This window comes from Necator americanus, chromosome III (assembly GCF_031761385.1).
Source record: "Necator americanus strain Aroian chromosome III, whole genome shotgun sequence".
In the NCBI taxonomy this organism is placed as follows: domain Eukaryota; kingdom Metazoa; phylum Nematoda; class Chromadorea; order Rhabditida; family Ancylostomatidae; genus Necator; species Necator americanus.
In genome coordinates this window covers 24076373-24310878 of record NC_087373.1, presented here as the reverse complement: position 1 = coordinate 24310878, position 234506 = coordinate 24076373, and the positions used below count along the sequence as shown (strand labels likewise).

General features: G+C 41.7%; 30 protein-coding genes across 42 annotated transcripts; 15 read left to right on the top strand and 15 right to left on the bottom strand.

Moving 5' to 3' along the window:
- Window positions 1-4877: 4877 nt before the first annotated feature.
- RB195_010750 (uncharacterized protein) lies at window positions 4878-13938 on the top strand (the record flags this gene model as incomplete). Of its 2 annotated transcripts, XM_064191885.1 has the most annotated exons (12): window positions 4878-4922; window positions 9115-9207; window positions 10279-10402; window positions 10462-10519; window positions 10579-10655; window positions 10716-10799; window positions 10869-11022; window positions 11720-11786; window positions 11848-12004; window positions 12139-12296; window positions 12355-12458; window positions 13803-13938. In XM_064191885.1, 12 exons carry the CDS (start codon window positions 4878-4880, stop codon window positions 13936-13938), a joined length of 1257 nt encoding a protein of 418 aa, XP_064049467.1. The 2 variants fall into 2 exon arrangements, with proteins under 2 accessions (XP_064049467.1, XP_064049468.1); XM_064191884.1 differs by lacking the exon at window positions 4878-4922 and having other exon boundaries at window positions 9121-9207.
- A 6653-nt stretch (window positions 13939-20591) lies between these two features.
- RB195_010749 (uncharacterized protein) lies at window positions 20592-24208 on the top strand (the record flags this gene model as incomplete). Of its 2 annotated transcripts, XM_064191882.1 has the most annotated exons (3): window positions 20592-20785; window positions 20839-21008; window positions 24066-24208. In XM_064191882.1, the coding sequence occupies 3 exons, from the start codon at window positions 20592-20594 to the stop codon at window positions 24206-24208; spliced, it is 507 nt and encodes a 168-aa protein (XP_064049465.1). The 2 variants fall into 2 exon arrangements, with proteins under 2 accessions (XP_064049465.1, XP_064049466.1); XM_064191883.1 differs by lacking the exon at window positions 24066-24208 and having other exon boundaries at window positions 20839-21064.
- A 1084-nt stretch (window positions 24209-25292) lies between these two features.
- Window positions 25293-33748, bottom strand: RB195_010748 (uncharacterized protein; the record flags this gene model as incomplete). Its single annotated transcript, XM_064191881.1, has 16 exons — window positions 25293-25439; window positions 25499-25540; window positions 25789-25923; window positions 26047-26172; window positions 26258-26724; window positions 26860-27328; window positions 27411-27618; window positions 28468-28593; window positions 28661-28785; window positions 28861-28944; window positions 29005-29164; window positions 29247-29362; window positions 29853-29994; window positions 31427-31512; window positions 31564-31705; window positions 33603-33748. The coding sequence occupies 16 exons, from the start codon at window positions 33746-33748 to the stop codon at window positions 25293-25295; spliced, it is 2721 nt and encodes a 906-aa protein (XP_064049464.1).
- A 4095-nt stretch (window positions 33749-37843) lies between these two features.
- On the bottom strand, window positions 37844-40568 carry RB195_010747 (uncharacterized protein; the record flags this gene model as incomplete). The annotated part of the gene is made up of 2 exons (XM_013441135.1): window positions 37844-38000; window positions 40492-40568. 2 exons carry the CDS (start codon window positions 40566-40568, stop codon window positions 37844-37846), a joined length of 234 nt encoding a protein of 77 aa, XP_013296589.1.
- A 1023-nt stretch (window positions 40569-41591) lies between these two features.
- Window positions 41592-51188, top strand: RB195_010746 (uncharacterized protein; the record flags this gene model as incomplete). The annotated part of the gene is made up of 30 exons (XM_064191880.1): window positions 41592-41702; window positions 41759-41870; window positions 41937-42109; window positions 42825-42926; window positions 43022-43188; window positions 43245-43357; window positions 43948-44046; window positions 44169-44256; window positions 45222-45309; window positions 45463-45533; window positions 45599-45695; window positions 45770-45855; window positions 45916-45994; window positions 46057-46133; window positions 47179-47311; window positions 47380-47474; window positions 47565-47721; window positions 47787-47885; window positions 47957-48139; window positions 48199-48357; window positions 48408-48511; window positions 48568-48697; window positions 48815-48913; window positions 49364-49456; window positions 49530-49667; window positions 49746-49874; window positions 50587-50708; window positions 50778-50919; window positions 50971-51048; window positions 51105-51188. 30 exons carry the CDS (start codon window positions 41592-41594, stop codon window positions 51186-51188), a joined length of 3408 nt encoding a protein of 1135 aa, XP_064049463.1.
- Window positions 51189-51489: 301 nt separating this feature from the next.
- On the top strand, window positions 51490-77845 carry RB195_010744 (uncharacterized protein; the record flags this gene model as incomplete). 4 transcript variants are annotated; one of them, XM_064191877.1, is made up of 41 exons in its annotated part: window positions 51490-51558; window positions 51968-52088; window positions 52147-52232; window positions 52866-53016; window positions 53489-53585; window positions 53657-53717; window positions 53792-53821; window positions 54630-54772; window positions 54829-54901; window positions 55354-55531; window positions 55601-55690; window positions 55815-55937; window positions 64313-64428; window positions 64489-64645; window positions 64712-64854; window positions 64908-65009; window positions 65223-65297; window positions 65352-65487; window positions 65752-65890; window positions 65952-66056; window positions 68749-68865; window positions 69619-69707; window positions 69771-69885; window positions 70526-70631; window positions 70816-70944; window positions 71007-71042; window positions 71121-71199; window positions 71351-71445; window positions 71498-71595; window positions 71651-71826; window positions 71902-72065; window positions 72120-72295; window positions 72379-72457; window positions 72827-72985; window positions 73330-73482; window positions 73549-73723; window positions 73980-74075; window positions 74201-74374; window positions 74433-74501; window positions 74563-74706; window positions 77670-77845. In XM_064191877.1, the coding sequence occupies 41 exons, from the start codon at window positions 51490-51492 to the stop codon at window positions 77843-77845; spliced, it is 4800 nt and encodes a 1599-aa protein (XP_064049458.1). The 4 variants fall into 4 exon arrangements, with proteins under 4 accessions (XP_064049458.1, XP_064049462.1, XP_064049461.1 ...); XM_064191875.1 differs by lacking the exons at window positions 51490-51558; window positions 51968-52088; window positions 52147-52232; ... (7 more) ...; window positions 55601-55690; window positions 55815-55937 and adding an exon at window positions 64031-64061; XM_064191878.1 differs by lacking the exons at window positions 64313-64428; window positions 64489-64645; window positions 64712-64854; ... (24 more) ...; window positions 74563-74706; window positions 77670-77845 and having other exon boundaries at window positions 55815-55948.
- On the bottom strand, window positions 56620-60881 carry RB195_010745 (uncharacterized protein; the record flags this gene model as incomplete). Of its 2 annotated transcripts, none has more annotated exons than XM_064191879.1 (8): window positions 56620-56721; window positions 56781-56926; window positions 59229-59339; window positions 59414-59486; window positions 60072-60195; window positions 60364-60493; window positions 60556-60640; window positions 60696-60881. In XM_064191879.1, 8 exons carry the CDS (start codon window positions 60879-60881, stop codon window positions 56620-56622), a joined length of 957 nt encoding a protein of 318 aa, XP_064049460.1. The 2 variants fall into 2 exon arrangements, with proteins under 2 accessions (XP_064049460.1, XP_013296594.2); XM_013441140.2 differs by having other exon boundaries at window positions 60364-60478.
- A 1034-nt stretch (window positions 77846-78879) lies between the features above and the next one.
- RB195_010743 (uncharacterized protein) lies at window positions 78880-99698 on the top strand (the record flags this gene model as incomplete). Its single annotated transcript, XM_064191874.1, has 35 exons — window positions 78880-79018; window positions 79244-79445; window positions 81015-81089; window positions 82331-82412; window positions 82475-82562; window positions 82647-82689; window positions 83127-83227; window positions 83280-83375; window positions 83869-83994; window positions 84780-85021; window positions 85123-85199; window positions 85257-85377; window positions 85441-85495; window positions 85551-85651; window positions 86349-86447; window positions 86504-86580; window positions 86635-86822; window positions 86949-87060; window positions 88460-88567; window positions 88626-88746; window positions 88807-88910; window positions 89131-89215; window positions 89340-89399; window positions 90092-90166; window positions 90251-90364; window positions 93772-93825; window positions 93891-93998; window positions 94057-94186; window positions 94315-94409; window positions 95759-95896; window positions 95953-96128; window positions 96187-96328; window positions 98372-98484; window positions 98557-98755; window positions 99612-99698. 35 exons carry the CDS (start codon window positions 78880-78882, stop codon window positions 99696-99698), a joined length of 3933 nt encoding a protein of 1310 aa, XP_064049457.1.
- Window positions 99699-99819: 121 nt separating this feature from the next.
- RB195_010742 (uncharacterized protein) lies at window positions 99820-110765 on the bottom strand (the record flags this gene model as incomplete). The annotated part of the gene is made up of 17 exons (XM_064191873.1): window positions 99820-99969; window positions 100087-100225; window positions 100279-100344; window positions 100410-100578; window positions 101628-101697; window positions 101828-101950; window positions 102177-102237; window positions 103568-103721; window positions 103778-103904; window positions 104052-104141; window positions 104864-104981; window positions 105125-105233; window positions 105323-105511; window positions 106197-106266; window positions 106466-106561; window positions 106620-106781; window positions 110577-110765. 17 exons carry the CDS (start codon window positions 110763-110765, stop codon window positions 99820-99822), a joined length of 2082 nt encoding a protein of 693 aa, XP_064049456.1.
- A 2477-nt stretch (window positions 110766-113242) lies between these two features.
- Window positions 113243-121302, top strand: RB195_010740 (uncharacterized protein; the record flags this gene model as incomplete). Of its 2 annotated transcripts, XM_064191870.1 has the most annotated exons (8): window positions 113243-113391; window positions 114056-114168; window positions 115548-115682; window positions 115730-115834; window positions 115895-116008; window positions 116063-116179; window positions 116231-116338; window positions 121163-121302. In XM_064191870.1, 8 exons carry the CDS (start codon window positions 113243-113245, stop codon window positions 121300-121302), a joined length of 981 nt encoding a protein of 326 aa, XP_064049453.1. The 2 variants fall into 2 exon arrangements, with proteins under 2 accessions (XP_064049453.1, XP_064049455.1); XM_064191871.1 differs by lacking the exons at window positions 114056-114168; window positions 121163-121302 and adding an exon at window positions 114382-114446 and having other exon boundaries at window positions 116231-116367.
- On the bottom strand, window positions 120430-121234 carry RB195_010741 (uncharacterized protein; the record flags this gene model as incomplete). Its single annotated transcript, XM_064191872.1, has 3 exons — window positions 120430-120478; window positions 120553-120698; window positions 121139-121234. The coding sequence occupies 3 exons, from the start codon at window positions 121232-121234 to the stop codon at window positions 120430-120432; spliced, it is 291 nt and encodes a 96-aa protein (XP_064049454.1).
- Window positions 121303-124286: 2984 nt separating the features above from the next.
- Window positions 124287-127757, bottom strand: RB195_010739 (uncharacterized protein; the record flags this gene model as incomplete). Its single annotated transcript, XM_064191869.1, has 3 exons — window positions 124287-124398; window positions 124465-124551; window positions 127753-127757. 3 exons carry the CDS (start codon window positions 127755-127757, stop codon window positions 124287-124289), a joined length of 204 nt encoding a protein of 67 aa, XP_064049452.1.
- Window positions 127758-134006: 6249 nt separating this feature from the next.
- RB195_010738 (uncharacterized protein) lies at window positions 134007-137253 on the top strand (the record flags this gene model as incomplete). Of its 2 annotated transcripts, none has more annotated exons than XM_064191867.1 (9): window positions 134007-134060; window positions 134204-134386; window positions 134482-134643; window positions 135624-135793; window positions 135846-135958; window positions 136014-136114; window positions 136188-136301; window positions 136355-136429; window positions 137116-137253. In XM_064191867.1, the coding sequence occupies 9 exons, from the start codon at window positions 134007-134009 to the stop codon at window positions 137251-137253; spliced, it is 1110 nt and encodes a 369-aa protein (XP_064049450.1). The 2 variants fall into 2 exon arrangements, with proteins under 2 accessions (XP_064049450.1, XP_064049451.1); XM_064191868.1 differs by lacking the exon at window positions 134007-134060 and adding an exon at window positions 134090-134149.
- A 1188-nt stretch (window positions 137254-138441) lies between these two features.
- Window positions 138442-138876, top strand: RB195_010737 (uncharacterized protein; the record flags this gene model as incomplete). Its single annotated transcript, XM_064191866.1, has 2 exons — window positions 138442-138621; window positions 138697-138876. 2 exons carry the CDS (start codon window positions 138442-138444, stop codon window positions 138874-138876), a joined length of 360 nt encoding a protein of 119 aa, XP_064049449.1.
- Window positions 138877-141336: 2460 nt separating this feature from the next.
- Window positions 141337-142739, bottom strand: RB195_010736 (uncharacterized protein; the record flags this gene model as incomplete). The annotated part of the gene is made up of 4 exons (XM_013441147.1): window positions 141337-141450; window positions 142366-142443; window positions 142498-142598; window positions 142664-142739. The coding sequence occupies 4 exons, from the start codon at window positions 142737-142739 to the stop codon at window positions 141337-141339; spliced, it is 369 nt and encodes a 122-aa protein (XP_013296601.1).
- An 82-nt stretch (window positions 142740-142821) lies between these two features.
- On the bottom strand, window positions 142822-148068 carry RB195_010735 (uncharacterized protein; the record flags this gene model as incomplete). Its single annotated transcript, XM_064191865.1, has 4 exons — window positions 142822-142825; window positions 142885-142978; window positions 143079-143172; window positions 148024-148068. The coding sequence occupies 4 exons, from the start codon at window positions 148066-148068 to the stop codon at window positions 142822-142824; spliced, it is 237 nt and encodes a 78-aa protein (XP_064049448.1).
- Window positions 148069-149856: 1788 nt separating this feature from the next.
- Window positions 149857-153694, top strand: RB195_010734 (uncharacterized protein; the record flags this gene model as incomplete). The annotated part of the gene is made up of 8 exons (XM_064191864.1): window positions 149857-149979; window positions 150072-150194; window positions 150426-150525; window positions 150598-150676; window positions 151772-151906; window positions 152325-152429; window positions 152511-152679; window positions 153590-153694. The coding sequence occupies 8 exons, from the start codon at window positions 149857-149859 to the stop codon at window positions 153692-153694; spliced, it is 939 nt and encodes a 312-aa protein (XP_064049447.1).
- Window positions 153695-156681: 2987 nt separating this feature from the next.
- RB195_010733 (uncharacterized protein) lies at window positions 156682-162289 on the top strand (the record flags this gene model as incomplete). 2 transcript variants are annotated; one of them, XM_064191862.1, is made up of 7 exons in its annotated part: window positions 156682-156754; window positions 157854-157990; window positions 159802-159921; window positions 159990-160067; window positions 160130-160225; window positions 160284-160367; window positions 162020-162289. In XM_064191862.1, 7 exons carry the CDS (start codon window positions 156682-156684, stop codon window positions 162287-162289), a joined length of 858 nt encoding a protein of 285 aa, XP_064049445.1. The 2 variants fall into 2 exon arrangements, with proteins under 2 accessions (XP_064049445.1, XP_064049446.1); XM_064191863.1 differs by having other exon boundaries at window positions 156682-156844.
- A 1590-nt stretch (window positions 162290-163879) lies between these two features.
- RB195_010732 (uncharacterized protein) lies at window positions 163880-178669 on the bottom strand (the record flags this gene model as incomplete). 3 transcript variants are annotated; one of them, XM_064191859.1, is made up of 19 exons in its annotated part: window positions 163880-163941; window positions 164010-164110; window positions 164176-164270; window positions 164905-164985; window positions 165039-165167; window positions 165594-165666; window positions 166068-166150; window positions 168017-168130; window positions 168195-168349; window positions 168404-168489; window positions 170550-170701; window positions 170765-170917; window positions 175380-175499; window positions 175616-175740; window positions 175794-175934; window positions 177228-177356; window positions 178293-178413; window positions 178472-178554; window positions 178621-178669. In XM_064191859.1, the coding sequence occupies 19 exons, from the start codon at window positions 178667-178669 to the stop codon at window positions 163880-163882; spliced, it is 2052 nt and encodes a 683-aa protein (XP_064049442.1). The 3 variants fall into 3 exon arrangements, with proteins under 3 accessions (XP_064049442.1, XP_064049444.1, XP_064049443.1); XM_064191861.1 differs by lacking the exons at window positions 175380-175499; window positions 175616-175740; window positions 175794-175934; ... (2 more) ...; window positions 178472-178554; window positions 178621-178669 and adding an exon at window positions 171189-171293; XM_064191860.1 differs by lacking the exons at window positions 163880-163941; window positions 164010-164110; window positions 164176-164270; ... (7 more) ...; window positions 170550-170701; window positions 170765-170917 and having other exon boundaries at window positions 175365-175499.
- A 939-nt stretch (window positions 178670-179608) lies between these two features.
- RB195_010731 (uncharacterized protein) lies at window positions 179609-184629 on the top strand (the record flags this gene model as incomplete). The annotated part of the gene is made up of 3 exons (XM_064191858.1): window positions 181225-181322; window positions 183622-183716; window positions 184550-184629. 3 exons carry the CDS (start codon window positions 181225-181227, stop codon window positions 184627-184629), a joined length of 273 nt encoding a protein of 90 aa, XP_064049441.1.
- Window positions 184630-185138: 509 nt separating this feature from the next.
- Window positions 185139-186096, bottom strand: RB195_010730 (uncharacterized protein; the record flags this gene model as incomplete). The annotated part of the gene is made up of 4 exons (XM_064191857.1): window positions 185139-185210; window positions 185263-185347; window positions 185397-185487; window positions 185967-186096. The coding sequence occupies 4 exons, from the start codon at window positions 186094-186096 to the stop codon at window positions 185139-185141; spliced, it is 378 nt and encodes a 125-aa protein (XP_064049440.1).
- Window positions 186097-190883: 4787 nt separating this feature from the next.
- On the bottom strand, window positions 190884-191951 carry RB195_010729 (uncharacterized protein; the record flags this gene model as incomplete). The annotated part of the gene is made up of 5 exons (XM_064191856.1): window positions 190884-191004; window positions 191062-191201; window positions 191363-191387; window positions 191771-191805; window positions 191928-191951. 5 exons carry the CDS (start codon window positions 191949-191951, stop codon window positions 190884-190886), a joined length of 345 nt encoding a protein of 114 aa, XP_064049439.1.
- Window positions 191952-192624: 673 nt separating this feature from the next.
- Window positions 192625-196382, bottom strand: RB195_010728 (uncharacterized protein; the record flags this gene model as incomplete). The annotated part of the gene is made up of 9 exons (XM_013441151.2): window positions 192625-192693; window positions 192763-192894; window positions 192966-193073; window positions 193153-193295; window positions 195414-195561; window positions 195623-195772; window positions 195976-196086; window positions 196159-196269; window positions 196338-196382. 9 exons carry the CDS (start codon window positions 196380-196382, stop codon window positions 192625-192627), a joined length of 1017 nt encoding a protein of 338 aa, XP_013296605.1.
- Window positions 196383-198431: 2049 nt separating this feature from the next.
- Window positions 198432-199019, top strand: RB195_010727 (uncharacterized protein; the record flags this gene model as incomplete). Its single annotated transcript, XM_064191855.1, has 1 exon — window positions 198432-199019. The coding sequence occupies one exon, from the start codon at window positions 198432-198434 to the stop codon at window positions 199017-199019; it is 588 nt and encodes a 195-aa protein (XP_064049438.1).
- A 254-nt stretch (window positions 199020-199273) lies between these two features.
- RB195_010726 (uncharacterized protein) lies at window positions 199274-200743 on the top strand (the record flags this gene model as incomplete). The annotated part of the gene is made up of 1 exon (XM_064191854.1): window positions 199274-200743. One exon carries the CDS (start codon window positions 199274-199276, stop codon window positions 200741-200743), a length of 1470 nt encoding a protein of 489 aa, XP_064049437.1.
- Window positions 200744-200770: 27 nt separating this feature from the next.
- RB195_010725 (uncharacterized protein) lies at window positions 200771-201376 on the top strand (the record flags this gene model as incomplete). The annotated part of the gene is made up of 1 exon (XM_064191853.1): window positions 200771-201376. The coding sequence occupies one exon, from the start codon at window positions 200771-200773 to the stop codon at window positions 201374-201376; it is 606 nt and encodes a 201-aa protein (XP_064049436.1).
- Window positions 201377-204534: 3158 nt separating this feature from the next.
- On the bottom strand, window positions 204535-207758 carry RB195_010724 (uncharacterized protein; the record flags this gene model as incomplete). Of its 2 annotated transcripts, XM_064191852.1 has the most annotated exons (9): window positions 204535-204548; window positions 204659-204683; window positions 204760-204865; window positions 204950-205085; window positions 205139-205236; window positions 206676-206802; window positions 206877-207034; window positions 207502-207617; window positions 207696-207758. In XM_064191852.1, 9 exons carry the CDS (start codon window positions 207756-207758, stop codon window positions 204535-204537), a joined length of 843 nt encoding a protein of 280 aa, XP_064049434.1. The 2 variants fall into 2 exon arrangements, with proteins under 2 accessions (XP_064049434.1, XP_064049435.1); XM_064191851.1 differs by lacking the exons at window positions 204535-204548; window positions 207502-207617; window positions 207696-207758 and having other exon boundaries at window positions 204561-204683; window positions 206877-207030.
- A 19-nt stretch (window positions 207759-207777) lies between these two features.
- On the bottom strand, window positions 207778-223593 carry RB195_010723 (uncharacterized protein; the record flags this gene model as incomplete). Its single annotated transcript, XM_013441152.2, has 25 exons — window positions 207778-207825; window positions 207914-208018; window positions 208559-208620; window positions 209038-209135; window positions 209200-209299; window positions 209385-209466; window positions 209528-209690; window positions 209903-210021; window positions 210100-210245; window positions 210789-210944; window positions 211011-211094; window positions 213768-213864; window positions 213921-214064; window positions 214118-214192; window positions 214261-214403; window positions 214617-214801; window positions 214965-215134; window positions 215193-215282; window positions 215366-215550; window positions 215651-215786; window positions 219631-219751; window positions 220128-220192; window positions 223009-223078; window positions 223406-223497; window positions 223564-223593. The coding sequence occupies 25 exons, from the start codon at window positions 223591-223593 to the stop codon at window positions 207778-207780; spliced, it is 2766 nt and encodes a 921-aa protein (XP_013296606.2).
- A 76-nt stretch (window positions 223594-223669) lies between these two features.
- RB195_010722 (uncharacterized protein) lies at window positions 223670-223974 on the bottom strand (the record flags this gene model as incomplete). The annotated part of the gene is made up of 2 exons (XM_064191850.1): window positions 223670-223737; window positions 223794-223974. The coding sequence occupies 2 exons, from the start codon at window positions 223972-223974 to the stop codon at window positions 223670-223672; spliced, it is 249 nt and encodes an 82-aa protein (XP_064049433.1).
- A 4790-nt stretch (window positions 223975-228764) lies between these two features.
- Window positions 228765-233008, top strand: RB195_010721 (uncharacterized protein; the record flags this gene model as incomplete). The annotated part of the gene is made up of 6 exons (XM_064191849.1): window positions 228765-228815; window positions 230995-231113; window positions 231184-231269; window positions 231322-231422; window positions 232802-232904; window positions 232962-233008. 6 exons carry the CDS (start codon window positions 228765-228767, stop codon window positions 233006-233008), a joined length of 507 nt encoding a protein of 168 aa, XP_064049432.1.
- Between the last annotated feature and the right edge of the window lie 1498 nt (window positions 233009-234506).

Genomic DNA, 234506 nt, shown 5'->3' with positions numbered 1-234506 from the left:
GTGAAGCCCTTCGTTTTTTAAATTGCGTTTGAGAATTAAAAAAAGTGGTTTACAAGCCTCCTTCTTATCTGGCATGATCATTTTTCCGCAGTACATTTTTTTTCGTTCAGTTTTCGTAGAGAATTGCCTCAGTTTCCTACCGTCGGAGATAAAGACTGTTATGGAACAGTTACCAGTTACCGTATCACTCATAAAAATCCCAATCAATCCCAGAAAAAACCTTAATAGGTTAACAAGTCTTTCGTAGGACAGTTATAAACAGGTAGAGGAGAAGTTCTCGCCTGGTTGCCTTAAACCAGATGCCAATAAATGTGCCCAGCACCAACATAGCACAGTTGTGTCTACTTTCGTTTCTTAGGTGCGTCTCCATGCAGCGTTTCATTTCAATTTCTGCACTTTGGCGTATTTCTATAGCTGCTCCGTTACGGAATTTCTTCTAGAAGAACTGCAGACTCGATTCATCCCGGTTGTTCTCTGCATAGAAAATCCACAGCGATTTCCCGCAGCGCAGAATGTCAGTCGTATGTGTTGCTGTAGAGTTCCTTTACGAGACGTCGGGGTGTTCCTCAAGGTCATGCCAAGCACTTTCTCCACCGATTTCGGATTTCGGTTTTGTGATGCGATCGGTCGGAAGCACCTCGTTGCTTGGATTCAAACGTTCTTTCGCTGCTTCCATCAACTTAGCGGAGGGTCCCAGATCTTTTGCAGCGACTTACTGCAGCTTTTTGTTTATATTATCCGGTTACTCGTGGCAGTTCTTGACCCGTTTATGTCACAAGCAGCGCACGAAGATGCTGTAGCGGTGGCCTCATCCTGCGATAGGAACGAGCCCTTGATGTAAGTTGTCGGCTTTGAGGTGTTCTCACGCTACGTTGCGAGATGCTTCTGGTAAGTTGCTGTCCGCTCGAATTCCACTGTCGTCCTCTGCCCGCTGCAGGCGCTAAGCATTTGTGTTTATCGTTTTTCTTTCCCTCGATATCGTCAAGTCTGATCATTAATCCTAAGCCTCGCTTCCAGTTTTTCTGGGCGTATGCGATCCTCTTGTTGAGATGCCAATCAGCATACTAGTCATAAAGTGTTCTTTTATTTCTTAGCATTCTCGTTCAGGTTTCATTTGTGTTTCAAGGAATTCATCTGATCCGCGCAGCGTTTACACAGACCTATCATCACAGTTCCTTTGCAGTAGGTGCGGTGGTTTGCTGAACGCTATAATCTCTTTTCAGTTTCTTATGCCACTTAGAAGACTCCTTTCTTTAACAGAAACTCTCGTTCAGCCTCCACAAACCTTAATTCCTACTTCCTTCATCCTTGCGCTTTTATCACTTCCATAATCTTCTTATCACTGAGATAGCTGTAGCGAAGCTGAGCAGAGACGACTGCGTCGCTTCAGGTGACCTTATTTAATGCGTATTGTACGAAGAGAAACTCAGTGCGAAGGAATGCGGGTTTTTTTCTGCAGGTATTAAGGCGGTACATACGTACCTAAACGCAAGGACATTCTTACATTACTGTACTCCACTGAGCTTGTTTTCGTGACTCTGTTTTATCGTTGTCGGCCGAAATGTCTGCTACCACCTGCTCTAATTTCTGTTCATCGACTTATTTAAATTCTTAGCAATTAGGATTCGCTTTGTCGCGCTTCGTAAATTAAATTACACGCACGAAAGGTCTATCGAAAATATGTTCATAGTTCGCCCACTTTGAAAGAACAAGGCTAAGTAGTCTTTAGGTTAGAAACCCAAAAAACAACATGTCTTAAAGAGTTCAAGTACTATTCACTCGTTTTATTCCCAAATTCCATACCTTTGGAAGTGAAAGGATCTGCGCAGACGGACTGAGGGCACTAAACTCCCACAGAAAGGCTGAGATTAACTTTTTGAAACTGTTAAAGGAACGTCAGTGTTAAAGCCAGAGCGGGTGGTAGAAATCCCATGATCTCATGATCTGCCAATCGATCAATTTGCGACGACTGTGGTCTGCTGGAAGTTCATCGGCACCATAAAAGCGTAATTCCGTATAAAAATATGAATTAGATGGGTTTTTTTTTGTAATTTTCTACATTTTGGCCAGCGTTAACCTGGACGGTCAGCCACACTTAGCTTGAGTCAGCACTGAGAACTGCATATGTTTTGAACATCCATTCCACTGATGCGGAGGTTGTTTTCGAACTCGAAGAATTGTGCAGAGCATTAGACTTTCAGGAACTAATGCAGTGTTGATTTGTTGTTTTTATTTGGTGTGTCTGTCCGTGTGTGTGTGTCGTGTCGACATTCCTTCGATGACCTCCTGCTTTGCTACGCTAACCAGTTCATTTGCCCACCACACACATTGATACAGAGCCGACGGTTCACTTTCTACAGTGGCCACACTCACAAATTACCACTGAAAACGTGTTGTGGGCGCAGTTTATGGACGGTTTCTGTCCCGTGGATACCGGCTTTCGTCTATCGTCATCGATGTGTTTTTCCGAACGGACAGGACACAGTAAGACCTCCAGATAACCCTTTGCTGACCGCAAATGGCATGCAGAGATGATTCGATCGTTACACACACGCAGACACCGGGTTCAGCGATTCTTTCTCTTCTGATTCGCGAAACCACTCCATTGTCACTTGCTATGCTGTAAGCGGCGATTTACACGTGTCCGCCACGGTTGCCGTTAACTTCTGCGACGCTCTTTAAACCGGGGTTGAGCAAATTGCTTGTCCCGATCAAAAATCGCCATCATCCGCACATTGGGAGCTGAGAGTTCGGCGGTTTTCTCTGTAGGGTCGAACGACCTGCCCCAATTTATGGAAAAAAAAATGCCATACAGAAATATATGAATAAGTAAACTAATAAATAAATATGCGAATAAGTATGCATCAATCTCCTATTGTAATGTAAATTGTAATCATCTTGTACACGTTTAATTCTCCGTTTGCGTGTGAGTCACAGATTTCCTTTTCGAAGCCGAATTCACCTCGCGGTAGCACTTTGATGAAGTTAAGTTATGAGCCGTTATGTGCCCGAGATTCGCTCCAGTCCTACTGCTTCGCCGGTGACGGCAGTGACACAACACTCCGCTCCACTTTTGTAAAGTGCTGTCCTTCCGCCATACTTGATTTTGAAAAATCTAGTTTTTCTATCTCAGAGTTTCTTTTTTTTTTGTAATTTTGTAAGATTCATGGTTGAGAAAATCTATTCGATCTGCTCTTTGTTATGCTATACTGGTACCTCATAACTAGTTGTTTGATGAAACTTGCTGGACGCAGGAAGCAAGAAGAAGTTACCTGGAGTCAGTTAGACGTGAATGCGTCTTTAGTCGTTCGTGCTCACCACTTACTGAATTGCTTCCTTCGCAACGTCCATTTTTTGCACGCATCATTTCGTATCTGTGCAATTTGCAGTCGACTTAAACGAACTGTTTCAAACGCCCTTATCTGGATTGAATTGAAGACATTTTTTGGCTAGGATTCGTTTCGAATTACCATGGGATATGTCAAAGTTGTGTATTCAAACCTGCCTTAATTGAGAGGTCTAGGAACGTTTCCGGTACTTGTCTGGAAATTTCTCAAGTTCCATGTACTGCAATACCTTTGGACGGGCCTTTGCCAACACTTGGAACTAGCATTCAGTGTTATGTTAATAAGATTTGCTTGATTGTAAGCAGCAGAAATCCTCGTCGAACTCCTCCCTTTCGGACTTTTTTGTTAAGGAAATTCCGTCATCCTCTTCTTAAGAATACTCACATCCATCTGGGGTCTATTTTTCTAGAAACTTTTTGTGTCCTGGCTTCAGAATGCCTCAACACCCACCAGCAGCAAATCGTTAACGACACGTTTTTCGGTTCGAATGTGCGGATTCAACAGATAAGATATCGCCTAAAACCTGCTCTATGGACGTACATACCAGAGGTCAGAATAACAGTGTAATATCTGCAAGCGTCAGGAAAGCGAATCTGCATTTCGATGAGTCGGGCGCTCATCAACCGAATCTGTCCTCAAGGTCTTTTGGCGCTACATGCTTGTTCCTATTTTAGCTGCCTTTCTCCTGAACACCGCGACCAAATCCACGCAACGTCGCCATTTATCGAAAATTTCTTTGATGCTTCGGATGCGGTCGATAAACAGCTTTCTACTGCATAATATGGCATGGTCACACAGGCGGTTTCGTGTTTCTTCCAGAGGGCTGGACGAACGAAGACCAGTCGAACACATAGCTAAACATACTCTATCCAGCGATTAGCGCCAACACCTGATTCGATCACCATGCAACGTTATGGTAGCTTCTTCCACAGCAAGAAACTTAGCTTTTCTCCTTCCCTTCCTTGACACAACACTCCTCGACATGAAATGATCGTGACTCATTTGCTTGTGACCTCGTCGACAAACAAAATAAACTTCGATATCAGTTCACACGACCCTTTAAAGTTCCACCGATGTCCTGGAAAAATGAGTGTTTGACTGGACGTCTCTTTCCTTTATCAACTTCATTTCAAGCCAGTGAGTGAAGACCTCAACTGTTGGTTGAGTCAATGCACCAGCAGAGGACTGTTTTTTCAATACAGTATCGTCTTCTGTCACATCGAATATGTCAGATTTGACTTTCCTTGCTTCGCGGCGAGGCATGCCGTTCTACATTTCTCTATATCCTTTTTTCCGCAACTTCTAGGACGGTTTTTTCCCCTTCTGAAACCATCCTCTTCTTGAATTTTCATTGAAATTTGTATTGCACCTAGGCACTCAGCATTTAAGAATTGACGCTTGTACTCGTCCAAGGACACTAAAAGGCGAAATTTTTGCATTTCTGAAAATGCGCTAGTTTTTTTTCAATTTTAGCTGTAGTCCGGTCGAAACAAGACTGCTCCTCTTCTACAAGAAAACGCAAGAACAGAAATGAGAAGAGGCGTGATTCCTCTCCCACATTTTTATGTGCTGGAAGTTAGTCAGAATTTTCTTTCATTCTCGCTATTTGATCTCTTCTTGAGTTTCTTGCCCTCACAAATTTGTTGAAGAAGATAAATATGTTCAAAAGAAAGTGCTGTTCTTATTCCAGCACGTTAGAACAGAAACAAGGCGAGCGGTGTAAAGGAAATGCGTGGGGTCAACATCGATTGTAAATTTGGAGATTTTGATTCGATTAATTTCATCTTAGAAAATTGTGAGACGACATTCTTTTTCTTTGAACCACCGTTGCAGAATATCTCATCGAAGTTTTTTTTTTTTTTGAAAAACTGTTGCGATAGGATAAAGTTAGTCTTTTTTCGAACAATTTACGAGAAATTGTTTCTGGACTACTTTTCTCGATCATTTAAAGTTAACTTCTTTGAACTTGAACAAAATTTTAAAAAATGTTCAATTTTTTACAGAAATTTGACACGGAGGAACCTTGGAAAATTATAATGTAGCTACCTGTTTACGATCGCTATTAGTCAAAAATTTTGTGTTTTGGTTGAGAGATCGTAAAATCGCCATGGATATTGCTGGTAAATGGAGTTTTTATGGCCCTTTTAAGGCACTGATACGGACTTGACCAGTTCTCTATTAGATGTGGACAGCACTGTAACAATTTTCTCGCTACTTGGAGGGTATCGGGCTGCAATCTTCAAAATCCAGATTTTTCGTTTCCAAATTTACAACCAACATATTCCTTTCTTTCGTACATTCGAAAAATAATCATGAAATTTAGACGAAATTTTGAAATCATTTACGTTGAGAAGATATTAAATGAGTTGAGAATGACATTTTATATAAAACACGATTATTAGAATGTATATAAATAAGAACTATTACTGTTATAATTTTTCGGATGCAAATGATTTTTTAGCGTTGACATGCAACCGATATTTTGTAGGGATTGGTATTCACAAAATTTGAGGCTGTTCCTTTATCCCAAAATAACTATAAGACATTGTGGCTCCTAATTTAGTTACCGTTTCTTTTCGTCACAGAAAGAAAAGAACAACGGTCGCAACCGAGCTGTCGTTAGAGATTTTACTCTTGCCCTCAGTTCCACTTTCACACGTTCTCGTCAGTTCTTGGGTTGTTTTCACCGATTGCGGAAGTATTGCAGAAATTTTTGTAGTTCCCGATCTCCCGAAATGTTTGCTTTTGTCATGTGATGTCGATTATGTTGTCTAACATCTCGTAACATATGTTTTCTTCAAGTCCAAATCCAATGTTGCCAAGAAAGAGGAGTGGAGGGCCCCGAGTTATGCCGCGATCAGAAGTGAACACTGAACTCAAAGCTCATAGACCCTGAAGGCGAAACAAGCGCCTACTGCTGCTGGGTAGCATTCCTTCGCCGTGTAATAAGCGTGGGGACCGTCCTTGGGTTCGTCGCTTCGTTATCTAGATGAAACTTGTGTTTGCCGTCAAACATTCCGATCGCGGTCATGAAATCTAAGAACATTACCTTGGCTCACTTCCTCACTTCACTCTGCCACCCGGCAGGTTTCGATTCTGCAACCCAGACTACTACGTCCTGCAATAACAATAATGTTGACTGGGAGTATCCTTCACAATTCGAGCACCCAGATGCGTGCCAGGATTCTGTTTGCTATCATCATCTGTTTTCGAAATTGCAGCCGGTACGAAACGGTGTTGTCGGCAAAGTCGCGAAGTGGTCCGCGCTGCCAGCACAAGCCGATCTGTTTTCTGATCTTCTCCTCCCCTTACTTTCCCGACCATACAGCGACATTTTTTGAACACAAGCTCAGTAAAACAGTAATCTCCACATTTGGTTGAGAGTCATGACCTTGTCCTTTCTGAACAGACTTCTAGAAAATTTAAGAATGTTTTATTCAGTTTAATGTTCAGTTTAATGCAAAATTCTACGATCTATTTGAATCAGTGAGGAATGAGTACTAGGTACTAATGTAATGGCTTATTCATTTCTAACTGCTAATGACTTTTGTCCTGCTTTCTTCTGCAGACGACTAAACGTCGCCCACGTAAATGGGGAGTATCCAAGAAAATCTTCAACCAAGTTTGTTCGCATCATTAGTGTTGATATCGCTGTGATTTTCCATATTGTTTTCTTTCTTCTCCCTTTTTATTCTGCTATGCTTTTTTCGGAGAGAAAATGAAAGGATAATATTGGCGTTTGTGTTTCTTTGCCAGCAATGAGATTTGAATATTTTTGCTGCATCTGAAAAGCACACCAGGAGCTGCTATTGTTTTTCTCGAAACGTGCGACAGAATCGAACTTTAATTTAATTGGACTTTTCTTGATTTAATCTTTTTTCTTCGCCATATTTTCGTGTTCGATGAAGAGTGAGTAAATAGATTCAGCATCCGAATAGAAAGTGCAAGCATAAATGGATATTCTCGTCATAAACTTTCTCGGCCAACCTTTGTGCTTCTTTGATGACTTTAATGCACTGTGCGGGGGCGCGGAAAGCACGAACGTGACGCTAGATGTTATCGCACGGCGCCGTTTCTGATCTATCGCTTCAGTAAAATGCTCATCTGTTTCTCAAAGTTTTCAGTTCTCCAGACAACGTGTTTATTTATTTGTTTATTTCTTATGTACCTCTGGTCTGCATTAGAAAACAATAAAATATACTTATGAAGGATGTAGGCGCAGGTGAGGTGTAGCGCTTAGAGGTTCCGCTGCCTGCACGATCCATCGGAGGTTCGAATCCGCCCCAGCACTCGCCAAGGCTTTTATACGAGAATTGATTAACGCCAGAAACTTTATCCTTTATCGTTTAATTTTGCGATAACTTAACTTTCGTAGAGATGAAGGGAAAAGGCAACTATCTGATGTCAAAGAGCATTGGTCAGCCAACGCTACAAATGTAGAATGACTCCAGATAACAATGTAAATAGCGAATCACAAAAAATCCATCTCTGCAACAAAGACCTTCAAGAAGAAGCAGTTATGTATAGGTTAAAACAGAGAAAGATACTGGAAAAACAGGAATGGAAAGCTAACCAGTTTCTGCAGTTATACTTGACTTCTTCGCATTTTCAGTACTCGTATTAAGTGATTTCAAGTGCTGTTATTTCCTCGGTCTTTTTTTTTGCGAAGCTTGAGCTTTTCAGATGGATTTCAGCTACTATATAATTAGAACGATACATGCCAATGGCAGGATTGAAAGTAATTAACGCAGCTTGGCGAAACTTTATCTGCTCTCAGGCCACGCCTTTGGCAGAACTAAATTCTGGAAGTACATTCGTAATCAGTTTCCCATTTTTTTTCGAATGACATTTTCTAGATTTAATTTTGCTCACTCCCAAGGATAGCGACGGTTTCCAATGGATTAATCCATCGAAAACCGATCCGTTTTTGGAACACAAGTTAGTAAGTAGTGTTGTACATCTGAGCATCCGAACACCGCATTACAGTAACTTTTCCCGGCTATGAGAAGGGATCATAGTTGTATGCGGCCAGTTGTTTGGATGGGATGTTTAGTGAATTAAACAAGAGTTGTGTTGACAATGTGATCCTTGACTCATGCTAGCAATTGAAAACAAGTGGACCGGAAAAATCGCTTCACAATTAGAAACAAAATTAGGAGTGCTAATGATTTGTGTGTGGCGAATTTCGAACTCTACGAATGAATTTTGGTTACTGTTCCTCCTCAGATTGGCCTCGACTTTCCCGTTTATCCGGAGAGAACGGCCACTTCTTACATGCTCTGCGTTACTCTTTGACCGTTGGGTAAAATGGCCAGCTCAGTACTCTTTGCACCACCATACACCGCCGCTCTACAGGAAGAAACACAACCGCGAGTTGATCTTTCACTTCTTTCCCACGCAATCGCAAACGACAGTACAAAACGTGTGTTTACCTATCATTCTTTGACGCAACTTCTCTGCCATTTCTCTCCTCTCTGAATCGTTCGCTCTCTCCGTCTTCCTATATAAATGTTCAGCCGATGAAGGCGTTAATCACTTCTATGAAACGTCTCTCTAAGTAGGTCTGTGACGTGGCCTAAGCGCCAGTTTTTCATTTCGGCATTATTACGAACATTCTTTGACTGTTTCCCCTTGCTCCGATAATAATATTTCGCTTCCTGTCGCGAAATGGAGTTAATGAATTTTCGCAGCGCCTCCTTATTCGCACGTTCACGTTCCTCAATGGTGTCCCCTACTCCACGTTGACTAGCTTCACCTATTATTTCAGGCACAAATGTGGAACAGCTGGTTTGGAGGCTTCGCCGAGCCGTCCGACTATGCCAACGCTGAGATGCCTGAATTCAATATCCGGGCCGTAGTTGTGAGTTTGAAGACGTATTCACCTCTCTATCTGTCCTTTTATTGACATATATCAAAGTGTAGCGCAGAGAAACGGAAACAAAAGCGTATCGAAGTAAGGTGAGATTTCGGTACCTTCTAGCAAAGGAGAGAGATGACGTAGTCCCCCTAGTGGTGCTAAAATCAAGTATTTGTCTGTAGAACAAGACCAAGATCCTTTTGTGTGAGTCTAGTCCTGAAATCCAGAACGCAAAATGAAAATTCTCGCTTGCTCATATGAACGTCGTCACTTTTTTGTTTCTTTATGCAATACTTTCGCTAAAACTTAAACATTCGATTTCACGCTGATCTTGGACGATGTGAAGTTACGCCTCCTAGAACGAGTTCTTAAGCAAAGCACTAGAAATAAACAACATAACTTTCGCCAAATAATAAGATAAAAGATACAATAAGACATAAGTAACTTGCGTTATCTAAGAGATTGCCAAAAACCACTAAATCCCCAAAAAAGCAGAGATCACCAACAACCACTGCGCAGACATCCAAAACCACCAAGTTTATGTTTGACGTACCTAGAGCGAAGTTATGAGCACATCTTTGAATCTTCAGCCTAATTTCTATCACTCAAACCTTTAAGAATTCATAGTAAAGTTTGAAAGAATGAATATAAATAGAACGTACAATTTTTGTCTTGCCATGTATTGAAAGCTATTTTTGTAATTTTCTACAAAACCCAATGCATCGCTGGAGTTTCACATCTTAATAGAATCAGTCAACTAGTTGCATCTTCCGTGTTTGTTTTGCTTCCGTTTTCTTCTGTTTATGCTTCATTTGCGGGCAAAAATTGTTCCTCTCCATTCAAATTGCGCAGCACTCGGAATAATAAAATCTTCAATGAAATTATTACTTGTTTCTTTTTCTTTAAAAAGTCGTTTCTTTAAAAATCGTTAGATGTTTAAAGAATATTTCTTTCGCTTCAGACAAAACTTTACATATAGATTTACTTTAAACAAGACTGTTATTCATTGACGAAGTAAAGATCCATGTTTTGTTCTAATACTGTTCCAACAATATGTCTAATATCTTGATTTAGATTTCAAGCATCTTCGTCGTCCCTTACTTGGCGTTCCTCATTATTTTGCCCGGCGTGCGAGAGAAACGATTGATTACTTTAGTTATATTTACGATTACTGCACTTGTAGGAGCTATTTTGGCAGGTAGAAAATCTATGGAGAATTTTGACTTCGGAAATCAATTAAAAATCTGACAATTGCAGCCTCCATGTATCTGCCTGGGTGGACGGGAGGATCGGCAAAAATCGTCGCTCAGTTGAGGTAGGCCCTAGCACTTCTCCGCTGAACGCTCATAAAATCCACATTCTCACCAATTGTAGGTCACACGTAAACGAACGAATGCGTGCCCGAGTGGGAGTGAATGTTGGATTGACCACCATCAACATCACCCTCAGATGTAAGCGAAATGCTGATTTCGTGGATTTAGAGCTTTTCATCGTACAGGAGATGTTTACAGATGAACAAATGGTGAGAGACGATCCCCTTTCTCGAATCGACATGAGCCACCTTTACTACAATGAGAAATTCGATATTTCCGGAGGTAGTACGGTCCCGGCTATTTTTGGAGGCGAAAAATGCATGTCGCGTTAGTCGCCGTCCTCTTTTTCAGTGTCGTCAATGGCCGAGGAATTACGCTCCGCCTACCAGCGAGGACTACCGTACCCAATTCTAAGCATCCTTGAGTATTTTTCATTGAATCAAGACGCGTTCGACTGGGGGAGGCATTACCGTACTGCTGGTCATTATACTTCGGCTGCGGTCAGGTGCGAATTGTTTTAGGATTGGAGTCTTTGTCTTATTTCTACTCGTGTCAGAAGAGTGCTGTAGTTGACAGCACTATAATTTTGGAAAACAATAATTCCCAGTAGAGTGACAATTCTCTCAATAATCTTGGTATTAAAGGCATCACTCCACGAATCTGAGTTGGTACGGATTTCAGGTGGAGTATACGGGATCGTAGAGAAGGGGGTGAGTTCCGTCTATTTCTTCGTAATTGCCGTAAAAAAAAACGGCCCGGAAGATACGGCTTCGGGCGTTCTGGCGCACTACTTCCTACAAGGAGTTCGACTGGAGCGCGCCAGCCTTATGCACGCGCCGCATCTTACGGGCCGTTTTTTACGGCACTTAGGAAGAGATGGACGGAATCACTACCCCTCCATAATCTACAAACCCGTATACGGACACTCCATCTGAAACCCGTACCACCCCAGATTCGTGGTATGCTGCGTTTAAATGGGGATGAGGCTTTTAATAGTGAAGTGTGTTCTGAAAGCAGGACGAACATAGCACTGAAGGATGAAAGAGATGTTGAAAACGAATGAAAACTCACTTAACGAACACGAAAAAAACTGAAGACACAGGCAAAGAATACAGCATCGCTGCTGTTACGTTGACCAATGAATTTCAAACTCTGTTTTTTCTTTTTAGGAAGCTTGCAGTGATTTTCGTTTCATTTTTCAGTCTTGCGCTCGCCTGTTGGTCATTAGCAGTCGTCTTCTTGCTGTTTGTGCCACATTTTTACGGCAGAGTGAGTTTGAATCTCGCTATGTGTGATTCTCTTTCTTCCTCTTTATCGGTGCTCTGTTAAGGCGATGCTAGCCACTGGCGTATCCGCGTTGCTCTCATGCCTGGTGTACCTTGTCATGGCGCCATGCCAGCTTGAAATCGGATTCATCGGGAATGAAGGCAAAAGAATTGTGATGAAAATGAGCTTCCAGTGGTCGTTTTACTGCGTGTTTGCCGTTGGTGAGTCGACGTGATCTAATCTTGTAACTAACTTCTTCTTTTGAGAGGAAGAATACAATTTAATAAACATATTACTGAAGAGATCACTATAAAAATATCGCAATAGAATCCAAGAAAAAGTTTGAAAATTTCAGGACTTCTCGCTGTGATCGTTGGTATCTTCCTGATTCTTCTTCAACACTACCATGTATACACACTTTCTACTTTCCTGGAAGCTCATCTAGACGAAACCGTTGCGAAAAACAAACAAAACCAATGCGAAGCAGTTTCAGATGTAACGAGCAGCATAGAAGTAAAAACCGTTCTTAATGTGTTGTAAACTCGAGTTTCAATTCTTGGTTCAACTGCAGGTGCTCCGTCGCAACAAAGCCTTGGTATTAGGCTCTTCCTCAGCAGACAAGAAGGCTGCCTCCAGTGGATTCCAGTCGAGAACCAGCTATTCAGGATCCGTCAGGTTAGATACGGTTACGTCATTAGTATTAGGTTGAGTCGAAAGTTCTCGGACAATGTAGGAGTGATGACTTCTAGAGATAATCACTCAGCAAAGAGCTGACAAAAATGGATGTGTTAGCTAACTTTTGATAGAGTATAAAATTCTCTTCAAAGTGTAGGTTAACAATTACACTGAGCTAGTTCCTTTACTGCCTTCATGTCGCGCAATTTCAAGCTGTCGTCACTCCACCTCCGCAGCGTCATAATCTTTCTCCATGTATCTGGCCAAGAACCCGCGGATATCGATAGACGTCTGTAGGAAGTCTACGAGGACCACGCCCCCGCCAGAAGTACAGTCTACAAGTGGCACTCGAAGTTCGCGTCGGGCGACTATTGCATCAAAGATGAAGACCATTCGGGATGCCCGATGGTGTTGGATTTGGACTTGCTGCGAAAGAGCCGACCGAAAGAGCCGTATCAAACCACTCCCGAACTGACAGTCGCTCTTGGGGTGAGTCAAATCACAGTTGTTCGCGGACTGAAGTCAATCGGCAAGCGCGAAAACTAGGTCGATGGGTACCACATGCTCTGACGCAGTAGGAGATGGGCCGCCGCGCTGATACGGCACTTTCTCTCCTCACGCTCAAGCGCACCCACACTTGGCTTGAGCACCTTGTCACCGGGGATGAGAAGTGGATTTCCTATTATAACATTCACCGGCGTGCCCAATGGGTCGACAAAGGTATGGATGCAGAAGACGTCCCTAAACTCAACGTACACGCCAAAATGCTCTGCATCTGGTGGAGCACACACGACGTCGAATACTGGGAACTGCTCTCTGATGAATGTACAGTGATCGTAGACGCCTACGTTGAGCAACTGAGGAATTTGAAGACAAATCTCGAAAATATACGCCCGCAGCAGCGCGAAGTCTACTTCCAGCACGACAGCACTCACTCACACATTGGAAAAACGACCAATGCTGAACTGAAGAAGTTCTTCTGGACCATTTCACCACACCCGCCGTATTCCCCAGATCTGGCTCCCTCGGAATACCACCTTTTTTCCTACCTCCAACGTCATCTACATGGTCAAGACTTCCAAACGCGCGACGACATCAAAAAGGCACTCGAGCAGTTCTTCAGGGAATTGTCTCCTGCGTTCTGGAGCAAAGGTATCTACGATCTGCCTAGACGTTGGCAGAAGACCATCGATGCCAATGGGGCATATTTCAAATGATTTACAGTTATCGTTTGAAAATTGCAAAGTGAATAAAAATATTGTCAATTTGTCCGAGGACTTTCGACTCAACCTAATAATTCAAACTTTTTAGGAGATAGTTCGAGATTCATACTTCTTTTTTAAGAAGTCAATCGTCCATTGAAACTGTGCACGGTGACCTGCGGATACAGCGATCCCCATCGAACTTCACAATTGACGATGATAACCATCCTCGAAGCTCTAGAGACGCGAAAGTCTCCGTGGTGGTTGAGAGACTGTAGCCGCTCGCAGCTTCAGGCAGCAACTTTGTACTATACCTCGATATCTATTGTTCTAGTCAACTTGTCATCTCCGGTGAACATTTCCTTAACGTGTTCCTTGCTAGCCATAAAAAGCAGCTCTCGCCATTTCTTTCCTCACTTTCCGGCTAACACTCTTTCGCGAACATATGGTTTCAATGAGCTTTGTTTTTTCTTTGAATCATGATTTACGTTCCGGGTTTGACTGTATATATCATTTCATGTTGCTCATTTTAGAGTGCGAAGAAGTTAGTACTGGAACCTTAGTATGCATTACGTTTTTTCTTCTGCTCGGAGCATTTGTATGTAATTCATAACCTAGGTTTTCGCCTTGCGGTCTCTCTTTTGCGCCGAAGAGTGTACGACGTTTGTTGAGTGTATGTTGATGTTTCGATACATTCTTTTGCTCACTTATGAATCCCTCGCTTCTTAGATTCATTTGATGTCTAACGGGTCATTATGTGTTGAATGTGCTGAACATTTGGGATTAAAACTGTCTCAACTGGTTTTCCCAACGTTTAGGGTGATTCGCCATTCAACACTGCCATTTTCACGCAATATTCTTCTTTGTTTGTTCTTTTTTTGTGTTTTTCAACAAGCTTGATGGAGAAAGATAGTAGCATAATAAAATATGTGGAAAGCAAGTTGTTTCCTTATTACTCGAAACTTGGAAAGTTGAAAGCTATACTTCTTATGAGGAAGAAAAACGGATTTGAGTGCAGAGAATGAAAAAAAAGTGCAAAGAATAATTGCATCTGCTGCAAATCGGGGAGCTAACGGTACTTTACACTCATTTGCATGTAAAATACATTGAAAATGTGCAAATTACAAGCAGTATAAGTGGAGGGTGATTGTAGCAAACATATCATCGAGAATAAATAAGATTGAATGTGGAGAGAAATGATCTCTGCAGAGAACTTCAATTGACAACAATACAACTGCTGGAACATATTCCAGATAAAGTGAACTATGAAAATATGAGTTGAAAAAACTAAAGTTTCTACCAGTAGCAGTATGTCCATGCAGGATCACTCCACAGGGGATTCGTTGTTGCGTAAATCCGATAGAAGAAACAGGATCTTCTGCATAGCACCGTTTACAATGACCAAAATAACTAAGGCGTGATTAAGCTATAAGCTACGTCAGAATGACGTGAAGAAAAGGAGTACACCAGCAGAGATGTGAATTAGCTGTGGCGGATCTTCTCACTACCAATGATTACGATTGATTATGATGATTTCAGTACCAATGATGAACAATGGTTGAATGGTTGCGGTACCAATGGCCCCTAGTACCACTGATGCTAATATTAGGTTGCTGCGTAATTAATTTCTGAAACGGACCGCATACTTCAAATTGCTATAACTCAGTTTAAAGACAACTTTATTAAGCTCAGCTTAAACACAGCTTTATTAATCGAAATAAAAACCATCAGAATCTACACAGTCTTTTCCAAGGAATTGGTAATGAATTCAAGCCTTTAGCATAGAAATTGAGATTACAGGAATCAACAAAATTATGAAAAGCACTTTCAACAGCGTCTAAATTAGTGAAATGCAAATGTAAATCACGAGCTGTGATAGTCTGCTGGGGAAAGGTCTAGGGAATACTGTGGGTGAGGGAGAACTTCTATACGCAAATGGGTTAATTTTTGCAGGATGATTTGTGCGGTATGTGGCGTTCGTTGTCTTGCAGAATCGGCCCTCTTCTATTCCCCACTGCCGGCCACAATTTTTGTAACTTTTCATAGATATGCTCCATATCACAGCAGACTCCTTCTGCTGTGATATGGAGCATATGCATGAAATTTTGCACTGCATGAAACTGTAGTGGATTAAACCCTTACAGCACCACAAAACTGTAAGCATGACTTTTTTTTGGGGTGAAGATCGGGTTTAGGAAAAGTGTTTGGAGAGGCGTCCTTATCTACCCACACAATTCCAGGTTCCCTATTATCGTAAAGAACCCACTTTTCATCTTCAGTTATAACACGACAAAGAAAGGGCTCATTTTTTAAACCGAATCAAAAGGTTCGAACACATGCCGATACGTGCCAGAAACTGCTCTTCGGTCACCTCGTGAGGCACCCACTTTGACATCTTCTTCACCTTGCCAATTTCCGCCAAATGTCTAGCTACTGTAGTATAACGTACGTACGCCCAGGTCTTCTGCTAACTTTTGTGTGTTAGTCTTCGGATTTGCTTCCACGGCTCTCATCAGATTTTCATTATCAAGCGACGACTTGCGACCCCGACCCGGCCTTTCTTTGAGATCAAAATCGCCAGAACCGGATTTTTTAAACCAGAGCTCCACTGCTCGTTCGCAAGGACAGCCTGACTCGATAGTCGCGTCGGTTCATGATTTTTCAGAGTCCTGGAAAAGCTGAAAAAAATAGAGCGACAGTTATTTATTGTGTTTAAAAGAGCAGAAAAAACCTGCAAAACATTATGTGTTGTTTGCCTTGAGACAAAATAATTTAGGGTAAAAAATTGTTTTATTTACACACACCTCGAGACCCAAACTAATTTTGCACCAACCCAATAAGTGCGGTGGCATACGACGGTTCGGCAAAAAAAAAAGGTCCAAGATTGAATACAAGGCAGGCTAGTAGTGACAAAATCGCTTATTAACAGCAGAGCAACATCAAATAGATGAATCCTATGGCTTTACTGAACCAACCAATTTTAATGGGATTTTATATCGCAGTGGTAATTAGCCGCAGTAGAAAATAACAGGACGGCCACGAACACATTAGGACTTTTTGAAATGTAACAAAACCGCGGTTCTAGCTGTGAAGCGATGTACCAAAATAAGTGACATGACTAACTAGGAACACGTTTCACTTTAAAAGTTTCAGCCAACACTAGGAAAAATTGTACATTATAAAATATATTAATCAATAGATTCCCGTGTGGGAGCTCAATCAATTGAATATAATTAGAGCTCTTAAAACCGACCGCTAAAATACTTTTTCAACAAATTTGCTGTGGCTACGCATTATCAAGACTGTCTAAGTTAAATGGAGCCCAGGTATATATGACATGGGACGTACATATGTAAATAAATGTATTGTTTGGAAAGTTAAATGACATTTACATATTCGTGATGAACATACTATTTCGAACACTCTGGTATCTCTAACAGCTATCATTCCGTGGCGGTGAAGATTCTGAAAATCTGACTGAAGTAGCATGTTTTAGTTCCATAAACGAGTGACTTTAATAGCTTGAATTTTTTTCTTACAGAATCAGCAAGAGAAGTACTCATTTTGGGAAGCCCTCTTCTCTCGACTTTCTAGCACGGTAGAACTTTCTGTTTTTTGCAGCTAAAATTACAACTTCAGTATTCGCATTACCTACTGTGATTTTTGGAAGTTCATAAACCGTTAACAATCGAGGTGTCATCACGTCACTTAAGAGATTGGCTCTCGTAATATGAACTGTTTCAATTTTCTCCATAATATGTCCTAGTTCTAAACCTGTAAATAAGAACTTTTCGTGTGCTTTTACAAATTTTTTTTTCTGCGGTTTTTTTCTATGTCTATATTTTTCATGTATCGTTTGGATATGTTTCTTAAGGAGGAAAAGATCTCTCGAATTGTGTTTATTTTAAAACATTCTCCATCATTCAATTTTTCATCACAGTCTCCGTCAACCTCTATAAAAAGTTATTATCATCTAGGCACGCCGACCCCCAAAACCCCCAAACCTTAGGCCAAAGATCGAGCTACGGCTGTCTTACCGCATTGATTACCGCATTCAAAAAGAATAGAATAACTACAGAGAGGAATGCTACGCCTACAGAGCGATACCATTCGGAATTGGTTGTTTTATTTCCTTCTTTTTTATTCCCTCATTTTTATTTCTACCTGGATTCTTCGGTCTTCAGAATTTAAATAAAATCACCAAGTCAGAGAAATAATGATAATTAAACGAATTTTTCTATGATCTCTGTAATGCAGCAAATAAATGTGAAGTGAGGAACCACTGGAATACAAGCAGCAGAACTACCATAGTGTAGTTCCAGAATAACGTCAGAGATCAGCAGCTTAATAGTAAGGCAAAGTCTCACTTTCATTATGAGAATCTTCAATCTTAAGGAATTTCGAAAACTTCCAAGTGAGAATAAAACGGACATTTCTGGATAATATCGATCTGCAAGCACAATATTCTTCTCTGTAGTTATTCTATTCTTCTCAAATCCAGTAATCGGTAACACAGCCGTAGTTCGATTTGCTCCCTAATGCATCTGGTTGGCCGGCGTACCTAGATAATAACCTTTTTAAGAGGTTGACGTAGACTGTGATCCTCGAATGTGGTTTTTCAACCATCGATAGAATATAAAATATTACCCTTAAAGCTGCAAATGGTTATACCTTGAACGCAAAGTATGTTATACTGCAGTTATGCAAGGCTTGCAGTGAAAAACAATGGCTGATTCCGTTTGGTTTGCGTTTCTTGGACCTTCTAGAGAACCATTATTTTCCTTGTGTACTTCGGTTTTACATGTCCAAAAATGTGAAAATTATCCATCGTTTTATCTCTCCTCTGTCGAGTTTTACGCGAGTCGCCTATTTGTCTCCGTTTTAGGTGGTGTAATGTTGTCAAAACAAGAAATTTTCTTTGACTGTTGAAGCTTGGGCGCTACGCAGCACATGGTTGTTTCCCTTCAACAAGGCATTCCCTCTCAGATTCTTAAAATCATACATCTCCAATATACTACTAAACGCCAACACATTCAGTCGGTCACTTTTATTATTACAGAGGTGGCTGGTCACTCACGCGGTGAAGTCCTGCAGCACTACATATATGGGTGGTATCACATTGTCCTATCTTAGTTATGTGCAGCCTAGCGCTCAGTTCACAGTACGCCGATAATACTCAGCATCTCAACGTCACTGAAAAGGATCAGTATCCATAGATAATTATGAGACATTTTTAAGTACGCTGGGTAGTTCTCACCCTCTACACTGGGACAATTACCGTTGTTTTCTTCATCTTGTTCTCCCTTAATAGCTTATATACAACTTTTCGACTACGCGGATTCACTAGCGCTACTGCTACTGCTTTACCATAATGCTGTCCTGTATTCTTATCAAAGACGAGAAAACCGTCATTTGCATTATCTCTTTCAGGTTGAACTAACAATCATAAGACGTGTGAAGTATGCTACAGTATATAACTGTACGATCGCATCATATTCATTATGATAGAAAGGGACCTGGATCTGCCCACGTAGTTTAATTAGCTAATAGTTTAATCAAAGTAGTTTAATTTGCTGAAATTCCACTTCCTGTATACAGAATTCACTTCGTGCAGACCCAAAGTCCACGAACAATTTCTATCTGGTCGTCTTATCGGAAGGGGCGACTCTATAATTTATTCCACATTCAAGAAGAATCATTAACGTCATCAGGATACGCCCCAAAGATCAACCCCCTTCAACGCCTGAAAAGCAGCGCAAAACCCAAGCTCAAGCGACTACTCCCTGACGAACGATTCTCAGTCACCCATTAGAAAGTCTAGTCCTGCTTGACACTTCGCATTCAACGCTATTTATCTCCTCAACGAGCTAGTTGAACACTGATTCATTCCCCCTTGACTGGTTTGGACGCGGGTCAAGGCATTGCGGAACTTGGCCAATTGGAATTTGTTCGTGGGATTACGAAGTATATGTGAAAGGTATGCGAAACTTATGTGTGACCCTAAACACATATCACGTAGGTGTTACGAAACCCATGAGGCAGCATCAACGTACATAGCCCCGCACTCGCTTCGTCATTCCATGGAAGGAGCCCGCGTGTACAAGATTCTGCTCCATGATATTCTCTATTGCCCTGCTATTACTCGTTTTGTGAGCCTTATCCATTATTACCTTGGTATTGCTAGTGTTATTTGCGTGTTCATTGTTCATGCTCATTATTTGTAGCTTCCTTTTTCTCGCGCCGTTTTCCTCTCTTATCCACTGACTTTTTGTACGCATCATAGTTACTCTATTTTATGGCTTCTATTGCATAATTCACATGACACTTTAGTTTAGTTTCGTCCTTTTTAATGTTGATGATGCACATGTGTCTCTACGAATTCCTTCTATGTTACCAGTGCGCATGAGAGACACCGCGGCCTTTTGATTCAGGTGGACCTCCGCATGACCTCACCGAAACTTGTGTGAACCTCACCCTACTGGCTATCTCAAACTCCGCTTTAATCCGACATTACCTCTGACAGTCCTCCTAATCGAACTCGAACACTTTGATGCTTTTCCGCAACGTTCGTTCCGCGTTATTCAGGTGTTCGACTCGACAGGAAATTCACGGCAGGGCAGGGTCCTTTAAGAATTACCTTCGTTACCTAGAGCTACCCATCTTTATCGTAACAAGTTCGGCCTTCTCAGCGATAAGTACAGTGAATGACAACCGACAGACGCTCACATTTACCGCAACTATCCCTAGTTTCCTGATATTCCCGTTGCGCGTCCACTTCGTCTTCACGCACGTGGCGACCGCTGAAATGGGCAATGAGCCGACCATTGGCTATGTGAATTGTAGGTCCTAGTTCCCTGACAAGACCTACAGTACGGAGGGCCGACCTGGAGTCGTGGACAAAGAACCTGCACGTATTCGTAGATTTCAGCGCATGGTACAGTCGGGCAGTGCAGCGCTTCGCTTGCGAACGCAGTCGCCCTATCGACGAGGGCTTCCTTGTGAACATCGCGGTCCGTTTGACGATGGCGTCATCGTCAGCGAATCCTTTCGAGGAGCATATTTTGAGAATGCGACTAATCTACAATTTCGCGCGAGGATAAGCAGCCTTCACCATTATGGAAAGGAGTAATGGTGGGGATGTACGTGATGTAAATGAAATGCTTTGCGTGCAAATTAAGCGATACCGTGGTATTCGATGAGGCCACTCCTAGAGCACAGAGAGAGGACCCTACCCACTGGCCACCGCCCGAGCAAGGATACAGAGGACAACTCCTCAAAACCAAGGACAATAACGCGAAGCGCGAGATCCGCGTGGATACGCTCGATTGGAGCGACGACTGGATAAAAGGTAAGAGTCGTCTCTCCTGTGAGGATAGAGAGCTGCTTTCACTGCGCGACACTTAGACACACACTGAGAACCACTGATCAGTTTCATGAGTGTTGCCGGGAAGGTCCCACCCCTCCTCTAGATGGAGTTCGTTGGCATCCTTCCCATCGTGAGAGCGGGAGAGGTCCCATTTATTCGACCATGAGAGCACGAGATCATAGTTCCCGCTAGTGAAATTTCAGCGATATCTCTATTCTTTCAAGATGTTATTGTGTTTTTATAATACTTCAATTTCTCTAGTTTGCTACTAATTGTTTAATCTTAAAGACTTCTAATTTCTTGCAAGTTCTCAAGTGTATCTCTTCTGTTGTGGCTTGCTAGAATCAATTGTATTTCAGCATTCGGCTATTTGTTCCGAGACTGTGAATTTCACGAGTTTCAAACGAGACTGTTTGTTGAGGGCGGCGCTTAGTATGTAGTTGAAACGTGGTGGGAGTTTTCGATTCTACTTCATCCGGTCCACTCGTTTCGATATGTAAAATCCTTTGTTAAAACAAATGGGTAGGAAAAAAATCGAGTAGAATCTTCTCTGGAAGCTGATGTAGACATCGCTAAGTTCAATTAGATACAGAATCATTGCAGTGGCAATACTATTTTTCACAACAAATACTAAGTGGAGAAAGCAAGGCGTGCTTGGGAAACATCAAACAATCAACTCACACAAGGAAACTACAGAGTATTGAAACATTCGAAGCGTTTGAAAGTATTTGGACATATGCAAAAGTTTGGTCAACACATTTAGAACTTCAACTGGCAACTTCCTACGATTTGCACGGCAAAAACAAGGCAATACTAGTAAACCGACGTATATACTCAAAAAACCCTTCCGCAGTCGGATTGTCGTCGCAATTCAGAAACTGCTTTTGGTAAATTTGTAGGGGAACAGTGACAAATCGTCGTCGTATATCGATCGTCGCTGGAGGACATCGCCTATGCGGTAATTCGTGACCAGAATCGTAGAGTATTTCCAAAAGCCATGTTCTATCTAATTAATATGTCATGAAAGGATAGCTCGATCATGTTCTCAAGCAACGCTTCACGTCCTCATTACCACTTTTAGAAATCCAGAGACATTTATTGGAATTTTCTGGTATCATTCTTCACCTAAACATATAAAGTCATTCATATTTTTTCCCTTAATTTTTTTTTGAAAATGGAGTCGTATTGTAAAACACTGTTCTGAGTTAAAGACGCATGCTAAAGAAATGTTTTGCAATTACGGTAAATTCGGTTTCATTTCTGGATCTCGGAAATGTTTCTTGTTTCCAACGAAAAATTTTACATAGGTAATTTGAAGCTATCGGTTTCAATTCACCTTAAATTAGAGAATTTACTTACGGTTACGAATTCGAGGTCCCTTAAGTCTTATATCCTTCTCCTCATAAGCAACGAAGATGAGGTTCATCGATGTTTTTTTTAAGGTTGTAGATGTCCCAAAGTGACATTGACGAATAATGTTTTAAATTAGGGAATAAATATGAGACGTAGGAAAGAGATGAATAGCTTTTGCACCGTAGGACCAAAACCACGGTTATTATTATACAATAATTCTGGAAAAAAAATCAGGGGTTATGAGCTATCTGATTGAGGATTGAGCAATTTCGAAAATCCTCACAGTGCGGTTTCTTTTCATACTTTCTTGCCGCTGCGTCTATACAGTTGGGTAACTTCTAAAGTGGTTGTCTATGTTTATGTAGACAAGAGAATTAGAGTGAATACGTCAGCGTCTACTCGGGCATATCCAATGTCTCGGATCCATTAGAGGAAAATAACAGGAGCTTCTTTACCGTTTCTTTTGCGGATTTGATTTTAGACAGACTATGAACATCTGCACAAGATGTGGAGAGCCACGAAGCAGAAGATTTAAAGGCACCCCACAAATCTGGGGTGGTGCGGGTTCCAGATAGGTCATGCCTATACGGAGACGTGGGAAGAAGGGCGATTCCACCCATTTCATTCTAATTGCAGTAAAAAAACGGCGCGGAATACGCGGCTTCAAGAGTTTCGGGTCGCTACTTTCAAAAACAGAATCACCTTCTTTTCCAAAATCTTCGACCTCGTATAGGCATTACACACCTGAAACCTGCACCACTTCAGATTCATAGGGTGATGCCTTTAGGGAGTCGCTAGCTAGCGAAAAAGAAAGAAAGAAAGAAACGTAGATATAGAAGAAGAGAGAGATGTAATTAGAAGTTTCTTTGATTCTGACCGCTATGAAAAATCAAAGTGGTCGGTGTCACCCAAAAGAAGCTAGTGAGCCACCGCGTTACAAGATTTTCACCCCATTCAAATGGGATCTATATACTGTGCGGAATCCTCAACTTCCTGTATCTAGGCAAGCTGTTAAGGGTCTTCATGTAGGACAATTCTATGGCTAGGAGAAAGTCAATAGTGGAATAAAGTGGTTTCTAATCGAAGGACACTCATTTTTCCTCTAAACAGAGTTAAACAAATGACCGTGGCGGGACCCTTTCTGTTCAACTTTGCCGTAGATAACATAATGCGAAGAACAGTTGAGTAGTGATCCTGAGTACGCCGATGATGTAATAATATTCGCTTCTAGCAGCGCGAAGTTACAACATTTGTTAACTTTGTATCGAAATTAGCTGCAGCCTACGGACTGCGACTCCGCCCTGATAGATGCAAGCAGAAGTGAGTCTCCTCGAGACCCTCAACGAGAATCAAAGTTGACGAATTTTGTTATTTGGGCTGTATGCTGACTAACCATGGCAGCTACGAGAGAGATATTTAGCAAAGATGCGCTAAAGCTAACTCCGCATTCAGCCTATTGATGAAGTGCCTGTGGTCGACCCTCATCGCCAACGAAGTCAAGGTGCGAGTCTCTCCTATCCGCAATTCGCTCTATCATGACGTACGGATCGGAGACTTGGGCAATGCCGGTGACGGTGATAGAAAAGCTTGGGAGAGAGCTAGAGAGCTGCATGGAGAGAAAGCTGTTTAGACGACTGCTAGGTTACTTTTGGCCGTTAGTATGACATAACTAAGAACTTTATTCAGAAGTGGACATGGTGTACCGGAGGATGACACGTGGAAAACGTCAACATCTTGCCCGTCCTTCTGAAGTAGTCATTGAAAACCGTCTTCGCTTTTTTGGTCTCGTTATGAGGAGATCGTCTGATGGTCTTGTCTTGTCCGAGTAGTCCTGAAGAAACTTCCAGATCCTAATTGGAAAAGGCATCCTGGTCATAAAAGAAAGTTCTGGATGGAGGTGGTGAAGGAGGATCTAGATTAATTAAAATTAGAGAAATTTTTGAAAAAGGGGAGGGGGAGATTTAAAAAAAAAAAAGACAACACCCCGGCGAAGATGCGGATAGCCGCGTTAGGCCATAACACCCGCCCCCCGATTAAGTCAAGTAAGTTATTTCGTTCCCGTCATGTATTTAATTTTTGTACTTCGCCGCAATAATGTCATGAAACTTCCACGTCTTCTAGCGTCAAGTGTTCTTCGATACCTTAGCTGACCATCATTGCAATTTCTCCTACAAATAGCCTTACACGCCATACACTAAATCTGGTAAATTACACCAATCTTAACGCAGTCTCTGATCCTACGATATACTCATTCGGCAGAATTGTAGGTGCACAACAGGAGGTCAAAACGGCATGAACCACGGTGCAACTGCGTAAGCGGCTAGGGCTGCGTAAGTGGCGCGGTGGAGAAAGTGGTTAGAATCTAGGTGGGACTATCGCGTACTACAGCTAAGAATTGTGGTAGCAACGGTCCTCCCTCGATTCTAACCGCAACGCTAAGAGCGCAGCAGCCTACGCAACTGCAGCGAGCTTCATGTGGTTTTAACTTGACTATTTGCTCCAACTTATTGCTCATTTGCTCCAACATTTCTAAATCCATCACACTGGAAATTAGAGACTAGAACATAATGAGCTAGGAGAGTAGCTGCTGAGCACAACGCCGAACTCTTGAGTTCAGGAAATGGTCAAATGTGTACATGTCGACGAATGACCAGCAGTCTTTGTGTGGTCCATTTATACCCGTTTCAATGCATAAAACTAAGTGAACAATTATTTCTCTATAGCCTTGAAAATCCATCTTTTCTTAGTTTTCTTCATTTAATGGTTTCAGCCCATCCAACGTTTCAACGAATAGGAGGCTCTCGGAAAGTGACTGAGGAAGACCAAGACATGAAATAACCAGAAATTGAAAATTTATTATTAAAGCTGGAACATGCACACAAAGAAGTACTCGTTTTGCGTGAAGAAAACAATTTAGAAAATTTGGATACGGTGGTTCTCGCGATCACTTGCGACAACTCCTCCATCAGAGACACACAAAGCTTCGACCCCTTTCAGCTGTCCTGCACCACCGCCCCATGTTCCAAATGTGCAGATAAATTCCCCGTCAGATGTGAAGACCTGCAAATTTCGATATTACCGCGTCACTTTGGCTTCAGTTTATCGGCAACGTGACTCACCTGGATACGGTTGTTCCCAGAGTCAGCAACCAGAACGTTGCCCTGAACACAGTACACATAAGTGTTGGCGCTAAGATGAAGGTACCGGACTTAAGCTGAGCTTTCTCCAAAATATACGATGGTTCTGGACGGCCACATCAATTCTACTACGTGCTTTAGAGAAATAAAATGAAGGAGGGAATTTTCATTTTCCAAAACGTGTCCACAAAACAAAATTTCTCCTCGGTCTTTTCGTGACGTGTTTAATATCCCAGAAATTTGCATTTAAATTCCAAATTATAAGTACGAACCTGGGAATCAACAGCCACACCACGTGGAAATTTGAACTGTCCACCGTGGAAACCCTCACTTCCGAACGAGAAGAGGAAAGTTCCTTGTACATCAAACACGGAAATTCGGTGATTCGAAGAGTCCGACACGTAAACCTATGGTGCAGTGATTATGTTGTGCAACCTGTGCACACTCCCTCCCACGTTAACTGTACTATTCTACGCTATGATACACGTACCGTGCCAAAAAGAATACTCTTCCCAAGACTATCACCTCACCTGGTGATTGCCTTTGTTAACAGCTATGAACAATGGATTCTGCAATTGTCCAGGCCCATGCCCACTGTTGCCGAACTTCCCCACAAACAAGCCATTCTTATCGAACATCTGTACCCGGTGGTTGTCCTTAACGAGAAGCGCACAATGAGTGAGCGTGCGCGAAGCAACTATCAGAGCTGATCAGTGCAAAGCTCGCAAGAACATTCCTCACCTTATCTGCAACATATATAGTGCCTAGCTCGTCCACAGCCACTCCCCAAGGGTTGTTGAATTTGCCGTTGGACTGTCCGTGACCGCCGAAGGAGTTCAAGTAGTTGCCGTCCATGTCGAAGATACAAACACGGTGGTTGTATCTATCCGATACGATCAGCTTCTGCTTGAACGTCGCAATTCCGGCAGCCGAATCGAGCTGGCCACGACCGGTACCGTAGCCGCCGAATTGGCGCAAAAACTTGCCTTCTCGATCAAACACACACACACGATGGTTGCTCGAATCACACACAGCAACGGCCCCACCTCCGATGGCGCAAACCCCCCGGGGCCAATTCAATTCGCCCTCTTTAGCCCCTTTACGACCGAAAATTGTGCGAGGACATCCACGCGCACGCCACTCATTGGCTTCCCTTGACGCGCTGCGACGACGGATGCGTCGCTCCTCCTCCGTGCTCGTGGAGCTATCTAAACGGGAACTTCTCTCTTGAAGCAACTGCTGCACACGTTGTGAGCAGAACTGAGTAGCAAGATCGGGGTTAGTGCGGGATCTTTGAAAGCGTTGACGTCTTCTGGCGAGCCATGCAGGGACCTCGTGCTCACCTGCGAAATGCGTTACTGGAATCGGCACCGCAGTGGGAGGGGCCGATGAAGGCGTCGAATCCTCCTCTCGAGTGATGCTTGCAGCGCGGCATACAATACGGATTCGAGGACGAGGACGAGATGTCTCTTCTCCCTCAGATTCGTCGCTTGACTGCGCCCGTGAAGCAGCTTGGCGCTCTGCATGTGCTCTTCTGATCACGTCCACCTTCTCATTCAGGGACTCGTCATTACTGGAAGCTTGCCTTGGTAGTGGTGGCTTCCTTGAGACAACACGAGTCTCCTCAGCCTCTTCTTTCACCGGTTCTGCGTTTCTTATCAGTGGAGAGGGACTAAGTGGTGGTTTAGGTGATCTGGGAGCAGGGCTGACGTCTAGCTTCGGCTGAGGCGTGGCACGTTCGGGACGAGGAAGATTTAGTGGCACGGGCTTTGACGCTTCTTTGCGTTCCTCATGTCGAACAGGAGCCGCTTGCTAAAACAGTAATTATTACACAAAGAAACTCGCCGCTTCAAAAACCATTGCCAGTAATTCATGCTGTAGATTAGTATAGTACCTCTTTTTTCGTGTTTTCCGGTGCAGGCGTTGCGTTGAGCGAGGAGGCCTCAGGCGGTTTTGACCACGGACTTCGGCCTACCTGAGATCGCTCCGGTTCAGATGATGCAGCGCTTCTGTCAAGAGGTCCACGGAGACGGTTCCATGCCTCTTCTTCTAATTGCTGGCGACGACGATATCGGATAGAGCCTTCGTCAAGATCACGGACTCTAAAAGGCAAAGGCCTAATACATAATTTTGAAGAAGAATGATGAAATGAAGAAACACACCGAGAGAAACCGTTTTTACTTTCAGAGATATTCTCCCGCAAGCTAGTTCAGTGATTTTCTATTTCTTTTTAACTCATAACTGATCCTACTAACCCTATTTAATTTCGACAAATCCCTGCTGTAGAGCCACGTTTTCGAGCTTTGGAAAAGAAAAATGGCGAAATTCAAAGAAAAGAAGGAAATTTGTCAAAATCTGGAGACTAATTTGAACGGATAGTCAAATCCACGTTTAATTCGTCCAATTTTCAGAAGACGACATGGACGACTTGTTTTAGCAGAATAGCATTTTTTGCCTTTTTACAACTAGTGAATGTTAAGTCATGATTGGAATTCTGACTGCGAAAATTTGAGAATTGGAACCTCTCATGTGTCATATCATCTAGTAAGTTTGTCAGGTGGTCTGCTCACATCGGTAGCAAGACGTGATGTCGGTCCCCTCACTTGCACTACCCGACCCGCGACAAATCTCCGCCGGAACAGCTCTCATCGTTCGTTAGGAGCGCTTTCAAATGAAAATACAACACCATAAAAGCCTTCCCAGTTTCCTACAAAATTTTTCACCTCTTTACTGGATGACTTGGCAACATATACAAGTTTTTAAACACATTTTCATTTGTAGTTAAGAAAGTCGAAAAAATTGCAGTTTTTTATTGCATCTTCGCTCTCCGTTTCGGAGTTCATTTCTTTGCAGTAGGAACTATTGAAACTCAATCAGTGAAAATTCTCCAAAGTATATTCGGTTTAGGATCAATAGCGGCGCCTTTGGAAACTGAGAAAAAAAGCACTCACGTAAGCCGCGACGACGGTCGATCCCGGTCGTTCGCTCGGGCATCCTCGTGACGAGCTCGATGTTGATCGCTCTCAAGAGGCAGACGAAATGGACGTGGTAGGTAGGACTGTTCCAACGGCAGGTACCTGAATCTCCTCTGCTTTTAGCGCGTGCTCACTTCAGCTCTTCCTAAGAAATTCCAACCACGCTAACCTTCCTGCAAATTGCGGCATGAGCACGCACAACTCGCCACAAGTAGCGATAGATTGAGGCAATCTGGCCGCATCTTCGCCAGCAGAAAATCTCACTTTGCGATTAAAGAGTTCGTCAGCGTCGGGCTGAAAGATGACTAATTTATGTCTTAAAATTAAGAAACACATTACTTTCTACTTTCGGATGCGCGAAATTCGTACCTGGAAATTCCGAAGGTATTCAAGTCCTTCCGCAAACGTGTTCTTTAAGCGGACAAGCTCGGCGTCTTCGAGGTTACACTCGCCCTGAATCCAGAAGATTCGAAAATTTTTCAAAGAATTTTATACTCTAATAAAGTATGGCACCTTGATAGCAGCATCAAGTCTAGCGACAGCCTCGCTCATATTTGATGACTCGATCTCGAGAACATCGCGTAAATTGCTCATCAGTCTACTTTCTGTCGCATGGAACGAGTCTATTTCGTTCAGGAATGCATCTTCCCGTTTCTTTAAGTCCCGCTGGTGCCTAAAAATTGTCCAGTTGTGAATATTTTTTGATATTTAGAAAAGAGAGGACGACCATTAAACATTTCGATTGAAATTGATACCTATGAAAGTACTCCTTGACTTCGTCCTTCGTTGTCTCACAATTAAGCGAGAGGAGTTCGAGTCCTTTGGAGAGACCATCCGACGCTTCTATGATTCGATTGGACAGCCGGCGTACCTAGGATGAAGTTTTCTTCTTCTGCTAACTTTCTTACATACGAAGCTCCATGCTTTTTTCACGAAGACCGTAAATCCAAAGAGCCAGAAATCCTTGGAAATTTCTTTTCTTTTCGATCTGAAGAACTTTCTGTGCAATAATAACCTATCGGAAAAGTTGTATACGCTGAATCAAAATGTAAGCACTTTTCATAGCCTAGTAATTTGGTTTAATTTCTTGAATAACGTAACTTTTTTCTTGAATACTTGGGGTTTTTCGAGTCAATAATGACGGATCCCGCAGATTTTTGTGTACTTTTCTTAGGCTGGAGTTGTTTGGAAGACTGACTTTTATAGCTCAGTGGCGCTCCGAAGGCACCATAAACTTCACTGTTTTCGTCAATCACAACAATGTTTTCCAATAAAACCGAGCTATAACCGCGAAGCATCTTGAAATCTTCAGGACTTTCGGATTGATGACCCTAGATTCGAGTCGTAACCCTGGTGAGTACCTGGTTCAGCAGCCTTGCCAAATCCCTCTTCAACATGTCCATGTGCGTTTGTCGACATTCCTTGCAAGCTTTTCGATCGCAGTGCGCGCATACTTCGCAGTCCGCTTTCTCGTCACAGATTTTACAGCGCTCGAGATTGTACCTTAAACGAATTCTTTTTTAGGGATGGAGAGGGTTTTGAGCAATAACAGTAGGTCTGTCAACACGGCTGTTGGTGAGCACGAGACCCTTGAAATGGGCTCAATGTGCACCCGGAAAAACAACAGATCAGGTGGCTACTGTCGGTCGGGTCAGCGATCGAAGACCGATTTCCCTCTTAATATCCACGCTCAAAATATGCTCGAATGGCAACCACAAATGACCTGCTTGATTCCTATCTGTAGAAGCAGCTTAAAGCGAATAAATTTCAAGAAAGTAAGTATTAAGAAAGTTTTCGGGGCGTGCGCAGCATTTGTATGAGACTCCGAATGATGTGAGTTTGACGACAGGATCCATCTTATTAAACTGATTCCAACTTGAAATGTTTACTGAGCGAAGCAAAATGGCATTTATGCGTTTCGCTGCGAATATTTTTTGTTTATTTCTTGTTCTGAGCATGGCTAGTCTCGTTTCTCACTGAAAACATATCTTCTAATCACATACACGATAACTAGGGAGTAAATAACAACATGTTTGTGAGTCGTTGAAGCAGTAAAGCGAGTGTTCGCCAACTAGGTTACGCCATGAAAATCACAAGTCCATTTTGGTCCAATGAAAGTGCTGGTTACTCAATACTCCTAATGTAATTAATGCAACATAATTACCGAGGTCTTCAAAGGCGTTTATGAGCATGTATGCGGAGATCAAAAGATCAAAATCAGTGATAAAATATTAACAGGGGAGTAGGTGATTATTAAACAGATCGAATCAGTATCATCCTGAGCGTCAGAAACTAACTGAATCCTTTTTTGTTACAAAAGCTTCGGGAAATACCATCAAACCATTTATTTAAAAAAATCTCGTAGTAACCTTGGACTCATCTAGTGAGTATATTTTAAAGAGTAAAAATTCAATAACTGTGAATGTTTTCCTGTGAATGTTCGATTAAATCGAACTCTGAAGCCAATATATAGGATGTAATGCAGTGTTTAACATGGCGGAGAGATGTGTTTGACCGAAGTGAGTGGCCAGGAGCACCAGACACGCTCAACAACCCTCTCTGACGGTTGAATTTGATGGCAAATCGCGATCGCTTCTAGATCCGCGCGCTTTGTCAACAGCGTTCAACGCCCTCGCAGACGAGAAAACGTCACCAGTCAGTGGCGCAAAGAACACGCAAGCGCACAACTTCAGGCGGCACAACCATGCTGCAAACTATCCGAGAGATATGCGATTACGATCAGCTGGCGTTCCTCACGAAGCCGGGACGCGCTAACGTCACCGGGAGCAGCTGCTTCGCCTGCATGTGGTTTTTAACTAGGATCACATTAAGAAATCTACTGGACGGCTTCGCTCCGTGACTCATAGCCTATTCTTTAAACCATAAAGCATTGACATGTTTCTAAAAATAGGACTGTTGTAAGCAAATCGACCACCTGTGGATGTATTCCTCGATTTCGGCCGCAGAATCCGGTGTCGCTTGCAAATGTATTTCAAGAAATCCGGTTAATGTGTAGTTCGTCTGAAATCACTTCTTGGGAAATGGGGATTCTATGGCGAAAATGTGGCGTACCTGGAACGCTTTCACTCCGTCGTATGGGATGGAGTGTTCAGCACGACATTCCGGGCATTTCAGAGTTCGATGCAATGAATCCGCGCATGACTCGAGACATGGATAGCAGAATGTATGTTGGCACGGTAGAAGTTTTGGCTGTCTGCAACAGATAGCATTAAATTGCAAATATCAACCAGTGATCGGTTTTGGTGAAAGGCAGGGATTAGGTATGTTTTTTTAGCTCTGAAGCAAAAGTTCTTCGCGAGAGCTGAGGTTAATTTCTTCTTCGGTTCTCTGAGCTCGAATTACATGACACAATGAGGCCAGGACAAGCCCTTAGCATTCGCCAGCCTCTCGTATGTTCATATCAGAAGATTATAAAAAGAGATTTAATCGCATTTCAGCTACATTATAGGCGGTAGGCAAATCAAGTACAAGGGATAGCTTATTGCTACAGTACGACATCAGGAGATGCCCTGTCTCTGCTTTGAAAAAGCACTACATGTAACACTAAAGGTTGACAATGATCTATGATGACAAATAATTCTAATTGGTCCTATTTTTGAATTTCACTTTGTTTTTGGGGAAATAATGCGACTACTGAAGATTGAGCTTTGTTTGCCTGTCCCTTACATCTCAATTACGAGATTTGCTCGACTTAGCAATCACTTAATGCGTTCCACTTGCGATTGAATCGTTGCAGGCCCAGTGACGTCAATCGACTCCAGACTCAAGTTCTACACAAATCCAAGAGAATACACAGATCCTATGAAAAAATTGCACTTGTCAAACTTGTTGATTCATATTTTTCGAGAACTACGTAAGAAGAGCTCTGGCAGCAAGTTGCAGTGTGCTGAGGCTGATTTTATTTATTTCTTTGATCGTGCCATAGAGTATGCTACACGTAGAGAAAGAGAGAGAAGATGTAGAACCACCAGCAGTTCGCATATGATTTTGCAGCAAGGACGGCCTCTCTTTCAAGCATGTCTGTGCTAAGTTGTGAGTCATTCTCCTGTTAAAAGAAAATTAAAGACCCCCACGAGATCCTTCTTTCAGTTCTTTTTTTAATTCAAGTAGGACGATTACTTCTTTCGGAAGGTTCGCGTGACCGCCGTAAGTCTAAACCAGCGAATTTGTTAGGGAACGTGGACGAGCAAAGGAAGGAATCTCGAGAGAAGAGGTTCATCAAAGTATCAGAGTTTTGCAAAAGTTATGCCCCATCCGCGACCGTATTTCGAGTAAGGTTGATAATCAGACTACACAGCAACTCAGGAACAGAAAAGGGAAAGGACTATCTCACCCACCTTCTTCTAGTGAGAAACTGCGAACGACAAATCAAATTTTGTTGAACCGCGCATACTATCTTCTAATTTAGAATTGGTAAATTTACTTCCTGGTGATAATATCTACATCTGCAACAGGCAAAAGTGATCAAATAAGAGGTTTAGTTCCTTTTTTGAGTTCGATAGCACACGATCTTCTAAAAAAAAGGTTGTCCTTAAGGTTGAAAGAAGGTCGAATAGCTCAATCAATGATAAACTCTATTCGATTGTATCATGTGGCTAGACATGTGTTCCTGACGGCCGGCTCGGCTGAGAAATACACTCGAACGTGTGAGTTCGAAAATCACATGGGCTCACTCTGATTGCGTAAGCTGTCGGGAAACTGATGATAAACATCCAGTAATATAATGCTGAGTAATACTTTTCGACCCTACGTACCCAAAAACGGGAGAAATCTTAAAGACAGACTTTACTTCCTAATATCCACATCAGAGTAAATGGAAATCCTGAGAGACCATAGAGTCATCAAAATTTCACGACCGATTTCAATTTAAAAAGCGATAGTGCCAGTGACTGCAGGAGCTGGTGTAATGGAATACGCGCGAGCGGGTGTAAAGCAAAGAAATCAGCCAACCAACCGCCTAGGACGGCCGAAGCAAAGCAATGAAGTGACACGCTGTTATGTCCCAACTCTTCCAGAAGCAGTACGAGAAAGCAAGGAAAACTCAGCGAAGAAAAAATGAGTTCTTGGAAGCGATAATCCACAGAACTTACTTGTAGCGATCGAGGCAAATTGGACAGGTGAGCAGCTGCTCGATCTTCTCCAATGGATTCACGAATTCTGGCGGACGAGCTGTTGGCGCCTGTGAGATGAGATGGCGTACCTTGGCGCGAGCCTCCGCTTCTTCACTAGCATCCATGCCGACTGGGCCGCCGCTTGCCTCCCTCCTCCGTCAAGATTTTAGACTGTGTCCCCTCTCCCGCCCCTTTGCACTATCTCGCGAGCACACGACGTCCTCCGCAAACTCCTGTTTGCTTCACACCATCAGTTTACCATGAAGTCTTGTAGAGGCCCTCGTAGAAGAGGTCCGAACACTGGTACGTGAAGACAGACTGGAGTAATGTCCAGTACTTCTCCTTCTCGCAGCTAGGTACAAGGTAGGTTTTTCAATTGCTTATTTGTCAGAAGACGAGCGACAACAAGTAATTAATTGCGGGAACCATTCGAGTCCCTGGTTGCAAATTTGTTTTTGCTTTCTTTCAGCACAAAAAAGAAACGTATTTGAAAACAAACTTCTAGGTTTCCTTTTTTAAAATCACAGATGACCATTGAGTGTAACATTGCGTTGGAATATTTTTGTTCAGTGAATAGTGGTGCTACTAACTCAAAGCATTGCTAATATCTCTTATTTGCAATGCAAGCAACAACAGTAGCGGAAACCCAACGATTTCGAGATAAATAGGTTATTTATTTATCTATTTATTTACATATTTATTCATGCTCTCAACCTGCTCCAGTACATTAGATACGGGAACTGTCCCAAGAGACTCGAAACAAAATAAACGTGAATGAAATGTTTGTTTTGTTCAATTAGTCAGTTTAGTGGTTTTTGACATTAATTTTACATTAATACATTTTACCTTAACGCTAACATTACTGAGACATGAGTGACACACTACTGGCGAGAATTGAACGTTCAGAATTCTGGAGAATTCCAGGCGATTCGATTCATATCAATGTGTTTCAGTTCTTGCAGAAATTTTCTGCCAAGCTTCAGTGGAATTTCATTGATATGCTGTAATCCGCCGTCATCGTTAGTGGTGATTTCAGCACAATGTGGGAAGAATCACTCATTTCCTCCCTTTACTAGAGGACATCCACTAAAATGCAACACATTCACCTGCAAAATCTCCTCTATTTCTTGATGCTTTCGGTGAAACCTAGTTTCTACCACAGTAAAAGCCGCAATCGTAGACCTATCAAAATTAAAGGTCACAAAAATATTTATCGAGGGAGGATCGGATCGAGTGCATTAATTTTGAGTGGAAAGAACGAGTTTCACTTCTAGTCATTTCACCACCTGTACATGTAAACACACAGCCAGTGGCTCACTTTAACTGAATGTGTCATAGTTGTTATGATGTTATACGAAGGATATCCAGCACATTCCCACATGGAACGATAACATTTCGGGCGGAGGATTCTATCGGGTGTTTAATTTTATGTTCATCATATTATGTATTCATATGTATTATATTAATACCGTTATATGCTACATATCATACTATACATTATAAACAAAAGAAATTGTACTAAATTTGGAAACAATTATCACAAATATAGCGAGGCCCAAAAAATGCAGATTCTAGAAATTTCCTACTATAGAGAAAACAAAAGCCTTATTCAATCACAATAGAAATAATTCATTACAACCATCTATTACAAATACTATCAAAATAAAATGATCTAGAAGATACAGTAAATAATAAAGGGTTTCACATAACTCTTGCGCAACAGCATATTTATGCACTTTTCTACTCGGCCCTCCACCTTTGTAAATTCGAAGCAGACGTGAGAGTCGGATCAAAACATTATGATCTCCGAGCGATTGGAATCGAGGAGCACTATCACAAAATGCAGCAGATGGTGTTAGCAAAGTTCCTACCACGATCGTACACTCCACCGTACCACTTCGAGCGCAGCCGCTTATGCGACAGCACCGAGATCCATGTCGTTTCGACCAAATTATGTCGGCTAACGCACACCAGGAAGATGACTCCTACATGTAACCGTAACTCCTCTATCCTTCTAACAGGAATGAACTCTTTCTACCTTCCATTGAAAATAGTAAGAAATACAAGTTTTTAGATGGTTTACATAGGGTATCCCATAGCAGGTCCTGTCGATCAGCAGTGCCGAAGTGAAATTAAGAACCTCAAGCATATGGTGCAATTGCGTCCGCAAATGCACTCGTGACGAAACCCCCACTGGCTTCAAATCTTTGCAGAGCTGAGCAAGAGTCTGGGCGCGCAATTTCGAATGTGGCCGTAATGCACCACAGTTTTTCTTTGATTTTGACCCCAACCGGATGCTGCAAAAATCACTAGAAACACTGCCAGCTTTTTTTTTTAACGAAAAGAGCTTCAGTGAAAGCAATTGTGTCCAGGGTACATACTATGGTGCATGTTTTCCACGCAGAAATGTGTGATTAATTCTATACTATTTCCTAAGGGTTATTATTGCCAGTTGAGAACTGTTCCTAATGCAGCAAGTAGAACTTGATGTGTACCCAACTCTGCTCGACTCTTCGCTTTCAAACAGTGGACTTTTCAAGCTTTACCTGGACCTTCGGACAATACAAGCTCCATTTTTTGAACAAACTGAGTGTTTGAGTGAGCCAGTTTTGAGCGTTTTGAAGAACTCGAACATTCGAATCACTTGCATACTCGTTAGAGTAGAGTGCAGATACATTATTGAACATTATTGAACGGGTAAGAAGAATAAATCATTCAGATATGTGCTTATGTATGAATGTGTCAGTTTTCATTGCTATCTTATGACTATTTTCCATACTTTTCCTGTCTGTGGATATGACATATTGTGTTGTGTTTGGTCGAGAGCAATTAGAGTTCTGTGGCCTTATATTACGTTGTAGCAGCCTACAACGACTCACAGAGAATAAATTGGCGTGGCAAGAGCGGCAACTGTCGTGTAGCCAGCGAACGCGAACGAATCGGAGCCATTTCGTATGAGTGCTTAGCATGACGGCTAACTTCAGTGGTCGTTGTGAACGAACATTCCCTCGTAGGATTTCACTACACAATGAAACGTAAGAGGATGGAAAACCATCCCTGGGAATTGCAGGTAGCTCCAAAAGATAGTCTGCACTTCTAAGAAAAAAATCTAAGACTAATCAGCCAAGTGCAGTCCTCACCAAAAGTACGGTTTAAGCCAGATAAAACCAATCATAGTCGGGTCAAAACGACATGAATCATGAGTGTAGTTGCATTGCATTTGCGTACGCGCTCGCAACGGCGCGGTGAGGCAGCAGTTGGGGCGGGAGGGGGAACCGTCACAAACTGCACTGATGTACGGTGCCAGCAAAGGGTTCACCACGCTCCTAGCCGCTACGCTCTGCCGAAGCGCCTCGAGAGAAGCTGCGTACGCAAATACGTACATGCCTCACGTCGTTTTGACCCTACTATACGCTAACGTGCCTTGCTGCTGTTGTATAATCCCAATAATTTATTTTTTTCCCATTTTTCGCATTCCTTACAATAAGCGTAGAGAATTGCTGATTGATGGAACAGAAATACTTCCTGAATTGTTGTTTATCTAATCAAATCACTACTACTTGTGACTCAGTGCTAAGTCACAATTGCTAATCAACGAAAGATCCTGGCCGACTCAGTTGCTGCACAAATGTGATTTGACTGTGTGTCTTTTCTTAAAGATCTGCTTTCTGATTGGTTGGCCTTACTCCAGCTACCTCTCATTAGTACGGAAAAAATAGAATTAAAAAACAGCTGACCGCTCACATTGTGGCGAGACGCAGCAGATGCATGACACCATTGAATTTATCCTCAGACACTGTAGGAAGCTGCTTTTCGTTAAAAATATTACCAGCTGCTAGCTATCCTCTTTTTTGTTAGGTTTTTGATCAAATTCTGCTATCATCTATCCAAAATTCAATTTTATCCTTCATCATTCGAATAAACTATTACAGTTCTTGAAGTTATTACCGACAACACTAGCAGCTAAAAAAAATCCCCTAAATCGTTTTACAAATTACTCGACATTCCCACCCTCATGCAACAACTGAATTTGCAATCTGTCGCTGAATATAAAATCTGATGTGATATTTTTTAGTACGTCAGAGGAACAGATGGCGAAAAGAAACAGGCAGATGTAGCAAATAACAGCTAGACAACCAAGATATACATCAACAACATACCCGACAGGAAGGTAAACAAGGATACAGATTAGAGTTGTAGATCTCAGGCAATCCCTTTACCTAACTATGAGAAACCATTGCCCGCATGAGAGAGGCCGACAACTTTTCTAATCTCTTTACATCCTGCAGTTGATTTGTACTGAACTGAACGCAAACAACATCATCAGTCATCTTCATCGTGAGCTTGCCGTCTCGATGGTTGTATTTTGTGACAAACCTAAAATACGATTAAACGATTGAAGATAACATAAATAAGCACTACTCATGCATATATGTTTCATAAGTGTAAAGGTTAAAGTCGATAAGTCTTAGGGATGCGTCGTTTCATTTCACATTACAGAAAAACTGCAACTATCCTAATATACACTGCTATTATGGAAACAGCCTCATCCATTCATCATCAAAGCGAACTAACGTTGGAGCTTGCAGCCGACATTTCCGAAGCTGGATTCTCTTCAACACCTGATAGATTTTGCGACGTAGTTTGCACACAGAAATTCGAATCACTAGCTACTCATCCAAACTCCGATTAGCACCAGAATGGACCAGGCACACCAAAATGACCACTTTACCCGGAACTACAACTTTTTGCTCTAAGGTTAATAACAGAAAAATTATTTTGACATTAAAATATAAATAAATAAATAAATATCTCTGAAATTTTTCTCGGAAATTTGAATGTAACTGGGAACTGATGCAGCCTCCCCCGTTTTCAGAATGATCGAAACCTCGAAAATATGACATGCTGACACGCAAAAACGGAACGCCGCAGAAGCATCACGAATACTTGTACTGAGTGTGCACTTCTTTACAGCTACAAAGTTCATAGTTATCGCGTCTCGAAATATATTACTTAGGATCATTTTCGGTATTGCCTATGGAATGGAATGATATTTACTGGCACGATCAAAACCGACTGATCCTCATCTGCATATATTGTGCACAGTGTAAAATAGCCGACACGCAGGTACTGGATTTTCGCATCGGCAAATCAAAAACAAACAAAATCAATCTTGCGGGAGTACGTGTTTTTCTCAAATTTGTACTGGCAATGTCATTTACACTGATTCGAGTTCAGTACGAACGCGATCAGTCTCTTTGAGAAGACATGCATCTCGTTAGCAGATAGTCATTGTACCTTTCTATCCATGACTTGGAGGCAAGTTTGGAGTCACAAGAAGTGGTCCTCATTCGTTGCTATGTTAAAGGCATCACCCTACGAATCTGATGCAGCATGGATTTCCGATGGACAAACTCTATAAGGGGTCGTAGATTGCGGGATCAGGGGTGCTCTCTCCCAAATCGTGGTGCGCACATCTCTCCCAAATCGTGGTTAAAGGCTGCGTTTTTCAAGACGATTTCAGTTGCAACCCTCCACTTGTACACGCGCCGCATCCAGCTGCGCAGCAATCAAAAGCCAGTGAATTCTCTTCGACCGTCTATTCAAGTCAAACCAATGAACAGGTTGCTGAAGAACCATAAGGTGTAGAGGAGCGTTCTAACCTACCTCGTAGGAGTTAAAGCGGTTAAGCTACGCTGTTTTTCTATGACGATTAGGGAGAGGTGGGTGGAACTACTCCTGCTTCCCCAATCTACAACTCCATCGCTAGCTTATGCCGTGAATTCATTCACCACGTCAGATTTGTGGTATGCTGCCTTTAAAAGCATCACCCCACGAATCTGGAGTGGTAAGGATTTCCAGTGGAGTATTCGTAAACGGAATCGTAGATCATTGAGAGGAGGGTGATTCCGTTCATTTCTTCCTAATTGCCGTAGAACTTCGAGCTTCGAGCGTTCCGACGCACTATTTTCTACAAGGAGTTCGATTGAAGCGCGCCAGCCTTGTGCACGAACCGCATGTTCCGGGCCGTTTTTTACGGGAATTAGGAAGAAATGGACGGAATCACACCCCTCTCCATAATCTACTATCCTGTATACGAATAATCCACCTAAAATCCGTACCACTTCAGATTCGTAGGGTGATGCCTTTAAGCAGTCGTGTCCCTGTGTAATATTGAATCTCACTATGTGGAAAAAGGCATGGAGAAAGCAGTGACGCAAATTATATGAAGAAAAAAAACATATACAGAGGTTCACCCATGCGCAAGCAGATACTGTTACGAAAAAAAACACCAGAAATAAACTGTGAAAACACCAGAAATAAACTGAGAGCTGAGCGAAAAATATAGATAACCTCAACGAATGACTAAACTATATCAAATGATGAAATGGTGACAGAAATGTACAGCGGCACCAAAAAGAATAAACTGAGAAGCTGGCCGACCTAAGACTTCACGTTCAACTTCATTTCACGTTATATGTGTGATGTGAAAGATGGTAATGGTACAGGAGACTTCTAGAGTTTAGATTAGATTCTTCGCTTGAATTGGCTTGAAGAACCTTCCAAAGGAAGTTTACGTAAACTAGTTCAGTTTATGGTTAGTCAGTAATAGTGACCCGCAGGTTAAAATTCCTAACTGCAGTAGAGGTACAGACTCCAAACGAAGCAAAAGAACCATTCGGTATAGCTGCTTATTGAATGCTAATCGACAAAAAACCTACAAAATTTCAAAAAAAAATCAAAAGCATCTTAATAGGAGCACTCGTTGAAAGAAACCTAAGGATATCCAACGTGACATTCGGAACAAAAAAAAAGAAATATCTATTTCAAAAAAAAAAAGGAAAAACGAGAAACACCTCCTACCCACCTACATTTCTCTGGATTTACCGCATGAAGTTTCTCCACTGCCTTTGCGAACTCTTCCCAGCTGGTGAAGTAGGTCATCTGCAAAGGAAAACCTGAACTGATAAACAAACCCCACGAATTGAAAAGGCAACACAACGTGTTCTAGTGGATGTTTTCGCGCTCCATGTGGAACTTCATTAAAGGTCAGAAGATTCCGTGTAGGACCTATCACCTGGAACCGCGGCAGTGTTGAAAGTTTCAAACGATGTGTTCTTTATGGAAACATCTCAGAACTTGAGAAGGATATGGATTTTGTGAGGACGTGAATTCCCACAAACATTATTTCCTCATTTTTCTTGTCGTTCTTGAGGATTTCGCCCTTCGTTTCCCCTCACTCCGAATGACATCGGCCAGCTTTTTTGTCTTGTGTTGCTTCTTACTTCAATACTGGAAGGAGTACATCCTAGTCGAGGTATATTCCTTTTTCTAGACTCCGATTCGGAAGGGAGTTTGATCTAATTCTCTTGTTTCGATCCGTTTCGTTCCTAATGCAACCTTGCTTGATGTCCTCATTTTTCTTCTCTTCTAGCTTTCCGCATAATTCAGTGCTCCAGATTTTTCTTCGCACCTCTCAGACTACGCTAGACTTCTCCGAATTTGAGATTATCTGAGGATCTGAATCTGCTATTCTACTTAATCTACATCCTAGGCGAATTGTCACAGGGCTCGCTTCACTTTTTTTTTTCGTCCAATGCTGCCAGCTGGTATTTCTGTCTCGCCCACTCTCCACCTCTTTCGCTGCAAATGAATTCAAATAGACTCAAATATGCTCTGGTCCATCGAAATAAATCCTGAGTGTGTTCTTGTGAGATCTGCAGACGTGTTCTTCTTATTTTATTCAAGATATCATCTACTTTTGTTTACACAATAATACCATGCTCGTCGCACTTGTGAAAAGGAGGAACTGGAGTCTGGATCAGAATGATAAGGATGAAAATTTGTGACTCTTCCGCTTATAACCCTGCGCACTTGCCGCTAACCTTTTCGCATTTCTACCCCTAGCATGGTTTGTCACTTGCAGCCCACTTCTCTGCGATTTCCCCACTAGTTACTCGCACTGATATGGCAGATGATATACCTGTCAAAGTTTACATACGTTCTCGGCCCTTTAGCGACAAGGAGAAGCTTGAAAATGCACGAGAGTGCCTTCAGTTTTTCGTAGAAGCTAACCAGGTTTGTTTTGCAGTAGAATTCTTAGGTGTGACAGTTCCTGTTGAAACACTTTTTAGATATCGTGCAACGGTAGGAATTTCACCTTCGATGGTGTTCTCGACCCAACGACACCGCAGGACACGGTATACGATATCACTGCGTCTTCTCTACTTGAGCAGTTTTTTAAAGGTTTGAGTTTGCATACTCCCTAGTGTTATAGTCAGTCGCAATTTTGTTCTATCATGCGTAAAATAGGGTTTAATTGTACGATCCTGGCGTATGGGCAGACTGGAAGTGGCAAAACGTATACGATGGGTACAGAAGAAACAACGAACAGCATGAAGAGTGAAAAAAGAGGGATAATTCCTCGCTTGGTCGAGGCAATTTTCCGTCAGATCACGGAATCCGGTGCAGAAATGAAATACCAGGTCGGTTTTTGCTTTTGATAGCTACGATATGGTGAGAAAGAAACCCATAAAAATGGATAGACGTAGAAGTTAGTTTGAAATCCGAGTACGATTAAGATCAACTTCACTTATTCAACTTCAAATTACAGACAAAAACAAATTTGTTTGCCTTAGGTGTATCTTCAAACACCACGAAATCGTTTGTTCCTAGGGGATTGAGATCTCTCCAGTCTAGAGGTAGGCCGACGACGTAAGTCGTTGAAGATCTCAGTCTGTTATTTTTCAGCAGGTTCAGAAAAGCTTGTTTCTATCATTTTGAGACATCCTTTGCATAATTATGAGGATGTTCAAGAACTATACAAGCTTGGAAAGGACTTTTAGCCTGTTCCATGAACAATCAATCATGAAGATTTACTCCAAACCAATTGAGAGAGAAAAAGGAAGATAGGACCTCAAAAAATAAGAGCGCGGTTGAGTGCCCTCCTCTCGCCTTCCCCAACTGCGTTTTACCTAGTTGCGCTTTCGTTTCTTCAGCTGAAACCTTTTGGGATTATTTTTGAGTTACATGATTGGAGATCATTACAAAAAGACTGATCATAGTGAATTTTAACAGGAGCTCTGATAGAAAATGTAGGCGATCCATTCTATTGGTATTGGTTTGTCATTGTAACAGTACCGATTAGGGAAACAATATGGAGGAAATTTGGCAGCGAGGTTATCTTTTTCACTCTTCCAGGTATTTGTTTCTATGCTGGAAATCTACGATGAAAAAGTTCACGACTTGTTGTCACCGTCACGAGAACCCCTTCAAGTTCGAGAACAAGGAGGAGTTGTGTTTGTGAGTTTCTGTTTGGTGCATCTCATTTCCACTCTTGAATATCTTTCCTGTTATTGAGGAATTCAAGTTTTTTTTTCTCCAATTTCCAATTGCAGGTGCAAGGACTATCAAAGTCCCGAGTACAGGACTTAGAGCAAACAATGGCTCAACTTGAGAAAGGTGGCCTGTTACGAAGTAAAGGAGAAACAGCCATGAACGCTCAGAGCAGTAGATCACATGCGATATTCACGATTTCATTGGAGAAAGTTGAGGCCGGTGATGAGTGAGTAAAAAAACGAAAGAACAATTTGTTTCTTATGTTTCATTTCTGCTTTCTAGAGAGAGTGGGTTCACAGCAAAATTACACTTAGTCGACTTAGCTGGATCAGAGAGGCTGAAAAAGACTCACGCAGAAGGAGCACGCAAGATGGAAGGAATTCGGATAAATGAAGGTTTGTTCCCACCGTTGTCGACCGGTTAGACTATTGCTCGAAAAAAGTTTCATTTGCTTAATTCACAAATAAGTTATAGTTTCAAGAACGTCGAGCAAATTCACAACTAACATTCAATGATAAACAATCAGTGGTTCAACTTGAGCAATTTGGGCTGAGAGTCACTATTAGATTTTTTCATGTAACCGTAACTCGCAACAGTAAATAACACTCTCGCCAATGAACTCTTCTTCCTTAGATGTTTAAGTCCGGTAGAACTTCTGGATTTCAATGCCTGAATTTCTATTCCACAAAATTTCTATTTGGAAGTACCTTAGAGCCAACGGCAGAAAATCTTTGTTTTTTTTCTCCTTTTCTTTTTGTTTTGTGTTTTTTATGCTCTGCATCCTTTAAATGTGTCTTTGGGTGCAATCGCCTGAATTTGAGAGTCATAAGTACAGCGGTCAAAAACTTGCAAGAATACGATGCCTTCTACAGAATAATTGATTGGGATAAAGCGGTAGCTCCCTCGCAGTTGTAGTGATTATATTTCTTTTTTTCAAAAATTTCTTTATGCGACTTGACGTTAACACTCATTATTTCTTTTCTAGGTCTTCTTGCACTAGGGAATGTTATATCGGCCTTATCAGAACCGGGAGGAAACAGGCATATACCTTACAGAGACTCGAAAATTACTCGTCTTTTACAAGGTAATTTTAACTTCCATGTTTTGTTAAACAATTATACCTTCCAATTCCTTGGTTTTGTCTGTTCCCGGTAATATCTGCTTGATCGGTTTGGATTTGATAAGGTTAGCAATTGCCATTACCAGATTCGCTGGGTGGGAACTCATACACACTCATGATCGCCTGTGTTTCTCCGGCTGACTCGAATGCAGAAGAAACTCTAAGCACTCTTCGGTTAGAACCTGAATTTCTTTTCTTTTCGCCTTAGAATTGCTAAATTTGCGCTTCTCTTGTAAAAAAGAGACGCTTTCATGTGGACATGTACATATGCGTAAGTTTGTTCGTGTTGTCATTATGTTTCCTTCTTTCTTTGGAAAGAGATAAAATTTCTCCTTTCACTTCTAGTGGAAGAAAAAGTCGTCGATTTTGAAAACGTTCTGAACACAAAGCAGGACGCGACACCAGGCTTAGCTTATAGAAATTAGATTGAGAGATGCCCGACGAACACCTAAACAAGATTCTCTATCACGCTGAAGGTCCAACGTTATTGAAGTCAGTAAATTATTAGTAATAATTGAAATTGTTGGAATTTGGGGGTTATAGTGTAGCTGGTGTTTTGTCTGTAGTCACACGCTTCTGATGATGTTAATAATAGGTTTTGAATCCAGCAACATTTCTATCCCTGACTGCTTGATCTTTTTTTCTTGGATCAATGGAATCTACAGATTGACCAATCTTTGCATTTCTTCACATAATTCATAGGCATTTCCATAAATTCATTTATTTGCTCCAGTTAGATGTGTGCACATCTCCATTAAATCCATCCTGATTTTTTTCTTTTCATGAGAATTCAACTTTCTACCAGCCGCACAGTCCTATCCTGCGTTTGCATAAATTTTGAAATAAGGAAAATTTGCTCTCCTGACTGTGATGTTGATGTTTCGTTTCCTAGAAAAAGATTCCATCTAAGGATTTCGTACGCCGTTTTTGTCACTTCTCTAGAAACTCTAATATCATTCATCACCAAAGTCTAAATTTTTGCAATGTCACCATTTTGCATATTTCTTTGAAGAATCCCTCGCTCGTTTTAAAATAATTTCATCCCATTCAAAGTTGTATCCAAGGAACTTCCTACCTTAATGTTGTGAGGTGATGTTTAAGTATCATGGATGATGGTTAACGTGATCTAATGTATTCAGGTATGCAGACCGAGCCAAAAAAATTAAAAACAAGCCCATGGTCAACATTGATCCCGGCCAGCAGAAGATTCGAGAACTTAGGGAAAAGGTTTGAATTTCCAAATAACTTTAGGCCGCTTCCGTATGGAATGGCCGTTGCATGAAAAAATAGCCTCCTAAGTATTTTCGCATTTGAGTGTCGTTTTTAGTGCTGCCAGTGTGACATAAAATATTCTCATCGACACATTCCGTACACTTACAGGTTGCAGCATTGGAAAGAGAACTGGCGGCTACACGGATGGGAATTGCGCCTTGTCTGACAGATAATCTGAGGTGAATGTAATGGTTTTTGCCTATTCTTCGCATCGGTTGCCCAACTTCATTCGTGTCTTCTTTAGCACTATTGAAATTTGCGAAATGAAAGCTGCTCTGGCTGAAAAAGAAAGGTTACTAAATGAAGCCCATGGAAAAACTGCTGAAGTCATTTGTCAGAAAGTATATGCTTGAGTTTTTATTCAAGTGAAAGTTAAAGGAGTTTTAATTATAATTTTTGTCGAGACTTGTTTCAGGTCAATCTATTAAGCCAACTCCAACAAACTGAATTGCAACGCGAACGTTACAAAACTGAAATCGCGCAAACGCTTGATATTATAAGGTTTCTTTATGTCCTAAAAGCAAATATTGTCGATATTTCTGTCAATTCATTTTTCAACAGGAGTAGCGGCGAATCAGAAGGGTTGGATATCGTGCATCGAATTCTTGAAGTCATTACGGAGAACGCAGCTGACGAAGAGGTTTGTTTTCAAAATTTCGTGTAAGTTCAGGTTGTCTTCAACGAGACATGTTTTGTGATTAGGAAAGAGATCCATCTATGGGAAAAGTTCTGCATGCCGATGGGGATGACGAATTGATGGATGAGACGTTCAACATCAAGTTAGTTGTATTTCAACTCAACCAAGCCTGATTTCACTTAGTGCTATTTAAAGGCATCACCCCACGAATCTGAGGTGGTGCAGATTTCAGGTGGAGTATTCGTTTACGAGATGGGAGACAAGGAGGGGGTTAAAAACGGCCCGGAAGATACGGCTTCATTCGTTTTGGCGCACCATTTTGTACGAGGTTCGATTGGAGCGCGCCAGTCTTGTTTCGGCCGTGCCGCATTTCGGGTTTTTTACGGCAATTAGCAAGAAATGGTGGCAGAATCGCCTCCGTTGCCTTAACTTAGATTGGAACATAGACCCTTGTGGTAAATCTTATTTTGGAGGAACGTAGTGGTGGCAGAATTCTGCAACTTTTCTTTTCACGGGGTTATGGTTGTGTAAGAAGTGCAGAAAGTAGCAGTACTCTGATAAACGAATGACCCGACAATAGCAGTGAGGTGGCCATTGAACACGTCCAAAAGAAATGACTAGAGATGTTCTCCTTTCGATTTCTTTCGACGCTTATCTGCTATCGTCAAATTTCCATAGCTTGGGCAGTAATTAAGCATTTAGCTCTACAGTCCGCATATTCGCTATCCTTTAAAAATGCAGGTTCTTACGAGTTTGGATTTTTGTCAAACACGAATATGCACATACTTCTGCGAAGCAACCGTGTAGAAGTCAGCTATCAGCGAACTTGTTGGAAAGGTTTTCCTTTTGAGTAATGAGATCCAAGAACAAAGAATATCACTAATTGCACCTAATTATATCATATCACCTACCTCATCATTTGCACTTCACAGCGTAACGCTGCGCTACTTTTATCCTACCCTGAAATTCTTCAGTATTCAGTGCTGAAGTATGCGGGACCCTAAATTATCCTATGTCACCACCTCGCATATTCTTAGCAATGTTTACTGCTTGCTTGCTGCGCTGCATTTTCTGCTTGGTAGCATATCTTAAGGTCTAAGAGCTGATTAACACCCAGCTTGAGACAACCAGTCAGTGCTGCGCTCAGTTTCATTTTGGTAATATACTAAAAGTTTGTTCATTTGCAGATTTGTCGATCAACAGGCTTTCTTGAACAAAGAGTTGGAAGAAGTTATGCGACAGATCAAAGACAAAGAGGATATGCTTACGAAGACGGTCGAAAATCAGAAGAATGTTGACGAACTCATGAAGAAACATCAGGTAAGCTGACGTTGATATTATGGTGACGCTTCATTTCTTGCATTTTTTAATCTGGGAACATTCTTTAGCAAGAAATGAGTGATCTCCAGCAGCGAATAGATGCTTTACTCGCTGAAAAGTCGAGATTGGAGGCAGACCTAAAGAAGATATCTGTCAACAACAGGTAAACTGAACTACACCTTCTGTTCCATGAAGTTCCTAGTTGATGGAATGAAGTAGCAAGACTATTAGGTCATGTATTGCGTTCTTTAAGGTTAGCAGAGGAAAGGAGGAGAAAGTTACAAGAGATGGAGAAACAGTTAGCTCAGTTCCGCAAACAAATGAATGAGATGAAAAAGTTGGAAAAGCAGAGGCAACAAAGTGAGGAGACGCAGAAGCGCATGCAAGCAGAAATTGTCGAACTAAAGAAGGTAACTTTTATTATACATGGTCTACAATATAAAATAGTTTGCTTCAATGAAGTTCTGTATCATAGGCAAAAATTAGAATGGTAAAACAGCAGAGGGAGGAGGCTGAGAAGTATCGTCAGTGGAAAACGAAGCACGATCGGGAACTACACCAGCTCAAGCAGAAGGTAAAACGGTGTTTGTGCAGCGATTCCGGAAATTTTGGAATTGACCAGAAATCTCATTTTGTTGATTCTAGGAGCGCAAGAGGGACGTCGAGGCCGCTAGAGAAAAGCGAGTTCATGATCAACAGATGTTAGTGTACAGGCAGAAACTTGAGGATGCTAGCAAAGTGAACAAGCGCCTAATCGCTCAAATGGAGAGAGCAGCAGCATTCTCTCGTGAAAAGCCAGAAAGCGAGAAGTCGCTTAGCCACGCTAAGGTCAGTTCTTATTTTGGCTGAAAATTGGAACAGTGCTTGTTACGGATCTTTTTTTGTAGCAATTTATCGAAACAGAGCTTGCCCTCGTCGGGAGCTCATACGAAGCGGAACTAATGTGCCAATCGCTGAAGGATCAAAGACGTCATCTTGGAAGGAAAAAAACCTCTCTACAACGACAAAAGGAACGCTATCTATGTCCAGATGAACCGCTATCTAAAGTAAGTGCGAGTGCCTTTGGTTTTATGTTACTAACTGAAACTTATTAAAGCGTCGTTCAACTGAACAAGGCCCTGCTTTGACCACAGAAGATGAGGAAACATTGAACAAAATTGATGAGGAACTCAATAACATAGAACAGCAACAAATCCTTTGGTATGTTTTTTGTAGTTCCATCAGTTATTGTTAGATTTACATTTCACTTATTCCAGCAGCGACGAACTTAATAAGCTGCAGCGAGGGTGTGGTACTATCGACGTTGACAGCAGAAGTGAAACACGCTGGAAGGAACTTTATACTGTTGCCGCTGCTCGAATTTACCTAAAAGTCTTGTTCGAACAGGTTCGAATGTTTTGGCGTTGTTTTGGTGGCTTTTTCTCCTTTTTCATCTCTTCTTGAGTAGTTTGTAATGTGATAAAAGGTTTGTTCCGGAGGGATCTGCTTTTTGTTTATTTTCAGGCTGCAAATGAACGTAGGGCAGTCATCGATATGGAGAAAGAACAGAAACAAATGAAGCGCAAGATCAAAGAATTAGAGAATGACATCCGCGATGTGAAGGTAATTTCATACTGTGAATGTTACAAAAATCGGATCGGAATTGCCCTAAGAAATTCAGTTTGATTTTTCTTAAACTCAAAGTGGTCATTCTACTGTAGTGAAAACATAGGTAGGTCTTATGGATTTAGGCTTGGGACAATTCGTAATTACATGAGCACTCCCATTCATGCTGTACTATAACTTTAAAAACTGTCAGAAACAAGAATAAGAGAATCAATCCAAAAATGTCACTATTGGAGATAGTACGAAGCACGGATAGTCACATGGAAGAGATCAGAAGTAACGTTATAGCTCCATATCCATGTTTTAGTTCCATATCCCAGGACGATTCAAAAAGCCTACGGTTTTAGTGTGTTGATGAACGATGCGTGCATTCCATACGTTGGCTGCATTTAACAAATGAATTATCATAAACGTTCCGTATCAATTATATACTATTCGCACATTCAGAGAAGTTATGAGGGTCAGATCAACGAAATCCACGAGAAAAATCGAAGTCTTGCATTCGAGTTTGACAAACAGAAGTCTGATGCAGAGATGCATGTAAGATTTGTTAATTCTTCCATAATCCACGTCAGACTTCTACAAGTTGTATTTTGGAGTTTTTTTTTTATAGTATCTCAACTTAATGGCTCGACTGAATGCATGCAAGATGGTTGATACCGATGTATTGAACGAATTCAAACGTATCTCTGAAGATATGCAACATGCAATTCAACTAAGCCATCAGATGAAAAATACGAAGACATTCAAAGTTTATTTTAGTCTTCATATGTGGCAATCTTTTATAGCAAACTCGAAATGTTCGCTGTTCCTTAAAAGTGGTTTTTAGCGGCGCTCCTCTAGAGCAAAACCACTTATGCGCTCCCAGTCTTCATCCTCTGTTGATCCAGCACTAATAACGACTGAAGAAGAACGTCGAACACGTTCTTCTCGTGCGCGTATCCATCGTTATGGTGATGTAAGTTTAGCTCTATTTTGAAGGGTTTTTGTTCTTTTGCATCGTGTAAGGAAAGAAATAGAGCGTTTGATCAACTGCATATTGATGGAAAGGGTAGTAGACAAAATAGCCCAGCGCATGCATGTTTAATGGTTGCTGCAGTCCAAATTCTTTCTTTTTAGACCTGACCGTTTTTGACCTGAAGACAGCTATGAATTATGGTGAGCTCAAGTTGTTTTGAACAACAAGTTTTGCGCAAGAAGAGGCTTGATTAAGCAGTTATGGACGCAAACATTTGTAGAGAACTAAACATGGCAGTGGCGAGGAACGTGCTGGAACTTGATTGACTTGAGTCATTTGTATCTAGGAATTTTGTTTGCGTTCTTGCGCGTTAATTTCTCACAGTTAGCGGTAGTGCTTGTCACACTTGTTGATGCGGCCACCATGTGCGCTCGATTGTCATGAAAAAGGGTATCCGTAAGAAAGTTCCATACGCGCAGCAGTCACCCGGGTGCAAGATAAGTCTAATCGAATATATTTGGACATGGTCCCTTCTATTTTAGTGAGTTTCTGCAACATTCTCAAAATCATGGAGATGTCTCTTTTGGCTGTTAGCTGTACATTTAGTCTTGTTCTTAACCGAATTAGTCGAACTTTCCTTAATTTACCCGTCTATGAGGTTGACTTCCTACTTTTACTTTCTGGCATAAAAATTAGAGTTGCCTTTTTCAAGGTGAGGAATCCAATCCAACTGGTTGAGCCTGCTTCGGATGAAGATGAGAGTGTTGTGGACACTTCATACCATCCTGATGAGCGCCACCATCACGAGAGGAGGAAGAAACCCCTAACTATTGTGTGCGCAAGAAATCTTTTTTTTTTCTTTAGTCAGGCAACTTTGGCTGCGTAATCGTGGTGTCCTTTCAGCACTGATTTATCTCCCATTCCTGATCTCACCCAATTACATCACGATAGCACTAGTGACAATACCATGTCACCTCGTAGTCGCCGACAGTCAATGCAATTACACAGGCCACCTTTAAGTTTCGAAGATGGTCAGGCGAAAGAGGTATATTTTGGTGTGGACGCAATATTGTGGAGTAACAGTACCTCATTTCAGAATTTATGTAACGAAACATTTGTTTTGCATCAGGGCTCTTCGAATTCACCGCAATGCCGCGACATAAAAGATGAAAAAGTGGTTTTTTTTCTAGAAATTCCTACTTTGGTTCAGTAAGATCTGACTGTTTTCAGCCTGACGATGTGAACCCGCTAGGAAACGCTACATTGGTTTCTGGATTGGTGCCTAATTTGAATCCTACTCTCGGTCCTTTGTAGACAGAAAAAGAAAGTTGCATTTTGCAGCCGCCATTGATCACTGTTTATTGGTTCTGAGTGGTCAAGCTTTGATCCTATCGATCTCTTCTCGTAGTAAAACAATCCATAGTAGTCCCATTTTAATACGGTTATTTGCTCTCGAATGGGAAGATGTGCAGTTTCATCGCGTGATAATAATATTAAAAACATTTCTACATCCTAATCTTAACCTTGTCAGTGCTCTCACATTATATTTCTGTGTGTAAATGTCGCTGGAAACTTCTGTATATAAAGTCTTTTTCCTAGAAGAGTCTCACTTGTGATGAGTGGTTCAGGACATCCATTTCCGATATGGACCCCTCCTGAAATTATCTCGACTTACTCGGAGAAGGTGGGTCTGAGGGCCGACGCTCCTTTCTTTTTATAAGCGAGGTGTTTGAAAGGATTTTCAGTGTCATGTTCTTTCTAGTAGTAGTTACTTTTTTGCTTCGTATTTTTGCACAGCAAAAATACGAAGCAGCATCTATAGAATATGGAGGAAGACCATCAAACTTATCAATAAAATGCTTGATGCAACTGTTTGCAGCTATATGAGCGATGAGATCCATTTTCTCATCACTTGTACAGATGCAAAGACTCGCTTTTTGCTGATCAGTATGGATTTTTGATTGTTTTTTTTTCTGCGTTTTCCCTTCGTTCACCACTGGAGGTGAACCAACATCGGAAATTTTCCCAATGATGTCTTTATTACACTTCACTCCTCGAATTCTGCTGCTGTTCTTTTCATGTAATCATCTTAGGGCATAAACTGTTTGTTCGATTGGCAAACCGAAGTCTTAGATTGGGCCGAAGAAAGCGATGACAATATTGTGTACTGTGCTCCAACTAGTGCTGGCAAAAGTCTTGTCGCAGAACTTATTGGTACATCCTACCCATTTCTCTACCAACCTCTTGATCTATCTAAGTCGTATCTTTGTAGCTCTGCGGGTGGCGCTCACAGGCAAAAGGGTGTTGTTTCTGTTACCGTATATTTCAGTTGCGAAGGAAAAGTTGCGATTTCTTCAGGTACATACTTTGTACTGTTGTGAGTATATTCTTGCTTTTGAAGATATTTTATCAAATACCCACCACTAATTCAAATCAACAAAATATTATCTTACCTGATGCTCCGGAGACATAAAGTTTAAAATTTCGAGGGCTTAAAATTTTAATTTTCATTTTTAAAGTGGTTTTTCTTACCAGTTCTTGTAATGATTTCCCCTCTTTTCCAAATGAATCCTCAGGGCGCAGCTAGTGGAAGATGGCGTTTCTTCGATGATTCTGGTATGTTGGTGTAGCTTGACTCGTCCTTAGTTGTTTAAGTTTTCGGTGTTTGCTCCTCGCTTGTTTGTGTTAACTGTTGCTGTTCCATTGCTAACCAGCCTACTCTCTCTATCTTTACTTTCAGTTCTCTTTCTTTCTTTCTTTTTCTTTACATTTTCATTGCAATTTCCCAGACTTACAGTTACTCGTGTTTTTTTTTCTCACAGTGAAACTATCTCGGATGATCAGTTGAATTCGAAAGTGAGGAAGGACTTTTTGCCGTCTTACAAATGAAACTTTAACACGATTGAAAAATTCTAATTCTCTGCGATCGATGATGATGATCGAAATTTCTGTTCATATCTGCCAGGTAACGATAATGACAGCCTTCTGCAGCGTGCATGGCGACGCGTCGACATACAGATGGCAGCTTTTGTTGGTCCTCAATCCGCCCCGTCAAGGGAGTGGACTGCTGCCATATGTACCACGGAAAAAGCGAACAGTCTCCTGAATCATGCAATACTTGATGGTCTAATAAATGAAATTGGTAAATTTTTCTTTAGCCTTTTCTAAAGTACACGCTATATATAATACGGTCAGAAGGAAACGAAGCACGGTGCAGATGTGTAAGTGGCTGCGCTCGAAACGGCGCGGTGACGCGTAGCGGTTAGGATCGCGGTGAAACCATTGTTAGCTGCACTATCGCTGCAACTCGCGATGGTCCCAACTCGACTTCAACCGCTGTCTCCGTCGCGCCGCTTTGAGCGCGCCTGCTTACACAACTGCACAGTGCTATGTAATTGTCATTTGCCGCTGCGAGAAAACAAATAAACGAAAAAAGACTTTTTTCAACATTTTCGAAAGTCATTTCCAAATTTGGTGATGAGAGAATGTAGTTGAAATGGCTTTGAATATTTGAAACTGTAGTAAAGGTATTTCGATGGAAAATATGCGGTCGGTGAACTGTCTAAGGGTAAACTTCAGTGCTGTAAGGCTCGTAGTAATCTGACCATTTTCAGGTCTCATCGTGGTTGATGAACTTCACATGATCTTTGACTCTTCCCGTGGTATTGTGCTGGAATCTCTTTGCAGTAAGATAAATTTGTGGAATTCGCGGTTTGTGTGGCCTTCTACTTACTATCATTATCAGTTCTTTCTACCAAGTATATTTACACTTACGTGTTTAGCAATTCTTCAAGTAAGATTCGAGTGATAGGAATGAGTGCGACGCTAGAAAATTTGATTCAAGTCGGCGATTGGCTGAAAGCCAAGATATGTTTTATAATTCTTTGACTCTTTATGAAAGCCTCAGATTTTTTCAGATCCCAACTACAGCATCTTCGGATTACGTAGTATTGTAACTACAAGTGAGATCAGTGAAGCTGAAAGAGGGTGACTCTCTCTCTCCTCTCTCTCTCTGTCTCTCTCTCTCTCTCTCTCTCTCTCTCTCTCTCTCTTTGACTGGGATAGTAACGCGGGCATCCGTCACTTCCAAACAGGAATGGAAGCGAAAAGCGGCACTCTACTTTTTTTTTAAATTTTAGAGCTTGTGATATAGTCGGATCGGGCGGGTGTGGTGTAGCGGTTAGAGTTCCCGCTTCCTGCACGGCCGATCGGAGGTTCGAATCCGCTCTAGTGCTCACCAAGCTTTTCATCCCTTCGGGTTGGATAAATTGGTACCAGACTTGTCTGGGAGGATAAAAACACTGACTTGACACATCGACTAGCCCCCGCAAGTCATTGTATAAGCCACTTACCCGTCCGTAAACCTCAAACGATTCTGAATTGAAGTGAACGTGGCGGCGCATCTCAAGCGGATTGATCAACGCCAGACATTTTATCTTTTTTATAGTCGGATCAGAAGGAGCTGATGCCCGGTACAATGCGTGAGCGGCTGTGCTCAAAGTAGCCCAGTAGAAGTAGCGGAAAGATCGGGATGGGGCCATCGCGAACTTCAGCCATGAGTGGTGCTAGCAAAAATCCCGTTCGATCCTAACTGCTACCCTCCATTGCACCGCTTCAAGCGCAACCGATTGTGCGACCGCATCTAGTTCCAGACTATATCTATGCAATAGTAGCGTAGTCCTTTCAGTCGCACGAAGCATTCACTTTTTATCTGTGAAGTGTTCATCTCTAATCACCTATGTTTGCCGTTTCTAGGTATTCGAAACACAATTTCGTCCTGTACAGCTGCATGAGCGTATTTGTTGTGAGGGCCACATCAGCGACCTGAGTAGTGGCCACATCATCAGGGATGTGCCAAGGCGGTTTCGGACATTAGAAGATCCGGAATGTGTTCTTGGGTGGGTTATATGATTCTCCCCGAAAACTTTTTTGTTTTTTCTCTACCCATTTTCAGTTTGGCAGCCGAAGGAATTTTTCTAAGGAAGCTTGTTCTGGTGTTTAGCTCATCTAAGGCTGATGTAGAAAAGGTTTGAACTTTTCTGTTGACCGTCTTCGTTTTGTTACAAATTTGTGTTTTGTGTTCATTTTTTATTTTTTTTAAACGTAATATGAGCTGAATGTGTTCAACTGGGTGAGGGCAATGCGATTTCAACTGGCGTAGGGCACAGTGAGGAGGGAATGTATGGTTGTCAAGCAGAGAAAGAGAGCAGACTTATCGCTGTCATCTGGCTGAACACGTTTGGAGCCGAATATCTGTTGCCCGCTGTTTGTGCGGTTATGGCTTATCTAACCAGGATGAGCACAGGATTACTATTGTGTCTTCCGCTGCTTTCTCATTCTAATGTGTTTGTGCATTTTTTTACCTTTGGCTGTCTGACACCGTCATTGCGATAAGTGGTTTGTTAAGCACAAGCACTACGGTTCTGAGGAACTTTAGATTTTGGTTCAATAAAATCTTTATTCGAAAATTTCTGTTCAGATAGCTCTTGATTTGGCGAAAATTTTGGACGGGATCTATCGATCAAACCATGTCATTGCTTCTCGGGTGGACCGCTCAGCTCTTTCTGCCATTCAATCAAACATACAAAAAGCGACTGGTACCGTTGATGCTGTACTTTTAAAAACGCTTCCAAGAGGAGTTGCATTCCATCATGCAGGTTAAAAAACTGTTGAACTACTTTTGGGTAAAACGTTGGCTGAGTACAATATCAATTGGTCTTTTTAAGGCTTAACCTCCGAGGAAAGAGAGTGCATAGAGCAAGGATTTCGCGATGGCACCATTATGGTTCTCGTGGCCACAAGCACTCTTTCATCAGGTTGGCACTCCAACATCCGCGTTACTTTTTATTTGTTTGCGATAGAAATTTTCCCGACTAGGGCTAACATTGCGGAATTACGCACCGACTTATATATGTTGTCGACCAGTAACTTAAATTCTAGGCGTTAACCTGCCTGCTGGTAGGGTCGTCATCAAAAGTCAAGTCCGTGGTCCTGCTGCGATCAATGCTACTACGTACAAGCAGATGAGTGGACGAGCCGGACGTCTAGGACAAGTGGAAATAGGTTTCCAATGAATTACTAATTGGAACTAAATATGTACATGCAATCCTAATGCGAAAATACGTATCTGTTTTTTCAGTTGAAACAGTGTGCACAAACTTCTTAGCTGCAGTTAGAATTTCTGCAGTTCTTCAACAATATTTTTGGGGTGCAGTTCTTGCTTGTAGAATTGGATATATATTTCTTGAAAGTTAAATCAAATTCATGTAATGGGTTTGATTTAAAACGAAATGTTGCCTTGCGGCATAGCCCATCAAGAGGGCTACACCTGTCGGGCCCTGGACTTGTTTTTGGGTTCGATCTACTATTGGCATTTGGTCGTGTCCGGTTGTGATCTTCTGCCAACGAAAATAGTTCCCACATTTATTTGCCTATATCATTTATTTATGTCATCTTTATTATCTTATCTTGTTTTTGGCTCTGGTGCAATACAATGAGCTGGCTGAAATGGTTTCGCTTTATTATCGACGGCTGCTTTAGTAGATTCTCGGTCAGTAGCCGGCTTCGTTTGTCCGCACAATTAAGATGCGTTTTTGGTGCCGTCTTGACACCCTCATAGCATCACTTGAGATAATTGCAGCTACCGTACTCGTTTGTATACAAGGCCTTCATGCATTACAGTCATACCGTTTATAGACATAACTACACTCTTAGTATAGTGTGGTATAGTATCGAAGAATGAGTATCATTGCTCGTAAAGCTTCGCGTGGTTGGGCAGGACGAAAACTCCATGGTTATGCATATAATGGTCCATTAGCGGTCGTTGGTGGCCGAGTTGGACGGTGAGCTGCAGTGGTGACGTGAGATCAGTGAACGCTTAGGCTTGCGTACATTATAGACACTTACCTTCTCCTCGTGGTACTGAGGCCTCACATTCGCGTTGATTGAACTTCGACTCGATGGACCATCCTCGCTGTCGCTCTCACTAATGTCACTGGACTTCTCCACTTGCTCAAGATGAGCGGCTGCCTCCATGCTCTTCTTGTGCATACCTTAATTATAACACCGAAATACCAATTAAGTGAATAGGAGAAGAAGATGTATAGCATGATTCGCATGTATTTAGTTGTAATTTAGGGACGTTTAACAATTGACATGATCGTAATTATCGAGACGGTTGTTAGGACAATACCTAATTTTGCTCTTAGACTCCTCGAAGGTCATTACTGTTATATCGCCGATTACAGAACTGCGCTGTTGTGTTGTGGTTCTGAGCCAAATTTATCATCACTAGCATATGAATTAAGTGAATAATCAAACATCCCTTTTTGAGCCCATTTGGTAAGCATTCGAGTTGCATTTATGTTAATGAATATGTCATTTCTTATCAGATTTTGAGAAATTCTGCAAAAAGGGAAGAATATGCACAATATGTAATGTACAGGAAAAGACAAAAGCAAACTCAACTAGTGATTCTCTAAGCGTTTATCAGTAAAACCGTTTACGCCCTCACTGAACCTCAGCTGTCCCTTTTATGGCTCGTTGCTTTTCAAAGTGATATTCTAAGAAAAAGAATATTTTATTTCAATTCACATGCTCATTCGATACATGTACTTCCTCATGGTACATGGATCAAGTATGTGAACTGAAATGTTCAATTGGTTTATGTGAAATCCTCAAAAATACTTTTATTTTTTGTGCAAATGTGTACTTATTCACACTATTCGGGGTTCTACAAGTATTTATCGGTATCCTATATACTCTGCAGTATAATTACAGGTAAGAATCTAATTCGTTTCTCTTCTAGATTTCTAAGATTTCCCAGACTTGAGACTATTTTCTTGTGATGCTGACGAACATTTGCTTTTGAAAGTTCTCGAGGTCCCAAATTTGCAATGATCTTTTCTTCTATTCAATGGGGCGGATAGAAGAGTTCTAATGGAGTGTACGGAAGTTCTGTGATTAGTGCATCTTCACTAAAGATAAGCGTTATAATAGGCAGGATTAGCAGTATATAGCTGTCAGTCTCCGAAGATTGCTGGATTCATCTAATGTTTACGAAGCTCCACCCAAGGTCAGAATTTTCATATTGCTCACACATACGCAAGTACAGTATTTGCGTTGTGGAAGATGGCTGTCCGGGCCTTCTAACCTATTGCTGCTTGTAATTAGATAAGTGCGATGCTGCTATGAGCGATGGCGTAAACGGGTCGAAATCAGCCAGCGCGTCACAGCAAACACCAGGCGCTCGCCTCCCGGTTCTCCCTCTTGCCCTTAATTGCTGGTAATTGGAAACACATTCGAGAATCATGGGAACTGCCCCGATCGCTGAAGAATTACGGTAGCTTGGCTTTCATTGTTTTTGAGGCACTAAGGGAGCGCATCTGTAAATTCCATGGGATCTGGTTCTATTTGTGCTTTAAAATGAAAGTTGTTTGTAAGTAGTGCTTAGCAGGTGGAGCATTGTATTCCTAGGGAATATATTTTATTCTATCATGGAAGACTTCATACAAATGTCTGTTAAAGTAGAAAAGAGACGTAGGTGCAGTGAATTCGACTGATACAGTAGTGCGAAGGATTATTCTTTGCAAGAGCGTGTTCTGATGTAATCGGGTCACCTAGATCTAGGATAGAATTCATTAAAACATAAGTTTGCGGATGGTTACTTAAAATAAGTCTTAATGCTGTAAGCGTAGATGATTTATGTTTCTCGGCTGGGAAACTTTGATTGCGACTGTTCGCCTGCAGCTTACAGCATAATATACCAGGTGCATCGAGGCTACTTAAGAGAATACCCAGGTTACCCAGAATACTTCAATGCCGTTCTACATCTACTTTGTACTAATAAAGTTCCTAATCTACCAGTTCACTGTCCCCTAAGCGATCCCAGAGGAAGCGAAAAAATTCATAGATTTCTTTCCTGTAGCTAATTCGAGAAAAATCTTTCAATGCTTCTTAACTGCGTTTCACTGCTGAACGTTTAGTAATTTCAGTAAGAGTGAATGATTTACGCGAGAACAACCTTGTGTTCTCTGTGTAAAATGTTGTTGTTTTCCCTCTCTCAAAAGAGGGATTGACTCCAGTGCGTCGCGAAAAGAGCATCTCCCTAATTTAGCAAATGTCGGGAAATTTGAGACCAGCCAGAGCCATTGCTTTGCGAACTATTCCTAACAGATGCTTATGACGACTTTTTTTTATGCTCTACACCACTATTCTGTTTAGATTTTAAAGGATTTCTCTCGAAGACCTTACGAAACGTAACAAGAAGAACAAAACGAGACGGAAACTTCTTTTCTTGTTGAGAACTGCCGATAAAAAGTACAGTATCTGAGGGTGATAGTATCCGTAACTGACCGAGTAACCAAGGGGCAGCGCTTTGTTGAGGATCAGCGGCTTCAGCAGTTTTTGTGATCGTTTCAGGAAGTGGCAGCGAATGTCGCACCATAGCGCCATAAAGGCCGTATTCTGGAACCATGAATCATTTCTCAAATTAAACAACGCACATTCTGCATCCTACTCTTAACCGTATTCTCGCTCACCTGCCATTATAGTGCTCTTTCCCCATGTCTTTTCAGTTTTCCTCCATTTTGCTCTTCTATTCTGGAACCACACCTAAAATTAGTCGATTTTCTGCAGAAGCAGTTAATGTTCATGTCTGACTAGCTGTTCCTTCCAGTGTTTTCCTTGACATTTCTCCACTCTCCAGGGACATTGGGCTAATTTGGCTACCACTTAACCACTTTTGTGCAGCAATTTTCTACGAAGCCCTCTCTTGAAGTGAAATTAGCTTTTAAGCTAATTATCCCATGTTCATCAACGTATGAACATTTGAGTTGGCGCTTCAGCACAACCGTACGCAGCTATTTCGCCTGATAACGGGCGCCAAATTGGTTTAGCAGCTAAAGAGAATGTCGGTGCGAATGTATTGGCCGGCTATTGCCCACTGATTGGCCATTGTGCCGTCGTTTAGGAAATGAAATCAGGAAGTTCGAGTGTGAAAAGCGACACTAGTGGAGGAGGAATCAAGCAGCACGGATGATATTATCAATCATTCAAAGCTTCGTGTCTAGGATTTTATTTTACACAAGTGAGAGCTACATAATTAGATGGTTAAAGCGCGAAGTGCGAAGATGAACAAGCGAGATGTATTCTGCAGACGATGTCAAACAGTCAACGACATCACAGACTTGAACCAACCTGTATTCGATCTTCGGGTAGTTCCGTTTTCACTGCCAGGACTTCTCGAGCGTATACGTCTGGATAGTGCGCCTCTTGGAATGCTTTCTCTAATTCGTCGATTTGATATTGCGTAAAGATCGTCCTATAAACTTCATAGCGTCTTTGCAATACAATTTATTCGTTAGAAATTTCTATTAATTTATAGAATTTTAAAAGAATAAATCATGCATCATATCCATATATTCTTTTCTTTCTGTTGCAACTCTACTTAACTTCTTCACTGATATCTTGGAGATATCAATGTGCTCACCTATGTCTTCGTTTTTTGCGTTTACTTTTCCCGCCACTACTCTGTTGATTGTTACCTTCATCCATGGGTACTGACTGTGAAGCTGAGACCGGCATATTGTAATTCATTGGATTTCCTGGAAGCTGTTGCGCTTCATTTAAAAGATCAATGTACCTGCTGCATCCATTCTCCTGAAAACTTTCTCAGTTTTACCTGAATGTGTACCCGCAACAAGTTGTTCTGATCCGCAAAGCGGTCTTTCGAAAGACGCGCATGAACCAATGTCCATAGTAAAACTCTGGAAAAAAAGACACTAGATTTAAAGACATGGACATGGTCAAAGTGATGCTCACCTGCTGAGGAAAAAATCCTTGCGGACAGTATCCATGCGACAAGTAGGCATTCCCTTGTAATCCGAGGATCTCATGGATAGCAAAGCTCATTCGTTGAGGTCCAAGACCCATAGCAGGTCCTTGCATGGCCCCCATGGGCCCTGCAGCCATGACTCCGTTGGAGAGCTGCATCTCTTCGACTGCCATAATTAAGTGCCTGTAGAAGGAGTGAGAAGACGTGCGTGCTACTGTAGTAACAGGGACAGGGGAGGGCGGGGCAACAAGGCCATTGGCTAATTTTCAGTCGGGTGGCGCTGCTGAAGAACGGGCGCGGAGGGAGTGTGCAGAGGGGCGGGCGGACGGGCGAGCACCAGCAGATCGCATTTGCGGGAACGAGAGCGACGTTTGACTCGGATAGCAATTCGCGTAAATTAACAAGCGCGCTTCCGGTCAAGTTCAATCTTATACAAATTGCCCGTTTATGGCAAACGATGTGTTGAAATGCCGATAAAAGCGCGCGTGAAGTGGATGTGTGGTATTCTGATCGAGGCATCCACGCTCAGCAGAGGAATCGTTAGTTTATGAAGTTTATGAACGTATGGATATCGAATGTAGTGTTGTTATTGACCTATCGATGAGTTGGGTGAACTAACAGCTAAAGAATAAGTTCTTTAACTTCTCGAAGAGTGTTATTTCTTTTGTTATAATATAACGAGGTTGTCGAGCGTCGAAATGAGTGAACGTTCAGGAATTCACTGTCAAGGAAAGTGTCATTCTAATAATTACACAAATGAGCAGCCTATTCTTTAACTATTCAGCGTCTACCAACCAAAAAAAAAAACACTGTTCAGCTCTATTTTGCTGCCGTTGTGCAAAAATGATCTTTTATAAGACCATTGTAGAGACCTCTAAAACAAAAGATTAAGGAAAAATCTGAAGGTTAACTTTTTTGATTGGGTTAAATTTGGTTGTTTGTTTGTTGAAGTGTTTAACTGTATGTAATGAGTACAGGTTTAAATCGCTTATTGGACACCTATTCATCCCCAACATACAAATTTCTATTGAAAGAAAATGCACATGCTATCCTACCGTCCTAGAAAACTAGAAAAAACGGCTCATTTCTTGTCTCTTGATCTTATATTAATATGTTTGTGAATATTTGCACGCGTTGAATATCAGAAGATCAAAGTCGAAAAGGATTAATTCACATCTTTGCGTCTTTTGAAAGTAACTGTTGGTTTTTTTTCCTTTTGTCAGGAAACGTGTCAGCTAGTCGTTTTGAAGAAACTAACTAATAAAGAAACTCTGAAACTGACACTGAGGGGCGCAGATCGATCGCTAAGTGGTCGTTCTGTTTAACTTCACTGACCTCAGGTGTAACTGACGATGCATAACTTTTTCGGAATTAAATGAATTAGGGAAGGTTATAAAGTAGTCTAGAGGGTTTTCTCCTAACATACATGTCCGAGAGATCGAATATGTTGTTATTGTTAATTGTTGATAATTGTTCGACCACATTGGTACGTTTTTACCTCTCGGTATTTCCGAGAATTGAAGTCAACTTGAAGGATGCGCTTGGCTACTGCTCGTCCTCTGATTTCAATGGAGGCTTAAAAACAGCGGAACAAACTCGAGATGCAGCTTATGCTAAATATATTATCGATACTACGTGAAAAACTGAAAATTTTATAAGCAAAAAATTTCCAAAGGAAAACTTTTTAGAAAAGGTAAAGTTTGGCATAGTTGATAATTGATATTAAACCATACCTCTACCATTCTTATTTTTGCGTACTTTTTTAAATTACTCTCTTAATTCTCGCAGAACAAGAATCAACAAAGGAAAATCTTCAAATTTCTCAAATCCTCTCTACACCTTTATCACATTTATACATGTATTTATTTAACAAAACGTGACGAATAAACATACACTGCCACTTTCTAATGACATGATTGGTTCTGTTCTAGAAACTATAGTTTAAATGAAAATCACGGAGAACACGTACATATAACAGTTATTTCTAAACTTTAAGCTGATAACGACGAAACGACTGAATTTTGGTGGAGCCCCATACATTTCCTTTTCGATTTGTTTCCAGAGCTCTCAAATTTTTCTGGAAATTGAACGTCAGCAGTGGACTCTGTTTTGCTAACTTAGGAATAAACAGATGCATCCAGTGCCGTAAAAGTGCGCTTAAGTTTTTCTGCATTCTCTTTGAGTCGAGCACCGATGCTGTCACTGTTACGCGTTCATTGTTCAATGCGAGTGCGAGTAAGCAAGCACTAGGGAAAAGTGTTAGATAGTATCCAAACAATTATCCCAGGTTAAACTTGTGGAGTGCGACAAATTGGGGAAAAGACAAGCTTGCGTAGTTTGCAGAGAGTATTCGTTGTGAGCAGCAGTAGGTCAGTAAGCTAATTTTTCTCTATCTTTCACTTTCATAAAACTTTTTTTACTCTGCATTTTCTATCATTTCACCAATACTGTAAAGAAATTCGTAACTATTTAAGAAGTTTTTTTTTTCAATGTTCCTTCTTAAGTGACAACAATTCTTACGAAGAAACGTTCTGTAAATATCTGGTCAATTTTATACCTGCTGAAGAAGAAATCCAGTTTTTTTTCTGTCCACTGCGACTTCTTGGCAGTGGGAATGTTGAGAGAGTGAAGGAGATAGGACAAGGACGGAAATAAAATATGGTAGACGTGAGAAAATCTCTTTTTTTTTACGAAAGGATGGAAAAATGGGGAGAAGTTCAATGAATAAAACAATGGGATTTTGTAAGAAATGAAATTGATAGAAGTGATTTCTCTGGGAAGACTAAGAAGGGGACGAAGATAGCGATGTAGACCCAGATAGGAGAGGTTGCGAAGATGAAGAAAAGGGAAGCGAGGAAAAGTAAACAGATAAAAAAGTAATTTGGGCTAAAAGAAGAGCTAACAATTATCACAAAAACAAGGCTGTGCATACAACATATGAAGCGGAGGAGAGAAAGAGAATTGCTTGGAAGAAAGATGGAGAGAAACATCTATAGGGAGAAAGAAACTTGTCTGAGGATTTGAAGTAAAAATCCAGTGATCACTGGATCTGTTAGAAGATTGCCAATAAGTTCTCTACGAAATTGTGGTTATTTTTTTCCTTTTTTTTAAAGTAAATAATAATACGAATGAGATAGTAAATTGCATATGTATATTACAAAACTCAGTATTGTTATATATGTATAAATATACTGGTATAATTTCGTTGTCCTCTTTTTAGTTGTTAGACTATATGTTTGTTCCCATTGTTTGTTATTACACGACAAACTAGAAAGAGAAAGAAAGAAAAAAAAGAGAAAAAAGCAAAGCAGGAGTGGAACTCATGGGAGCGTTTGCCGCAGACCTAAAAATATGTATGCAATTATGTTTGATTAGGATTTGTTCTCGTTGGACATTGCTTTAATTACCTGCCATGATTATCTGAAAACGATTATAAACGAGAAATTCACAGAAATAAAGGAGACAAAATGTTGACAGAACAGCATAGTATAAAATGTATACTAGTTATTAAAGTTATATATAGTAGTTATTAAGTTATCTTATTGTAATTATTGCAATTTTATATCCACTTCTTGGTTTCTTTTCATTTTCTCGTTCATTTTAGGCGAAAGTATACTTGCTGTGAAGAAGAGCGATTTTCAAGAAGCGCTCCGTCTCATTCGATTCACGCCGAGCAGTTCTTCGCAGATAACCAGAGATCACACAAGGCTGACGCTTGAGGCATGCCCGATGTACATAGCTGAAGTTACCTGGCAGTGAACGCGCATCAGTACTGTTTAGTGCATTTGTGATGGATTGGTAACGAACACGCTAGAAGTGGAGGAAATTTCTCGCGTTACGCTATTCAAACCTCTTAGGAGTGCGGAAGACGTTCTATGTGATTTGGTTAAGAATCGTTTCTTAATTGTAGACGAAGAGAAAACTGAAGATCAAAGCTGTGAGCTGCCTGTTAGCTATTTTTCTCTTATCATTGTCCAATATTTGCCCTTTTCTAAAATTTCAGCTCCTTCTTTGTTGCCAACACAACTGGGACGCGCAACTCTAGTTTCTGCCCTCCCTCCCGATGCAGCTCTGTTTGTGTTCAGTGATCTTCTACAGGCTACAAAAGCAATTGTTTTGGACACAGAGCTGCATATGCTGTATCTCGTAAGTCATGTTCTCGGATTATTGTTCATAAAAGTGCGAGATATTTTCACCAGGTTACACCAGCGAATAGTTCTGTTTGGCAAGGATGCGACTGGAACCATCTGCTCACAATCTTCTCGAAATTGAAAAGCGAAGAAAAGAGAGTAGCGAAATTGGTTAGAAGTTTTTCTAAGTCCATTCACCTCGAGGTCTGAAATTACAAACTTTACTTGGCTAGAATTCATATGTCCAGATAAATCTATTTCTATCTTTCTCGATGGGTAGCAGTTTAGCTCATTTTTCGAGGCAGTGAGAAACCACCTTTTTTCTCGAAACTCGGAATAGACTAATTCCTCGTTTTACACCCCAATTTCATCTCCTTATTTCAGGTGGGAGCAAATGATGGATTTCTTCTATCACGTCTCCGAGGTGCAAGCGTTGCCAACTATGACCGTAACTATCAGGTGAGATGAGTTTGCCGACTCCTTACAATCATAAATTTATTCAAATTGGTTCAGCTTCACCTCCGATTCTTCTCAGCGCTCGCCCTTTTCGATGTCATCAACGAAAAGCCGATCGACCAGGTTGCAGCCCGCTTCCGAATCAGCAGAGGAACGCTCCAAACGTTGCAGCAACAAAGCGCCACCTATGCTGGTAGGCCGCCTCAGTATTTTCGGCCTATTAGTCATGAACGAGTTCGTGACATCGTTTGCAGCTCGCTGTGGCTGATAATTGGCCTGTGTCCCCAGTGCCTTCGAATTGCCTCTGTTAGATGGTTGATTGGCCCCCTTAGGCAAGAGTAGGGCGATGTGCACCATAAGATGGTCAAGTAAATGCATAGTGAATGGAGTTCGCACACATACATGCTAACTATTGAAGGGATATCCCGAGAAGTCATTGAGGAATCACTGTTTCCAGCTATGGTCGTTGCATTTTGCTCTCGACTGGGATGGACGTATTTGCACGATCTCCTCAGAAGCTTCGCTGCTCGGCTGGCATTTGGTGTACGTAGAGAGCTGACTGAATTAGTCTCCATCGATGGCCTCGATGCCACTCGGTTGTAGTTTCTCAGATAACGCTTCTGTGCTTGCTTCTGAAATGAGGAAAGGTTGTTTTAGAGCCAGGATTTTCCACGATCACGGCATCACTTCGTTTGCTCAGTTATCTAACTGTACCACGAAAAAGATAGCAGAGATCCTTTCATTGGCTGTACCATTTAATAGGTATCTTTTTTCCTGCTTTGCCTTTTGAATAACCGATTTCTGCTAAAGTTTGTTGTCTTGATGCGTCCCGCATGATTACGCTTCACATAGAGAACGATACTCTTATTTTTGTCATGTTTTCTTCTACATCCTCGTTTGGCTACTGTAGATGACGAGCGGTCGTGATTGGCTCAATTGAGGCTGTGAATCGTGTGAGTATGCGTGCCTAATTGTACATGAACGAGACATTCGAATTTAGGCCGAGAACTCGATCAAAACGGCTTTGTGGTGGTCGCCACAACTCGCAACGAACCTAAATTTTAAGTTGTCATTGGAGATGGATTAGAAAAACTTTTGAAAAGGTTACCAACAGCCGTGCATTAATTTATTTATGGGTCATTATTCGTTTCATAGATGTTTGGTCAAATTTCTTCCTAATTATTATTATTCCCAAGGTTAGCTATGTTTTAGTTCCGGAAGGTCAGTTTAGTGAAGACCGGTTTTTTAAATAAGGAAAAATAGGATATTTTCATTTCGTTCCATTTCGCTCCAAAATTCACCCCGAGTATGCACTTAATTTAATGTATTATTTAAATAAGTACTCAAATATTTTGTATGTCTGCTATAAAGCTAATAAATGGGAAGTGGAAACAACAGCTCTCGCGTTATGTATAATAGCACGGCGATGGCGATACTTTCTACTTGCGAGTGTTGGTAAGGATTCGCTAGTTATTCTACTAAGCTCTCTGGAAGTCTACTACTTTACATAGTAATGAAGTCCCAAAATCATTTGAAATAATTAGATCTAGTGGTACTAAATGAATTCTTACAATTCTTGAAATTTATGTGCTGCTAAGCTCGCCACCAAAAGAGAGCACGATTAGCTGAACACATTGAAAAACTGATCTTGTAAAGAAAAAGATGTTTCTCAAACTCATTTTCGTGAACATTATGAAGACTTTACATAGTTCTAGTTCTAGAAAGACAAATTGCGCTAATTGTTCTTCCTATCTTTCTCAGTATTGCATTAAACTCTATCGAGAGTGAACGGAAAAATAGGTAGAGTCATGCCAGGGTCCTCATGTTCCTTTTGAGCAGTTCTTAAAAATTGATGTTAGACGTTGCGGAAGCTTAACTGAGTAGGCCGCTCACTATCTTTTTTCACTTTCTTTCTTCAAGGGGACTGAAATGTAAAAGTCTACCATATTGTCTCAAAAATGTTTTGACCGCAGGGAAAATTAGTCAACATTGAAACAATTCGTAAGCACAATTTATCTGCAGTTTTCTGGAATTTGTTTTTTGAAGTTTGAAATTTTCACCCGAGAAAAATTGAGATAATCCAGAAGATCACCAATTCTCTAGCGTTAATCGATGTCTTCACTCTTTTTTCATGGATTGAGCTCTTCATGAAATTGGTTGTTTCATGGAACTGTTATACTTAGGTGTTTCCGAGGGCTTGTACTTCTTCTGATGAATTTTGTGTTTTACTGTGATGTTCGTATTTATCTCCGTAAGGCATTTTATGCTGAATATTGGACAGTTAAGTGTGAAAAGTTGAAGACGTAATCCGCTCTCCTCTCTGCAAAACACGTGTCAAGCTGACTGGACTGTGTTATCCATGATTCAAAATACATAATCTATATAAAAATCATAATCCTATAGACTGCTTTTCCCCCTTTTCTTTTCCTTCGTTCCCTTTCGCATATTCTTTTCTTTTTGTGATCGAATACATTTAATGAAGATAAAACTGTGGTTGTAAGTATGGAACTATGGTTCTTTCTGTTCCTGTTGCTTACCATTCGCTATTTTCACTCGTGCTTTCAAATGCTCTGTACTACGCGAAGTAAATTCCGTAAAACTCCAATTCTTTAATTTTTTTCTTAAACTGTTCGCTCTTTTTCTTAAAAGGACTGAGTTCCTCCTATTTCCCTCAAAATATCCGAAGAAATCTGGTTTTTCCTCTCTTCAAGATTTGCACTCGCGTTTGTATCTGATTCGACTGTTTTGAACTACAAATTCAAATCATTCGAATGGTTGCTAAGTCGATATGTACCAGAGTAAAGAAGTAACTTATTCTCAATTTTTATCTAATTACGAAGGAAACTGAGAGCTCCAATATATCAACCCAATAAACGTGTTTATTCGAACCTCACAATACATACCTCAGCGTTTCCATGATTCACCACTTATCCTTGACCGCACACGGCAGAGTCACTAGTTTTTCTGAAAAATAGCCAACATGGAGCTAACAAACTACACGAAGAGTGTGGGTGGAACGGCTGAATGAAATGAAGAAGAAAAAAGGATCCATTCTATCTCCTGCTGAGGGTTTAATAACCGATGTTTACATGAAGTCTCCTCGCACAGCATCCATCAAGTGTGATCATGTATCAACTACGACTCGGATGTTATTCGTAGTGACAGATGATATTCAGTGTTACCTTAATGTTTTGTTCGTTGTTTGCTGCAATATGGAGGCATTGTTGCGCGTGTCAATTACAGTATCTGAATGGTGTTCAGTGCCCGTCCGTAATTGCTATAGATACTGTAATTGGCTATAAGGTCACATACGATGATGGTGTTGTAGAAGAGTTGCGTAACTGTGAACAAGGGAACAGCTTGCTCTTCCTGAAATGACAATTAATAGGTTGCATAATGATTATGGAATAACAAGGTGGCATTAAACTGATTTGAATAATTTTCTTTTCCTCAGTGACAATTCTGCCGACGGATTGAATGAATGGCTCTTTGGTGAGGCACGTATGCGACTGGAGGAGGCCGCTGAGTTAGTGAAGGAACGTGCATCGAACTCGGTCAAAGAACATCTCCGGTAAGTTCTTAACCCACTGACGACTGCGCGCTTTTTTCGTTTACCTGGGTCCAATCAACTCCTACGAGCTATATTTGGACAAACAAATAATGGCAATAAATGATACTAAACTAGTTGAGTGCAAAAAAAAAAACTTTGAAACAAAATTGAAAAGTATGCTGATCAGCATTGTCTCACGTGACCAAGAAATGCTCATTTTACCGTTGAGCCTCGCTGTCGTTAGAGAGTCAAAGACAGTGCTTGTGAAATTTTCCGATGTTGGATTCCATCCTGTAATGGAATGGGTTCGGAACATAGTTTGCAGATATGGTCGCAAAGAGGAAAAGCTTCTACAAATCAAGGAATCGAAAACAACACAAGGTTCAGTTCATTCGACAAAGCAACCCTCAACGCTCGTACGAGAAATAGTGACAGGGCCACAGAACTGATCAATTCATGTGACGAAACAACTCTTTGTGCGTGTGCTAGTGCTGGTATCCACTGTATGCGCTCTAATTCATGTTAATACTTTCACTTCTCATACGGGTGTAGAGGGTTGTTTTGTCGAACTGTTGTGGATTGAACTTTGTGTTGTTCCTGACGCCACTCGTTCCTGGATTTCCAGAGAGTGGTTCACATTTTCGTTCTGATGCGTGCATTCTAAGCTCCACACTCAAACAGCGACCGTAAACCACCAAACAGCGAACATTTCTCCTGATTTTGTTCCTAATGTGCGCAGTTTCTTTTCGAATATGTTCACCTGTTCCATTTCAGCTCCCTCGGACTCAATGTGGACTGTGTGAACCAGCTGTCACAAAGCGTGCGTACTCTTTCCAGTCCACAAGAGGATGACTCTAGTATAGGCAACTATTTTAAGCTCTACATTTGTTTTTTTTCATGGGCGCATAACTTTTATAATTGTCCAGAAAGGCGATCCGCTGTTTCTTTGGTGGATGAGAGTGAAAAACTTACTGCTTCTAACGTTCCGGAAGACCCAACTAACAAAGCTTTATCTCCTGTGGTTTCGGAGATAACTTGGAGGTAAGCCTACTTTAAATTTCTCTAATTGTATTATCGCTCGCAGTGAGTGGACTAAGTATGGGGTTGTCCTTTCTTAAAATGATGATTGTGTCGAGTTTCTACAGGAGAAAGCCAGTTTTTAAGAAACAAAGGTTCAATTGAACCTAAACTCAACATCTTCCCTTATTATGTCCAACTTTTTGCATAATCAAACAGATTTACTCGATTCCATCGGAGTTGTAGAATTTCATTTTGGATTAGTTAGTTAGATCAGTTAGGACTAATCTCAGGGTTTAAACTGTGCTCTTACACTTTTTTCGCGTCTAACGATATCGAAATCAGCTTTTCAGTTACACTCAAAATGTAAGTTAAAACTGATCAATTTATTGAAATATTATGTAGCTTCAAGGGGTTGATTATCCAGGATCAGTACTGACTTTCTTGTACACCTTATCTGAGCACTCTGGTTTTTAATCGATGAAATATTTGACCACCTCCACTTCTTTTCATTTAATTCAATTTTACGTTAGGAAATTGAAAGAAAAATTATCATTATGTTGATTATTATACTATCTCACAATCCCGAAAAGCCCTTTTTTCCGTACCTTTAGAAAATCGAATTTTAATGATTTGCCAATAAGCTAAATGGAGTACTCTGCAGATCGGTTGCACAAGAGACTGAGAACAGCATTTCTGACAAAGCTGAACTCACTGATAGCATTCTGGAGGAGAATAGCGTTGATCTGTTCAGTGAAAGCATGGAAGAGGTATGAGGGTTTCTTATCTTGATTACAAAAAGATTTTTTTTCCTTTCAAAGGTCTTTTTCATATTTGTTTTAGTAAGTAATCTTATGTTAACTGCAATAAAGCGGGTGGTTGTCTTTGGTTTCTATAGCTTAAGAGTATAGTATGTGGTGGAGTTTTTCCACACAGATTTTTTTTTTCATTCAGCTTACAATTGACGACAACTTGTCATCTCGTAGACTATCAGCAGCGAACAAAGAGGAACAGTTCGAAGAAGTCGATGATTTAGAAAGCAGTCTTCTGAAAGTTTCTATGATCTGCGACAAAGAAAATCAGGTTTGTTGAAAACGAGAAGGTTGCATTTTTTCCCGCGCATAGTTCAAATATGATTTTTCCAGGAACCAAATTCTGCCTATGATCTTCCGGATTCATTTGTGAGATTTTTTTGTGCTTTCAACCTTTTCAGTCAATATTAAGCAGTACTTATTCGTTTAATAATAGTTCACTTCAAGCCAGCTACGTGCTTGGACGGATACGTACGTACTTCTGCCGATTCTGGCTACAGATCCATGGCAGGGTGTTCTCCTTTGAGTACGTTTTTGTGGATATCAAAATCACTCTTTTTTCCTTTGGCCTTTTTAATGTCCAGTATCTCCGCTTGCTTCTTTATTTGTTACTTTATCCTGCTCTATGATTATTTTAAACAGCTTTCAAGGAAATGAATGAAGAGATTTTTTTTTAGCAAACCGTGGAATATTGGGTGAACGAAAGAACACACCTTCTTCGTATTCTTTCGAACAACATCCTTCTAGTAAGAGAACCAGAGAGACCGCAGTTGTACGTCTTTTTTTGTTCTTCTTCCTTTAAAACTCCGTGAATTCTGTTGCAGGCTAATTCTCCCTCTTGTGCCAGTCCTTTAGGAAAAGCGTCGCGCCTTGATAGAGTTTCCACTGCAGCCACGGAATTGGAGATAAATGATGTTTGCAGGTGAATGAAGTTTGAATGCAACTCGCAAGAGGAAAAACATTACTGCTTCTTGTAGAAGTGAATCTGCTTGGAACTACTTCATCCAACGCAGCTCGTTGTGGACCAAAGTCGGCGTGGCTTTAGCCACAAAGCGTCATGATTCTGCTGAACAGAACGTTGTGCATGGGATCTCTTTCTGCACATCTGAGGGTGCACCTCATTATATCCCTCTTAGCGAAGAGTATTTCCCAGGTGATTTTATTTTACTATTTGTCTTTTTTTTATTATTTGTGTTTTACCGTCTAATAGTATATTCCATTTTTAAAGGTAACGAAACGGAAGAAGCATTGTGCCCATCATTTACTCCTTCACAGTCAATCGCATTGGAGGAACGGATTTCCTGTGTCGCGTCCATATTGAAATCCTGCGAAGTATCGTTGATCGATGCACTAAGAGACTGCTGTCTAGTATGGAATGCTCTGAAACTGAAGGTTTTCTGTTTCTCTCGGCTTAACGAATGGAGTCTGATTGATGAAGAACTTCAGATTTCGCAGCCGCTCTGCGTTTGTTACACGGCGTTCCTCTCACATTTGCGAGCTGGTGAGCGACCGCTGGCAATCCGTGAAATTGTCGCTAAATTTAGATGGGATTTTGATGTGGGGCGACTGCTTCGAATGAATCCTCGGATATCTGCTGCTGTACAGTCTTACCTAGCTCCAAGGTCGTTCGTTAATATCGGCTATGATTTCATTTCATCCTATTCAGCCTTCTTTGTATCACTTGATGCTCATTGCATTACTGTAGGTTAATAGAGCATCTTTCACCTCTTGTGGTTAACCGTTCTTCTGCTGAGAGTTTATGGCTGGAATCGCGTTCTATGCAGGTGTAGTTTCAGTTGAACTCTCCTCTTTTTTCTCTTCCTTTCTCCCGAAAATTTGTTTTAGTAGCCTTTTTGAAGCTTGCTAAGCTGAAAACTAATCGTAGTATCTCCACGTTCTTTTTTATTATTGTTATTAGAATGTAGTCAAGTTTCCGTCAACAGTGGCTTGAAGCGTTGAAGCGACACAAAGAATGGCCTTGAGAGGCTCAGTCGTTTCACGTTGGTTCTAGTATATGCACGGGATAATTTTGATTACTTACAGTTGATTAGCGTTATCCGCATGTATACATTGCCGTGCTTCACTTTATTTCCTCTTTTCTTCGCGACGTTTTTCTTGTTTTCGTTTTATTTCAAGTTTTTTTTTTGTTCTAGATTGTCAACAACATATGTCTCGGTGGTTTTTTCTTCGATGTTGGTCTGTGCTCGTCGTTGGTACAGAAATTGAAGAAAAAGACGGAGCATCTCGAACGGGAGTGTTTCGAGTTGGCTGGTCGTAGCTTTAATCTTGATAGTCCTTCTCAAGTTGCCGAGGTAAACATGCAATGTGCAAAAAAAACCACAGTACACAATTACGATAGTCATTGTTTTTGGCCTATAACTGTTCAATGGTATAGATTTGCCGACAACGTTCAAAAGTTTGCAAACATGCAGCATAGCCGCCGGCTACTCTAGTTTCTGATTTTTGGAGGAGAGATCTATTACCACTGCTGAACGTGACAAAATAGGACGACTGATGATTTTTCGAAATTCTTCCAGCAGAATAAATTAATTCAGAGCAATTTTCTTGGGGAGACGTAGCCAAGAAAAATTCTTCCCGCTACCACAGCTCTCTCTTACTTTTCTTTTCATTCTTATACCTTTAAAATATTTTTAAGGTGCTTTTCTCTCGTCTGAACTTGTCGTATCCTGGTGGAAAGACGTCCAAAAAGCATATGTCTACAGGCAAATCTGTATTAGAACAGATGAGGATGCAACATCCGATTGTTGACAACATCCTCCTATACCGACGTCTCAGACATGCAATAGGAGTAGGCAAATTGCATCTTTTAAATGTGTTTCCTACTCATTGTAACAGTTAGAACACCTATTAATAGCAATGCATTGTACCTCTTCAACGGTGCGTCTGTGGCGATGGATTTGTGCGGTCGCGATGTGATATGTACACCTCCACTGGGCGAATACTGTGTATGGAACCGAACTTGCAGACTACACCGAAGGACACGTTGATAGACGGGATTGGTCTGCGACATCTCTTCAGAGCACAAGAAGGTGGGACCAGTAATTCGAAATCTATGAAGAATTATCTTATCAGAATTAAAGGCCCCTGGTCTCATGAGCTATTCCAATTTCGGACTCACTTGAGTGGTTCGAAGCTGTCTTCACTCGAAGTACAGTTCCAGAAAACTCAGATGAGCTTCTTGCAAGTTATAGTCAGAGAATGGCTGTGCTTTAATTTTGATAAACATCATAATCTCGACGACATTTGCATGATTTGATGTGAAATTAAAGGAAATGTTCATTCCAGGTTGTGTTTTGGTGAACGCAGACTATAGCCAACTTGAACTGCGTGTTCTTGCTCAGCTCAGTGGAGATTCTTCTCTAATCACACATCTTAGCAGTGGTGAGCCTTAGTTAATGGTTATGTCAGCATTAGAGCTGATGACTGAAACTCTGAATTGGTTTATCCACTTTCCTTTGCTTATTTTTCCGCTTTCGTTCTTTCTCCCCTTAAATGATTCAGATCAGGTCGCGATATTTTTGCGGAATTATCAACGAAATGGCAAGTTTCACGCGATACGGTGAAGAAACTCTGTTATGGAATCATCTATGGAATGGGCTGCAAAACACTCTCTGAAAGTATTAAGAAAACTGTGGAAGAGGGGAACGAACTGATGCAAAGTTTCTTCAAGTCATTTCCTAGTCAGTCATTCGCTTTTTCTTTTTTCTACACCTCACATATCAAAATCTTATTCTCTAGAAGTGCGCACTTACATCAACAGCACGAAGGAAAAAGCTGTCACTACTGGATTTGTCTCAACTTTCTTAGGTGTAGATTTTCTCATAATTCGATGGGTTTGTTATCCGCAAAGGATGCTCACGTTTTATAGGTCGGCGACGGGTGGCCTGCAGTGCTCGAGGCCGGCAAGAGGATGTGGCTAGAGACGATCGTCAAAGCATCAATTATACGATACAGGGAACGGCTAGTGAGATTTTCAAGAAAGCACTAGTAAGGCTTGACGAAACAAAACAAGGTGGGGACGACTGCATTGAACTATCTCGAAAATCCTGATGACATGTCTGTCTCATTTACGCAATTTCACATATTGGGGCCAAGTATTCTTTGAGGAAATTGAAGTAGCAAATCATGATTACTCGCGAAAAGCAAGTCGAAGATTGCTTGTAGCACTTAATCACAGTCAAACAGCCTTCGGTAACGAAACGTCTAAGATTTGGGGTTTACTTGATATTTACTCATAAATGGTGGCAAGTGTCGCGTGGTGATAGGAGGTCCTCCAACGTTTGTACAATTCTGCAGTTCGAAAGCGCCCAAGTCTTCCATCCCTCCGAGGTCAATAAAATGACAGCAAATTAGTATAAGAAGGTAAGGACGCTGATTGACAAATACTCGCTTAGTAATCGCAGTTCAGAGCGCATACGCGTTCGTAAACGTCTACGATTCCGAATTTGAGTCGAACGCATTCGACCTTCCCAGAAGGATCGATCAACGCTAAGCACTTGGCTCCTATGAGGGTGAATCAGTGACTTACTCACGAAGTAACAATGCGTTGTAGATGCGACCTCTTGTTTTCGAAAACAAACAAAAGGTATCACTGTTGTCATCACCAAGACGCAGGGATCTATGGTTATTGATGTTACTGTTGCGTTATATATTGAGCCGCAAGTCATTTCTACTGGAGATTTTTGCAAAAATGTGACTACAAATAAGATATACGTTAAAATTCGCGAAAATATCGAAAACATCGTTTTGCAAGAAGTCAAAAGGAAAAGAAAGGTGTACCTTCTCAACAATACGTTATGACGACATATGGCTTTCTAACATCTCCGTTTTCGATAGATCGACAGGTGACTGTACCGCCTGAAGAGGAACTCTTACCAGCTTTTGTAACACTACATCTATGTGTTTGACGTGGCGTGTTTCAGATATGCAAGGATATCAGATACTGTAGTCAGTGGAAGTGTGAATTTGAAAGGTCGCAGATTACAATTTTTCTTTGATCCTTTGACAACAGCGCTACTCGCGTCTTTTTGGTAGTCGCGCTTTTTTGGTCGGGTGGGCAGGGTCAAGCGTGTAGTTGGGAAAAAACAATTCTGGTAACGATATTCTGATATTCTTTTGACAGTGATTACAAACGATTGAGAGTTCAATCCTCGCCGGAATTTTTCCATTTTTGCAAATTAGAGGAAACAACTAATACGGAAGCAGATCACATTCTAAAAGCATTTCCTCTCCTTCCTACAGACAATTCCCCTCACTGACAGTGATTACAGACACTGAGTAGTTCGATCTCTGCCAGAATCTTGATTTTTTCAAAACGAAAAAAAAATACTCAGACGAACATTTCACCGGCAGTTTTTCTTAGATCGTATTTAGAGCACTGTACCTCACATACAGGTGTTATTTAGAGACTTTTTTAGCGATTAGAATCAGGGTCTGATTGGAAATTACTGCTGGACTGGTCGGATTTTAGTAGGTTGAAATAAATACGAATAACGGATTAGAGAAGAGACGGAGGAATACATAGGTGGCCGCTTTCCGTGAAGGAAGATTTGCGCTATAAAAGGGATAAAATATCTTTCGCAGGGATCCTTCGGGTTTTTTTTTGAAAGCTAGTCGAGAAAAAGCAGAGAAATTTAGCATTTTCCTCAACTTTTCTCAACTAGCTTTTGAGAGAAGAAAACTAACTGGAAAAAAAACTAAAATGAATTATGATAACATAAATCCTGCGCATAACTTGTTCATAACTCTGTGCGTCAGCGTATAAGACGCATATAAGACATATGAGACGAAGATTAAGCCAGCGACCTATATCTACGTATCTCGCTAAAAGGAGAAAGATTAATAATAAAGTGCTAGGCGTTATCAATCCTTTTGGAATACGTCAGGGCGCTCAGATTCAATTCAGAATCAGTACGGCTTAGGTAAAACCTCATGGGACCAGCTAGCGTATGAAGTCAATGTTTTTGTCCTTTCAGATAAATTTGCTAGATAGATTAAATGCAGCGTATCACGTACCTGACGTGGTCGGGAAAAAGAAAAAGGTAGAGTTGGGGTTTTGAAACACGGATATGAGGATGGCGCACTCTCAATTCACTCTAATCGTCCTAAAAAAAACAGCGTGAGAACCACCTTTGTTCCTACGAGGTACCTTAGAACGCGGTCAGGGAAGGGTGATCGGAGTCAAACCTGTTCGCGCAATCTACAACCCGAACTCACCGTTTTTCCCGAGGTTTCAGTCTTTGGAAGCTTGATTGGCTGGGGATGGTTTTCACTATCGACAGAGAATTTGTAATGGGAACCTACCAGATAACCGTCTGCGAAACAATGCTTGAGGTTCATAGCTAGGGAGTGTATAAAGAAGGCAACTCTTTACATCATGACGACTAGGAAAAATTTAAAAAAAAGAAAAAAGAATTGCTGTCATCTAGTAATATTTCGAGGATTGAGAAGATATTCACATTTAGTTTTCTATGTCTCTCTGTATCGTTTTCTTTCAAAGGCAGCGTATCACGATTTCAACGTCATGAGGAACCCACTGCGCAAGCGTAGAGTAGTAGTAGATTGCGGAACCCAGCCTGGTTCCGCTTATTTTTTCCTAATCGTCGTAAAAACAGAAAACGTCGTTTTTAACGACGACTTCAGTTGCAGCACGCCACTTTTGCACGCGTGTTGCAACTGAAGTCTTTTCTAACGCGTCTACGAGCGAACGATGGAGGATTAATAAGGCCTGCTCACAAGCCTATTCAAGTGAAACCAATGAATAGGCGGCAGAGGAGACTGGAACGTGTACGTAGAGACTAGAAACCAGAGCGGTTCCCACGCCGTTTTTTTAACGCTTTCGTTGTAGATTCCACACCATTTCAAAACCGTGATACGCTGCCTTTAAGCAAGTTCTACAATCAACGAATTTTATAGTCGTGCGCTCACGCTGAATCTCAATCCCTTATCGCCCATCGTACAGTACTACTCTTGCAGGAGCTACACGGATAGTGCTTACGATCCACGATGAAATCATCGTTGAATGTGCGGCAGAAGAAGAGCAAAACGTGAAACGTTGGCTGCGCAACTGTCTGGAGAACGTGTTTCCTGAGTTCAAAGTTCCCTTGCCTGTGAAGATTCGCTCGGGACCAAACTGGGGATCACTGTCTTAGAAACCTCTTTACATCTTTCATGGTTACGAAACGGGTGTTAATTGTTCAATGTGTATACTTTCAGTAACGAATCTATCTGTGATGAATAAATTATTTATGATTGTTTACCGTCTTGTTTCAAAAACTTGGTTGTGCTGGCACAACATTTATTTAACTTCTTTTTCTCCTGCGCGGTGATTTTTTGCCATCGTCCTTTTAGTAGATGTTTTGTATGAGGGTTCATCAATTTGTCTTCATGTTTGTTCATTGGATAACTCATTCACTTTTGGTGGATACGATCTCATTCGTCTCTTCGGTTTTTTCTATCTTTTTTCTTTTTTTTTTCTCGTGAGCTGTTCTATTCAGTAATAGGTAATCTGTGCAAATGGGTTTGTGAAGGCTAGACTTTCTTCAAAAAAAAAAAAAAAAACTTTGCTTTCTGTCAAATTGAACACAAAATATGGAGTTTTTTGGGTGCGTAAAAGCTGACAAAGCCATTTATTTCATTGAAATGTTTAACGAAAATAGACTCCTGGTCTGCAAAGACTAGGTGTTTTGGGTAAAGACTGGGTCGTTTGGGAGAGGGGAAGGCGAACACTTAACACTAGTTTTTTCGAAGATTTAAAGTTTACCAATTTGGTGCACAATTCGAGAGTCCTTTCCAAAATTACGGAAATAAGCGCTACTGTACTTGCAAAAATTGGTAGCAAACTAGACTAGACCACTATCAACTATAAAATGGTTGGCGTATTAAAATCACACAATTGCCCCGTCGTTCCAGCAGAAAGCACCTTATTAGTTACTGGTTTTTAGAAATAGTTTCTCATGAAATTGCTCATGATATCCATTCATCTATATCCTCACGTTATTTATTCCTCTTACATTTTTTTCACAACAGTTAACAGTTTAACAGCTTTCAACAAATTCTATGTGGGTAATTCTAATCGATTAAACAATCAATTTTTCTCTGGATTTATCAGTAGTTGCCTTTCTGTTGACAGACTGCACCTACACGATGTATTTCAGATCTTCATGATGCAGATCTACACGTTACAATGGTAGATGCATCATTTAAGCTTCGTAATGTACTCTGTGAGTACAGCCTCGCTCTGCCTTCTGCTGTCAACCGGTCACTCTATCCAGACCTTAGGCTTCAAGTTCCCACCTTTCATATTTTCGGAATAACACCAGAAGGTGATTAACATATTACTGTCTAGTTAAAGGAATTACATTAATGGAGATCACTTGGATGATTTTGCAATGTAGTTCATGTTCCCCCGCACAGGTAATTATTATTCCCGAAAACTGGACGCGAAATTGAAGAACTCCCTGATATTCCAAGCGGAGACCATTGCGAAAGTAGGCATGGCATAACCTGCGAAATTTACCAGCGATGGTTACTGATGAAAGATGATTCAGGGAAGAAAGCTTGCGTGCACGTGCATGGTTTCCTACCCTACATGCTACTTCGTGTTGGAGGCAATTTCACTCCAACTCTGGAGCAACGAATGCGGGAAAAGATTAATCGGATGATTCAACGTGAATTTATCACGAACCCTGAACAGCTGGAGAAACAAACTACTGACAACTATGTGTATAGGATTGTACCGATGATGGCAAAGTTGGTGATGTTTTATCATTTTCACCTAAAAAAAGCTATTGTTCCCGAGAAGAACGGTGCCATCTAGTTCCTTTTCAACTAAATGTGCTCGTGAGATACTTCTTGTCGGGCAAAAGCCTCAAGTAAGTTATGTGTCGTTAATTAATCTAAATACGTAAGTTCACATCGTATTCAGAACTTTTTATTCATGAAGACAGATGGTTGCTGTTCAAGCCGGTATATGGCAGTCTGAAGGAGTTAATCATAAGAACTACTTAATTCCGTTTTCTTTTCCGCACTCCAAAATTTCTGTTTTCTGTAGTTATGTTATTTTTGCATTTAGCTACTCCGAACGTCATTTGCACCGTCTTTTTAATAACTTTGTTAGCATTCAATACCGAAAATAAATAGGGGCAAAGACGAGAAGAATCTAGAAAGAAGTGCCGTGCTCGTAGGGTTTACGGTGTTTTGCTTATTACAAACGAAAATTGTACGAAAAATATGGAAATTAAAGAAAACGGGGAAACATCGAAAGCTTTGTCAAGAATTAGGCGGTGTAATTGTGGTTAGTTCGCAAAACCACGTATTCGAAGTCACTTCAAAAATTGGACTCCATGGTGGACTCTATTCCGTCCTGCTCCCGACAGACGCAGCGAATGTCTGCTCAAGAGACCCTTTATTAACCTCGCCACCAGGGCTGAGAACTAGGAACCTTCCCACCACAATATTACAGTGATTGAAAACCGCGCCGCCTTGTAGGCAGGTGCTCACGTCCGATCGGGCCGTATTAATGTACACCCTAGACATCATCAAAGGTACAGTTTAACGATCCGCATCCCTCCTCCAAAAGGTAGGGATACGGTTCACAAATATCAGTTTGAAGAGGCACACCTACCTCACAAATCCAGGAATTTGAAACACGAAGACTAAGAAGCTGCCGGCTGCGCGAAAACAAGTTCGGCAGAGCGGATAGCGCAATATCTCAAAATGAGGAAAATTTCTGCGAATTCTGTCGTTGAGCGAGTTACCAAAAGGTTAAGGAAACACTTCACTAGCGCTGCTTCACTGCTCTAGCACGATACCTATCTTCAATTTGCGTTGTGCGCGTTTTAGCAGATTTCTTGCAGAATGATCCGTTTGGGTGCTCCTGATCCTTGTATTTTTGATCCTTGTATTCCTTAGAATCCTTGTATTTCTGGAGAAAGTTGCGCTTTTCATCGTGATGTACGTAAACTACGTTCTGACCACTGCCTGCTGCTGTTGGGAGACCCCGACCTCGAGAATGTGCCTTAAAGCTGCATTTAATTCTTTCAAGCCTAGTGAGGCGTAAATCTACGAGAATTTTTGTATGTCTCACTAGACAAACGAAAATTCTCGTAGTCAAAATACCTCTGTAAACTAACAAACGAATTTGTCGCATCGCTTTTTGAGACTCGCTGATTACGACTGCATGGATGTCCTCATTCTACTTTATCATGGGTTTTGATTTTCTCACTTGAAGAGCTGGATTTTTGAAGCATAAAACTGATAAATAGTTCATTTAGTGAAAGAACTGAACGTTTACTTTTGTAACTGCGTTCATCTTTTAAGGTCAATATACGGTTATCATGAAGAAATGGAGCAATTTGTCAAAATAGTCTTTCTGAATCCAATGCATAGAGCAAGGTAAGTGCTACGTCAGTAAAAATCTCCATTTTTCAAACCACATTTCAATCCGGTGTGTTTCTTTTGCAGAATATTTAACTATTCGCTTAAGCCCCGGTTTATATGTACATTTGTAAGTGGTTCATTTGTTTTCAGAAGTCTCGTGATCTCTTTGAAATAAGTGAGTATCGCAGAACTTTTTTCTCAATGCCAGCACGGATGAGATAGGCTTTGCCGTTGAGAACCACAAAACTAGAGCTAATCATAAATTGAAGTCCTCGAAGATGATTATTTGAAATACTGAGAAACTAAGATTTAAGACTAGAGTGTAGATATAGTTTACGAAGGTTTTTGAAAAATGTTCTAGTTTTTGAAAAATATTTCCGAGAAATATTGAAAACGAAGAAATAAAAATAAAAATAAATAAAAATATTAAAAACCAAAAAAAAAATAAAGGTGAAAAATTCCAAAATTTTGAGGAAAGTTGAGAAATAAAGTTTTCCGTTCCTTTCAGTTTTTAAAATTGTTACAGTCTTTTCCATTGTAAATCGAAAGTTCTCTTGGTTGCTTTCAATAGCCTTCTGCGTCGTTGCACGCAGTCAATGTTGTGGCCAGTGACTGAGAGAATTCCACGCTACTGTTCTCATTTCGCATCTTGGTGTTGGAAATAGGGATCGCTTGTGTGCCTGCTGAGCCTAGCCAGCGCCAAATATTTCACCAGTGTTGACGCCATGCACCTCAGACTGTACAGATCAATTTGAAAAGAGATTATGAAGTTGTTTTTATATACCTTGCGAAGGATACTTTGTCAGAAGCCTGGAAAACGAAAACATGCAGATCGGTGCAGTTGTGTAAGCGGCTGTGCTCGAAGCGATGCGGTGGAGCGTTGCGGTCAGGTTCGTGGTGGGACTCTTGCTGGCAACCACTCATCTTTGCAGTTTGCGAAGGTCCCACTTCGATCTCAGCCACCAGCTAAAAAACATCGTTTTGAGCGCAGTCGCTTACACAACTGCACCGAGCTTCACGTCGTCTTCACCCAATTTCATCCAGATGCAAACGATGCTTGTGCAAAGACGCTTATGCAAAGTGCTAGATAACTTTGAACGTCAGCTTAATCACGTGCACTTTTGTGATTTTTTTCGGTGACCATCTGAAAATTGATGCGAATAATCATGACCTTGAGATCTGTGTTACTTAGACACAAAAGAAGGTGTGAAGAAAATAGGGAGAGAGGTTGTTTAGACTCTAGAGAGGTTGTTTAGACTGTTCACAGCTTTGGCCAAGGAAGTTGATGAGTTCCCAGTGATGCAACCGTTCGAGGCGCATACACCATTCACCTTGCAGGTTAATCTTTCTCACTGTGATCAATTGTAGCACTGGTTCGTGTTTCACACTTTTACTTCTAGTTTTTTATCGACAATTCTATCTTTGGAATGGACGAAATAGTTTTCAATCGAGTTCAATACCGCATAGGTCATCAATGTGACTCACAAGGTAATATTTTTTCAGGTTGTAAATACTTCCATTTGTATGTTTTTATGTTGTGAGCAGATACATTCGAATTAATCGAGTTTACAGAGATCGTATTCGGAAATTTCACAGTTGCGGATATTATGAACGAGTGGGTTTTCTTCAATTTTCAAAGAAAGCGTTCGCAGAAATTTTTGCATTTTGGTTTTGTTTTTACGGCTGCGGAAGAATTATTCGCAGCAGAAAAGCGGGACATGCTTACAAATCTAGTGTGTAGATGGTTCAGGAGCATTACACTGATTAGTTTGCCCAATAAAACAACACTTTACAAGTGATGGTGGAACGAAAGCTCGCAAATGTTCGCAATTCTTCTTTCGCGTTTTCGCAAAGAGTCGCTTTGCTTAAAAGACTGGTCAGCTACTGCTTCTGATCCATATGATTTCTATTTTTATAAGGGTGTTTCGTGTTTTCTTTCTTTTTTTCGCTGTGATACTTCAAATGACGTACTGCGTAAGAAGACAACTCAGCGAAGTTTACACGAGGTAAAATTCTTGAGGTTCTCACTACATACACTTGCTCATCTTTCAGTGTTTCGCTGCTTTCACCAGCACCTCCTATCACTTCCTGTGCCGTTGAATGCGATGCGCTCGCTTCGAATATCATGAACAAACAGCTACATTCATCAAACGGTATTTCTGATGCTTCTCATCATGTCTAAGGTTCTCGTATCGTGTTGTTTAGTTCATTCCTGCAATCCTGGCTTGGAATATATTTGGCGGGAGGAAGCGACGAGATGTTCTGCGCAAGGTCGAAAACTTGAGGACACCTTTAATAATTGTAGGTGATCACTGCTAAGCAATAACACGGAAGTATTTTTGTATTGGAAGCCTGCAGTTGTCAGCATCCGCTTTTTTTCAGATTGTATCTCATATAAATCATTCTCCATGCGAGCAGTTTAATTTTCAGTTCTGATTTGTTCTTTGACTTCATAGCTTCTCACAATTTGGTGTTCAGTAAAAACCAAGCATATTTCGCTACCAAGTAACTTAGTCTACCGCTCTGCCACGAATTGGTTCGCTTTTTCGTACGAGAATATTTCTGGAGCTGGAAAGAAACACATAAATGTTTCGAAAAAAAAAACTGATGAAATGAAGCTATCAGACCATTGTACGCTCCGTAACACTTTGATTTCCCCTCCAATTAACTTCCCGGTAATGGGCGAAGATCAAGCTATCCTTCAGTTTAATTCGGATTAAACGCGGTGGTTGCCTCCCAGCACAATGTAGATGTGAACTTTGATTCTATGCTTGAGCCGAACACAGCTTTTCAGACACGCCCAGGCCGTACTGGAGAAACAAAGCGGAGACGGATCTGTTGAGTCAGCTCGAGGAAGTCTCTCGAATCATCAGGGCAAACGGAGCAGCAACTCAAAAAGACTATACGCAGCCATCTGAAGGTACAGGTGCTTTCGAATATTTTTGGGTTTTTCTTCAGTTCACGCAATAAAATTTCGCCTCAAGCGAACCCCTGAACAACTACTATATGGGGCTACAAAAAACTGTAGAAATTCTCAGGAAGTGTTGCGAAAAAGCATTTATGCAGATCTTACTATTTCATTCATGTCCCAGATATATTTCGATAGATTGGAATTTTTGGGAGAACGAAAGTATTTAGTACCAGAAAACAGCATTAGCTGTCCTTGGATCTTATCTAACGTTATAAATTGTTCAATCTTTATTTCATCCTATAGACCTTCCACCTTCTACCCTCCACTTTCCTAAAATTACCCTCCATCCTGTTTTTATGGTATGTTCTATAGAATCTAAATTCTTCCTTCTTATCTCAAGATTGTAAATGGAATTGTGGTAACAACTTTTTTAGCGCCTATTTGAGGTAGTTTTTGTGTCGGTTAACATTATCGCCTTCTTCAAGTTCTTTGAAAAAACCAGGATATTTTCAACCTGTTTCCGAAACCAGGATATTTTTAACCTGTATTCGAGAGGTTTCTAATACACACTTATTTTTAACGAAAGTTCGAAAACTGTCCAACCTTGATCTTGTAATGTTAGTTGGTTACTGTAGTATGTGCCAGAAATGGAGTTTAGTTAGAAGGAGCTGAGTATTTGCGTTAAAGATTGCAAGTTGGAGACATTAATGAGAAGCCAGAAATGAATCGCCTGGTTCGATTTGTTTTAATCCTTCCTTTCCCACTTTATCTGTTGATTTCCCTATTATTTACAGACCCTGTAGTCCCTGAGCATCTTCTGATTGATAACGAGGAAGAGCTAGACTCAACCATAGCATGGACTCAGGATCTGACCGCGATTTCATCTGAAAACAGCAAAGCAGAAGAGGAGCCGAAGGGAGAAGAAGAGCAAGAGGGCAGTGACGAGGAGGATATTGAGGATAATATTGCTGCTGAAGAAGAAATTATGAAGACACAGATAATGGATAATATGAACAAAGGCCAGGATTATAAAGAGGTTATCGTTATCCTAATCGGAAACTGAACTCGAACTTGTTTGTGGCAAATTCTTGGTCTTTTGACTAACGAAGCTTAGATCTTGATTTCCGTACATTACAGGATCAAGCCGATGCGATAGAGGATTTGTTCGGTGAAGACGGCTCTCCAACAAAGCCTTGCAAACGTTTTGTTGATTCGTATGTTTCCTAAAAATTGGCAACCTATCAAATCTTGCCCCAGCGGCGGAGTTCCAGAAGATGGGTTACGCTTGATATGGATCTTCCTCTTCAGCTGCGAGGGAGCGCTGCTGGAAAAACCTCAGCATCTTGTGCGTCCGACGTCACAATCGCTTTTCAGGACGCAAGCTTCCGACCGGTTCGTTTGAAATGTTATTTCTCTTCTGAAGCGAAATGAGAAACAGGTTTTGTTTCGTTGTAGATGCCGATGAACGCTTCACCTGATGGCACAGCCGTGTTCAGTTCATCAACGAACGGTATGTGGAGTGCTTTATGGAAATCATAAGAAATTTTCTTATTTTCTCGTTCAAGCCGAAGAAACAGAAGAAGTCGACTTGCCGGAAATCGCACATCTCAGTGCAGCAAGCTTGGAACTCCTCGTCCTTACACAGACTACTATGCCGGATCCGCAGGTTATTATCAGCTTTAAACAGAGACCTTGTAAAGTCTTGTACTTATTGCATATACACATGATTCTTAAATATATATCCACATGAAATTACTTCTATTATCTACTAGAGAATTTCAATCTTTTTTTATCTCGTTTGTCCTAAAGTGTTCATATTCATCGCCGCAGCTCCGGCTTTCACTATCCATAAGATTCGCTCGATCATCAATACATGTAGTTGAAGATCCTCTGCTGCGCTGGTCAGCGACGCCCTCTCATGTTTCAGAAGTTTTTCATTTACCTTTTGATGCCGTTCACATCCGCCCGGTTCTACTCGGGTTCGCTTTAGGATCACCGAAGTTCACAATTTAAGCTTAGCCTATCAGGCCGAGTGCAAACATTGCATTTTGCTGGATAAACCCCATTATTTTTCTCGTCAGTTGGTCGTTGTGGACACGTGTACGCCAGCCTGTGCGTACTTACTACAAGCTGAAACTTTTCTTTACAAATTTTCTGCAATTTCTGTCTTTCCTTTAATTTTCAATTTACTTAGATAAACATATGAAATCTGTACAACTCTTTATTAAACCCATAAATGATGCCGTAAAGTCTTACTTTCCTTTTTAAAATCGCTTATGAATATTCGCGAGGCTATCTACTTTGATTTCAGAGTGATGTACTTCAAAAAAACGGACAGCTCCACTACAAATACTAGATTTCAGCTCGATCCTCTTCTTGGATTTTCATTCTGCCTTACTTCGGATGTCTGTCGCACGTTGTCATCTTCGCTTCACGTTTTTGTCACCACTTTGCCAGTTCAGGTTTCCGATTTAGTTTTCATCTGTTTTTGGAATTCTCTAGGATTGATTCCTTCAAGAAGGTATGCAATGAACATCTGATGATGGTGCCTGACGAGCGGTCTCTGTTTGAAAAACTTGTAGAGCTTGTGAAGAAGTGAGCCGACGTTGAGTCCGCTGTTGATCAGTTGGACACTGTTTGATAATTTAGATCGGATCCAGATATCTTTTTCGGCTACGACACGGTGCGCCTCTCATGGGGATACATTCTCAAAAGAGCTCCTGTGATTGGCTTTTTGGACTTCCATTTAAGCCTTGGACGCTATCCGAGAGTTATGTGGTTAAATTCGCTTTTTTCCGTTTTACTTGGGTTTACGAATAGTCTGAGCAAATACTCTGGTGCTTCGAGCGCGCTGAACTCTTCAAGTTAACTTGTGTAGTGTTTACAGCTGTTTTCTTCGCTTTTTATTTGCGCTGCGTAAAGAATTCGTAAATGGAGCCTTAAACCTGCTACCTACTTTTTAGGCCACAAAACACCACTGGACCGCCATTATGATCTTCCTGAAGAAATAGAACCTCCTTGTGGTCGACTATTGAGAGCGATTTGGAGGATATTACGATCCGAATTACAACTCAGGTGGATCATTTGGTGTCATTTGGTTGGAGTAATATGACGAAATGCTTTTCATACTGTCACTTAAAATTGCATGCAATGTTTCGCAGCGTAGGTGTAGCGAATCGGAAAGAGGTATAAACGGTTGACAGTTTTACACCGCCCCTGACCAACCAAGCTTTTCATCCCTCAGGATTAATGTTAATGTTACTGTTAATTGTTAGCAGCCGACTGTTCTGGAAAGATGAAGATTTGACACAGAAAACCTCTGCGGTTCTGAATTAAAGTCGAACATGGGCAAAATTCCTTCCAGTAAATTCATTTAAAGGCGTGTGAAGCAATTGTGGTCCCGTCTCCCTTACGATGCAACACATTACGCGATGGAGCGCGGGCAGCTCCATCGTCGGTCGACGTTCGCGATCCACGATCCAACCAGTAAGACTCAAATAGGTAGCAGAAGTTGTCCCAACGCTATAACCGCAGACGTGCTGCGGTTCGCTCGCGTTTCAATACCCATAGTGTGTTGCATCGTTGGGAAGAAGAGACCGTATAATACTGTTTCACACGCTTTTCTTCCATCACGAAACCATAAAGCTATGATTTGCTGCGGATTTTCGTCACATGTGGATTCCACTGAAATACGATAATAATACGATATTACGACGCATTTTTCTTCTAGACAAATTCGTTGACTTTTTCCGGCGTTGACCTAACCTTCAAAAAATATTGCTTGTGGGTGGTGGGCAAGTTCATGTTCCAAAGTGTCAGCATAAAACGGTATAAAACAGAAATTTTAAGGCAGGATGTCACAATTTTGACTTGGTACGGAATCCACAGCGAAAGCATAGACTTCGGGTAGTAGATTTTGAGACCCAGCGTGGTTCCGCTCACGCACCGCATGCAAGTGCGAGCGATTGGAGATCAATTATGTCTCCTCACCAGCCTGTTCAAGTGAAACCAATGAATAGGCTGTTAAGGAGACCGTAACGTGTGCATAGAAGTGCGTTTAAAGGTATTTTGTAGGAAAAGCCGTTCCCGCTCCGTTTTTTACGACGATTAGGGAACGATGAGTAGAACCATGTTGGGTTCCCCAAGCTACTACACGAAGTCTACGCTTTCGCTGTGGGTTCCGTACCAGGTCAAAATCGTGAGATGCTGCCCACAAGCTGGTATTGGTTCCATGAGGTGTTTTTGTTGTTTTTCGCCAAAACTCGGAAACTCCGAAGTTGAGGAGAAAAGGGGTTCCTTTCGCTGCACTCGACGCTTTCTCGAAGGTCTCGGACTATTTGTGGCAACATTATTTTGACGGTTAGAGAAATTAGCATGATACATCAAGACGGAAAGCAATGTTTCAATTGATGTTTCTTTTTTGCTAGGGAATGTATTCCAATTTGTGTCACCACTGGTAAACAGTCATTTCTAGGGCTTACGACAGAGGAACAGCCGCTCTGCGTGTTTTGAAGAGGAAGCTTCCCATACTTGATGACCGTGCGCTCTGTGCTGAAATACTAGACACAGAAAAACCCAGATAGTGCGTTTACTTGACACTGACGCTGTATCGGCAATTCATTCATTTCTTTTCGATGAAGCTCTGCGGTGGCTGAGTACGTCAACAAGCTCTCACTCCTCAATATTTCCCTGCTCAGTGAGATAAACTGGTTTCTGAAAACAGCAGAAATGGCTCGTGTCTATGGAATTCAGTTCCACGAGGTGACAGACATATTTCTCGTTGTATTCTGTATCCCTTACTCCTGATTGGGTCCCGTTCAGGTGTGGAGCCGAGGTTCACAACTGCGAGTTGAATCGATGATGTTCAGACTGGCGCACACTCAAGGCTACGTGCTGCCATCAGTCACTGTATCGCAGAGAACAAAGTAGGAGACAACCGTTACTTCTTTTCGGTAAATATGTGAAGCTTCTGGCTTTAACATATCAGATCTTATGATATCCCTGACTGAAACAACAAATAATTCACTTGGTTTTTTTTTCTTGCTAAAAAACATGGACTTCCACTAGTCGTGGAAAGAGATCACCGGCCGCGTAGCCTTTTCGGGTGAACCGCAGTGCTTCCCCACCTAGAAAGTATATTTTTAGCATGGAAGCTCCGGAACAGTTGCAACTTATTATGGAGCCATTCTCCAAAGTATACTTCGATCCGGTCATCGTTTTGGACTTCCAGGCATTTCTTTTACTTTTATCATTTTTACATGCAAATTTCGTAATGACCAACGAACCGGAAAATGACCGCCGTGAGATAGAAATCTCTCGTTTCCTTTCCTTTTGATAATATTTTTTTCTTTCAGTCGTTATACCCATCTATGGTCATCGCTTACAACTACTGTTTCTCAACAGTGCTCGGCAAGGTATGTTCGGTCGATACAAACATTGACTACTAACTCTAGTCTCCAGTAAGTCCAGAGGAATGCGTGTCGATTGCATCTTACTGTAAAGTAGTAGCACTAGCAATCGAGTTTTTCACTTCACCACATGCCATGGTTGGCCCTCAAATTCGCTACATCACAAGCTCCACATTTTTCGGGCCAGCCTGTCCCCAATTTGTAATCGATGTCCAAGCTTTCTTGACAGTCCGAGCCAGTTTTATCCCTAGAGGACTCTGTCAAGAAGCTGTTAGATGTAGGGACGAGTACCTGCGTGCGATATGCAGTGCATTTATCAACGAATTTGCGAACTGTGTTTGTGTCAAGAACAGTCGTTCTGAGCGGTGCTCAAAGCACATCTGAAAATTGGTTGGAGCAACTTTTTCTTCATGGGGTTTGCCTTCATTTTCTTCTAACACGCTGGTGCTACATTGTGTTCTTTGTGCGCTGAAGATTCCAGCGTGATGTATCATAAAAAAGACACGCAACATCTGCGTTCTAAAGTACTGTGCTGCACGCAAATGAAATGGTAAATTCGTCAAACGAAATGCAATGCAATGGATAAGTTCTGCAAAACTAGTATTTCGTGCTGCACTATGTAGAATGAATTTCAGAAAAAAAGAGATATCACAAGTACTTCCACGTAACTGTTCTAAGTAAACCATGTGCTTGTTAAGGTGTGCGAATTGGAAAGGATGGCTCGCGAAAAGGACACTTCTATAAAACTCGGTGCAATCAAATACACAGTGTCGGTGAGCATTTGAGTTTTTGTTCCAGAAAAAAGGAACACTGCGCTCTCGATAGTGTGTTTGCTTTACTGGCCAGGACATCTTCAGAAAATGCAGCTAGTAGAATGTATCTTGAAGAAGAAACTTCACTGTTCTCCTCTGGCCTCCGCATTCGTTACTCAATCACATCGCAGCGGAATTTTGCCAACGTTGTTGAAAGAGGTTGAGTTTTGTACACACACTAGCCTCGGTAGTTCCTCGACAGAAAACGAAAAGAACGCAGATTCGTTTTTCTTCTGCAACTTGATTCAGTTGCCTAAATGTCATCACAAATGGATGTCCAGGAAAAAGGAAAATCAAGAGGATTCATGGGGGCTAGCAATCGATCAATCTAACCTCTGAAAATTTCCTTGATAGCAATTATTTCTTAAGTTACAAGCGGTTACAAATTTGTTCACAATAGGTGGCACCAAATGCAAACAAAATAGAAGAGAACTGAAGTGATACTTGCATTTTCGTGAAGTAGACGTAATCACGACCATTTTGATGCCACAACCATCTTTGTATTTTAGAGTGCTTAGAGTCTCAGAAATTGAAAAAGTGGCTTATTCCAAGTTGGCTAAAACATGTATGTTCCCGGCTGGAGAATTCTTAGCGCGGAATTCCTTCAGAGAACCTTTTATTGTCGACAGTGGACGCATGTTCTAATATAGGTATTTTTTGAAGAGAGGAAAAATCATACTCTTAAGTCGAAATCTTTTTTCGTAAGATTTTGAAGGATTTCATGGTTGTTCTTATAACAAGCCATTCTGTGAATGGGACGTCTCTCTTAATCTGTTTTCAAGTGCAGCGATATCAGTGAGAGAAGGATAACAAGAGTCGCCTAAACGGGGCGTGAGATGCCCGGCGGAGCCTTCCGAGGCCGCGACAATTGCTTGTCGGAGGGGCCGGAGTGCAGAGGCGAAATAACTTCGTAAATTGAACTCAGCTCAATGTTATTCTCCAGATCATTTCTCCGATCAGAACTGTCCACTTCACAAATAAAAATATTCTATGTTTGACTACTAGCCACGAAAATTGGATTTTTGTATAAGGTTAGATCTTTCGTTAGTTAGAGGTTACGTACTTAGGGGTCATTTGTCAAAAAAGTGAAAAGTGATATTTAACAGCGTAGTTACAATTCTAGCATAACTAGTCAAGGTTTTATTGTATCTCATATATATGCTTTTTGTTGTCAACATCTATAGTTTCACCGCAATTTGTCAGAAAAAGTTCCTCACCCGTTGTTTTCTAATTCATCTCCACATTTTGAAACGCTTTTGTGATAGCTTGGCCTTCTCTCGTCAGCTGCACTCCTCTACCTTTCTGTCGTTGTTTGCTATCCTTTTCGTGCATGAATGTATTCGCCAGATGTGCGAGCAGACAATTTTGCATGTTGCATTGTTTACGTTAAACGGTACAGTTACTGCAATACACGAAATCTTGTTTTCATCCTGCTACCGAGAAAAAAGTTGAACTTTGGTGGCTTTCCATTTTCTCGCTTTTCATCAATTCAGCATATCCACTCCGGCATTTCCCTTACTTTTCCTCATTATTTTTCTTATTTCGACTGATTTCGATAACCCAAACCAAGCGGTCGTTATGCCCTGGTAGTTTATGAAATACTTCGGCCATGAATATTTTACATAGATTCATTGCTGAGACACATAACTTAATGATCATTCTCATTGGAATGTAAAGAGTAGATGGGGCGGTCCTATAGATCCTCCGAAAGGACTGTTCTAGGTAGTGCATACAGGAGGAGGCGAAACACGAAACTCATCATTATTACCATCGTCTATAGGCGATGGTACCGGTTTTATATAGATTGTTGGCAATACGCTATTGAACTGTTTTGAAAATTGAAAATTAAATGCGATGTAATGAGATTCTTAAAAAGTGGCAAGGCAGAAACGTGGTAATCCTTAGTGGTCATTACCTTTGTCGCCACAACATCGTTGTTCCTCTGGGCAGTTTGATGAGCGAAACATCGTAGAGTGTTTTCGAGTCAGCACTGGAAGAGTACTGATCAGTGCTAAGTTTTGAATAAAAGTGATACGAGTTCGCTAGGTCTTATTTTCACCTTTTTCCAATACCAATAATGATTCATTCCGTGAAGAGGAGTATGAAATCCTGTTTATTTCTTCTTCAAAGTAATGAACGATCATTTCGCATACTGACAATATGCATATGCAAAACTTAGCACAATGAGCACAATAACAACAGCGTATTGCCAACAATCTATATAAAACCGGTACCATCGCCTATAGACGATGGTAATAATGATGAGTTTCGTGTTTCGCCTCCTCCTGTATGCACTACCTAGAACAGTCCTTTCGGAGGATCTATAGGACCGCCCCATCTACTCTTTACATTCCAATGAGAATGATCATTAAGTTATGTGTCTCAGCAATGAATCTATGTAAAATATTCATGGCCGAAGTATTTCATAAACTACCAGGGGCATAACGACCGCTTGGTTTGGGTTATCGAAATCAGTCGAAATAAGAAAAATAATGAGGAAAAGTAAGGGAAATGCCGGAGTGGATATGCTGAATTGATGAAAAGCGAGAAAATGGAAAGCCACCAAAGTTCAACTTTTTTCTCGGTAGCAGGATGAAAACAAGATTTCGTGTATTGCAGTAACTGTACCGTTTAACGTAAACAATGCAACATGCAAAATTGTCTGCTCGCACATCTGGCGAATACATTCATGCACGAAAAGGATAGCAAACAACGACAGAAAGGTAGAGGAGTGCAGCTGACGAGAGAAGGCCAAGCTATCACAAAAGCGTTTCAAAATGTGGAGATGAATTAGAAAACAACGGGTGAGGAACTTTTTCTGACAAATTGCGGTGAAACTATAGATGTTGACAACAAAAAGCATAGATATGAGATACAATAAAACCTTGACTAGTTATGCTAGAATTGTAACTACGCGTTAAATATCATTTTAGGTTCACGGAAAGGGACCCTTGCTATCCTTCTCTTATTGATATCGCTGTATTTGAAAACAGATTAAAGGCATCACCCCACGAATCTGAGGTGGTACGGATTTCAGGTGGAGAATTCATATACGGGATCGTAGATTATTGAGAGGTGGGTGATTCCATCCATTTCCTCCTAATTGCCGTAAAAAAACGGCCCAGAAGATGTGGCGTGTGCACACAGCTGGCGCGCCCTATCAAACTCATTGTAGAAAATAGCGCGCCAGAACGCTCGAAGCCGTATCTTCCGGGCCGTTTTTTATGGCAATTAGGAAGAAATGGACGGAATCACGGAATCGTGGGGTGATGCCTTTAAGAGTGGCGTCACATTCACAGATTAGCTAATCATTGGAGTTACAGTGAAGTTTAAAAGTTCGATTTAAAAGAAGGATTTCTAAGGATAAAAGTGAAATTAAGACAGCACGAAAGCGAAAATAAATATAATATACAATATATAATATATAATATAAAAATAATAAGATTGGGAATAAAGATGAGATCGAAATACGGGTCTGCGTTCTTTTTCTTCGTTTCTTTTTTCGAAGAGTTAGCTGTATTTAGTCGTATAACACTAATTAGCACGAGTAAATTTGCCGTCTGTAGGTTCTTGGTGCTCGCATTATGGTTAAAGCGTCAGTGAAACATGCTCGTGGCAAGGTCAGCTGTTTTTGACTCCGCTGCTTATTAGTCTGCTAATTGATCTGTGTTTCTGTGAATTTCAGCGTCTTCGAAGAATTCTGGAGGCACGTCAACTGGCTTTGAAACTTGTGGCAAATGTCACCTACGGCTATACAAGTGCTAACTTCAGCGGAAGAATGCCATGTGTCGAGGTATGTTGAGTGATTTTCGTTGAGATGGAGGCAGTTCAGCGCTGGTGTTGAATTTGAGGTCGCCGATGCCATTCTTGGAAAGGGAAGAGAAACTCTCGAACGGGCGATAACTCGTGTGAATGAGGGGAATTACGGTGGTGCGAAGGTGATCTATGGTGACACCGACAGTATGTTCGTGCTGGTTCCAGGTGAGTGTACGAGAGAACAGCTTTCTAGAGCACATATTCGAAATCGAAATTGGTCCTCCGAGATTTCTTTGGTATGTGCTATTATTATTTGTAGATATCATTTCTTCATTAGTGAAATGCATTTTCAGGAGCAACCAAATCCGAGGCATTCGCCATTGGCCGCCGTATTGCCGATGACGTCACTAAGGACAACCCCACTCCTGTTGTGCTCAAATTAGAAAAGGTACTTCTCTTTTTTCTACAGTTCAGTTTTTTACAGTACATTTGCGCTATCAATTTCTTCTCGACTGTCACACTTTTATTTTTGTTACCGAGTTCTGAAGTACGTAAACGAATGAATTGGATCCCTCGTAGCGAAATTGTTTAATCTCGCTCAGAAGAGCCCTCAGTTGGAAGTTGCTAAGGGATTAGGATTATGTTAATACAACTGTTATTGATAGTTGGTGCGATTTGAAAGATTTGGATACGATGTTCTTCACGATCATTCGAGAGGCACACAAACCTTCGACTCCTTTCAACTGTCTTGCACCACCGCTCCATGTTGCAAACGTGCACATTAATTCCCCGTCAGATGTGAAAGTTTGCAAATTCTGATCTTACGTATGCAAATTCTAAGTGATTATGGTCTCAGATGAAGGCAGCGTATCACAAAACTTGATATTGGGGTCTCTGTGGGTAAATGTAGAGTTCGGGATGTAGATTACGAGTATGAGTATGGCTACGCCCAATTCCTCCCTATCGTCCTGAAAGAGAGTGTAGGAAACAGCCTTTTTGCGCGGGTTTTCCAACGAGGCATTTACTTGCATCATCCTCGTGCATTTCTTGCAGCAGCCCACGTATGGGTTTTCCTTGAATAGGTCGCCGAGGAAATCTTGCTACTGTCGTCCGCTCGCTAGCGAAAACGAAAACGTGGGGCTTTGTAATGTGCCTCATAGGAACAAAGCGCGCAAAGAGGCCGTTTCCCACACCGCTTTTCGGGACAATCGCCGGAATCAGGGTGGTCATGCTCACACTCGTGATCTACACCCCTAGCTACATTTTGTCTGGAGATCTTCCAAGATCGTTAATTTCGTGGTATGCTGCTTTTACTTGCGTTGTGACATTGTGCAGAGGCAAATGCTTTGCAACTGGCGTCGTCTTTTTCGTTTCGAAGGCTTTCATACCTGAGAGTCACTTTTTTATTTTGGTAGTAGTTGAATGAGTACTTCAAGAAAGGAACTGCTACGAAAACAGGGCACCTCTCAGGAAGTGGGCGAGATACTCTTCACGATTTACTTATTTTCATCGAGGATGCAAGATGCGTATAAAATATGCGTTTCTTGTTTCTTCATTATTTCGCTCCGTAGAAAAACTGCCCTCTGAAAACTTACTTTTTTTGTTTTGTGAAAGATTAGATTTTGCTAGAATGATTGGTTTTGGCCGCAGTTGTAGGCATCGTACAATGAGAAAATTGAGAATGGGGAAAGAATAACTTGCATCTTTAGTCCCCTTCCATCTTTGCAGATTTCCAAGGCCTCATTTGAATTAAGGCGCTTTTTGGAAACGTAGCTGTGCAAATGTGCTCATTTTCAGGTCTACATGGGTTGTGTGCTGGAGACGAAGAAGCGCTATGCGGGGTGGATGTACGAGAACGAAGACGACAAGGAAGGAGTGCTGGATTCAAAGGGACTTGAAACCATCCGCAGAGATACCTGTCCTGTAGTGGCGAAGGTGCTTTTTTCCAGGGAATTTTTACCTGAAATTTTTTATTATGACGCCACATTCAGATTCTAGAGAAGAGCTTGCATCTGATATTCACACGAAATTGGCGTGGTCTGAGCGTCTACCTTAACACCAAACTTTCTCGGCTTCGTGACTTACCGTACACTGATTTCGTTTTTTCGAAGGAGTTTCGAGGCGAATATACTGACAACGCTCCGGTTCCTCAGCTGAAAGTCGCACTGTGAGGAAACAGATTCTCCAATCCTATAAATCTATGAAAGGATCGCTTTTTTATTTAGATCACTGGCGGCGGGAAGCTCTGCCCACATTGCCCTTCGTGGGGAACGAATTCCGTATATTGTTACTGATGGACCACCAGACGCTTCAGTGATATCTTGTGTTCGTTCACTGCCCGAGTTCATTGCAGATAGGAATTTACAGGTGGTTAAAACCAATAAAAGGCAGAATTACCACGAATCTGACGTGGTTAGGGAATCCGCGGGAAAAGCTGGAGATGAGATGGGGTTGTAGATTGCGGGATCCGTCTTTAGCTCCTTTAGTTAGAACACCCCTAGTTCACGTTCCTGTACCCTCAACAACCTATTCGTCGGTTTTGCAAGTGCAAAAATTAGGAAATCATGAGAAATAACCCTTGAAAAATGTGCCTTTCACTCCGAACGGCGTTTGTAAAATAAAGCTGTAGCTGCTAGAGTCAAGCGTAGTGGTGGGACAGGACCCTCTCGATTACGACCCCGGCTCCCCCTCGCAACGTTGCTGCGACGGTTCTCCGTCGCTCCATCGCTGCCCATTCTATATACTGAAGATTTCGTATATTTCGAAAAAGCGAAGTTGAAAACTAGCCGAACAAATGGCAATTGTATTTGGTAGCTGAAAAAGGAAGAAACACCAATTATTAGAAGAATCAAATTTGTTAAAATATTGTTGAAATATCGGTATTGAAATATTTCTATTCTTATTCTATTCTTTTTTTATTCTAATATCTTTGAAATATCTTTGAACACTGATCAAAGTACATAATACAAGAGAAAAGAGAAGAGTCAGGTGCATAAACCGAATTGCGGAGCGACGACAAAAAAAAACAAAACATTTTGTCTACATTTTTTTGATGATGCGACGATGGGACCACGCATGTTCAACACTCCGCTAAGTCAAATTTCACAAAAGAGTTAGAAACTTGAAACTGCTGCTAAAAAATGAAGAATTCATTCATATGTAGTTTTCAGCAGTTTAAAAGTGGATTTAATAGAATTTAACCAGAAAAAAAACTAAAACTTTGTTCAAATTAATTAATTTAAAACATTTTTACGTCTAGAAGATGGGGAATAACTTGGTGCTAAGAGGACCAAAGGAAATATTTCAGGTAGCTTTTGAGAGAAGGTTTGTGCTACAAAATGGTCGTACCGCTGTTTTTTGGAACTCGTAGTTTTTTTTTTTGGAATTTAGATGGCAAAAGCGGCAAAATTCTGGGAATCCCTTGATGAAGCATCTGATAGAGAAAACTCTCGGCTACACGAAACTGAAAGGTGATTTGCTTCGCTCTAAGTTATTCCGAGTTGTTAGACTGTGTTCAGGACACTTCTCGAATACACTTCTCGAAACTTGAGCAAAAATCGGGTTTTTGGCAACTTTTCCCATTCCAGAGAAACGGGAAGCCATTTACAGAAATCACTCACATACTCGGATAGAGGGATTAGGGGAGGTATCTGGTGCAGAATTTCTCCTATCCCGCCCATCTGGTTGTCACAAACCTTCTATGAGAAAAATCCAAAAAAAAGTCGGAAAATTCCAACTTTTTTCCCCGTCTAAGTTCCAAAAAAGAACTAGGAGATCGCAGAACACAGCAGCAGGACTGAATCTTTCTTTATGAAAAGAAACCCAAAATATTTCTCTCATCACGAAGTTTTTTATGATCTTCCTTACCTGGCACTGTGCATAGAATCTGAACTTTTTGGTAATTAATTTCTATTAAACCGTTTTTAGACTGCTGAAAACTGCGTACTCTTCATTTTCAGGATTAGTTTCAGGCACCTGTCTCTTTTGCAAAAATGTGGCTCAGCGGGATGTCGAACCAGGGTCTGTGCATTGTCAAAACAAAATGTTCATGTTACTGTTCTGTGTTTGAAACATAGTATAATATTTTGTAATGTATGCAATGACTTAATGTTATTTGCCGTAATATTTTGTAATTTATGCAATTATTTTATACTGCATAATATGTCGTCCTGGTTATCATTTTTTCCCGACGGAAAATCCCATCACACGCTTGACACTGGGCGGGTGATGGGTTTGGTCCAATTGCCCACTTTTCCATCATATCATTTGCAGTTGAGCCTAAAACATGTTTGAAACGAATATGAACGGAACATCCAAAATCAAGGAATTCATTGCTAAATGATGTCGCAGAATGCTCGAAAGTACTCCACTGTGAAACTGCGAATCCATCCTCTAGAAAAGAAGTTCCAGACTCACATAACCTATTATGCCTACGCGCACATTCTTCCTGCTTTACGCCGAGTCACTGATCTCCTCCAGCTTTCTATTCGATGGAACGCTGAAGCTACTTCACCTTGTTTTACGTGAGTTCAGTTCCTCTCTCCCTCAAGGGATCAAACGCCGTTGTCGATTTAGTGATAACACCTTCCATTTAGCCCTGGTTGCTTAACGGCCAACAGTGATCCATGGTGCTCGTTTTGTGTGGAGCTGACGTCAGCCTTTCAGTTTGCAGTGATGTCGTTGAGCCGTGAAGAACGGCTACAGGCATTAGCTCGTATTGCTTGCGGTCACTGCCAAAAACATCCATTCTGTGATATGCATTCTTGTCAAAATCACACATGCGCTGTTAAAAAAGTGAGTCCGTTGTTAGGTATCAGTAAATAAGGTGCTAGGATTTAAATGTTGACGAATGTAAAACAGCGTCTTTCTGCAATGAAAGGCATCACCCAGCGAATCTGAGATGGTACGGATTTCAGGTGGAGTATTCGTATACGGGATTGTAGATGAAGGAGGGGGGCTTCGAGCGTTACGGCGCGCTATTCAACGAGTCCGATTGCCAGCCGTGTGCACTCGTCGCACCTTCCGGACCGTTTTTTACGGCAGTTAGGAAGAAATGGACGGAATCACCCCCCTCTCCATAATCTAACGTGCCGTATACGAATACTCCACCTGAAATCCGTACCACCTCAGATTTTCGGGTTGATGCCTTTAAGGTGCATATCTATCTTTCTACTCATTGATTTGATCATTATAAGGATTTTTTTCTGACACTCCCTTAAATTTGGTGTCTTCCTTATATCTTCCACGATTTGAAAAAAAAGAAACTTTGGATATCGTTGGTCGTGAATAGACCGTATGTTCTAGATCAAATAAAGTGTTTATGTATAGTCGGGTCAAAACGACAGGAACTACGAGTGTAGTTGCGGTGCATTTGCGTAAAGGCAGCGGTGGGGGCAGCAGATGGAACCGAGTTGGGAACGTCGCAACCTGCAGCGATGGGTGGTGCCAGGAAGGGTTTCACCACGCTCCACCGAAGCGCCTCGAGAGAAGCCGCGTACGCAATTGCGTACGTGCTCCATGTCGTTTTGACCCTTCTATGGCCTCTCGATTATGCGCTTCTGAGTTGACACATTCGGTGGAAATTTGAACATCTTGTAGTTCGAGTACTCGATTTCTATTCAGCAGTGATTTTGATGGAAATTATTTTCAGATTTGGAACTGCTCGATACGAAGTCGAGCACCAAGCGCCGTACGTAAGCATCGACTTTTTGCGCACTGCAGTATCTCAGAAGATTGATGCCCATTTCCGTTTTAATCTCGCGATGTTCTGTTTTATAATAATATTAATTTATTCAATGTAAATGCGTGAAAATTCAACAGTTCTGTAACATTTCAAACTGTCAGTCAAATCATTATCGTTATCGTGTTATAACGATATTGTCGTAAGGCTTATTCCTAGGACTGCTTCCTTTTGAGACGACCGCATAAATGACGATGCCCCAAATGACGATCGCCAACACGGCAACGAGCAGCCATAGAGCCCACCACGCTCGACGATATGCGCTTAGCTGAAATTTAGTTCCATTTCTGGAAAAAGAATCTTTTTCGGCTGTTATGAAGTGAACTGAGTGCGGATAAACTGGAAACACCCTGCATACATGTTGTAAAAAGCATTTGTTGCATACCTGCACTCGTTCCTCATTGCTGAGGTCCGCATCTGGATCCACAACCGTGTCCCCAATGGCGGACACATGTCGGCTTATCAACTCCGCTTCCACATTCCAAAATTTCGGATTAGGCCAATGCAGTTCGCCCTGGATCACTCTGAACTAAGTACTTTCACTATTAATTCACAGCGATTTCTGGAAACAACTCACTTCGGCGGAAGATCTATTGATATGTGCTCGGTAGTGTTGTTACCGCTAAACTGTGGCCACGTGAATCTAAACCCTAAAGATCATTTTTTTCGTTCACAATAATTCCACAGTTAGCCATCAAAAATACGAACCGCTTTGTGGAAGGATCGCCACTTTTCGCGAAGTTTGTCACCATATTCGTCAGTATTTTAGCCATGCTCTCGTCCCTCTTGGTGAACGGTCGAATCTCGAAGTTACTGCTGTATCCTCGTGAGAAAATGAACGCGTGGTCCAAACCGTGAAATGCTTCAATCTTGCGATCTGAAGCAAATATAAAGCACAAGTAAAGGAGCAAAGTGTCTGGAGCTAATCGATCCGCTTCGGATGCGCCACCACCTTCTCTTCAAAATCTTTTGAGGTTTACGAACTTGTAACTGGCCTAGAACGACTTGCGGGGTCTAACCGATGTGTCAAGTCAGTGCTTTTATCCTCCCAGAAGTAAAACAGAGGGGTAGGTGTAGCGCAGTAAGCAAGATGTTCCGCTGTCTGCACGATCGACCGGAGGTTCGAATTCGCCACGGTGCTCACCAACCCTTTCTTCCCTTCGGGGTCGATAGAGTACAAATATAAGTGTAAGTTATATTGATTACATAAATTATATATGGTTATATTGATATTAATATTGAATATTACTATTACGACAAGAAGCGTTTTTCATATGACCCTCGCATTCACAGAGTAGCAGGAAGTACTGGCTTTGTATAAAAATTCTCTATGAAGTCCTTCTATTCGAACATTTGGAGGGTCGAATATTCGCAGTGATGCAGAGAATTACTCGCCTATATTTTGCTCCGAATGTTCAATAGCAACGGGGTTCGAATACGCCCAGATAGAGGATGGATAGAGTGCAGGGCGTTGATCAATTCCTCTGGGGATGCGCCTACAACTCCGACTTCAATTCAGAATCGTTTATGAATGCGTGTGCAGCCCATACAATGCCTTGCAGGGTTGGCCGATGCATCAGGTGAGTGCTTTATCCTCACAAACGAGCCAACCACCAATTACATCGACCACGAAGAGATATACGGTTTGGTTGGAGCTAGAGCAGTTTTGAACTATCGATCGAGCAGACGCAACAAAATCTCCTACCGACTGCGCTACACCGCCCCCATGTCCACATATTCGAACCCACTACTGGGGTTGGTGCGCAAGTTTATTGCAATATGTGTTCGTAATTTTCAAATTTCAAATGTTTGAGTTTGAACACCTCAGAAACATAAAAATTCGACTTTATGAATACCAAGTGCTAGGATCGTTTTCTTTACATAATACAAAAATAACGAGCGAAATAGCTCGGGGACCATTCTCACCTTTCAGCGTTTGATCTTTCCTCACAATCGTCACGGGGTCCTTGCCAAATAAATCGAAAACTTTCTTTTCCTGAAAGTACGTATTATATGTGACCGAACTAAAAAGCAGTAGAAAAAATGCGCTTGCTCGGATCCTCATCAAAGCTATTATGCTTATGCCTTGGTTTGATCGATTACAACTAGCAGTCAGTACTGTTTACCTCCTCAAAAATTGGGCTTTCTGGAATGTAATCAAATGAGTAGGCATATACAGTCAAATTGTTCTGGACATATGCATCGATTTCTCTCTGACAAGGAGCGACGAACTCGATGTCGGCCTCCATCTGAAAGTAGCAAGAATGGGTTATTTATGTAGTGGGGCCAACTGTGTTCAACTTCATTTGTGTGGGCGATGCGCCTATTGTGTTCGTCAAGAACAGCGCACGCACGCACGACAGGCGCATCGCGCCCACTCGGTGGAACACGTTTGGGCGGCAACTGTAGAGTGTCCACCAGCTGTTCTTAGAATTAGTTGGATATTTCGCTTGGCTTTTGAACCCTGTAGCTTACCATTTGTAAGGCAGATACCACTCGGCTCGTCTCAAATGTATTTGTTGGATCATCGATGTATCTGAAACACTCGTATTCATTAGCATTTTTTAATGCAGGTTGAGTGCTCGGCATGAATCACATCCTTCAACAAAATTCCGAACTTATTGCGAAAGTATCTAATGCTGGCGCTAATGGTTAAAACCGACGAAGAATGCAAGAAATTAAGAAATAGAGATTTGTAAACTCCAATTATGCTTCAAATCCACAATGGAACCTTCAAAGAAGAGGCGAGTCAGAGTTCAAAGAGAGTGTTAAATCACAGCCCGACGTGAGAAGTCAGGGACGTGAGAAGGAGTCAAAACATCATCTAGAATCGACTTAAGATCATCGAAAACTGCAGCGACGAATGCTGGTAGTAAGGGTCCCCCGCTACGAGCGCGGTCGCTTACGCAACTGCACCGAGCTTCACGTCGTTTTGACCCGTCTGTAACTCGAGGTGTTCATTTCGCCGCGCGTGGCTCAGTACTTTCTTGCCACCTTACTGAAGGTTTCACTTATACAACATAAATTGGTCAGTTTTAGCCCACTTACTTGCGGCTCCTCAACTCTTCATGTGGCAAGCAAACGCTTGAAGATGAGTTATCGTTGTTCGCGACATAATGTAATGTGAATGAAGTCTTCTTCTTGTAAGCTGATGCAAAATCGCCCAGCAACGAATGTAGCTGCTGTCCATGCGGTACGAACTGATGAGATCAGCTCGCGCACAAAAAACAGCATATCTTCTTCGTCCTTTGCCAGAGAGATCACACTTGCTCTGCCATGTCCTTCCTGTCCTTCATCGTATCGGTTCCCCATATCTTTCAGCTGAGCAAGGAGAAAGTGACTTTTACTAATGCTTCAAAAACCTGGGCACTTCGCAAGCAGGAAGAAAATGCGGTGAGTGTAATTGAACGCTTGATCGAAAGGGTGATGCTAGTAGTATTCCGCTTCTCAAAAGTGAGGTACGGGATTCGATGTTCTTTCCAACGTCAGCGATCGATGATTGGAGACGCCGATTATTTTACTTTCCTTGGCAAACTTCCTTGTTTGCCAAGGAAAGTAAAATAGGGTGGACCGGACACGACATGCGCTTCAACGACAACCGTTAGACCAGAGCCGTGAGCGACTCGATTCCACGCGATATTAAGCGCACTAGGGAAGACCGTCGACCCGATGGTGAGGCTTTTCCACAGAGTCCTTCAAAGAAAAACTCGATGCTTTTTGTGTTCCACACACAATGAGAAACCACTGGATTTTGCCTGATTCCAACAGTTACTTATAACATTTCGAGGCCTGCTGTCTGTAAACTCAGGCATATTGCAGTGTTGAAGTGCTATAATATTAGTAAAGATCAACGCTATCAGTCCTACCTCACAAAGGAAGCATTGGCCACCAGATACAGCGTTGAGTTGCTGAGCTTTGTAGCCGATGTGTCGTGAAATGAACCTTCTACGATGCGAAATACGCTCTCGGCGGATTCCTCTGCCGTTAGCGTCGACTTTCGATGAAGGTTATAAAACTGTGCTTGAAAATAAAGTGATCGCTTCAAAATCATCGCCTTTACCTTCTTATTTACTCACGCTTTTTATGCGCCCATTCTTTTCGCGCAACTCCGGTCATGATGGGGATTCGAGCATAATTTCGAACTAGATCTACGCCGGACGTTGGTATGAGATCCCCGTCAACAACCATCTTCGACACGCCGAGCTGTAAAGATAAAAAGAAATTGGAAGCCCCCAGAGAATCGCTTACAGGAATTAGATAGACAGGAAATTTAAAAATCAGATTTATCCGGAAAATATCAATCAAATTTCTCATTCCGTTTTTACAAACAGCTTATATAAAATAACTCACTTCGACTGCAAGTGTCTTCCGGAAAAGTAGTGAAGTGAAGTTAATTTCCTTCCGAAGACAATCCATCTGCTCTTCAGGCTTCTGATCGTCCTAAATTCGTTTTCGGATGTAAAATGGGAAATGTTCAGCCAAAGCGTCAACCTAAATTTTCGAGGTTGGAAGCTATCTACCGGTAGCTGTGCACCAGTTCAGTATCAGGACGAAAACGCGCAGTTCCCTCTCACAAATCCAGAAAAAAGAGATCTTCGGCGATCAGAGTAATTAGCCCGGACGACCAAAAGTTCGTGTGAAACACAATAACGTCGGATATGAGAAAAACCCCTTTTGAAACAAGAGGAGGACATGACAGGATCGGGGAAAAGCGACGAAATCGTCTACTGACCTGTTGGTAACTTCCTTGAAGCAGAGTTAGCGGAACTTTTTCTCATTTGGGGGTTACCCTAAGTTACTCTGTTGGAGGACATTTTTGGCCATATTCGGACTGATCAGCCTGAGAACTACTGATCACTTCTTTTTCAGGATTCCTTAGGGCAGCTGTGGGATTTTAAGGTGACACTCGCGGGTAAGCTACTAGTAGAGAGATCACATCTCCAAAAGTTCTCCTGCACACTATCTTCAATAACATCTCCAATACCAACAAATCCGGAGTTTTCCTCGGGATTTTCCATTTATCACAGTAACCTTTCCCCAGTATATGAACGAAGTAAAACAACATTTGCGACTAAAGGTGGAATTGTTTGTAACTTCAGTTTTAGTGTGGTGGTGCTCGGCGAATACCGAGAATATTGACGAAATGTACAATTTCGACTCACGTTTAAGCACGAAACGAGTTCTGTTTGGTAGTTGCACTTCATCGCCTTCAAAAGCTCTGGTGTGTATTCGTCACCGATCACTTCCCGTGTGTAGTCGCTGCTCATTGTTTTCTCGCACCTTAATTTTCGTCATCTATTAGAGCATCTCATAAAACCCTTCTCTTCCATTTTGAGCATTGCTGATCATGTCGTTTACAAACCAGTGACAATGGGAATAAGCCTAATTAGCAGTCTGGATGTTAATAATCGCCAAGAAACTACCTTAGGTAGCTGACAAAATTCTCCACACTCCATGCAGGCGTTCCGTGTCGATGGATAGCCCAACCAGCTGTGGCCGAGCCACTCATTATAATCGCTTGCTGCGCTAACCCTGCAAAATTAGCTACAGCTTGCTCTTCTGCGATAAACAAGTGGCATAAACATTTGACAGAAATAAATGTAATGCGAACGAGAACCTACCTTGAGTTCTTGGACTCACTGCAAGTAGACTACACGCAGCGCCTCCTGCTGACTCGCCCATCAACGTGACCCTAGTTGGGTCACCTCCAAATTGTTTGATATTGGCTTGGATCCATTTAAGAGCCATCACCTGATCCCAGATCCCAAAATTGCCCTCGACTTTGTCACCACTTCGCATGTTCAGAAAACCTGCAAATGACATTGTGGCAGGTTTTTGAATGATACTGTTCAGAAATTAAAAAGAAAAGGTGAAAAGGCGGTGAGGGAAGAAATTGGTCAGTTTCTTCGCGCTCATTTAAAACTAGAAAATATAAAAATAGAGAGAGGAAAGTAGAAAAAAATGAATGAATGCGTTGAATGCGCACTCTAACATCGAACAGATGAGATAAAAGGAAATCTTACAGATTCCTGTTTCAAAAAGATTCTACTGATTTTGCTGTTGGACTGCAAAAAACTGTGATTTGTTTTGAATATGTTTAACTGGGCGAGCACTATGCAAGCACGAGAAGGAGCGCGGTCACAACAGGAGAAAGTGCGTCATGCGGCGGATGCGCCGCGTCCATCCGGCTGAACACATCCGATGGCTTGTGAATGTGCGCGAATGGACGCAAATTTTATTTCTGTGCTTTTATCATGTCGTTTCAAATAAATAAATACCTGTACATATATGAACTAGACTTTCCATCGCTCTGTTTCCAAGTTTTTCTTTTTCATTATCATTTATACTTTATGCTATGTCATCTTCAAGCTTTTTCAGCTTATGCTGAAAATTTTTCCGCCACTTCCAAGACCATCCATGGTCTATTTACTCACAAGTTTGCATTTGCTTATATTGCATTTGTATGAGCCTTACACATTGTTGTAACTCACGTACCAAGAGGTCCCAATCGATAGTTAATGGTGACGAACGTGATTCCCTTGAATATTATATTCCTAGCGACTGTCTAAAAACATCCTCTGTTAGGCGTTACACAGTGCTTCTGGTGATCTCAATGATACAAATAATGATAATAATAATAATAATAATAATAATAATAATAATAATAATAATAATAATAATAATAATAATAATAATAATAATAGTAATAATAATAATAGTAACAGTAATAATAATAATAATAAACAGTAATATAAATAGCTTACCTCCATGTCGATACCCGTATCAGCAGATCCAGCAAGAAACGAACCGCCATGTATCCATACGATAATCGGAAACGTTTTTGACTCGTCCTCATGATCCTGGATTGAGCACTAGGCGTAGACGCAGTTTGAGAACAACGAAATGTAAATCACCAACATAAGGACTAAAAACATTCAGATAGAGACAGTCTTCGCTCTGTCGCTCCATGTTTTCTGCCGAGTACTTGTCGTATCGATGGAAATCCATAAACTGTATACAAGGAGGACCGTACTCGACCGCGGACAGCTCCTGATGCCATCGAGATTTTTTCACGGGTTTCTGGAATGTGACCTGAGCTTTTCTGATGAACTAAGAATTGACTGATGCACAGAAGGTGAGAGGAGAAATACTGAATGTATAGAGAACATTGTTTACACACAGTGTTTCCTATAAGTACTTCCTTAATTGCAGGTTATGGGTCTGCTTCGAGGTCAAGAATTGAGGTGCTTTGAGGCCTGAGGCTCGCGTCATTATGATTGTATGGTTCACAGTCTTGACCGCCATACTCAGCTGGACGAGAGCGACGCGCTTGGCGCAGCGCTCTGTTCCCTGTGCTCATCCAGATGAACACGTTCGGTGAGGGATGTTCCTAACTTTCAAAGGTCCAGAATTTTGAAGTGCAAGTAAATATCGCGCCGGCAAATGCAAGAGTTAGATTGTTTGTTGACTTGTAATAGTAATGTTTTTCTTGAAAATCGACTATGCCTCTGCGCAACACTCCGTGGCTTATATTAAGATTAACAAATTACCTTAAATGGCTGACATTTTGTTTGTTCACTTTGGTTCATCCTATACTTTCACTTCTAAAAAAATGCGGAAGCCACCATGTTAAAATATTCCATCCACTACGCATTCCATACGATTACGAATGGGTCCCAAATTTCTACATTTTTGACATTAAATGAAAAGTGTCCGTGTTTTGAGAAGGTATGCAGAAAATGGCAAAAGTTGGGCGTGGGTTGGCAGCATGCACCGACAAGAAGATCTGAGATTTAGGGAAAAAAGACGATGCTGTGCGTATGATAGGATATGAGCATAAATTGCATTACAACGCTCTGCTGCATGTCGCAAGAACGTCCGTGCAGAAAATCGCCGAATGGGACTGGAATCCTCTTCCAGAATGTTATTATTTGATGCAAATGGTACAACAATATCAGCAACTCAAAAATTATGACACACTAATTTCGAACTTTGTAATGTGCAAGTAAATTTTCCTCAGGTCATACGTTCACCCCTCTCGCTGCGCTGTGACGACATGAAGAAAATTGTTGGAGCGTTGTAAAGGCATTACAAGTGCTTATCAGAAGACCGCCAGACAAAAAAGAAGAATTAGGACAAAAACAATTGCATTAAAATAAGCCAAGCGCAATTTGTACCTCAGTTTCCAAGAAATGTCTAGCTATTTTTCGGAAAACAGAAGAACCCTCTACTTCCCTCTCTTCGTTCCACGCATCGGCATTGATAGAGGTAATTGAATTAATAATTAGTTAATGAAAGTAGGTAATTGAACTATTTTAGTTAGCTCTGTTAGAGTAAAAAAAAACAGCGAAAGATTGAAGCATCTCGGAGAAAACTAAAATTCTGAGGGGTTCGCATTGTACAACCTTAACCTGAATTTGTGTCATCCTGACCGCGTAAGTACTTACCGCCGGCAGTTTGAAGTACACCCCTTAATGCTTGAAGATACCTATAGATTTCTCTTTTCCTTAGCTTACAGGTTCTCCTCTTCTATTCTTTTTTCTGATTCATTCGCATGTAGGAACCTCTGCTAGAGAAGCAGCGCTGTGTAATTCATTTCATTAGACCACAAACAAAAAACAAACATCGAACGAACCAGCAACAAATAATAGTCCCAGTGACTTTTAAACTTGTTACACAATATAAATCGCCGGGCACGTTTTTGTGTGAAATGGTGCAATGAAGAGAGGAATAAGTAGTTGTGAAAAAACTTCGAAAAGGACGAGAAACAGATGAGCAGGTCGACGCGATTCGTAATCATTTTCTAACAGGAGGTAAAAATCGCATTTCGAGTGGAAGACAGTTGCAAAGCCATTAGTTTTCTTCCCGTTTCACAGACAAATTGCCCACAAGCGTCACTCCCGAGCGATTGTGTGGGCGAAATCAACAGATCGAATGGAGAGCCTACACGTAACTTTGCACGGTAAACGAACAAACAACTTCACCTCAACGAGCAATAAATAGCCGCTTCTGAAGAGAATGAGAACTACCCGACGCCTTTGAGATCAGTTTCATTCAAACATACCTATTTTTTGTTGCTAGACGGTACACAAACACTAACAGTTGTTGTAAATGGTTACTGGACCACTGTTTGTTTGGCTTCAAATGGCGCTACTGCGGCGATTTCGTTAGATTAGCATTTTAACTAAGTAAAGTGTAAGAAAGATATCACCAGCAAATACTAAGGAGGCACTTATTAAATAACTGCTGCCTCTAGTTAATTGAAAATAATGTACTGTAAAGAAATGGACATGGGAGCAATACGGTATTACTGGGTGTAGTATTATTAGTTTAATAGGTGTCTTGCTTAGAGTCTTGCACTTGTTTTATGAGCGCTGCAAATTTTTGCACTCGATGCTGCTGATAAGCGTACGAAAATTCCATAAAAACAAAGATTTTTTCTGAGCTTACGGGAATGCATCGAAAATAAATAATTTTCTACCCTCACAAAGCTACTTTTTTATTGTCTAATTTTATAATGTGCATAGCGTAATTTGCGGAGTTGATGGTTGCTGTTTCACGGATACAGCACTCGAATGAAGTTTTCCCCTTTCCAACTGTAGAGCGATGTTAAGGTTCACAGATCAACTGATGACACAAATTTGAATCTTGAAATCCTCTGTTGTAGAAGCAGCATTTCGATTTGATGGATGAACATCTGCAGGGAGGGCAAACAACTGTAGGCTCGTACTCTCCGGCCTCACCTTTGTTCAACTGACTGTGCTCACGAGGTTACATGCCTTCCAAATATATTCCTTAGGATTTAGGAACCGTAACGAAGTCTTCTGGAACATTAGGATAATACCGTTCAAAGTGTTCTTATTTGTGGAATCTTTCAGCAAAAACTTCTGTACTTGTGAGAAAATTTCTCTTCTGAAATATTCCCCGTTAAAAAGGTGAAATATGAGCAAGTCGAGATAAACATGGCGAATCGCATGATCAGTGGCTCAGCCGGTGGCTAAGCAGCTTGTGATAAAAATTTGTTCTATGCTTTGAATGACTAACTTGCAACTTCAAACCCAAATTTTTAAAGATTAAATTGGAACGAGACTTCAGTTTAAACTAATTCCCACCTAAAACGGTTAAGCAAACAGGAGTTTCCAGATACGGTACAGGGTAGCTCTTCATCGGACCGATATTCGCGATGATTTGGGTGAAGCACGGTTCTAACGCGGCGTTCGTAAATGCCTAGTACAAAGATATACTCGCCATCCTTAGCGAAAGAGCTCTGAGGTGGAACTTTTGATGGTTCACTACAATATTAAGTATGTGAATGTTCGGCAGTGCAGGATTAGCAGAGTTTCTCTGAGAAGACAGGAGAACACTAAATTACGTCTATTTTTTTTGGAATTTTTTAAGAATTCACATGACAAAATGCGACTCAGCACCCTGTTCAAACCTTACAATAGGACCATATAAGAATTCTACCACTTCTCTCTTTTGATGTGTCGCTTTTTCCTTCCTCTGGCGTTCTCTTTCGAAGCGCTCAACAAAGAGTCATGGATAGCTGCATTCGAGAAGAGCGAGATCTGACGCTTTTCCCCTCGATCATAAGTGCTTTATACGATGCGGTGGTGTTCGAGTTTTGAGACAAAGTCCGCTTTACAACGACAAGCTAACACGAAGTTAACAACTCTCTTCCGTCTATAAAACTCTTCTCATATGGTTTTATTTTGAGCGTCGAACGTCATGACGGATAGCATTTTGTTGTGCAGTTTTGAAATCGCCCATAAAACATGGACGAACGCAAACATGTGGTATCCAGAAAAACCTCAGAGCCAGCATCAGCGCAAACGGAAAGGAATAGTGAAAAAGAAACTATGTTTGTATTCTTACCTGAAATCGTAGACTGCCGATAGGCGGCTCTGCATAGGGAATACCGCGAAATATTTGGATATGACGCCCGTCGATATTGTAGATTTTCCCCCGAACAAGCCCCTGTTCGACCCATACTGAACGAGATTTCTCCAGCATTTGGCCTAATGAGTCAATCACGAACAGCACCAGGAACACCAGAAGCTGCATCCCGAACGGATGGGGTCACGTTGATGGCCAGTTATGTAGGGCGCTGCCACGAGCGATGGCGATGTTGATGAGGGGACCAAGCGACAACTGACGGCACCCGCTTACACACACGTCGCTGTGGCGCTGTAATGAAGTGCGACGCCAGCGCAGAAGTGGGTGCGACGATCCGAAGATCCGCAAGGTAGTTCATGGCACAAAACGGCCGCCATTAGTGACAAGTCTGTTACTATCAATTTATACTCGTATTTTGAAAATTATACGTGTCTAAAAATCAGAGAGGGCTTCCCTACGCAATGGAAGTTAACTGAAAGTGTTGGGTTCAAATTCAGCTAAATGTCACTTGTCGTGGTTTTTTTTCTGAAGATAAATAACAGCAGGAAATGTTGCTGCTCTTTGGTGCTCGGCAAAGTCAACGTATCTCAATTTCTTTTCAATAAATCACCCTTCTTTTTGTCCTCCGGGTATCTCTAGCAGCCGCAAAAAGAAGGATCAGCCTGCAACTCGCTCGAATTTATTATTTCTTTGCATTTTGTTTACCTCTTTAAGGAAAGAAGTTTCTTGAGAAATTAGCAAAGTACTAGCGTCTTAGAAAATATCTTGTATTATATTTTTGACTAATCTGGTCACAAAAAATATCCTGCAAGGCATTTCTTTCTATCCTATGGCAAGAGTTGCAGCATAAAGCAGAAATAAGTTTATTATTTGTATTTTCAGCTGAAAGGTATGTACCTCAACCATATTAGATGCTAAAAATTAGATCGCTTCACTGTGGTCAAACTTGCGAAAATTTCTGCGCACCCTGGAAGCAACATTCAGCAGTACAAGCTTTTATTTTTACCTATGGTGCCTTCTATTAAGTTTTTTCTTGGATTTTTTTCTCGAAATGTCCCTGAGAAATCGACTGCACTTGATAATGAGAGCAAAACTGCAGAGAGTTCTCGGATTATTATCTTTTTTCACTGAACAACGCTATCCAAAAAAAAGCATTTGTGCAATGCCAGTCCCCGAAACAAAGAAAGAATAGCAACTGCGTTCACAGGCGAAATTTTTCAAAACGTTCTGAAAACCTTATTTAAAAAAAGAAAACCAGTTGTTGTATGTAGTATTTATGAAAACTTAAGAACATTATTTATGGAGGGCTTCAGGAGCTTCTTTAATTTTTTTTCTCTTGAGGAGAATTAGTGGGTATTTCTTTCTATTCTATGGCAAGAGTTCCAGCATGGAACGGAAACGAGTTTATTATTTGTTGTTTCAGCTACTGAGGTCGTACGGATTTTAGGTAGAGTATTCGTATACGAGATCGCAGATTATGGAGAGAAGGGTGATTGTGTCCATTTTTTCCTGATTGCGGAGAAAAACGGCCCGGAAGATACGGCTTCGGGCGTTCTGGCGCACTATTTTCTACAAGGAGTTCGACTGGAGCGCGCCAGCCCTATGCACCCACAGCATCTTCCGGGTCGTTTTTTACGGCGAATAGGAAGAAATGGACGAAATCACCCCCCTCATCCCGTATACGAATACTCCACTAGAGCTGTGAAAATTGGCAGGAGGTTCCTTAGGAACAGACACACTTCAGACGGTACATAACTTGCAGTCATGACAGAAAAACACTTCAAAAGTCCAGGAATCGAATGAACTAGGAGCAATTCAGGTGATAAATTGATTCCGCATCATCTAGCGGTAAAGGGAATGGTAATACTCTAAAAGAAAGCCTTTCCCTACAATACCAGCTTTGGAAAAAATTTTTCCAACGCTGAGATTGATAATTTCTTCAAAAAAAAAACGCATCAGAAAACCTCGCTGCGAGTGGATGTCCCTCGATTTTTTTCGCAGACTCTCTTTCTACGCAGCTGTCGACAACCACAAAAAAGCAAAAATAAAAAAAGATGAAAATGAGTCCATTGCACACAAAGTTCTCAGCAATACAACCCTGATCTAAGTAGTAGTCATTGAACGACTCACCATAGCATATTTCTCAAAATTTTAACGGCACACTGCTCACGAAAATTTCACGCTCTCACACTTCACCCTTTCCTTGACGACAACCGACAACAACAAGCAATTTTGTGCTTTGCTAGAGCGACACCCTCGCCCTTGGATCTTAATTTTTGGAAGTCATATGGCCGTTTTCATGGTAACATCGATGTCCTTATTCGGTGATGTGACTGCCTTCAGATTCAAAATCATGGTTTCTGTAACTCGTAAATAAGAAATAACAAATGAACCAACATAATATATTCAGATTTCGCATTTTGAACTCTTGGGACTAGTGAGATACGTTCATAAAGACAATCCTTAAAGAAGAGGGTCATTAAATATCTATCAATCACAGTAAAGGCTTTAAGGGTGCACAGTATTTTACATTAAGCCTCATGAAGGTGAGGTCGGCACTTCTAAGAATAGGCTTACTGGATTTTCTCTTATTGTGCATATGTACGTGTTTGTGTGTGTATTGTGAATAGTTGGGTCGAAACGACATGAAGGACGGTCCAGTTGAGCAAGTGGTTGCGCTCGAAGCGGCGCAGTGGAGCGTAGCTGTTGGAATCGAAATGGGACCATCGCGAACTGCAGCGATGGGTGCTGCTAGCAGGACCTCCCATTTGTTACTGGAGATCGCAACGAAGGGGTGACTATGGAACTTGGCTGAGGTTGAGGGAAAATCACCCAAGGGACCTACGAAAATGCCGCTAATGATAGAACGAAGGCAATCCGTAACGCGTGTGCAACCGTGATTCTGGGGCGGCCCTTGCTGCGTATCTGAGTTATATCTGCCGCGTATGCACGTACGTTCTATCGCGTAGGAAGTTGCTTCCTCGGGGGATGGGGTGATGCTGGACTGCCCCCAAGCCTTTTTCTAGATTATTAGGAGAAACTGAGCGTGGTCGCCCCGTACTTATAAACCACACTCTTGCCTCTTCTATATACCAATGAGAAGGTCCCAACATTGTCCGCACATTGCCTTTAAGTCGGTAGATGCGAAAATTACAACCACAAAACCCAGAATTGTGAGAGATCCTTTGAACATGGGAGGATTTTAAAGCAATGAAAACTAAGAATTATTCTCCAACAAAACTCACGAGTATTCCGCTGTTCGCTCCAGCAGAATCCTCAGGTTGGCGCTTATTTGGGTCGTTGAGATTTTAAAATGTTCACGAGTTTTGGCACATTGTGGGTGCGACTTGGGAATTTTTGTGTTAGTAGGAGATTGCGTTGGCGGAGCAATTCTGCCATTGTTTGTGCTCGCTGCCTTCTTTATGCCCAGCAACAATGTCTCTAAAAACGCGATTCAGGCCGCCTGCTTTGTTCCTCATCGACGACAAAACCATGCCTTACATAAGAGATCCTTCGAGAGAGTGTCTGTCGAATCTTAGTCATCTTCCAGAAGGAAAGAAATCATCTAAAGGTAAGCGGGTCCAGGTTTCTTTCTTCCATCAGGTGTGGGCAGCCTAAACAAACCCCTTTTTTAAGAGAACACCATCGCTGCACCTGACCGATTGCGGAGTCTTCGTGGATTCTACAAAGTCAAATTTTCGCAAAGTTAAGCTTACACTTTTCCGTTATTCTCTTCGAGAAAATGTTCTCTCGGCAACGAAACTTTGTGTGTTGACCTTTGCAGGCTGCTGTTCGTCTATTTATTATCATTTTATCCCGCTGCACAATCTGAGGCCGTTAATTTTAGAGGTCTGTTCTGTTGAGAAATAAATGATTGTGATAACATCTCGCAAAGTCTCACGACGATTCACAATGATTGTTGGATGCGTTGCAAATTATAGTATGAGTCTGCTGACAGTAATCTCAACCTTAAACGCGTGCGCATTGTTCTTGTTGTTGTTGTTGTGTGTTCAAAACCATAGATGCGCTCTTACAACAGCGCGCAAAGCACAGTATGAGTCGGCTGAGCACGAAACTTCTTAAAGTTTCTTATAGAGTCTTCTTCGTTGTTCTCCTTTCTTTTTCCATTCTTCTTCTGCTTTCCTTTCCTGGTTTTGACTTTATGGTTTGTCTTGTTCCTCGCTATTTCTAGAATGTTTATTCCTCTCTTTTACTGAATATAATCCTCTGTAATCCTTTGTAAAGGCTACATACCAAAAAATTAAGGATGTTAGGATCCCTTCACAGATAGATAAGGAGTTTTAGTTCACGAGAAAAATCAAATCTCTGTTAATGTCATTTAAGAAACTTTGTGGGTAATGGCCTTTTTGCCCCGAATCTCCCTACGAGGCACCTAATAACATCCCATGCCTTGAATGGCAGGCATACCTGCCACGTCTGCCAGCAAATGGAAGAAACAGCGTCAACGACCCATCGATTGTTTGCTCGCATGCAAACGCAGTGCTTATTTCTCAGATGTGACTCGTTATGGGGAGCTTCGTTAGGAGATTCGGTGCGGCAGGGCCTTTCCGCACGCCATTTTTCAGGACAATTACGGGAATCAAGGGTTATCACGCTCATACTCTTTAATTACACCCCTGACCCTATTTATTCGTGGAGAAATCCTAACACTGTCAGGCTCGTGGTATGCTCCCTTTAATTAAGTTTTTTCTCTTGTAACTTTCAGACTGTACTGTCGGCGGATCGCAAAAGTTTGGTAAATTATTCAAAAGGCACAAACCTTATAAAAAGTCGCCTATGAGCTTTTCAAAATAATGGTGCTCTTTTTGTGTTTGGTTGTTTGGATCTCGCTCTTAAACCACCGCTGGCATTAATCTGTTGCTCCCACAACTCACACATGGCTACTAGACTCGCCTTGGTCCCGTATTTACCGTAGAGAGCCTTGTTCAGACTACTCAGGTCGAATTGGTCACCGCTGCCCTCCGTACCAATTTGACTGTGATCCCAACCGACCGCTTCCGCTCTGCGTTCCCTTGATCGCACTAAGGAACTGTCGTGTGGACTGCCCCAATATGTCCGATGAATGTGAGTCATCTACGTCCCTCAATGGAACTTTGCAAGTGCTGGCTCAGGGTGTGGATTTGGAAAAGTGCTCTGCGACACGAAACTTAGTGGATTGCCCTGCGGACGATGCGTTCGATTTGAAGAGATGGAAACACGATGTCGTGACCACAGATGTAGGGTTCTTCCGCAGCATCGTCATATTCTGCAGCATTTTGATCCGAGCTAGATTCTAGGGAAGGCGTTGTGCAACGTATCAGGAAGTATCAAATGCAGCTCTACAGCCAACTGCGTTTTACCACAGTGGCTTCTAGACGGAAAGGATGATTGCGGAGATGGCAGTGACGAGGGTAAGTATCGTATTTGCTCGCGCACATTCGTGAAGTGTTTCCATGGAATTTCAGAGCCATGTCGCTTAATAGAATGTTCCACGACCACCATTGCCTCAGCAACGAGTACAACGGCGGCAACTTCTGTACCGCCTGAAAATTCAACACCTGTCGGAGTTTCAAGCGCCCCAGGTGTGGTTGTTCTTGTTTTGAAATGCTTCCCCTACTCTATTTTTACTTCAGGAATACGAATATGTGAAACTGGCGAATTTCGTTGTTTGAGCGGAGAGTGCGTGGAGGAGGGACGAGTTCTCGACGGAGTTAAGGATTGTTGGGATAGCAGCGATGAAAGTAAGTTGATACTGATGAATGACTATTAAGAATGCATGAGTGAGAATGAGAGCTGTGATGCCGTGACGAACGAACCCTTCTCACAATGGTTCAGTTTTCTGAGCTGATAGGCTCTGCGAGGCATAAGCCCTCGTCATTCCTGTCGGCGGTGACCGTGTGCAGATAGATTCGAGTACGGCCGACGCACTGCTCAATGCAAATTTGTGACAAGTGCTGTAACGCACGTTTTCAAAAAAGCCTGGAATTTTTGTTGAACTGGTACGAATTCCAGCTGCTGGAGGTCAATTGATATGTTTTCATCAGAGCGTACGAGAGAGGGCAAAGTGAGTCACAGTTGAGTCTGGTCCCAGACGAGAGAGGGAATGTGCTTATTTACTGGTACTCATCCATAACCTACTGAGTCTACGGCGTTCCGCCAGAAAACCTGTAGAGGTAAAATAACGATAGATGAGGCTATTTTTGAGGCACACAAAGGGAGAGCTTCGTTGAGATGACGAGGAGTGACTACAAGTTCACCATCCTTAAATAAATTAATAAAAAAGGTAAAATATCACCAACAGTTAATCCCTTTTTTTGAGTTGACAAGCTCACGAATTTTCCAAATTCCTAAGCGCTGTTCTGGCGTGATTAGGTGACACTGTCTCCGTCTGTAGTAATGTAGAATTCTGTACAGTTCTTCCGCAAAAAAAAAATATAAAAGGAAGAATAAATATTTACAATGGCAATAGGTTCTTATTACCTGAAGAAGTACATGGGAAAAGTATAGGTAGAAGCGCTTTAAGCTGCTGTTTGGGAGTTTCAGTGGTAACTTTTTTTTTACTTATTCATCTTTTTTTACATCAAAATTTCGATTGTTCGCTTCTCTTACATTTCCTCATATCTCCTCCTGACATTACTCAGAAACTAAGTGATACCTAGACACCGATTAAAACATACACATTGAGTAGAAGTAATGACTAGACGAAAACTTTGAATATTTGTCCCTTTCTTGAATTCCACTCCATCGCATCTCGTGCGGATTTCAACGACTGCTAGATCGGCCTTCAAATCCAAATAAACTTCCTTCTCAAAAGCAGATGTAATTAAATTCTTGTGGCACCTTTTTGCCTCGTTATTATCTCCGATTTCTTTAGTGCATAAAATCATGTCGCGATTCTAAAAAGAAGCCTTTCTTAGTAGATTTTTTGAGAGAACATGGTAAAATTAATAGAAAGATGTCTATACCGGTTATGGAAGGCGGAGGAAGTGTAATTAGTACATTGTCGTAGGCAAGTTGTTCCGACTCGCGCATTTCTACTCGCAATGAATCCTCTTTGGATTGTACGTCACACTCAGAAGCTTGTGCAAGCATTCTGCTCTGAAGGGCATCCACCTTTGAAGCCACCTCAATTCGAAATCGTCCCATAGTCGAAATCTACTGTTCTCTGATAAATCACTGGATGACAAACATCAAAGGTAAGGATAGAAAATGAATCTGAAGTGAGTCCACTTATGTGCGCTCATTTTCCATCTCAAATCATTCGGAGCCGACCTTCTTACTCTGATAGACGAACCACTTTGCTATTGGCTGAAATTAAATTTATTGTCGATGATATTGCCGGATGTGGTTATATCATCGACTTTTCATTCTTCGAATTGTGATGTGTGATGTCCCGAGAGTACATGAGAAATTCACTACGAACCAATAAACGGAATATGTGAAAATTACAAGAATTTTTGTTAACATCGATTTTCCTGGATTTCATGTTGAAGTAAGGAAAATAGAAGAAAAGCGATAAACTAAATTTTATTGCGTCAAGGAGTAGCAAAAAAGACAAATGTTATAATGTCAAGACGAAAAAGAATGCGAATGTTTCACTTCTGCCGAATAAAATCGGTCCTTCCAGCGAGCGTTGACTGAGGAGCTTACCTTGAATCCATCGTTCAAATACCGTGCGTTTCAAGAGTATGTATCCACCCTGAGTTTAACGACTTCACGTTTCTCGCTCATTCCTGCTAAACTGAAATAGTCTCATTAGATTTCTCGTGGTCTAAAATAGTTCGCTACTTGTTTTTGGAAAAGTTTTCATCTCAAACGAGAAAGGGACTTTTTTTGAAGAAAAAAATTGTGTGTTTCCTACGTCAGCGGTCTTGAATTGAAGAGAGAAAACGAATAGAAAGAATTTTGCGGCGGTTAGAAATAAGTTAAAGAAGTTGGTGCAAATTCTAGCACTGGCTGCAATAGATTTGTGATAGAGAAAGGCCTCCTTGCGGCAACTTGAGAGTTGACTGACAAAGGCTCTTCGCTGACAATGGCTTCGTTATCGTGAGATCAATACAACCTGGTTTGAAGCCTTTCTGGTCGCTGTCACCACGCGATCTACTTAGCAAACTGCTGTACTTTCTCTGGAAGGCAGTTTTGGCAATACATCGGATTCTTCACGGTCAAAATCGACTCTGTATTCTCGTTCAAAGGCGTTCCTCCAAAAATTGTTGACATGATCCTTCCATCGACAAACATTTCTTGATATTGACCAACAGTTGATCTTTTTTGATAGTAGGCATGTTGAAAGTGATTTGGATGTGCTTTTTCTTCCGTTCAGAGCACAGAACGCGGAGTTGATTTTCTCCTATGTAGGTTGGCACCACACGTTGAGTGAGACAGCGATGTAGAAAATGTGTGGATCAAATAAATAGTTCCATTTTGTGCCTTGCCTAATATAGTCTCCCGTACAAGACGGTCAAACGTCTTATCTGCTTCACAAAGAAAATATTACCTCTTCTATTGGATCTCATAACTGTATGTGAAAATGCAAAATGAAAAACTTTGGACTGTAAGAACTCTCTCCCGCTGCTGAACACATGGGGTGACCAGTGCAATCAAATAACAGTCTTGAACAGGGAACAACTCTCCGCGTAATAGAAAAGCACTGAGATTAATTTTTCGGATCTTGGTTTGGATCCAAAACGCTTCCAGAGCCTCTCATTCCCAGTACACAAGGTTCATGCGGTAATGTCGTGATCCTAACTTCAAAATCTTCTCCGTAGTGCGGCTGCTGCCGTGACCACGTAATACCGTGGAGTTGAGTGAGTTTCTCTTGCTGTCCAGGTGTTTTTTACTGGAACACATAAGTGTCTAGCCGTTTCTCCTACGTAATCATCACCGCACTGTATACAGGAAATCGGATAAGGAACACATGAATCCACCCAATCCTTCCTTGCAATCGGGACATATCTTACAATCCGGCATAGTGCAAACATGGTCATATGGGCGATTGCGAATGAAATTAAGATTGCTGGGGAGAAGGAGGCTCTACAATCGATAGAGATCATAGATTAATATTGTCAGTTTTGAAATCACTTTCCTTTTGGTTCCGTTTTTCCTTTTTCCCTTCTATGATGCTGCTTCCGCCCCACTCTGAGAACTCTACGTCTTTTAATGTCAGCTGTATTTTTCATACCTCTCTCGTTAGACTTTCCCAATATTTGGGAACGGAACCCTTCAATTTGCGTACTATACGAATACTACGACGTCTAAGTAAAGCAAAGTGAATGTGATACAATAAACTCATGGAATTGATGTTTCCTTTTTATAAATAAAGGACTTAACAGCGCACATTATTCAAGAGAGGAGGACAAAATCAATTAGAGTAAATAAGATAGATAATAACAGATGAACAAATATTAAATTTACTTGATAAAAGCATTACCCCACACTAATTCAATAGGCTTAAATCTGGAAAGTCAACTGACCAGCCTGAAGCTACACATTCTATCCTCGACAGTTTTGGCAAGTGTAGATCAGAGGAGAGGCCAAAAAAAGCTGACTATTCTCTCCCTGACTTTTTTCGGTAACTTCAATTTCTGTCTGGTTACTTCACAACTGAATATAATAGTCCTCCTGAATGGAGCAGAAAAACTGTATTGGCGGTTGTCTTGTGCGGAATAAAGATGTGACAGTTTATCGGGTATAAATTAAAGACATTTACTCGAAATAACCAGGAAGTGTTTTGTAGGAAAGTCATAGTCATACAAAAGGTCAATAAATTTTCGTTGTTCATTTGATATTGCGATTGAGGGTACAGGAATTTTCTGCATATGCGGGTGTGTGCTCATGCGTCACATGTTTGACGTATGCCATGTGGCTGTAAAAACCGTTGCCTGTAAAAACCGTGGTGACGAATAAATCGGAGAAACAGCTATATGGACTGCTGGATGTTCGTATCAAGTAACACCTGCTGTATCTCACAGGGAAATTGCATGGCTTCACCGCAGTAGGCAGGCCCCACCAGTTCAATCCTGAGCCAAAAGGTGCGGCTGAACCGATTTCGGAGTATGGGCTGCGATCTTGACCTATGAATGTTGATTGCAGCTCGCGAATCTATGAAGACGTTTTGAATCTAGGTAGAAAATCCAAAAATAAATTGCAACTATTAATGCCATACAAACAAACGAAAACCACCGAAACCGAGAACATCTTAGTATGCAGGACTGTTTAATCGCGCTGGTTACTTCAGAATAACTAAGCTTCAACGACGGTAAACCCCTTAAATCAATTCTAACTGTGAAATCCAGGGAATTGAATCCGCTTTTTCATCGTTGAGCATCGTTTGAGCAGGGAGAATGCATTTTAATCTATAAAATCATCGAGTTTCTCTTCAGACTCCGAAGTTTGCGCACTCGCCAAACGTTGACCTATGTAAGATCTTAACAACCTCACGTGCAGTTCAAGTTTTAAACAAAATGTTTTCTAGAAAGGTTATCTTAGAAGGTAGATAGTGCAATAAAATCTCATGTTCACAAATAAAACCCTCTGGACACCTCATTAACTTCTTCCATATTCAGAATACTGCGAATTAGTTTCGGAGGAGTGTTCATCGGAATCGCCATGCGCCTACCAACCGGACATCGCAGCATTCGGATGTGGTTGTGCGAAAGGGAGCGTTCCAGACGAGAAGGGGATCTGCCAGCCAACGAAGACATGAAATCAAGCAAGTGCATCTCATATGGATGTTATAAAAGGATTCAAGAAAGAAGTGGAGACGAGAAGATCCTTTGCACTCCTTAAATGTACGATCTATCAGTCGCGTATTGATCACTGCCACCTCATCAATAAATGTTATCAACCAGAGTGACGGATGCAAATAAAGCTGCTTCAAATGGGCGATTCTAGTCGCGTTTGTAACTTTTTTTTTCAACAAATTAGAGCCTTATTTTGACCTTATTCTATTTTTACTCCTCATTGTTATTTAGGTTCCCGTCATTAATATGTTTTTACCGTTATTGGGTTCAAGTAGTAGTATATATAGTTTGTTTGGGTTTCTTGGAATCGCTCTCCAATCGAGGGATAATTGCCGCTCTAATAATCCTTGCGCTGTTTCCAATCAAGCGTTAACGTCCACATAGAAAGTGGAAGTGAAGTCCACATAGGAAAGAAAGGCTCCACTTATCTGTAGTTTAGAAACACGCTTAAACTCACGAGATCTTTCTTTCTAAATTTACGAGAGCATTTCATACACTCGTCGTTTTTCTTTCATTCCTAATGGTTATCTCCGCTGAGCTTCTGGAGAGTCGCAGTAGTTGTTGTTGTTCCAATAAAAATAATAATAAGGTTGTTTCTCGGCCGACATCCATCCGCCACTTATAGTCCACCTTGCACTCATATTTTTCTTTGCGTTCGCATTTTAAAAAAATTGAATGTATTTATATGAGTCGGTAATACCAATAGGATTTCCCATATCCATCTTATTTTACTTTGTCACAGCCTCTTCCGCACTCTATTTGTTCAATCCTCGCCCTTTCCGTAAATTTCTCCACGTCCGTTATCGAATCTGCGTTCCTTTATTTTTTCACATTATCTCAAATACATGTCTTCCTCATTCTACTCAACTACGACACAGCTCCATGCAAACCTGGGGAAGGGTCTCTCAACTGGTGAAAATCCTATGAACGCACCCTAGGGTCGTTCCGGCATTTGTTGTCAACACTGAAGCCGGTGCCCTCACAAAAACAACGATGGAATAACGCTATTCAACCTCCCTCAAGAAGCAGCTACTGCCAGAGTGCTCACAGTCGCTCAGCTCGAACCTCGTGGTGACCTCTGATCTAGTCGCTCACTGTCAAATGTCTTTCCTCTCATCGACCTCATGCCTTCCTCTTTAAAGTGCCCGGCTTCACAAATTCTGTCGCGACTACTTTATCCTGCCTCCTCTCTCTTTTTTTGACGTTCCTGACTTTTCATGGCGACTATCGGATAAGCGCAACAACCACAATCTCTTGTGGATCTCAGTCGTTTTTTAATTTCATTGTATCAAATTTAGTAGAAACAGAATTTTGCGCAGTGTAGCTGCCGAAAGTGTGTAGTCGGCAGAGGAACTTGAGCGGAGTCCATCCAGTGGGACCAGTGGGACAATACAGATGGAAGAGAGAACACGTGTCAAGCAGAGAAAGAGAGAATACTGCGCGTCGCGCTCACCCGGTTGAATGCATCCGCCAACGACTATAAATAGGTGACTAAGTGTAAAGGCATACCATACTTCAAGTCAAAACCCTAAATAATGAATTTCTATCTTTTCTCTATAGGTAATGACGTAATATGTATAGTAGAATATATAACAATGGTAATGATAATAAAATAACATATGTAATACGTAACAGCCACGTAATAAGCACAATCGTCACTACTTTCTTCTGGATTGGTCTAGAAGCTCTAAATCAAAAAAATCAACTACTGATTCCAGTTCTTCCCCTCCATTTAGACGTAAAGGCATCACTCCACGAATCTGACGTGATGTGGATTTCCGATGGTCAAAGACTATACGGGATCGTAGATGCAGAAATGGGTGGAATCCCGCTCATTTCTTTCTAATCGCCGTAAAAAACGGCCTGGAAGATGCGGCATCTAGCGTTCAGGGGCGCTATTTTCTACGACGAGTTTGATTGGAGCGCGCCAGCCTTGTGCATCTCATCTTCCTGGCCGTTTTTTACGGCAATTAGGAAGAAATGGACGGAATCACCCTCTTCCTCACAGTCTACGACCCCGCATAGGCGTAATCCACCTTGACTCCGCACCACCTCAGATTCGTGGGGCGATGCGTTTAACTTTTTCCCTCATACCAACCAAGATGCTCCCCCTTAACTATCATACCTGGTAGTTGAGGGACAAAGAAAGAGGATGACTGCATGATGGAATGAGTGTATTGAACAAAGATAGATGGCGCTCTCCATTATGGGCTTCAAGACTGGATGAATTTTCACTAATAAGTAGACGGACTCTTCTCACTGGGCCCCTTGGCATTGTAGAGAAATTTCATTCTCGCTTAGAATTGACTTAATTTTTTTGAAGAAAGTAGCGGTCACCTTCTTGAAAACCTAGAGAGGTTCTAGTTAAGCTCAGGAGGCCAAGCGAAACCATAATCTAACTCTAACTCTCTTCCAACTCCAAATTTTCGTGTACACATATTCTCTCTACAGGATCTCTTTCTCGATGTCGTGCTACTGAGTTCACTTGTAGAAAGAGGTTGAAGCTGTCCCGGTACTGTTACGGACCTCACAGTGGTAGTCGCTATGCTATTTTTCTGTTGTTGTTTTTTTTTGTTCTTTGTTGCTTGACCAGGCCAGCGTTCATTCCACACTCCTTCACTACTGATGGTATATTGGAAACGTTTTTTCTTTTTTGTTTAGCAAAGAGGAATCAATGTTCTACATTTCAAAGAGTAATGGACGGAATCTGTAAACTGTATCATAGATCGGAGGTGCCATTCAATGAAAAAAAAATCACTTGCGAATACTGCAAGCTTTTATTGTATGGATGTATGTATGCAAGCTTTCATTGTATGGATAATAATAATGCTATACAGGACAACAACAGATTTAGTACCAAGTAACTGATTATTCCTTTTCCTGATCCTTTGATCATTCCTCCATCTTTTTCAGTATCCTTCAAAGACTTCTCTTTTTCTTATTCGTCTCACCAGTCTGCCCTAGGTTCTACTTTTGAGAAGTCACATCTAATTCGCCTACTGCCATTTAGTGAGACGTTGTTTTTCTTTCGTTCCAGCGATCTCCAGAAACTGCGGCAGCTGCATCAATATCGTTTTGAAGTAAGCGCTTCTGTTGTCACAAATGCCATTCTAATTCCACTCTACCTGAGCACACTGCGCTGCCGCGTGAGTTTAAGCGACATAAAGTACCAGCGGAATCCTCGTATGACTCTGATGACTTTTGTTACTTCTCTGAATATTTTTGAGGGAGTTTGAACAAATAAATGAACAGTAAAATAATAAAATAAAACCACCCTTTGCTCTGGTGCGGAAGTTTGTTGAAATAATAATTCGTTGGAGTTTGCAGGGAAAGAAATCAACCTCTTCTTTACTGGATCACCTTCTGTAGCTTCCGAAGTCCCAGTGCTCGAATTGGGCCAATGCATATCATACGATCTTCATCGTGCTTCCCCGCTTCAACTACCGCCATTCCCACGAACAGCGCTAACAACCCGCGGTCCGTGATTGTTTTGCGGAAGTAATGAAAACACGCCGTCAACGTTAGCCGGAGCGTTTGAAATGGCTGCATATCGATTCCGTCACAATCCGCTGCAACAGGACGACTTGATAACCGTTACAAATCTCCTTCACCGCGTCATTGTCGGACCCAGTCAAAGCCTCTGCGATGAGCGTCACCATGAACGTGAGTCAGCCGCTTCGTTCTAATAGCGCCGTGCGCATGCGTGACGCATCCGTCCGCCTCCGGACGTCGGCACCGAGCTCTTATCGAGCCATCGTTTTCGTCTTCTTTGCTCTGTCATTTCGCAAACCGCCCTTATCAGCCTCTACATTCCTCCTATATGTACATAGCATTCATTGAGAATTTTTGAACTTCTCTGGTTTTTGTACTAACTTTTTGTTCTGAAAAGAACTTGCAGCGCTCTTTCTTGGCTACTCTTCGAAGTTTTTGAAAACTTCTCTCCGTAAAAAAGAAGAAATAAATAAATAGAAAGAAAAATTGCCTGTATTTGTGTATCTTCCTGAAACTTCCACTCCTCAAGTGCATACTTTGTTTTGTTTTGCTGGCACCACGTTTGCAATTGTCATGAACGGTAAACCCAATGTGCTTCTTTCTTGGTTGTCCTTTTTTGTATCCTTCTTCGATATTTTATTGGCACTTTTTAATCTCCAGCGGTGGAAAATGATAATCTTAGGAAAACCAAAATTCAACGTCTTTGTCTCTTATCTGCGACTGCGTTGCCGGCAACTTTCTGGAGTGATCTCTGATCGAACAGCGAACAAGTCGTTAGTTGTTAGATTGAGTGACTCGAAATGACACTTTGAGGAGATGTGCATTCTTCTTCCTGCTGAGGATGCCACTTTTCAGGTTTAAAAACCAGAATATGACCTGCAGCTCGCTTTTAGGTCCCGGTTTCGATGCAGCGAATCAGTTAGTTTGCGACATCTTTGTCAGAAGGCAGGCCACGGTCGTTCGACAACAAAACCGAGTAGTGCGCAAACGCTGCGGCCAACGTATCAAGAAATTCAGTTCGTATCAAGAAAAGAAATTGAAAGAATCCCCCAGGCGGTTTTTCGATTTCGCGGTCGACATGCACGCAACACACGTCAACCCGCTCTTGTTATGGCTTCACGCGTATGGGGACACCTCTACGGCGATCAATCGCGGCCACACCAACTGATTAGAATGGTTTATCTGAGAACTAAATTCCTTACCTTTGGTCGCGCTGCTTTTTTAAGGAAAAAAAACTGGTAGGCGACAGAACTTTTCTCTATTTCTTTTCCTTACTCCTCATCTAGTAGCGTGTGTTATAAAACTAGCAACTGGAGGAATGGAAATCTTAGGGAATTATCACCTGTACAATTTAAGAATGACTAAACTTATCTTTTGAAAATATCCCCTGACTTTTCTGGATTGCATCCTGCTCGTTATAATAGGAGGATATTTGTGTTTTTCAGTTGGTTCCATTTAAATCAACTTAGGAAGCAGCTCACTCAAGAAAAGGTGCGCTGCTTATGCGGTGGGTCAAAATCCGAACATAAATAATTGTGGACAATGTCTTCTTGGAATTTACTCGAAGGAGGAGTAGTCTCACTTTTTCGTCAAAAGCTAGAGATGAAAAACGAGCCCACTGGAGAACATGAAGGGAGTATGAGAAATATAGACAGGAAAGAAAGCATCGATCCACTTTTTCGATCCTCATATTATGATTTTTGCTACGAAATTTGCTCTAGAATGACAAACACTCAGCATAACATGCGGACTTGAAAAATGCTCAATGAAAATCTACGGACGGCTGACATAGAACAACATTTCTATGTAGCATTCCTAATTCCTGTAAATTTCACAAGTTGTGACCTATGGTGAAGTATGTGTAGTCGGGTCAAAACGACAAGAAGCACGCACGCAGTTGCGTACGCGGCTTCTCTCAGGGCGCTTCGGTGGACCGTAGCGGCTACGAGGCTAGGGGCGTGCTGGAACTCTTGCTGGCACCACCCATCGCTGCAGTTTGCGACGGTCTCACCTCGGTTCCAACCGCTGCCTCCACCGCGCTGTTTCGAACGCGTGTGCAAATGCACCGCAACTACGCTCGATTCATGTCGTCTTGACCCGACTATAGTATGTGGTCTGTCATACAAACAACAGTGAATTGAAGCACAATCCAAACGAGTTCTACATGCTCTGTGAATGAACCTGCACCAAAATTATTTATTACTAAGATTACTCACTTCGTTCATTCTGTACCACGGAAGAGAGTTGGGTCAAAACGACATGAAGCACGAACTGTTGCGTAAGCGGCTGCGCTCGAAGCGGTGCGGCTGGAATCGAGGTGGGACGATGACGAACTGCAGAGGGGGTGGTGGTAGCGAGGATGCTTACACGGTCCCTCACGGTCCGTGCTTCAACGTCGTTACAGTAATACCACAAACTACCCCACTTATTCAGCAATATCAGAGCCTCATCCTTAGTTAATTTCGACGAAGACAATTAAGAGATTCTTTCTTATAATAACAAAATTGCAAAATCATTAGAATCGAGAAGTAAAGTCCCTCGAGTACAATACGAACACATCCTGTCCCCAAAAAGTGCCGCATTGTTACGTGGTTTGTAGAACAACAGCGATGGATGATGCAAAAATCCCTACACCCCCTCTTCCCTGTTGAGATCTCCCCCAGGGTGATGATAGTAATTAAGAAGTTTTTTTACCCAAGTATACTGATGATGTTGGGGTCTCTCTAGGCAAATCTAGAGTTCAGTATGTAGATTGGGGGTATGAATGCGGCCCCGCTTAATTCTGCCTAGTCGTTCTAAAAAACGGTGGGGGAACAGCGTTTGTTCCTACGAGGCACGTGAAAACGCGCCACCAATGCGCACGCGTCAGTATCCTTAGCAGCATGTTCATTTGTTTCAGTAGAAAATACTGGCGAAGAGACCTCATTGATCTTCGACCGCTCGCTCCGCCCCACCAAACATTACTTTCGCGTGACGCGTTACACCGTCATCGGCAGAGGCACATAACCACATCCACCAATCGATGAAATAGTGATCGACGGAGCGATGACCGCAATGCTTCACTTTGACCTCTGCAACAATTATGAAATAGTCTTGATAACACATAACTAAACGGAAACGAAATGAGAAAAAAAGGGGGAAAACAAGAAGATGCATCCTCGGAGGGTATTTCGGCAGCGGCGCGCGCAACTGATTATCGTTTCATAGATCTGCGGTGGCAGGTTTATCTGCTAAGGACACACGAATTTTGAGGATATTAGTGTTTTGTTTTGGCGTGAATGTAATGTAAAGAAAAGAAACAAAACCTTGCAGCAAGGGATATTCCAGACTCTTTCAAATTGCGTGCGTAGGCGTGCGCAATCAACTATAAACGCAGCAGTTCGTGTTAGAACGTGTTTGAAATGAAAAAAAACAAGAAGAAACAGCAACTGCTTTCTTCTTCTTTGCTCCTTTTTTCACATAGAATTCTTCTTGAACCTTCCTTATTTTTGTTCTCTGTTTTCTTTTTTTTTAATGAAGCTTCTTCAAGACACATTCATCAAAGGAGCCTTGCGTTCCAGTGCAACTGACTTTGTTCTGACCTGAGACGTAGGCCAGACTTGTTCGTAAGACTTTGTTGGGCTACCTTAACTTTCTTTCTTATGTTTTCTTGTTCTCCCAACGAGGTTTAAGTGGAACCTTATTCAAGGCGTGAAGTTTCGTTATGCTATGCGTGTCCCATCAAACTCCTCTTCTCTCGTTGCCAAACCTCGATATCGTTTTAGATACACCCCGAAAGAACTCCAAACAGAAAAACAGACTGGCCGGCTAGCAGAGATGATGAAGTCCGCCTTCTTACAGATTGTCACTCAAAGGCATCACCCCACGAATCTGAGGTGATACGGATTTCAGGTGGAGTATTCTTATAAGGGATAGTAGATTATGGCGAGGAAGGTGATTCCGTCCATTTCTTCCTAATTGCTTCGAAGATACAGCTTCGGGCATTCTGGCGCACTTTTTTCAACAAGGAGCTCGACTAGGGCGCGCCAGCGTTGTGTGCATCTTCCGGGCCGTTTTTTACGGCAATTAGGAAGAAATTGACGGAATCACACTCCTCGCCATAATCTCCTATCCCTTATAAGAATACTCCACCTGAAATCTGCACCACCTCAGATTCGTGGGGTGATGCCTTCAAGGCGAATAAGATCCACAGATTGTGAAGTATCCTTAACTAGTGGTGTGTGGATAGTGGCATCTGGATAGTGTTATTGAACTACGTGCACGACGGTCTTCCAGCTCACCGAATGTTATGCACGGCTTAATGTCACTAGTAATTGATTAGCACTCATTTTCGTTATTTGTGGATGTACTCCTGACGGTAATCCAGAATGCTTTTGAATCCTTCCTAGCAGACATTCCTTCCTCATGGGATGACATCGCACACTATTTCAAACTCATTTCCATTATGTTTCTCATACTTCTGCCGCCCTAATGGTATCATCTATACTCGCACTCCTTCTATCAGCCAAATCTTCTTTGATACGCAAGCTCAACATTGTTCCAGTTCCAAGGTAAGCGGTATTGCACGCTAGGCACTCTATCTGGAAGATGACTTCGGTCTGCATTCCCCACTCTTACCGAATGGACACCCAACGCAACACTCCGATGCACACTGCCTCTCGTGGAGTCTGTTGCGAACCACATGTCGCTTGATGTTGTCGTTCGGAATGTCCGCAGATATGTATCTTCTTGCAATATCTTCTTGCAGCTGTGCTCGAAAAAGACCCCTTTGTATCGCAGCAGTTAATGAGTCAGAGATGAGGGGCTCAGGGGATTCCATTTCCACTTAGTGTCGTCACTGCTTTATTCGCAGCTCGAGGTTGAGTGTCGCTCGAGGTTGAGTGTTCGATCTCGAGTAACCGTTCGAATTAGCTATGCTTATGGCTAGTTTCTGCAATTCTCTAACTCCTGTGCACACTGCTAAAGCTATTTTGACCATATTGCAAACAATTCCCTTTTTCTCGCTAATAGGATGAGTGTTTTTGTTGTTTTTGTATCAGTGTGTTGTTTATCACTTTTATTCTTTTTGTTAAAAAAATTTCTTTCCATTTTTATTTTGCTCATGGTACTTTTCTATTCTTCCTTTTCTTCCTCTTCGCAACAAACCTAACATTTATAATCAAGCCTACCTGAGCAGTTTTCCTTTCTTGAGGACTATCTAGTGTTCCAAATTCATAGGTTTATCTAGGAATCATACGAGGGGAGCTTATGCATCAGGTTGAGGAATAAGTCGTGAGTGAAGTTTTTCAGAATGTAGATAACAATAAAAATCATTTCCAAAATGTTATATAAAATCCTAAGGAGAATTTCTCACTCTATATGATATTTCCATTCCGAGGTCTTATTTTTATTCATTATTTTTTTTAGATTAGATTAGATTTTTTTAGGTTCTTGTTTTTTTTAGATCATTTATGTGGACTGTCAAGTGAACAAATTGGAGCATTTTCGACACCATTTGCTTTTTTAATCTTCAATCGAGACGATAAGGCCGCTGATGCTGAGTGGGTGCTGGATAGAGGGGAGGGAAAATGCTCGAAACTAAGTCACCGTGTGCGTTTCCGCTTCAGAATTGTAGAAATTTGATCTCGAAAACAAGGATGATCAATCCAACTGCCGGTCATTTTCTTAAATTTTTTATCCTTCGTTCGATGCTCTCCATGCGCATCAAGCAGCTTCAGCGGCTTCACAATCTTATTAAACTACTTAAACTCGAAAACGCATCTCTAAAATACTCCTTCTTGTCATTGTGATACTCGATTTTAATCGTCTGAAAAGACCAGAATCGATAGAACTAAAGAAATTGAGCAGGACCAGCCTGTAGAGTGGAAGATCCTCTGTCAAAAAATGTATGAAGTTTTGGAAATACTTTTTATTTCTACGTGCGTTTCTCATTTTGAAAGAAAAAACGCTCAGAAACTGTTCCTCAACCTGAAATATAGATGCTTACAAGCATGGTTGCTTATTATTTCTTGAAATTTCTACCACATAAACAAGTGATTTTGGTTTTTTTGTTTGAAAATCAATAACACCAGTGCAAAACTTGTCTAAATCTACGACTCTTTCAATTTCAAATTATCTACATCCAATATACATGTATGTATGTATGTGACCTATTTCAAATATACATACGTATATATACATGGCAACTGCATGTAAATACAATAAGAAACGATAAGAAAGGAAAAGTTTCGTGATCCCCTTGATATCCCTTCAGGATACGGATTCTCAGTTTCTTCTATGGATGTATTCTATGTATGAGCTGTCGAGAGCGGTTCAGCATTTTCTTTAGCTTTAGTGAAGTATTCAGTCACGACCACTGTCGTCATCTGGGAGTAGAGGGCAGAGTTCTTCTGCAGACGTACCCTTCAAGAATGAGTACCAATCGATAAAGAGAGAATAATCAGTTAATTATCCCGTCATATTGTGGAACAGGTCTCTGTAAATGCAATCGATCTAACTGATACAAATCTGTCACAGAATTGCGGTTTGAACCAGTCCACTATTGCTGTTCATCCCTATTGTCCTTCTTCTTTTTAAAAAAAAAATTGGCACTGCGTTTTCACTTGCTATGAATGTGAAGAGGGATCTCTCTCATTGATATTTATTGTGTGTTTTCGGAGAAGGTGTAAAACTGTTACCTTCTTTTTTTTTCTTCTATCTAATGCTCTTTGCACGATTTTTCTGCGTTATCCTATCGTTTTGTAAAGAACGCAACTGTTGACCCGTAACCAGTCGTCACATTATTTCAAACGAAATGGAACGCATATTGTTTTATTAATTTTTGGCATTGTTGATAATTCTGCACAGAAATATTAAAATTAGAACCGCCGCCTGAATTTACCAATGCCCATAGTCCTTCCTTCTGTCACATCAGCAACCGCAAAAGAAGATAGTACCCTGCAACCCATTAAAGACATCTTGAAATTTCCTATTCAGTGCTCTCTTGCGAAATTGCTCAAAACAGATGAAAGAAGGTTTATTAGCGTGCAACGACCACACAAACTAGGTCTATTGCGGACACTTCGTTTTAGCATGAACCTCCTTCTTGTCGAAGTTCTTCTGGCATTCCGTGTATTATTTCCCCTCGTTTTGAACAGAACATCTTGTAGTTTGCTACATGTCCTCCAAGCTAGTCTATCGAATGGTGGAAAATTATCCCATCGTCCTTCCTTCTCTTACGGGCCGCCCACATTCGTACTTAAATTAAAGACAGCACATCAAAGACGAAAGTGACGGTGCAGAGACCATCCGGTGTAGTTCACGACTATGAGCGTGATCACGCTAAATTCTTGCGTTAGTCCAGAAAAAAGACGTGAGAAACAGCCTCGGTTGTAGCGGTCTTTCCTACGATGCAACTTGTTACGCGATAGAATGCAGGCAATTCCGCAGTAATCCATCGTCCGAAACCCGGCCAATATTACTCAAATAAGCAGCAGAAGCTTCCCAGCCTGCGTAATCGTAATCGCAGGCGCATTGCGCGCTGCTAGCCGTCATAATGTCGCATCGTTGGGGACACCGATGGAAACAAGGCTGATTAACCCATTTTTTCCAGGATTGCTAGAGAGAATTGTTGATAGGGTTTTGATATAGGGTTCTTTCCATGGATGGATAGAGTTTTTCTCATGAAAGACTCTATAAGAAGCTAAACATCTTTCACAGGTTCGAAAACAAATATCAGAGTCATCACAAGGGTTCAATCTGCCCAACGACTGTTTAGACCGTTTCCCTTGTTGTCCAAGCTAGCAGTTTCTCTACAATATCCTTACAGAAAGTTTCCATATTTCTTTCTACTGTTGGGGTTTTTTTCCAATTTGTGAGACATCTTGAATTCGCAAATAAACACGCAAAAAAATGGATAAACTCTTTATCTTTAGGGACAGCTCTAGTGAACGTACACATTCGTCGTAGGTCGTTACGATGGCATATTTCTCCAATAAAATCCTTTTATTTGTTTGCTTTGATTCGAATAATCTGATGCATTGTCTGAAATTGAGAGAAAATTAGCATTCTCGACTCAGCTCCAAAACTAAGACGCGGCTAAAATTCAAAGAAAAGAATAAAGAAAAGGAAATAAAATAAATATAATACAAGAACACATCGATAAATATGCATAATATAATAATAAGTATAAAACATAAATAAAAAATGAGTAGAATTAACAACTAAATAAAGCGCTATCTTGCAATAAAATGGGTTCAAACAATTTGGAAGCCTAAAAAACGTAGGTCCTCGGAGTGTTGATTAGTCAACACTTGAAATATGTACGAATAAAAAGGTGCCGCCGGTAAAGGTGTTCCATCACTTTTGGATTCGTTTTGGGTTCACCACAACCAAGCTTTGTTCCCCAGGCATCTCTTAATATCTGGCACTTATCTTGCAAACCAGTCTAACACATACATTTTATTTATTTTATTTTATTTCATTTTATTTTATTTCCTATTTTATTTCTCCCAACTGTTTGTACCTCTAAAGCAATCTTTTTTCTTTGTTTTCTCACCACTCACCATTTCCTTTGAAACATGAGAGGAGAGTGCCGGACAAAGGAAAAAACGAAATCTACTGTGGTCTATCTACGGTATAAAGCACTGACTCTGAAGTCTCTGGCCCCAAAGGACTTTGCGATCGTTATCTCGTAATGAAAGTCAGGTGCTTGTCTAGTTTTGGATGTCCACTAGAAACTCGGATAGGTGATATGTTCTTTTGGATCCTGGGTAGGAAGTCCGCTACAAATCCAGAGTTACACATGATTTTCTAACGAAAAGCATTACTCTACTTCAGTCTTATATTGCCTCGTACTCCTTAATCTCAACCGTGTTTTTTTCCTTTAATTTAATCTCCATTGCTATCGAACACAGTCTGCACATATCTGCCATATTAGCCAAATTCGAAAGCAGCTTTCCATTCCTTCGATGCTAGTTCCTCCAATTGAATTCAGTATCAGATTGAATCTAATAATAGACACGGTCTCATCCTCTCAGCGATGGAATTTTTTGTTAAAGCGAATGCTCGTATCCAGAGACTCTCTAGCCTCCACAGCATTTCCACACTCTTTCCTATCCTTTTTTCGCAAATCGATGAGAAACCATCATTGGCCAGGCAGAAATTTCCCCTCTAGCTCCATTCTCATTTCCAGAGAATGTTCAGGGACAGTAGTCGCTATCGCTCTCGTTATCGAGCTCAGTTTCATCAGGTGAGCTCATTCGTCCCACTTACTTTCGCATGTGCGGTTGTCCTTATGATCGAGTGTCCACTGACGCATGCCTACTAGAAATCACACCAGTTACAATGCAGTACTACTCACTGTGCGGTCTGAAACCACTATCACTTTTTCAGCTGAGCTCTCCATCAGATCCTCAACCATTTGAGGAGGTCTCGATCCCCCTGGATGTTCTCCGATCTCGTCTTCGTAAGCATCGCGCGTCTATCAAGCTGCGAGACGATCAAATAGAAGCGTTACTAAGGCAAGCCGACAAGAACGGTGACAGGCGCATCACCGTGGAGGAATTCGAGGAATTTGTGAGCTCCGTCCTTTAATTAAATTTCTCCCTTTCTTTTGGAGGCGCAAAGTGCATAAAAATCCTTTCATGGAGCGCCACGCAGCCACTTTTCAGATGGCATCGAAGGAAGCGCAATCGTCACAAGTGAAAAGAGCTCTGTATCTGATCGCCGACCAAGTGATAACACCATCGCAAAGAGTTGAAGTTCATTCGTACATCGATGAGTACTCGTGCTGCCCTCCACCACTTTTTATTGTGCTTGCATCTATTATTGAGGTGAGATCGTCAGCATTCTCTTTTCTCCGTTATCCTCTTCCATATGTTTTTAAAATAATGCAACCACATGGGATTATGGAGCTAAACATCCCAATACGAACGAAATCAGATTGTCAACCGTCATTGGGATCCGCAATCTTTTTTAGGGACAGAGAGTTCTAGAGTTTCCGTGCAACCTAACCATCGTAGGGAAGTATGGATACCATGGAAAATTGTTTCTGCCATTCAACTAATTATGGATAACATACTGGACAACACATTAGGGAGTATAGTGAATACGTTAAATCATACAGGACCTTGAGAATTTACCTTGCTAATATATTCAGAAATTTTCAATTTCACAAATTCGTTCGGCTCTGCTCAGGCAGGCTAACGTAACGTACCCGCAGCAGTTGCGCTGCGCTCCTTGGTTTTTCCTAGTCCCTGCCTTTACCGCTGAAGCTTCACGTCAATCAGATTTTCGACGCCCCGTTTATTTGTGCGACACTACTCGAATACTCTCGAATTCTCCTTGAAATTAGTGACTCTATTCACATGCATGTTTTAAAATCGTACGATTTTTAGAATGTAGCAAAACGTAAAATGGTTCAGGTGCGTTGGGTCTCGTCCCTAAAGATCCTTTTTACGTTCGAAGAGGCCCTCTTGAGAAAAACTCATCCTGGAAATTCGAACCTTCCCTTCTGTAAGAAGAGGGATTATTCGAGGAATTTTTCAATGCTATCAAACCTAAGTAGATTAGTTTGCTTACAAGTAAGACACCCAGCTGCAAGATTCGGGGAATCCACTGCAATTATTGCGCTCTTATGGACAAACAGCTTGTAGATATTTTATATCCGATAGATATATCCGACATCCGATATTCCTATGCAAGTTGGACATAATTTTCTTTTGATTTTCTCCATTTTTCGTAAAAGAAAAAGAAAGCGCACTAAGCAGTTTGAGAGGTTTTTTCGAGAGAAAATCATGCATGAAAACTTTAGACGTTTGTATTTTTCTACTACTACTGGACAGAACCGCTGAGGCCCGATGAGGATATTCTAACGTACTGTGCCGGTTGCATTGTGAATCATCATATCGGCCCGCTAATGTTTGCCCCTAAACTAAGGGCACAACTGTGGCGGTTCGTCAGTTACGCACTGCTCCATGTTGGGTAGGTCGCCTTGCTATTCGTTTTTCCTCAAATCTTAGCTTCTTGTGTCCAGCCTGATTCATTTACTTGGCAATTTGGTGGTACAAATTCTCATCGGAGTTCCTCTTGAGGTGGTTCACAAACCATGGCGAATCGGTCCACTTTACATGATGGCAGTTCTTTCCGGTACGACCATTCCGTCCCTTTGAAAAGCTTTTGTGAAAACTCCAGCACTTTATAGGATCTCTCCTACAATACACCCTTGATCCAGATGTTTACGTTGTGGGTGCATCCGCAGGAGTTTACGCGCTCCTTACCGCTCACCTTGCAAATGTCGTCATCGTAGGTCTAGAACCAAGCTTATAGATTTTGCGCCCATCTCTTCAGACGTGAGCAAAATATTCCTTCTATTCAGAACTGGGCTGAAATGCCGTTCCGCTGGGTTCGTCTAGCGTTGATAGCGGTATTTCTCACATTCGACATAGCAACCGCATTAATTCGCCGCTTTTGCTCGGATGAATGCGATACAGTACGTTCTGTTGAAACAGCTTCCCGAGAGGGTAATTTACTGCAATGTTTAAGGTGTCGCATTCAGCTCACATTGCCGGTGGAATCACTGGATTTTGCTTCGGTGTCGTAATCCTCTATAATGTCGTGGTACGTTCTTTTTACACCGAGCACCTTACTGGGAGCAGATATCCTCCATTCTGATTAAAGGGCAGCATACAACGAAAATGATGGTATTATGATCTCTCTATGAAAATGTTAGTGGCGCAGATTACGAGCATGAGCGTGTTCACGTCGCATTACTCCTTTATCGTCCTAAAAACGGAGTGGAAATCCATCACCCTGCGCGAATTTTCTTGCTAGGCACCTTGTAATGCCAACTTCGTCTACTCTCCGGTTTTTTCAGTGAGCAATTCATTAGTTTTTACTTGAATAGACCGATGGGGAAAACTCATCGATGATCGTTTGACGCGGCGTATGTACAAGAGTGAGCGGTGTAAGGTCCACCGTACGGAAGTTCGTACTGGAAGGTCAATTCCCTCGCTGTTTTTTTCAGGACAACTAGGGGCAACCCGGTATGGACACACTCATAGTCATAGTCTACACCACTAACCCGATCTTCTGGAGAGATCCCAACATCGTCAGTTATGCTGTCTCTGGTTCAGAGTTGTAACACCTGTCAGCTAGTTTAGCATACTAAATTAATTATTTTTAATCAAAATAACAGCATAAAATAAGCCAACTCCTTTTTCCTCACTTTAACTTCGTGTGTGGAGAAATTGGAGAACTCTTAGACTGGATCCTTTCCAGGAAAACTAATTGTTTTGAATATTCAGGAACGACCGTGGGAGAAAACCATCAAGTACATTTGTATCGCCTTATACGTGGCGTTTCTCGGATTCACCGTCGCGCTAACAATCTTCCAAGATCCGGATTCTCCTCCGCTTTGGGACTCAAGCAAATGCACTGATTAGAACCCTACTCGTCTCGCTGACTCTCATTTTCTTGGTTGTGCCCCCTACTCGAACTCGAAGATTTCATTCCAAAAACTGCCTCGCTCCTAAGTTACTAATCAGCTAACCTGTGATCTTTGTTTCCATATTGCTCTGTGATTTTCACTGCGACCCTTCGTGATCTCTGAGCCTGCTAGCCTTTCTACGTTGCAAGCTGTTAACGAAGTATTTGCTGGGCCATCTCTTGATATGTTACACTTTTAAATTTTTAAATAAAAGTGGAACTTTCAACCGTAACTTTCGACCGTAACTATTTAACTATTTAAATATGGTTGACTCTGAATGTTTACTTCAACGGGGTAAGCAGTGTGCCTTGAGACACGGAGATGAAAAGAAGTGTGACGTGGAGCAGAGTAAGAATGTGCGATGCGGCAGACGCGTCACGGCCACTCGGGTGAACAGATTCGGCACCGACCATGCCTCAAAACGCATCACAAATCTCGTAACCACAACGCGAAGACACAAAGCGTCTAAGAGATTCATAACTGGCCTGATGTTGCCCTAGTATTAGATCGTTCGGAACGTTTTGCACCAAATTTCACCTCTTTTTTCAAACTGTTATAACTTTATTGTTTATAGACATCAACCAATACATTAGTGACCATAATGACCCATTACGTATGTTCAACGCTCCAACAGACTCTCAACGCCAGATGTCCAGAACTCTACCCGCTTCGAAACGAGAAGCGCAAAATGTCATTTTCAGCTCTTTCTAATCATCGAATTTTCTCCCGTAAATGCAGCTTCAGTACCCGAAACAAGTAGTAGTCAGACGGAACCAAGTCAAGAGAATAAGCAGGATGCAGTAGAACTTCCCAACCAACCTCGGGGATTTTCTGGTGAGTAAGTTTTGACACGTGATATCCGGCATTTTCATGAGGTAAAGAAACAAAGCCAATTTTCTCGTGCTTCACGCGAGTTGCATCTCCCAACTTCTATAGTCGAGAACAACAGACTTGAGTGCTCACGCTGTACCTAGATGGGAGCAGTTCATAGTACAACACTCCCTTGGGATCCCACCAACAACAGCACAAAATCTTCTTTTCGTGTGATCCTCCTCTGGACTCCGTTGGAGGTGGTTTGTCACGCTGGAGCCGACTTTCCTACCGTGCATGATTAACATACGGTACAGAACTCTTATCTCATGTAATGATTTCGAGGATAAATTGTAATTTTCCTGTTTGTGAGGGCGCAGAAGCACAGAGCGACACACACTCGCTCTTGTCGCCGCCTGCGAGGCACTCAATTCGTGGAGGACCCAAGTCGACGTCACTGTTCTGCAGTCCAAAGCTTGAGGACGTCAGGCGATTAATGTGCGCTCGCACCCAGGTGTCGTCGACTGTTCACTTGTAGTGGCATTCGACTTATCTATTGAGAACGTCATGGAAATCTTCATAATTCCAGTCGGGCGACCAGTGCGAGGTCGATCTTCAAGCGAAATATCTGCGGACTCAAACTGGAGCAAACGGAGACGCTCCAGCGGAATACTACATCTCTCTTGAACACAGCACAGATATGAGCGGTGAGGTCGCACGCAATGCAGGAATTTGCGGAAAATCATGGTTCGAATTTGATTCTGGTTAGTTGAAGTAATGATTGAATACCAGTAAAGTGCATGATTCAATTGCCAAAGAAAATTGAATTCAAGAACTCTAAAATTCTGGATTGAAAAATAGATTTTGGTACAAGACCTTCGGAACAACCTATGAAATAAACTAAACCTTTCGTAACTATTCAAAATTTTTAGGCTTTTCCGAATTAGAGATATTGGGAAGGGCGGAATTCCAATTCACCACTTCTATACACCTCATATATGAAAGAGACTCAGCTCGAAGGAAAACCTTAAATTCTATAAAATGCAGTCACAACCCAACCGACTGCAGGACTAAAGCGACCTTTTTTCTTCGCGAAAGCATATAATGCGACAACTCTCTTTTCTTCCTGGAGATCTACATAGTTTATTTATACCTTAATTTTTTTATTTGTGTTGTTTTATTTGCGTTACACAGATAATTTTACATTAATTTTACATACGCATTAATTTTACGATGCATATACTGCATACAAAACATCCATTTTTTGATTGGAAAACTATTAGGTCTACCGGAATGTTCTGTCCGTTTTTGGAATGAAACAGAAACAGACAAACATACAGATTTTTCTTGCAGTCAATAAACTTTATTGAGTACTTTATTATTGCCATTATCATTAATGACCTGTTGCCAGCGTGAGAGCAACTTGTATATCTCATTTTTGAAAAATGTCTCATCTTTTAATGCGAAGAATTGAACCAGTGGTTGTTTGACACCTTCTTCATTTTTTGGCATTCAAAAAACTTTGTAAGCACAAAAGCGAGTGACAGTCGGAGGACTTAAAGCTTAGGGAATATAGTGGATGCGGCTGAATTTGCCAGCCCAGTCCTGCAATTGTTGACGAGTCCCCAAAGCAGCATCTGCCTTGGCATTATCAAGATGCAGTATGATGTCCTTTCTACTGAACACCGCCTCTTTTCTTAGACTCTTAGAATTCTCCAGTTGCGGACAGTACATACTTCTCCGAAATGACTTTTTCGTTCGGTTTTAAAAACTCATAATGTATTGGTCGTCGAACAACCACCATATACACAACATTTTTTCATTCGGAGTCAAATTTGCTCTAGAGGTGGAAGGGCTATCAGAAAGCTATCTTATCAGAAACTCTACCTTCGCCAAACACTTTCAATAAATTTCTACATGCTTTTGTATCGGGTCTTGTTGAAATTCGTATAGAATACAGTGCCGTAGATGAACTTTATCAGTCCCCAAGAACACTATCGCTTCATACTTAAGACTAACGTGTATCAACTGTGTTTTATTTAATTTGCTACGTCAGTATGCATAAATCAAGCGATCAAGATAGACACCCAAACATGCGACAAATAAACAAATGCTTAGGTGTCGAAACTTGTTGTAACAGACGCGGACAGAACTTTACGGTAGACCTAATCTGTAAAGGCCTTGTCAGGACTACTGAGAAAGTCATTGGAATCTCATTCCACTTGTGATCTCTGCGACCAACCTGTAAGACAATAGGGCTTTCGAAGAAGTCGAAGATATCTGAATTTGTTGCCACTAAATTAACGATTTCCTAGCATACGTCTCATCACTAATCCGTGCCATCGTGACTAGATTATTGCGGAAGATCTGAACTGTCAAGGTTCCATAAGCCTTCGAAGGCCTTCAGTGGGAATGAGCATGAGAATCACATTACGATCTGCTGCCCCAGCTTAAAAGAGAAGGGCACTTTTTAATTCTAAAAAAATGGGAAAGTCAGTACTATTTCACATTTTCCACACCTTTTGCATCTTTTAAAAACATGTCGGGTTCTTTTTTTTCGCGAGACAACAAGTTGCCCGAAAAAATGGGTGGAACCAGGCGATTGAAATATTTAAATGGAACCAAGGTCACTCAGAAGTTTGCGTTAGAATCGAACCAAAGGATTTCACCCAAGAAATTTGAAATCTCATCAAAGCTTATCCGCCAGCTTACGTTATCTAAAGAACAACGCCGAACAATCACCTTATTTTTGTTTTTGATTTTTTTTTTCATTTTTTTTTTACTTCACTAATCGTCGAGTACTGATTATCAGTTACCGATAGAACCTTGCGTCTAAGTGCTTCGAGATTTATTCATTTTGATTCAAAGAATAATTTGCAATTTTTCTGAGTTCACTTAGATTTATAAGAAATGGTAGATACTGTACATTGAAACTCTGTTTACAAAAACATGCTACAATGGACTTTAAAAATAAACTAATTAAATAAACAGAACAAATAAATAAAGATACTAAAACAGCCGCGTTGCCGACAGATGTGAATGAAAGAAACGGAGCACAAAATGCTAGGGAAAGATCATTATGCAAATATTACACTCTGTTTTGGAAGAAAAAATCGCATTGAAATGGTGGAATGCTTTCAAGACACTTTCACAAAGGAATAAGGATAAAACTTGAGATATGTCCTGGATTTGAATGTCCTCCAATCCACACAGAGACGAGGGCGCGCTGTCAGTGCAGGGCTGGCAGCTCGGCACGGGCGACAAGCATATCCAACACTGCGTACTTCTTAATGTACTTCACAGCCCGTTCATGAGTTAAAAGAGTGAAGTCGTGACTGTTCACCTCAAAATGGCTCATAATTCAATAACAGTGACATAACGAAGTCCAGTTAGAAACATTATACTGAAAGCTCCAAATTTTATGTCCTTTCTTTTTGTTTTCTTTTTTTTTTGTCAAGAGTTAATTTAAGGATGGATTAATTCTATGCTAGCTCTAGCTGAACATCAAACGGAACAGGCTCGGATATGTTTAAAGGCAGCATACCACGAATCTGACGGGAAAACCCGCTGGAAAAGGTAGAGATGGGATTGTAAATTGCACAAACTGGGGTGGTTCTGGTCACCTCCACCTACTTTTCCTGCAAATTTCCTCACCACGTCAGATTCGTAGTATGCTGCCTTTAAGGACTGCACAGCTGCCCATCCTTCATCACAAAGGGCGATGGCAGCTCAGAAAACTACGAAAACTCGTCGGTGCAGGAGATCCCTCACTCTCCCAAGCACCCAAAATTTCGGTCCTTTCAAACCCTTGAAAGTAATGCTTACGTAATGTGCATATCATATCCTTATCAACGCTGTTAACACGGGATTCTGGCAAAGAAGAAGCTTTCGCGATTTGGATACAAAAGTAGACGGAACCAAGCCATTGTGGTAGGAACCACCCGCTCCGCCCTGTTTTATAGCTTTCTGGTGCCGCACGCACCAATGCGACAAAGTGGGACCCTTCTCACTTTCCTTTTTAGTACCTTTCTGGAATTTCGCCACTGACACACACGTGACAGAATAAGACCGTTATTATATAGCATGATGTTTTATTACTACTTACTATATTATTATTTATATCTATCAATTGCATCCTATATTATTATTTGCACCTAACATTTTATATTTTTTTATTTATAACTTATATTGAAATTCTATTTGAACTACATAAGTTCATTTCAATGAGCAAACACTAGCTAGGAGGAAAAACAGGAACCTGAAGGATTTTGTCGTGTTTTCTGAGACCTGCCCTAGCAGCCGGTGAGTCCTCATCTATATGTGTGATATATATTCCCTGAAGGAAATGATCAAAGTGGTCACGAAGTCAGTGATCGACGAATCGAAGTACCTGATCAGGGTACTTGAATGGAGCACACGATGGATCCTGATCGATGCCTCCTCCAATCTTGAAGCCTACTCTGTACGCCACATTCCCGTATTGATCTACTGCTGAATCGATGGCAGATCAGCGGAGGAGTTGAAAAGAACTACTAGAGCAGCAAGAGTACACCTACTTTCTTCTTTTTTCAGTTGTATGGCTATGCTGAGACATTCTATGGACTCCCCTGCCCAGTGCCCATACGCAGTCATCTACCGGCACAGAATTTGTTGATTTCTGCAACCACAGCACTCTGAAATTCCTCCTGATTTCCTTCCAGAATTTTTCGGGCTCTTATCTTCGAAATACAATACATAGATGCCACAAAGGAACAGTGAACATGGCAACAGACTCAACGAGAAAACCAACGCAGAATCGCACACGGAACTGCTTCTCTTCTTTTTGTTCTTTTTGTAACGCCGTTGAGTAGCAAATAAATGAGTATTGCCCCCTGCAGTTCACAAAGTTGTGTTCTCAAATATTCAGCTCAGGCGAGCGAAAAACATTCAAAATTGTGACTGTGAGCAACTATAAAATACCACCACACATACCGTTACAATTTCCTGAGAAAATTATAGGAGAAGAAAGTAGATAACCAGAACTAGATCGAAATCTGGCTCTTCCCGTTTGGAGCCACCAGTAACCCTAGATTCAAAGAGAATTTGTTAAGTTAGGGTCCATTCCCAAATAAGATTATATAAAATTCAGGGCGTACATTGGAAGAAGAACAGAGAGGACACAAAAAATCCACAAAAATCCAGAAATCAGAAAATATCAAGAGCTGAGTAGCACCTGTTCACACTACGAAGCAGCTCTTTACACGAGTAAGGTGAAGACACGAAAGAGCCAAATGACAGCGCAGAATTAAAACAGGAACTGTTTGCGATAGAATAAAGATGTTTTGCACTGCCGTGAGACGTTTTTATTTCATTCACTTGAGGTGAGGACAAATCGGACAAAGTCAGCTGCCTCAGAGTCACTTTGGTTCTCTTTGTTTGTTTTTGAAACGGGACGCCCACGGTGTGTTCGGGTCAAGGAGCGTCTAGATGGACTCGCAAAATCTAAACTCTCCACCCCGCTCGGAGCACACCGTAGAATAAGCCATCAGAACTCCGAAATAAATGTTCTCCAAATTTAAAGTCAGAACCCTAGAAAATGTTGAATTATTCGCACCCACTACCTGCTCAGGAACTCTGCCACTCTGCCAGTGAGCTGCGAGATTAAGTGCCAACAAGGAGTAATTCTGAGTTTAAAATGCGATAATGTTCTAGAGCAATGTTTCTCGTTAGAAACATTATTATACGGACGAACTGTTACGTATGAATGTACAACGCTGCGCGCAGATGTTACTGCCTCTCATCCTCGTTTTTTTCTTTCTCACCATCGCTAAACAGTGAGTATATGAGAAGAAAACACCGGCAAATAGCTATCAGAGAGCAGTTCCCTGAAATGTGCTTTAAGCTGAATTCAAATTTTAAAATACGCTATTTAGCAGCGGAAAAGGATCTTTATAGTGTAGTCATCCTTCACAGCACTGCTCTACTAACTCGCGACCGTCTTCGACGAACTAATCCGTCGCAAAGTGTCGGAGTCCTTCAGAATGGGCAAAATTGAACTTTTACGATACCATTCGAAAGTAAATGAGCCGCAGATTTCAAACATAACCCTAGAATTAAGTTTGAACAAGTATGTGGTAGTTGTGTAGTTGTTTCAAAAGTTGTCGAAAAAACATAAAACTGACGTTTTATATTTTTTCGACAACTTTAAAAAAAATCCTGGGGTTACGGCAGAAATTTTCTTCTGTTAATTACGGAGAACAGATGTGTCCTGAGGACGTAAATAGGGCAGATTCCACATAATGGTCATTTCTCGCTGCTGAATAGCTTTCTTTGACCTTTCTTTGAGGACGAAAATTAATTTGAAGCGTATTTTTGGAAATAACTGTGTGAAGACTATTTACTTGTACTTCTCACCTCTAAAGTACCCACCGATTAAGAAATTCAAAGATCAGCGCTAAGAGACGTTGACATCTGCAGTTCCATTTTTACCAAGTCCGTGCCCAGTGTTGCACTCAGTCCAGAACGATATTTTTATATTTCCTTTATTAAAAAGGTAGTTGCTTTCTTTCTGAAATTGCGTCCGAATCATGTCCTTCAGTTAGCTCTAAGATATAGTTTTCCTATATTCAGCCTATGTTTGTTCGTCTGGTAATTGAAGGTTTGTTGAATTTAGGCCTTTTTTTTACCTAAATGAGGATCACTGTTTTGAAGTCCCAATGAAGACTTGATAGGAATCCTGCTGTTGAGTGAAATGAAGTGAAGTGGGAAAACATAACTCCCAGACAGAACTACAAAACCAGAAACCACGACTAAACTCCTACAGAAAAGGCGTGCCGTTGCTATTTTTACTGCTTAATTGCTGTTTGGATTGAACGATTTCGGCAGAGAATCATGAATGTCTAAATAGCATTTGCATGTACTAAATCCAAGCAACATTCTCTTCCACACTTCTGTATATGGGTCTGAGTGGTCGGAACTAATTTAATCAGATCATCTTCCCAACAAATTTCCGCACGAGCAACTTCGAATTTTTTCATTTATGCTTCGCTGATAACGCCACAGATTTCTTACTGACTGAAGGAAAGCGTCTTCTACTGATCACAATGAGATTAAGAACCACAAAAGTGAAAGGGAACTATGAAGAAGAGGACCAGGCAGTCATGCGTAGGAAGAAGCAATACCAGCATTTGGTCACCACGGTAAGTATATGAGAAGAGACAAGTTCCAGTCCATAAGTACCAGTATCATGAAGATATTTCTAAAAAAAATGCCCTCAAGCTGAACTTCGCTCCCAAAAAAGCCATTGAACAGTAAAAAATTATCCTTGTGTGCAGTCGGTCCTATTTGTGTCCTCAGCGCCAATGGAGGAATGAATGAAACAATATCAGTTTAAAAGTTCAAGAACATAATGACTGATGAGAATATTCAAAGGACCATGAGCAGACGAAAGGGTAATGCCGCCTAATCAAATCTCAATTTGCTCAGGCTCAAACTCAACTCAGGGACGATGTTCGTGAGGAAGAAAATGTACTACTTCAACGTCGGCGGCTCATGCCACAAGAAGGCTTAAAGGATCACCTTAGGGGGAATTTTATGTAAGAATATGTGTCCTTTCCAAAATGATCGAATTTACAAATGGTAGAGTTTCAGAAATATACGTTTCTTCAGATATTCACATTTTCATGCAAGCTCGATACTCCACTTTAAAAAAAAGGAATCTTCTTTCAAAAAATTTAATTGTTAATTGTTGTCCCACACTTCAATATTTTTTCTCAAAATGCTTACCCGAGCATTTCTACGTCTTTTCTGTAGAAAATGACACTTCTTGACACGGGATGTGTGGATTCCATACTCGGAATTTCACAGCCATGATGGACGAAAAAGAAGTGTCTCCAGAGAAAAATAGACGAGAAGTGTAATGAATAATGAACGTTAAATGTTAAATATAGATAAACAGCTTTTAAAGTGGTTTTTGTACGTTTACTAAAGTTCCAGCGCTTGCCGTGAACTGCGATAATGCTGAAGCATCGAATCGAAAATTCCCCACAATGAACTTCCCATTAAATTCTTAAATTTATTTCCTTTTCCTTTGCTCAAATATTTAGATGTTACTAACCCTTTTCCAGTTGATTCTCAGAATTTTACGCGAATAGATCACTTCACAACAATGACAGGTAGAATTATGAATTGAAAAAGAAATAGAAATACATGGTGTACAGAAAAGAAATAGAGAACTTTTTACAATAAACCGGACTAAGGACTGCACCAGAACGCTGCCCACATGGAAATGTTCCATTCCTCCCGTTTCCAATCAAATAAGAATTGGGATCAGCAGCAGAAAGATAGCAGAATGCCTAATATTCGAATATTCGAGAAGAAATCAACCAGGACGATTAAGATACTTGAGGATGAGATCTTCCCAATGGCAGAATGTCCAGAAAAATCGAAAAAAAAGCCCTGAACATGGAATAAGAAGGTAAAGGAAGGTAAGATGGAATGACGTGAAATGGAGAAATTACTATGATTTATTTCGAAACGGATTCTTCCATACTACGTATGTGTGAGAAATTCTCTGACCGCACACGACTAATTCGAGCAAGATGATCACTTCTTCTTCTTCGAAAAAAACACGATGTGGAGGAGAGGTTGCTGGTATTTCAACGCCTTCCTAACTCAATTTGTTGTTTAAGGTTGCAGAGTTCTAACAGATTCAAGGCAATCAGTTCACTAGTGCTCACAGACTGCGTAGACGCACGTTACTGAAGATCTAATAGGAATTACTGGGATCTCTCAGAGAAATTTCTCCGGGATTTCTTCTGTGTTTGAATTATTTAAAGTCTCCCGGAAAGAGTTTGATGACTTACAGACGCAATGATAACCGCTACTCATGAAGTTATACAAGTTTCGAAGTTAGACTGAAAACTACAGGACATGGTTGAATACGAAAAAAACCTAAAAGCACTTCCCACAACTATTTCACAAAATCTTGAGAACGAACATGCTCGTTTTAGGTTAGACAAATATTTGGACAAGAGTGGGTCCTGTAGGGAATATCCCAGGAGCTAAGTGGAACGAAGTCAACGGACTGAAGTAGGTGGGCGGTGAATTCATGGCAAAGATGACGCATCGGTGAGATGGGGACCTTGGCTGACTCGCTGACACAGTGCTGGCTGGCCGATCAATGTCCGTATAAGTTACGACGCGCAACGATCAATAGATACGTGAGCTCACAGCCGGAAGAAAAACAGGAGAGGACGAGCACCGCAATCTCTTGATGCTCAGCTGCTCCCTTGTTACCGCGGATGTAGAGAAGTCATCGGAAAACCCGTCAGCGATCATTGCGACCAGTAATAGGATCGGTGCACACAGCGGATATCAAATGTATGCGTCGAAGCTTGGGTTTATTCTACTTTCCACCTCTGGCCTGACATCCAGAGTCTCAGCAGGCTTCCATTCCAACATCCGTTCACAATAAAGCGAACCTAACCTTGAAATGACGTTAACCATAGCTAGCATCGAAACAGATGGATACATCCCTCTCATGTTTAGGAAGAGTGAAATCGATCCATCACATAAATTGCTAAAACAGAACCTCTTAGAGATCTAGACCAACTGTTAGCCCCCATTTCCATTTGTCTGGATTCAAATTCGAATTCCATCCAAAAGAGTGTAAAGCATAATAACAAATAAAGGATAAAGTGCTCTGCGCCGATCAAACGGTAAGGACATTCGCCTACGCGTCCGACTTCGGTATTTTTTGATGTCTGTGAATGCATATGCAGCCTCTCAATGACTTGCAGGGGCGAACCGAGATGTCAAGCCAGTTTTTTTTTTATCCTCCCATACAAGTTTGGTGGCAACTTATTGGATGGATGAATGGCTTCGTTCGCAATGGAGCAGAACCAGCTGGTCGTGTAACCACAAACAGACCTCTTACCGACTGCGCTACATTAATTTTGGAAGTCAGTGATGCATGATGCATCTACACAATCAGACCGATGAATACGATGGCCAACAACTTCCTCGGCATCGATTGAAAACTAAACCACCTCGTGCTTTACTAAAGCAATAATATGCAAACAATTTCCTAATCATTTAAACCAACTATTCCGCCACAAGTACAGACCAGGTCAATATAACATCTTTTGAACTCGACACCCAAAACAGTACGGTGACCGCCGAGACCAAACGACTGGTCAGCTGACGAGGCGCTTAGGTTTCTCAGGAGGAGGCGTTGTTTTAATTGTGACGCCCGTGATTGCGTCTACGTCTGGTGTTTGGCTTTGTGGTGACCTTTCGTCACTGAAATATACATTTCACAAAGGCTAGTTACTTGGTCTTAGTGCTTTTGTATTAATTTTCTCCTGAATTGTGGAGTATCAAGTGGCCACGTTGCTCTGTGCAGTTATATACACGATATCTTATCTCTTCTTGTTATTTATGAAGTCTATTAAGACAATTCCACAAGAATTTCGGAGTTTGGTCCTTATACGTTTGTTTCCCTAGCGTCCTCACTATTTCTTTTTCTTCTCCGGTGTTTCTATCAGAGTATTAGATTACTTAAAGGCATCATCCCACGGATCTGGAGTGATGTAGATTTCAGGTGGAAGTTCCTATACGGGGTTGTAGATTATGGAGAGGAGGGTGATTCCGTCCATTCTTCCTGATTGCTGCAAAACACGGCCCGGAAGACGCGGCGCGTGCAGAAGGCTGGCGTGCTCTAATCGAAATCTTTGTAGAAAATAGCGCGCCGGAACGCCCGAAGCCATATCTTCCGGGCCGTTTTTTTACGGCAATTAGGAAGAAATGGACAGAATCACCCTTCTCGCCATAATCTACGACTCCGTATAGGCATAACCCACCTGAAACCCGCACCACCCCAGTTCCGAGTGGGGGGGGGGGGGGGGTGATGCCTTTAACGAGATATTGCTGTAAAGACTACAAATCTCGACAATCCAAGGGTTCAAAGGATGCTTTGCGCAGATTTTCTCTGAGGACCGAGGTTATAGGTATGGTGATCATGAGGCATCCATTTTGCCTCATGATCACCATATCCTTTCGTGCGTCCCTTCTAATTCTATATTGTACAGTGTGTCAGCTGTACCGTATGGAGATCCTATGCTTACGGTTGGTGGCTAGAAAATCACAAGTAACACTGCAAAATGCAAGGGGAATTATTTTAGTATATTCTGGTATGCGCAGCCGTGGATTGCTCAACGAACCCCCAAGACTTTCCACTAATTGGATTACAGTAAACAGAGACTTACGCATAAAGAAGAGAAAGCAGTGGATAAAAACCGTTATACTAATACTGCAACGATTAAGATGGTTTTAGCTCTATTTTTCTTTTCATGAATAACCATTTTCTTTTCCTTCTTCTGTTTTCTCTTTGGTACGATAGGTGGGGAATACATTATGTTGACATAAATAATTGCCCATTATCCTCCTGTTGTAGCTAGAGGAACGATATGATTTTTAAAAGAGGTTTGGAAGCACCGTGAATGGAGAAAAATGTAGTTGAGTGTGGGAACACTCAGTGGCGCCCTTATTTCCTGACGCTCTAGCTTACTTTTTCTCTTAGTAACTTTAGTTTACATGTCATAGACCTTCTAAGGCTAATGTTTACGACTCAGGGCCGCGACTGATTTGATTATTTGCTTCGAGAAATAAGGGCGCCACTGATTGTCCCCCAACTACATTTTATCCCCCGTGACTTTGATTTGGAATCTTCCTTGTTCAGCATGTTCCGTTCAAAGCAGATTTTCCAGACATGGCGGAGCCAAAGTCAGACACTTCTGATCTCCAACGTTTCGATGAAATGTGGCTCCATCTAACACCACGCGGTGCAACAGTTCCGTACAACGTGTGCCACGATTCAGAGGGAAACGTCTGGGTAATCTTTGATTTATTGTAGCTTGCCGCTCATATTTATTTCCCTTCTGAAGTGGAAGTAAAATTGCGGCTTTCTTTCAAGTCGTGTTTTAGGTCGCAACGAAAGGAGGCTTGTTTAAATTTGATGGAAATCGGAGAACTACTATCTGGGAACGGAAGAATATGTTCCCAAAAAAGATGGCTCCATTCCCACAAGTTGCTTTTCATGACGGAAAGGTGGGATTTTTCATTTTCAGCGAATGAGCTGAGCTCTCAGTTTTTCTGCCACATTCTTAATTTATTATCTAACGGCTTCTCCCAGTCTTTGAGTAATCTACCTATGGTGTTTAACTGAACTTTTTTTTTAAATGAGTTGTGCTTCCGTGTCGCTTGAAGGGAAAGTGAGGAATCATCTATGCTGCAGAAGAGCATGTTCCCTTCCGAAATTCACATCAGTCAATCATTCAGATAATCTACACATGTGCCGAAGACAAGGATCGGACCACCGAACTCCGATTTTTCACTCTCTCAGGTGAAATGACCCATGAACAGTTCATCGATGGTTTGCGTGGGTACATTCTATTATTCCATTAATTTCATCTTTTGCACCTCCTCTGTCTTTTCTGAAACTTTTTTACAGTTATATCATTGACAATTGCTGATAATGGGGATATGTACATCAGCAAGCAACCCACTGGATCGAGTTCTATTATATATCGGTTGGTAATGAGATTATTCCTCTTTATTTATTTTTCCGAATATTTAATACAGCTAGTGGTTTTTTCTCCTTTTTTTGACTTGTCTTTATTACCACTTTAGTTTTTTTTTCTTCCATGTACGTATTACTTGGTGTAAATGTTTGTAAATACCTTTGACTTTTGTTCCACCTATTGGTATAAGTTTCAGTATCCTATGATACCAAGACTAAAACGAGAACGTGATCTTAAACATTTGTAAACTCAATCTATCGATGTTCTCTTGCCAAAGAACGATCGCAGTCATGGCTTTCATTCCGACGTGACCTTGTCAGGAAAACTCACGAGATTGTTTTATACTTCTACTACCGTTTAATTCATCATACTAACTAATCACAATTGTTATTTGATTATAATTCATTTTTGCTCCTAGTTGATCTGAATGTGCAAAGTTGAACGCAAAAGACTATTTCTGGGGTGAATTCATGCAGATTTTGTCTCATATAAGGTATTTTCTAGAGTTTCAGGCAATTTCGTTTAATATTCTCATCTTTGCTAAATTCAATTTTCGACTTTTCTATGTGTTGTCAAAAAGCCCTGGTATTAACGCCACCTTGTGTGTTTTTTCCAGTCAGTTCTTAATTACTGTTCTTTATCTTCAATATATGACTACGCTAATTTGAATATTATTCACTCTTTCGAGCTTGTTGTGTTGTGTAATTGGTGGTCAGAATATCATATTACTTTGCGCCGAATTGACCGTTTTTCGATATACCCCCTAAAACATAAAAATGTTTTTATTATGATAAGCAATTCAAGCACATTTACTTTCAAAACTAAAATATACTGCAGTAAAAGCTCCGCTAAAATTGGGCTATATTTTTGATTTGTGGCAACATTCAAGACAACATGTCTGCGGATCTGCGGTGCTGATGTAATTTAAACACCCAATTTCATGACTTCTTGCACTTCCTTTCAGATTGGTGTTTTTTGTCTACCTTTAAGTCTATCCTCTATTTCTGATATCTTTTCTGTAGTTACCTTGTATAATAACAGTGTATAATAACAATAAGTGCTATCCTGTTTCTGTTTTAACGTAAGTTAAGTTATTTATTGCAGAGCCTCTATGGATACTCCTCTCGCTTGGGAAGAAGTGGTGGAATCATCAGCAGATGCTTTCTACACGCTATGCGCACTGAATAACGATACTCTTGTTGCAGCCATGTCGACTCGTCCCCTAAATATGTATTCGAAGTGAGTATCCAGTTACAACGCGCAGTTTTGCTGTTGAATGATCTGTTTGGAATTGAAATTTTTCTGAAGTTCATGATATGACGAAGTTAAAATCTATGTGATAGCAAAACAACCTAGAAGATTGAATATTAGCTCTTGATAACTTCTTTGTTTTTTTTTTTTCAAAGAAATTTGACCACATTATCTTACACCATTGTGCAATCCCCAGATTTTTCACTCGGACCCTGAGGATTTTTCAGGAAGCAGGCATAGTCAGTTGTGAATACATAGTGTAACATATGAATACACCGTTATGAATTTTTACATAGTGAGAAGAAGCGTTCCAAAATGTTAACAACTCTGTTTCGTCACACGTCACTACTGCTGTATTCATAACTGACTATGACTGCTGCTGTCGTGACTAAGACTAAGATTTCAGGCAGAGGATGGTCCTTGTAGATACAAAGGCCGGAAAGATCAAAGCATCATTTAGCAAAGAGGGGAAACAGGGGAGTGATATTTTCTTCCCCCGAGCTATTCGAAAGTGAGTTCTAAAAGGATGGCCTAGTCCGAGGATGCGTTGTCTCCTTGCTCTGTACCAAAGGTTATCGTTGCTGTTTCCTAGATATGGTGAGGATATTGTCGTTATGGACAAATCTGGTCGATTTATGTGCTTTTCTGTGAAAGGAGAGTACAAAGGATTGTTGGCTGAAATAGACGCTTACCTAGCTAATGGTTTCTGCATCAAAGATGGTGCTGCCCTCATGGCGCTGAGCGGAGTTGTTTTGGATCAGGTATGTGAAGCTTAAACATAGCACACTCACCAACTAAATTTTTTACTGGTTGTAAGGAATTGGTCTATCTCTAAGGCACTGGTCACACATACCAAGAGTAGTTAATGAGTCAGAAAATGGAAATCACAATGCAATCAAATGTATCTGAGTAATTAAGACCAGTTTACAACAATACACCATCTTATGTGATTCACATACGGTCGGGCGCAAAATGCCTTATCTCCATACTTCGTCCAATTGTCTCAATTTTCGAGCATCTACGGCGGTTCGTCACGGGAAGCTAACCTGTGCTTGCAACCTTTAATGATAACCACTTTGCCTAAGCCCAATGAAGCTCAGGCGGTTGCGTAGCAACAGAACACAGCAAACACGGAAATCAGCTGTTTTTGATTTGACTGTATTTCAATATTTTTGCGCAAGGTAACTTATTTATGTAGATGGAAGCCTGATTTGGAAAGAGTACTCGGAGTTGGAAGAGGACAACTTTTTTCGAAAATCGATATCAAGCTTTATACCAACTCTGTGATAGACAACCTAATCAGGTCCGTCTAATTGCGGTTGAAGGTCTTTACGCAGTTTTACCAACTTGTTGAGCAAGTAGCTAAAATTGTGTGAGCGGTGGGGGTTGACTTTGTGGCTTTTGGCTATAGTGGCTAATGTTTTTCCAGTGTAGAGTAATTGAATCGACTTTTTTCGTTGACTAAATATATGATCTTTGAGGAACATGTTTGATGTTTGTTTGTAGCCTTCATGTTCATTCATGTGTATTGAATTATCTCATCGATTCGTATGAGCTCACTGTTCCGAAGGAAGGATTCTTATCCTGGGAAAAATGTTTTTTTTTATGTTCTCTCTATTTCTGAATATAAAACTTTGAGCTTAATGCAATTTTTATGTCCTCGTGCTGCAGGAAAATCGAACAATATGTGACGATTGGCTAGAATGGATAAATTTTGACGGGTCATCCTGGAGAAAACAGAGAGAAGAGAAAAAGACTGCTGTCGTGAAGTGTTAACTTTTTAACTGTTTAAAGATTACATTTACTGTGTACATTCCTTTTGCACTTTGATCCATGTCCTCTGTTGTTTTTGTTTTCAAAGATTTTTTTTTCGAGTGTTGCAATTATGCCAAATATGTACTGATCTAGAAGAAGAGATAAATTATTAATCGAATTTGTCAGGTTATCCTAGTCAAGAAAACTTTTTTTTTATCTTGGCGTTGAAGATGGTGTAGCAGAAAAAGCTACAGCTTTAATGCCATGAAAAGATGTAGCTGAAAAGCCCATTCCAATTCAGAATCGTTTAACGTTTATGGGATCTACAAAATGAGTTGGTGTGACCACTCGATGTATCAACTCAGTGTTCTTACTCGCTTCTTGAACCATTTGGTTGCAGACGAAGACTGAAACGTCCGTTGCTCTGAACAGGACCCTTTCCATAGGCCATGTACTAGTTACAGTACCTCTCACCACAGCGGCATCATATATTGATGATATTTCAGTAAGTCAAGACAATGGGTTGGCAACTATCCACATAAGAAAGACCTCGATTTGACGCGTCAACAGCTGCTTGGATTTCAAAGTATGGTTAATTGTACAGAACATCTGTGTGCATGGAACTGAAAGTGCATAGTGCAACGTATTGGGAAAGGTACTCACATAAGGATCCTGATTTACTAATATTTCTTTACAAAACACACATTTTGCCACATCTAGAATACGCTACGCCAGTCTGGAGTCCATTCTTGAAAAAGGACATCAAAAAATTAGAGAAAGTACAACAAATTTTCACTAGGCTGGTTTATTATAGATGCTTTCCCAATCCGGGTTACCCTGACACACTTCCCTCCTATGAAATTCGACTCAACGCGCTGAAATTAAAGAGCTTAAAGTACAGACGAGTAGTGAACTATTTAGTTTTGGGTTTTCGGATCCTACGAATGGAAGTTAAGCTAAAGCCAAGCAAGTATTGGATTTTCCATCCAACAAGCGGGAGAACAGGAAGCTTTAATTTGCACTACTCTAAACTCAGACGAAAACTCTTCTCAACTATGTTTAACTTCTTTTTCTTGGAGGGCGCCAGTCTTGTGCGGCGCCGCATCTTCCGGGCCGTTTTTTACGGCAATTAGCAAGAAATGGACGGAACCACCTCCCTCTCCGTAGTCTCCCATCCCGTATACGAATACTCCACCTGAAATCTGCACTACCTCAGATTCGTGGGGTGATGCCTTTAATCTACTTCCAGCTGAAATTATGTCTAGTCCAAACTCGAAGATATTCAAAAACAGGCTATCCAAATTAAATGTTCTACCTATTCTAAGTATGAGGGGGGCCTAAAATCTCATTGTTTCAGAGAAGTGGAGCAAGTTCCTCCTCTAACAAGCGACCACAATAAGCATTGGATTGATATCTGTTTTTAGCTCACAGTTTTGGTTCCTCTTTTCCTGTTGTTCATTATGACACTAGCTAGCTGGAATTCTGCCTTGATATGCTCCTTTTCAATTCGTCCCTACAGTTGGTCCTTATTCTCTCCTGGTGGTGGAAAGCCGTTCAAGGATAGCAAAGTTGGTGAGCCCTTGCGCTTGAGGTCCCTCCACCCGTTCGCACAGGGTCCCTGACGGATTCCTCCGTTCGAGGTTAAGTTGGTCACCCAAACCCTGCTATCCGTTTATCGACCGTAGCGTTCTGGGTCTGGGAAAAGGATCTCGCGTGAGGATTTCTCACCTTCTGTAGCAGGAGAGTGACCTGCCAACCCAACACTCCTCATGCTTTAAAGGGCCAGCCTTGTTGTATAAAATTCAAGCGAAATTCTAGTGAACTCTGTTCCATCTTGTTCTTTTTTTTTGTTTTATGGCACACCTGCAGGTGTTTGAATAAATAAATATAGCAGGAGTGTCGACAGGTACTCCCAACAACGCCACTCGTTGTCCGATATGTTCGAGAACGTTTATTGTTCACTACAACTGACTGGTATCTGCCTGTGGGCAAAAAAGAGAAATATTTAAAAATAAGCTTAAATGACATACCATTAGTGCTGAAGGATCCCTCACTGAGATTCTTTTTCATTTTTAATCGCAAATCACAAAACCACTAAAACTTTACTCGTGTTCTCCTCCTAATTTTGTCCAATTACAGGTGGAGGAACAAAATCAAAAATGAAAGAGATAAACGGAGGGCGCGTGTAACACAGTTGTAAACGGGTCTGCTGCAATTGCAATGTTGATGAGTCGGAATCGCAATGGACCAACTAAACCCTTCATCCCTTCAAGTTTTACACGTTGGTACCAGATTCGTCTGCGAGGTTGAGAACGTTGACTTGATGCATCAGTTGATTCATTGTAAATAAAGGATGAAGAACAAAATATCTGGAGCTAATTAATCCGCTTGAGATTTACCAACACATTCACTTCAGTCCAGCATCGTTTGGGGCTTATGAACGCGTGTCTAGCCTACATAACCACTTGTGGGAGTTAGCCGATGTATTAAGTCAGCGTTTGTATTCTTTCGGACAAATCTAGCGCTAGTTTTTCGACTCCGGAGAGATGAAAGGTTTAGTTGACACTAGATCGTTCTCGAACCATTGACTGTGTGCCCGCTGTGGACTTATACTGCGCTACACCCGGCAGAAGATGTCTCCATTAACTTCACCAAATACTGGATTGAAGTCGAACTGTTGGTGCGTCATAGAGGGTTGGTTAAATGCATAAGCGAACTCGAGCGAACTCCAACAAGCCACCCTGTCTAAACTTCTGAAATATCTTTCCGTGCCGTTTGCTGCACTGCAGAAAAAATGCACCAGAAACCGGCCCGTCATCAATGTCGGAGGTTAAGCTATTTATTGTGGCGATGCTAATGAAAAGACGAAAGGAGGGTGCGTAATAGCTCTGAGAAACGACTACAAGAACCTGGTGGAAGAATTTGGCTCAACATCGTCAAGATGCCCCTTTGTACGACTGTGGGATCACAGAGAATGAAAACTCTGGATCGTAAGTGCCCATACACCTATGGATACCGCTGAAGAGAACAACAAGGACGCTTTCTACGGGGAAGCCAATGCGCTGATCTCTAGGATACCCGGTCAGCAGATGATGGATGTGAACAGTCGGATCTCATCATCGCTTCCACTTTTAAGAAGAATCATCGACGCTATCAGCTCAAGTGGCAAGGGTTTACTGAGAGCCTAAAGAGCAGCGCAAGCAGAAGATGAGAACTCTCAAATTTCAGTTCGACTACGTTCTTTCAAGGAACATTTCTCAGTCAGATACCCGAAACTCTAGAGCTGTTAGGGACACCGGCTTCGATTCTGACCACCGTCCAGTTCTTCTCAGCTTCAAGATACAGTTCACAGGAGAAACCGAGAAGTTTCCCTTCAACCGGAAATTGACATGGCAAATGTGAAAGATGAAGAATGCAGAATGAAGTTCCGCCAAAGTGTGTACGTACATACATGTTCGAGCACGGACCAGAAAGAAGCTTTGCGATGCAGACTCCTTTACAGAGTGTATTCAAGACGTGGCAACAGAAACTCTCTCAGTTCCAGAGTCAAAGAAGAAGTTCGTTTTTGTATCGGCGAAGACAAGATCCACATATAATTTTGTGTGCGCGGCCCGCAGTGCTGGTGATATCAAACAGAAAAGCGTCTGAGAAGGAAGCTGTGTCGTCAGCTGCAACAAAAGCAATGGACATGAACGAGTTTGAGAAGGCATGAGAAGGCAAGAAACCGAAGAAAGCCTGTGCTTTACTAAGACTACAGTGGCAAAATGAAAAGATTTTTCCCAGTCCTCAACAGTGCTAGTGGAGTCATGAGACCACCCTACCAATTTGGAGGGATTACTTCAACACCTTGCTGAAACACCGGTAAACACCGTCAGCTGCCGAACTCAGACGAGACCGATATACACGGTCAGCGAAGAGTCACCGACGATTTCAGGTCTGTATTCAAAAGACGAGGTATGGAAAGTGTGGTGGAGATGACGGAACTAGCGAAAAAATGCATGCTGAAATCTGTTCCTCCATTTAGAATTCGTGAACTAGCGAAAATCGTTCTTCAATATGGACCGACGAAAGGATACCTGACTTATGGAGACATGCTGCCATAATTCTAATCCACAAGAACTTGTCCATCACGGTTGCAAGAAACTCTCGAGAAATCTCGTTCCTGCTTGTCACTCATAAGGTCTTGGAGCGAATCATGCTGGGCTGGCCAATTCGAAGTCAATACAGTCAGCCTTTTTGGATCTCGAAGCCCCATTCAACTCTTTTCGTTGGTACCGTCTTCTCAACGTGATTCGCCCTGCTCCGAGCACTAGGAAGGTTTGTTCGATTACTTAATAATATGAATCAGGGAACAACTGCTGCAGTTCGAATACCACCCGGATGTACAACATCGTTTGAAGTGGTAAGAGTAGTAAGACAAGAGGTAGTAGCAGGACCTATTCTATCAATTTCGCCATAGATCACATCATGCGGAGAACACCAGATCAGTGTCCTGCAGATATCATCCTAGCGCCATCAAGCGCCTTTGACCAATCTCGTGTACGCGGACGATATTGTGATCTTTGTGAGAAGCAAAGCACGAAACTTCAACATGTTGTCAACTTTGTATAGAAGCTGGCTGCAGCCTATGGACCACATCTACGATTTGATAAGTGCAAGCAGATGTAGAAACAGATGCAGGTCCTTCGAGACCTCGAACGGGAGTCAGAGTGGCTGATCTAACTCGTAGATGAGTTCTGCTATAGTCCTGGGCTGTATGCCGAAAAACAACAGCAGTTGTGAGAGCGATATACAGCATAGATGTGCTAAGACCTGACCGCAGACAGCACCGTCCAGAGTAATATCGAAAGTCGACTGCACGGAAAGGAAGCTGCTGTTTGGTGTTATTATAGGGTAAGCCACAATGACAATTTTTATGCGGAAGTTGATGTCGTGCACCACCGCATGACACGTGAAAAGCATCAACATTTGACTCCGCCGTCGAAAATGGCTACGGCAAATCGTCTTCGCTTCTTTGATTACAAAATAAGGAGACCTGCAGACAGAATTGTTTAACGTGTTTTGAAAATTCAAGTTAGAAGAGGCTAAGTGGCCGGAACCGGAAGTTGTGGAATGAGGAAAGAGGAGCTGGAGACATTCGTCATGGAAGGACAGTTCAGGTAAGACGTAAGGTTTCGCAGGATATGAAATGCCTTGCATGGATTGATTCCGTGCAAGCTCTTGCTGAAGATTGAGTAGGTTGGCGAAGCTGTGCTCAAGGACGACACATCACGGCGAAGGTCCGGGCATTCGCATTAGGCGATAATATCAGCCCGCCGATTAAAGGCATCATACCACGAATCTGACGTGGTGAACGAATCCGCGGGAAAATGTAGAGTTAGGGTTGTCGGTTGCGGGATCATGTGTGGTTCCACTCATTTCTGCCCAATCGTCGTAAGGAACGGTGTGGAAGACGACCTTTCTTAAAGACGATTTCAGCTGCAAAGCGCCACCGCTGTGCACGAGCCGCACCCAATTGCGATCGTCCTCCCGAGTACGTCGAAGATCAGTGATGTCTTCTCACCAGCCGATTGAGGTAAAACCAATGAATAGGTTGCTGAGGGGACTGGAACGTGTGCATATAGGAGCATTCAAATGTCATCGTAATAACCAAAGTGGTTCCCATGCCGTTTCTTATGCCGATCATGGAGAGACGAGCGGAGCTATCCCTAATCCCGCAATCTACAACCCTAACTCTACGTTTTCCCGTGGATTCGTTCACCACGTCAGATTCGTAGTATGCTGTCTTTTATCGGCGGGCTGATATTATCGCGTGGCGCCAATGCCCGCATCTTCGCCGTGGTGTCTTATTCTTGGACAGAGAGAGCAGCATCACAGACTCAACCACATCAAAAAGACTTTTGGTTTGCTAGGACGTACATTGATTAGCACAAAGTATCGTTATCGTTTGGTCAGCCATTGAGTAAGCAGCAAGTGAGCAGTATTTCTCTAGTGTTCGGTCTTAAAAGAGGTCGCAGTTTTGCGACTCTCATTCATTTATAATCTGAAAAGTTAATAATTGGTTTAATTACTATTGTTTTGATAAACGGTCGTTGTAATTCAAATCAGACTATGTGCTGATCGTTCAGATAGCTGTGGATGCAATGTTACAAAGCTTATTCGTTATATTATACATGATGATCCCTGCAATAGCCTCCAGTCTAATTTGCGCCAAGAAACCGAAAATGGAAAGTAGCAGTAGTGCATCGGTGAGCTTGTAGTAAACAGTAAAACGTTGAAACAGCACAAATATCATTTATCTACTTCCGTTTTCCAGGCAGAAAAGAAGGAACGTCCGAGTCGAAAATTTGCTCCTGCACTGCAGCCTAAACGAATTGCGTTGACTCGAAAAGAGGTATTTTTGTTTGACTAGCAAGGGAAAGTCAACTGGAAAAGCAGAACCTATCTCCCGTTAAGGTTTTGATAAAGGGCGGCCTACGTGCAGGAAGGCACGCTTATCCTACACTGGATGATATTAAAAGTGATTGGAGCGAAAAAGAAGAGAAGAATAAAGCATGGCTTAGCTACGTTGTTTTCTCCCGTTGGATGTGAAGATCCCTTTGTATTGTAGGGAAAAAGTGATGAGTTAGCGAAGAAGGGGTCAAAGGATGACAAAGAAAAGGAGGGAGATGCGAAAGCAAAACCAATGGAACAGGTATAGTTTACGCTCTCATTTTGCAGGTACCTTGTATGATACCCAGAACTGTGGATGTAGAGGAAAATCGATAGATAGGGCACTATTAGGGCACCAGCTCTTCGTACATCGTTTCTTAAAGGCATCCTGAAATTGAAGTAGTGTGCCAGACGGAAAATACGGAGATCGGGGTGTAGCGAATATGGGCGTGGGAACGCCAAGTTTCCTCCAATACCATTTAAAAAAAACTTTGTGGGAACGGCGTTTTTTCTTACGGGGTGTGTGAAAACGCCTCTCCCTTTGCACAAACCGCGCCCACTCGTCGTTTTCTGGGACAACTACGGAGAATTGAGACTGAACACGGTCATATTTGTATTCTACACCCTGAACTCTATGTTCTTCATCAGGTCCACACTGCATCAATTTCGTTATGTGCTGCCTTGAATTCAGCGTTTGCGAAGATGGTTCACAGCGGGTTCAATAAAGTGATAAATACGGGACGGGGCGTACGTATCACGCAAGTGCATATATCAAGGATTGAAAAAAAACCTCGTGAGCATCGGTGGTCTCATTTTAACTTACCATACGGCTTTTTACACCAGACCAAGTGATGGGATGCATTTCTTGTTCATTCGTTCGGGATAGCAGTGAAAGAGAAGCAGACGCCTACTTGATTCTGCACATTTAATTATAAATTGCAAAAGTATAACCATCAAGTAACCCTTTAAAACCAACACAATTTTCGATCATATTCTAATCTAATGGTTTCAACTTAACACTAACAACGCAAAACCAAGCGCAAAGAGTTGCTTTGTTGGGTAAACTGATCTGTCTCCATCTACCTTATCTATTTTTTTTCTGGTTTATAAAGGTGTTTTGCGTTTCTGTTGTGATGACTGCCACATTTACAACGTTATACCTACTCAACGAAAAAAATTGTCAAGAGCTCCACATAATGACCCAGCTTATAGTTAACATTTACTTCAAATTTTTGTGCCGATTTTCTTACAGGCTTTGTATCATGAAACTGACGAAGTATTGAAATCTAATGGAAAACATAGAGCTCGAGAAGTATTATAAGCATGTGCCCGCTCAATTTCCCCTAATCGATCTACAAAAAAGCGGCACAGGAAACGGCGTTTGCTCCTGCGACGTACGTGAGAACGCACCACCTTTGTGTCGCGACGTTGACGAGCGAGGGATCAAAGATCAATGTGGTCTCCTCAACAACCTATTCAAATAGAACCAATGAATGCGTGCTGAGTGAACTGCATACAAAGTAGCGCGTTCCAACGTAACTCGTGGGAGCAAATGCAATTCTCACACTGTTATTCAGGAAGATTAGAGGGAAATGTGCGCGGACACTCATACTCGTAATCTCCACGCCGAACTCTATGTTTTCCATCAGACCTCCACACTACGTCATTTTCGTTATACGTTGAATTTAAATATGTGCACAGTTCTCGTTCCCAATTGTTCGTGAAACACTGGACCGGCAGTGTCCACGTAACAGTAAAATTAACAGTCATGCGTTTCCTTTTTAAAGGCATTTTATCTGTTTTGAGAACGAGTCAACATCCTTTTTTATAAGGTTGGACTGCTTTATAATGAAATCGTGAATGTTCTTTTTGAAAAAATATGTACTCGATTTGCAGATGAGAGATTGCTTCCAGAAATATGGCGACATGAAACAAAAAGAGGAGGAAGAACATGATGGTGCAAAAGAACGTGTCGAGCAGGATAAAAAAGTGATTGTAGGATCAGGTTCAGCCGATTCAAAACAATCAAAAGAATCTGAAAAGCAACAGGAAAAAGTAGGAGAGGAGAACAATAGTAGTAATGTGCCCAACGATGGTCATGTCGAAAAAAGGCTACGAGAAGAAAAAAAAGGGAGTAACGAGAAAGAAGAAAACGACAAAAAAGATGTCAAAACTAAGTCATAAACATTTGCTTATTTTTGTTCTTCAGTTGACGTAAAGCTCCAGGCCCTCTGACTAGGTTAGTGAGGAAAAGCAGGAATGGATTGTTTCTGCTTGGGCGCTTCCTACACCTAACTCGCGCCTAAAGCACTTCCTGTCACATCGCCTACTTGGTCGCTAGATCAACCTATGCTAATGTCATTCTTTATTTACTCTGCCACAGCACACGACGGTAGGGTCGGTCTCCAGGGACTCGCGCCTGAGGCGCAGATTCGTCGCGCAACTGTGCGCGCACATCACCGATGAAGGATTTGTTCGCTACGCTTGCGCTACGAAACTGTGTTGTAATTCTTCTGGTGCCGTAATTGCTGAATTTCCACTGCTTCCGAGGTATGTACTTGCACTTTCTCTATCCACATCTCCGAAAACTTTTTATAAGCCAAGACAAACTCTTTGATTCACCCACACCTGTCGAAAAGATGAGATTTACAAGAGAATGAGTGGCCGTCTCTCATAATGCGTCATTGCTTTGCGATGTAGGATCGGAATAGTAGGTGGAAGTTCGGTCGGAAGCATAACAGGACGAGCTACAATGACGGGAACTTTTTGATTTTTCCTGCATAGCGCTGCTCACTTTCTATACCTTCATCACTTGTTCTCAACCATCGGCATCATGATCCACATTTTCGTTTTTGATGGTTTGTTTCAGAACGAGAATCGAAAAAAACTACAGTGTGAGACGAATAGAAGTGGCCCGGGGAAAAAAGTTCCAGACAAAAAAATGCTTACAAAGAAAGAAGAGAAAGGACCACGACGGTTAGGGAGAGATGAGGAGAACCAGATCGGATGCCGCAATCTACAACCCCAGCTCTAGCTTTTCCCGCTTCTTACCTCACAACGTCAGATTTGTGGTGTGCTGCCTTTAAAGCAAAAGTGTGCGAAAGTGCTGAAATGATTCAATGAGGATCAACTTTGCACCTGTACAAATATGAGCTCTTACGTGTTTTGGAGGCTTTCCGCTTCCTTATGGTTTAAATCTGTTTCTGCTATCCTTGAAAACTTTGGAACTGAATGAATTTTTTGTTTATTCCTTTTGCTGCCACTGTTGAAAGCTACGTTACCTACGGACCTCACCTACTGGAGGAGGGAACCCATTTTGAATTTCCTCGAACGCTGACTTCAACAGTCTTCAACATTGAATGTGAATACCAAGCGAACACAAGTACTACAAGAACCAAGAAAATTTGCGTAATGTGTTCCTTGAATATTGAACAACTTGATGCACTTTCTTCCATCTGGGGAATTTTAGTTTAGTGTGATGCTCTGCAATGTTTTTTTAATGGATTAAGTTGGGTTTCAATGAGTGCTTGAAGCGGACAAACAGAGAAAGCTATGATCTTCCGGGTATTTAATTTTCTTTGTGTTATTTAAACTCGGCTTTTTTTTTATCTGACCTCAAAGATAAATTATAAGTGTTTAATAGAAAGCAAATATTGATATAATTCAACCGCAGTGCATTAAAGGCATCACCCCACGAATCTGGGGTGGTGCCTTTAACTCGAGCTATGTGAGATTTATTGAGTTGCTCTCGACAAGCGTTGTTCTTCGTTAACGTTAAATATCGTCGGATGTCGATTGCCGTCTCAAAAGTGACCACGAGCTGCGTTTTCTCGGTGCTGGAAAAGAAAAGAATGAAGCTAATGAGAGGAAAAATTCGCATCACAATAACTTCCGTTCTACCCACCAACAAGCATTTTGACTTGGTTTTTATGAGTGATTTGAATCATGCATGGTTGCTGCATCCAAGGTTCACCATCAATTTGCATAGGGAAAGACTTGAATGTTCTGAAGTAAGGCCGTATTCCGCTCCCGCAAATAGGACGGGATTAATTGGCCGAAGAAAATCTTACTCGATGACAATTGCTGAGCACTGCGACAGTCGTCTTCCACTACGAACTCCTGCTTTTATTTGACCCATTTGCATTGCTGATTCAAGTCCGACTAACTGAAACATCTGAATCGTTTCGAGCCGGCCTCACAGCCTTTCTCCACCGCGGCGCGAGAACTCGAGTGAATTTGACGCCTATGACGCGTTGCGCGGATCGCGGAAATCAACGTGGGAGTTCGTCTGCGGCAAAACGTGAGCAAGGACCCTCTTGTGTGGTTTGTCGCGAAGAGTTCGCTCTATTCCCTCCGTGTTGCTGCTTCTGTGACCTTCATCCTAATCATCCTTCATCATCGATCTAGTCCGACAAAACTATATACGAAGCGTTTGCATTTTTTTGCGTTTTTTTTATTCCTCTATAGCAATAGTGCACCAAAAAGGAAAACCATTAGCGAATCTGTCGAGAGAAACTCATGAAAAATTCATTTTTCCCCCGCAATTTCTTAAGCAAAGGGGTTCACATACTTTCGTGATCTTCAAAAGAGAACCATCAGAACACAGACTGGACAAAAACAAACCCAGTTAGAAGCTGTCAGTAAGAAGATATCCATATAGAAATACTTGAGAATAGGACGGAATAGATTGAAAAACAAATAACTGTAGAAATTAGTGTCCTTGCTAGTGAATGAGCCTTAGTCAACGAAACAGGCTTAATGGTTCGTTGATTAAGGTTCTGAAGAAGGGGATCACTTACCTCAACCAATCCGTCACCAATATCCTGGACTCGTGTCTGCAGGTGCATTTTGTCATTGGAATTCATATGTGGGAACTGGAACTGAAGTAGAACGTTTGAAATTTTTGAAGTGACAACGTGCAACGACGACTCACATTAAATCGCGTTCTTCCTTTCCGACTTCGACCCCAAAGATTGCTTCCGCCATAAATTGAGTGGATGTTTAGAAGAGCTATCCCTTCTAAAGATGAATCTTGGCCAAGATCGATCATCTCTCCATCACACTAAAAATGCCTGTCTGAGTGTGCCTTAATCTTATTTTCTTCTCTCTTCTCTGTTTGTTTACTCTTAATCGCTGACTTACTAGAAAAAAGCGAGAAAAAAAACTGCACTAAATTGGCAAGATGAAGGTTCGACGACATATTTTATATGGTTTTTTCGCTAAACTTGTTTCAGCTGAATGTCTTACATCTTACGTGCATAGTGCTAGCGGATACTGTTCCTCCTTCATCGGTCGACGCGACGACAAGGATAAGGTTAACAACGTTAGATAATCACAACGATGCGATGATAAGCCCCTCGGGACTTTTCTCTAAGTTTTTTTCCCTTTTATCTGATAGTTTTTTGTCGTAGAAGAAAAAGAAAACGAAGAGAGAAGTTCAGAGCTAACAACTGTTTCCTCTAAAGGTATGTGATGAGTATGCACCTACGTGTATGTCAATCTGTTCGTGAAGATTCTTGCAGGAGCTTGATAGGGTTTCGCTTGTACCGAGCTCAAAATACCTGCAAGAAATCAGTTGACGGAAAGACAAGAAAAATCCAAGCGAGTATAAACTGTCCATCAAGCAACATTGCTAGGCTGGATAATTTTATGATGTGAAATATGAGAAAAAAGTGTATCCTTACTTCAAATTGTTTGGGTTATAACACAAGCTGCATCAGAATGTACGGTTAACTGATGCAAAAAATGGAAAGTTTTATGGAAATTTCTGAATGATAACAATGATCTTCAAGTCATGTTGAGCATTCACCGAAGCTTTCTGAGGAAAACACTTTTTGCTGTGTACAAAAAAACCGAAATCTTGTATATACGATTTGTGACCCAGAAAATCTCCCATCTCAACAGAACTCAAACTGAGTATCTTTTTGAATATTTCAGAACGGTAGCACTTAATTTGTCTCACCATAGTTTGTTCCTCATTCGACTGTTGAATTTCTCAGGATACTTTTCTCGCATTGCATGGAATCGATGTGCTATCGAAGCGTCCTGAACCCGAAAAATTTTCAAGTCCACACAAAATGCATGAAACTTTCCGCCTGACTACGACCTACTGAGGAAAATTTTCTGAACAACACGTTCAACCGCGCTGACGCAAAGCGTCCTCGCCAAGGGCGAGCACTAGTGCCGTGACTTTCTAATGCACTCGACGGTGCATTTTGCTGTGCAGGACCATCCACCATCGCCACGGGTCCGTCATGAGCTATAGCTGCTCATATATGTTTTCTTGTTAAGCCAACGAGGTCTAGGTGAAACTTTTTTATTGGCCCGACGTTTCGACAAACTCGTCTTTTTCAAAGGCCTGAAAATACAACGCATATCCCATCAAATTCCTCCTCTCTAATCGCCAACCCTCGATATTGTTTCAAGTACACCACACAAGACTTTAAAAGGAAAACAACTGTCCAGTTTCACCGACAATCTTTAAGAACGCGGTGGTTTACCAACCCCGCTAGTCGGTGAAACTGGACAGTTGTTTTCCTTTTAAAGTCTTGTGTGGTGTACTTGAAACAATATCGAGGGTTGGCGAGGAGAGAGGAGGAGTTTCATGGGATATGCATGGTATCAAAGACCTCGAGCCATTTTCAGGCCTTTGAAAAAGACGAGTTTGTCGAAACGTCAAGCCAATAAAAAACCATCTAAACCTTGTTGGCATAACAAGAAAACATAAATACACTATCAAATGCCGAGGTTTCAAGAAGAGAGGACTTGGAGATTATAGCTGCTCACATTCGCTGAGGACCACACTGCTTTTTGAACAACAGATGCGTTGTCGGTCTTCTTGCGAATGCAGGATGTTATCAAAAATTTCCTCTTCAGTTCATGCAGCTGAGAACGTAGGACATTCAATGACAATAACATGACTGGTATTTGTCGGCAAAGTACAGCCACGCTTACTATCAGCTTCTACTTCTATTGAAGCTGTCTTGTTTGCCATGATGCTAAACGCAGCACACCACGAATCTAACGTTATGAGGGAAACCACTGGAAAAACTGGCGATCGGGTTGTAGATTGCGGGATCAGGGGTGATTCCCTTCATCTCTCCCTAACGGGTGTAAAAAAATGGAGTCAAAGACCTCGTTTTTCACAACGATTTCAGGTGCAACGCGCCACCCTTATGCACACGCTGCATCCAGCTACGCAGCGGTCGAAAGCAAGTGTGTTCTCCTGGCCTATTCAAGGGGAAACAATACATAGGTTACTGAGGGGACCAGAACATATACGTAGAGGAGCGTTCTAACGTTCCTCGTAGGAACCAGAACGCTCCCACGCCGTTTTTCTGGACTATAAGGGAGGGCGAGCGGAGCCACATCTGATCCCGCAATCTACAATCCCATCCCTAGCTTTTTCAGCGGATTCCCTCTCCTCGTCAGATCCCTGGTATGCTGCCTTTAAAGGCATCTTATCAAAAATGAAGAAGTTACGAAACCTGTGAGAGTTCGGATGTAGGTTAGGAATATGAGCTTGGCCCCGCTCGGTTTCCCCTAACAAGCAGCATGGGAACTGCCCCTTTACCTACGAGGTAGGCTCGAATGCGCTCCGGTGCCCTCAGCAGCCTGTTCAAGTAAAAGCAAAGGACAGTGTTCATTGGTTTTCGTAGAGCGCTGTTTTTAATATGCAGGATCTCTTCGCAAGCCATTCACATACACTTTACAGGACACTTCCAGTGCAGGTATCGTAGATTAAGATTTCCAGCCACTCATTGAGGTTTTCGTGCAAGTTATACCTCTGTACATCATTCCCGTCCCAAACTAATCCACCATCTTTTTTGCAAGTAGAGTCATATATGGAATGAATATCATTCATTTCAGCAGTAAACAAGAAATGTTTGAGAAAATATCCCGTAAACATACCACCCCAATACTGAAGTAGTTGTTGATAATATGATACGGCTGTGAATCACCACTTTCCTTCTTCTTGTGTTTGTCTTTCGGCATTATTTTTATGAACCACCTATCCATGTCAATCTGCAAGCGAAAAGATCTGCTATTTCAGCTGTAGCGGGTTTTCTCCGTTAAAAAACAGTCGTACCATAGTAGCTTTCTCGATCTGAAATAGAATCTTATTGAGGCTCTCATTCTCGTATCCACCACCCCATTGCAAACACCTGGCTAGATCATTCCCTGTGCCAAGAGGGAGAACAGCCACCGGAGGCCGCCCATGCTCAAAAAGATCTTCCATTTTATCTAAAAGGAAAATGTGCTAGGTCTTTCATAGCATGCGATTTTAGTCATACAAACCAATCGATTCAAGCACCCATCCGATAGTGCCGTCGCCACCGCAAACGAGGATATTGCAGTTGCTCACCGTTGAGAAGAGGAGAAGGCTAGGAAGAATCTACTTGTCATGAGGAGTCTTTTTAACGACCTTTCAGTTAAAGGCATCACTCCACGAATCTGAGGTGGTACGGATTTCAGGTGGAGTGTTCGTATACGGGATGGGAGACTATGGAGAGGGGGTAATTCCGTCCATTTCTTCCTAGTTGCCGTAAAAAACGGCTCGGAAGATGCGGCGCCGCACAAGGCTGGCGCGCTCCAGTCGAACTCCTTGTAGGACATAGTGCGCCGGAACGAATGAAGCCGTATTTTCCGGGCCGTTTTTTACGGCAACTAGGAAGAAATGGACGGAATCACCCCCCTCTCCCTAGTCTCCCATCCCGTATACGAATACTCCACCTGAAATCTGTACCACCTCAGATTCGTGGGGTGATGCCTTTAACAAAACGGTGGTCAAACCACATTACGAGTCCTGTCAAAGTACGCAGATATAGCGTTGTTTTACCAACAAAAACAGCTAGTGATCGAAAGTAGCAGCGAAATTAGTGAGATATACTGGATCTTATTCGTATTTCCCTGGTTTTTTCCACTGCTGCTAGATGCAAGCCTTCTTGCAACCGCAGATTTTTCAGAAGTTTAGTAGAAAATATAAAGTAATAAAATATTTGTAGAAGTTGTCTCTAACACTTCGCATAAATAACGAGAAACTGGCAAAAAATATACTAGTCGGGTGAAAACGACCTGAAGCTTGGTGCAGCTGCGTAAGCGGCTGCGGTCGCAGTGTCGCGGCTAAGGGCATCACCCCACGAATCTGGAGAGGTGCGGATTTCAGGTGGATTATGCCTATAAGGGGTCGTAGATTATGGGGAGGTGGACGATTTCGTCCATTTCTTTCTAATTGTAGTAAAAAAAAACGGCTCAGAAGATGCGGCTTCGAGCGTTCCGGGGCGCTATTTTCTACAACGAGTTCGATTGGAGCGCGCCGCATCTTCTTGGCCGTTTTTTACGGATTTGGGAAGAAATGGACGGAGTTCACCATCCTCCCAGTAATCTACGACCCCGTATAGGCGTAACTCACCTGAAACCCCCACCACCCCAGATTCGTGAGCTGATGCCGTTAACCTAGTGGTTGTAATCGAAGCGGGACCATCGCTGCGTTCATTCCAACTGCAGCCATGAGTGGTATCAGCGAGGGTCTCCTATTTTAACTCTTGCGCTCAACCGCTTGCGCACCGAGCTTGACCCAACCATACCTTCATCTTGGGTTTGAGAACAGTATGTTCGACTATGTGTAACATTTGGTAAAATAATTTAATCGAGAAGACCGAAAAACCTTTAAAAAAAAGGACCTTTTACACATTCTACATGCATGTGCTAATAAAAATGTTAACTGCCAAAGATTATACAAGTATCGTTGAAGACTGGGGAATAGGTCTCGCATAGGTCTTCATACATATCACCTATGTAAAGAAGTATGGATGTTTTTACAGTTAATTTGTCGATAATCTTCGAGTGTTGAAGATGGCAAATTGTTCTTAATAACAATAAAGATATAACTAGTGCAAAAGTGCAAGAAAAATGCAAGATGGCAGTGCGCTTCGCGGGAATTTTGATTTAGATTTTTCTTAAGATCAATTATATAAACGAATTTCTCGAAAATCCCCTAGATGATTCACCAATCAACCATTTAGTATCAAAACCTTCGGTTATCAGAAAGCCTATTTGGTGCGCAGCTGGGTGAAAACCGCCTGACTTGTGGCGCAATTGATTAGGCGCCTGCGCTCGCGGTAGGACCTTTGTCAGTTCCAGCCGGTTGAACTAGGCGTAGGACTAACTGAGGGCCAATCGTTTACGCAACTATATAGACGGGTCAAAGCGACATGAAGCTGAGCTGCGTGAACGGCCACACTCAAAGCGGCGAGGTGGAGCCACCGGTTGGAATGGAGGTGAGACTTTCGCAAACTGCAGCGATGAGTGCTACTAACAAACACTTCTGCTGCGGCCGCTTGCGCAACTGCATCGAGCTTCACGTTGTTTTGATACGAGTTCGCCAGAGGTGAAGTTGTTTTGATCCTACTCTAATGTCGATGTTACCTTCGATGTCACTCACCCCGGTTCTGGTCCTGATTTCGAAAGATCGTAGACTTGTCGCGGATTTAAAATATAAGCGAACTTTTGAAGAATGCGCACACCTTGTTTACCACCACTTTTCGGATTAACAAACACAAGCAAAGGTCGTGCATGTTGTCCTGGATTAACTCCCTGAAATGGCCATACAAGGGTTCATAGCAGAGAGCAACCCTCAACAGAGAAGCGGCCACACACCTGCAACAAACAGCGCCCGCGTATGCGTCTTTTGAATGACGAAGTTCTCCTTTCAAGAAACGCCGGAATTATATGGGTTGGAGGTAGAATGTGGTAAGATAGGACTCCAAGGTTGCATTCTTGAGCCAGAGAGGCCATGCAACGATGATGGACCTGAAGAATTACATAGTTGGGTCACAGTGAACTGGAAATTGGTGTATTTGCGTAAGCGGCTACGCTCGAAGTGGCGCCATAGAGCAGCTTTGCGATCAGGGCGCAACTCTCGCTTGCTGCAGCCGAACTGCAGAAATGAGAAATGGTCGCTCCGATTGCGGATGCTGGCCGATTTCGAGCCTGACTGCTCACCCAATTGTACTAGGTTCCAGGTGATTTCGACACGAGACTAGAGACGGAAGGATGTTCTGTTATTTTTCTCTGGACCTACGTAATTCCGACACCACCGACAGCGTTTTCCCTGGAAGGCTCCCACTGTCCCACGACATCTCACACATTTTGATGTCGCATTTGCGTCTTGCCAATGATGGAACATCTTATCTGACAATGTGAAATCAATTAAATTGCGGCAAAAGGTTCTTGAAATTTGGCTGACCTTGTAGTCTATTAGAGTAAGTACGAATACAGTTGTTGGCAGCACCTCTTACGCATCTCTCATGAACTGTGTATTTGCAAACTGGAACTGTGAAGTACTCTACTTTAAAACGACAAGACAAACACAAAAAGCTGGCGAAATAGCTATGACCAACTCCAGCAACTTAATCCTTGCTTTCCACCCCATCCAACGAGGAGACTGCAGCACGCGTTACAGTAAGTCGGTTTGCTGAAGTGGCGAAGTTTCCAGGAATGTGATCCATCTTCTTTCATTTCCTTGACAGAATTTATGATAGGGAAATGCAAGTGAACAGAGACAAGCCCACCTTTATACCTGTACAAACTATTCCTAAAGTAGTCGGAATTTCCGACTTCTGATGAACCTCGTCATGGTCAGGTGTCGTTCTTATTTTTGATGAGCTGCACAAGTGCTGACTGATTTTATCGGCTAAGGTTTTCTTTTTCGCTGCATGAAATGAGCGATTCGATTCACAATCTAGGCGATCAATTCTCTCCACAAATGCGCAGATGTGAGCGGTCATAAGAGCGATTGATCCATATGCCTTGTTCATGTAAGGAGAGCCGTCACAGATATGGCGCGAAGTCCTAAGAGAAGAGAGACATTCTCCCCTGCGATTAGTATTAGGGTTCTGCCGTGGGATCAAAAGGTCTCCAACATAGTTTGGTTGTACAGATGGTACCGTAGAAGCGGTTCCGAACTAGCTGAGGTTTTAAATTGGTCGGGATTCGTATCCCTACAACTAACGTAACGTAGATGTAAAGGAAGCAAAAAGGTATCTTATCCGTTGTGTGAGTTTCTGACCGTTGCGCTCCCACATCTCAGTATCGTTTTGATCTAGACGTTTGGATTTCATATCTATCAGAAACACCTGTCTCGCAAACGTCGAAAGCTTTTGCTGACTGACTTTTAAAAAAGGAAGTCAAACGCCTTTCATTTCTCCCTGCCGACTTTAATGTGTTAGGACTGCCGGTTCAACAAATCAAAACATTTGGTCGTCTCCCTTTGGTCGCACAAATGACAAAACAATCGTCGATATACCGAGAGCAGAACGGAGGATTGAATTCCATTACAAGCTCGAAGTTTCAGCTTTGCTCATAAAGGAAGCCAATCCCGCCCTACAGTCTTTCAGTTGTGCTAAACAGACCACCTGAACATATTGCAGTCGAAGCGCGCCTTGGAAAGAATCATCCATTGGGAGACCTGTACTCCGTATAAATTAATGGTTTTGATATTCCCTTCGAGTATTTCAAACGTATCCTGTATCTCAGATCCATTAGAGACAACCGTGTACAGTATGCGTCGACGTCGAGATCGAAACTCACGACATCTCTGGCTAGGTGTGCGCTGCGAATAACGTACGGGTGTTCGTTAAATGGGCAGATGCACAGCTTAATACTCAGTGAGGACAGTGAAGAGCAAATCGTTGTTCAACTGAAGTTTGTGCTTCTTAATGAAGAGATAGGTGATTGGACAAATCGGCAGGTCAATCAATCTTAAGGCGAACAATGAAAGAAAAGGGAAACCCTGTGGATTTCCAGTTTTCCTAAATAATTGAGAAGAAACCATATAATAAGGCGTCTTTCAAATGTCTCTCTGTTGTAGCAACATCCAGCTTGCAGCTTGCATGGAAGGATCTCCCAACCCCTATCGCTTCTCGATAACCTTATTGTCTAGGGTGAATCAACTGCAAACGTCTGCGAAGGGACGGAAGCTTCAACTCCACACCTAGGTGGCGCTTTGTTTTTAAAGTATAAAGGATAAAGGACAACATTTCTGGCGTTAATCAATCCGCTTGGGATGCGCTCCCACGTTCACTTCAATTCAGAATTGTTTGAGGTTTACGAACGTGTATCTGCCCTATACAATGACTTGCGATGGCTAGCCGATGGTCAAGTCAGTGTTTTTTATCCTCCCAGACAAGTCTGGTACCAATTTATCGACCCCGGAGGGATGAAAGGCTTGGTGAGCACTAGGCCGGATTCGAAGCTCCGATCGATCGTGCAGGAAGAGGAACCTCTAACCGCTACACTACACCCGCCCCGTTTTTAAAGTATACACAGGGGAAAGGTATGGGAAAAGTCTCTCTCCAAGTGATCTCTGGTTCCCTTCCCTGTCGTAGCTGAGCGGATTTAGTTGGCCCCGCTTCGGTTGTAGAGGCATCACCGATCATTTTAAAGATCCAACTAGCTCGAAACCGCTTTTACGATACCATCTGTCAAAACCTAACTGAATTATTCATTGTCCATAGGCAGACCAAGGAATTAGTAATTTACCTGATTTCTTGCAGGAGCTGTGACGACAAAGATGCTGCTGAAACAACGTGACCGCTACACATTCGAATCAAGGAGCAGGTGCAGCTGCTAGTAGGTGAAAAAAGTAGGGTTTGCCCGTACTGAGTAATAGTATACTGAATACTGAAGAATTTTGAGCGCTTAAATTGTAGATCCATTCGTTCACTTCGGGCCCAGAAGAAGGTGACTTGCAAAAACGTTAACCAGTAAAATCAATTAGCAATCAAGAATGTACAACTCATCCAAGATCAGTACAACATTTTTGAACCTTAAAAGCAGCGTATCACGAAATGACGTAGTGTGGAAACTCGATGGAAAATATAGAGTTCGTGGTGTGCCATCCTAGTGTCGCCATCCTCAATTCCCCCTAATCACTGGAAAACGGCATGGATTAGTTAATGCATGCTGTGTTTCAGGATTTTAAATGCATTAGTTACTACGAGGTACAACATGCCATCGTCTCCGGTTCTCTCAGCAGCTTATTTATTGGTTTTACTTGAATAGACTGCTTATGAGACCTCATTGATTCTTGACCGCTCTGGATGTGCCGCGTTCTCACCCACCTCATACGAATAAACTCCGTTTCGTTTTTTTCTGCCTTTAAGGTTCTGAGGAAATCTATTATGTCTATGTATGGGATCAATTGGAGCCTTGCACACGACGTGCATCATCAAGAAACCTCCGTGCAAAAAGAAATACTGCACCTACCCTCTACCAAGACATACCGTAGTTAAGCCAAAGTCGCAACGAAGCAGTCTGGTGCGGTTGCGTAGACTACTGACGACGATTGGCGCGTTTAGCCGCTCCCATTGAAGCCTACTAATTTCTGCAGTCTGTTTGCAGTAAATCAGGGTCCCGCTTCGGCAGCAATTGCCAGCTCCACCGCGCCACTTCGAGCGCAGTCGCTTATAAAACCGCACCAGCGTTCAGGTCACTTTGAACCGATTGAGATCGCGATCTGCAGATCAATAGCACTGTGATTTCCTAATGAACAGGTGACAATGCACATCATTCTGACCCAACTGTAGAGAAACATTCCGGATGCATCTTATGAGTTTAGGAATTACCACAGCGCTAAATAGAAACAGCCAAAGGAATAGAATGTCAAAACGACAGGAAGAGCGGAGCAGTTGTGTAGGCGGCTGTGCTCGAAGCGACGTGTCGAGCTAGCGGTTGCAATCGAAGTGGGACCATCGCGAAAATCGGCACCGCTTCCAGCCCACAGCTCAAAACGACATGAAGCAAAATACCTACGCTTCTGCATTTTGCTTCATGTCGTTTTGACCCTACTATAGTTGCCGTTACTGAGAATCAGGGTAACCTTCTACATTTTTGCTGTAGATTACTAATCTTTACATAATCATGTTCTGAGGACTAACACACGAGAGCGTAGCACTCATTGTTCCCTGTCCATAACCTCTAAATCGTCAATAAATAAAACTAACTGTTTGTGAGATATGGAATCAGCGAAATACGTTCACATTGTAAACGAGGAGTGGCTTTCAATCCTCAGAATGACACAGAATTGCTGCGTCATAAGGGTTCTCTGGTATTAAAGGCAGCGCAGTAGCAGGGGTTGAGCGTGGTCACGTTCATATTCGTGAACTTCATCACCTCTTCTATTCGTGCTCAGATTCCAAAGTCGTCTGTTTTAGAGGCACGCTGTTTTCAAGGTCATCCTTGTGATAAATCCATTTAATTAGCTATAACACACCGTATCAACGCCTAATAAAACCAGCAACGGGATATTTGTTAAGCCTCCTTTTCTCCACTCATCCAAGGATACCACCCCATTTTGGTCATGGTCAAGCTCTGCCATCATTTGTCGTAAAATCTATAAAGAATGGGATAATTCTTCTAAACCCAAAACGAAAAAAATTAACCCAAAAAGTCGTCACTGAAATGAAATGTCGTGAATCCGAATGAATTCCACGAGTCGGTCTGACCTACCTGTTCAAGCTCTATGGTGTCCCATTTCTGGTAACGCGCAACATTCATCATTTGTTCAATGATTCCATCAACTTCTCGTTTGTCCAAAAATCCGTTCCCATCGGAATCGTAAACGTGAAACACCACTGAAAGATCAATTAGCGACTGCTTCCTTTGTCTTGAATTAGCTGCAGTGTACCTTCCAACTTATTTTCGGCCGTATCCGGTTCTAGTAAGGATAGCGTGCAGATGAGCGGCTTCAGTCTAATGCATTCCTCCGGTGCAACATGACTATGAGTTTCAACATTTGTTAAACTACGACGATGCAGCTCTCCAGCATCTACAAGACAATTTTTGAAAGTATATTTAGAAAGAATGAAGTGATTTCAGTTCGCTCGACATCAGCTTAGGATGGTCAATGTGCAATTACTTGCCGGTGCCAACCGATGCATCTTTTCGGTGAATTCTCAAACAAGTCTCTCGCCAATTTCGTAGGGATCGAGGTCTTAGCTGGTCTTCTTCGATGTCAAGCCGTCGATCGTTCAACTGCACTACACCATCTCAGAATTGTATCTATTCAACCTAGTGCACTTAAAGTGTTTGTTTGTAAAGGTTTCCTACAAAGAGTGAGGTCACTGTCTGCAGGTCCCAGTCATGAAAAACGTGCTGCTTCCCCATTCTCAAACTCATCCCACAATCCTTGTAATTGTCGTCGAAAAGCACATTATTGTATTGATACTGTATCTCCTGAAAAATTCTACTACAGGTGTCGTGTTGCTGTAGTTAATCGTAGCATGACAATGGACTTTTCTAAACATTTGTCAAAGACAATCAATAGAAATACTGAAATCAGCCACAAAATTGTGGAAAGATTCCTATGTGATACAGCTGTCCTACTCTTTCTCTTTATCCTAGAGGCAGAACCATTCGAAGACCTATTTCAAGCCAAGTATACGGGCGAAAAACGGGACCTTACAACATTTTGACCGTCAACATTCTAATGCAAAAAGGTACTTGAAGGCAGCATACCACGAATCAGAGGTGGTGCGAATTTCAGGTGGAGTATCCGTATACGGGGTCGTAGATTATGGAAACGCGGGTAGTTCCGCTCTTCTCTCCCTGCATCGCTGCAAACAGCCGCCTCCAGAATGCTGTTTTGTACGACGCCATCCATAGCAACGCTCCACCTCTTGCGCCGCCCCCGCCCTGCGATTCGTCGAAAATCAATTCGGACTGCCCCGGTAGGCAGTAAGGGACGCTACGCGTGCACGGGTGGCGCGCTGCAATAGAAGGCATCGTACAAAACAGCACTCTGGAGGCTGTTTGCAGTGATTTAGGGAGAGATGAGGGGAACCCCGGTCTCCATAATCTACGACCCCGTATACGGATACTCCACCTGAAACCCTTACCACCCCAGATTCATGGTATGCTGCCTTTAAACCACTGTCCTTAACACTGAGAATATACACTATGCCCAACATAACAGTGAGTAAGTAGTAGAGCCTAATGAAGTTTTTCTCGTGTGCAAAACCAGAGCAGAAAGAACACAGGTGAGCACCAGTTGGAAATGACTCAAGAAATTAAAATCTCGCAAAGATGTTTCCAGTTGGAATCAGAAAACATGGCAACAAACCTTCTTCACAGACGTTGTCTAGAGTAAGGTCATTGGTACCAATCGCCAGTCTTTCCAGCTTCTGGAGATTGTCTGAGATTTCTGCTCGTACCGCTGTGAAGGCTTTTTCAAGTGCACTTGTTCGGCGCTCTAAAGAATCACAAAACGGATAAGCACACCAACGTTCAAGACGAATTAAGAATGAAATTGTTTGGGTCACGCCAAAACAGAGGAAAAGTATACAAACTAATGTTATCATCACTACAGACTCTATGTAAAATCTAATCATAGCTGGATTGTGTGGTTGGATACTATAAAAAGCACCTCTGCTAATATTTTGTCGATTTTGAAATAGATTTGAGAAACTAAGTACCGTATATATATATATATATATATATATATATATATATATATATATATATATATATATATATATATATATATATATATATATATATATATATATGGTACTGCATATGCGTATATACAAAGTTCTACATATTCCATAGACTTCAGTTTTCAAGTCTTTTGATTTACACACAGAAATCGTTATGCTAACAAAGATTGTCTCTATTTAGGAAGGAAAAATAGTTCTTTCTTTGAAAACTCCACTTTTCGTTGCAGTCATACAGAAACAGGCGAGAATTATCTCGAGATATTTCCACACAACTCGACAGCTTAATTCCTTTTGATTCTCACGACCAGAACTTGTACGAGTGGTTACTTCAATACTTCATAATTACTTCGTAATTTAGTTCTACGAGAGGTATAACTTGCATGCGTATGCTTCTCATTCGTGAAACCCTGTAGCTAGTAACAGTGCTTTTTTATTGAGGCATTGTACTGATGTACTCACAAGTTCTCATATTAATTGGTCCGAATCACTTGAAATATCTTTTGTAGGTACTTTCTCCAAAGTTTGTAAGTTGAACAGTCCTATATTTCATGTTTTCTCCGCGTTTCTAGAAAGCCAAACGCAGCTCTCTGATGTTCTCCTGCATGACGCCTCACTAGTTATTTTCGTTTTCGTAAAAACCTCATATAATCCATCCCTCATCACCTTTTCCTCTTTAGCAGAAAACTTACCGACAGTCGGTGCTTTTGAGAACGATCGCGAAAGTTGTTGAATGAGCTCCGCGGGCAAGTCAGCCTCGAAGTAATCGGCAAGGAACGCCTTGAAGCCTTGCAGATTGATTGTCTGATTTCCCTACAAGTATTTGCATTTTAGTTCCAGTATAGCCGGAAGAGAGGCTAGAGTATTCTACCTGATCATCATGGCCAAGATACGAATGGAATTTCCCTTCTGACTGGAAGTCGGGGAGCATGTCCTTGAGCCTTCGGTTTGAATCTGAAATAGTGGAAGCCGTGTGAGGTCTTTCTTTCTCCTGTGTTTGGTAATGTTACACGAACTTACACGAAGCATACTCGCTGAGGCGAGAGAACTGATCAGGTGAGAGTAGCATAGATCTGATCTGATCAGATCGGCGCTCCGAGTTCAACTATACCGCCTATGTGACAACAAGAACATGGATTCAGTGCGTTGGATGTGACGGCATCTAAATATCTGTTACTATGCTTCATCGAAGCGGATTAGCGGAGATTAGAGAGGATGGCAAGGCTTCCTTCTCTCTTTTCACAACGAAGCCACCCCTGAGATATTAATCACCTCGCTGATTCAGAATACATCACACAAAATCACAACTCCCAAACCCAAAAGTTTTATCTGCAAACCGAAATTATTCTTGTGAAATTCTTCCGAATGTTGAACCAAACTACAACCAAAAGAGTGTCCAGTCATTACCCGAGGAAGATAGCTTGAGCACGAGGAAGATTCCTGAATGAGGTGATTCCGAACAATTTTTCGACCCACCTTTCCACAGTTTTTATCCCATCGATACGACTTTGGCAGTTCAGAAGCTCCACTTCTGCCCCGCTTTCTAAAGCTACCTTGAAACGCTTGTGCCACCCAAAACTTGCGTGCAAGACAAGCTGTAGCGAACGCTTCTTTTATTTCACAACTTTCATTTCATTTTGTCCATACTGTGTTCTAATGAGGATTTGATCTTAAAATTTTCCCTAATGGTCATTGTCACATGCGCAAGCGTTGTAGGTTTTGTTAGAACACTGACCTGGACTTGATTGGTTCACAGGGCATCTAACCGGCAGATGGTTTGAGAGGGTCGGAAGAAGGCTTATTCCAGGTGAGACAGAAGCCAGGAAGAGGCTCAAGAGGTTGCAGCATTCGATAACCCTGTTTGTACAATCTTCTTTAAATTTATTATCTGCAAACTTCGTAAAGAAGGCTACGCAAATCATTGAGGAGAATTCCACAAACGCTTCAACAACGAATCAAAATTGTCAAATTTTGCCCCGCAAATCAAATATGAACTATTTCAACTCAAATGGTACATCGTCATTACTTCTCTCGTGGAGATAATCTAAAGCATATTTTATATAGAAACTGTTTCAGAGATTGCAGAATACGTTGGAGCAACATACAGGAGACTGTAACCCTTCCAGATCCTCTTCACGAAGTTGTACGGTCATCTATTTTCATAGTAAAAATTTGCAGTTCTTGTTTCATGTTCTTTCCAAAACGCTTAGTACGGTCCGCAGAGAATAGTTCCACAAAAATAACCGGAGACAGGGTTGCCACATTTCGCGACCTATTCGCAGCTTTGGACTACATCATAAAGCTTTGACTAAGGCCTTATGATGTAGTCCAAAGACTAAGAGTTGACTTCCAAACAATGTTTTCGCGGAAGCATCGGAAGTAACTCCTTTGTCTTTGTCTTATCTGACATATGTCCACACTTCTGCGGGCTACGCTTTGATACTTGTAAAACTGGTTTGCAACTAATTAACCAATCAAATAGTGGAAAACAGCTACTTCAAAGTTATTCTTTGCCAACAACGAGTCTACGACGTTTCCAGTTTCACCTTCCGTGGCCATTCGCTGGACAATCCTTCCGCGGTAGTGCCTGTGAAGTCCGAATGTTTCACTCTCCTCCATTCGTATTATCTTGGCATTTATTCATTCATTTTCTCTGCCGCTCTTTTTACTGAAAGTGAAAATCGGAATTTCGATCAGTAGCCATCGAGAATTTTTTAAGGCTGCTTTCGACATCTGCATGTTCCAATAAATTCAGTAACTTGCCTAAAAAGATAGTATTTAATCAGGAAGCATTGGCTATTCAAAAATTTAATCCTGACTACATTTGCGGAAGAAGGGCCCATTCATCTTCTTAGCCGCTGAACACTCGAGAGAGAGGAAGCATTTCCAATGACACAGGAACTCGATTTTACTTATTTTTTAAATGATTTTTTTGAACGAACAGCTGGAATGACCACTAAAGATGTATAACTGCGCTTGTTTCTTCAACCGAAGCGCGGGATTCGATACTGAGAAGAAAATCTTCAACTGTTTATCTACTAATATAAACTTGATTTGTTTAAGGGGTTACAGTAACGAAGGGAAATATTGTACTTACAAATCTTAATGTGTGGGCTTCTGGTCGTCACATTGAAATCCGTCTCATTTACTGATCAATTAACACCAATGAACGTTAGTGTAAAGGAAGCGTATCGTGAAATCTTCGATGTTTGGATCTCTCGAAGACAGTAAAGAGTTCAGGGCGTAGATTACGATATGCCGGTGGCCGCGCTGTATTTCCCCTAACCGTCCTAAAAAAAAATGGCGTAGTTACATGCTCAACACTTACTTCTTATAGGGTACGTCAGAGAGGATAACTCATTGATTTCTGACCGCAGCTCGTGGACAAAGCGCGTGCGCAAGCATGGCGCGTTCTAACGTGCCTCGTAAGAGCAGGGGCCGCTTCCCACGCCGTTTTTCAGAGCGATTAGGGGAAATTGAGTGTGACAAAGCCCACATTCGTAATCCACACCCAAAACTCCATATTGCACACAAAGGATCCACACCTCAAGAATTTGATGGTACGCTCCCTTTAACAGTTTAACTTATTCTATTCATGTTCAGAAAACATCCGTTCTCCAGAAAATGTTACTTATCTCTGTACTATCATCACTCATTCTGCTGTCAAATAATTCAAAAAACGAGTGCCTGTCACGCTGCAGCCCTCATATCACTTTACCTTGGTAAGTCATATGTTTTTTCTTCGTAGAAATAAATTTTGCGTATCGCGTTGTGACATTTTTACTCTGAGCATCATCAACTACTGGGAAACCCGCACTTAGCTCGATCTTTCAGGAACACAGTCTAATCATGTTTGTAACTCGTGTAATACCCTTGCAACGACAACCCTCACCTGAGATTAAAGGCAGCGTATCAGGAAATTGATTATGTTGTGATCTCTCCATGAGTAAATAGGGGTAGGGATGTAGTTTACATATGTGGGCGAAATCACGCGCAATTCCCAATGCAAAAATGCCCTCTCATTAACCCAACGATGCAACTAATTACGCACGATGAAACAGTGGCAATCCGCAACACGCTCACGATTATGTAAGTGGAGCAGGTTCTGCTGCCTTCACGAGTAGCAATAGTTGCATTGCGATGTTGGACGACGATCGCGCAATGATTTACATCGTCGCGGAAAGGAGACCACACAGTTCTGCTTCACACGCCTTTTTTTGGATTAAAGGATAAAGGACAACATTTCTGGCGTTAATCAATCCGCTTGGGATGCGCTCCCACGTTCACTTCAATTCAGAATTGTTTGAGATTTACGAACGTGTATCTGCCCTATACAATGACTTGCGATGGCTAGCCGATGGTCAAGTCAGTGTTTTTTATCCTCCCAGACAAGTCTGGTACCAATTTATCGACCCCGGAGGGATGAAAGGCTTGGTGAGCACTAGGTCAGATTCGAAGCTCCAATCGATCGTGCAGGAAGAGGAACTTGACCGCTACCGCCGCCGTGGTGGGCCCCCGGGTCCGTGATTTAAAAGCCAGAGTTTCGAATGGAGAGTCCCCCCCCCCGTTTCTATTTGCGGACCCGTTGGGCCCGCCGCTTTATGGGCGGGGGCGCCCGCCCGTGGGGGAGCTCTGTGGTGCGGGGGGGTGTGCGCCGCTTACTGGGGCGGGGTGTTTGGGGGCGCTTTCACAAGCGTCATGTCGTTCTGTCAACCGGCTCGAGGTAGACCACTTCGTAACTTCTGCTCCTCTTCTCAATTTCGAAAGACAAACGTAACGAAAAATCTTCTAGCCCGCCTGCGATAAGAGGAAAGTCTTTTTTGGGAGAAATCAAAATTGTCCGCGAGTGTCATCATCAGCAGTGTACCCCTGAACATCGTGGCTTGGTGGATTATGATTATAAAGCAAGCATTTCCTTGGTTAATGCGTTTCTTGCAGCATTCCCGAATTCCTACACGTAACTGGTTTTTCTGGGATTTGCGGTAAGGATAGTAGGCCAAAGTGATTTTGGAAGAAGGTTTTTGAACCAACTTTATTTTCTGTACATCCACTATACAAACAGAATGGAGCATATAATACAACAATGCGCATAGTAGAGTCGAAAGGACGTGAAGCGGGGTGCAGTTGCGTAAGCGGTTGCGCTCGAAGCGGTACGGTGGAGCGTGGCGATCGAGTGGGACCCATGCCAGCACCTCTCATCACTGCAGTTCGCGATGGTCCCACTTCGATTCCGACCACTGTCTCCACCGCCCCGCTTGGAGCGCATCCGCCCAAGCAATTGCGCCGTTTTCGTTTTGACTCGACTACACATGTATTGGCAGTACTTCAGTGAATTGCAGTTCACCACACACCTTTCAATTTTGGATATGAGAACGATTGCCGGAATCGGGGTTAGTGTCCGTCGCCAGCCAAAGACTAAGAAGAGGAACTAGTGGACTTATTCCGATAACAACAACGTAGGGGTAATCGAACTTCATCTTTAGCTTGAGGTCCCTTGTAAAATCCTAAGAGTTCATATCTACAGTACGAGGTGGTTGTCCCTATAAATTTTTATAATTTGGGGGATTTTATTTTTTTTTTTTTTTTTTTTTTTTAGGGGATTTTTATTTTAGGGTTGTTTTTGGTTTTTTGGTTTTTACGACGGTCCGGAAGATGCGGTGCTTGCGCGCTCCAATCGAACTCGTTGTAGAAATAGCCGCAACGCTTGAACCCGCATCTTCAATGCCGTTTTCTACAGCAATTAGGAAGAAATGAACCGAATCACCCTTCTCTCCACAATCTACGATCCCGTATACGAATACTTCACCTGAAATCCGTACCACCTCAGATTCGTGGGGTGATGCCTTTAAACACATTTGCCATCGAATGTGTTCATTCGAGCGCTTCACTAAGTTTTCCACCTGTCCTACTTCTTTCTAGATATACTAGATCATTTATCAACAATTGATAGGGTGATTGATCTGGCTAGCTTGGTAACTTCATTAGCAGAAATGTTCGAACTCGAAAACCCAGATTTTTCAGTTCGTTCCCATCTCTTGATCCCTGCATGCAGCGGACATGTAAACAATTATGCAATGAAGATAACGGTAGACCAATGATAGGATGTTTCTGCAGAGGTTTGTTGACAAATAATACACATTTGTTGTAAGATCTGCATCAGCGAATGCACATTCCGGTCAAATGACATAAAGCACGGCGCAGTTCCGCAAACGCTGCGCTGTTGCGGCGCGGTGGAGTGTAGTGGTTACAGTTGGAGGCACCATTTGGAATCGAGATGGAACCGTCGCAAACTGCTGCGATGGGTGGTGCCAGCAAGGGCTTCATCACGCTCCTATCCGCTACGCTCCACAGAAGCGCCTCGAGAGAATCTTCTTACGCAATTGCTTGCTGCTTCATGTCGTTTTGACCCTACTGTAGGATCGAGGGAGGACCCTTACTAGCGCCACTCTACGCTGCACTTCGCGATCGTCCCAACTCGATTCCAACCGCTTTTTCCGCCGCATGGTTCGAGCGCAGTTGCTTACGCAACTTTACCGTGTGTCGTATCATTTTGACCCTACCTTACATGCGAGATCAGACGTCCTTTTAAGCTTCTAACATGAGGTAAAACCTTAAATGTTCCGATCAAAACATTTGGATGCTAAACGGTTCCAGACACTAAGATCATATCTATAGTTCTCCTCTAAGAGAGGGAGCTGCGACGATGGAGCACATAACTAGCCAATTTGAATTAGCCGGGATATAACGAACGACACTGCCTACCACGGGATGGATTGTTCGCAAAGCGGCGCGTGGAGATGAACCAATTTGAAATTGGAGACGAGCTCTTCAAGGACGAACTTGTGCACGACAAAAGTCCTTAGAAAGAAAACAAAATCCGCTTGCGGTCAAAACGACGAAATCTTTCGAAGATATTGATGGAACCTCCAACCCAAATACACAAATCCAGGTTCTCTCGAAGGTCGAGGAATGCGGACCTGCTTCTGTGGACCCACAAAAAACAACAATTCGACTACAATTAAATTCTAATGAACGTGTACGAGTAAAGAGCTACTTAGGACAATGTCTCTCCCAAGGTATGATCTTTCTATATTTGTGCCACAGGATTTCATACAGCTTGGCTTTTTTTACAGAAGACAGTCACGTGGTGAATCAGAAAATTGGAAAGATCTATGCATGAACGATTCTGCTTGTCATGCTCTGTGCTGAATGCACAGGGAATAACATCATAGTTGCTCCTTTGATGTAACATTGACAAATGTACAAATTAGATGTCGATTTCATGGCAAGCAGCACGTGAGACTAGCATGTCCATCCTCGAGATTGATTGGCCAGACCCCAAAGTTAGAGATAGCGTAGTTCATTAGAAAAATAACCATTTTACATAGCTGTGGTTAATGTTAGCATTCACTCTAATGTAAAAAGAAGTTTTGGTGTGAATCAGCTGCAACAGACAAAATAAGAAAAATGGACGAAAAAGTTTACTAGAACGAACAGTATCCAATTTATCACAGCATCTGAATGATATCGAATGGCCATTACTTATCTTCAAAGAAGAAATCCTTGACTAAGTTTGCATTTTTGGCTTGATTATCCAACAATCGTTTATGCTAAAACAAATCCATGAAGAAAAGGCTAAGAAAATTCGTCTCAGACGGATACCTTTTTGCCAATTTCTATAAGTGTTGGAACGCAGGTAAGTTTGAAATCCTTGTCTGTGCGAAATGGGCACGCCGGATCTTTCCAGCTGGAATGAAGTTGCTAGTATTTCCTCTACAAGATCTCTGAGCACTCACTATTCTCTGGGTCCTACGTGACAGGTGATGAATGTGGCATCTAACGACTTTGCCTCAGCACTGTTTACAATCGACTCGATCACAGGTTCTGCTGCAAAAGCCTGAATTTACATGAAAAATATATCAAATGAAACCAAACCACTAGGGAGGCAAATAAAGAGAAGAGTAAGCTCATATAAACAGCAAACCCATAGCATACGAAAAAAGTTGCAGATTGTTTTAGCTTCTGCATGCGTAGAATATCGAACGTCAAGGTTGTAGGTGCCGTTAAGGTAAAAGAAGTGAAGACGATCACAACAAAACAGGGACCAATACTTCAAAATGAATGAGGTTCATGGTACGATGAGAGTACTGTTGGATTTTCGAACTTGGTATAGCTCTCTAATCCAGAAAGGGGATCCCGATATAAGGAAATCGACAAAGGTCCAACTTCACTAAAAGCTGTACGAAACGAACCACTACTTGAGGTATAAATCAATAAATAATGCAACCACAAACAACGGGAATTCTAATCCTCTGTATTTGAAATTTTAAAACAGTGAAAAGCAAAAATATGCAGGTGAAACCTACCAGCAACACAGTCTGGACACCAACTTTTCCCATCTACTTTTGATCCTGTAAAAAGAACGAAGGCTTTCCCGTTTACCGACGCAAGTTCCTTCCGAATCGCCTCATATCCTTCCACGGTTAACTCCCGCATCAATCTTTAAATAAAACTGCTTAGCAAGCTCAAGCAACAATTTCAACTTCCTAGTCATCTCCAGAATAAACGACAAAAACAAGCAACCCAAATCTTCAAAGTCATTTATTACAAAGTATATGCGACGAGATCAACCGAAAATTATGAAAAAAGGAAATATTGGTCTTCCCATGACACTCATGTAGAACACCCTCTGCTTAACAGTTAAAAAGATAGGACTTGTGCTGAAGCACTGACACACCGAAAACCGGATGGCACGCTAAGCAAAAACTCCTTGCAAACATTACGGGGATCTGTTCTTCATCCCTTTTCGAGAGCACCACTACGAAAAGGAGCAGATTTACGAAATTTTTAAGAAAAAGAACGGGTAGAACAAGAAATAAAGGAAAAGTAGGCCTCCGATGCGAATTCGTCCACTTTTTAGCGGCGTAGCGTGAGAAAACTCATAAATCATTGAGTGAACGCATTACGATCCATAAAGAAACAGAAGCGATGCATTGTCTCGATAGACACATCTGTAGATGCGAGAGAACGAATCCAAAGTGTAGGTGTCAACTCATTCCAGGCAAGTCCAAAATCCAAGAACGGAACGGAGTGTAGGTCGTCAGGCGAAAGAGTGCGCAGGGTCAACTGTGTAGCTGGGAAAAATCTCTCCTGATAACAGCATCCTTCATAGAAGACCCAGAAAACGACCCCTTCTTTCATTCTTTCTAGTATAGCCGCTCATATAGCAATGAAAAATTAGTTATAATAAACAGAATTAAAGAGACAAAATGGACGCTTAATAAACAAATCAAATAATGTAACACAGCAAATATTAATAAATAGTGCTATAATGGATACTAATATAAAGTGCCGCAAGTAAGATAAAAATATATATAATATAGACACCACTGATAGCTCACTGTAAGGATTAGAGGTAGGTCAGCACATATGTGCACATGTAAACTGAAAAGATGAGGAAGCTCTCAAGGTGCATTCGACGAAACAGATATTCTTTTGACAGTGATTACAAACGGTTGAGAGTTCGATCCCCGAAGGAACCATTGTTTTTGCAAGATGGAAAAAACTGCTGAAAACGACTGAGAAAACGTCTTAAAGCCATTTTCACGCTATTTCCTACTATTTACAAACAATTTTACTCAACGACAATGGAAACGAACGGTTGAGCGTTCGATCCCCGCCGGGATCTTTCCATTTTTGCAAAATAGAGGAAACAACTAATACCTACGCAGACCACATTCTAAAATTTTCTCACTTTTTTCTACTTAGTACACACAATTTCACTTGTTGACAGTAATTACAGACAACGATTAGTTCGATCCCCGCTGGAATCTCGATTTTTGCTGGACCGGGAAAAAATTACTGAGATGAACATTTCACCAGCAGTTTTTCTGAAATTATATTTAGAGCATTGTTCGCCGCATAGAGGTGTTATTTAGAGGTCATGTTAGCGATGGATCTAGAGCCTGATTGCAAATTGCTGCTGGATTAGTCAGATTTTGTTTGGTTGAAGTAAACATGGGTAACAGACTGAAGGAGAAACGGAGGAGAACAAACGTGTCAACTTTTTGGAAAGGAAGATCTGTGCTATGAAATGGTTAAAATATCTTTTCTGATAACCCTCAGGTTTTCTTTTAATGCTAGTTGAGAAAATTGAAAATTTGAGCAAATTTTTCAACTTTTTCTCAACTAGCTTCTGAGAGAACAGGAACCATTTCGAAGTAAGTGAAAACAAGTTCTGGTAGCAAAAATCCTCCTCTACAATATACTTCAAACTTAGAAAAGTAAAAAAAAAAACGTGAAGAAAAGCAAATCTATTTTTATAAACTATGAGTTGAGGTATTGTACATTGCTCGAATTCATACTAATTTTGACGCGCAGCCAAAGAAAATCTGAAAATTCGCAAGTCTCTCGCTGCGAGCTTACGGTGGCGCGGTTAAAAACTTTGGTGCCATATTTTGATAAAGCCTCAACCATAACCACCGATTCCAAGTTTTGGTCTTTGTAGGTGTTCTGGATCTCTCAAAACCTACTTGAGAAAAACTCAAAAATTTGAGGGAAAAATTTAGAATTTTTCTCAAGTAGGATCTCAAGCAGTTACATATCATGGAACTCGCCTCACTGATTTCTGGAATTTCGTGACACGCACAGCACACAAACCAACAAACACGCACGTGACAGGCGAAGCTAAGATTTTATAGCATGACAGGTAGAAATGCTTGCGAAAAACATAGAAATTCCCAGTTACGAAGTCAGATTTGTAAAATAAGAAATCAATAAGGTGTATAATAATAAGAATAACAAGGATTCGTATTAATAAGTATTGTCAGTGAGGAAAGAAATTTAGTATACGAAAACAAGAAGTCTTTTACAGATTTCATATACAAAGGGCGAGCGCTGCGTATGGTGAACAATATACTGGTTTTCAGGAAAAGTGCACTGATCGATCCTTTTGAAGATGTTCCGGAGTTCGCTTATAAGATAACGCTGAAGACGAACATTGTTTCCTTAAACGCGGGGTGTCACGAAGTTGACGCTGTGTCGATATTTTGATGCAAAACATAGAGTTTGAGGCGCAGATTGCGAATTTGAGTGTGCCCCACTCAGTTCCCCCTGACCGTCGTGAAAGACGACCTTTTTCTACGAAGTACGCCAGAAACCGCCCTTCATAGACGCTGCGGTCCCCGCACAACCTATACATTGGTTTTTTTGAATAGCGTGGTGAGAAGACTTCATTGATCTTGTACCGCTCTTTCCTGTACGCTGTGTGTGCAGAAGAGGGCGCGTTCCAACATATCTCGTAGGATCAAACGTCGTTCCCACGCCGTTTTCAAGAACGACTAGGGGAAATTGAGGAGAACCACGCCCACATTCGCAATCTGCACCCTTTATTTAACTAATATACCTAACTTTATGTTTTCCATCAGCTTCCCACACTACGTCAACCTCGTGATACACTGCTAACGCACATTATGAGTAGAATTTGTCGTAAAGTCTTTTTTTTTTTGCTGGGAAAACGTGAACAATTCAACTTCACTTGCGTCAACAGAGTCAACCACCACCTTTAGATAAAAAGAAAGAACTCGCACACACAGTTCTTTATGTATCACAGCAATAACTTGAACATCTGTGAGCTCCGTAGTTTTCGTGTTGGGCTGTCGCTAGGACTAATTACCTTGAAGGCTCCTGGACTTCTTTACTGGATTTGAGGCGAGTTGTACGTTTTTACTGTGATAGTTGTGAACTGCACCACGGCTCCCACCAGCTGGTTCAAAAATTCAAAAATCCCAAGCACCTCTGTGTGACTTTAACTTTGAGTAAGAGATTCCTTCCTTAAAGGGAACATACCACGAATCTGACGTGGTGAACCAATCAGCGGGAGTACGTAGAATTAGAGGTGGGGTGTTCCGCTCATCTCTCCCTAATCGTCGTAAGAAACGGCGTGTAAGAACACGTCCTTTTCAAGACCCCAGCCATTGGATGCCCTGGAGGGGACGCCTGGAGCTACTTTCTTGTACTTGCAACTCTTACCTGATATCTCCCAAACAAGTAGAACATGTTGGAACACGTACGCCCCCAAGCTAGTCATTATCTGAGGTTGCGGAACTTCTGCAAGGTGCGAATTCTATCATTCTCCTTATATGATTTCGTTAACGTAAAGGGGGGAGGGGAATTCTCCACCACTCTGATTCTTCTCCGAACCTAAGATTAAAGGATGAAATGTCTGACGCTGATTAATCCGCCTGGAATGCGTGTGTGGACTTCAATCTATGATCATTTGGAGCTTCATCCGGCCATTAGAATATCTAGTCGGTGTTTTTATCCTCCCGGACAAGACTGGTCCCAATTCAGCGACCTTGAAAGGATTAAAGACTTTTTGGACTGGAACGATTTCTAGCCATCGACTGTGCATTCGCAGCGGAACCTCTTACCGCTGCACCTGCTCTACGTCACAGTTTTTCCAATAGAACAGAAATCTTCTTACTGTTATGCCTCCCAACGGTAGCATGCCGTAGATCGCTGTTTACTGCAAACATAACTTGCAATTCTTGTAACTTACTGCAGCTTGGCATTGTTGCAGCTGATAGATGGTGCGGGATCATACATTCACATATCTTTCCTTCTCCTGTTCCATTAACTCGAAGAATGCCTTTGCGCAGTACATTCCAGATGCGCAGATATGAGCGCTCCAACGTGTTGAATGGTCAGTTTTATCTTTTGTTCTAGCGTACGCATAGGCTTTCCTTTTAGCGCCCTTTCGACGCACGCACAATTTCTTCTTCGGTCTGATTACCCAAGATTGAGATCGCACATTTAGATCGTGTTCATCGGTCAGATGACGTGGCAATACGTGGCGTCACATTAATGCAGGGAAGATACATCATTAGGCACGGATTATATAGTCGGGTCAGAATGACAGGAAGCATGGTGCAGGCACAAAGCGGTGAAGCAAGGGTCCCCACTCGATCCTGACCGCTACGCTCCACCGCGCCGCTTGCACAGCAGCTGCACCGTGCTTCTTTTCGTTTTGACCCCACTAAATGTCGAACCGAACCACCACTGTGCTGTTCTCTGTTCCAAATCAAGATCAAAACCTTCTTTCGATCCAACTAAAATCTATCTAAAAGATTGGCGGGACATATCTCGCACCTATATCTCAAGCTAGGTGAGAAATCTTTCATGTTCTGCCATTTCTATACGAGAAATCTGTTCTACAGAACCAAGTTACAGTTTATTTGTAATTCTTCTGAACACACATTACGAAGAAGTAATGAAAAGGTGAACTATGTGGGAGTAGCCATCAGTTTTGCGAATTCTGACTTTCCTTTTGCATAGTCCACGAGTGCTTTTTTTGCCGTTGGACCAATTCCAACCCTTACCGCTGTTCGAGAGAGCCAATGAGTGCTGAACACAAAGCTGAGCAGGATCTGGTGATAACTGTTACATATTGACTTAAGTAACCTAGATGTAAGGTTATCGCACAGCGGCTTCACTTGTTTCACTTGGTAGATAGTAAGGGCAATCACAAACATAGTACCAAAGTTGATAATGATAGGGAGTGTGGTTGCCATCACAAGCCATAACGATAGGCCTTCGTACACCTGAAATGCGCCAACGTCTTTACATACGCGAACCTGGCCAGCGTTGGGATTCATGAAATGCCGAGAGTGCTGGTTATGTCGGGTTATGTTCTTTTGAATTCCAAACCAGGAAAAAAACGTAAAGAAAGCTTGAGGTGTTTCATCAACTCTTGATTACTGACCTTCAGGCAGCTATTGTCACTGGACCTGAAACAACCATTAAGTTATAAACCAACAATTTCACTTGTTGATCCCCGCAATCCCTAATGTTACCTAGGAGTGTTTAATTACACTGGAAGGATACCATCCAACCTAACATGAACTTCGGATGATGCGCTCGCCGTAGCTTAGCTGTATCAGTACACCCACCGAATATGGCAGGTGCCGAATGTGTCCAACCGGGTGGACCGTTCATCGAACACGATATGCATGCAGCACTTTTCTTTACATGACACACGCACTCTTTATTCCCTCTGCCCCGCTTCAATCGTGCGCGCTTTGCACCCACGTGTTCGAACACATTCGGGGTCCTCTATATGTCTTATTAGTTACAGTTGTCCTGCAGAGAAAACATTGGAAAATGAACCCACTCGTTCTCTGCAGATTCTGCCAAGGCAAAACTACTCTGAAAGTGCTATTTTCAATTGTTTTAAATAGAAGGAATGCTTGTCGATACCATACTCTCACACTAAATTCGATTTCTTTTCTTAATGTATTGTTTTGCTTTCTTTTATTATTTAAACTCACAATGAGACAAATTATGACGAACATTTAGCTGAATGGATGTAAAGAAGTATTCAGAATGAGACCCTATACCCATAACTTCTCCTATATATAGATCCACACTCCTGCGATAAAGGATAGCATGTATCACAGCAGTGATTCTATCATATTTCCTCGGAAGAGCCAACTCAAAAGCTTCAGATATGTCATGCATGTATATGGCCAAACTAACACGTGCGGTTTTTTTGCTTACCAAATTGCTTAGATGACGCATGGAATTGTAACTCACATCATAAGTGTAAAGAAAAGTTAAGTACTGAAAATGAAATCCTTTCTCACCGACAACACTTCGAAAGACGAAATAGCGCGATTTGGCACTGATTACCATTTTCCCATTATGATGTTCACTTTTCATAAGAGTAATTCCTCAAAGTTCTACTCCATAATAACTTTTTAGCTCAGCGATTTCACAAACAAATACCTCAATAAAAAGGAAGCGTATGTTCACCAACAAGCTATCAGCTACCAAAAGAGAGGAATAAGCTAGATTTATAACAAAGAATTTGAGCTATTTTTTCGATACTAAACAGAAAATGAGAACCCATTAGTGAGGCATATTGATGCGAAATGAATTGTCCAAATTGGTATATTTGTGAGTGTAGTTCAAAAACAAAAACAATTTATTAAAGCCGATAAAACAACAATAAGGAAGAAAATGCTGTTATTTTGTCCTCCAACAAACATTTACTTGATCAGTACGGTAGCGTTGGGTTATGGTGGATTTTTCCAGCTGGAAAAAAATAGAATACAGTTTGGAACGAAGCATTGTTAAAGATCTTAGATGTCAACGTGAACCAACTTCACATTTCAGTCCAGCTTTATGCATTAAATATCCTGCTTGAGCAATCATTGCACCATTATCGATGCAAAACCTTTCATCGGTAGCGAACAAATGTGCACCACGATCTGCACACATTGATTCAGCCATTTCCTGGAATGAGGTGATTTACATTTGTACCTTGTTTGTACTTTGGGCAAGCTCTAGCGTCCTACTCATTCTACCTGTAATCTCTTGTTACATCCGACACCTCCGACAATAAGCAATTCTTTACTTCCTGTGTGTGCCATAGCTCTTTCCGTTATCTCCACTAACATTGCAAAAACAGTTTCCTTAAACCAACAAAAATCATAACATAGTATGTTTTGAATTTAAAATACAAAGGATCAGACGAGGTACATTCTTTCTTACCTGTAAAGAAAAGCATAAATCCTCAACTGTACACTCTGCACTAGATAAAAGCTGTGAAGCTTTGCTTTCAATTAATGATAAAATACCAGAGAATGCTACGTCCATTCCTTTTACGTTATACGGTAGTTCCAACAGTCGACTTCCTGAATAAGTCGTTGTAGCATTTTTGCGTTCTAGAGCTGTTAGTACTCTAGCAGCCTTATATTTGAACCAGCTCGAACTGCCGGCCCCGCCTGCCTTTCTTGCTGGCAACTGTTTTTGAAACCTAATCAACGTCCGACTAACGCCGAATATCAGACCTCTTGTCGTGATCCCTCCTTCAATAGCAATTAAAAGTAGTGACATTTTCTGTAAAACTAAACTTGTGTTTTTTCAACGACGCTTTCTTGGTTCTTTTAGGCATCGATGAAGTGATGATGAAATGAAATGATGATTCCATAGTATTCTTCTCAAATGTGTCAGCACTACATTTGGAGAGCATTAAGAGAATTTGATTTTACACCTATACTCCTTCGACACCACCACAATTTGGAAATATTGTTCAAAGTATGGGTTTCTCTCCCCTTTTCTCCAACAATTACCACAAAATGATGAGCTAACAAGAAATGACGTGAAGTGAACCTGATTACCGTACCGATAAAGACAAATTTCCACCTCAGATCACGTAAACCGCTAGCTACTAATTAAGCAACTGTTTGCATGCATGTCTCCAATTTCTGGTCGAAGGATGTTATCAATCTGATGAGAAAAACTGGAAACTTGTAGAGGAATAGACGTGTGGGGGAGTTTACAGGAGTGAAACCTAACACACGCAGTTTCCCAGCCACGAAACAGTTCACAACGTATCAGTTCTTTCTTGGCATTTACTTGCTGACAAATTCACTTGGAGTTATTAGACGACAGTACTCCACTTCCAACGCTGTTGCACCCGTACCATCACCCTACTAATGTCTACCGCTGGTGCATTAATCCGACGCCGTTGGACTGCCTCTCCTCCTTCTACCGCTTTCTGGTGCCGGCGCACCAGTTCGACATCGTGGGACTCGTCTCACTTCATTATATAGAATGATGATTGCTCTTTCGATAAAATAAGTGGTTTTGAAAACCATTAATGAAAAAAGTTAGAAATCATTTTATTTCTCTTTTTTCATCTCGCAGTAAAACTGCCAAAGCAATATGAATTTGAAAAAGAACATGTTTGGAGCAAAAGTGACCTAAGAATGACAAACCTGCATCGAATTACCGCCGATCGTTGCTGCCTGTTTAAAGGCATCACCCCACGAATCTCAGGTGGTGCAGATTTCAGGTGGAGTATTCTTATAAGGGACAGTAGATTATGGAGAGATGGGTGATTCCGTCCATTTCTTCCTATCTTCCGTAAAATACGGTCAGGAAGATGCGGCGCATGCACAAGGCTGGCGCACTCCAATAGAACTCGTTGTAGAAAATAGCGTGCCGGAACGCTCGAAGCCGTATCTTTCGGGCCGTTCTCTACGACAATTAGGAAGAAATGAACGGAGTCAACCTTCTTTCAATAATCTGCGATCCCGTATACGAATACTCCAGCAGAAATCCAGATTCGTGAGGTGATGCCTGTACTCTCAAAACAACGCATGCTGATATTTTGTTAATGTTACCGATAAATAACTCGATTCACTTTACAGACTGACTTTCTGGAGTTGAGGGCTCTGATGTTGCGCAGCCGTTTATTGAGAATGTAATTTCATTACTAGGCACTTTAATTCTAAATGTTCATACATGTCAGCAAGACATCTCTTTCAAGTCTGCTAATTGGGTGGACTTGTTGCTTCCAGTACATTTTAAGCATGAAGCCTATAAATCTTTACAAGTTTGGAATATCTTAAAATTGTATTGTAAAAGATTATTTGAGTCGCTATTGTAATATTCTTATGTACTGCTTTTTCAGGGAAGGGACACAAGCTTCTTGTGTATCATCAGAAACTTCTCTCCTAATACACCCTTCACATGAGTCCAGAGGATCTAAATGAAGCTTGTGTCCCAATGCCTCAATGAAGTAACTCATTGAGCAACATTACATTACTGCATTGGTCACTGAGGATATATAGAAGCACAAATTAGGGAAACCAAATTTATAACGATTTGAGCATCAGAAATATGTTACCGATCAGTTTCGTTTTGTTTAAATTTACTTATACATTTGCCTAATCTCCTCGTGCGCTTAAACTGACGAAGAACTCGAACCAACATATGAAAAACATATAGAACCTCGTTCAACATACCTTTTTTGGCCGCCTGCTCAATACTATAGCCGGGACTGGGGTCGTTCGGCAGTTTAACCACTCTTGCAAACCTATCAAGGCAATTACCGACAGCAATATCAATCGTTTCTCCAAACACACGATATTTATAGTGTGAATAGGATATTACCTAGAGTAACTGAGATTGGAATGACCAAAAATCTAACAATGCATAGATATGCACAATTCACCTGTGTGTTTCCACCGCTAACGTATAAGACCACCGGATTGTTCGCGCCGGTGATAAGTCGACCCATTTCAATATGACCAATACAATGATTAACAGGGACCAAAGGTAACGACCACATTAGTGACAAAGTGCGGGCAACAACAGCACCAACCTATACAATTTACACGAACATTAACATTACACTTAACGAAGGCATTATTTCTGCTTTCATTCGACTAACAATGTATTAAATCTTTTCAAATAATACGACTGCACTATTTCTTAAAGCAAACCACAAAAAGGACCCTAGTGTGCGATAACCAAGAAAGAAATTGCTGAGGAATCGAATCAAAATTGTTATGGAAACCGCAGTACCTGTAGAGGAGCTCCCATTCCAGGTCCCTTCGTAAACGCAATAGCATCAATCTCTTTCTCTGGCTCTTTGATGTTAGCATCACTGAGAGCTTTCGATAGAACTCTTAGGATCTAAAAAAAAGATCTACAGAGAATCAAGAGGCAGAACAGTAATCACTATGAAGCGGAAAGGGATAGACACACTTGCTGACGATGATGCTGCGCCGTTTCACTGGGCCTGAAACCCTCACCGGGAGGGGCATGGAACGTTGCACGTGGGTTCGATAGTACTTCGCCATCTCTAACAATGCCAACCTGGGGTAATCAGACAAATATCCTAACATTATCAACCTGCCAACGGAGATCTTTGATCATATATTCACCCCAATTTTGTTCGCCGACCCTTCGATTCCCAGAATGCAAACCATTATCTTTCAGATAAAGCGTTTCAGTAGCAGAACCTGTCTCCCTCTCTGAATAAAGCACTTCTGTACTATACTGGTATAACCTCTTCGTAAGATGTTTATGAAAAACCATGCAAATAATCAGGATCACCAAACATTGTAGTTAAAAACGGCGCTGGTAGGTGAGTTCTTTCGATTTCGTTTGAATTCCTCACGGATTCTCGACGTAAAGTAGGACCGATCCGTATAAACTAAACTTCTTGAATACCGCAGAAGATCACGATACAAACTCAATACCTAAAACAATTCAATTCGTCAGCCTATAAAACAACTAATGGCTCAATTGATAGACACAAGATAATGGCTTATTAACATGTCGGGTTGAGGAGTAAGTCGTGAGCGTTTTCGAAGAGAAAAATGCGCATGGAAACGAGAACTTTTCTAACAACTATCCCTAATGTGTTATGCATCACTCGATAGAAATTTTCTCACTCCATAAGAAAGTTATGTTCTGATTTTTCAAATTGATGGATTTTCTTTTTTCAGATCATCATAATGGAGCGCGAAATTGACAAAACGAAGCATTTTCACCTTCAGTTCTTTTCTAAACAATTAATCGAGATGATAAGGCCACGAAGTTGCTTGTACGATTTGTGTTGTGCATGAAGCGCATCAGAAAAGGCAAGAAAAAATCTTTAAAAAAAAAACCACGAGAAAGGCTTGCCCTAACACGAAAAGAAAACAAATAAAAATATGTTTAAAAAGACGAAAAACTATTGAACAATGGGAGGAAGTTGTTGGAAACGATGGAGGAGAACAGCAGCGGATAGTATGCCGATTCTTTTGCAGTTATCTTTTGTTTTCGAAAAACAGAAAAAATAAATTCTCCCTCAACTCGCAACGATTGTTTACCGGTGGTCGACCAGTTTTCGTGCTCAAAAATTCCCAGTCTTGAGGTGCAAAGACAAACGGGAAACGCTATTCCCAAGTGTCGTTCCTTTTTCATGCAAACAACCAATCTAAGCTTCAGCGGTCGACTAGACATGAAAAACAAATGGTGTCGAAAATGCGTTTTTCTACTTGACACTTTGCTTCAATGATCTAAAAAATTAAGACTCAACATAAAAAGACAGAACTAATTCTTACTGTAGAGTGAAACATTCTCCTGCAAATGATACATAACATTTCGGGACTTTTCATTTCTGTTCCTCAATCTAAAAAAACGCTCACGACTTATTGCTCAAGCCAGTGAATCAGCAAAAAAAAAGGAGCAACGCAGCAGTTCATATAATTTGGTGGCGGATGAATATGAAGAATTAGAATAAAACAGCATGGATAGCATTAACAGTGCTATGAATCGTTTTAGCTGCAAACAACAACTCTTTCCTTATTATTCCTTTTTCTTTCTTTCATTCTCTCTTCTTCTCTAGTACTCGCTATCTTTTTTATGTTAACCTCAACGATAACACTGCAATGCCAGTCACTTGGAATTATTTTTAAAAGACATTGAGATGTCAACCTTTGTCAGTTCGAATACAATATCTGGTATATATTTATCAAGTAGCAGAAGTTCTGAATAACAGCTTCTCTGACGGAGAACATATATATATATATATATATATATATATATATATATATATATATATATATATATATATATATATATATATATATATATATATATATATATATATATATTTATAATGTCATAGACTCTCCACATTATTTTATAGTGGTGTGGAGGTGACACTGGGCGTCGAACTGCGATGCACAGCGGAGGTTCGTCCTGCAGGGTCTCGCAAGCTGAGAAGGAGTTTGACACATCCGACATTCCGACTTCTCGGAATCGGAAGCCTAGCTAAGAGTAAACCACTGCTAAGATTCACCACCGTCTTGGCAAAATGTCGCAAGGTGGTTCCCTGATCCATATAGGTTGGGCGACGACCTGTGGTGAAAGCTAAGCTCGCCGTGGCATGGCTGCTTAGTTTGGGGAAAAGTCTCTTTGCCACTCCAGCATATTCACTGCCTCAGTACCCTGCACACTGGGCCCTGCCGCCTCAGACGTCGGACGGTATGGCGACCGGTGAGAGGCGATCAAATCTCAGGTTGCTCAGGACGTCATTGATTCTGGACCAAGGCGACACACGCACGACTCGCCATGGAGACTGTCTCAGACTGTGTACTTACAACGCGAGAACAGTTACCACAGACGATGACCTGCATACCCTTCTCGAAGCTGTAGAGCGTATCAAATCTCACGTGATTGCTCTGCAGGAGACCAAGTGCAGAAGGAGCGACGTACGACAGATGAATGACGGTACACTCGTCATTCGTGGAGAGAAGGTTCCGTCGCGAAATGTAGGCGCTGTCGGTTTTGTTGTGCACCCATCTGTCGCCCATCTCGTCGATTCTCACGAGATCCTGTCACCTCGTCTGGCCATTCTTCGCCTCCGCCCTCTGCGCCAAAAATCCATCAGTATCATCAACTGCTATTCACCAACATCAGCAGCTGATGATTCCGAATTGGACGCGTTTTACGAGGAGCTGGAGGAAGTAGTCCGCAACGAGAAGTCCTTTTACAAATTCGTTGTCGGAGACTTCAACGCAAAACTAGGAAAGGCCACAGAAGAGGAATACAGGATTGGAAGATTTGGACTATAGGGGACCGGAATGAAAATGACAGTCGTCTCGCCGGGCTGTTGTCCGCCGCTCGCCTCTTTCATGGGAACTCTCTTTTCATGAAAAAAGATCATCGTCGGTGGACATGGGAATCGCCCAATGGCGCGACTCGTGCGGAGATCGACCACATACTCACCAACTGGAGGTAGTGTCTACTTGACGTCTCAGTAGTACCATCCTTTCGTAGTGGTTCTGATCACCGTCTCCTTCGTGCGAAAATACGACTTAGCCACACGATGGAAAAGAACATCTGCTATCGGCAACGAAGGAGAAAAGAAGTCGTCTACGACGATTGCGTACTCGAGGACTCCCTGTCCCAAGGTGACTGGCACATCGAGGAGGACCCAAACGTGGACTACGAGATGCTGCTCAGAGGATTACGAGCCTGTGCTGAACGTGCCTCGAAGTCGCGCACGACAAACATGGATCGAATTTCGAAGACCACCAAGGAATTCTTGGAAAGAAGAAGGGCTTTGAGGCTTGATCCGAATGCATCGCACATTGAGCGGTTAGTAGCAAACACTAGCTGCAGAGAAGCGTTGCAGGAGGATCTTTTGAAGTACAGGCAGAAGAAGATTCTAGAAGCAGCACAAAGAAGAACGAGTCTAAAGAAGTGCCGCAGGGATCTCCGCGAATATAATATTCCGCTAGCAACCTTGCTGAGCGAAGGCGGGACTCGCACGTCTTCTCGTCGTGAGATGGAAATCATTACGGAGAGGTTCTACTCGAACCTTTTCCGTTCATCAACTCCTGTGTCAAGCCCAATCATCCCCACTGGCGAAGCTCCACCACGGATTCTCCCTTCGGAAGTACGAGTCGCTATTAAGAGCATGGAACCTGGCACAGCCCCCGGACCTGATTTTATATCAGCAGACTTTCTTCGGACTGGTGGCCATCCGCTTCATGTAATCTTAGCAGCGCACATGACATCCTATCTTCAGAAAGAAAGGATCCCAGACCAGTGGAAGACCTCGCGAACCGTTCTTATCCATAAGAAAGGTGACCGAGAGGACCTTCGGAACTACCGTCCGATATGCTTGCTGAGCGTGTTATACAAAGTATTCACCAAGATCATCCTCACACGCATATCTAGGACGCTGGATGAAGCCCAGCCTCAAGAACAAGCTGGATTCCGCCAAGGGTTCAGCTGCTTGGACCACATCCAGACCGTGTCGAGGGTCATAGAGGTTTGCCGGGAATACCGCCTGCCCCTTGTTCTGACCTTCGTCGACTATGAGAAAGCCTTTGACAGCGTAGAAACGAATGCAATACTGTCAGCGCCGGTCGATCAAGGTGTGGACGCGTCGTATGTGAGGACATTAGCCAATTGCTACGAACGATGCACGACTAGGATACAGCTTTTCCACCGCCCTCTCACCATACCCATTGGAAGAGGGGTACGACAAGGCGATACTATATCGCCGAAGCTGTTCACGGCTGCATTGCAATGGATAATGAAATCACTATCCTGGGAAGACATCATACGTATTGATGGAAGATTTCTCTCCAACCTTCGTTTCGCGGACGACATCGTTCTCTTTTCGAGCAGTACCAATAAAGCAGAAACAATGCTCAACGAATTGAACGAAGCAGGGAAGAGAATAGGACTACGAATAAACAGAAAGAAGACACAGTTCATGAAGAACGCCCACTGCGAGGACGGAGGAGTACAACTTGAAGGCTCCCAAATCGTGGAAACTCCGTAATACGTATACCTCGGACGTTCTATGAACATGGAAAACGACTTGAAGGAAGAACTGAATAGAAGAATGAGAGCAGTATGGGCAGCATTCGCAGCCGTCAGGGAAGCTACGGACCAACTGACGGACCAAGATCTTCGTGCCCATCTGTTCGACTCGACAGTCCTTCCATCGCTCTGTTACGCAGCAAAGACGTGGGCAGACACCGCGGCCACGTCTAGGAAGCTACTTACTACCCACAGAGCCCTTGAGAGATGTTTCCTGAAGTTTAACCGGCGCACACAACACCTAGCCGGTCTTCGTAGCTCCGACTTAAGAGGAATGTCCCGCTTTCGCGACCCAGCGGAATATGTATCGAAAGCAAAACATAGATGGGCCGGTCACATCATGAGAAGAATCGACGATAGATGGACTAAAAGAACGCTAGAGTGGATCCCAAGGGACGCTAAACGCCCCCGAGGGAGACCGCCAACGAGATGGGGTGACGTGTTCGCTGCACGGATGGACCAGCTGAGAGTTCAGCCGGATACGGCTCAAGGACCTCGTCAACGTCACTCACGAAGCTTGAGAACATCTTGGATGACAATGGCGAGGGAACGAAACGAGTGGAAGAGATGCTGGGGCCCGCACGTCGAGTGAAGACGGGCCACCTAAGTATCTAAGTAAGTAAGTAAGATAGGACTAGAAGTGGCACGAGATGGCCCTTTACAGTGGATAACTATAGCGCTAATGGCTGATGGTCGTTGTAATTAGCTAAACACCAAAAACTTGTTAATCTGCGCGGTTCAGCAATATTAAATTGTCGAGAGGAATACGAGAAAGGGGTATAAAATAAATAATTTGCAACCACGTGTACTGTTATTTTGGTATCTGTGGCGTCGCTTCACTGTATTAAGGCTCATCTCAGACAAAACAGGAAGAATGGTCAGCAACCGCCCCAGTGAATTAGTATCTTCGCGATAATCGCAGAATTCTCATTTCACTGCCAAGAAATACTTCCCATTTTTAGTGTCAAGACACTCCTTCTGAAATGAAATCAGCAAGAAATTGTTCCAAGTTATCATGCGCAAATCACGAGATACTTGGAATTGATGAACTCTAGACTCTGTCGTTCTAACCGAAAGCAAGATTCCCAGCTTTGTTACGTGCGAATGCCAAAGACGAATACTGTAAGTGCAGTCTAGTACTGAGCTATGGCCAGCAAGTCAGGTAAAAACGAAAAATTCCGTGCAGTTGCATAAGCGACTACACTCGAAGCTTCGCAGTGGAGCTGGTCGAGGCGGGACTACCGCTATCTTTACTCGGACTGCAGCAACGAGCGGTTTCCAATGGTCCTAACGAGGGTTCTCCCTCGATCCTAAGAACACAGGTTGAAGCATAACAAGTTTTACATCAAACCTGCTTGGATAGTTTACCGCTCAATAATAATAAGTTTTCCTCTTACTCTCATTATGTTTTTCTTATTAATATGATAACCAAGATGACTATGAAAACATTGCATGCGATGACGACTCACAGTCTACCACTATTGATTCCCTTCAGTTGTGATGGACCAGAAATCACGCCGTAACAGCAAGTCTCTTATGATCTTGAAGGAATACATCAAAATAATCCAAATATTGCTATCAACTCTTATCCAGTACATTTTGATCAAAGTATATCAGGACTAAGCACAGCGACGTCTATGTGATAACACTGTAACAGAGGAAAGAGTAATCCCTAGTTCTTATCATAGGTGCAGTCTCTCAAAGAAAGTTTCATGATGGGTGCTGTTATCACCTACGATATACAGCTATACGATATACAGATACCTTTACACACGCTGGCTTTTCTCACACGCTTTTTTTTTGTTGTAAAAACTGCTTGGCTTGACACTGATGATGGTTTTTGGCAGCTAGGCCTTGCAGATGAGCTCAGGTTAGCCTACCTGTTTTCTCTGGTGTCCGACCTTTGAAGAGCCGTTACATAATAATGCAAGCAAGTCTCGATGCATTGAAGCCCTCCCGCAACTCAGGGAACATGTATTATTTTTCAATGCACAGAGGCAGCGTATCACGAAATTGACGTAGTGTGCAACCCTGATGGAAACATAGAGTTCGGGGTGTAGATTGCGAACATGAGTTTTCACGCTTAATTCTCCTTAATCGTCCTGAAAAAACGGCGTAGGAACGGCGCCTGTTCCTACGAGGCACGTTAGAACGCGTCACCCTTGCACACGCTCCGCTCCCTCCTGCAGCCTATACATTGGATTTACTTAAATAGACTGGCGAGAAGACGTTATTGATTGACGATCGCTCGAACGTAGACGAGACTACGCTCATATTCGTTACTACACCCCGAACTCTATGTCTTCCACCACGTTTCCACACCATGTCAATTTCGAGGTACATTGCCTTAAAAAGAAGTGTCAATTTTCACATGCAGCTAATTCGTGAAAATTTTCTTTACTTATTCTAGTCCTTAAATCATTTTCGAGAAATGAGATGAGGAAGGTTGCCGTAGAAACGTAACGGTCGCCTGTTCGAGCATAATTTCTGACTACTGTTGGCACGCTAAACCCGTAGTGTCACCCGCAGGCAAAAGAACGGCAAAAGAAAAGAGAAGATGGTGACAAAGTGCTCTTACGCTTTCACGAAGAAGCCTAATTAGCTTTTTTGGTAAAAAGCGTAAGAGCACTTTGTCACCGTCTTCTCTTCTTCCTTGTTATTCTAGAGGTCTAATTTTCACGTACTCAAATGCAGCTACCTCTCTTTCAAAACGTACGACTCATCTCCAAATACTAATATCCAGACAACAAACACATTAGTAGGGGTATTAAGCTCACCTTCATACGTTGCATAGAATAACACTGCCACTATTACCGAGTAGTACAAATCCTTTGGCCCTTCCTAAGATGAGTGATATCGACATTTAGCATGGGGATAAATAAGGACAGTTTGTGAAAAAAAAATGTCGAGCAAGACTTCGCAAGAATGTAGAGGTTCATTGAATGAACACATCAGTTCAGCAATGGATAATCAAACCCAAGCTAAACTATTATTGAATCGTGATGACGGAGGTTTAAAAATAGAATGAATTCAATAAACTAAGCTTTGAAGAAAAGAGAAATGCAGAAGTGCAAGAAACTTTGTCGTGTACTACATGTGCGCACTAATAGCATAACGGATGACCACATTCATATGTCAAACAGGAAAACGAGAAGGAAACAATCATTCTACAGAAAAAAAGTACTGCTTACGTCGGGAACTGTACGGTTTGTTAAAACCAATGATGGCCTTCGTAAACAACAATTTTTCAAAAAAATTTATCAAATAGGAAAGAACTTCACTTTTCCCAAAAATACTAGTGTGATCAATAATTGGAATACAGTAATACACAGACGAACAAAGGCTACACGTTTCAAAAATATTACCGTAAATGGAGCTAAATTAATTCCCGAACACAGGTCTGTGCGAAGTTCATGAAGTAAATACGCACACGTATTCTATGTGCGCTCGATTGACAAGTTATCGTCAACCTATCACAAGTGATATGAATTGGTTAATTAACATGAAACGTATGATTGCAAAGAGAACTACAGATCGCTGAATAAATCGATAAGACAAAAGATGATTGGCCTAAACGGGCTGATGTTGGATATCAATAATTCAAAATTGGAAGCAACGGAAGACGTCAGCACCAGGTGTAAAAAAAAATAAACAGAGGGAAATCACGAATCGAACTGTTATGAAATGACTCGCTTTATGCAAGAACCACAAAAGCAAGAGACAAAACAGTCCAAGTGTGTTCAGAAGAATCTACTCCCAAACCTCTGCAATGCGGCTCAAATCGGTCCAAGTACGGTACTTAACTTAACCATCCAAAACTTGAAGAAATTATACGAAAGGTAGATAACCACAAAATAAGCCAGAGCCCACGCACCATAAACAACAGGGTGATTAGATGCCTAAAAAAATCCACACTATATAAAATAATAAGCTCGATAAGCAATATAAGCATAGCTGAAACCAAGCAAAACTCACAGTATTCGTTGTCATAACAGTTAGAAGCACACTGAATAGAAGAGTTGTCACTGCTGTAACCAAGTAAATTAATGCGCGTCTTCGGGCAAAACCACCTACAGTCGACCTAAAACGACTCCATAAAACATAAGACGGAACTAAAAACCAATAACGAATAACGAAAACAAAACAATATTTGAATGGAACTAGCTTCTTCTTGCAATGAGGACAATGTGCTAAGCTGTTGCTAAGAGTGTTAAACAGGAACACTTCGGAGCAGTGAACACATTGCACGCGGCAACTTCCAGCTGGAGCACGAATAGCGCTGCCTTGCGGTTCACGATGCCCTGAAATTACAGTGGTTACGGAAGATTTCAATTAGAAGCTTGCAGAAATTTACCAAGTGTTATAACACGACGACAGTTTCCTCGAGGGCAGGCAATGCGTGTTGATGCAGCTTTGCAAATCAGAAGACAATTACATGGGCAGCGGACATACCTTAATAATTACTTCAATGATAAAATACGTGCGAACAACGGTAATCGAATTAAAATTGATGAAACAGTACGGTAACAACACAAAACAGAATATAGAATCAGCATATCCTTGGTAAACTTATAATGGACTCTTTTTTCTTCCAAACCCAATTTTCAGATTTGCACCGCACAAATAATCAGATTAAAACTTTTCAGTATTGCTATCATGTAACTTCTAATGTGGCACCTAAGCGATTAGTGGCTGGCGAATAATAACAGAATTATTCCACTTATTTGGTGACACATATTCCCACTTCCGATCAAATTAAAATATTAAGGCCTCTTCTGCATATGGTGAGATAGAGCTTCAAGTTATCTTGACACTACTTTACTCGCAGCGTTAAACTGCGATGCATAGCGGACACTCAGCAGGTCTTCCTAGGTAAAGGAGGAATCCGATGTCTACGACCTTACATCGTCATAGGAAACAGGAATAACAGTTACGAGTAAAACACTAGATATTTCCTTCTGCACTGGAGACGTAATTCCTAAGGTGGTTCCCTGCACCATATAACTTGGCAAAAACCTGTTTGAAAGATAAACACGGCACGGTTGCCTAGAAAGGGAAAAGTCCAGTCGTTTGTGAGCAGGATCGCTATGCTCTGCCTCAGATTTTGCACCTACAACGCGAAAATAGTGTCGTTAGAGTCCTTCCTGAAGGTGCAGAGAACATCAAACTTTGCAGCCTCAGAGAACGTGACTGTTCTGCATGATACGAAGAATAGGAGCGATGTGTGACAGTCGAGCGACAAACTGTTCAACTGTTCAACTGTAGTAAATTGTTCAAGCATCGAGAAGAGGTCCCTTGGGAAAATGTATGAAGTATTGGCTTTCTTGTGCATTCAGCCATCAGCCATCTCTCTCTCTCTCACCAAATGCTATCAACTCATTTTGTCGACTAGCATCATCTACTACAGAGAAACACAGTATAGAACGATTTGGCTAGAGGAGAAGGAGATCGTATCGACCGGCTAGTGTCTATGCATGGTCTGGTGATGTTGTGACAAGCCCGAATGTCCTCAGTTAAGATGCATTATCCAGGATCCTTTCTTCCGAAGTACGAGTTGCTGTTAATTAGCACTAGCAGTCGGGATCGAGGGCCACTCGCTCGCATCATCCATCGCTGCAGTCTGAGTGAAGCTATCGATAGTCCTTCCTCGTTAATATCAGTTCGTTCCACCGCGCCACCTCGAGTGCAGCAGTTTACACAACTGCACCGTGCTTCGGGTCGTTTTGCCCCGAGTATAATAATACACTGACATTGGTTTCAAAAATGCAGTGAGATTTTCGTTGTTCCAAGATATATATATTTCCAACACGAAAAAAGAGAACAACCTAGAAGTAGTCATCTATAGCATATAGTTAAGAGTGATGCCCTACGGGCGCTAACAGCAAACTTACTTTTTACCAGCAGGAGCTGGTCGTATTGGAGTAGCTTCGTGGCACGAATTGCATTTCACAACATGTTGCGAGTCACGACCGTTTAGCTCAATCTGCTCATCACAGACACGGCATGTCACCGTAGCTCCTAATTGCATGGTACGAATTGAACACACATCCTTTTTGCAAGAAACACATCAAAAATATTTAGTGGAAACACACCAGAAGTACGTCTTTCGCCAGCCTCCTCCACACTTTCAACACTTCCCCGATGTGTTGGCTCTAAGTCATTCCCTGCGCCTTCCATGTACGACTGTGCTCGCTGATCATCCCTCAGTAAAGGCACGTTTTCATTGCCTCCTTCCTCTCGATGCATCCCTCTGCAATTCTCCCTAATTTGTAGGAACCGTTCAAGCAAATTGTCACTACAAAATTACAACACTCGAACAGCTATCAAACAACATAGGTAGAGGGTGAAAACTTACATCTTGACTTACTGATACACAAAAATAATAAAAATTCATTCGAAATTGAGACAAAACCAGGAGAAATTTAATTCCAATTAGATTAAAATGAGAACAATATTGCACATTAGAGATTTCTTAACATCTATTAAGTGACTTAGAGATTATCTATGGGGTACGTAAGGAAGCCTAATTACAAAAGTAGTGATGTTAGCAACCCACAAAGAAGTGAACTTTGCTATAAGACGAGTACCGAATTTAGAAGAGATTCTCTTTTTAAGTCATCTGTAGTATAAACAACTTGAAAACACCTCATATGAACATGACTTTCAACAAAACAACAAAAAAGCACTTAAATAAATTATAAAAACTAATTTCCTCACGAAGAGTTCATAAAGCTGCACTGATGAACACGGGGCGTAGCGAGATAGCACAGTTCCGAACACAGATAAGAAGTTATCACAAATAAGATGAAGCAACAGACAAAAAGGTAGTTGATCTTAAAAACGAGTCCCATATATTTCTCACACGCTTAGCACAAGTATGGTGGGATTATCGGACTAAAGCTGTCCCTAACCGAACTAAAAAGAGGCACTCGTACTCCATGAATGAACTCCAGCAAATAGGATACAAGTAGCATATGTAACGCGACCGCCAGTTTAGCCAATAAACTCGAAAGATGAGTCCCGCTCACCACTTCCACCATTCTGAAAAAAATTACCCCACTCAATAAGTGACTGAACAAGAAATACTGAACTGAGTCATGAAACGGCACTCTCGAAAATATAACTTCACCTGCTCCGCAACCGCCAATTGCGCCATATGGTAGTGCTGTTTGCGAAGCTCTGCTAATTTTTTCCTTTCCATGACCAATTTCTGTTCTAATTCGAGCATACGCACCTGAATAACATGCAGTATGAGATTTAAAAAGTTGCACATACTGCAGAATTTCCACCGTTAACCAAGAACCAAACATTTCTTCGAAAAGCAGGTTTGGTGTGAAAGGAGGAAGAAGCAGGTAGACATTTTGATAAAAGTCCTGTCTCCCCACCCTCGTAAGACATTTTATGCAGAAACTAGATTTTTTTCTCATTTCTCGGTCAGCTTATGGGACAAAGTACTCGTTGAAGATTCTTTAATGAATATGAACTCTCTAGATGCTTTTTTTCGAAACCGAGAAACAAGCGTATAGAAAATCGTGGGTGAAGCAACCCTAAAATGGTTTCTCGAAGGAATGTACGAAGAAAGACTAAGCAACAGTTCTAAACGTTTTTGGACCACCCTTTTCGTAACACTAAAAAACATCAACGTCTACTTGGTGCGCCTGCAATGAAAAATGCAAGAAACTCGCGACGTGAAACGCTGTTAACATTGTTGTGATGTATGTTACAGCAAATCGATACTGGTAATGTTATTCATAAAAGAACAGAATTAACAAACCTGAGATTCCATTTCTTCCTTTTTCGCTTCATGTAGCGTAAGATGTGAGAAGTTCAAGTTATCTGAAGTGAACAAAGTTACTAATGGTAAATATTTACAAAAACAACTCGGACTTATTCATCAAAAGTGAGACTGATATTGACATAAATCCAACTAACGAACCTGTCTTAAAGTCTGATGGGGTTTGTCAATAAATGAGCTGTATATAAATGACGTAAAAACGATCTTCTAAATACAGCTCGCAAATGTTCTCAAAAGTCGCTGCATTAGCGCCAACTCTTCAGAGCTACTCATATCAATTCGGTCATCGCGGTCCGAATAAATAATCTAGTTTGCAGTACACAGCAATGAATTAATGAATGCGCAATATATTATCCGAGTTTTTTAAAGCTATTTCATATATTCTCAAGACTTCTATTTCGAAAAAATACAATACAGGAATGGTACTTTCGCAGGCGTTCAAAATAATGAAGAAAGACCTTGTTCATTGAGAGTAGTTTGCCCACTCTTTACAGCAGCCACAACCTGCGCTGTACATTGATTGACACTTTTCGAGGAAACCGAAAGAGCGGCGAATCTAAAAATTAAGGAGTTGTGATCGACGTGTTCAGAACGGAAATCAAAATAAGGAAAGGAAATACTTTTCCGAGTCCTTGTCAGCTTTCACGCGGCTAGAAACAAATAATTGTGCAGTGGAAGCTGCGATTTCCTGAGCAGCAACAATCAGTTGCTCAAATTTCCCTTCAAAGATAAATGTGATTGGAAAATAAGTTGAGTATTAATCATGTACAAGTGTGGTCGGTGAAACCAAAATTAAAATGTTCACCATTCCCAGTGACTACTCCATCTGCTGATTCTACCAATACTCGTGCAGCCACACCAACAGCCTTTGCAGCAGAAAGTAAACCCTTGAAAACCACGTCATGAACAAAACCAACGTTGTGAAAGATAACCAGCCAAGTTCATTACCTCAGTCCACTGGTGGTTTCGCTTATAGAACTCGTGAGGTGAAGCACCTCCTCTTCCTGCAGCCACGATTTCTGCTTGAAGTTCTCGAGATGAACTCACCAACGCCATAATTGCAGCCATTAATTGCTGGCAACAACCAAGGATCGCTTCGTTCACTTCTAGTCTAAAACTCTAACAGCTTAATCACTGACGCCCATTGAATGGGTACGATAAGTGTTCTTGTTTCAAACAATTTCGGTGTATGTAGATTATTTCGAGAACAAGATAACAAAACATCACAGAATACATATGGGCACCTTATCTACATCACTCTGCAAAGAAAGCGCTGTGGAGGTGTATTCAAGCTAAAAAGAAGGATAAATTTATTATATTCACCTGATTCCGTCGTTGTTATTCCGCGCCTTTAACTGAATCTTTTCGATTTGTTCGACAGCCGCACGGATTGCTTCGCTCATACGGGCCATCTCATTTTCCAATTCATTACCGAGCACATCCTATATCAGGAAGTAGTGAAGAAATCAGCAATAACGACATTGTTAGGAAGGATCAAAAACACAGATTCATGTGGGTACCTTATCTATATCACTCTGCAAAGGAAGCGCTGTCATCATTTCCTGCAGTTTTTTGCACTCGACTTCCAGTCTTTTGAAGTCCAATCTTGACGAGGATAACGGCTCCTGAATCGCCTGCACAATAACATGGCACTGTTCATTCACACCTGCAAGAAGTACTACTTCCTTCAAACGGAAAGCATGATACCGGTAAATCATCATGACAGACACGAATTCACCACTTTTACATCTCATCTTCTGATCATCACGACCATGACAATGAATTGTTTGTGTTCTTTCAAGTTCACTATTACTGTTATTTCTGTCGTCACGCTTGTTTTCACTTCTAAGGTTAGACAGATACAAAGTAGATGCAGGGATTTTCATGGTGAAGAAAATGAGCACACCAGATCATAAGAGAATATCCTGTCGTGAAAGATGTCCCCAAAAATTACAGCAGATAGAGGGAAAGCAGAAAAAACGAAGTTTGCAGTAATTCGTATTCGCAGTAAGATTTCACAGAACTGAGACGAGGCGGCAGCAGATGTGCACATTTCACCACGAAATATTTCCTTCGAAGCTCAACACCGTTACTTTCTGTACACTTCTGTTTACAACTAATTACAGGATGCAATTATGCACACGAGCTTATGATACAACCATTCCATGGAGATGCTAAGAAGAGCTAGCAACGCAATTGTAGAACATACCATCAAAGTGTTGAATAGAAGACGTGTAGGCAGCGGATGCACATGCGTTAACTGCCAGAATGGTAGCGTGGGCCATTACTATTGTGTCACTCATGGCAACCGTCTGCTTTTCGTTTATAAAATTAATAAGCACATTAAGTGCAGAAAGCGCGAGATCTGAAAACCAATTTCTTCACGAGGATTCTAAAATATCAAGGAACAGCAAAACAAGCGGAATCTTACGAGGTGGATATGAGATGCTGCTAGAGTTTGGGAGTTCTTCGTCACAACGGGAAAGTGTTGTCAGCACTGCAGCACGGATCATTCCTAAATACGGTGTGATGACAGCACAGACTCGAGCAAACGACAAACCGCAAAAGCTCATCTAATCATTTTAAGACATGAAACTTTGGAGTGAATGATACATCACAACTTTTACCCTCAAAAGAAGTGTGAACAACAATGCCAGAACGGCGACTACGAGTAACAACAATAGATTTCGTTTTCATAAATGATAAGTTTTGCTATCGCCTGAGTCAATCGTAGCGATCGCCGCTATCGCAATGTCGACAACCAACACTTATTATAATTGAAGCCCGCTAGTGTTAACCTCACTATCAACGACGATGGAGTCCAGTAGTTGTGCAGTCTAAGGGTAATTTTTTTCCATGTGAAGGTGCGAAGTGATCTGATAATATATGATGTCTTCTTAGCCAAAAGTCTAGCTATAGAACTCTCAATAACGTCATTTCGATAAAACAATAACTATTCTATAAGCTGGTCTATGTGATAGACATTTTGTAAATTTTGAGAAACTACCACAGCGAATATCAGACACCGAAACTATCACAAAGCAATTATCACAATATCACAAGCATTTTTCAGACGAAGCCCTCACACTTCTACATTAAAGCCACGAGCAAGTGCTTCATTTAAGTCTCAAAAAAAATTCAGGCTTTACATAAGAAAACAGCAGTTTTGAAATAGTCCATATGGACACAACTTCCTCCAATACTTGTCAATGCTCCTCTTTTTCAAGAGGTAAAAATTTAGTAAATTTTTTCAAATATGTAATAATAGAGTTTTTAAAACTCTACTGTTACATATTTGGTGTTTACAACCTAAAATACGTGACCGTTTTTTTTTAAACTTCACCTGCATCACATGTGCTTCCGTTCATCAATTTGCTCGACAATGCTCCAGTAATACTTCTATTTGTCCGATCGCGTAGAAGTGTTTCCAGCGGATTCTCTTCTCGCGAGGGACTCGAAGAGCATCGTGTTTGTCCTTGTAGGTCTTCATGAAGAGGTCTGACCATCGAGTCGGCGGTCTTCCCGCGGTGCCTTTGATGTCGCGTCGTATCTGGTCGCTTACGGCTCTGGTCCAAAGATTGTCGTTGAAATACATCACGTGTCCGGCCTACCTAAATTTGTTTTCCTGGCACATGCGGCAGCGCCTGTGATCTTTGATCGGTGACGCAGGACTGAACTTCGAATCCCATCATTCACCCGCGTGAAGCGGAATACTCTTAGCGTCACCCTTTCAGTTCGGATGCTAATCGCATCTTCCTTCTGGTTGCGAAATCCCCACATTTCTGAATCGTATTTCAAAGACGAACGGTGGTGTTGAATAGATGAGCACAGAGTCGCCTCTTGTAGACTCCCCAAGCAGCTCGTTTCTTCCTACCCAGCTCGAAGTTCAGATACTTCACTATGTTAATTTCCCGAGCTAGATAAACATAGCTGGAGCACTCGGATATATCCGTTCCATTGAGCGTGAACTGGGGGCTCAGACACCCATCCGTTCCTCTTGAACATCGTCTCGTCAAGGTTCAGCTGAAGGCCGGTCTTTTTACACGTCATGAAGGCCAACATCCTTTACGCTTGATTGATGCTTGATTTTATCAGAACGATGTTACTAGCGAAACGAAGATGGTGTAAATGGCAACCATCAGCTTTCAGTCTCACGCTATCCCATTCTAATCCTCGCATCGCGTTCTCGAGAGTGGCAGTGAGTATTTTGAGTGAGACTGTGCCACTCTGATGAACCCCTCTCTTTACGTCGATTGTGAGATAATTGTAGAACGGGAAAATTTTGGTCGTCAAATTGCTATAAAACTTACGAAGTAAGCTAGAGTTATTCCATCTTGGTTCCAAAGAGCAGTCGTTTTTGTTTTACGATTGGCGAAGTTCCGACGGTCACAGCAAATGCTCTTACCCGCCTCTGCTGCTTCAGCCAATACTACTGCTCTTGTCCATTCGAGATCCTCTTCAATCGCTTCTTTGAAATGCCTCGCGAGCTCGGAATTATTTGGTTGCCAGCAGCACGTACAACTGTGCACTGACGCTGCTCTCTTCACCGTGAAAGAAAAACTCTCTCGAAGAAGGCGGTGCGAAACCCCGTATAAAACTGAGGTACGACGGCCAAAACCTTTTACTGACGATGATGTGGTCATCCATCGGCTAACTCTCAAGTCCACCGTAAAGTGGTGGGTTTCTGGAAGTTCATGAATAGTCTTTGTTGTGCGCTTGTTCAGTTTGTTGAAGTTGTTGACGGACACCAAACGCACAACAAAGACTATCCAAACAAAAAACTTGTTGAAGTTTTTGTTTGAATAGTCTTTGTTGTGCGTTTGGTGTCCGTTTGTTCCATTGTAGGTATGCGTCGCGATGTGAAGTTTTTCAGGCGTTCTTCTGGGGCCAATTTTGGCATTGAATTCACCAACTATGACCTTTTAGAAGCTTCTCTGTAGAACTTCAGCAGGTCCATGTAAAAGGCTTCGACTTTTTCTTCTTAGTAGCTTGATGTTGGAACGTAAGCGACAAAGATATTCAACACTGGCGCTTAGCCACATCTTCTTATCCGTAAACGTGCGATTCTTATTTACTACCAAGTTCAAAAATAATAATTCTTGAACCTAGTAGTAAACAATACGCCAACAAAATGTGCAGTGACGATCACGGAGAATAAGATCGATCTGGTCACATCAAACAAACATACCACTCAATTTTTTCTCAATCTCAGCTTTTTCATCAACATAACGGTCTGCAGCAGTGACTAACTCAGATTTGTGTGAAGCTTTAAGATGTTCCATGCTCTAAAGAAAAACGACACAATTGCACTTTTCCATACAACAGATTTTGTTTCTCTCACCTGTCGTAGTTCCTCCATGTCAATGTCGGCTTTCGCCAGCTGCGATCGGAGCTCATCTACAGCCAAAGCGTCCCCTTCTGACTTGCTCAACAAGGAGGACTTGACCTTTTCAGATTCTTCTAATCGGCGGCTGAGAGCTGTCAACTGAAAACGACTTTTTAAAGAGAGATTATCTTTATTTGAAACGACATTCAAACCTCCTCCTCCTTATCCATTCTTGTTTTTTCACTTACTGCAAATTCCTTCTGTAAATCCCCTAGCTTTGTTAGAGCCTGAAGTTCACGTCTTGCGAACTACGACCACTACCGGCCACACGCAAAAAAGGAAGAAAATCACCAACTGCAACATGCTCCAGACGAAACTTCTCATAAGCTCCCTTCATTTTTACAAAGCGTTCTTCCGCAAGTCGTGCTTGCTCAGTTGCTTCCAGCACTCGAGCATCGTCGCTTTGCACACGTTGAATATCTCTTGTGGCCAATTCTCCTTAAGGGAGAAGGAGATCTACCTGACTATAAAATCACAGCCCCAAAACTAAGATTGATAAATACAAAACGAAACAAATTGTTAAAATCTGTTCTCAACAAAGAGAAATCAACACACATAACTATCCTTTGCAACGGCTAAAGATCAGACATGAAAGAATCGAAAATTGTAGAAAAGAAAATGTTGAGCTCATCAAAGAAAAAGCAAGCATACTTCGTAGACATTCCGACTCGTCGTGAGCTTCATCGGCTTCTCTTCGTACGTGTTCATACTCGCTTTGCATTTGAGCCAATCTGTTCTCATATTGTTCGATTCGAGATCGCGCTTCTGCAATAAGCCGTTCCTTTGCAAAACGTTCGTCTTCCAAATCGTGAGTAAGAGCAATGATCTGCTCATCCCTGCAATAATGAAAAATAAAGGTGTGCAAACATTGCAAGCAAAAAGTTTTGTTGTTGACTGAAGGAACATACGTTGAACATTCCAAGGGCAGAATGTTCAGCGTACATATTTAGAAATTACTAAATCACCCCCAACAAGAATATATCTAGGTAAACAGCAAACCTAGGATCCTGTGAGTGTGAATGTTGTTGTACTTGCTCCTCAGCACTCAGATCGAGCAAAACTTCATCAGCTGCCACTGACTGGCCATCTTCAGATCCTTCAGAGTGGAGATATGCATGCGGAGTCTGATAACTTTCGAGATCTGACGCTTGCAGAAAGTTAGGCGCAGCCTAAAAACATGTGATAACTTTTGTAATCCGAAAAGTGATAGAGACCACAATATCTTACTGAGGGCAACGTTGGAATAGAAACCAAGTATTTGAAGTATTGGAGATTACTGGATTCCTCGTAGAATTTTTTGGTACGTCGAAATACTTCCTAAGAATGAGTGTGCACACTTAACATGTACGTGTGGGTCGGATGGATATTCGGATGTAAAACAATAGGGAATCAAGACCCACTCTGAATCTAGTTCGATGTCCTTCAAGAGCGTCTGGTGGCACTTGACCATGAAGTTTGAAGATCATTTTCACAAGGTAGTCGTAAAATTTGCTGGTGTCGAGAATCACCAAAATAAGTGGAGCAAGCAAACACTGTCCCTGTGGAACTAAAGAACTCCACCTAAGACACTCCATCGCATCATAAACTGAAAAAAGAATAGAAGTAGCATTGAGTTTCAATGAACTGTTCAATAAAAATAGAAGTGACGTTTTGAAGTCATGGTGGTCACAATGTTCAGAAAAGACCTTTTGACTGGAGACTCAGCAAGTTGTCCATCTGGTCCAACATGTCAATCGTCATCTCGAACGCGTTGTCCAAGTCACTTTCAAGTGTTTTAATTTGCGATTCGGTTAGAACAAGACTACCCGGCATCACTGGATACTAAAAAAAGGTTAGTTGCTATAGTTGCTCTTGCTCTCCGAAGATATAGGAATGTTACAACACACGAAAATTTGTGAATCTGTAGTGTCGCGTAGTTTTTTTTTAGGGGTCGGTTATTTTTAAAGCCGCTACTTTTATTTCACTGTTTTAACCTGCTTTCCTCCCCATACGTTACTTGTTACGTCTAAAACACAAGAATTACAATACGAGATTCATTTTTGAGACCGTCAATAAATATAATAGATGAAACAGCTGGAACACCGAACGTTGATCTGCTCCTTGCATATACACTATTTACTCTTTACGAGTTTCTACAGGCGTGGAACCATAGAACACTGCCAGAACATATGAGATTTATAATCAGAGAGGTAGCTTTTATGAAACACTAAGAATTTGGTCTCATCAGTTCAACGAAGAAACCATAACATCATTAGATTCTATTCAGGGAGGAGTGATTCGCATACATCGATATGGATGAAGATGCGCCGAAGTAAAGAAGGATAGCAAACTATTACTCAAACATTGTTGCAATATGCTTTAAAAAAAACAGCGGGTGTAGCGCAGCCAGCATGGGGTTCGCCTGTTACTGGACGGTCGAAAGCACCCTAATACCAACCAACCTTTCATCACCGCCGCGGGTCTATAAATCAGTACCAACAGGGTCAAACGTGTAGTTGAGAAAAAACCATCTCGAAAACAACCCCCCCCCCCCCCCACTAGAAGACACTCCGGAACACGACGTTCTTTCAAGGATAGCTGCTCATAGCAATGAAAAATTAGTTATAATAAACAGAATTAAAGAGACGAACTGGACGCTTAATAAATAAATCAAATAATGTAACACAGCAAATATTAATAAATAGTGCTATAATGGATACTAATATAAAGTGCCGCAAATATATATATATATATATATATATATATATATATATATATATATATATATATATATATATATATATATATATATATATATATATATATATATAATATAGACGAGGGTCAGCACATATGTGCACATGTAAACTGAAAAGATGAGGAAGCTCTCAACGTGCATTCGACGAAACAGATATTCTTTTGACAGTGATTACAAACGGTTGAGAGTTCGATCCCCGAAGGAACCATTGTTTTTGCAAGATAGAAAAAACTGCTGAAAACGACTGAGAAAACGTCTTAAAGCCGTTTTCACGCTATTTCCTACTATTTACAAACAATTTTACTCAACGACAATGGAAACGAACGGTTGAGAGTTCGATCCCCGCCGGGATCTTTCCATTTTTGCAAAATAGAGGAAACAACTAATACCTACGCAGACCACGTTCCGAAATTTCCTCACTATTTTCTACTTCCTACACACAATTTCCCTCATTGACAGTGATTACAGACAATGAGTAGTTCTCCGACGAATCTTGATTTTTTGCAAAACCGAAGAAAAAAAATACTGAGACGAACATTTCACCGGCAGTTTTTTTTAGATTGTATTTAGAGCACTGTACCTCATATACAGGTGTTGCTTAGAGGTCATTATAGCGATTAGAACCAGGCTCTGATTGGAAATTACTGCTGAACTGGTCGGATTTTAGTAGCTTGAAATAAACATGAATAACGGACTACAGAAGAGACGGAGGAAGATAAAGGTGGACGCTTTCGGTAAAGAAAGAATTGCACTATAAAAGGGATAAAATATCTTTTTCAGGAACCCTATGTTTTTTTTTGACAGCTGGCTGAGAAAAAGTTGAGAAATTTGGCATTTTTCTCAACTTTTTCTCAACTAGATGAATTATGAAAGCAAAAATCCTGCTCAATAACACTCTTTAAACCGAATTCATCTTTATAAACTATGAGTTGAGTTTGGACTTTGCTTGAAGTGATACAGATTTTCTGTGCGTTGCCAAAAATCTGAGATTTCGCACTTTTTCTCGTTGCGAGATTACTGTAGCGCTGTTGAAAAATTCGATGCCGTATTTTGATAGAACATCAAGGAAAATCCTTTACTGCGAATTTTCGTCTCTGTAGGTGTTATGGTCCCTTCAAAAGCTAGTTGAGAAAAACTCGAAAATTTGAGGCAAAATTTGAGATTTTTCTCAACTAGGTCTCAACTACACTAGAAAAGCTAGAACCACCAAACTTTGTAGGAATACAGAAGAAAACTTTCTATATACCGCAGCCAGCTTTATTGCACGAAATTTATTTTGGGCGTCGATATTCAGAAAGTCGTGGAGCCTTATTTGCAATGATTCTATCCCTAATTGCACCTGTAGATGCACCTGTAGATCTTTTTTCGTTCAGTAACAGCATCGAAATTGCTTTTTGAGTGATAATAATAAATTCGTCACTGTCAGATGAGAAATGTTCCCTTTAACTCTCGCGCAGTAAATGCAAAAAATTCCACTTTTGTTAGGGATTGATCTTTGACAGACGCAATAAAAACGGCGACACATCACGTTGCCCTCAGTGGCCTCTTCAGCCAACATTGGCACCGGATACTCTCTCTTTGATTCCTTCTCTCATACTCAATATTTTCCATTTTCTTAGTAAATTTAAAAAAAAAACAACTCACTTAAAAGCAAGGCCGCAAGGCTTCCTTCCGAACGCATTGCATAATTTACACTCTTTTTCATACCTTCGTACTTATGACCTCTCGCAATTATCCTGATCTGGATGCCCTTCATTTATATTATATTTTCCCAAACTAGCCCCGGGCCAAAAGGTGTGAAATTATACCAACAAGTTCTTTTAAAAAATACTTCACGCTATTTATTTTCCTAGCATTTTGCATTCCTCATGAGTTTATCTGAAATCGACAATCTCCTCGTCTTTCTTTCCTTCCTCTCTTCATTTTTTCTTCTCTGCTGACAAGCCTTACGACCCCTCTCAATCTCCGACACCCCTCTTACGACTCCCTGTTAAGAAATTCTCAACGCACACTTGCCCCTGAGTACCAGACTCGTCTGGGGAGATAAAAGCACTGAATTAATACAACTACTCGCCTCCGAAAGCACTGTAGGGTTCATAAGCACGTGTTCATAAACTTCAAACAATTCTAAACTGAAGTCGAAAATGTTAGCGCACCCCAAGTGGATTGACCACCGTGTAACACATTACTGTGGAAGACGTTATTCCCTATAGTAGGGTATATCAGTTTAACCTTACAATACAATACATCCTAACTGCATTAACTAACATCTCAATAAAAAAGGTAGTATTGCAATGAATATAGTAGGGAGCACAGCGAAATCAGCACAAAAAAAAGTTTACGTCAAAGATTGACTAGGACAGATATAAGTAAGGTCCAAAATAATCACAAAGGTGCACGACTGTCGGAAAATATTTTTTTTTGCAGCAGTAAAAAGATTTTAAAAAGTCCAATACAGTTTCTAATTCACTTGTTTTGTAGAGGATCCATAGCTCGGAGCTTTCATATTCCCGTGAGAATAGATAACTAAGCATCCTTCATAACACAACCACGTAAGACAGCATAATTACAATAACCAATCATTTTCGCACACCTGATGCCGTGCAAACGCCCTGTTTCGCATGCAAACTACGCATTTTGATAAAAGCCAAGTTGCAGAGTCTTCAACTCTTTAATGATGAACCTTCGAACGTAACGAGACACTTCTAACATGTCCTTGAAACAACTGACTCCACCTTGTTTCTATTCACACGACAAGTGTGATTTCAGACCTCGTTCAGAATTCTCAACAGGGAGTTTATAACAAGAGAAAACATCTCAAGCATCATCCGAAAAAAAACTGGAGCATCCACTGAAAACTGCAGACTGCAGTTCGCACATGTTGACAACGGAGCAAACAGTTAGCTATTTCCGATTAACTGGTCGTACCTTTCGATGGAATTCAAGTCTCTCCACCAACAATTTGCTGTATGTCTCATTGCAGATACCATACCCAGATGTGTTGAGATGCTTCCAGAATTGACCCAGCTGTTTTATTCGAGATATAAACCTGAAATCATTTGCTTTGATGAATCCAAAACAAAGGGAAATAATAAGCGACGTCATCACATGCTAAAGTTCGCAAACAGGAGAAAGCCAAGGTTATTAGGTGTAAAAAGAGTAAATGACTACGAAGAGGATCCAACAAAAGAATGTTCACATTTACTAGGTTTCTATCATTTTGTATTGACACCTAAACTTCGAAGATACACTAAATATCAAGAATGCACTAGAACTACTCTATGAATGACAGATTATCAGTAGAAAAGAAAGAAAAGTCAATCGGCAACGCTGCCGCAATAGGACTTGAGCTTTTTCCTTTGTCTTCCAGGAACATAAAGCTCTCCGAGAATACAGAACTCCCAAGAAAAATACCAACAACCAACCTGTGTGATTCTTCTGGGACACGTCTGTGTCCATCCCGTATTAATTTATGGAGAAGGTGGCAAAACTGAAATGTATAAAAATTAAAGTGGACGAACTGATGAGGAAAAGAATTCATGTAGATGTTAAAAATGTTTTATGAAACAGAAGACCATCCACTAGCCATCTTCGCCTAATTCAAACATAATAGTACAGAGACCAAATAACTAACGCGAAGGACATGCCATTTGCAGAAAAGACTTCTATAACGAGATATGAATAATGTAATAAGGTACGAATATCCAACGTTCTTAAGGGAACAACCGATAGAAAATTATACAGTTGAATGAAGGCTTTCACTTTCATAGAACTTAATCTTGACTTGAATCATAACCCGTCAACCCTTCAGTTGCTTCACTAGAAAATGTGAACATATTGTCTTCATTTCCTTTTATGATAAAGGAAGCCAAGTGCGCTATCATTGTACCTTGTCAAGAATGCACTCAAAAGTATGCAAACTAGTAATGTTTGAGTTGGCGTAACTAGGTGAACTTTACTTAAGTAACAAGCTCATTATGTTATGGAACCTTGTTGCGCTGGGTGATAACAAATATTTGTTACTGTCTAACTACGAAAGCTTAATTCGTCATTATGGCTCACGTATCATTATTTCAAAGAAAAACTCCAAACATATAGTACAAAACGAGTTCATGCATGGCACAAAACTATAAAACATTACACCCAGTGTGGTATATACGCTACAAGTGAAGGAACGAAAAGTTTTCAATTGATTTTCTTGACGAAAGGATACTGAGAAGGAATTAAATGTATAAGATATGGCTCAAAACAAAAGATGGACATGAATTTATATCTTCCGAGTATTTTGGACGCAAGATTGCCTGATCAGAACTCACCCGTTGCTTCTTTTGCACCTGGGTGACAAGATCAAAATCTGTGTATTGCTGAACAAACGGGATAGAACAATCAACAAAATAAAGAGTACAGTCTTAGTCCTCAATAAACAGTGACGTTAGAAACAACCAGAAACACCGCAGAGTGGATGAGTGGATCCGGAAGGGCTATTCAAGATCTATTTCCGTGACCAATTCCGAACGGTTTCAAAAATATGATTGCTACAATTCGTGCAGTTACGGTTAAGATAAATGTTTATTGAGTAACGTTTAATCGTTAGTGTATTTGAAAACAATACTGCAATACTGTATAGCAGGGTCAAAACGACATGAAGCACGGTGCAATTGCGTACGCGGCTTCTCTCGAGGCGGTGCGGTGGAACGTAGCGGTTAGAAGCGTAACTGAATCCTTGCTGACACCACCGATCGCTGCAGTTTACGATGATGGTCCCACCTCGGTTCCAACAGATGCCTCCACCACGCCGATTCGAGCGCGTACGCAAATGCACCGCAACTACACTCGTGATTCATGTCGTTTTGACCCGACTATGTCTTATGTCAAGGTTCGACGATTTCCAAAGACAGTACTTAAATAGAGACCAAGAAAATAAACGAAAGCACATCGTCATGAAAGTTTTCGCATCGAATTTATCTTCCAGAGACTTAGTGGAGAAGTCTGATCACCTGATTCTGGTCGGCCGTCTTCCTATAGTGCGCTTAATATCGCGTGGAGTCCAGTCGCTCACGGCTCTGGTCCAACGGTTGTCGTTGAAGCACATCACGCGCCCGTCCCATCTTATTTTGCCGCCCTTGGCAAATGCGGCGGTGTCTCTAGTCTACGATCGCCGACGCTGACGTAGAATAAACTTCGAATCCTGTCCCTCACTCTCGTGAACCGGGATACCCCTAGCGTCACTCCTTCGATTGAATGTTCAATGACGTTCATCGCATTTTCTTCGTGTCTGCGAAATGCCCAGGTTTCGGAAGTTCAAACGTCAAAGCAGAAAGTACTGTGGTGTTGAAGAGGTGAGCACGGAGCCAGATGTTCCATGCACTATTCTATGAGAATTTTGAGATTTGCAACAGGTCTCGAGGACAATATTAAACGGCCACATCTTAGAAAGTTTGAAGAGATGTATGTCATCCAAAAATGATGAACTCGAAACAGTTCGAAAACAAAAATGAGTGCTTTTTGCATCTGCAACTGATAGTGGAAAATACTAAATCCACAACTATCTTGTAACGAACATTCGTGACATACTTGGTGCGCAACTCTCACCACCTATCAATTTCTTTCCTTCTGGATAATGCGCAACACTCAGCATCTGTCACTTTCTTTTTTCCTGGATCTTTTCTCTAGTCGCTGTCACCGCTATTGACATACTGTGCTACTTCCAACCACTTTGAAACAAAAATTACTGCAACTCAAGTTTCCAACACATCTTACTGTATGTCAATCCCGACAGTGAGGTATTAACAGAACTCTTTACATTTCGAATGCTACCCAGAATCCTGTTGTCTTTACATTTCGAATGCTACCCAGAATCCACAGATTCTGTTAGTACCAACAAACAGCCGATGGAATCAATCTTCAGTTCTCACAGATTCTCTGAAAAGGAATGTCCCTCAGTTAATGCAACATTCCCTAGGACGGAAACTCTCCAAAGTCTCCGAAAAGGGCGGAACTTGAAGGAGCTTTGTAACAGATTGACTTCCAAAATTCTCCGGGCGTGAAATTACTTTGAAGGTTAGAAATCACATGTACAAGTAGTATTCGTTAATTTAATGGCTATACACATGTAGAAATCGCACACACCATTGCCATATGTCATTGCACTTTCATTTCGACAGCACCTTGATGAACACGTTCTACGCCGACTACGGATCTGCCATAAATTTAGCAAAATCATATTACGCGATAGATTTTCCTCAATACTTTTCACGCCTTTCATTATTAATGATGGATGTGTATGTGTTGACTTTAGCTTTTTACCTTCCAGGTCATCACCGGATTCTTCTCCAACTGGATCCTATTGACGGCATTCCAAAAAACTGCCGATGACCTGTTGAGAAAAACAGTCAGTAAAGAAAACTCGTAACAATTGCTAGCTGGAAACTCGCAGCAACAAAGTGAACACTATTTCAGATGCGACTAAGATCACTCTGTTCGTGGTTCACCGGTAATTTTTACGAAACATTTCTAAATTGTGGAAGTTGACACCTCCACAATATGTGAGACCACAAACTAAGATTTTTAACGAAATAGCTCGCGGAATCTCCTTATTGATCAGCACACAGTCGAAAATTGCTTCTAAAACTATGCCCAAGACGCCTTTCCAGGATACGAAGCGGGAAGCCAACGATGTGAAAACGTAAGAATGGACTCTCACCTCTCTTGATGCGTACCGACGATGAGACGACGCGCATGTTTAGGCTTCAGAGGCACCTCATACTTCGTCAAAGCTTTATGTACTGCTTCAAGCTGGAAGACGCGATTTATTTAGAGTTACATTACAATTACATACGCAATTGTAGGACGGACACCAACCTGCCCTTTAACAAACGCTTCACGATCCATGCGGGATATGAATCTCTGTATTGGTATGAAACAGGAAGACTGCGAGGACCTGAGGCGAAAATAAAAACCACCCAAACTAGCAAAGAAGCGCTGTGACAACAACGAAGACCAAATCACACAACGAAGCGACTCGCACAACCATCGCTGCGAAAGGATGTCTGACACCAGACCTTTCATTCTCAGTGCTGCACATATCTTACCGTAATTGGTCAAACGCGACACTAACGAAAGGTAACACTTCCAGAAACTGAAGAACCCCGAAAGAGCAACAAATGAACCGGCTGATTCGTCATATGTTTCTCCTAGGTTCACCTCGTGACCGCATTCGGTTGCCCGCCGCGCTCGTCCTTTAAGATGGCGCCGCAGAGCGCAGAAGCTCATACGGGCAGGTTCCTCGCAGTTTTGGACTTGTTTGAAGTATGCTTCTCATCAGTTCATCTATTAAATAAATCCCTTAATTGGATCGAATGAATAGAAAGGGGGCCCCTAAGTTGTGTTTTACTTCACGTCGTTAGGAGAGCGCACTCTCCTCGTCGAAAGCCGGTCTGCAGCTAGTTCGATTCGATGCATCTTTTACTTCTGAGACAAAGTTCTGCGTGGCATGCTACCTGGTTATCATCGGTAATGGAACTACGAAGAATAAGTAAAGTAGGAGCCGGGTCGTCAAAAGCTGATCGTTGACTGCTCTACAGCTTATGGTCGTATTCAGGCGTGTGGCACCTCCTTTTCTTGTGTGATGCAGAGCGTGTAACCAATCCTTTTGGCGAGCTCAAGGTGCTGTGGATGGTGGAATAAGTAAGTACGACAACAGACACGAACACAGATACCAGTGAGTAAATAAGTAACACTATAGAGATTTAGTAATTTTATGAGATATTTGTTCTTAGTAAAGGTTAAAACGTCTGATGTTAGTCAATTCGCTTAGGATGCGCCACTGCGTTTGATTCAACTCAGAATAGTTCGAGGTTTACGAACTCGTAACTAGCATGTGCAATGAATTCCTGAGGCTAGCTCATGTATGAAGTCAGTGTTTTTATCCTCCCAGACAAGTCTGCAACCCATGTGTCGACTCCGGCACTCGGATGAAGCGCTCGGTAGGTACTAAGGCGGAATCGAACTTCCGATCGATCATGCTCAACCACAACGGAGTCTCTTACCGTCTGCGGGCGGGTTTGGCGCAGTCAGTTAGAGGTCCGCTGTAGCCAAAGTGTCGATGGTTCCAAATCGTCCTAGTGGCAACCAAGCCTTCCACAAGTCGAGTCGCTCCTAAGTCGATATATGGGTAACCCTTCATCCGAGTGAAGGAGTCGACACATAGGTAGCAGACGTGTTTGGGAGGATAAAAACACTGACTTGACACATCGGCTAGCCCCGCAAATCATTGCACAGGCCAATTACTCGTTCGTAAACCTCAAACGATTCTGAGTTGAAGTGAACGCGGTGGCGCATCCTAAGCGGATTGATTAACGCCAGACACTTTATCCTTCTTATCCTTTATACAACGTATATACATCGTTGAAAACAGAACGAGAATGCAAACTAGCACGACAAGAAGAAATTAAAAAACGGCGCTTCAGCCCTGATGTAGGCGAGAAGGCATACCCCACCAAGCACCGTTCATTCATTCACCGTCCATCCACACTTTCTACTGTGATCCCTTCAATAGACAGGCCACTCTTAGTTCATCACCTTCGCGGTCCGACTTGTCTTCATGGTGTAAAGGATCGTAGTGCTCCCGGTTCCCACAGGATCAAGTCGTAACTTCTGCTTACAGCTTAACTGACTGCCAGGCTTCATCAATACCTTAACAAGATTCTTCACACCTTCAAGGTTTTTAACTAGTAAAAAACTGCAAGATCATGTTGTCCTAGAAGAACATCTACTTGACATCGGCAACAAATTGTTCACTGTAATCTGCGGGAACTTTACAGGGGTGATCGCATTACTGTGGTTTCCTTACTGAATCAAAACTGAGCGCAAACAGGGGTCTGAAAAGGACTCAGAATATGCATGAATGCTATTTGGAACTTACCGAAGTATCGCGAGGACACAAGATACTCATCAGAAATCAGAAAGGAGGGAAGAAAAGAACTCAATAAAGGCCGATTTCAACAAAACGTATGGAGAAGTCATTCTGCGGCTATGCACAGAAAAAGTGACATTACTTAACAGTAGATGAGTTTTTCCATTCACGCATAATGAAACGAATATATCCAAAGAATCCAGTTATCTTCGCAGAAATGAGTCGGATAATCGAAATAGTGACTTCTGAAATGATCGAGAGAAAATAAGATGTCTGTTGAGCACAAAAGTGTCGAGAATTTAGCGAAGAAAACCAGATTCACTTGACCCTGTTCTCGCTTCTTTGACAACACTTTCTTCCTTTTCTCACCCTCTCAGACCAAAACAGAATCAGGAAGGAAACGCTTTCAGCGCAATGGAAAGGGATATGCCCGCAGTGTCTGGCTCGAAAGGAGGTTCTGTCCGACGTCTTCACGGCGTACCGCACAACGTCCACAAAATACGGAACTCCTTTGAAAAGACGCAGTTACTTGGGGGAGGTCAAAACGACATAAAGCACGGTGCACAGCGACTAGAATAGGAGAGTGGCCTCACTACAGTTTGCGGTTCACCGATGGTCCCATGTCGGTTCCAACCGCCATCTCCCCCGGGCCGCTTCGAGCACAACGGCATAAAGCACGGTGCGTAAGCGATGTGCTTTATGTCTTTTTGTCGTTTTGACTCGACTATAGTTTAGGAGCGTTTGTCGTGGACATTTCCACTCCAACTCCAGCTCACCTGAGAACTTTTCCAACTTTCTGATATCCTATCTTTAATCAAACGCTTTCTGGTGGTGTGGGCGTGACGTAGTGGGAGATTCTTGCAGAATCTTCGCGATTGGTCGTTCGCCACCACTCAGGGCCAAGAAAGACTTATTACTGGACTATGGGATCAATAAATCTGAGTTGAATTAGTCTGAGAGGTCAAGAAGCACCCTGATACTCAACTTGATTGGTCCCCGCAAGGCTGCATATGCGTCCATCAAACCTCGACGATTCTGACATGAAGCCGAACGCTTTCGCACGCACCAATGAGACCTATCAGTATTGAGCCTTCAATCCTTTCACTCCTCTAATTGCTGATAGCATAGATGTAGAGCGAAAAAAGAAAAGAAAAACTTCGTTCGTCTATGTTCTCCATTTGAAAGAAACTAAGGCAGCTTATTATAGAATAATTTCAATTTAGAGGACACTATTCACTCAAATATTGATAAGAAATGAACCCATAAGTTAACGGCAGTATATCAAGAAATTGAAGTGGTACGGAAACCTGGGAAATCACAGATATTGCGGGTTACGGGAACGAGCGCAGCCCCACTCAATCCCCCTAGTTGTCCTTAAAAAACAGTGTGGAGACTTTTATAGTTCCTGCGTGGTATGTAAGAACGGAAATCCTGGTGCTCGCGCCGCGTCCACGAGGGAACGGCCGAAGACTAACGAGGTCTTGTCACTGGCCTATTCAAGTAAAACTAATAAACAGGCTGCTAAGGAGACCGGAAGCGTGTACAAGGGCGCGCGTCCTAACGTATCTCTTATTAAAGGCATCACCCCACAAATCTGAGGTGGTACGGATTTCAAGTGGAGTATTCGTATACGGCACAGTAGATTATGGAGAGGGGGTGATTCCGTCCATTTCTTCCTAATTGCCGTAAAAAACGGTCCGGATGATGCGGCGCATGCACAAGGTTGGTGTGCTCCAATCGAACTCGTTGTAGGAAATAGCGCGCCAGATCGCTCGAAGCCGTTTCGTCCGGGCCGTTTTTTACGGCAATTAGGAAGAAATGGACGGAACCACCCTTCTCTCCATAATCTTCCGTATACGAATACTCCAACTGAAATCCGTTCCTCAGACTCGTGGGGTGATGCCTTTAACTTAAACTTTGATTACCTTTTCCCACGCTATTTTTTTGGGATAACTGGAGAGAACTGAGCTAGGCCACGCTCGTTTCGGTAATCCACATGCTCAGCGTTTTCTCTGGAGTTTCTGTACCACACTAGTTTTTTGATACGCTCAATTTTAGTGTCGAGTATTCCTACATTAAATCTAGTACGGTTCCAGACAAGGCTGGTACGCGTTTGTCGATTCTGGAGGGATGAAAAGCTTAGTTGGCCTTAGGGCAGTTTCGGACTATCGATCGTGAAGGAACAGCCGAAGCTCTTACCGACGTAGCTACTCCATAGGGTAGGATAAAAATACAATAAAATATTAAAATAAATAAAATAATAGTAATAATAAATGATAAATAAATAGACGTAAGGTCGGTTACTTATTTTTTTCACACATAACTACCGTTTACAATTTCGTAGCTTCTCAATCACACATTGCTGATCAACCATTGATGTATTCACTATGTTTACCGCTTATTGATTACTACCGAGCAAAGTTAGGTGTGCATGGGGTTTTTGTGTACCCGTTATAAAAGCAGATCGAGAAGTAGACTTGTCTTAAGAAAGTCCGTCGTTGCATGAGTTTACGGCAGTTTATGAAAAATGAAAAAAATGAGAAATCTTTTACTGCACACCTCTTTTGCTCCTGCCCTCGACTTGCCCGACCAGAAGTAATTCTTCCATTAGTCTCTAACATTTTTGAACATTCTAGCAACGGCTTCTCCACTCTCGAGAAATGCTGAACAACACTGGACTAACGTGTCCCTTAAGAAAAAATTCCAATTCTTTTCTTAAATTCAGAAAGGTCTTCGGTTCGTGCCTTTCTTGCTTTTTCATTTTCTTTGCGCTGACAAGCTGTCCTCGAAAACGAGTCGAAGCACTGTCTGAACTCAAAAAAGTTGGAATTTCTCTTAAAGGACACGTTAGTCCAGTGTTCCATCTGTGATATTTTTCTCCGCCAAGTTGACGACTTAGAGGTTCCAAGAATCTGTGGTAATCTGTAGAAGAAGAGATTCTCAGTTGGATTCCCTGTAATGTATAGACCTTTCGAGTTCCCCTCTCGAACTATTAGGATGCCAGTGGCTTGACTTCAGGTAATTATTTGACTAAGAATAACTTGAGGGGATGTTTGTGACCTTATGATGAACGTTGTGCCCATAACGACCACTACTCACGGTCCTCATTCTTCTGAAGGTCCAACTTTCCCAAAGAAGCATCGCGTTAATGGATTTCAGCTCCATAAGATGTCCCATCTGTCTCGACATTATGGTGCAGGTTGGTCTCGAACAATATGATATTGAATTTTTAAAGGTTTTCATGAAATTCCATGGCGCAGCAGCATTTATGTGATCGTTTCTATCAATGTTTGTACCATCAATACTGTTACCTTTTGTGCTATCAAACCTCTCTTTTCTGTGTTACCATAGCACAATTTCAGGATCCTTAATGTTCAGCAATCTCTCGAACCATAAAATTGATAGCAATGTAAAAACGGTCTATACATCTCAGTGTCGGCTAGATCAATGACACCATGCTGCTCTAAACCTTTAAATTGGAGAATATCCTATTTTCTAACTCTCTGCATCTTCTTATCTTTTTATCCTTCCAGTTTTTTTTTCCACAAGTGTGAGAAAGGTATTAGTATCTAATTCCCAAATAACAACAGAATAACAAATTTCCTCTGCCTCCTCCTCTGATTTTTGTCAGGAGACAAAAATTTGATTCATTTCATCCGAGGCAGTGACCACTTAATTAAAGCAACTGTATAGTTGTGTCAAAACGACATGAAGCACGGTGCAGTTGCGCAAGCGGTTGCGCTCGAAACGGCGCGGTGGAGATAGCCGTTGGAGCCGAGATGGGACTACCGCTAGCTGCAGCAGTGAACGGTGGCGGCAGAGATGCAAATTCGATCCTAACCGTTGCGCTCCATCGCACCGTTTCGACCGCAATCGCTTACGTAACTGCACCGTGTTTCATGTTGTTTTGACTCCACTACAGGTTGAAGTTCCCACAACAAACAAAGAATACAAAAGACTAACTATTTCAAAAAAAAAATCGAAATTTGCAATTGGCAGAGATTACCGTGCCTTATGTTGCCTTATTAAGGATATAAGCATAAAAATTCCCTCTGAGAAATCTGGCAGTGCATAAATGTCTTCTCGCTTCAGTTCAGTTCTCGATGGGTAGAATATTAGCCTTGAAGTAATAAAGTCTGCCCTCTGTAGAGTCTGCAGGAAAATTATCGACCGGACTTGACGACGTCTTAGCGGCGGATCGAATATCACCTACTGGCGGTCTCGTGGCACTGTCGCCTGTTTGCATCCGTAATTGGTAAATGCATGGACCCTGCTAAAATGATGAGCACTACTTACTGAATCGGTGGATTGAGCGTGATTTTTGCTGTTCTGCTTGCTACGTTAAAGCCATATGCGTGCTGCAAATTTGCGCCAACTCGGGTATTGTTCATAGCTGCGATATTGAGGACCAGGACTCCTCTTAGGAGTGGTCTAGCTCATAGGGTGCAGTTCAAGTGATGAGGATCCCTTCGCCAACTGACCAAAACCGAAGTGGTCCTTTCGCCAACCGTTCAAAAATGAAGGGAAAAATGAATACGGAGCTCCGCCTCCGACTACGACAGCTATGATATTGTTTCCTGCTAGCGTCAGAGAAGTAGACGAAGGTGTACAAGCACTGCACAGTTTCCACCTCAGAGTTGCAAGCATCACTGAACTCAAACAGAGATCCAGTTTTGATCTGCTACTCGTTATTCTATCACTTATTTTCTGCTCATAAAGAGGTTCTGGCTTCCTTAATACATTTAAAAATCAACAGCTCAGAATACTCTCGGTCCATGGATTATCTTTTCAAACTTCAATAATGGAGGATGAACCGATATATGAATGTATGGCAGTCATCGAATTGCCGTAATGAGGATTTCTTTCTGATGAGCGAGAAATTTCTGATCATGCATGAGCATATAACAGGGAAGGGTTGAAGGGCAATTTTGGAAAGGCATATTTGATTTTGACCTGATCCTTGTCACACTCCTGACAACAAGCATAGGTCCGATGTGGAAATTGTGTTAAATAGTTGCGGCATCGAAACGACTCCCATCCCAGTCTTCTGGTCGTAAACTTTGCGGAAATTTTACATTTGTTTCTCGGGTGGATATCGGTCCTGATGGCCTGCTTCAAGGAAAAAAGTGGTCTGAAATACAATACTGAACAAATCAGCAGAAATTTGAGTTTGAAAAATAAAAAAATAGCAGAGTTATAAATTTATAAGTCAAAAATAGCAAAGAATCCAAAAACCAAGGCAGTAACTCTGCGCTATCTATTTTCTGTTCTTGTGTTTTCTTCTATAATACCAACATCGCATTACCTCCCGATGATGCTGGCTGCGAGTTAGTCCACTAAGGCAGCATGTTGCGCCCCGTATACACTTCTTGTTACAGGCATTTGCATTGAAATGTGGTCATTCCTTCTGTGAGGTGTGCCTTGATGAAGCCGTCAACTTCGATGATCGATGCCCTGAGTGTCGGAACCCTACCCAGGGAATCTGCATCCCTAACTTGTGGGACTTCTACACTTTTTCGTCAATGTTACCATCTATCTATGGTTCGAAAGTGTGAAGAAATGTTTAGACGACTGAACGACTGCATTTACACTATTGTGAAGAGAAGCAATGAAACGTTACATGTGTACAACGAGCGAAGAGCGCAAAATGAAGGTATAACCTACATTCCAGCTTGTTCAATTTCCGTGGGAACAATCTATTTCAGTGCAAATCCTCAAACGAAGACAGGCACGAGTTTTACTGTTTTCGGTGCTTCATATGGCTGAAAAACCGCTAACTTCGGAGGAGATCGAAGAGGAATGGAAGGTGAAAAAGAATTATTCAGCCAACTAATTCTGGTGCTTTTTAGCAGAAGGGCAAGGGGAGGGTAAATAAAGAAGGAAGAGGGTGTGTGGAGCAGAGGAATAGCGCGTCTTGGTTTTTCCAGACGCGCCGCGCCGCTGAACGCAACTGGTGGCGACTATATGTGCTTCTTCATTGCAATAACACAATTAAAGGCTACATAACCACATAATCTCATTTATTTGAGTTCGACACACATAGTTGTTTGTCGGAGACCTTTTTTTGGTTTCATCACTCCCTCTTTTCACACTCTAACTACTTTTCGAACCTCACGCGAAAGTTAACCTTTCACTCTGCAAGACGGTTTCCGACTTTTTGATGCTATCGATTCTTGTTTTTTCAGACAATTGAAATGGAGTGCCAGGTGGACGAAATGGAATGTTTTCGACACCATTTGTTTTTTGCATTTAGTTAAGGCGATAAGGCCGCTGAAGCTGCGATTGGTGTTGTGCACGGAGAAGGAGCAGTGCTCGAAAACAGCACTTGTCCTTTGTCTTCGCGCTTCAAAATTGGTGATTTTGATGTAAAAAATCTAGAAAACGGATTACACATAAGATCCCCCCAATTGTCACCGTTGATGGATTTTTTTTCAGTTTTCTTAAAAGCAGAACATGAACGACGAATTAACCGACAGCATACTCTCTAGTGTTGTTTTGTTTATCGTTTCGAACAACTTCCCTTCACTGCTCAATAGTTTTTCGATTCTCTCATTGCTTTTTTCAAAAAATTTTATGATGGTTTTCAAAGCCTTTCCTTCTTTTCTATTTTTTTTAAAATAGATCACTCTATATTTTCCATGTACAATGCAGCGGCGTTATCACCTCGTTTAGTTGTGAAGAAGAACCTGAATTTGTCGCAAATCCCCCGTTTGTTAACTTGACGCTCCATTTTTCAGTGATCAAAAAAGAAATAAGAATCAATAGAATCTAAAAAATTGAAATTGCACTTCTTTGTAGAGTGAGCATCGAATGATATATAACAATTCGAAAGAACTTTTGGCTTTTGTGCGTATTTTTCATTCCGAGAAAAATTACGACTTATTCAACTCAATATGGATTTGTAACTCATAGTGCCTTCGAAAAGACAGAGATCCACCAGATTCATCTACTGTGACGATGGCATGTTTGCAAATTATCCCTAATGAAGGTTCCACTCATTCAAATATAATGAATCAATAAATATTTCGTTTCCTTAGTCATTATTGAATTCCTACAAAGAGAACGCCCATAGTACGACTAGTTACTAGAAAAAAAAACTACTTCCTGGATGGTTCTATTTCTTCATTCCTCACATGCCGCTGAAAGGAGCCAAAATTGTAATTCTAAAGATTAAATCGGTTTCAGCGCATGCGCGGTTGCAATTCCTTGCCTGCAGGTCTCACCAACGAAATGTTGCGCATGGTCAACTCCAATAAAAGGTGCTTTGAAGTGGTCCGACACGGTGACGGTGAGATCTTTAGCCCTTTGTAACAGCTGCTAACAGTATTTGGTTAACTTCTTCCAGAAATACGGGTGTCGCTGAGAAAATCTCCTTCTGGTGAGCTTCATTGATTGACTCCGACAACTACTTGCTGTCATTTTTTGCAGTCTTGTGGTTCAAGTTGTTTGAGTGTCTTTAGAAAATAAATATTTCTGGCAAAGTCCTTGAAAGTACAGACAGTCTACTCCCTTCTCGTATCAGTAAAATTTATCGAATTTAAGGTCTGTTCTGCACTTGCCGACAGAGAATAAATGCTGAATGATTTTTTTTTTCGCTTTCAGACACAAATATAGGATCCTCTTGAATGGTTCCATGCAATTAAACATTCGCTAGGCGTGATCATTTCTTGTATTGGATTTCTTGAAATCTCTGCAATATATGGAGAGGACCGACTTGAACCCTCTTCTGACGTAGAATTGGTTTCATGCCCTAGATAAAAATGTGTGTGTGACAGAAATTCTATAACAAACTGACAACAACCTCTTATCAAATCTTCCCTTATCTTTGCTACTTCCTATTCGAACAAGCAATGTCTCGGCTCCTTTCGTTTGATTAATTTTCATTTGGAACAGTTAGCTGCAATCACTGACCTTTCAAAATTTTGTCGGTGTACTTTCGGTATTGTCGAGCGAAAAGTGCTTGTCTTAGGAAGGAACCAGTTTTCGATCGCTCTCTTCTTTTTTATTGGTTTACGTTGCACCTCTATAACGTTAAGATAGGAAATTAGAGGATTCTGTAAATTAGATGCGATAGAGAGCGAAGTGTGCCAAACTTCTTCGTTTTATAAAAGTGGTAGTGTCATCGTAGCTCTCTACAGTCTCCGTAACATCTGGTCATCATACGATCCATCCTACTCGACTGCAACGCACGCCAGGCTAGGGTGTGACTGTTTTCATCTGTACATTTTACAGTTGCGAATCCGTGTGCTTGAAGACGGCACCCTCGCTCATCTGCACAGCATCATTTTAGCTGTGAGAGCTTAGCTACTCACGCATTAATTATTTCACACCACGAGTCAAAGATCCTTTCGTGATGCGCCGACAAGATTAACATAAATATTGGTGGAGGAGACCAAACGCTTAACGAAAAGCTTCACACAAAGCGATTCCGCGTTTTTCCCTCTCCATGTCAATCTTCTCCAGCGCTTATTTATTTGCTTGTCCAAACGTGACTTCATAATCAGTTTTTTTGAGTGACTGCGTCATGCAAACAGTGTTCTTGCTTTTCTAACGATGACACAGCAATTAGGTCATACCTCGGACTTTCTCTGTTTCGGCTAATCAACAGAAATCAGGTTATGTAAATATTGATGTAAATGGGTCCGGACTAACTACATAGGGAGGTATCATACAGCCTTCGTCTGGATTCTACACGAGGCTTAAGGGGAGCATCGCATCCCCTTAAGCATTATCTCATATTTTTCCTCACTAATTTATCGAAACAATTATCAAACTTCCAGACTACTCATTTCATTTCTTATTTGGATTTCTACAGCTTTCAAAGTTTAATCTCCAGGAACAGCTGACTTATCTCAGTTTGATGTGCTTTTACTTTTCCAACTCAATTGAT